The 288358-nt window shown below is 41.9% G+C and overlaps 1 protein-coding gene, 1 non-coding gene and 1 pseudogene across 4 annotated transcripts; 1 reads left to right on the top strand and 2 right to left on the bottom strand.

The window, feature by feature from the left end:
* Window positions 1-84683: 84683 nt before the first annotated feature.
* Window positions 84684-210435, bottom strand: LOC122908649 (schwannomin-interacting protein 1). 3 transcript variants are annotated; one of them, XM_044251693.1, is made up of 8 exons: window positions 210375-210435; window positions 209141-209854; window positions 112863-112981; window positions 94241-94358; window positions 93103-93300; window positions 92028-92151; window positions 89337-89430; window positions 84684-85331 (listed from the first exon to the last, which is right to left on the bottom strand). In XM_044251693.1, exons 2-8 carry the CDS (start codon window positions 209834-209836, stop codon window positions 85280-85282), a joined length of 1401 nt encoding a protein of 466 aa, XP_044107628.1. In that variant the 5' UTR covers window positions 209837-209854; window positions 210375-210435; the 3' UTR covers window positions 84684-85279. The 3 variants fall into 3 exon arrangements, with proteins under 3 accessions (XP_044107628.1, XP_044107627.1, XP_044107630.1); XM_044251692.1 differs by lacking the exon at window positions 210375-210435 and adding an exon at window positions 210062-210208; XM_044251695.1 differs by lacking the exons at window positions 209141-209854; window positions 210375-210435 and adding an exon at window positions 137429-137681.
* LOC122910836 lies at window positions 130548-130666 on the top strand (annotated as a pseudogene).
* Window positions 206962-207068, bottom strand: LOC122910954. The gene has a single exon (XR_006385306.1). It is a non-coding gene; the product is annotated as a U6 spliceosomal RNA (small nuclear RNA).
* Window positions 210436-288358: the final 77923 nt, after the last annotated feature.

Raw genomic sequence — 288358 nt, 5'->3', positions numbered from 1 at the left:
ATAATGTAAAAAGGGCAGAAAACACCTTTCAGAAGATCCTCTTTGCTTCCAGGTGGTAACTACGGAGGCTGCTATTTTCAGAATACTGAGGCTTCGTTTATGGATACAATTGCATGACTTCAGCTATAAACAGTTTTATTAAACTGGGAAGCTTGGTACTTTTCCCGACTGTGTTAGGGGATTTTGCACCCAGATATTACGTTGGCTAGGAGTGAATCGGGAGGAGTGATTTTACTGGTTACTGAGACCAGTTGATAGTACTTACTATGTGTTATATGCCAGGGACTGTAGTGGGCGATTCAATATTATCCTTTCATTTAATCTTTATAACATCCTACGAGCTGGATACCGTTACTATCCCCACTTTACAGATGAGGAAACTGAGCTTTCATGAGGTTAAATAAATTTTCTAGGAGAGTGGGGCTGGGATTTGAATCCAGCCTATCTTTGTTAGTTTCTTAGCATATAATGGGGTAACAGGGACGGTTGAGAGTAGTAGGAAGGGAGTGTAAATTAATATGACCTTTTTGGAAAGTGCTTTGGAAATACTTGACAAAAGATTTTTTTTTTTTTTAAGATTTTATTTATTTATTTGACAGACAGAGATCACAAATAGGCAGAGAAGCAGGCAGAGAGAGAGGAGGAAACAGGCTCTCTGCTGAGCAGAGAGCCCGATGCGGGGCTCGATCCCAGGACCCTGGGATCATGACCTGAGCCGAAGGCAGAGGCTTTGACCACTGAGCCACCCAGTCGCCTTGACAAAAGATGTTTAAAATATCATACATTTTGGTCAAACAGTTATACTTCTGGGCTCTGGTTCAGGGCATTGAAAAGAGACAACGATCATGTACAAGAGTGTTCACTGCAACACTGTGAGAGTTTATAATATAGGTTGAAAATAATTGTCTGTAATAGGCACATAATATAAATTATAACAGAGGCATAGTTAAAACATTACATATCGTCAGGGTACCAGGTGGTGGATATTATAGAGGGCACAGATTGCATGGAGCACTGGGTGTGGTGCAAAAATAATGAATAGTGTTATGCTGAAAATAAATAAAAAATAAATTTAAAAAAATTTAAAAAATTACATATCTTTTACTATTAATATTAAAAACATGTTATTAGGGGCCATCTGGTGGCTTAGTCAGTTGGGGATCTTACTCTTGATTTCAGTTCAGGTTTTGGTCTGATGGGTTGTGTGATGGAGCTGTGTCAGGCTGCCCCCTCTGTGGGGAGTCCGCTTGGATTCTCTCCCTCTGCCCCTCCCCCAACTCTCTCTCTCTCAAATAAATAAATCTTAAAAAAAGAAACGTGTTATTGGGAAAAAGTCAGAACTTGTCAGGGGAAAAGAAAAATGTAAGACTATGTGTGTATAGTAGGATCAAAATTACATTTAAATTGGAAGGAAATCTAACAAAATTTCAGCAGTGGCTGTACCTGGATAATGGATTATTAGGTAATTTTTATTGTGTACCTTATGCTTTTCAGTATTGAAGCATTTTTCTACAATGCATATGAATTACTTTTATAACCCAAAGAAAACATTACTATTAATTTTGTTTGAAGAACAGTAAATTAGCTAACATTGCAAATTCTATTGTCAGCAAATAATCTTTTCTCCTGAAGTTAATTTTTTAAAACTTTCTTTGGGTTTTATTTAGTCTTATTTTTTTTTTTTCTGTGACTTCTAAAGTATCACTCTAGTAGAAATTGTGATCTCAGGCAGGTATGTTGGGGCAGAGTGAAGCTCTGGATTTACTCAAATCTGTGTCCTAAATACTGTCAGTGCTCTCTTTTACCACATTTAAATTCCTTGGATTTTCCCCACAGATGTAAGAAGATGCCCAAAGTCAGGGCTCAGGGAGCTGTCATCAAAGAGGTTCAGAATTGGAGAAGAGGGTCAGAATGTATCCTCTGAAATCGATGCTAATCAAAATAATAGAAGAGCACCTACAAAGTATAGGTACTTTTAAAGAATATTTGTCAATACATTCTTTTGTTTATCCAGTAAATATTTATATTTATGCCACCTTCTGTGTTAAAGATTCTGTGTTAGGTGGCTTGGGGAAAATTATTATAAGTCAGCTATAATTAGCCCATGTTGCTGCCTGAATTTTTGTTAAGATGACAGAGGTCTCCGGGTGCCTGGGTGTCTCAGTCAGTTCAGCATTTGACTCTTGGTTTTGGGTCAGGTCATGATCTCAGGGTCATAAGATCGAGCCCCATGTTGGGCTTCATGCTTAGCAGGGAGTTGCATAAGACTTTCCCTCTCTGCACTCTTTCTCTCTCAAATAAATAAATAAATCTTAAGGGGGAAAAAAAGGTGATAGAGGTCTTCAATCAGGGAAGCAGAGAATTTCTCAGTTTAGTTAACCTTGCAGAAGGAGCTTGCACATTTGCTTAAAGTTAGGAGGTATAGTAAGACCTCATAATGAGACTTGTAAAATAAACTTAAGGAAAGCTTCAGTTATCTCCCAGGTAGAATTACCTGTGTCCCATCCTCACCAGCCCCTGGGTGTATGGGGGGAAAGGTGGGGAGGAAAACAGACATCCACTCAACAGTGTCTAATGAATAGGAGACCCGGAAGGGGCAAAACACAAAAGTAGATCTTGTCCCATCTTTCTCCTTTTTTAATACCCTCAGACTGGAATCTCAGATCCCCTTGGCCAATATCATAATGAATCCAAACAGCTCTGCAAATGGACGGAAGCCCCTCACGGACGCTGCTCCTCGTGTGCGCTGTCAGGTCTGATCTGGCTGCGTGTGCACCCACATTTCCCAAGACTCTCCAGCGTCACTGCCTTTCTGGCCTTGAAGCACGCTGCCGCCAGGCAGGTTCCCATGGCAGAGTCTTTCCACTTCCTGTTCCTTCTCTCTGTACCACTGTTACCCTCGATTACCTTCCAGGACCGATCACAAGGCTCTTCCTTATCCTTGCTGCCTCACCACTTTGTGTAAAACGCGCTTTCCCCTCCGCACACTGTGACTCTCCAGCCCACTACTGTTTTATTTTGCTTTCCTATCAGTTACCCCTACTTGACATTATGTTACATGTTAGTGGTTTGTTTATTGTCTGTTATTCTGTATTAGAAGGTGCAGTCCCTGAACTCAGGGACTATATAGAAAAGGGCGTGGTACATAGTCAATATTCCAGAAATAGTTCTTGAGTAAATAAATGAAGGGATATACTTTTCTGGAGGGCAGTTTGGAAGTAAGTATCAAAACATAAAATTATATATACTTAAAAAAAAAGGATTTAATTAATTAATTAATTAATCTGATAGAAAGACACAGCGAGGGAGGAAACACAAGCAGGGGGCGTGGGAGAGGGAGAAGCAGGCTTCCTGCCAGGCAGAGAGCCCGAGGGGGCACTCAATCCCAAGACTCCGGGATCATGACCTGAGTCGAAGGCAGATACTTAACGACTGAGCCACGCAGGCGTCCCATATATATACTTTTGACTTTGCCAATTCAATCTCTTAGATTGTATTTTGGAGATGATTATACAGATGGGAAATTATATGCATAATAAGGTTAATCACAGGATAGTTAATGGTATTAGAGAGAATCTAAATATCCATTAACAGAATATTGTGATATAGGCAGACTGACATCATGATATGTAGGTCAATGTTTATCAATATGGAAAAATATTTACAACATATTATGGGGTGAGGAAAATTGATTCTGGAACAGCACATATGGAACAAATTAATAAAACTCTATTATACTTTGTATGTATCTGTGCATACAAGAATGTGTGGAAAGGTATTCACCAAAATAATAACAGTACTCTTGGTGGGTTGGAGTGGGATTTGGGGTAATTTTTACTTGTTTCTGTATTCTCTTCAGTATTTTAAAAAATAAATGAACTTGAATATTCTGAAAAACGTTTTTAGGCAAAGCTAGCAGAACTGTTTCATAGGTGAAATTTTCTTCTATTTTAGAATTTATGCTAGTGCATCTTATGTCAAAGTAGCCCCCTGTCAGTCAGACTCACTTCCTGTGATTTCAGTGAAAAGTGTTGCAGGGTTATCTCCCAGATCCTAAAGGGGTGGTGAACTGTGTTTCCCAGTGTCATTCCTTTCTGTATTGATCCTGCCACATTAGACTCTTGCCTGGACATACGTACAGAGAGCAGTTGCCTTCTAAGAGGTCTTCCTGCCCCCTTCCGGCTCTCTCCTCTAGGGGAGCAAACCACAATGGCTTCCTGTGACCCAGAGGAAAGTTCAAGCTCCCAACTGGCTGGTCAGCCCTTCCACACAGAGCCCCTGCTTCTTTTTCTAACTTCACCCTCAAATCCAACCGTCTTCTGCCATTATATCTGCCCAGTGTGTTTGGCTCTACCTTACATATTCATGCCTACCTTTCTCTCTGGAATTCCTTCCTCTCTACCTACTCTTCTCTGAAGTCTCTTCTCACTTTTCATTTGTTTTAGTCTAAGCCTTAAAGAACTACCTTCCAGGAAAGCTGCAGTACTTACAAGCAGTACCAATTCTTAGCTTCTTTTTTATTTATGTATTGTGTCTGTATAACTGGTAAACTCTTTAAGGGCAGGAATATTTCTTATGCATCCCTGAATTATCCATAGCATCTATTTATTCATTCAACAAATATTAGTTGAGTGCCTTCTGTGCACCTGACCTTGTGCTAGGTTCTTGACTAGAGCAATGAATGCGCCAGGGCTTCTGATCCAGGAAGCTACTGAGAAGGGCCTCCCTCGTCTGAGATTTCTTGACTGATAGTCTTCCTTTCAAACTGCACATCTACTAGTAATATTTTCTCTGTCCCTTTAGCAAGAGAATAATTTGTAGAGAAAAGGGATTAGTAACTAACACTTGTGTTTCTCTATTATTAAGGACTAACAAAAGGATTTTGAAAGGAGGTGGTCTCTTCTCTTGGTCTTTCAGGCACTGTAAACTCTAGCCTCCATAGAGGGAAGCCCCCTGATTTCTGATGAACAAGGTCCTTTGAAACAGGCAAGTTTTCTGCTGAAGAGAGTGGATAGCCATAATCCTGAAGGTGAGATCCTGACATTCATAGATTTCCTCTGTGAAATGCAGCAAAATGTAAGATCATGTCATATTGTACACTTCCAAATTTTTCATGGATTAAAAAACCCAGGAGGTTAAATCTAAGAATGCTAAGAGTCTATTGTTTCTTTCAAATACAAAATATGAAGTTATTATCATTAATAAGTTTGAGAAGTTGCATAAATATTAGTAAGCAATCAAAATTCTCAACAGCTAAATTAATGAGATGCACACTATCTCAGTACTCACCCTAAGTGTTATCACCCTAAGTGTTATAGGGGGATCCTTGGCCAATAATTTCCCTTGCTTTGCCAGGCCTTAAAGTAAGTCTTTCATTCTTTTTGGGGGGAAGTGAATGAAAGATTCAGAACCCTGAGAGACAAACATAATTCAAAAGGCTTTTCAGTAGAACTCCTTTTTGCTCTCTACTCAAAGTAACATTAAATAATAATTGGTAATGCTATTGCTGGATTTTTTTTCTCTGGTTGCAAAAGTCCAAATGGGGACAGACTCCTAACCCTTTACTTAAAACAAAAATGATTCTCAGTAGACATTCAGTTACAACTTTTCCTTTCTCATTTAGATACTGAAAGGACAGCTTTATTTTTTAACAGAAATATCACAAGATAGCAAGCATCTGTAAGTTTTTGAGACATAGAACATGTTATAAAATTTTATAAAATGTCTTTTTAAAATTTTATTTTTTATTATGATTTTAAAAAATATTTTATTTATTTATTTGAGAGAAAGAGAGAGAGCACAAAAGCAAGGGGGAGGGGCAGAAAGGGAGGGAGAAGCAAACTCCCCACTGAGTAGGGAGCCTGATGAGGGGCTTGACTGGGATCATGACCCGAGCCGAAGGTAGATCCTTAACGAATTGAGCCACACAGGTGTCCCCAAAAATGTCTTTTTTTAAAAAAGGTATCAATATTTTAATGTATTTTTTTATTGAAGCGTAGTTGACACACAATATTACATTATTTCCATGTATATAATATAGTGATTTAACAAGTCTCTATGTTATACTATGTTCACCACAAGAGTAGCTATCGTCTGTCACCATACAACAGTATTACAGTACCGTTGACTATATTTCCTATGCTATACCTTTTATTCCCATGGCTTGTTCATGCTATAACTGGAAGGCTGTACCTCCCACTCCCCTTTACCCATTTTGCCTATCCCCCAACCCTCCTCCCCTCTGTCAACCATCAGTTTGTTCTCTGAATTTATGGGTCTATTTCTGCTTTTTGTTTGTTTGTCTATTTTGTTTTTTAGGTTCAATCTGTAAGTGAAATCATATGGCATTTGTTTGTTTGTTTGTTTGACTTATTTCACTTGGCACAATACCCTCTTTATCCATCAATGTTGTGAATGGTAAGATCTCGTTCTTTTTTGTGGTTGAGAGATCCATTGTATATGTGTTTGTGTGTGTATGTGTACCACGTGTTATCCATTCATCTATTGATGGACATGGGTTTCTTCTTACAAAGTACCTTATGTTTGCATTAATTCCCTTGTGGTAACATACATTATCCTTTGAGAATGAGATATCTTGCACTTAGAACTCACATTATTCTCTCTGGAGATAGGTTACAGATGAAAGTAGTATTGTCTCAAGATAACTAGCCAACAATTTTGGTCTATAGGTGTGGGATTTTTCAAAAAGTAGCTTCATCCTCCCCCACCCCCCACCTTCTTATCTTGGTTGGGAAAAATGACCATAAAGATGGTCATGCATTGTATTATTAAGGATGTAAATACTGATGTTATTTTAAAGACAAAGGTAACAGCAGCTTAAATAAATTAGGCATTTTTGTAGCTCACTTTATTAACAATGTGGGTGGAAGTAGCCAAGGTGGGTTTGGTGGCAACATGGGGTTTGGGATCCAGGCTACTTTTATCTTCTTGGTCTACCTTAACATGGAGCTTCCACCTTATGGGTCAACATGGCTGCTGTAGCTCCAGCCATCACACTTGCATTTCAGGTGTTGGGAAGGGGATAAGTGGAAAGGGTGAGCATACTTCTTTCCCTCAAGGATATAACCCCAAAATTGCATACCTCATTCTATTTTCATTCCACTGGCCAGAATTTAGTCACATGACTACTCTAAGCTGCAAAGGGGTGAACAAAGAAATATCAGCTTTACCTAGGCAGCCATATGACAAGCTAAAGACTCTATTCACATGTGAGAAGATGAGGCTGGAAACAAGGAGACAATTGGCACTCCCATCTGATGTATGAACAAAGAAGGAAAAGAAAAAATGAAAGAATTTGGGAAGTTAAGAAAGAGAGTGAAAGAGAATGGGAGAAGGTAAGTTGAGATTGTATTGATGAAGGCAGACTACATTTTATGGTGTTTCTCATTTTCTTTTGTTCATTTACTTCTAGACTTCAGAGTTTATTTCTTATCACTGCAATTTACAGTGCTATATAACATACTTAAACCTCTGTTTCTTCTCAGAAGCTCTTAATTATTGAACTCCATTCAAGGAATAAGTAGTTGTGAGTGTTTTCAGCAAACTTGAAATTGTGGTAGGTGTTAGTCACACACTGGAGAAGAATAACGATCGGGTTCTGCCTTCAAAGAATGATATCAAAGTTTAGAGGGGGATAGATACCTACCAAATAATTAAACAATGATAATTGATATAAAATGAGAAGTATTATAGGGAACTATAATAGCATAGAGGTGAGTGCCCAGGCTATGCTGGGGAGAGAATAATTTCTCTTATTACATTCCTTTCTGAGCAAGATACCCATAGAAGTCCATTAGAAGGAGAATAATTTTTCTGGATTGCATTGATCCCAAGAATGTTACACTGGAGGCTAAAAGTTCAAGCCCTAATCTAATGAATCTAATGAAACAACCATATCTTGAGTATCTACTGTATCCGGGGTACGGGGCCAGACACAGTGGGGGCTACCAAAGAGAGTAAGAGTTGGTCTTGCATCATAAGTAGCTCATGCCCTGGTGAAGGAGACAACAGTGGACCTCAGGGCAAATGTGATCAAGAGCTACGGTAGCAATGTCCTCAAAACCTAAGGGGAAGTGAGACCAGTTCTACCGTGGTAAGGTCTTTGAGCCTCCAGGGAACACATGGCATGTGAACTGAGCCTTGGCTAATGTGATGGGGTTAAAAGGGCCTTTTGGGAAGACACAGCTGGAACAAAGGGCAGGAACTGCAGGGTCTGTTTGAGGACTGACATTCAGTCAAATGTAGCAGAAGGGGTGGAGGTGGGGCAGAGGGGTATCTTGTGACCCCAGGGCCATGCATAACAGATACTTCTGGAAAGGCAGAGGGCAGATGGGGTGGGGAGAAGCTTGACCACAGTGCTAAGGAAGCTGAGTATGGAGAGGAGAAATCTGAGGCCAAGGAAGCTAGAGGAGGCTTTAAAAATGTCTAGACAGAAAACAGCAAAGAGAGAGTACTTGTTGAAGATGTTTAAGAGGCATCTTTAGGCTGAGCACCTGTCTGGATTTTCACAGGCTTGTGGGTGGGGAGGGGAAGCACAGAGGAAAGAAAACATGGAGATTTTAAAAGCCTAAGTGATTAGGAAGGTGATGGTAACATTTAATGGTTTAGGGAAGAAAAGGAAGAAAGAGTGATTTATAAACACTACTCATTCACTCACCCCAACAGCCATGTTCCTGTTCTTCACAGCACCTTGATTTTGTCAGAGGTCCAGCCCATTCTCAGCCCCTGAGTCACGTTCTAACTGGTGTGAGCTATCAGCTCAAGGCATCCTTCCCTGCAGACTGTTACTGGTCTATGTGTGGGACTGGGGTGAGGACATAACACTTAAATAGGCTCTATCATACTGGGTACGTATTGCATGTTTGGGAAGGTATACATATTCTGTGTTGTGGGAATTAGACAGCACAGGGTGGAACTAAACACCCAGACTGAAAAGGGAAACCCCCGGGAATGAAAATGTATGAAGAAGATCATGGGGACAGAACAGTTCAGGAAATCAATCCCATCCGGTAGCTCTCTACTGGGCTCACCTGGACTTGAATCTATGTGATCCTAAACAGATTATTGGACTGTGAGAACTGATCTGTGGACTGATGCCATGCTGGTCTGTCACTGGTCACTGGATGGCACACACAGGGCACAGATGTGACTAACCCCGCAAAGTCACTGAACACTGAACTGTTGTTAGAACTACAACCCACAGAAGGTGGGTTGGAACTTGTGGACTGACCGCAATCAGGTCAATTGCCTGCTAAAACAAAAATATCAAAATTTCCCATAGGCTTGAGGCATGAGCCCAGGTCTCATTACATACATTTAGAATGTCAAAGGTACAATCCAAAACTACTCGTCATAAGGAGATCCAGGACAATGCCATCTCACATAAAAAGCTAAGGGACAGATGCCACTGCTGAGATGACACAGATTTTGGCATTAAAACTTTTAAGGAGTCATTATAGAAATGCTCCAAAAAGTAAAGGCAAGCAGTCTGGAAATGAATGGGAAGGTAGAAAGACTCAGCAAGGAAGTAGAAAAATATAAGAACTACATGGAAATTTTAGAACTGAAAAGTACAATAACCAAAAAAAAACAAAACAAAAAAAGAAACAAAAACAAACCAACTCTCCAGATGGACTGAATAGCAGGTCTCAGATAACCGAAGAAAGTGTGAGTACATTTGAAGACAAATCGATAGAAATTATCCATTCTCAACAACAGAGGAAAAAAGATTTGGAGTGGGTAGTAAGAACAGAGCCCCTTTCTCCTGTGGGAGGAAATCAAAAAGTCTGACGTTCATGTTATCAGAGTCCCAGAAAGAGTGTGGAAGGAGGAAAGTTCAGAAAAAACATTTGAAAGAAAAATGACTGAGAATGTCCCCAATTTTCAAAATGGGCAACAGAGACACAGGATAAAAGAAAGGAACAAGGCAAACAAAATGTCATAGAAGATGACCAAGGACTGAAAAGGTCTTGAACATATGAACACCCAATACTACCCCTTACTTATTGTGTGACCTTGGGGAATTCTAGATATCCTTCTAAGTCTCAGCTTCATCTGTAAAAATGGGTAGAATAAGACCTACCTAAAATAAAATATTATGAGGATTGAAAGCACTAATCTAATTTAAGCACTTAACATAATTCCTGGCTCACAAGAAGCATTTAAAAAATAATAGCTTTTTAAAAGGAGGAGAGTGGTCAGCAAAGATGTCAAGAATGGTAAGGACTGAACAGAGAACACAGGGTTCTGCAAAAAGGAGATCTAAGACGAGTTTGGTAGCATGGCCCGGGGCAATACTGACATTAATAAAAGGGTGGAAAGAATGACTTAATATGTGAAAGATCCACAAGCACCTATAAAGATAAATATCTGAAAATTGCTAGATTTTCTATATACTAACTATAACCAGTGAGGAAACATAATGGGGAAAATATTGCATTCCCAATAACAACAAAAGAGATGAAATGTCTAGCAATAACTTAACAAAAAATATGAAAGATTTATATGAATAAATGACAAGATTTTACAAGATATAAAAGAAGGCTTCTATAAATAGAACCATACCATGTTCTTGGATGGAAGAACAGAATATCATAAAGATGTCAATTCCTACCAAATTAATTTATAGTTATAACTCCAATCAAAATCCCAAAAGGGTTATTTTTGGAATATGACAAAATCATTCTGAAGTGCGTCTGGAGTACAACAGACAATATAACTAACACATTTTGAGGAAAAAAGAAAAAGAAGAAGAAGAGGAATGTCTTTTACTTTCCCAGGAAGTAAAAGACAAAAGAACAATAATGTTACCAATTTGTTTCTACTGTTAACGGAGAATTTAGTGAAACAGGAGAGGCCGGAAGTAGCCCGTAGAACATCCACTGTGAGGACGAAGATGGTATCACAAAACAGGAGGGCAGCGAAGGGTTCTCTAGTGAGTGGTGGGAGATGTCGGTGGCGGGTGCAAGTGGGGTCGGAGGAAGGGATAGAGGGAAGCCGTTTTCCTGAGTGTGTGCTTCTAGGTACAGGGTCATTCATTGGAGTCCCACTGCCCGCTCCCCTCCCAGGCCCTCGCTTTCTCCTTTCTAGAGGAGGCGGAAGGAAATACCTGACTAAGGCATTTAGAATTCAAAGAGAAACAAGAGAACTTGGGACTCAAGCCCTTCCTTCCCAATTTGGATCTGCTGGCCTGTCGATAAACTGACTGGGGGGTCTGCTGGCTGGTTATCTAAAATTACATGTTCTAATCAGCTTTACAGAATTAAGAAGACAACATCTGCCCACATTGTATCTTTATCTTGTAAGCAGTTTCTAATTCACGAGGGGGAAATGGTGTCATTGGTTGGTCCGGCTGAAACTCCAAAACCAGAACATTTAGTGGTTGGTTAGCTGGAGGAAAAATTTATATGATAACACATGCCAGGCCTGCATATGAAGAACAACTTGCATGAATCTTGAACTATCAGAAACAAAAACTAGAAGACAGTATCAAATTTCTGGGTCAGGGAAGACTCTTCAAAGCTAAAAGCAAATGCAAAGATTCCGAAGGCAATGATACGTAGCTCTAACAAGATTTAAAAACAGTGGGTACAGGGGCACCTGGTAGTGCAGTCAGTTAAATGTTGGACTTGGTTTTGGCTCAGGTCGTGATCTTGGGGTGGTGAGATTGTCCCATGTTGGGCTCCTCACTCAGTGCAGAGTCTGCTTAAGTTTCTCTCTCCCCCTCTCTCTGCCTACCCCCCAAGTAAGTAAGTCTTTAAAAACAGACAAACAAAAAACTGTGTATATATAAAAAGGCAAAAATGAAGGAAAAGGCAATCATCAAACTGGAAAATTATTTCTGCTGAATGTTACACATAATTACTACACTAAATTTATCAAATGCACACACTAAAAGTTTAATAACATGGGGCACCTGGGGTGGCTCAGTCCATTAAGCATCTGATCATGATCCTGGGTCCTGGGATCGAGGCCACCTCAGGCTCCCTGTTCCTTGGGGGACCTGCTTCTCCTTCTCCCTCTGCCTGCCACTCCCCCTGCTTTTGTGCTCACTCACTCTGTCAATATAAATAAATAAATAAATAAATAAATAATTTAAAAAAATGTTTAAGAACATGAATATCTCAATAGATGAATGAGAAAAGAAACATCAATAGGCAATTTGCAAAAAGACAAGTACAAATAGTTAATGAATATGTGAAAAAATATTATATATAACATGAATGAGCAAAGAGATGCAGTTAAAATAAAACTATTCTTTGGCTATCCAGTTGGGGAAAAAAATGATAAAATGAGAACATCTAGTCTTGGTGAGGGTATAATGAAATGATCACTGTGACTAGGAACATAAGTCAGTACAGCTTTTCTGAAAAGAAATTTGACAAAATTTATCACAAATCTTAAAATATTTATACCATTTGACCCCAATAAATCTAGAGATCTACCAGAAGGGATTCACAGAAAAGCAAAATAAAGATTTATGTCTCTAAGTTTTTATGATAACAAAATAACTGGAAAAATATATCTACATCCAATATTAGTATAGGTTAAGTACACTATTGTATAATGGAATATAACACAGCCACTAAGCTTCAGTTACAAAGAGCTTTTTAAAATCACTTAAGAGGGCGCCTGGGTGGCTCAGTGGGTTACGCCTCTGCCTTCGGCTCAGGTCATGATCCCAGGGTCCTGGGATTGAGCCCCGCATCGGGCTCTCTGCTCTGTGGGGAGCCTGCTTCCTCCTCTCTCTCTGCCTGCCTCTCTGCCTACTTGTGATCTCTGTCTGTCAAATAAATAAATAAAATCTTAAAAAAAATAAAATAAAATCACTTAAGAACACTAAACCAACCAACCAACCCAACAACTCAAACTTACAACTGTCTCTATTAAGACAAAAGGATTTAAGGCAGCTTGTGAGTAGACTAAAAATTCAGCAAGAGTGCTTACGTTAGAAGTAGGTGAGGGAAAGAGGCCAACAAATGTACGGACAAAGTAAGAGCTGGAAAAATGTATCATAGAAATGAAAACAACTGCTCAAGTCTGAACGTGGGCTATGGGTGGGCCACCAGTCTGGTTCTATGCAAATTAAAAAAGAAAGGCACTCTAGAACATCACAGTGTGGAATTTGCTAGGGAGGCAACATGAGCTAAATACAAAGACGGCTAGGTATGATCAAAGGCACACGTGAGGTTTAGCAATAGTGTTTTGTGGTGGGTCCACTTGGCAGACCTCAGCAGCCTGAAAATAGCAGAAGCCCCAGCATCAGAGGCTGAAAAAAATGAGTGTTGGCTAAATTTAAGTTTGGAAATTGACAACAGGGAAGGTCGGAGAAACCAGGGTAGTAAAGGCACGTGGGGGGCTTGTTTGAGCAATCATTTATTCATTCAATAGAATGAATAAGTTATTGACACATGCCGTGTGCCAGGCACTGTCCTAGTCACTCTGGGGATACATGAATGAACATAACAAAGATCTCTAACCCCAGGAGTGCGGTGGAAAGGGGACAATGGAATCAATACTGAAGACCACACATTTGTGTGATTAGGAACAAAAGAAACCATGGGAATAAGGTATAGGGAACGGGGAGTGTGGCCCGAGGTAGGTGTGGGTCTGTGGGCCCAAGGAGTGAAGACTAGAAGGAGGTGTAGGAGTGAGTCATGAAGATTTCTGGAGGAAGAAATCTGGAGATTTCTTCACCAGGGGTGAAGGCCTCTGGGCCACCAGCATCTAGAATGGGCAGGGAGGAAAGGAAGGCGGGGTGGGGACCTGAATGTTGGAAGGAGAGAATTAAGAGGGTCTAGGTACAGTTCTTGAGGGAAAGAGAAATCAGGAAGCTCTGCCAAGAGTGGGGAATTCCTGAGCTTAGAGTCTTAGAGATGCACAACCCTTATCTTAAACCTACTCCTTTTCTTCACAGAACTATTTTTAAAATTTCCAATTATACTTGTCTCCAGAGGTATACTGCTCTTTCTGTGCCTTGATTTTAGAGCAAGTGCTATGTGGGCCTAGTGAAAATTAGGATTTTATAGGAGAGAACTCCTTGATAAAAAATTTTAAAAAGAATTGAGTGATTCACACATTTGAAAGTGCCTGCTTTGGAGGTTTAAAAACAAACAAAAAAAAGAATTGCAGAGCACATAATTGTATAAACAGGATGATCACAACTTTGTCAGATTACAACAGGATCCACAATCATGTGCTAGGACAAAAAAGAGAGGAGGATGGAAGAAAACATCAAATTATCTACTGCGGCTGGCTCTCTTTGGGGGGTAGCATCATGTGAGTTGTCTTCCTATGTTTCTTCTTGTTTTTTGATATTTTTATGATGGCTGAAGAATCTTCTACCTAAAGGTAGGGAAAGTCCTGCTAGAAAGAGAATGCGACAGATGAAAGACACAAACAGATAATTAATGTAGGAAATAAAAACAGTAAAGGTAATATGAAAATAGACTCCACATTACTATAACCAAAGCAATGAAAACCGAGCATTTAAAAATTTATCTGTTTTGCTTATTACATTGGCAATTAAAATGTTTATAATGTGGAACTGAAAAAAAGTTAACAAAGAAATGGCTCAACAAAATTTTCTGGAACTAAAGGAAGCAGAAAAAGCCCACCCAGTGGCCATCAACATAGATGAAATCAGACTCATATCAAGGCATTGTCTCATTAGATTTCGTAACACAGGGGCGTCGATATGATCCTACAAGTTTCTAGAGAAAAGGAAAACAGATTATGTAACAAAGGGTGATGAATCATAACAGTTCTGGATTTTTCACCAGCAAAACTAGAGGCTAGAAGAAAGTGGAGAAATGTCCTCAAGTATGTCAGAAACAAAATGTTTTACAACCTATAATTCACACCCACCAAGCTCTCAAGCAAATGAAGATGAGGACATTTTCGAGATCCTATAAATTGACCTCTGATCCATTCCTTTTTGAAGGAAGGCTGCAGAAGGGTCTGCACCACAAAACTCAGTAATAAACCAAACAAAAGGGGTGGGGGTGAAAGAAGACACAGAGAGAAAGAAACCTTGCAGGATGATGTCAGCAGGTATCCCCCAAACGGCAGCTAGCGCTGATCAGAATAGGACAGAAGTCTCTAAGAGAAAATTCTTCGAGAATATGATTTGATACATTTCTCATGTTTCCGAACATCTGGAGAGGAATTTAGATGATTAATGGAGACTTTTTGGTTGAATCAGTAGTATGTTCAAATAGAAGTAAATAAAAATGGGTAGTTGTTAACTCCAGGGAAAGCCCAAAGTTGTATAAGAAAGAGAATATAAATCATAAAGTACCATCTGACTCAGCCCTGAATAATGCTTAAATAGTCATCAGAGTGTAAACACTGAATATCTCTCTAACCAAAATTATGATGTAATTTTACTGGGAGCATGCAGGACTAGGAAGGGGCCCCTTCCTGGTGGGAAAAAGAGAACGATATCCTTTCCTTCCAGAGAAGCAGTATTTCTTCCATAATCCATAAGGCAAATAGACACCCCTTCTCCCTTTGGGTACCCTTATATCTGGATGAGAAGTCGCCACAAAGGCAAGCAGCCTGAGGATCAAGGTGACCCGGTGAGGATAGATGCCAGAGCGGAAATACAGAATCCATGTCCTTGGTGACCTGGCACCTACTTGGGGTGCAGAGACCTCCCTGATGACACCGTGAACGTCTGTGGCTTACACACTCCAGCACTGTGCACAGCGATCACCACACATTGGCACATCTTCTATACAAGACTTTTTGTAAAACTCAAAACGTGAAGAGTCAACGTTAATGATTAGGACACATTATTCAGCGCCGACAATGTGCCACGTCTTTGAGGCTACCTGAACTTGGATGGGTTCCTATTCTAAAGAAACACGCTACTCTGTGCTACCTGTTTCAGAAATGCAGGACTGATAAAGAAATGAATACGGTCATCTAAATTTCTACAGGGACTTTCAACTATATAAAATTACAAAAACAAAAACATTGTCCTTAACATCACAGGGCAAAAAATAAATAAGTAAAGATAAAGACAGAATTTTAAAAAATCATAACCACAAGTATTGGAACTAAGCTTATCTATGTTTGCTGGTATTAGTGGGGATAGCCAAAAAGGAACTAACTCACCCACAACCCTTGACAACAGCTTGTGATTTTTGAGTTCCCGGATGTGATAGATGCTATATTCAGTATTTTACATACATCCTTTCATCTAATTTTCACAATTATCTTAGGAAGGGGGTTATTATTATTATTCCCATTTGTCTTGAGAAAAGCACAGTTCACGGAAGTAGGGTTTGAACTAAGTTATGCTTGGTTCCACAGCCTGAGCCCTTAACTACTGTGCTATCTACTCTTTCAGTAAGTGAAGAAACCTGATGTTTAATATGCTTCAACCATTTCTGAATAGATTTCCATACTAAATATGCAGTGTGGGGTATGTTGATGTGGGTCGGGGCTCTGTGATTGCGGGTACGCACACCTACTATTCTTCCCAGCTCCAGATCTCTCTTTATGCTCACATGTAGTTGACCCTGGACTGGAGGTACCCTGTAAACACTGCTTTTACGTTTGTTTGGGATTTTAGTATTCTGTTTGTAGTCTTCTACTTACTCACCAAATCGTGATATCTGGTTTTGATCCCATGCTCCCGTAGCCCGGGGAGTTATATCTGTCTCACCTGCTTGTTTCAGAGTTCTGTCACAGTCTTGAATTTTGCCAATCATTCCTGCACCCTGCAATCAAGAAATGTGAGTGAGCAGAAGCAGCTCCGAAAGGGGGAGGGGATGACCGGACCCCACCCAGGCATAGAGCCTGGGAGCCGTCTGAACCAAGGGCTTGGGACAGCAGAGGCCCTTTGGGCACCAAAGCCAGAATCCTGGTCTGAATTCTCCTGTTCTGGCCACCGTTAGCCTGCTACCCTACAAAGATTTTTCACTGGCTTACCAAGGAAATCAGTACAAAATGGGTTTGTGAACAATGTCCCAGCATGCTCCTGACAAGCCCCGAAACGGGATTGGAAAGCATTAAACAGGATTGTATTGTCAATAAATGATATGTAAGAACGTCAACATAAAAAGCTTTTATGTTCGTCTCTGTTATTTAATCTCTGCCGGTTCAGATGCACATCTTTCCTGCCCTGGTGTTAATAAACACTGACATCTGAAGCGAAGTAGGCTGTTTCCGTATCCTTTGAGAAGGGGAACGGAGGTGTCAAGGGAGTGCAGGAAGCAGAAATGGGAAAATGCTGTTCATCATAATGGCCGCTGATTAAAAATGCACAGGAATACCTCTCGGGCCATGAATTTGTGCAGCAGGCCTTCTGGATGGTAACAGTGTTTGTCAGATGGGGTCTTGTGCTCTGGGGGCCCGGTCAGCCCAGTTGCGGACGCTGACTTGCTCCCCCAAGTTTCGCTTTTAGGGATAGCCTATACTAGAAGAGACCTTAGAAACCATCACAGTCAGGACACCTGGGTGGCTCAGTTGGTTAAGCGTCTGCCTTTGGCTTAGGTCATGATCCCAGGGTCCTGAGATAGAGCCCTGCATTGGGCTCCCTGCTCAGTGAGAAGTCTGCTTCTCCCTTTGCCTGCCGCTTCCCGGGCTTGTGTACTCTCTCTCTGACTGACAAATAAGTAAATTCTGAAAAAAAAGAAGAAGAAACGATCAGAATCAATGTTTTTGTTCTAGAGAAAGGGGAATATAATCCAGAGAGGGGAGGCAGCTTGCTAAGGTCAAAGTGATGGTCTAAGTGGGTTCATAACAGAAGTTAGGTTAACTGTTGACTGAACAGACAACCATATGGGTTAGTTAAAAGGACAGGCTCATGCTGTGAAAGACGGGTCATCATTCTCTTAGGCACCCAGACACCTGAGGCAGACACAGACAGTCATGTTCTGTTATTTCTGAAGGGTCGGATCATGGGTGATTTTAATTTTCTTTTTGTCTCTTTCTTTTCTTTTTTCTTGTTTAAGTTAATAGTATCTTACTATTTCTTTTAAAGTGAGTTTTTATTGCTTTTTGTGCTTTTAAAAATAAGATAAAATATTTAAAACAGCATTTCAGGGTCCAGGATATGACCATGGGAATGGGTTGTTGTGATCAAAGTGTGTTGAAATTAGGGATAGGCCTGGTGTTCACAATTGGAGGGGGCGTTGTGAGCTGATTTGATCATGTGGATGTTGAAGTCACTCATGGCAATGGTGTGAAATGGGTTAGAGAGAAAGTTGGAGACAGGGCCTGAGTCTTCAGTCAATGGGCCAAGGTGGTAATGTGTGTGTGTGTGTGTGTGTGTGTGTGTGTGTGAGAGAGAGAGAGAGAGAGAGAGAAAATCAAGATGGATAGTGGGTGGAGCGCCTGGGTGGCTCAGTGGGTTAAAGCCCCTGCCTTAGGCTCAGGTCATGATCCCAGGGTCCTGGGATCGAGCCCCACATCGGGCTCTCTGCTCGGCAGGGAGCCTGCTTCCTCCTCTTTCTCTGCCTTCCTCTCTGCCTACTTGTGATCTCTGTCTGTCAAATAAATAAATAAAATCTTAAAAAAAAAAAAGATGGATAGTGGGTCACTGAGCTAGACAGCATGGATTCCAGTGGAAAATAAGAGTTATGTTCTGAAAGCAGCAACAAGGCCCTAAAAGGGGAGGAGAGAAGTAGATGAGAGCCAGAGCTCCACCAAGACAAGGAGATTGAGTGAATTATTTTGTGAAGAGTTGAAAGTGTGGGGGAGCTTGCATTTTTCTTTTCCTTTCTTTCTATTATGAAGTATAACACACATAGAAAAAAGTACATCAAAACCTAAATGTACAGTATAACAGAATTGTCTGGCATCTGGCCATGTAACCACCAGACTGTTGAAGAAATAGATCATTGTCGCACCACAGAAACACTCTGTGGGTGTTCCTTCCTCATCCTGTCCCCTTGCCTCAACCCTGGAATTAACTACTGCACTAACTTTTGAGGCCATTACTTCCTTTCATTTCTTTTCTTTTTTTTTTTTAAGAGTTTATTTATTTATTTATTTATTTATTTGTCAGAGAGAGAGACAGAGAGAATGAGAGCACAAGCAGGGGGAGTGGCAGGCAGAGGGAGAAGCAAGCTCCTTGCTGAGAAGGAGCCCAATGTGGGACTTGATCCCAGGATCCTGGGTCCATGACCCAAGCCAAGGGCAGACACTTAACCCACTGAGCCACCCACCCAGGCGCCCCTACTTCCTTTCTTTTCTTTGTAGTTATTACATATTATTTTTTTCATTCTATTTTTCCTTTCTACTTGTTTGGATGTTATAGATTACTTGAGACATGACAATTTATATCTTTAATGTATTAATGTCTAATGCTACCCTCCCAAAGGACAGTAAAAACAATTAGGATATTCTAATTCTATTTATTGCTTTCCTGACCTATATGTTATTGTTATGATATATTTTAATTTTCTATATTTTAAAAGCATTATTTTAATTTTCTATATTTTAAAAGCATTAACATTTTAACATTTAAAAGCATAAGCATATATTTTAAAAGCAATAGCACTGTTATTATTTTATGCTGTCAGTGTTCATTTAGCTTTACATACACCCCCTTTACTACTTTCTTTACATTTCCTTCCTTCTGGTAGCTCAGACCTTTTACTTGTGGTCACCGCCCCCCTCCCCAACTTGCAAAAGTTATCCATCCTTCAGAATTTCTTCTCAAACGAGTGTGATGGTAGTGGCATCTCATGGTTTTTGTTAGTCTGGGATGTTTTTATTTCATCTTCTTTCTCGTATGATATATTTGTTGGGTGTAAAATTCAAGTGGCAGTAATCTTTCAGCTTTTTGGAGGTAGGGCTGCATTGTCTTCTGGTTTCCATTATTGCTGCTGAGAAACTGATCGTCAGTTTAATCTATGCCTCTTTGAAGCTGCTGCCTTTCTTCCTCTGGATGTTTTTAAGGTTTTAGTTTTCTGCACTCTCACTATAATGTGTTTAACATTCTTAGCTATATTGCTAGATATTGTAGTGATTTTTGAATTTTTTGATTGACATCTTTCACCAACTCTGGAACATTTTCAACCATTATCTCTTCAGATCCTATCTTGACCCCATAATATCTAACTTCTTCTGACACCAATTAAATACATGTTAGACTTTCTCCCTCCGTCCTCTGTTTCTTACCTTCTCTTCTGTGATTTCCACTTTTTTATCTTTCTACACTCCACTGTGGATAATCTTTCTGACCCCTATTTCAGCTTACTAATTCTCTCTTCAGTGTCATTAAAAACCATATACTGAATTTTTTATTTGTTACTGCATTTTTCTTTCACAGAAGTTCTATATGTTTCTTTTCTTAATACATTATATTGCTTTTTTGGTGGTTTTATGTTCCTTGCAGATACCTTCAAGCGTATCTTTCATAAACTTTAAACACAAGCATAATTGTTTTATAGTCTTTATCTGATATTTTCAGCATCTGAAGTTGTGCACAGGAGTTTTTGTTTATTGCTCATTGCTCTGGAGTTGCTGTGATTGTGTGTGTGTCATTACAGTTGAAAAAAATTGTAACCACAACTCAAAGACTACTATGAATTCTACAAAAAAAAATGTTCTTTGCTTCTGCTTCGAACCTTGGGACACTAATAACCTCAGACCACCTTGTCAGATTTAAGGACTGAGGTTCCCAGGGCAAGCCACTTTAGCTTCACTCTGAGGCTGCAGTCCTCGGAAGTCCTAGCTTACTATGGAATTTGTCCCTGTGTCTCCTGTTAGACCCTCTGCCTTGTGCAGGTCCACAGATTGGTAAACATGCCCTTCACCCACAAGGCCATTAAAACCAAAGTTTAAACTTTGCAGAACAGACCCATGCTCTTAGTATGTTTTCGTGCTTATTGAACTGACTGGCCTATCAGAATTTCTCTTCAGTTTCATAATTCTTTGCTAACTTCTTTGATTCTTTCAAGAAGACTAAAAGTTAATTCAGCTCTTTTTCAGTTGTTTCCAACAGGAAGTTGTTCCAAACAACCTATGATATTACTAGAAATGGGGGGAGGGGTATGGAGGTGGTTTTTTGTTTTGTTTTGTTTTGTTTTGTTTTGTTTTTTACACAGAGTAAGGATTCCAGAGGGAATCGTAGAAAGTTCTCTTAGAAAAAGAATTACAGTGGAAATAGATGAGAAAGAAGCTCTGAAGAATATAGAATTAAGAATATGTGAGATGAGAAACTGAAAGAGGCTTTCCTTTTTTTTTTTTTTTACCATCAGGAATTATAGGATTAACTGGCTTCTAGTTTCCAGAGAAGACAGCCAAAGACCCCAGTGATATCAGTCCAACAACTGGTCAGACTTAGAGACTGGGGTTGTGGACACCAGCTTTGCTATGAAAACAGCAAAGCTCTGAAAATCCATTGTTCTGGTGATCCTGGAAATTTCTCTTCCTGGGAGGCTGGGAAAGGAACTCTTAATTCCAAGAATGCTCACCTCTTGATGGTGCCTAGGTGACTTAGTGGGTTAAGCCTCTGCTTTTGGATTAGGTCATGATCTCAGGGTCCTGGGATCGAGTCCCACATCGGGCTCTCTGCTCAGCAGGGGGCCTGCTTCCCTCTCTCTCTTGGCCTGCCTCTCTGCCTACTTGTGATCTTTCTGTCAAATAAATAAATAAAATCTTAAAAAAAAAAAAAAAAGAATGCTCACCTCTTGAAAACTTTAGTAGTGCTATTCAGTGGTTTAGAAGCCTCTGTGATCTCACTGTAATCTGGGATATTGGCAGGAATTATGAACATTGCTCATTTAAGAAGACGAATTTATTTATTTATTTATTTATTAGATTTTATTTATTTATTTGACAGAGAGAAATCACAAGTAGATGGAGAGACAGGCAGAGAGAGAGAGGGAACCAGGCTCCCTGCTGAGCAGAGAGCCTGATGTGGGACTCGATCCCAGGACCCCGAGATCATGACCTGAGCCGAACGCAGCGGCTTAACCCACTGAGCCACCCAGGTGTCCCAAGAAGACTAATTTTAAATGGCTATAGAACTCTTGTAGTTGTACCTATGTTTTATGGCACATCATTTGTGGTCCCTGGGATAAAGTGCTGAAATCCAGACCAGAGGATTATCCCAAGTATAACTTTTTTCCATGGGGAATAGACCATGCTTTTAATGTTGTAATTACAGACATATTCACACATGTACAAGGGAAAAAAAAAACAACTAAGAAAACACATCAAATACTGACAGGGAGTTTTTAATTCTTTATTTAGACTTTTCTTTGTTTTCCAAAATTTATACAATAAACATTTATTATTTGTATAATCAAAAAATAACAGAGGCTATTTTGGAACAGTAACAAGGTGCTGTCCACTCCACAGCTCAATCAGAACAATCCACAAATTCTTTGTAATGTGGGGTTAGGATGTAATTACACCATAATTTTAAAATAGAATGTACTGAAGAGCAAGTACTCGAGATATGGGAGTAGGTATCTTCAGTTCTCAGGTACAGGAAATAAGGGAAAAAACCAAGCATCTTACAGAGAAATTGGCCGCTGTCTTATCACAGGGCTTCCATTAGTCAAGGAGTAGTCACGCATTAACTTGAAGCTACTCTGTGGAATCCGGAAAGACTTTTGATGGCTTGGCTCTCTGTCTCTGAAGTATTCTTCTGGACAGGAGCCCTGACCTTATCTCGATCTGTACAAAAATCTGAGAGAGAAGTAGGATGGGGCTGGGTGGGGTGAGCAGGAGGATGGGAGAGAGGAAGGGAGAGAAACATTAACTTGTTTCTTGATTCACTCTTGCTTTATAGCCGCACTTGATGGAAATATTTGTTCCTCAGGTAAAGGGCAAACATTTTAACTACTCATGAATCAGATCCTATCACTGCTGTGGATCAGTTTTTGGAAATGAAAACTTCAGAAGTCTCAGTTGGCAATTTAGAGGATCCCACTTTGTTTCCCCTCAGAAATTCAGTGACTAGCAGCTATGTCAGGAGCTTTGTCATGGGAATACTTTGCGGGATCTTTGCTTTGACTTGGTTCTCTATCACCCAATGACTCTGGGAAAATTAACTCTCTTGGTTTCTGCTTCTGACATCCAGCTTCCTGATGACTCCCAATAATTGCTGTCTTCTCCTACTCATACCCATGTATAGTCCCCTCCCACACTGCACCAGGGTAAATAAATAGGGACAAGTATTTTTTTTATACTGCATATGCAAGAAAGTGAGTTGTTAAAAGAAGTGACTTGATTAAATGGGCTAAAGAGAACAAGAATCTGGTGTCACCTGATACCAAATTCACCTTCGTGTGATGCTGTTCCTTGGAGGGAGCAGAAATGAAATGAATGAAATCATTCATTTTGCATTCATTCAGATGGTTGCTCACAGGGTTAACCAGTGCCCTCACACCCAGAGGAAATGCACAAACATGTATTTACCCTTCAAAATTCTTTTCAGTTAAATACATTAATAAATGATGAGTAACATCAAGAGGGATGTGTACCTCTCTATTCTCCCCTATCTTTTTAATTAATCAACCCACCCCCTTTTCTGTTGGCTCAGAGATAGATTTGCATAATATCTTGGTTGCCATGGCTGATAACGTCCTTTGTTAGTTAACTCTTAAAGGAGGAGTTCTGAGAAAGCCTGTAAATGACCACATGAATTATGCATGAGGAACTCAACTCAAGTCATGCATATAAAATGGGCATTAAGAACACAAGTTTGACTCTCTTATTCTTTTATAAAGAACCCCACACAGGGCTTGCTAGCCTAATCTGTAGCTCTCTCATAGCATGAAATGGAGTTTGATTTATTGGTCTGAGCGAATTTACAAAATTTACAAAACGGAGATCACGAACCAAGAAAAATCAAGTTATATAAACACAGTTAGAATCTGGCAAATAATCACATGCCTTCTACAATTTCTGTGTACCTTGTAGAACATTATATAATATTCTGTGCACATGGTGACTGATGAAATCTAACCCTTTCTTCTCCCACCCAACCAAGAAGAACCAGTTTTAGATTGGTGTGTGATTTGCTAAAGAGCTCAAATGTACCAGAAGAGATTCATATTCAAATCCCATCTCTTGTTCTCTAACCTTACTTTCTATGATCCTTTGAAGACAAAACTGGATTTCCACAGGAATAATCCTAAACCAAAAGGACAGACAACTACTGGCTTAGGTTGCTGTAGATGCAGGGGTGTCCTCTGCTCTTTAGCACGGCAAACTCCCTTTCAATCTCTGCTGTCCAAGACCCAGTCCAGCTAGTTCAAACTCATCTTCTCAAATTCCAGGGCTGTTATTCAAGGACATCTCTGTTTCCTCTATTTTTTGTCTGAGACAAAGGCAACTCTAGCATGGTCTGTTGGAAAAGGGCATCCCTACATGATTTGATTGAATCTTATTTGGAAGAATTCATTTTTGTTTTTCAGCCACCAGGTAACTTAAGAACAGCTTGCTGATGCTTTCTCATGAGGGCAATGGAAAAATTGAGATTTGGGTCAGCTGCGTGCATGCCTTGTCCAAACCATCACCCTTTCTCACGAGACTACTGCCACCCCCGGTGTGGTCTCCCTGACCTCACCTCTGACTCTTTGCAGCCCATTTTCCACCAGCAGTTGGAACCATCTGGTTTCTCCTCACACTTAGAGAAAATTCCAAGCTCCTGACCGAGGCCTGTGAGGCTTTCCATGACGTGGCCCTCCTAGCTTTCCTAACTAATTTTGTCCCACCTTCCTCCTGCCCACCATTTTTTAGCCCTTATTCTCTTTTGGTTTCTTGAACATATTAAGTGCTCCTACCATAGGTCCTTCATACTTGGTTTTTTGGCCTGAAATGATCACCCCAGTACCCTATCTTCAGCTTTCTAGCTCCTACTCTACATTTCCTTTTCCCATTAAATGTCACTTCCCCCAGAAAATCCTTTCTTGACCACCCAATCTGAATCAGTAGTTAGCACATTACTTGGTTTTATTTTCATTCTATTACTTCCAGATATTTACTTGTTTATTCAATCTGTTTTATTGTCTGTCTCCCCACTACCAAACTATAAGCTTCAAAGGCAAGACCTTAAATTCTCCTAAAATGTTGACTGACACTAGTAGACATTCAGTGTTTGTCAAAGGAACAAAGGAATGAAAGAATGCCTTTGTTTTAATTTTTATTTGTCATCTTAGAAAAATATGGTTGGTTTATTTCCATTTGGGTTGATTTTGTCATTTTATAAAAACCAATCTTTTCCAGTTTAAGTCAATTCATAGTTTAATAAAAATTACTACATGAACCAGCTCAAACTTTAGTAAGTTAGTTAGCTATATCCCTCACGTATACAATTCAAATCTCTGACCCAGATTCTTGAAAATATCATTTGAGTTACATTTGTTGGTTCTGAGATTGTTTTACTTTACTTTGGTCTAAGGGCCCATGGGGCACAAGTCCCGTGTCCTCTGTAAGTTTTCTTTGACTTCCTGCCCCCCAAAGTACAGTATCATTCTCTTCATTGCCTCTTTCCTCTTTTATAGCAGTTGTATTCCAGTGACTCAGTGGGCCTTGGGTAGAAGTGGCTATTAGATAGTGTTCGCTCTATGGGGTGAATTTCCAGATAGGTTGTTAACTCTCTGAGTCTCTATTTCTCCTGGGTTCCTCTCTTGGAGGCCTATACTATGTTTGTCCTATGGATAGTCTGTTGACAAGCAGACCCAATTTCAGTAGCTTTTTCTCCAGTTTTGTTTGTTTGTTTGTTTATAAGATTCTTATTTATTTGAGAGAGAGAGAGAGAGCAAGAGCATGCACAAGCAGGGGGAGTAGCAGGCAGAGGGAGAAACAGGATCTTGGCTGAACAGGGAGCCTGATGTGGGGCTAGATTCCAGGACCCTGGGATCATGATCTGAGCCAAAAGCAGATGCTTAATGACTGAGCCACCCGGGTGCCCCCAGTTTTGTTTATTTTTAAATGAGTGTCTGCACCTAGCAGGGGTAGGCCCCCAGGACAGTCTATCTCTAATTTTGGCCATGGTCAGCGGCAATGGGCAGGGCAGAGTTCAAAGGGGGGCTTTTTCCGGGATGCCTGAAATGTATAGGGTGCTTTCCTTTTTCTTTACTGTTGAGATCACCCAGTAAAGTTATCCTTAGCCAGAAATAGCTCATAAAAAGATAAGAACTATATCCCTTTTCATCCCAAATAGCTTTGCGCAAAAGAAGGAGACCCTTCCAGCTGAGATAAAGCCCAATTTTAGTGGATGCTGCACAGCAGACCCATTACAAGCCCGCCTCCATGGACAGGGATCCATCAGGCTCTCTCAGCAGATAAATGATGATGCATTAGTGATAGATTTCTGACATTCTGTTCCCCTGAGAAAGGGTTTGAGTCTTGGGAGAAATTGTGTCCTTAGTATAAAGATATGGTAAAAAACACTGCTTTTCTTAGCAGCAGGAAAAACCTTCCCCTCTCCATAGAGAAACCTTTAGTAGAGGTGACTCTTTTGATAAGATGCTCGGCATTAAGGTGGGGCATCTGAGTTTTAATCTGGCTTTTGGGGCTGCCTTCTAAGGAAGGTGGTATTAGATGATTGAAACGTGCAGAGAAAATTCCTGCCCCTCATCTCTCAAATCAGTAAGGACCGTCTGCCACAGAGATGAATTCCTTTTTTGTTTTGAGAACTTTTCTGCCTTTCAGTACTTTTATTAAAATATAATTCTCCCTGACAAGGGTAAACTCTAAGACATTCATCAGGTGGTGGGCTGTGGGTATAACTCTCATATACACTCCGCAACGACTCAGAATAATATAACTGGCTTATGGCATAGAACTCACCATGTTGCTTTTTTCGTGGTTGTGACCCACCAGGTGGACAGGACCCTAGAGCACAATTTATCTTAGTTATGTTTTCACCCTCAGGGCCTAGTAGAGTGCCTGGCACATGGTAAGTCCGTGATAAGTATTTCTGAATGAGTGACCAACATCGCTAAATGCTTCCAAATCTAGAAGCCAGCTGAGCCAAAGAGTAGTACACAGATGTTAGCTCAAGAATAGTTGTGGGGAGAGAGTCTCTATAAAGAAAAGCAAGAGGTTCCCAGGACTTCTGAATCTTTCACCCTTGGCCACATAAAACAGGAATGGTGACAAGGAGAGCTGCTTTGGCAGTGCAAAAGGGAAAGTTCTCAGGAGACACCATGGGTGTTTTTTATTTATTTTTTATTTGTTTATTGGACAGAGAGAGATCACAAGTAGGCAGAGATGCAGGCAGAAAGAGAGGAGGAAGCAGGCGCCCTTGCTGAGCAGAGAGCCCAATGCGGGGCTCGATACCAGCTCCCTGAGATCATGACCTGAGACAAAGCAGATGCTCAACCCACTGAGTCACCCAGGCACCCCTCCATTGGTGTTTTTTAGACACTAACTTTCTCTGTCCTACTGACACAACGAGGCCCCTCTTTCTGTGACTGTGACACCTGAGCTAACCCTTTTCATCCCCTCACTCATCAGCAGAAGTCTCTTCTTGCTAAAGCATTTGGAGTGTGAATTCCAAAGATAACCCTGAGAACTGCCCTTCACCAAACCAAGGGGATTAACGCAGGCTTCAGGGTGGGCTGTGCTCGAGATAACCGGCAACATGATTTTCTCAGGTCACATCTCCCCCTGCAAGGAGGAGGCTGTGTTTCCTTGCCGACCACGTGCTGCGGGCTGAGGCCTGAGGCCTGTGGCGGCTGTGTGGCGGCACGATGGTCCCCGCGGCACAGGCTGTGAGGGAGCAGCAGACCCCAGTCCCAGGCAGCCCCAAGCCCATAATGAGGCCAGAAGCCTCTGGCATGATCCCGGGGCCTTGGCCAGAATGCACCATCCCTACAGCAGGGAGAGGGCAGTCAGCTGGGCAGAATGCGTTTTGAAAGAGTTTCTAGTGTGCTGTCAGGAGGCATCTTTGTCACTGGGTGTTGCGCGGGTTCCTCCAGCAATTTGCTTTCCAGGAGCTGTTGCTGCCTCTGTCTGGGTTTAGTAACACCCGCAGCAGCATCTAATACCGATTAAGCACTTCCTGCGTGCTCAGCGTAGCTCTGAGTGACTGGAGGTGTTTGAATTCATCCAGTGCTCATACCAACCCTAGGAGGTAAGCTCCAACATGTTTCCCATTTTACAGCTAGAAGCTGTATGATGAAGCAGAGTTGAAGGGCTGTACGTCAGCCGTCCTCTTCCCATTGAAGAGTGCTGTATTGTAAAAAGTTGTAAAGTAAAAAGTTGTATTGTAAAGTTGTATTGTAAAAAGCTGTGAAGTAAAAACTTCATTTCAAGTGAAGTTGTCTTCCCTAAGACAACTTCACTTGAATTCCCACCAAGATACCTACTCAATTCTGCACCTTTTATCTTTTATCTTCTGCACCTGGCATCCGTTAACCACCACTTCAGCCACTTCTCACACCCCTGTCTTAGGAGTTAATCCACATCTAACTTCACCACCACACATGTCAGCAATGCCTGTCACCCTGCGTTCTATCAGCTGCTCTTGCTTCTTCTTCTTCGGGTGTGTTATGTTGTTTCCTTAAGTAGCTTGTAGATCTGGGAAATTATCTCTAACTTCTGTACTACCAGGATCCAACCCAAGGCTGGGCAGAGAACAAACAGCTCAGAAATAGACTTTTCTGTTGATGGACTGCCATACTGTCTGCTCACAGCACAGGCTTCAAGGATTCTGGGGTCGGATGTAGATCCTCCTTAGAACTGTGGTCTCCTCCATTGTTGTCTGCCTCTCTTCTACACAATCTATAAGTCTAGACTGACCTACTTTATTTTTTTAAGAAGAAAGATTTATTTAGTTCATTTTAGAGAGAGAGAGAGAGAGAGAATGAGTGGGGGGGGCAGAGGGAGAGGGAGAGAGAGCCTCAAGCAGACTCCTTGTTGAGCGTGGAGCCCGATGCCAGGCTTGATCCATGACACATGAGATCATGACCTGAGCCGATGCCAAGATACAAATGTTAATCCACCACACAGGCACCCCCAGACTAATGTATTTTTTATAAAAATTTGATTTTTTAAGTTTTTATAGACTTTTTAAAAGAGCAGTTTCAGAGTCATAGCAAAATTGAGTAGAAAGTAGAGTGAGTTCCCATATACCCCTTGTGCCCACACATGTCCTTTTCCCTTCATTTTCAACATCCCTCACTGGAGTGGTACATTTGTTAAAAGTAATGAATGTACACTGACACATCATTATCACCCAGAGTCCATAGTTTACATATAATTCATGCTTGGTGTTATACATTTAGTGGGTTTGGACCAATGCATAAGGACATGTGTCTGTCATTATGGCACCATACTGAGTAGTTTCACTGCCTAAAAAGCCCCTGTGCTCTGTCTATCGATCTCTCCTTCACCCCAAACCCTGGCAACTATGGTTCTTTACTGTCTCTATAGTTTTGTCCTTTCCAGAATGTCATAGAGTTGGAATCACACAGTATATGGCCTTTTTAGATTCAACCTTCTACTTTTCATTTTTCAATTACTTCTTTAGTTGGACCTTTTTTAAAATCCAGGATTTGGGACCCTAGATATTTTGGCTAATCACACAGTGAGCATAGCCTTTAGGGTGTCCACATAGAGAGAATACAATGGACTACTCTGAGTGCAGGTCAGGGGTCAAAAATTCCCCTCCCATCCCACCATATATTGTAACTGCCCTTTAGGTTCAGATGCTGAAGTTCCCTGTTAAAATAAAAACACAGTGGGTAAATACCCAGTAGTGCAATTGCTGGGTCATAGGGCAGTTCTATTTTCAACATTCTGAGGAACCTCCATGCTGTTTTCCAGAGTGGTTGCACCAGCTTGCATTCCCACCAACAGTGTAGGAGGGTTCCCCTTTCTCCGCATCCTCGCCAGCATCTGTCATTTCCTGACTTGTTGATTTTAGCCATTCTGACTGGTGTGAGGTGATAATCTCATTGTGGTTTTGATTTGTATTTCCCTGATGCCGAGTGATATGGAGCACTTTTTCATGTGTCTGTTGGCCATCTGGATTTCTTCTTTGCAGAAATGTCTGTTCATGTCCTCTGCCCATTTCTTGATTGGATTATTTGTTCTTTGGGTGTTGAGTTTGTTAAGTTCTTTATAGATTTTGGACACTAGTCCTTTATCTGATATGTCGTTTGCAAATATCTTCTCCCATTCTGTCCGTTGTCTTTTGATTTTGTTAACTGTTTCCTTTGCTGTGCAAAAGCTTTTGATCTTGATGAAATCCCAATAGTTCAGTTTTGCCTTTGCTTCCCTTGCCTTTACCCTAAAGATACAAACGTAGTGATCCAAAGGGGCACGTGCACCCGAATGTTTATAGCAGCAATGTCCACAATAGCCAAACTATGGAAAGAACCTAGATGTCCATCAACAGATGAATGGATCAAGAAGATGTGGTATATATACACAACGGAATACTATGCAGCCATCAAAAGAAACGAAATCTTGCCATTTGCGACAATATGGATGGAACTAGAGCGTATCATGCTCAGCGAAATAAGTCAAGCGGAGAAAGACAACTATCATATGAGCTCCCTGATATGAGGAAGTGGTGATGCAACATGGGGGCTTAAGTGGGTAGGAGAAGAATCCATGAAACAAGACGGGATAGGGAGGGAGACAAACCATAAGTGACTCTTAATCTCACGAAACAAACTGTGGGTTGCTGGGGGGAGGGGGGTTGGGAGAAGGGGGGTAGGGTTATGGACATTGGGGAGGGTATGTGCTTTTGGGTAAATTGGAAGGGGAGGTGAACCATGAGAGACTATGGACTCTGAAAAACAATCTGAGGGGTTTGAAGTGGCAGGGGGGTGGGAGGTTGGGGTACCAGATGGTGGTTATTATAGAGGGCACAGCTTGCATGGAGCACTGGGTGTGGTGAAAAAACAATGAATAATGTTTTTCTGAAAATAAATAAATTGAAAAAAAAAACCACACAGTGGGGTGCCTGGGTGGCTCAGTCATTAAGCGTCTGCCTTCAGCTTGGGTCATGATCCCAGAGTCCTGGGATCAAGCCCCACATTGGGCTCTCTGCTCAGCAGGAAGCCTGCTTCTCCCTTTCCTACTGTCCCTGCTTGTGTTCCCTCTCTCACTGTGTCTCTCTCTGTCAAATAAATAAATAAAACCTTTAAAAAAATACAAACATAATATCTGGAAGAGATGACATACATTATTAAACATTAATATGCTGGCTCAAAGTAGATGAGCAGAATAGGTAAAGGATATCATGAATTTCAAAAAATGTGGCCAAAAGTTAAGGCTTCTGGGAGCCAAGGAATAGCATGAGGGGTCTGCTGGGTTGTTTGTACTTAAACAGTCTGGAGTCTTTGTAAAGTAGAGAAAGATAAAAACAAAACAAAAACAAAAACACATGGTATGGGGAAAAGAATACACTTTTGGAAGACAAAGAACAGAATGAAGAGTTCTCTAGTTTATTGGTTATCTATATCTTTTTCTAATTAATTTATATTTATTTGTTTATTTATTTATTTATTTTTTGAGATTGAGAGAGAGAGAGAGAGACAGCATGAGCAGAAGGGGAGAGAGAGAGGGAGAAGGAGAGAGAAAGAATCTCAAGGAGGTGCCCAGCCCAGAGCCTGTCCTGGGCCTCCATCTCACGACCCTGAGATCATGGCCTGAGCGGAAATCAAGAGTCGGATGTTAACTGACTCAATCACCCAGGTGCCCCTATTATTATCTATTTGTGTGTACCAAATTACCCCCAAAACTTAGTGGTTTGAAAGAGTAAATATTTGTTATCTCACGGTCTCTATGTGCCAGGAGTTTGAGAGTGGGTTTTGGACAGTTCTGGCTCAGAGCCTCCCATATCAGTGCAGTTAAAATGTTAGCTGAGGCTATCGCCACCTGAGTGCCTGACTGAGCTAGACCCCCTTCCAACTTGGCTCACTCACAAGGCTGTTGGCAGGAGCCTTGGGTTCTTTGCTGGCTGTTGAAAGGAGGTTGTAGTTCTCTCCTTGAGTGCCCTCACTACTTGTCTGTTGGCTTCCCTCAGATGAGTGAACCAGCAGATCCTTCTATGACCTGGTCCCTATGTGGTCATTTCTCCATATTCTGTTTGTTAGGAGAGAGTCACTAAGTCCAGTTCATGCTAAAGAGAAGAAGAATTGGTAGGCTCTGTTTTTTGTTTTGTTTTGTTTTGTTTTATAAGGAGGAGTTTTGAAGACTTTGTGAACATATTTTAGAAACCTATGTGGTGTGTCCTTATACAGTGGTCACCTGGAAAAGTGGAGAGAGAGAAAAATGTGAAGGACTAGAAAAAGTAATCTCTTTAGTATTGAAGACCCAGCTGGAGTGCCAGCTCTTCCACTCACCAGCTGGTGACCCCTAGAAAATCACGAGTGTTCTGAACCTTGGTTTCCATGATCAGAATTGTATGCTTTCCCTACAAGCTGCAAAGAGCCTTATAGAGATCTAAGGGTGAAAGTATTTGTCCATCACAAAATGCTGTTCAGACTTAGGCTCCTTCTCTGTTCTGGCTGGCTTTCTGTGTAGTAGGGGGAAGAATCCATAGCAAAATTTATCTTCACTCAAGCTTTCCCTCTTCCCGTGGGCAGAACCCAAACCCCTATCCCCATTCTCAACAGAAAGTGCAGGTCACGGAGCTCCTACCCAGTTTTCCTTCAGGATCAGGATTTTAGATTCTGGGGAGGAATTTTTAGGGTTAGGCCTTCTTGTTACACACACTTTCCCAAGCTCCCCTGGAAGCCTGGGGGAAACATTCTATACAAGTATAGTCCCATTTCTTGCAGAAACAAGTTGACAACATCGCTAATTGAGATCGGATAGACTCCAATTCAGAAAGCAGATTTTGCATTTTTGTGCCAACAGAACATTTTATATATAGTCTTTTCTCCCTATTGCTAAGCCATCCTGAACTTTCTGTTTTATTTACTTACATGGTGGCAAATTTTCATCAAAATTACATAAAGACAGATTGGTCTATTGAGGATACTATCATTTTCCCTCCTTTCAACTTGCTTCCACTGGCCACTGCATTTCAGGTCCCTTCTTTAAAGAACTATTAGTGATTGAACCATCAAGCACTGAAAAATGTGGCTTGTGATGAGAAGTTCAAGTGATGTGTTTGTTTAGTCCAAGAGACTGCTTGCCCCCTCCACCCACCTAAATGGTTTCCATGTTGGGAAGAATCTTGGAAATGGAAAAGAGAGTAGACATTCAAATTTTAGGGAGGGATAAATGAAATCAGTTTCAGCACTGTAGTCACCCAAGAAAGCATCATCTGAAGCACTTTCTAGATGTACACTTAAGAGGGGAAGAAATACACTTTGCAATTTAGAAATGGTCTCCTGCAAAGTTCATTGTAACCTTTATTTCTCAACCAAGCCAAAACCATCAGCTAATCCTGTGTGGCTGAACATGACATTATATTTTTTAGGTTCTTGATCTATTCAGCGTTTCTATTCCTTTGGAGGATAACGGGCCACAGCAGACTGAAACCAGATTATTTTTAGGGCAAATTTCCCCTGGCAACATACCAGGGGATTCCTATTGTCTTAGGGCATTCAAAACTGTCACAGCAAAATCAGTTCAAATCCTCTAGAAAATGTTTAATAATAGATTATGATTTTTTTTTTTAAAGAAATAGAAGGTTGGGGGAAAGTAGAGCAAGTGGAGTATTAACATGGCTCAAACTGGAAATCACTGATTTCCTACCCAATCCCCTTTCTTTTCTCTGGAAGATTGTCAGTGTCTTGATATCAGATCTCTTCTTTTACACTCTAGATTCTACAGAAACATGCTTCTAGTGCTGGACAGTAGGCCGCCCAATATCACTTGCAGTGAGGTACACCATGTGACTAAATTCTGGAGCATGGTGTGTAAGTAGAAATAGTGTTTGCACCTTCCAGGAAATTTTCTGGAAAGGAGGTTTTCATATTTTTCTCTTCTTTCTGTCTTCCTAATGACCAGAATCCAGATGTGATGGCTAGAATTGGAGCAGACATCTCGGATCAGGAGATGATATTGGAAATGGAAACCATACACAAGAGAGCCACAGGATGGAAGGTATGTCAGTTAGTATCCTGGAGAGTGATGGCAGCCCTAGCCCATCCATCAGCTCCACACACCCAGCTGAAAGGTGGTCCAGCTGGTGTCTTCTTGCTACCACGTTGCTTCAGGAGCAGGGTCATCTGGTGGTCAAGAATGCTAGCTCTCAATGTCAGGTGTTTCTGGGTTCCCCACTCACTGGGTGTAGGACCTTGGGAAAAGTGTTTAACTGCCCTATGATTATGTATTGCCATGTAACAAATTCCCTCCATTTTGCATACTCATAAAGTTTAAGGTGAGAAATTTCGATGGGTCACCTATGGACAGTTTGTCTCTGTTCTCTTATCTCTGGGGCCTTGGCTGGAAGACCCAAAGGTTGAGGGGTAATGTGATGGGTGGGGTCTGCAGGCATCCAGAGGCTCATTCACTCTCACGTCAGGCCGTTGATATTAGTAGTCTGTCGGGACCTCAGCTGAGACTATGGGCCAGAGCACCTACATGTGGGCTCTTGTGTGGTTTGGGCTTTTTCTGTGTGGAAGTTGTATTTCAATAGTGAGTGTCCCAGGAGAGCAAGCCAAGTAGAAATTGAATCGCCTTTGCTAACCTAGTCCGAGGAGTCACACAGCATCACTTCCACCACATTCCCTCCACTGAGATTGCTACACAGGCCCAACCAGTCTCTAGGGGAGGAGAAACAGAGGCCAATGCTTGACGGGGAAGTGGCAAGGTTCTTGAAGAGCATGCATGACTGGAAATATCGTTGTAGTCAACCCTGGAGAAGAGAGTGTGCCATACTCTCCCAGGCTTCTGGTTCATCGTCTGCAAATGAGGATAATCATATGCACATCCTAAGTCAGAGGTGACACTGGAAATATTTAACCATGAGTATAGCAGTGACACCAACCATCACAACCGTCTCTGGCTTCAATGGTTTAGTCCTGGAACGGTCCTGGAAGTCCCCAGGGAAGAGGAAAGGGTGAACATAAAGTCAAAGTGTGAACAAGGTGTTGTGTGCAGGGAGAGGGAGGGCACTGTCACTGAGTGGTCTCAGAACAGTGAATATGTACTAACTGGTGAAGAAACATGTCAGTAATTCCACAATCGACCCCTGCATCCTGGCCGAATGTCAGCTTTGCTTGTAGGATCGTTTGGAGGATTAAATAAGATACTACATACAAAGCACTTGGCCCATGGTAAATATGGAATAAACAGCAGCTATTAATTTTGTTGTGGTTCTCTCGCTACTTTCCATTCTAATACGTAACATAGAAATTAAAATATTTTTTTTCCAATTTATTTATTTTCAGAAAAACATTATTCATTATTTTTTCACCACACCCAGTGCTCCATGCAAGCTGTGCCCTCTATAATACCCACCACCTGGTACCCCAACCTCCCACCCCCCCGCCACTTCAAACCCCTCAGACTGTTTTTCAGAGTCCATAGTCTCTCATGGTTCATCTCCCCTTCCAATTTACCCAAAAGCACATACCCTCCCCAATGTCCATAACCTTCTCCCCTTCTCCCAACCCCCCTCCCCCCAGCAACCCACAGTTTGTTTCGTGAGATTAAGAGTCACTTATGGTTTGTCTCCCTCCCTATCCCATCTTGTTTCATGGATTCTTCTCCTACCCACTTAAGCCCCCATGTTGCATCACCACTCCCTCATATCAGGGAGATCATATGATAGTTGTCTTTCTCCGCTTGACTTATTTCGCTAAGCATGATACGCTCTAGTTCCATCCATGTTGTCGCAAATGGCAAGATTTCGTTTCTTTTGATGGCTGCATAGTATTCCATTGTGTATATATACCACATCTTCTTGATCCATTCATCTGTTGATGGACATCTAGGTTCTTTCCATAGTTTGGCTATTGTGGACATTGCTGCTATAAACATTCGGGTGCACGTGCCCCTTTGGATCACTATGTTTGTATCTTTAGGGTAAATTCCCAGTAGTGCAATTGCTGGGTCATAGGGCAGTTCTATTTTCAACATTTTGAGGAATCTCCATGCTGTTTTCCAGAGTGGTTGCACCAGCTTGCATTCCCACCAACAGTGTAGGAGGGTTCCCCTTTCTCCGCATCCTCGCCAGCATCTGTCATTTCCTGACTTGTTGATTTTAGCCATTCTGACTGGTGTGAGGTGATATCTCATTGTGGTGGTTTTGGGCAGAGGACATGAACAGACGTTTCCGCCAAGAAGACATCCAGATGGCCAACAGACACATGAAAAAGTGCTCCATATCACTCGGCATCAGGGAAATACAAATCAAAACCACAAAGAAATTAAAATCTTAAAAGCAGGAGGTCCCTAATGCTTTCTCTTTCTTTTCACATGAGGACACACCCCACTTCCCCAAGAGATTATAGACCACGTGAGCGTTGGAGGTCTCTACAAAACAAGTGGGTGACCTTTCGTTGGATAGATTATTTGTAAGAAATAAGGAGTCTGTTCTCCCTCCCCCCCCTTTATTGGAAACCACGAGTCAGTGACAGTATTGCTTTGCACAAGTCTCTTTAACTGCCGTACAAAGCTTGAAAATTTCCTAGATGTTTTGGTACACGTTGTCAGTGAATTGATGTGATAACGGAATAGAAACAAAAAAGTACTCTCCAGCTGTAATTTCAGAAGGGATTCCTGTGGCTTTATAGAGAAGTGTGCTTTGCACCATGGAACCCCACATCCTAAAATTAGAATAGGCTGAGAGAGACAGAGTGCAGATGTATAGTTCCTCATAGGATAGGAACCTTCTTTAATAATGAAATTATGCTAACAGGGCCTGACTCATTAGCACATTTCCTGGACATGAATGAGCCCCTCAGGGTTGGGCTGGCAGATATGTGAATTCTCTGGAAAAATGTGATTGATGCTGAAGGATTTTCCACAATGCTGTGTAGCCCCATTTTCTGCCAAGCCACATCGGTGGGAAAGGTCAATGGAAGGGTTGGCTAATAACTGACAGGAATGAAAGCTAACTTCAGTGTCGAGCAGCTACCCAATCATCTGGACCTGAGCACCCCTCGGGGTTCTCTCCTCAGTCTCTGAGTGACTCCCTGTTCACCATGGTGCCTTCTAGAACACTTTGGCAAAAAATGTAGGCTCCACACATGGTTCGTGCGGGGGTGCTCTGAGCAGGAGCTGCTGTAGCCGGGTTTCCTCCAATTCAGGGATTAACCCAAGGCCACCTTCATGACACCAGTACAGTGGGGAGTCTCGCCTTGTGGATTGAGCTTGGCTACGGTCACCTTGGCCCCGAGTTACACCTCCCGCATTAGCACAGAAAGGGTGGGGCTGTCAGGCCTGATTTCTCATTGCCCTCTCTTTCCAGGGCTGGCACTAAATTCCCTGGGGTAAAGTTGGGGTCAGCTGACAGGTGTTGTGTGGGTGAGGTTCAGAAATGCTTCACCAGCTTTCACTTGTTTCCCAGTGTGGCACCCCAGCATCTCCTCCGGCCTCTGGGGGGGTTCTGTGTCACCCAGGCTTCTCTCTGAGGGGCCGAGCCCACCTTCGCCCCTCCCTCCATGGCCAGCAGTCTCCATCCCAAACAGAGAATCCTTTTTCCTCTGCCAGGCATTCTCCTGCTTGGACAGATGACCCGCCTCCTGGCAACTCTCGCTAAGCCCACCACTTACGAGATGGGAACACGTGTCTCCTAGTTCCTTTCCTGTAATTTGGAGACCTTCACTTAGCCCTGGTAATCAGAGGAAGATAAATTTTAATTGGGTTCAAAGCCAGACATTTATTATACAAGCAAATCTCGTCAATCATTTAGTTCATGAAAGGCCCTAACAAAGTTAAATGTGGTCCTTCACTTAGCTGACCTTAACGGACAGTGGATTCAGTCTGTTTTTAATTTGCCAAACATTTACGAAAGGCCTGAGGCAAACATGACACCACACTGTGGGGCCTTAGTGATCGTACAAAGTTCTAGGCACCAGGGGCCCACAGTCTAGTGAGAGATAAATGAGATGGTGTCTGTTCTCCAGCTTCTTCAGTGGGCTCAGCGAGTCGGTAAGAAAGACAACCTTGGTAGTGTTTCCATTTAGCTCAGTAATTGTGGAAACTCAATAGTCCATATTTTGAAGAAACTTTACTTCAAAAATCAATGTCAGTGTTTTTCTTTATTTCTTTTTTTAAAGATTTTTATTTATTTGTTTTAGAGAGAGAAAGAGCAAGCATGGGGGGTGTGGGGGGGTGCGGAGAGAGAGACTCCCAAGCCGACTCCACGCTGAGCCTGAGATGATGACCTGAGCCAAAAATCAAGAGTTAAGAGTCGCAACTGACTGAGCTACCCTGGCGTCCCAAGGCCAGAGTTTCTCAAATGTTTTCAGGCTGTGGTTTTTACATCATGTTCCGGTAAACATCTATACTTTAAAAAAAAGACTTCCAGCTGAAAATTGTTCCACAAAACAATATTGCTCATAATGTGTGGAATGTACTTTATTTTCTCTCTTTTTCTTCTCCCCCTCTCCTACCCTTTCTCTCTTGATGGTTAGTATCCACTAAATTGATTTAACATATAACTACCAAGTTTTTTTATTTTTTTAAGATTTTATTTATTTACCAGAGAGAGAGAATACAAGTAGGCAGAGTGGCAGGCAGAGGCAGAGAGAGAAGCAGACTCCCCGCAGAGCAGAGCGCCCAATGTGTGGACTCAATCCCAGGATCCTGGGTTCATGACCTGAGCCGAAGGCAGAGGCTTAACCGACTGAGCCACCCAGGTGTCCCTATAACTAACAAGTTTTTTTTCTTTTTAAAGATTTTATTCATTCCTCTGACATAGATCACAAGTAGGCAGAGAGGGAGAAGCAGGCTCCCCGCTGAGCAAAGAGCCTAATGCAGAGCTCAATCCCAGCACCCCGAGATCATGACCTGAGCCAAAGGCAGAGGCTCTAACCCACTGAGCCACCCAGGTGCCCCAGTATAACAAACAAGTTTTAAAAGCACAGCTCTAGGGTGCCTGGGTGGCTCAGTGGGTTAAGCCGCTGCCTTCGGCTCAGGTCATGATCTCAGGGTCCTGGGATCGAGTCCCACATCGGGCTCTCTGCTCAGCAGGGAGCCTGTTTCCTCCTCTCTCTCTGCCTACTTGTGATCTCTCTCTGTCGAATAAATAAATAAAATCTTTAAAAAAAAAAAAAAGCACAGCTCTAGAACACTGAACCAGAAGTTTTGAATTGTCAACCATACTCTCGTAATAGCAGAGTGACTCATAATTACATGTTATGTTTGTATCTTTGTACTGTGTCCATCATAAAGGCGATTAGAGCCCAGAACTCAAGGTGGGATCACCAGCTGGTCCAAGATGGCTCACCTGGAGCACGATTCTGCTTTGCACCATTGGGCGAATTTATTTTTTTGTGGGTGTTGAAGCTTGCCAGATTACCCAGTGCAGGTAGCTGGTCTTGCTGCCTCCTATTACAACTTTATTCTATAATCCTCGGAGCTTCCTTGACACAATAAACCTAAACCCTTGAAAATTACTTCAAATTGTGTTTGGAGCCACTTTAGAAAATTCAACTTCAGAATCAGTTTGTGCTCATAATGAACACTCCGCTTGTATTTAATACTATTCCATTTTTGGGGCTTGAGCCTCAGGATTTGTTGGAAAAAATCTCTCAGTGTGGTGTAGTGGTTGTGTTTATGCCTGGAAGTCAGGCCTGCTGTTCAAGAGTCTGAGCCTTCATTGGCTCATCTGTTAAATGGGGGTGATACTAGTTCTGCTCTCACAGGAGAGAGGTGAGGAGTGAACGCTAGGGTGACTGTAGCTTACTTTGCAGGGTGCCTGGCTTAGGGCAGATGTGCGGTGGCAACTGGGGTCCTTGGTGTCACCATCCCACACCACTGTGAGCTCATTGCCTTGCCCACCCTCTCACGTCAGCAGTCCCTAGCCTTGGCTCCCAGAGACGTTTTGCTGACTATAGATACTTGACATTTTGAGACTTCCTTGTTTAGATCCTACTTGTTTCCTCCCCAGGTGCTCTCCTTCATTTGTTGAAAGACAGAAGAAAACTTTTACAATAACAAGGAAATGGAACTTCCCTGCTCTTTTTTTTTTTTAAGTTTGAAATTAACAGAATCTTTTTTTTTCCAATTTATTTATTTTCAGAAAAACATTATTCATTATTTTTTCACCACACCCAGTGCTCCATGCAAGCCGTGCCCTCTATAATACCCACCACCTGGTACCCCAACCTCCCACCCCCCCGCCACTTCAAACCCCTCAGATTGTTTTTCAGAGTCCATAGTCTCTCATGGTTCATCTCCCCTTCCAATTTACCCAAAAGCACATACCCTCCCCAATGTCCATAACCCTACCCCCCTTCTCTCAACCCCCCTCCCCCCAGCAACCCACAGTTTGTTTCGTGAGATTAAGAGTCACCTATGGACTTCCCTGCTCTTTTAGGAGGATACGTAAGCAAGGGTGCCAGGCTCAAACTTCCCATAAATATCTTGATTTGAATTTTCATGGGGATGTCCTCCATGTAGGAGACTTACCCCTAAATGACAGAGTGACAGAAGACTCTTCAGTCTGCCTGAAGTTGGACTGAAGAGTGACAACACTGATTTGTGACTTGGGGAGGAGGAGAATGGGGAAAGTTGGGGTCCCACGAATAACTAAAATCTGGAGAGCATTTAATATAAAATATTTATTGTATACCTTCTGCTCACATTACCTTATACCAAAAAACACAGACTTAGTCTTCTAGAAACCCGCCATCTAAATGAGAGTTAAAATATATGTCTAGGTTCACATTTAAAAATAACCCAAGAGAACTGATGGGCTATTGGATAGTGGCACTTCATGTCTACGACTTGGTGCAATGTGCTGTGACTTCTAGACATTGTGCAAACAGGAGGTGGGACTAGGACTGGGTTCTTCTAGGAGTGAACTCTAGATAAGTGAACAGGATGGTGAGGAAGTCTACACTGTGGCGGGGGGAGTTGTCTTGGGAGAAAGTGGGTGTCAAAGTGGAAATGGAATGGAGCACAGGGTGGTACATGTAAGCAAATAGACTGAGCAGCTGGATGGGGATCTGATCATACTCGATGAACAAGATGCCTCATTTTATCCAGGGGTTTCATGTTCCTGCAACAAGCCTTTCACTAGAGCTACTAACAAGTAATGAAAGGACCAGGGCTAGATTAAGGTCAACTGGTACCCTAAACATAGCCAACATTGGTGTCCCCCTTGGCCCTTCCATTGCTGCAAATAAAGGGTCTGTTACACAAATCACTGGTTGGAAGTGAAACACTCATGCCATGAGAGATGGAAAAAAAAAAAGAGAGATATCTGACAACACCTTCAAACCAAACTTACAGTTGAGTCACTGTGCCCAAGAAAATGCTTGGGAAAAAAAAAAGATTGTATTTATTTATTAGAGAGAACATGGGAGGTGAGGGGAAAGGGGCAGAAGTAGAAGTAAGCTTCCTACTGAGCAAGGAACCTGATGTGGGACTCGATCCCAGGACCCCAGGATCATGACCGGAGCTGAAGGCAGAAAACCAATTGAACTACCCAGGCACCCCAGAAAATGCCTTTTAAATGATACTGGTTAGGGGCACCTGAGTGGCTCAGTGGGTTAAAACCTCTGTCTTCGGCTCGGGTCATGATTCCAGGGTACAGGGTACTGGGCTCTCTGCCTGCTTCCTCCTCTCTCTCTCTCTGCCTGCCTCTATGCCTACTTGTGATCTCTGTCTGTCAAATTAATAAATAAAAAGTCTTAAAAAAATCTATGGAAAAAATGATACTGGTTAAAGATGAACATAGGCAGATAAAGACAATTATGAAGACATTCCACTCAAGTCAAGAATAGCAGTGAAAGAATTAAGGGCATCAGCATGAGGAGGAAAACTCCAAGGTGTGCTTTCTCTTGGGCAATTAAGTAGAACTTATTTTGCCTAATAATCCAGGGCTGGGAAGAATAAGGGGAGGAAGAAAGGAGAGTGAAAACTTCCCAGCTGTAGGTAAGGCTAACTGGAAGGGGATGGCTGTGAGCTCCTTGAGGCAAGGCCTTTGTCTTATTCATCTTACTCTGACTTAGGCTCTGTCACATAGAATTCAAATTAACATTTATTGACTCCCTACTACATGCCAGTATTTGGAACTAGGAATAAAATAGAAACAAGACTGAGTCTTGCCTTGAGGGTACTCATAACCTGGTAAGGGAGTTAGGTATGTGAGGAGGTAAAATATTGTATGATAAAGTCAATGAGCAATTATTCACAAATAAGGTAGTCCCAGGGAGGTGATATGTGGGCTGGCTCTGAGGAACAGGAGAAGGCAAAGGGTTTATATGTTTTTTAAAAAGGATATTTTATGGGGCACCTGGGTGGCTCAGTCAGTTGAGTGTCTGCCTTTGGCTCAGGTCATGATCTCTGGGTTCTGGGATCAAATCCCATCGGGCTCCCAGCTTAGTGAGAAAGAAGTCTGCATCTGCCTCTCCCCTTGCTTGTGCTCCTGCTCTCTCTCTTTCTCTCTGTCTCTCTCAAATGAATATATAAGAAAAATCTTTTTTAAAAAAAGATATTTTAGACAAATCTGACTAGAAATCAATACATGTTTGGTGAATGAATGAAGAAGTGATTGAAGAAAGTGTACCCATAGAGTATACAAACTTGGGATTGGGGCAGACACATAGTCTAGAGAGCAAGAGATTATCATTTGTGGTAAGTTTTGTACATAGAGAAACACTAAAAACATTAGTCTTGACCTAAGATGCGATATTGCTGCCAAAGTCGCCGTAAGTGGACTATTTCATTTCTGTGTACACTGTGCTGGTAGAGAACTAGTTAGGCACTTTGTTTTGCTTTGTTTTTTAAACATTTTTAAAAACTTTAATTCAATTAATTCACATATAATGTATTATTGGTTTCAGAGGTAGAGGTCAGTGATTCATCAGTCTTAGACAACACCCAGTGCTCATTACGGCACACGCCCTCCTTAATGCCCATCGCCCATTTACCCCATCCCCTCACCCTCTCCCCTCCAGCAACCCTCAGTTTGTTCCCCTATGATTAAGAATCTCTTATGGGGGGCACCTGGGTGGCTCAGTGGGTTAAAGCCTCTGCCTTTGGCTCAGGTCATGATCCCAGGGTCCTAGGATTGAGCCCCGCATCAGGCTCTCTGCTCAGCAGGGAGCCTGCTTCCTCCTCTCTCTCTGCCTGCCTCTCTGCCTACTTGTGATATCTCTCTGTCAAATAAATAAATAAAATCTTAAAAAAAAAAAGAATCTCTAATGGTTTGTCTCCCCTTCTGGATTTGTCTTTGTTTTAGTCTTTCCTCTCTTCCCCTATGATCCTGTTTTGTTTCTTAAATTCTACATATTAGTGAGACCAGATGATAATTGTCTTTCCCTGACTGACTGATTTCACTTAGCATAATACCCTCTAGTTCCATCCATATCATTGCAAATGACACGATTTTATTTTGAAGGCTGTATAATATTCCATTTTGTGTGTGTGTGTGTGTGTGTGTGTGTGTATTATATATATATTACACCCCATCTTTTTTATCCATTCATCTGTTGATGGACATCTGGGCTCTTTCCGGAGTTGGTTGGCTCATCAATAGAAAGACCTCAAAGGACCTGTAGAAGCACAAGGTGTGTGTGATTCCAGTTAAAGGACTGGCTTAACACCAATATAAAACTCCTGACTTTTATATATCTATATCTACATCTTTCTCTTTCTCTCTCTCTGTGTGTGTGTGTGTGTGTGTGTATATCTCATATATATATCTTAATTATAAATACTTTTCTAAAATAGAAGCAATATGTGGAACAATATATAATCTCCTAATCCTGCCCCCTCCTTCCCAAGGTGGATTGTTTCCGGAGTTGAAAGGTCAGCCAGACTTACAGGTATAAATCGATGGTCCCAGGAAAGGATCATTCCTATGAGGAATAGGAATGAGTATACATTGCTTTCTTCTACTGCTGTCTATTTTACTTCACTTTGTCCTCAGGGAGTGGCCAGGGGAGCAGAGTTCTAGGGCCACAAGAAGCAGAAAAAGGTAAGTTGGGTCTCTGTGGAATCCTGCCAGGGTGGGGCGGGACCTCTCTGCAGCATTAAGAACGAGGCAGGGCCTTGTTTTGCAGGACATCCTGGGAGTCTTTATCCCTGACATCGTGACCACATTTACCACGATGCCCAGCTGGAATCCCCACTCTGCTGGTAATGATATGGCTTGTATTTTTATAGCCCTTCTCAAAGCACTAGCATGTATATTATCTCGTTTGAAACTGACAGTAGCCTTGTTTTGTGCTTTATTTTTACAGATGAGGGAAAAGCAGCCCAGATCTCCAGACTATAAAAGGCCTCTGTGCTGAACCAGCCTGTCTGACTTGGCCAGAAAGCCAGCGTTCTCTCCCCAGAGGGAGACACATATGCCTACATGCATAGAAATTGGCTACTTTTTCTTCGTAAAGAAAATGGGCTTCATTTTTTCTTAGTGCCATAGAAACTAAAATGCTTGGACATGTTTTTATATGCAGAAATATCCCCGCATTAGAAAGAAATAAAGTTCATTTAAGAAACAAATATGTCGGGGAGCTCAGTATGTTAAGCCTCTGCCTTCTGCTCAGGTCATGATCTCAGGGTCCTGGGATCGAGCCCCGAGCTGGGCTCTCTGCTCAGCAGGGAACCTGCTTCCTGCTCTCTCTCTGCCTGCCTCTCTGCCTAATTGTGATCTCTCTCTCTCTGTCAAATAAATAAATAAAATCTTAAGAAAAAAAAAAAGAAACAAATATGTCCTTCTATAGGTACATGGAAAAAGGTGGCCACATAACCCAGTTTTGTCTTTTTTTTTTTTTAGATTTTATTTATTTATTTGACACAAAACAAAAGGGGTGCAGGGACAGGGAACAGATCATTGCTATAGGGCCATTTGCCTGTCATGCCAGCAGGCTGCTGTTTAAAAAAAAATTCTTAGAATTTTAAACTTGTTCCTAAACTTTGAAGCAAGTTCTTTCACTCATTGGAATTACATACAAGAAAAAAATAAGTTGGCTCTGAGTAAAAGAATGAGGGTCACTGCAATGAGGATGGTGTGTACACTTCTGGCCGTCAATATCTCTTTTGGCCACTTAGACCATTTCAACTTCATATTTCTTATCGGCTTCTGATAGTGATTTCTGGATAGATACAATATTATTATAATTAACTGTACATGCATATAAGGCACAGATGCATGAAAAGTTGTGGATTCTTTTACATATATTGGCTCAAGCATTTTCTTGGCATCCACAGAAGGCAAGGGAGGCAGGTATCTCTAGTAAAGCATGGAAAACAGACAGAGCTCCAGTAAATGTGAATTTGTACCCAAGCTTCTAGGATACATACATGCCCCTCAAAAGAAAGCTACTGCATGAAAACCATACTGATATTAAAACTGTGGGTGCCTAATTTTATTTGAATCAGGTATTTGGGGCCAGAAAATAACGATAAATCACCAAATAGTCTCTACTATCTGGGACTTCCCAATCAGTCAAGTTCTGTAATGTCTATGGATCCTATAAAAGGCGAGTAATTCTCACCTGTGTTGCTTTTTTGGGGGACTCCATGAAAAACTGATTGCACAGGTAGGAAATATTCATGTTTTGGAGTAAAATATGCATTATAAAAATAATTATTTATTTTTATGTAGTTTTGAGTCAAAGATATGACTGACTAAAACATAGCAGATAAATCATATTGGAGGGAAAAAAGGAACGAGGTCAGTATTTCCCAAACTGAGTTCTTCAATATAATAGCTTTCCATGAAATGTTAATTGGTGTTCAGTGAAAAATAAGAGAAGGGTCCCATGACCAAGCTTTGAGCAGATCATCACCCTCTTGAAGATTTATAATGTGCACCAGAACTTTAAAGTTTTTGAGAAGTATTGCAGATGTGTATTTAATTCATGTATTCAATTAACAGTACTTACTGTGTATCTATTGTGTGTCACTGGGATATAGTGATAAACCTAATATTTTCTCTTCTTAACTTATCATGGAATCCTGGCATTAGTGTAATCCACTAACACAACTTGTTTCAAAGAGCGCCATTTGTACAATGTTGGCTAAGTCTTCCTGATCTTATGTTAGCTTTCCTGCCAGTATCACTTGGGAGCTTTTCCTCCCAGAGAATAGAAGTCTTATTCAGGGAGTTGAATTGTGGTATTGGAGCTGATCAGAAACGTTGGGTGGGATTTGTCAATAAGGCTGCAGGGTCTGAAATCGAGGATGAGCCAGCCAATGGACTGGGGCTGAAAAGAAAACAAACCCAAAGTTTCAGGACAATCGAGTCATCCATCCAGAATCTCTGTGGAGACTCCAGGTTTGGGGTAAGAGAATGGCATGAGGAAGCCAGACCAGAGGGAGAGGGGTGACGCCAAATACAGTGTGGGAGAAGCCCAGAGAATTCTTGAAATCTGTGAAGCCTATTTATCATCATTTGTATGAGGTGCCAGTGACCTTGGCCATGGGTAACAAGGTAACTTTGAAGGACAGAAGTGATAGCTAAAGTAAAGTGTCTACTCATTCAAAACCTTCTATTTTTTTTCCCAACTTATTTATTTTCAGAAAAACAGTATTCATTATTTTTTCACCACACCCAGTGCTCCATGCAAGCTGTGCCCTCTATAATACCCACCATCTGGTACCCCAACCTCCTACCCCCCGCCACTTTAAACCTCTCAGACTGTTTTTCAGAGTCCATAGTCTCTCATGGTTCACCCCCCCTTCCAATTTACCCAAATTCCCTATTTTACCAATGATCTCATATTCTGTGAATAGTGGTTGACAGCTGTTTATCAGTCATTTTTAAAAAAGTGATAGCTACACGGATAGAGCTGTAGAATGAATTAAGAGCATATGTGGCCTTGAAACACAAACTTCCAGGTTCTGTAAGTAGCTTTTGGATCAGAGTTTAGTAGTTGGAGGAAGAGAGTATGCAAAATGGGCTAGAGGACAGAGTAGCTAGTTAAGTGCACTTTCTCATTTCCCCCTGTGGATTTGAAAAGATCTGGCTCACCATCTTTCACATAACTTTTTTTTTTTTTTAATTTGATGACTGTTACCACCTCCTCTTCTCCCCAAGGCTCCCTCAGCTTCCCCAGGCTTTTCTTCTTCAACTTAGTTCTTCAGACCATTTCTGGAGCCTTCTCGCATCACTTCAGTGATCAGTGATCACTGAAAGAGTCCCTTGGTGTACAGACTTATTTTGAGAAGCCAGAATTAGCCAAAACTTGTTTGTGCCTGTTCTTGTGGGTCTCACCTGCATCAAGAAATCCCCACCTCAGGGCACCTGGGTGGCTCAGTTGGTTAAGTGACTGCCTTTGGCTCAGGTCATGATCTTGGAGTCCCAGAATTGAGTCCCACATTAGGCTTCCTGCTCAGTGGGGAGTCTGTTTCTTCCTCTGACCCTCCCTCCTCTATTGCTTTTTCCTCTCCTTCAGATAAATAAATAAAATCTTAAAAAAGAAAAAAAGAGAGAGAGAGAGAGAGAGAGAAATGCCCTCCTCTCAGAGCCCAGAATCTGGAGGACTGCAAACCCGGGTACTTGAGCTGTGGTGTTAGAGAGCATAAGACATGCTTCCACGGGTGACTTCTATTTTAGATACACCAGTAAAATAACTGCTACTTTCTTGCTTGAGAAATGAACATCATTCAAGACACAGCAAATATTTACATTTGTCAAGTTTTCATCAGTCTTTTCAAAGTGATCGTTCAAGGGTAAAGACGAATGGAACTTTCGAGCACTAGGGCCTCGTGTCTTCCTGAGCTGAGTGCAGGCAGAAACAAGAAAGTTGAGGTAATGAATTGTTGCTTTCTGTCTTGCCGGGAGAGCTGCCTCATGAAACCCTCGTTCCTGAACAGGAAGAGGAAATTCCACTCACCCTGACCGTGCCCATGGAGCCACGGTTCACAGCTGTGGGATTTTTTGTTTCCCTCTTTTCTTTCCAACCAACTCCATGCTGGCACCTCTTTTTTTGTTTTGGTTTCCGAAATGAGTGCCCAGTTTTGCTCTTCCCCAGGGTGGTGCTAGACTTCCAGAGCCCCGCCCCCACCTGGGGTGAGCTCACAGGTCTTCCCTTCTGTCACTTCCCTCGTGGTTACTGCTAAGCCGTGTGGGATTTTTAAACCATTAGCTTGAGTAATGAGGTTTTATCTGGGTGGTTTATTTGCCATAGTAATGCTGTTTCTGGTGAAATGCCTCAATGTGTTGGTGTTGCTGTTCATACCTGCTCTGGGGCCAAGAGAAAATGAAAGTTCTTGTTTTCCCTTTTATTTGAAACGCCCTTGCTTTCCTCACACTTCTTCCTCAAATGCCTGGCTTTGGTTCCCTCTGGTGTTCGCTATAGCAAGTGACCAAGTGACCAATGGTCCCTGACCTTGTGGAAATGTTCTGAGTGAAGAGCTTCAACCTGTTGATTAGAAGGTGGATGGCTTTAGTTTTTCCAAGAGCTGTGACTGAGACCCGTTGAATTCCCACTCCCCCACCCCCAGCCAGATCCCATAACTTCTTTTTTTTTTCTCCCAATTTATTTATTTTCAGAAAAACATTATTCATTATTTTTTCACCACACCCAGTGCTCCATGCAAGCCGTGCCCTCTATAATACCCACCACCTGGTACCCCAACCTCCCATCCCCCCGCCACTTCAAACCCCTCAGGTTGTTTTTCAGAGTCCATAGTCTCTCATGGTTCACCTCCCCTTCCAATTTACCCAAATTCCCTACTCCTCTCTAACGCCCCTTGTCCTCCATGCTATTTGTTATGCTCCATAAATAAGTGAAACCATATGATAATTGACTCTCTCTGCTTGACTTATTTCACTCAGCATAATCTCTTCCAGTCCCATCCATGTTGCTACAAAAGTTGGGTATTCATCCTTTCTGATGGAGGCATAATACTCCATAGTGTATATGGACCACATCTTCCTTATCCATTCATCCGTTGAAGGGCATCTTGGTTCTTTCCATAGTTTGGCGACTGTGGCCAATAACTTCTTAGTCATGGCCTATGTCAAACAAAATTTGCAACTTTCATCCAAATTGAGCTCTGTGCCTTCTGCCTGTGCAGGCTAAGGTACTCAGGGAAACCTTTCTGAGAAGGTAACATATGAGCTGAGTGAGGGTCAGGTCCCTTACCGACTTGAATATGGCCTGTGGTATGATGAGGGGTCAGCCAGACACACACTTGCTTACATAAAACCCAGTAATGGCCTCTATTTTATTTGTAAAACCAACCTGGGCCTTTGTAATCCCTCCAGCCTTTCTCCACATTCATTGTCAAACCATCCCTCACGTTCTTCACAATAATTCCTTGAAAGACAAGAATTTCTTCCTACCAAGGCTTCTGTACAGACTCCTCTCTACCCAGAACACTTTCCCACCCAGTCCTCCTTCCTTTGACTTCTGCTTGGTTAAACTCCACTAACTCTTCAGATTTCAGATTACATAATTCTTCCTCCAGAAAGCCTTCCCTGACCACCCACACTGGGGTAGGTTCCCTAGTCTCGCTCTTCGTGGTCCTGGTCTTGATGGCCTGTGATCCCACTGGACCACTTGTTCTTCAAAGGCAGGGACCGCCTTTGACTTCTTCATCACTTGATCTCTGGCATTGAGCCTAATGCCTGGCATGTAGTAGATGCTCAATAAATGTGGAGCAGATGATGGCCTGGCAGCAACCATGAGGCCCTATACCTACAGCAGGGTCAGGGTTTCTCAGACCAGATCCCTGGTATTTTAAGGGAATGAAAGGGGCTCATGTGGACACAGATGGGAGCTGGAAACTCCAGCACAGAAGAGACTAGAGTCTGTTCTCCTCCAGTAGGAAGTAGCTGCAAAATGTCCTGATGGAGAGATGAGAGTGTCTTTGCAAAAGACTCAGGCCTGGCAGTCTAGAGGCCTCCGTCCAGATTCCCTGGGCCTGCCTTGCCCAGGGCCAGCTGGAGTGCTTTGCCTGGGAGCCCCCTCAAAGCGGCTCTGACACCACATTTTATGAGCCGCCCCCCGGATCCTGTCAGCAGATCTGTCTCAACCCATCTGCTGAAGTTTCTCCACCCAAATGTCAGTTCACATTGGAGACTGAGGATTTGTTCCCTCAAAGTCAGTTAAAGGGCAAAGGAGGCTGCAGGATTTGAAAGAGAAGAGTGAAGGGGCTCAGCTGTTTGCTCGGTCCCTGCTGTCGCTGAGGCTTTTTTTTGTGACTTGGGAGATGCTGGGAAACCACTCTCTCTGGCTGACTAAAGGCTGGAGAACAACACCAGAGAACAAACCCCTCTCTTGTTCATTCTCTGGGTTGTCATCGATAGCATCTCTGCCACTGGCTCAAAACTGACCCTTGTTGGGCCTTTTGGAAGGTGGGGAGAGGACACCTAATGGGTGTGCAGAGGAAAGGGCTGGCAACCTGTCAGAGGACCTGAGGTCCGCGTGTTACACCTCGCTCAGTGAGCCAGGTGAGATGTGGCTGTGGAAGCCTGATGCTCTGCCATTTTTTCCTGGCCGTGTGATCTTACCTAAGTTTTTTAGAAGTTCTTAGGCTTCCTTTTTTCCTATCTCACATTTAAAAAATTCTTGGAATACTGCCTGGCACTTAGTAAATCCTGTAAAATAAGCATATTGGACCTCATGAACTCTGAGAACACTTTCAATACAAAATTGCTGACCTGCCTGGGTTCAGATCCTGACTCCACCACTGCCCGGCTGGGCGTTCTCAAAGTCAGGGACTGATTGGACCTGGGTCAACTCTGTACCCACAGAGGGCCTGAGACAGCACCCAGTAAGTTGTAGGTATGTGAGAAATTTGGAATATGTGCATGAGTTGCTTGCTGAGGCTCCTGTGAAGATGTGGAGAGTCTTGCTCTGAAGCAAGAGGCAGTGGGTGCTGGTTTCCCTCTGGTCACTAAGAGCTGGGCTCAGCCAGGGGCCAAGGCCTTCAGGAAAAGAGAGGCCTCCTCTGTCTTAACAGATGGGTTTGTGGCCTTGAGGATCCCTGAAGCTAGGAAGAAAAGGAGAACAACAGGAATTTGGGTGACTCAGAATAGAGGAATATGTGGGGGAACTCATCCTAGGCTATGCCCTCTGAGAGAGAGACAGGCCCCTAGCTGACCTGGACCCCTGCTGTCCAGGAGAATGGAAAAACTGGCTGACTCAGAGCCCAGAGACCGAAGTGAGAATCCAGCCCTGCTTTGCTCTATTGTGTGCCTTGGAGCAGAGCACATACTATGTCAGACAATCAATTTTAATAAACGAGGCCATGAATTTCAAAGCACTTCTCACAATATTGAGAGAATGGATAACTAAGAACATCACTAAATCCATTATTCTCTCTTCCTTTTCTTAGGATGCCCAATTATGTGATGTTTTCCACAAATATTTTTAGTTTTCAAAGTACTTTTAACCATACCTTCCCACACACAGAAGACTCCTGCCCTGAGTCTTCCCTGCGCTCATTTAAAAGACTCGATTCAGAGTGGTGGCTAAGATGGCCTAACTAGCTGGGCCCACATTCACAGACTTCAGACTTTGCCATCTTTCTTTCCTCTCTGCCTCCCAGCACACTGCACAGATCCCAGACCAACAAGAGATCTAACTGAAGGGTTGAATGAAGAGGAAATCTGGAGAACATATATGTGAGGTGTGTGGGGGTATGGACCAAACTCTCAGGCTGGTGCCACCATTGCTGAGAACTGGAGACAGAACAAGAGGACCCATAGGCTGGCCGGCCGAGCTGTCAGCCTTGGAGGCCATTCAGCTCATAATGGTGAGACACCAAGGAAGGCACTCAACTACATGCTTACTGAGAGGGTAAGTGGGGGCTCTGGTAGAGAAATTCTTCTAAAGAAGGAAAAGTACTATTGGAAAAAAATAAATGCAATTGCTTCTCCTTTGGGATTCCGATATATGTCTCCAGAGAATGTTCTCTCTGTCTGGAAGGGAGATTGGAAAACTCGACTTGGGGGTTTAGAGCCTAAGGAGAACAACAAAGAAAGTCAGTTATGCGTCTTCATGAGATCTTTACCAGGCAACATCCCGATACACAGTCATTCATTCCAGATTTCCTGAGCCCCTGTGATGTGCCGAGCACTGTCTCAGGCATTTTGGGAGGTGTAGATTCAACCCAGGTTGAATCCTGACAACCCAGGTTGAAGCCCAGGTGAGTATCTGACATTGACAGACTCCCAGCAGCCGAGTGGTATTGTCAGAATATGATCCCAGGCAGTCTGACTCCATGTTCTATGCTCTAAATTAGTGCCATGTCACCATGTGTCTCAGCCTGGAGCAATCAAGGAAGGCTCCTATGAAGCAGTATCACTTTTGAGTTGAGTTGAGTCCAGCAAGTGGACAAAGACCGAAGGATGTTCTAGGGGAAGAAAACAATATGTTCAAAGGCTAAAAGGTGTGAGGAGAGAAAGGCATATTTAAGGATATTAAAGGCATATTTAAGGAATTGCAAATTATGTAGGATGCATAATTGCAAATTATGTAGAATGACAATAATAATAAGATTTACATGTTTGAGACAAGACAATGACATGATCAGTACTGTGATGTGGGGCATTGTGTTTAAGAGGTTCTTCTAAAACAGTGTTTTCTGGGTGCCTGGGTGGCTCAGTTGATTGGGTGACTGCCTTTAGCTCTGGTCATGATCCCAGAGTCTCAGGATTGAGTCCCACATCGGGATCCCAGCTCCATGGGGAGTCTGTTTCTCCCTCTGACCTTCTACCCTCTCATGCTCTCTCTCTCTCTCTCTCTAAAATAAAATAAAATAAAATAAAATAAAAAACAGTGTTTCCCAAGCCCAGTCATTCACTTACTACAACAGTACCCACAAATGTCTATATTTCAGGGCAACTATCTAGTAGTCATCCTTGATTCCTCCCATTCCCACACCATCTAAATTCAAGCCATCTATGTTCTCTCTTCTGCTTCTATAATGTATCCCTTTCCATTCACTGCCCTCCATAGCCACCGTCCTGGCCTGAATGATTGTGTCCATCTCATGGTCAGGTTTCTCCTGTCTTCCTCAAATCTAATTTTTTAAGATTTTCATGCAGCAGCCAGAGGGATCTTTGTAGAAATCAGACAATGTCAAGCCCCTACTTATATCTCTTTACAAACAGTTCTCCATTGCCCTTGGAGGAAGATCCAGACTCATGACGGCCATCAGAATGGTGGTCACTTCTTCAGTCATCTTGGAATCTGCTTACTTGCCCTCTTTTGCGACCAGGTTCTGGCCAGCTAGTCCTTTTTTTTTTTTTTTAAATTTTTTTAAAAAAAGATTTTATTTATTTATTTGACAGAGAGAGATCACAAGTAGACGGAAAGGCAGGCAGAGAGAGAGAGAGAGAGAGAGAGAGAGAAGCAGGCACCCTGCCAAGCAGAGAGCCTTATGTGGGACTCGATCCCAGGACCCTGAGATCATGACCTGAGCCAAAGGCAGCGGCTTAAGCCACTGAGCCACCCAGGCGTTCCTGGCCAGCTAGTCCTTTGACAGTTTCTGGCACTTGCAACACCTTTCTTTGGACTTGCTGTTTCTTCTTCTTCGAACACCCTTCCCTAAATGGTTCCTGTGACTTGCTCCTCCTCCATTTTCCCGCTTAAATAGAACTTTTAGGGAAGTGTCTGCATACCTCTTCACAGTGCCTCTCTTTCATAGCATATATATATATATCCCTAAGCCTAGCACAAAGGCTGGAGACCAGAGGCATTCAATAAATATTTGCGAGTGAGTGGTTGAATGAACAAATTGAATGCAATTTACTCCTCTAAGAGCAAGATTTTTTCCAAAGTTGTCTCTCTCATTTTTAAAAAGATTTTATTTATTTATTTGAGAGAGATCGAGCATGAGAGAGGGGAGGGTTAAAGGGAGAAGCAGACTTCCTGCTGAGCAGGAAGCCTGAAGCGGGACTCAATCCCAGGGCTCCAGGATCATGACCTGAGCCGAAGGCAGATGCTTAACCAACTGAGCCACCCAGGCACCTGTTTCTCTTATTTTAATAAGGGAAAGGATGCAGAGTGGAAAAACAAAACAAAACAAAAAGAAATCATTCCCTTTTGTCTTATCTTTTGTCTTTCTTCTCTGCCAAATTTCACTTAATAGTTATGAAGATGAGTTTCTGGGACTGTTTATTCCTCCCCAAGACACTGGTTCAGAGTGCTGACTGGTTGAAGCCTGTGGTGACAGCTTTTCATTCGGTGGACAGAGTGTTGCTTGCTCCTGCGGGTCAGAAAACAACACTGACTTACGGCAAGGGAACAAAACAAACACACTTAGCCCACCACTCAGTGCATATGGCAGAGAGGAAGGGACTGGGGAGAGTGTACCAAGCTCAGTCCCTTGGTTGTACAAAGGAGGAAACAAGTCTCTGAGAGGTCAAGGGAAGAGACTCTGGTCCGCTTTTCTCTGACTCTCCCTCCCCACCCCAATCCTGCTTCTAGGGAGAGTCTAGATCTGAGTGACCTCACTGCCCTGTGGCCTCCCCTCACCAAGGTCTGTTCTGATGGGGACAGGAAGGGCTGCATTGTCAACAGCCTACTTGTCCTTCTTGATCCATTAGGAGTGTACTTGACATCTCTGAGTGCTCTCTGCCACTTAATTTGGGTTATGTTCCAAGGTCAACCTTCAAATCCCTCTCTGCTCTATCTCTTCTTTCTTTCTCTCTCTCTCCGTGTGTATATGTGTGAAATTGCCCTTTTGTAAAACGTGACTGTATTTAAGATCCGCCCAAATCATTCAGGGTGATCTCCTCATCTTGGTCCTTAACTTACTGCACCTGCAAAGATCCTTTTTCCAAACAAGGCAACACTTTTAGGTTTCATGGATTAGAACCCGATATCACTGGGGGTCACTATTCAGCCTACTACAGGCTGCTGTTGATTTTGGTGTGCTGAACTTGGATTCAGCAACATTTAAAAAGTTTGTCTGAGAGTCAACTCTTCTATCATAGTTGCATCATAAGCAAATAATTTTATGTTTACCTACTGATTAAAAGAACGCCTTTTCTTTCTTTTCATTCTCTCTTCCTTTTCTTGGGTACTTTGCCTTCTTCTCTTTCTTTGTCTTCTTTTACATTTTTTTGGTTTTATTTTCTTCTTTTTAAATAATTTAAATGATTTTGAATATTTTTTGGTGTTTTGTAACAGCTTTATTAAGACATAATTCACATGCCATATAATTTACTCATTTAAATTATAAAATTCAATGGCTTTAGCATATTTACAGAGTCATATATAGGTCAACACAATCATTGTTGGAACATTTCATCACCCCATAAAAATACTGCACATCCCTAACCTCTCTCTCCTTCTGAGCCTTACACAAGGCCTAACCTCCTTTCTGGCTCTATGAATTTGCCTATTCTCAAATTTCATATAAATAGAATCATACTGTATGTGATGTTTTGTGTCTTTGTTCACTTGGCGTAATATTTTCAAGGTTCATCCATTTTGGAGCATGTATAAATACTTCATTTCTCTTTTTATTGTAGTAAGATAAGATGTCTCGCTTTAGCCATTTGTAGGTTTGCGTGTCAGTGGCACTAAGTACATTCCCAGTGTTGTACTGTCATCACCACCATCTATATCCCCAATTTTTTCAATGCCAATAAAAACATTATATCCATTAAATAGTACTCCTTCTCTTCTCCCTCCAGCCCCCGGTAGCCCACATTTTACTTTCTGTCCATGAATTTGTCTAATGTAGGTATCTCGTATAGGTGGAATCATACATGTTCAATATGTCTGGTTTATTTCACTAAGCAAAATGTCTTCAAGATCCATCCAAGTTATAGCACATATCAAAATTTCACTCCTCTTTAATGACTGAATAATATTTTGTTCTATATATATAGAAATTTCCCTAGGAGTGAAATTGCTGGGTCATATGGTAGTTCCGTGTTTAACCTCTTGCGAAACCATCAAACTGTTTTCCACATTTGCTGCATCATCTCATATTTCTGCTGGCAACACACGAGGGTTCCAATTTCTCCGTGTCCTTATCAACACGCATTATTCCTGCCACCCCAATAGGTGTGGAGTGTTATCTCACTGGGAGTCTGCCTTGCATTTCTCTAATGACTAATGATATTGAGCGGCTTTTCATGGGCTTACTGGCCACTTGTAGATCTTTGGGGAAATGTCTATTCAAGTAATTTGCTGATTTTTGAATTGGGTCTTTTTGTTGTTGTTGAGTGTCAAGAGTTCTCAATATATTCTGGATATTACTCTCTTACTGGATATATGATTTGTGAATATTTTATCCCATATATTAGGCTGTCTTGATAGTGCTCTTGGATGCACAAAAGTTCTTAATTTTGTTGAAGTCCAATTTATCTCTTTTCTTTTTTGATACCTGTGCTTTGGTTGTCATATCCAAGAAGTCATTGCCAAATCACTTCCTTTCTTTTTGTTGCCAAAAATATTTCATGATATAGATAGGTCACATTTTATTTATCCATTCATCAGTTGATGGGTATTTGGGTTGTTTCTACCTTTTGGCTATTATTAATAATCTGGTTTTGTGTAGACTTAAGTTTCTATTTCTCTTGGGTATAAATCTAGAGTAGAATTATTGGGTCATATGGTAACTGTTTAAAGAACTGACAGACTGTTTTCCAAAATGGATGCACCATTTTACATTCCCACCATCAGTGTAGGAGCATTGCATTTTCTCTACATTCTCACCAACAATTGTTATTATCTAACTTTTGGCTTATAGTCATGCAATAAGCCAAACTTCAAACCATGGTGGGTTTGAAGCAGTGTTTCAATGTGGTTTTGATTTTCAGTTCCTTAATGACTAATGGTGTTGTGCATCTTTTTATGTACTTATTGGCCACCTTTTCATCTTCTTTAGAGAAATAGAGAAAGTCAGACACTTAACCTATTTTTGAGCCAGGTTGCCTCTTTATTACTGAGTTGTAATAGTTCTTTATATTTTTTAGGTAGAAGTCTCTTATCAGACATATGATATGCAAGAATTTTCTCCCGTTCTGTGGGCTGTATCATCATTTTCTTTCTTTTTTTTTTTTTCTTTTTCCAATTTATTTATTTTCAGAAAAACAGTATTCATTATTTTTTCACCACACCCAGTGCTCCATGCAAGATGTGCCCTCTATAATAACCACCACCTGGTACCCCAACCTCCCACCCCCCAGCCACTTCAAACCCCTCAGATTGTTTTTCAGAGTCCATAGTCTCTCATAGTTCATCTCCCCTTCCAATTTACCCAAAAGCACATACCCTCCCCAATGTCCATAACCCTACCCCCCTTCTCCCAACCCCCCTCCCCCCAGCAACCCACAGTTTGTTTCGTGAGATTAAGAGTCACTTATGGTTTGTCTCCCTCCCTATCCCATCTTGTTTCATGGATTCTTCTCCTACCCACTTAAGCCCCCATGTTGCATCACCACTCCCTCATATCAGGGAGATCATATGATAGTTGTCTTTCTCCGCTTGACTTATTTCGCTAAGCATGTGTACCATCATTTTCTTAATGGTGTTCTTTGAAGCAGAGAAATTTTATTATTTATTATTATTTTCATTTTTAAATGTTTTATTTATTTATTTGCCAGAGAGAGAGAAAGGGAGAGATAGGAAGCTCACAGGCAGAGGGAACAGCAGGCAGAGGGTGAAGTAGGCTCCCCACTGAGCAAGGAGCCCAATGTGGGACTCAATCCCAGGACCCCATGATTATGACCTAAGAACCAAAGGCAGACACTTAATGACTGAGCCACCCAACCACCCCCCTGATCCTGATTTTAATGGGAAAGTTTTACTATTTTGTTTTATTTTATTTTTTAAAATTTTATTTTATTTTTTTCAATGTTCCAAAATTCATTGCTTATGCATCACATCCAATGCTCCATGCAATACATGTCCTCCTTAATACCCACCACCAGGCTCACCTTACCCCCCACCCCACCCTCCTCCAAAACCCTCAGTTTGTCTCCCAGAGTTCACAGTCTCTCATGATTTGTCTCCCCTTCCGATTTCCTCCAACTCACTTCTCCTCTCCATCTTCCAATGTCCTCCATGTTATTCCTTATGCTCCACAAGTAAGTTTAATGGGAAACTGTCAGGCCTTCATCTTTCTGTGGTGCTGCTGTTAGTTTTTGATAGATAGCCTTATTAATAAAAGGATATTTCTTTGCATTCTTAGTTTGTTAAGCAGTTTTTAAAATTTGTGAATGATATTCAAATGTTTTCTCTATATCTGTGAAGATGATCATTTTTTTTGGTTTTCTTTTTAAAAATGTTATTTATTTATTTGAGAGAGATAGAGAGAGAGCACAAGTAGGTAGGGCAGCAGGCAGAAGGAGAGGAAGAAGCAGGCTCTCTGCTGAACAGGGAGCCCGATGCAGTACTCGATCCCAGGACCCTGAGATCATGACCCGAACTGAAGGCAGATGCCTAATGGACTGGGCCACCCAGATGCCCCATATTTTGTTTTTATTCTTTAATCTGTTAGTGTGTTAAGTCACACAGATGGAGTATTTTCTAATGGCAAATTCTTGTATTCCTGAGATAAGCCCTTTTGGGACTTGCTTAGGTTTTATTTAGGACTTCTGTATCTGTGTGGATTGGCCCATAGATTTCTTTTCTTTTATAGTTTTGATCTGGTTTTGGTGGCAAAAACCTGTTTTTGGCTTTGGTATCTGATGTCTCTTGAGCATTAAACACCTTTCCAATTCTACTTCTAACTCCTGGATTACCAGTTCCATGCTGGCTTTGTCCCAGGACAACCTCCCATACCTTGTCTCCGTTCATGTCATGTTCCTCTCATATCCTCAGGCTTTCCCAATGCACAGGTGTGTGACACCCACAAAACCCACGTTGCATTCACACAGGTGCAGCTGCAAGGGCTGGGAAGTGAGGAGTTGACACCCCTGGGGGAGGACTCTTTTTATTTTTAAGATTTTATTTATTTATTTGAGGGGAAGAGAGAGCATGAGCATGAGCAGGGGGAGAGGCAGAGGGAGGGAGAAAGGGAGAAAGAAGCAGACTCTCTGCTGAGCAAGGAGCCTGATGCAGGGCTCGATCCCAGGACCCTAGGATCACGACCAGAGCTGAAGGCAGTTGCTTAACTTATTAAGCCACCCAGGAGCTCCGGAGGAGCAGTCTTGACCAAGGTTGGACCTTGACCAAAGTGCTCAGGAGAGCCTTTGCTTTTCCCAGGCTGACAGTCCTGAGATGAAATTAATAGGGCTTCTCAATCTCCCTTAGCAGAAGCCAACTCAGTGGTGTATCCTTACATTAGCTTTCCTCCTTCTTTGTTTCAGTCTTCTGTCCTTCATTTCGACTTCCCTGGGTCACATTCCAAATAAAGGACCCACATGCAAACCCGAGTCTCGGCCTCTGTTTTCAGGGAAACCCAGGCTAAAACAGTTTCGTTCCAGAAAAGAAGTTGATAACTTTCTTCTTTTCTTTGAAAAATGTTCTTTTTTAAAAAAGATTTTTTTTGTGATGGCTGTATTGGTAGAATGGTCTGTTGAATGTTGTTAAAACCTGCCTATGAAACCATACTGTGCTGTTTGTGAGAGGAAAAAGGGGTGCTTACTTACCCTACAACTTTCCCAAGTTTTTAGGCAGCTGTTGGTTTATTCAAGTCTCCCATTTCTCTTTAAATTTATTTTTATAATTTATATTTTTCAAACTTATAATGTTTCTCTCTAATATTTTAAACTTTCGACTGCATCTGTAGTTATATCTTCCCTTCATTTCTAATGTTGATTTGCACCTAATTTGTGTCTTCTCTTTTTTTTCTTGATCAGTATAACGGGGGGCTTATTTATTGTCGTTTCAAAGAACTGGTTTTAGTTTCACTGATCATAATTAGTTTCTGCTTTTGTATTTCTTTCTTTTTTCCTGTGTTCTTTGAGTTTATTTTGAGCCAAATGCTTCCTGAGTTAACTCATTTATTTTTCTTGAAAATTTTAATATATGAGACATCCCAAATATCCAGAAAAGCAAAAAAACCAAAAGCATATATATGTAATAAATATCCATGTAACTACCACACAGATTTTAAAAATCAAATTATTTTCAATCTTATTTTGTTACTAAAGATTTCTTATTTGCCCATAAATGCATTTAAGACTATTAACATCATGTAATATAACATACATTACATCTTATAATTCTTGATTTGGAGATCATTGGTTATCTTTCCAACATTTTGAATTTATGTTGTAATTTCCTCTTCGTCACATACACTACTAGAATGGTATCTTTAAAATTCCAAGTGTATTTTCCCTTATCTTTCCATATTGATTCCTAATTTTATTGCTGTGTGGAAAGAGAATATTAAATCTATTCTTTTAGATTAGCTGATACTTCTTTATTGATTTGGAAAGATGTTCAGGACATATTGTTAAGAGAAAACATCATTATGTTAAAAATTATTGCATTGAGGAGAAAAAAGCACTTACATACTTACAGGGAGAAAAGATAAAGGGGTTATAAGCCAAAATATTTATCTGACAAACAGTTACAACCAAAGTGGAAGGATATTTCAGAAAGGTTTTCTTTAAGTTTTTATTTTAATTCCAGTTCATTAACATAGTGTTACCTTAGTTTCAGATGTACAATATAGTAATTCTACGCTTTATGGAAGAATTTCTTTTAACTCATTTCTTCTTGAATTGTCAATGATTTCTCTAATGACCATGTTCTCTCTTTAAAAATTAAAAATAAGTTTACTGATTTTTAAAAATATTTCTTTGTAAAAATATTTGATGCCCCTCAAGAAACTTTTTAAAATATAGAGATTTGTACTATACAAAATTCTTGCTTAACTTCTAAACATACACAACATACATTTATTAATTTAAAAATTGTATATATGTAAGCATCTACATTTTATATACATAGATGCAGATATATGGATATGTAGATATTTCTGCAACTTGCTTTTATCCCTTAAATTACATTATTTTGCTTTGCTGTAACAGACTGACCATATGACTGAAACACTTATTCTCCTGAAAACTCATTGAAATGACAACACGAATGTACCCCCAAAAAGACAAAATTGTGATAATAAATTCTGAGAAGGATAACAAAAAATCAAACCTAAGAAGAGAAAGGTCCTGCCAAGTCTCAGGACACGGTGGTACCGTTATCAGAAAGGTCGGGGTGAAGTGGGTTGGGGCAGAAAGAACATACCACCTCTACTTCTTGGCTCCAGTCAAGAGTCAGTTCAGAGACATAGTCCAGGGAAGCCCTAAACTTGGGGCTACCAGGCATGGAAATTTCTCTGGGACATTAGTGAGGGAAACAAGCAAATATGTTTCCCTCACAGACAGAGATCACAAGTAAGCAGAGAAACAGGCAGAGAGGGGGAGGAAGTAGGCTCCCCGCTGAGCAGAGAACCCGATGTGGGGCTTGATCCCAGGACCCTGAGATCATGAACTGAGCCGAAGGCAGGGGCTCCAAACCACTGAGCCACCCAGAAGCCCCCATCTCTTATATATTAACAAAACAGAACATATGTGCAGAATGTGAAAGCATGGAACAATCATGGAAAGATACATACAATATCTGCGTCACATGGTAGTTTCCCCCTGCCATGGTCTCTGGGTTCTTTTCTAAATTTTCTCCCTGTTCATTTCTGTGGCTTTAAATTTTTGTCTCCTTGGGGGTGCTCCCACACTGGCTCAGATAAGCCCATCGTGGTGCTTGCTTTAGGGAAGCACACGAGACTAGAGCCTGTGGGACTTGGTGGACCACAGGCTCTGAGGCAGACACCTTTCCTGGCTGGCTTTGAACCTGAGAGGGAGAAAGCTCCGGCAGCATTTTCACTCTGCGTGGCACCGGTTCACATTGCCTCCCGACTGTTACTAGTTCGGAGTAACATCAATTATTTATTTTTGTCTTTGCCAGGGGGTTAAGAGTAAATATATCTGCTTGACATTTTGTTTGTTGTTAGTGAGGTTAAACACCTTTTTTATATTGTGTAGTCATTTGTATTTCTTTTATAAGTTGTCCCTTTGGGTGCCTGGGTGGCTCAGTGGGTTAAAGCCTCTGCCTTTGGCTCAGGTCATGATCTCAGGGACCTGGGATCAAACCCTGCATCAGGCTCTCTGCTCAGCAGGGAGCCGCTTCTCTCTTTCACTCTCTCTGCCTGCCTCTCTGCCTACTTGTGATCTGTCTGTTAAATAAATAAAGTCTTTAAAAAAAAAAGTTGTCCCTTTATTCTCTTTTGTCATTTATAAATTGCGTTGTTAGCCTGTGCCTTATTGATAAGTAAGATGTTTTAACATAGTATGACTATTACGCCTTTCTTATAAGTATTATAAATATACTTAGCACACTGTTTTAAGTAACTATTTTCTGATTATTTTCATGTTGTTACTGATGCTGAGTATGTCCTGGGACAGCCGTTCATCTACTGCGCCTATAAATTCACATGGGAATTAAGGAGTGGAGCAGCCTCTTTCTAAGTGCTTATTCTCCTAGCAACATCTCCCAACACTGGTTTACTGCGGATTGGTCAAATAGAAAATTCCCCTTCACAGACTGTTAACGGTATGCAAGCATTGTCTTCATTCTTATGAAAATTGACAATAAAGAGAGTAAAACATTTGATAATTATTCTGCCTGTACTTCCAACAGGTTGACTTCACATATAATTTACCTTACTGATTAAGTGTAATGTGAATTTTTGTCTTAGCCATTAAGTCCATTTAGTGGTAAGTTTTTGAGGCCTGAGTTCCATGGACCAGCAATTAGGAAATGCTGATTTATCTGACCAGCAATTTTAATATAATATGAACAGGAACAAATAGAAGAATAGCTTTATTTTATTTATTTTTTTGTTTTTTAGATTTTATTTATTTATTTGACAGATAGAGATCACAAGCAGGCAGAGAGGCAGGCAGAAAGAGAGGGGGAAGCTGGCTGAGCAGAGAGCCCGATAAGGGGCTCGATCCCAGGACCTTGGGACCATGACCTGAGCTGAAGATAGAGGCTTTAACCCACTGGGCCATCCAGGCTCTCCAGAATAGCTAAATTTTATAAGCATCAACAGTGTAGTACAATTTATTCTAAGTGTGCTACACACATTATACCCTTTATTTCTTAAAACAATCCCACGAGGTAGATACTACGATGATCTCTATTCTCCAGATGAAGGAACAGGCACAGCAAAATTAATTAACTTGTCCCAGCTCACCCAGCTACGTGGGGAAGAGCAAGTATTTTTTTTAAATTTTTTCAGTGTTCCAAGATTCATTGTTTATACACCACACCCAGTGCTCCATGCAATATGCGCCCTCCTTAATACCCACAACCAGGCTCACCCATCCCCTCATCTCCCGCCCCTCCAAAACCCTCGGTTTGTTTCTCAGAGTCCACAGTTTCTCATGGTTCATCTACCCCTCCGATTTCCCCCAACTCCCTTGTCCTCTCCATCCCCCAGTTTCCTCTGTGGTATTCCTTATGCTCCACAAATAAGTGAAACCATATGATAATTGACTCTCTCTTCTTGACTTATTTCACTCAGCGTAATCTCGTCCAGTCCTGTCCATGTTAATGCAAAATTTGGGTATTCATCCCTTCTGATGGAGGCACAATACTCCATTGTCTATATGGACCATAGGAAGAGCAAGTCTTTGAGCTCAAGTGGTCTGTGCTCACTGGTTGTACCATAAGCCACTACGTACCCTGCTTTCTTAGTGCCTTGTTTTGTTTTGTTTTGGGTTGTCTCAAACTTCATTTTATCACTTAAACTCCATATGGTCCAGATCTGAGTTTATATTCTTGTTAATCCTGAGCTCCCCAAATGGGATTGACCTATATTTCTAAAAGATCAAAAATTATTTAAGACACTCTGTGGTGTTTCATGCAGCCCCTAAACAAGAACTGAAGTCAAATTTGGGAATGATTGTGATTTTGACCAATACCAAGAATATGGCATGTATATATTTTCACCGAGTTTATCTTTATCAAGCCGGTGGCTAGTTATTTCAGATGATGAGACAGGCAGATACCTGCCGTCTTGGCAGGATAAATGGGGCTCTTAAGTGTCACCTTAGGGAGTGTTGGCCATTGCCTGGAGCCAGGCTGAGCAGGCTGGTCTGGGCAGAGCCAGCTTCCAGGGACCTGGCTATGGGAGCTGAAGGGAAGAGCTAGGAGACTCTAGGTAAAGAGACTTCTGACCCTTGGGTGCCCAGCTTGAGCACAAAGGTGCTTGGTCGGTAGGCATGTGGGCCATGCACAGTAGAGTCTGATGGCTCGGGGACTAGAGGTAAGGGAAGGGTGGTCCCGAGGAGCTCCTAAACGCCTGTCTGAGAAGCGTGGTGTCCAGCGGGTCATTCTGAGTTGATCTGGTGCCATTTTGGGGACACAATTGTGCATCTGAAAGCAGCGCCATTCTTCAGCTTCTGCTCTCCCTCCTCTCCTCCATCCCAGAGCTGGTGAGGACATTTCATAGCCAGTAACCTCTCAAGAGGGATACACTGGGGAACCCTAGAAAAATGTTTACAAATATTAATAAGGACCAATAACTATTGAGCTTATACCATGGGTCAGGAATGATTCAAAGACCTTCCACATGTACCAACCCTCTGAGGCAAGTATTGTTTACAGATGTGCCAGGTGAAGCAGAGGGAGTTTAGGAAAATTGCCCAGGGTCACACGGCATGTAAAAAGAGACAGTTGGAAAAGGGGGAGGGGGCTGTTCCATCCGAGCGAGTTTGGCTCCGACCCTGCACATCAAGCTGTATTGCCGCCTTCTTTTTCTTCTACTCCTCCTTCTCCTCCTCCTCCTCCTCCTTCTTAAAGATTTTATTTACTTATTTGACAGACAGAGACCAAAGTAGGCAGAGCAGCAGGCAGAGACAGAGGGGGAAGCAGGCTCCCTGCTGAGCAGAGAGCCTGATTCAGGGCTTGATCCCAGGTCCCTGGAATCATGACGTGAGCCAAAGGCAGAGACTTAATCCACTGAGCCACCCAGGCGCCCCACTGTATTGTTTTCTCTCTGAGATATTAGAAAAGGATTCCTCTCTGTGGCTATAAGAGGAACACTGAATTTGCCATACTGCTTACAATAATATAGGTCAGTCTCAAGTCAATAATTTCTTTCAGACCTGCAGCTGCATTCCAGAGTTCAAACTGTGCACAGTCCTATATGAGGTGATTTTTTGCCTAAATGTTCTTTACCTCTGGATTTTCCTGAGCTGGGAAGGGGTTCATTTCTCAGCGTTTCAGCCATAAGAGGTTACATTTAAGACATATTTTTACTGTTGTTTCTTCTGTCCTATTGGACTCTTTTTGTCCATCAGTTTCCCCTGTAGAACCAAGACCAATCATGTATGCCGATAGCTGTCTGGCCACCTCCTGACTGACAGGTCTGGCAGAGTGACGCTGGGTGCTGGCTCTCCCTTTGAAGCATTCATCACCTACAGTACTGTCCGCGAATGGCCACGGTGAGAGCTGCTGGAACACAGAGAAGCCCAGCAGAGGAAGGCTGCTCATGTTCAAACTCAAGTTCCAGGCTCCAGCAGGGCAGAAGGAGCAAGTCACCATAATGTCCCCCTAGAAATGAATGGTATAACTAGACAGCATTCTCAACAGCATCCACTTCAGGGCTCTGGAAATAGACCAAAAGCAAACAACAAACTGAGAAATATTCTTTTCATCCAGAACTGCTATACTTTGGTAAGAAGAGTGGGAGGCTATGGCATTCTAGCCTGGCACTGCTCCATCCCCTACCCCACAACCTCATCCCAGCTCAGTTAGTGCAAAGTTTCTAGCAAAATGCGGCCAACCGACAGCACCCACAAAGCAGCTTTGCTGCTGGAGAAAGTACAACTGAATTCCAGCAAAAGGTGGAAGACACCTCCCAGTCATGTATCAGTTAAAGGACCTTGGAGGCAAGTGAATAGAGGAGGCTAGAACTTCACTTACCAGAGGTTGTTGTCCGTGTTGGAAAAAAAACAATCTTATGGCCAATAAGCCAGAAATTTCACAAGGAGATCCTGGAAATGAAACAATCACTGAGGGGCTTGAAAAATTCTCCACATGCCCTGGCTGTCACTGAGAGTGTGCAGTGTAGGAGCAGAGAGGATCCGAGTCCTCTACTCATACCCGGCTCACCGACACAGTGAACTTGCAGAGGACATGTGGATGGGCATGTGGGAATCTTACTAGGTTGATAGAAATATTCTAAAGCTGGATTGTGGTGATGTTTGCACAAGTCTGTAAATTTACCAAAAAATCATTGATTTTATATTCAAAATAGGTAAATGATACATCAGTAACACTGTTAAACATTTAAGTTTTAGTGAATGACTTTAAAGAATGTTGCTTAGAGGGGCGCCTGGGTGGCTCAGTGGGTTAAAGCCTCTGCCTTCGGCTCAGGTCATGATCTCAGGGTCCTGGGATGGAGCCCCGCATCGGGCTCTCTGCTCCTCGGAGAGCCTGCTTCCTCCTCTCTCTCTGCCTGCATCTCTGCCTACTTGTAGTCTCTGTCAAATAAATAAACAAAATCTTAAAAAAAAAAAAAAGAATGTTGCTTGGAGAGTTTTCCTTTGGTACGTTAAGATGCTGCAAAACCCACTTTTGACAGAACAAATGAACTATTTTTGGTAATAGATATTGGTCATCTGCGATGATTTCTTCAGTCCACTATGCGCTGCATCAGAGCTTAGAAAGCATTACCTTCCTAACACCATCAATAAGCAAGACACACTTGAAAACTATGGGTCACACACACATATGTGTGACATCATATGTCAACATTGACGGAGCACAGAGTTTTCCACAAAGGCTAGGAGGCATACTGTTTAAATTTCACAGCCTTTAAGGGGCTTATACTCTTACAACTCTAAGTTAATTTACAATAGTATGCTAAAGTTAAAAATTACATTACTGTTCCTGGGATAGGGCTGGTAGAAAATGAGATGTTGCCAAACACATCTGCTAAATTATAACATATCCTCTGCATTCATTACTGCACTTAATTCTTGTAAAAATTCTGTGGGTATTCCCAAAAGACAGGGGCACTGAGGCTCAGTGGGATTGAGCAGCTTGTTCAAGATCACGTCTTTTTTTTTTTTTTTAAAGATTTATTTTTAAATAAATTTATTTTTTAAAGATATATTTATTTGACAGAGAGAGATCACAAGTGGGCAGAGAGGCAGGCAGAGAGACAGGAGGAAGCAGGCTCCCTGCTGAGCAGAGAGCCCGATGCGGGGATTGATCCCAGGACCCTGAGATCATGGCCCAAGCTGAAGGCAGAGCTTAACCCACTGAGCCACCCAGGCGTCCCATCAAGACCACATGTCTTGGGATGCCTGGGTGGCTCAGTTGGTTGGACGACTGCCTTTGGCTCAGGTCATGATCCCAGAGTCCCGGGATCAAGTCCTGCATCGGGCTCCCAGCTCCATGGGGAGTCTGCTTCTCTCTCTGACCTTCTCCTCGCTCATGCTCTCGCTCACTGTCTCTCTCTCAAATAAATAAATAAAATCTTAAAAAAAAAAAAGATCACATGTCTTGTGCCAAAGCTGAGATATGAATCCATGTAGTTGATTCTCAAGCAAATATTCATCAAGATCTGGGATAACTGGCACTCCTACCTGGTTCATTGGGGGTGGGTAAATTAGTAAAATTTCGGTGGCAGATAACTTGGTAATATCTAGCAAATGAAAGCTGCTTATATTCTTTGTCTTTGAATTTCCATTTCTAGAATGTTTGTGGTTCGATATAAAATGGCCATCAGTAATGTCTAGAAATGGAATACTATGCAGCATCAAAGGATGTGTATCTGAATGTACTGATATAGAATAATCTGTAAGATATATTATCAAATTTTTAAAAAGCTGTTAGTCACACATTTTTGTGGTGTTTTAAAAGGGACTGGCTGCCTAAAGAGACAGGGAGTTGTGGATACTATCATAAAGCCAATTATACAATTTACAATTATACAATTTACAACTGAGGCCTGTGGTTACTTTTTATTATTATTATTATTATTATTATTATTTTGATTTTCCACAGCAAGATTTTATGTAACAAAGTGGTTATTAAAAATCTCTGTACATATATTAGGTATTTGTTTGTTAGTTTGATTATTAACATAAAATGTATTAGTTGTTTCAGGGGTACAGGTCTGTGATTCATCAGTCTTAAACAATTCACAGCACTCACCATAGCACATACCCTCCCCAACATCCATCTCCCAGCCACCACATCCTTCCCACACCCCTCTCCTCCAGCAACCCTCAGTTGGTTTCCTGAGATTGAGTCACTTATGGTTTGTCTCCGTCTCTGGTTTCATTTTGTTTCACTTTTCTCTCCCTTCCCCTATGATCCTCTGTCTTGTTTCTCAAAGTCCACATATCAGTGAGATCATATGACAATTATCCTTCCCTGACTGACTTATTTTGCTTATCATAATACCCTCTATTCTATCCATGTCACTGCAAATGATAAGATTTCATTTTTGATGACTGCATAACATTCCATTGCATATATTATGTGGTTAATTTTTTAAAGTTCTTATTTACTTATTTGAGAGATAGAGGGAGAGGACGAGTTGGGGGGGCAGGGGCAGAGGGAGAGGGAGAAGCAGATCCCCACACTGTGCAGGGAGCCTGACATGGACATGGGGTTCAATTGCAGGACCTTGGGATCATAATCCGAGCCGAAGGCAGACACTTATTAACCAACCCCAGCCACCCAGGCACACCCATAATTAATTTTTAACTAGTGTCTGTGGTTTCCATATTTGCAAGTGGTAAAAAAGTGAGCTGTTGACTAGGGTATGGGATGGCCTTATGATATGTAAGTGAGTATTTTTATGGTATTAATTATAAGTGGTTCTTCTTAGCCTTTCTTACTATATTCTAGAAGCTCTTCTCTTTTCTGTTGGCCTATCCAAATCTTCAGAGTTAGAAGGAAACTTAGAAACAATGTAGTTCAATATTTATCAATAGCAGGTCACAGATTACCAGTGAATTCTGAAATTAATTTTGTGGGTCAAAACCAGCATTATCTCATTCACTAATTTTTTTTTAAAAGATTTTATTTATTTATTTGACAGAGAGAAATCACAAGTAGACGGAGAGGCAGGCAGAGAGAGAGAGAGAGAGGGAAGCAGGCTCCCTGCTGAGCAGAGAGCCTGATGCGGGACTCGATCCCAGGACCCTGAGATCATGACCTGAGCCGAAGGCAGCGGCTTAACCCACTGAGCCACCCAGGCGCCCCACTAATTTTTTTAAAAATTAAATAATATAAACTAAAACCTTATGGATAAGGAAATGGAGGCTTTGACAGGCCAAGTGACTTGCCCAAGATGACTAATAGGGCTCCAATTTCTACTCTTGTGTCCAGGCTTATAGGTTCCTTCTTTGTTTCATTGTATTTTATAGATGTTTCTGTTGCCAGGGCCACTGAAGGACTTTAAGAAGTGGAAAGGTAGGTCACTGAGATTTTATTTTGAAAAACCACGAGGGTGGACTGCAGGGACCAAAGTGGGGCTGGGAGCCTGGGTAGGCGCTCTGGTGAGAACTGATGACCCACTAAGGCACTGGCTTTATGCCTTCTAAGGAAGAGAAAGGTGTGAAATTTATGTAGAAGGCAGCAATGACAGGACTTGGTGATGACTGAGTTTGAAGAGGTACAGGAAAAGAATCAAGAGGAAATTCTAAGTTTCAGACTTGGGTACCAGGGTAAATTGTAGGGTGGTTTTCGGAGCAAGAAAAAATAGAAGGACCAGTTTTGGAGGCAAAGACAATGAGAATAGATTTGAGATGTCTTTGGAAGCTTCACAGAGAGACTTCAAGGAGGGAGTGAGAAATCCAGCTTGGAATGCAGAAAAGAGCTCAGGGATGGAGTTTATTATCTGGGAGTCATCAGCAGAGGGTGAAGGATAGCTGTGAAAAGATTTCTTCTTTTGGGTTCCTTTGGTCCTTAACCCTGAGTGTGGTTTCCAGGATTTCTTATTGGAAAGCCATGAGCAGAAACTTCTCACCGTACATCACCTCAACCAAATGCCACAGATATGCAAAATGAAACTATTGGGGGCAGACTCAGAAACCAACCAACAAATTCTCTTCTCACATTCTCTTATTTACTTGTTTGGTTTCCATTTGTGCCAGTGTAATTAAACAACTCTTTCTTTTACTTGGAACCTCTTTATTTGGCCACCCGGGACTTCCCTCTGGTAGTGGAAGGAGTCACTTCAAGGACTTACCCCAGAGACCTCAGAACAGAAGCAACTGCATTTCCACTTGAACTGTTATTTCTCTGCCTGAGGGAATCTTCTTGACCAGTAATCCTGCTAACCCTTAATGGGAAGTTTGGCCTCTGGGTTTCATTGTAGATACTAAATTCACAGTGAAACCATGTAGGAATCCCATTCATTAAAAATTTCATTCATACTCTCCAAGCTGAAAACAAGGAATCGCATTTTGGGTTATAGGCACATCCACTCTCAATGATCCAACTGACCAGCTGTTTCTGTTATGATACATGTTTCCTGTGAATTCCAAGGGAATTAATGAAATAGAAACATTTTCTTATTTCACATTTCATGTAGATGCTAAGGCTTTGTTGTCTGGTTACTTGGGTATGGGGCAGGAATATTTCTCAATGGAGGCTATCAAACTAGGCTACATTAAAGGACATTGGATGCAAAATTTGCCTGGATTGGAAGGATCTAGTGTTTCCACTGGCTACAAATGCAAGATATATAACTTACTAGATTCATAACCTTAACAAGTCACTTTGCCTTTTGAGGCTTCATTCTTCTTCTTCAAGAAGATGTGAAATGGTCTTTCTGTGCTGAGGGTCCATGTGATGGTCCATATCGTTCTGGGTTCCCATGGAACTTAAAGGGAAACTTTCACCATGTCCGGAGCCCTGGACATCCTCCTGCAAAGGGAGGAGGATGTCCTCTAATTCCTTCTAGCAGGAACCCACTTAGGTTGCACCAACCCTGACTTCCAAATGAAACAGTACATCTAAAAAAGAGAAAGCGATGGCATATTTCAAACCTGAGAGATCCTACGAGAAGCTTCTGCCAGCAGCTGTGCCATTGTTACAATAATAAAAAAAAAACAACCCAGCTCATGTGTGTCATATCGTCCAGGAAGTGTCCCGTGTGCTCTGATGATCTTGGCTGCTGCTACTGTATCCACTCCGATTGTGGCCGCCTCACCCCTGAAACCTTCGCTAACCAGGTCCAGGCAGCCTGCAGGGGGGCTGTGTCTCCTGGTGGTTACGGATCCCAGGGCTGAGCACCAGCTTCTCACAGAGATGTCTTAGGGTAACCAGCCGGCCATTGCTCTGTGTTACCCAGACTCTACTCTGTGCTGTGTGGACGTGGCCATCCCACACAGCAGCAGGGGAGCTGACGTAGTGGTTCGGAGGCTGTGGAAGCTGGCCCAGGAAGTTCTGCACATGCATGGCCCAGGCTCCCCTGAAACCCCTCATGGGAAGCCACTCCTGAGCTCTCCTTCTTCTTCTTCTTCTTTTTTTTTTCTTCAAGATTTTATTTATTTATTTGAAAGGCAGAGATCACAAGCAGGCAGAGAGACAGGCAGAGGGAGAGGAAGGGAAGCAGGCTCCCCGCTGAACAGAGAGCCTGATGTGGGGCTCGATCCTCGATCATGACCTGAGCCGAAGGCAGAGGCTTTAACCCACTGAGCCACCCAGGCACCCCCTGATCTCTCCTCCGAACAGAGAGCCTGAGAGACTGAAAAGGAAGAGCAGGCCGCTGCTGCAAAGGCCATGACCAAAGAGGAATTTCCTGGTGAATGGGCTGCCCCGGGTCACGAATTTACTGCTACTCAGCCCCATGTCAGATTATGTGAAGGTGTGCATGGGGTCCCCGTGCCTGCCCGGCAGTTCCCAGCCACTGCTCAGGGTGGCTCTGTGGCTCCCACTGCTCAGGCCGCTCATTGCAGAGGAACAACCCCTGAGTGATCCTAAGCTGCTCTTCCACAGACTCTTAACAGCAGATGGAACTAAGGTTGATGCAAAATAAACAGTTTAAAAAAAAAAAAAGTAAAGGAGAAATGGATCAAATGGTCATTAAGTTTCCTTCTGGATCTAAAAATGCTGTGATTTTTAAAAATGACTCTATAGGGGTCCTCATTTAAAAGACAGTTCATCAGACACTTTGGAAAGATGCCTACGATTCTTTGGCTTGTAACTTCAGTCAATTAAATAAACAAACCATTTGGAGAGCCAGTTTTGTGCTTGCACTCTGCCTGGAGCTGGGGAAATGTGGGGCAGGGGTCACAGGAAGGGGTCACAGGGCTACAGGAAGATGGGACAGCTGTGTTCCAGGATCCGCAATGGCCTGAGCTTTCTATTTCTGACTGTACCATGATCATGTCCTTAGTTTACTCACTGTAACATGGAGTTAAATTCTGATAATTTATTGTCTATCTCCTCTACTAGCACAGAGGACAGTCTCCTTTATTGATTGCTATATCTCTAATAACTGGAATAATACCCAGCACGTTGTTGGTGATTGATGTACAAGGTGTAATGACGGGGCACAGATTTGAAGGGTGTATTTAGAAGTGGTAGAAGAATGAGCTAATACAATGGTCTTCTGATGTGAGTATGCAAATCCCAAAGGAGTTTACAAAGGCTTTCCATGAGAGGGCCGTGGACAGACGGCTTTAAGGACATCAATTTCCAGATCCTCAACTCTCACACAAACCATTTCTCAAAGTGGATCTGCCTGGAAAGTGCTGAAAAAGTTGTCCTCCTCCCTTTCCCCCCATCTTCCCTTTTACAATCTTCTCTTACTCAATAAAGTAATGGCTTTTCTCCCAGTCTTACTGAGATGCATTCCCTCAGGTGGTAAAAAGCACCTGAGAAGAAATGCGGGGCGTGTAGGAATGGGGTTAGGACAGTAAATGGCTCTAATGACTGACTAATACATTTTTGCAAGCCAAGTGGTCACCAATTCTTTTGTCAACAAAATTTAAATAGAACCTAAGAGTTGTCATCTTATAGATGGCTAAAAATAGTTTTTGATGGTGGATAAATCACAATGTGATTTTTGGCATATACGTCACAGGGAACTCAAAGAATTGATTGATGTTGCTGTAACAAGACACCTTCCATTTCCACCTACTTATTTATGAACAAGGTTTCTCAAGGTTTATGTCTAAAAAAACAAAAATGGAAATAGAAATGATGGAGAACTCCGTCTTATTCTGTTATTAAGTCTTATTCTGTTAATTCTGTTATTAAGTCTTATTCTGTTAATAAGTTATATTCATTGAATATATGAATGAATTAGAAATGAAAAGCTCCTCTCAATGAAAGGTGCATTTTCGATATAGTTTACCTTTTTATTATGTAATTATTCAAAGTTTAGAATATGTTAATGTTGTTTTAATTGATTGATTAGTAATAGTAATTATAAGAGTAACAACTTAGAAGAATTTTATTTTTTAGAACTTAAAAATATTAAATTGGTATTTATATACTATTTTTGTGCAATGAAGTTTGATAGGGTGATCAATAAAACACTTCACTAAATGAAATAAAATTACTAAATTTTAGGACTAAATTTTAGGGGGAAGTGGAATGGAAATATAAACTCATAAATAAATGATATAAGTACAAAATTTCCAATAGTTAAATAAGAGCTCTCTGGTTTACTCATTTTTAATTTTATTTATTTTTTTAAAGATTTTATTTATTTATTTGACAGACAGAGATCACAAGCAGGCAGAGAGGCAGGTAGAGAGAGAGGAGGAAGCAGGTTCCCTGCTGAGCAGGGGGCCCGATGAGGGCTCGATCCCAGGACCCTGGGATCATGACCTGAGCCCAAGGCAGAGGCCTTAACCCACTGAGCCACCCAGACGCCCCTGGTTTATTCATTTTTTAAAGTCAAATTGCTTCGGTATTTCACTGGATACATTTAAAAGATACATTCCATTATATGTACCAAATATATTTTTTTAAATGTTTATATCCAGAAAGTTCTGGAAATTATATTCCTTGCAATTCTTTAAACATATGATGGACAAATTTTGAAGTGAATTTAGTAATGTACGAGGAATATGTTTTCTTCTTTTAAGATTTTATTTATTTATTTAGAGAGAACACAAGCAGAGGGAAGGGCAGAGGGAGAGGGAGAGAATCCCAAGCGGACTCTACCCTGAGTTTGGAGCCCAATGTGGACCTGACCTCACGACCTGAAGATCATGACCTGAGCCAAAAACAACAGTTGGACACTTAACTGAATGAGCCACCCGGGCACCCCAAGGAGTATGTTGTTTTAAATATTTTTGGAGGACCTACCTAAACAGGTCTGAAAAGTGCTGGGCTGGTAATATGAGTGTGACATTGCTGCTCTTTTGTTATCAAACCTTGGGAAATGCCCTTTTTAATCCCTCTCTGTCCATTTCTCTTTCTTTAAACAAAAACAAAAACAAAACATACCTGCTTGCTTTCCTTTATTCTCAGGAAAATTCTGAGATCATACGAGATAATGAAATAATGTAAAAGGTCTAGATTACTTCCTGGGGGTAAGTTGGACACCTCTGGGAAGTTTCAATACCTTTTCAAGGCTTACAGGATACTGACTAGTTCCTCAGAAATTGTGCATGGAAGGTATTCTTATTACTACCTTTATGTCACTGTAGTCTCCCCTTTCCTCGGTTTTGATTCAGCCCTGGAATTTCACAAAAGCAGTCTAACCTCATAGGATTAGTTTCCGAATCTCTGCATCAGAGGGTTAGCAAGAAGAGACCTGCTCTATCTCGGGGCACAGTCCAGGGTTCTACTCTGGTGGTCAGGAAGAGAAACCATAGACTCCACAACAGGAAAGCCAACAAGCCTAAACTCCCTTCCCAGAGGGCCATGGGGCACATGTATCTTAGCCCAGAGAATATTGTCTGAGGTTCTGAGAATTGTCACTGTTAACACCTATTCAGATAGAGGAGAGTCAATCCACACTACATGGGCCACGTAAGCTTGGTAGATTATTTGACATATGTTGTATTCAAGTCTTTTCCTCCTTTTTTTAAAGTCTTTATTTATTTATTTGTCAGAGAGGGAAAGAGAGAGAGAACACGAGCCGGGGAGCGAGTGGCAGATAGAGGGAGAAGAGCAGACTCCCCACTGAGCAAGGAGTCTGATGTGGGACTCTATCCCAGGACCCTGGAATCATGATCTAAGTCGAAAGCAGGTATTTAACCGACTGAGTCACCCAGGCATCCCTCAAGTCCTTTCCTCTGACAGATGCTTATAATTTTGTAAACAGTTAATGGAAAGTTAGACCTCAAGCCTCTCCTTCCTGTTCATTAAGCACATTAGGTTGTGATATCAGGTGGGCCTAACATGCTTCAGAATCGGCTTTGCCTCAGAGGCCTTATGAGAACATTGAATTTCAAATGAGGACTTTCAAAACACCTGCAGTCTTGAAAAGTCAAGGAGTTTTAAGTTGGGGCATCAGCCTAAGAACTTGTGAGGAACCGGTGGTGGGGAACTGCATAGGAAAAGAGAAGCTAGAGTAGGATTTCTCTAGAAGGTGGGCTAGCACATTCATCCCTTCACTCAGTCAAGGAGTATTTGTTAGCTCCTGTCGTGCCATTTGCAGAAATGCAGATAAATGCCCTTCCCTGTTCTCCGGGAGCTTATACTCTGGCTGCTGGAAGGCAAAAACACTGACAATACTATGCAATTACCCAAACGAAGACACTGTTGCTGCAAAGGAGAATAAACGGCAAATTCTAAGTAGGGAAGCAAAGGAAGACTTTCCAGAGAAGATGGCGTTTGAGCTCAAAACAGGGAGGATGGCATTTCAAGAATAAAGAATGTCATCTCCCTGGAGGCCAGGGGGAACTTGGGATCAATGAGAAGCTCAGATGTTACCTGCTTGAAATCAGAGGGAGAGTGGCTTGAGTTAGGCTCAATGGGAAGACAAGTATAAGCAAAATGGGATATGATATCCGGGGAAGGATCTGGCTTCAGTCTTAATCCAAGAACACATAGGCTGTCATCAGTTCTTTCTCCTTGTCCCTCACCATCTCTCGGCTCAGCTGCTTTGCTTAGCTTTTGATTCATAGTCTCTGTCTCCAGAGTGAACAAGGTAGCTGCCAGACTCTTATTTTCTCCATTTAGCAATTCCAATATCCATATACTAATTCGGGGAAGTTTCTGATTGCCTCTGTGGGGTCATATGCACAATAATAAACCAATTATTAATGGAGGTTGGGGGAACAGGAATTCCATTCTGGGTGACCACCTGGGCCATTCCTGTGATCAAAGGGGCAGGCACCAAGTCTGACAGCCCCAGCAGAATCACAGCTGGGAAAGAGATCTCCAAAGGAACTAGAAGAATGAGAACGTGCACTGGAAATATAAAAAGTATAGCTACCACTGACCACAAGAGCAGAATTTGATTACAATATGGCAGTGGAAATAGGAAAGAGATGATAAGCAAAATAGGTTTTCAGGGGCTATAACTGACATCGAGACTTGGTTTTTACTCCCCTGATCTTCTGAAAAAATGAATTTCTGTCTTTGGCAGCTACCTGGATTCTGTCACTGGGAGAAGATTGGAGGCATTATAGCCAGAGGGGGCTAAATAAATACATAGAGATAAATATATAAGTAAAAATCAATAGATAATAGAGATGTTTATTTGTTTATGGTACCTTTCTTGGTCCCCCCAAAGAATTCGAGGCAACTTATAGGGATAATATAGTAAACTAAGAGTCATATTACCCCATTTTTTAATCTAATTTATTATAGGTGGGGTGGAAATGTAGTTCTTTGCTTCCTGGAAGTCGAAGCAAATAGGGCAGCATTATCAGTCAAAAAGTTTCCAAAGATTAAGTGTCTGACCATTGATTTTAGCTCAGGTCAAGATCTCAGGGTGATGGGATCCAGCGTTGGAGCCTGTCTAAGACACTTTCTCTCCCTCTCCCTCTGACCCTCCCCCGGGTTGCAGCTCTCATTCTCAAATAAATAAATAAATAAATAAAATCTTTTTTATAAAGTTTACGATGCTCATCAGAGAAATTTGATTATTATTGATTCTGAAACCTGAAATGAATATCTCTCAGGCACTCATAAAGTTGTCATTGTGTAAGGTTGTAGTAATATTGTTCTGTCAGTAAACATAATAATATAATTTGTGGGGCTCTTAGAATGGTTTTCAGTGGTGGCTACTGTCATATAGCTAAAACATTAAAAGAAATAATATACTATGTAACAAATCCAGATTATTTTGAAATCTTAGAGAAGTCTTGCAGAAGCCAAGGGAACCCAACAGTTAGATGAGTATTAGCCTTCATTGAGCCATGAATCTCTTTAGTCAGGGCATGAGTTCCCCATCATTCCTTAGTGTCTTACACCCAATTTATTTCTGTTGCTTATATTATCAGTCTGTCCCCTAAATGCACTTGCATATATGACTTCTGGAAGAGAGGTACACAGCCAGTGGTCCAAGTCCCCTTCCACACTTCTCTACCTACATACCAAGATATTTTGGTATCTTTTTTCCCCCTTCCCAACTGCCTCTTACACTGGTTTATCAAATACCCCTTCCATTCTCTACCAGTCTTCTTTGGGCAAATCATCCCATTCACCCCTTCCTTCTCTTGGCTTTAGGACTTGGAAGGGAAATCTACCATCTTCCTAAAGACTCAGCACCCACACTTGCAGTATGGTGAGACTGATCCATGTTTTTGGATTGTTTGCATGACTGGCCTGGAAACTGAAGCCAAAGGAATTCCCAGTGAAAATGCTTTCATCTTGAGCCAAGAAGCCTGGGTAACTTTGAGTTGGGAATGACCATAGCTGCTTGTCTCGGAAATCTGAAGTAGCCCTAAGATTTGGCTTTCATTTTCTGGCGTGATGTGAAAGCAGTGCTGCTTGCCGAAGTAATTGGTAGTGGAGGAAAATCCATGCAAACACCTGAAAGGAGAGTCATTTGTATGTGATCTTCCTGCCTTCTTTGAAATTCAAGATTCTGAGGATGAGTCAGTGTATTTGGCTCCAGCTTTTAAGTACATAGACTCCCAAGATGTAGGAAGGCCACTGTGAGGTTTTAAAGAACTAGCTAACTGCCTCAGATGAAAACCAACTGTTGGATGATTTTATCATCTAAGATTCTTGACAATGAATGTAATTTAGGAAGTGATACACATGTGTGTACTTTTAAAAAGAGGAAGTGGGCGTTTAGAATTTTTGTTTTAGTGTATTGGGGACAGCATTGTTAGCCCTATATTGGCACACCAGCTATGCAAATCAGGGGGTTGAGCTGACCATAAAAGAAACAAGAGAGAGAGAAAATAAGACTTGAAGTACAACTGAGATTTCAAAACCACGGTGATTTATCTAGGACTCTTTTTGATAAGGAGCAAAGGGACAACAAATTTTAAGTGTAGTCAAAGAGGGCATAATTAAAAACTTTAATTTTTATTTTTTTTTTGAGGTTGGATTTGGCCCTTTCCTGCAAACCTCATTAGTTTATATTTCCTTAATGATTCTTGCCTGTTTATGGGGAGGTAGCCCCCAGATCAGCTTGGGAAGTAGGGGAAACTCAGAAGAGGTTTTTAATTGTTTTAATTGTTTAGGTATTGCCTGCAAAATTTATAAAACCTATCAATTGTTCAGCCCATCTCAGGCTGCCTTTGACTGATGCCTTGTAGGCCTCAGCATGCCTGAGGTGGGCCTGGCTCTAAGGCTCACCCGGTCCCACTGCCTTGACTAAAGAAAAGTCCTCACAGGAAATCGCCCCTCCCCGAAAGGCACGCTGCGTGGCCCTTCAGCTCTGACTGTCACAGAGGCAACACCCCCCAAAACGCCGGCATCAAAGGGGGTCTCTTACTGAACAGCACTTCTGTTCTCCTCAGCCCTCACATTTCCCTCTCCTGTTCTTGCCCTCGGCACCAGGAAGTGAAAGCTCCGTGTCCTTAAGGACCGGCATCCCCACTTGCAGTGTGGGAGACCAGTGTGGGAACTCCGAGAGGCCCCATGTTCTCTCCCACTCCCACTCTTGGTTTAGCCAGAACTGCAGGGACACAGATTTATTACTCCCATACAAAACATCCCACGCCTAACTATTCCTCCTGAGGCATGTATTACTTCCCTTAAAAAATTACTTGGCCTGACAGAGTTGCCTGGCACTTCATTCTCAATCTGATTTGCATCTGAGACAATGACATTTCTTAAAACCAGCCTCCTTAAGCAGAAGGGGCAAGAGTCCTTCGCATCACTGGAAAGAGGAAACAGATGCTGTGTGATAAATCAGTAAAGTCCTTTCTCCTCGTTGCCTGTAAAAGTCACCACTGTTTTTCACCTCGAACCCTCCTATCTAAATGCTCCTGGCTGTCTTTGAAATGCCATTTCTAATACGTGGAGATGCTCTGTGACCTAAAAAGCCCCCTCATAAGGTGAGACGACACGTCATTACAGACTGTAATTTCTACTGAGAACTCAGAGACATCTGGAGCGAAGTAACTTTATGAGGCAGAAAATTAAAGAACTCACTTCCAGCCTCGTCTTTGCTCTACCAGAATCAGGATACATGCCACTATTTTCTGCAAAGCCAAAAAGCAAATACGATATTGATTGAATATAAAAGAAGAGAGACTCTAGTAGTAAACAATCACCAAGAAAGTTTGAATGTCTAGTCTGAAGGGTGAGAATAAAATTTCTTTTCCCATAAGTATAGCTTTTCTATCTCGTGTACGTAGAGAGTGGTGCAGGGAAGTGCATTGAATAGTTTTTAAACAAAGGCCATGTTATAACCACAAGTAGAATATTGTTCTAGAGTAGAGAAAGGTATGAAGGAAATTACGTTACGGCAAAGAATTTCTTACAACAAATTAATTAGTTCTGGTGACTCATTTCCTACCAAAGTTACTAAACGAAATACCTTTTGGATTCTCAACTCAGAAATTAGGAAGACACTTTCATTTTGCATAGCCCAACCTTGAATTCATAAATTATTTAATACAATATTAATTTATGCCACTTACTGACTATAAACTTCAATTAAAATATTCTGGAAAACTCATTACCCATCCGCCTATCTCATAATGAATGTGTCATATCTTATTTAGAGAAAATAAATGAACGTCTGTGCAAAAGGTAATTGGGTTTTCTGAGCATCAGAAGTCAGCTGGGATGGTAATAATCAAAATGTGGTCTTGAGGATTATAGAAACCCAAGGCTCTTCCAGATGGACACTGAAGAAGTATCCTGCAGTGACTTGATAAATATTTATTTCTAGCATCATAATAAAATCTGTTTTCTTGTCTCTGGAATGAATTATTTGTTCATGACAAATCTCACTGTGGCCTCTCTGGTTCTTCCAAATGGCTAGAGAAAAAGAGAGAATGGGGGACAGGATTTCAGGTAAACTGAAGAGGTCTATGTATTGAAAAAGAGTAAGTCACTGACCTAGAGAAGATCTTCTAGAGGGAAGAGGTGGGTCTCTAGCAGTCGCATGGCATGACCAGTAAGAACACAGGGTTTGTCTTCACATACTGGGTTTGTGTCCCAGTTCTTTCTTAAAGCACTGTGGCTGTTCCTGGTTTGGACTCGCATCTGTTACAGTAATGGTAGCCATTGTAACAAGGAGAGTGTTCAGAGTTCATTTCTCCGTCCTGTAACTGTCTGAGGCAAATCCTATAAGCAGCAGGCAGCTGTGCTCATGCAGTGAACTCAGGGACGCAGACTTCTTCTACATTGTGGCTCTGCCACCCTCTAGGTCATGTGACTGCAGCTGGTATAAGGAGAAAGAGAGTGCCTGAAGAATGCAGACCCCTTAAAAACCTTGGCTGGAATGAAGACATGAAGACACCTCACACCCACTAACATCCCATTGGTGAAAATCAATCATGAGTCACATCTCAATGCAAGGGGATGGTGAATGGGAATGCAGTCCCTGTCTGTTCAGCTGCTTGTCAGGAAAAACCCTGTGACTATGAGCATGATGAGGAGGCATACATTTTGGCAGATGGCAGGCTATATCTGCCATAGGGCTATTTATCAGAGACAGCAGAGAGGACGTATTCTGTGGAAGGGAAATTACTGGATGACAGATGAAAAGTTTGGAAAGGTAAAGAACTTAAGAAGGAGTCAACCAGGAAGCAGGGGAGTAGGCTGGAGAACAGTGAGATTAAACCTGTGTAAAAGCCAGGCTAGGGGGCTCATCCCTCAGCTAAGAGGAGAGCATCAGACATCAGGAAGAGTAGAGTGCCACCAGTTAATGCCAGCGTCAAAAGGGTGGATCCTGATGATCAGAGACTTTCTCTTCTAAGGAAACCTCCCTACTTGGTTCTGTGCTGGGGGCTAGTGTTACTGGAGTGGCTGAGGTTTGCTTCTACCCTCAAACAGGAAATGGAGACAAAGCTGAATTCAGGAAGCAGATGAGGGTCTTTGGAGGCTGTGTAATACACACACACACACACACACACACACACATAGAAACAGTTGTGTCAAAGAAGTGACATATATGCTCTTTAAAGATGAAATGATGGGCCCCTGGGTGGCTCAGTTGGTTAAGCAGCTGCCTTGGGCTTAGGTCATGATCCTGGAGTCCCAGGGTCGAGTCCTGCATCGGGCTCCCTGCTAGGCAGGGAGTCTTTTTCTCTCTCTCACCTGTCCCCTCTCATGCTCACTCTCTCTCATTCTCTGTCTCCCTTTCAAATAAATAAATAAATAATCTTAAAACAAACAAACAAACCATGAAATGATGACAGATGAAAATGAGTTGGTGTTTGTCAGAAATTGTCCGAACCTTTTGTTGTAAGGAACTGAACTTCCCTACATTGGCCTCACCTGGTCTTTTCTACCTTAATTAGCTCTTTGTACTCTGATGTATTTAAACATGGTACCAAGGGACAGGTAAAGAATAATGAGGTGATCGCAGAATGAAAGCACAAGTAGATGTGAGTACATCCATGCTGATTTCATCACTGTTTTTAGTGGCGGAAATCTAGAAAGATCTTTAATGTCTATCATTTAAGGGAATGGCTGAAGAAGGTATTTTCCACCATGCTGGGGATTACTATACAGCTCTTAAAAAGAATGGCTTAGATCTGTAGATACTGACCTGGAAGGATGTCCATGGACAAAGCAGGTTGCAAAGCACTGTTCTATGTGATTTCTCCACTGTATAAACAAACTGAAGCACAAAACCTATACATGTGTATCTGTTGTGTAAGCACAGAGAAAAGTGTGTAAGAATACATTCCAAGTTTTAACATTGACATTTGGAGGAGGGAGGTCTTGAAGATTGGAGTTTTTAATTATTTAAGTATCTGTCTTGTAAGGTAATGATTAACAAACAAGAAAAAACCCCTACAAGAGTGTTATAAATCTCAGAACCTGGTAAAATACAGAATTCTTCTTCCATCCAAACCGCGATCATTCTTTCAATAATTACTTACTGAGGATCTACTGGGTGCCAGGTGCTTTCACGAACTTTATTTTCTTTAAGCTTTAGAATAATGCCAAGAGATCTTATTTACAGGTGATAAAACAAGAGAAAACAGAGCTTCATAACTTGCTCAGGATCACTGGGAAGATGATGGAGTGAGCATTTGTGCCCAATCCCTCTGGCTCCAGAGCCGGTGTGCACTTACCTGGATTGCCTGCTCCTAAAATCAGGGAGAGGTGACCTTATTTCCTCTTTCTGAGGTCAGGCAACTGAGCACTCTAACAAAGCCTGGTTAACTAGTAAGGGTCCTAATTTATGAACAGAAGGGGGACCTAGAGCAGGTCAGAATCCTGTTGGGAATAATCCCAGTGCTTGCTGAAAAGCCTAAGTGGAAGGACTGGAAAGAGCCAATCTTGAAAGAATCCCCTGGAGGTGAGTCACTTGGTGACACCTCTGTGAGGGCAGAGAAGTACACCGGGTAGAATCTTCTCTCAGGGTCTCAGGGGAGTGGGAAGAACTGCTTTGCCCCCCGAGGTGTTTCCGGGGGCCCTTGTGTGTGTCCTCGCACTCTTGTCCTTCTCCAGCTAGGAGCTCTCTGGCCATGATGATGGGCTCCCGACAACTGAAGAACTGAGAGGCCATGGGTTCCTTCAGAACACATTTCCAGCCAGAGAGAGCATTGTGGGAGACAAAGAAAAAACTCATTTCTTAATTTTTATTGGAACCGGCAATTCTGGTGAGGATTTTAAAAACTAGCCTCCTTTCTCTTGGTGGGCTGAGCTTTAACGTCATGACTTGAGTCTGTGAATGACCCAGGAGATTTAGGTCACACTACCGTGTTGATGTGGCCCAGTTTTTTGTGGCACTCTTCTGGGTCGGCTCTCTCCAAAAGTTTCAAATTAGTAGGAATACTAATTAGTTTTAATTAGACAAAAACATAGATATTTTAGAAAAATGGTTACAGAAAAGCTAAAAAAGAACATCTAAGGCGGTGGTTCTCAGTATGAGGATAGTGTTCAGGCCACACTCCCAACCAATTAAATCAGTGTCTGTGGTTTCTATGGTTCCCCAGGTGCTTCCACTGGGCATCTGAAGGGGAGAGCCACTGGCTTACTGACAAATATTCTCACCCAGCTGCACCAGCCAAGGTCTGGCAGCTGGGCCTGGTCTCCGGCTGGGGTCACTCCGGGAGATGACTGACAGCTGGTGCAGGACTAGAAGCTCAGTTAGAGGACCCCTCTTTGGGGCCCACCCTTCACTCACTTGTTAGCAACCTATCCTGGTCAAAAGCCAACTCACAAAAGCCAAAATATATTTAAGGGCTGCAGTATTTTTCCATTCTATATAAAAATAACTTGAATGAGGCCCATAAAAAATGATTAGTGTTACAATTTTAGATTACCTATTTTGTTACATAGAAGACTGAAGATTGGCAACTCTTATTTAAAATATCTATCTGGGTATTTTTAAGAAAGGGACAGGTAGACAGTTGTCTAGACTTCTATCTTCATGTTATGTGATGTAAGTGATGAATTACTCACATAAATAAATTCTTCACCTGAAACTAAAAATAAAATAAAATATAACAAACTCATCAGATTACATCATGGACCTAATAATGAAACCAGGTGGTCTGTGGGTGGTTCTAGAATGTTGACTGCACATCTCTGCTTTAGTTTATGATCCTCTAATACCTGCATGGACATTACCTAATTAAATCAATTTTGAAACTCTACTTATTGAGGAAAATCTGTATTCTTTATGCATTTTTCTTCGTGAGACCAAATAGAAGTGGTTAAAATCTGAAACATGGCAACAACTGGCCTCAGGAAAAGAGTAAACACAAAGCATCCCTTGTTCATGCGGCAAATTTGGAAAATGGAGTTTTGATGCGCTAACAGGCTCTAACAAGACCAGGAGCTTGTCGATGGTAAAGCACCAACATTCCAGATTGGTAACTGAGCACTGACAGAGTGCTAGTTCTGATGTTGCTCAGGTTTTCTTCTTTGGATCACACACACACACTCACACACCCAGTCTCACACATGCTCTCTCACATACAGACACTGTCTTATACCCACACTCACACACTCTCAAATACACACACCCTCTCTCTTTCATGCACACACTCTCTCATACGCACACACTCCGACACCCTTCCCAATCTTCTTGGCAATTCTCTGCTTTGCTTTCCTCTGGAGCACTTTATTTTTTTCACTGACTAAAGCTTCATGATGGGGAGTTCATTTGAGGAAGTGTGAAGAGGTTAGGAATATAGCCCGTGTCGGGCTGGCTAGTGAGCAAAAAGACATATCCTATGAAACAAAGTTTTAATTTTTATTTTACATATTTATACATAAAACTTTCAAGGAACCCTCTGAATCCAACAGAATGTTAATAGCACATCTAAAAATGAACTTCAGGTAGTCAACATTCACAAAATGTTGAAAACTGATTAAAATGTACTTATTACGGAGAGCTACAACTTCACTACGAGGCAGGCATGTATTTTCTGACTTTATAGATAGCACCGTCATTTACAGTTCTTCTTTAAAACTACAGTGAAGAATGAAAGTAGTCAGTGGTAAAATACTGCTCCAACTTAAAATCTCTAAACAAACAAACAAAAATAATAAAGTTAAAACTACCCTCTTTGAGAACCATGACTTGTGATGGCGTCAGTACTGTACATTTTTTGTAACAATATTTTATTAAAATGCCTGATATTTAGTGGCACAGTAAAAAAATTAAAATAAATTAAGAAGCAAAGGCCAATCACTGGACGTTAAGCTTCAGACATTATCAATGACTAACACTGATATTCGTTTGTTTCTGCGCCACCTTTAGCAACAGCATTTTTACAACCACAGAAGCAAAAGAAATTCTAGCTTGTCCTCCAGTCGGATGGCTTCTTTCACTTGGCAGGCATTTTCTCTGCCATGTGCTTCTGCTGACTTTCCGCATGTCTGTAAAAGGAATCATACGATTATTTAGTGCTAAGATAAATGCTCCAAACTGCTTTCTAATGCACAGTTACAACACTCCCCCAAACTGAGCCCCAGAGTTACTCACAGTGGAACCGAGAGAATTAAGTAACAGTACTTAATTCAACAGATTGTGCCCCTTTAATTTGTATATTCTCTGTACGATTCCTTTTATTAAGTTACTAGATTAACCTGTGAATGGTAGATGTCATTACTTTTGAGGAGAAGAAGCACTGTGTTTTTAAAAAAGGAGGTAAGTATCTGGGAAAACAGAATGAATGAATGAATATGTTTCTCTGTCCCAGGTACTGCGCCTGGTACCGTGAATTTGGTGGTGAACAGACACTGAGGTCTTTGGTTTCACGGCACATATATTCCAGTGGAGAGGGACAAAAAAGGAACCGATAGCAAATAAGGAGAGAGCCGATAGTATGTAAGTGCTAGGCACAAAGTCCAAACCAGGGGTTGTCATAGAGGGGAACCGTGTGACTATTTTATCTAAACACACGCACGCAGACACAAACATAAGCATTCAAAAGGCTCTTGACAGAAGTTAAAGCCAATAGAACCATTATATATATATATATAAAGTATATATATATGATATATATATACATATATATTAGAAATTAAAGCCAATAAAACCAAAGCCAGTTCCCCCCTTATGAAAGCTAATGTCTTCCTAACAAACTGTGGGTTTCTATAGATGTCAAGATTTTCCATGTTTGCATACTCCCTCCCTGCCCCACATTAGTTCTAAAGCCATCATCATGGCAGTGAGGGTAAGTGGCTGGGTGGGGTGAGTCTTTTTAGTCATCGAGCCCTATTGTGGCCCATGAGCCCCACGTTCAACCAACCCAGCAGCTGGCCAGTGGAGATGGAGGGGGAAGAACGGGAAAGCTGCTGACATCACTTGAATGTGCGCTAATTAAACATTTTCCCAGAGTGGTAGAGTTTGACGTCTGCAAAAGACAAATGTTTCGAGGGACAATTTTAGGAATTTAAAAATTTGGCAAGAGAAAACATCTAAGGCTGTGGTTTTCAGCTGTTATCAAAGGCTCAGGGGCAGTTTTTGTATGTTGCCTAGATTTGGGTAGTCAATGACGTCAAGTTTAACTCACTGGTTTTGTGCAGAATGTCTCCTATCTGGGTATAGGGGAGATAAACCACAAATACTTTCAGAAATAGGGAAGTGACAACGGTGTCCTTGCCACATTCAACAGCCCACAAATAATTGGTGATACTCATTTAATAATAAAGGAACTCAAGAAAAAAAGATCAGCCTTTTACTCCTAAAAAAATACACCCTTCGGCGGACCCTGTCATGGCCCTGATTATGTGTGTAAAACAGCTTTGATCATTTTCATCAAGTAGTTTACAGGCCTCACTTAAATTCAGCTCAAGAAATATTTTGATGCCCACTGAGCTAAGATTCCACTATAGCTAATTAAATTATAGTTTCTACAGCAGTTAAAAAATACACGTGAGTGCACACGTGTGTGTATGCACACGTATAGTGAGGGGCTTTTCTGAGCGAGAAAGAAAGGACAGGAAACAGCTTCAGAAAATATTGAAAGCTGGGTGTTATCCTGAGATATACATACAAGCACGGATTACATAACATTTTAAACAAAGGAGGGAAAGGGTTTTAGTCCATAAAACTAAAAGGTTCTCATCAACTATTTATATGAAAGTCCTTATTAGCATTTGTTTGACTCAAACCCCACAAGAACTCCTTTAGGACCTGTGCCTGGCACAGGGGAGACAGGGGAAAATGAAAACGGCGTGGCCTCTGCTTTAGAGGGAGGAGGGGTTTGTGTGCAGTGAGTAAGGAGAAAGAGCAGACGATGTAACACAATATGATCAGGCTCCACGTGCAAGGGATGCCATGTGGCCAGGAACACGGAGAGGGTCCTACCCCAGTCTTGGGAGCTGGGGCGGGGGCGTCAGGGTGCACTTTTCTAAAGAGGTGTTACCGAAGCTAGTGCATCTCAAATTCGGCTCTGCTTTGGAATCACGTGGAGAGTTAAAAAAAAAAAAAATCCAAATACCCAGGTCACCCCACAGAATCATTAAATCGGGATCTTTGAGGGTGGGACCCAGGTATCCGCAGTTTATAAACCCCCAGGTGATTTCAATGTGCAGCCGAAATTGAGAACCACTCATCCGCATTGACACCTGGAATGGCAGAATGTCTCACTCTCTACTGGACAGGTAAAGGAAACAGGTGAACAGAACTTCCTAGCCTATTGCCTCTGCCTTCTGGGATCTGGCTGCAAAATTCTGACTTTGCTATATTTACAGACCCTCAGATCCCTCCAGGAGCAAAGTGACAGTTTGCAGCCAGGAGTGGACACAGGAACTTCTCCTCACTTCCTCCGCTTTAAAGGCGTCCTCTAACACCATTAAGTTAGTAACTCCCCTCCTTTTCATCCCGTGGTTCTGCCTGCCCTGTTTCCCATGATCGCACCAAACCTAAGTACCAGCTTAACACTCTAAGAGGAGAGGGGAGCCTCTCACCAGTGTCCCCACCGGTGTTGAGGAATGCCAGTGCTGCTTTGAGAAAAGGTCTTCGTTGTCACAGGCAAGTCACGGAATTTACAAAAGAGTTCACCTATTTTTTTGAAGATGCAGGTTTTGGTCTTAGATTTCACTAGTGATTTCCCATCATCCTAATACCTATACACAAATCTCTTTGACTTAAAAAAAAAAAAAAAAAAGGATGTGTCTTGTAGTTGTTGGGGCAGTGCCTGGAGACATGGGTGGAAGGTGGTAATATTATGTGAGTGTCACTGTGATATTTTAGATACAGGCGAATATACTAAGAAGGTATGAGGCCTTCTGGCTTTTTGTTTTTTGTTAGGGGTGAGGCACTATAGTACCCAAAGCACACAACACAGCCCACTACCCATAGCTCCCTCTCTCTCTCTCTCTTTTTTTTTTTAAAGAAAAAAGCCTAAACATAGTTCTGTAGCATTTGTTTTGCTACCCAAACTATTTTTATAACACTGAATTTAGAAAAATAATTTATCTAGTGTTACACCTTGAGAAGAGGTCCTGTGGTAGGTGCTAAGCACATTTTCCCTATATGTGTTTCCAAAGCTTCTCTCGGATGGTTCTAGATCATGTGGTTAATTCCTTAGGTTACTGTGAGAAGCGGTGTTCTTTCTCTCCTTGGGGAGCCTTCTACTCTCTGAATCCCATTTCTGGGATTAATAGTAGCTATTGCCTCTTGGTGTACTGTTTCAGAAAAGGTAGCAAAGTATATATGAGATCATACGCATGCTCACAGTATTTCCCAGACTTTATATACTAATGGGGATAGGCTTTTCTACAAAGAGAACTGCTAAGAAATGCCAGATCTTGACTGGCCTTAGCCTCGTTTCCGTCTCCTGATGGCGGGGAGGAACATTCTTTACCTCTGTTTAGGAGGTGCTTGGAGTCAGGCCCTGCTGGAGACTCAAGTCCTGGAGTGTCCCCCACAATGAGAACAATCTGGTGGCACTGGTGCTGTGGAAGGACGCCAGGGTCCCTGCCTTCTGGACATGGCAGGTGCGGGTGAGATCTGGGTCACAGAGCACCAAATGACACCCTACGGCACCCACTGCACGGCTTGCTTGTGTGCTGGATGCAGGCCAGCATGGAATGGCTTCCGGCTGGCTGCCCAGGAGGACAGTCCTCTAGTAGAAAGTCGTCCTGGTCCAGAACTGCTGACCTGATTTCGGGGGCGGGGGGAGGTGGTGAAATCCTAATGTACTGGGAGGACGGCTGTGAAAAAGCAATGCATTTGTGTGTGAGTGTGTGTGTGTGTTTAACTCCTTGGAAAGGAGTTTTAGCCACTTCCTCTCCATCTAGACAGCTGACCCCAGCAGAGGTGAGGTGAGTTACTCATGGAAGTAAGGGGAAGGCGTTCTCTAGAGCCTTAATTCTTCAACTCAGACCACCCTGGGCTTCTTTCCTTCTTTGGCAAGGGCGAGCCTCACTGACCTGGTCAAGTCCTCGATGTCCACCAGCATGGCGTCTTGCTCCGTGTGCAGCTCGTCTCGGATGAGGAGCAGCTGGACCAACTCTTCATTCAAGCCTGGAGCGAAGAAAAGGGGCATTTACAAACGGATACGATCGCATCCAAGTCAGCTGCTATATGGACCATTGCACAAGTTACTCTGGCTAAGATTTAGAATTCTTACGTTAGCCTTTCACAGCCCAGGAGAAGTCCTCGGTTTGAGAACATGACTAGTTGGCATAATTACAGAAGTGTTGGAAGAAAAGGGGTAAAGTAGGTAGTATTTCCAGTGACAGTCACATTAAAGTGGGAAAAGAAATCGTTAGCTGTTAGGAAAATCGCTAAAATAATAGTGAAGGCTGTTCTCAGTATCCAAGTCCTATCTCAAGAAAAACGAAAGCCAGATGAGTAAGACCTTGAAATCTCTGAATGAGTACCAAGGAGAAGATTCCTTAAGATTTATACTGGGAATAAAATACATGTAGATAGAAACATTTCTAACCTTCCTAAAGTCAGTGCACTATGTGAATTTGGCTCCTGTTCCTGAAAAATAGGAACAAGCAAGGGGCTCTCTTATTTTTTACCCTTAGACTGAAGCTTTTAGTTCTGGACACAAGGACACATGCACCATAGCGTTCATTTAGCAGCAAGAGCTCTAGGCCCAGAAACAAAGGAAAGGAAGGAGGTCTTCCGCTCTGTTCTCCTTGGAAGTGCTTTTAGAAATCCTGAATTCGGGGCGCCTGGGTGGCTCAGTGGGTTAAGCCGCTGCCTTCGGCTCAGGTCATGATCTCAGGGTCCTGGGATCGAGCCCCACATTGGGCTCTCTGCTCGGCAGGGAGCCTGCTTCCTCCCTCTCTCTGCCTGTCTCTCTGCCTACTTGTGATCTCTGTAAAATAAATGAATAAAATCTTAAAAAAAAAAAAAAAGAAATCCTAACTTCAAATGATGCATTGATCTGCCTTTAGTTCAGATTAGCTTCCAATTTTAAAAAGGGAGGAGAAAAAAAATCATACAACGAGGTCTCAATTCATCTACTACTAAAAAAAGCTGGATGATAATTTTAGTATTTAGAAGTCTAAGGAAGACGTTTCAGTGGTAAAATATCAGAAAGCCTTTTCAGTCCTTGAAAGAATTACAGTCCTAGTAATTTGCTCTCAACTAAAATTAAAATGTAGTAGAATTTAAAAAAACAACAACTCTGTGAATCTATGGTTTCTTAATTAGAATGTCAAACACTTTCCCTTGATTTTAAAACAATACTGAACATATTAAATTAACTCTGAATATGTCCAATTCTATTTATTCAGTATGTTTTTAGGGTAGTTTAATTTTTTTTTTTCTTAATTCCAGTACAGTTGCTTTTTATACTAGCACTCAGTAGACGGCCCACATAGTGCATGGAAATTTTTTCCCCACGTGAAGTTTTTCACTTTTTGGTCTGGAAATTTTCAAACTGATACAAAAGCAAAGAGATTGATTCAATGAATCCCCATGCCCCATGCATCCAACCAGCTTCAGAAAAGATCAGCTCATGGCCCATCTCGACATATCTATCCCCCCTTCTCTTACTAGGTTATTTTAAAGCAAATTTCAGACATGATATCATTTCATCTGTTAATGTTTCAGTATGTATCTTTAAAGCCAGGGCTCTCTTTTTCTAAGTTAACATACCACAATATTTTCATCATACCTAAACAAATATATATATATATATATATATATATATTTTTTTTTTTTTTTTTTTTTAAGGAGAGAGCATGCAAGTTGGGGGGAGTGGAGAGGGAAAAGAGAGAATCTCAAACAGACTCCACGCATGGAGCCGAAATCCAAAGTCGGACCCTTAACTGATTGAGCAACTCAGGTGCCCCATCAATAAATCTTATTAAAACATTCAGTCCGTGTACACATTTCTTGGCTGGCTCTTAAGTGCTTCTTTATAGTTAGTTGGTGAATGCATTTGGTTGGTTTCTTAGGTGGTTTTTAATCTTAAGTTCACAGGATTTTATAGAATCTTATGTTCCAAAGGTTGGAGGGCACATGGGTTCAGCTGGACTAACCACACTGCCCAAGTGGGTACGTTCTATGTTCTCTCTTTCACTGGGCCGAGCAACCAGCTGCCCTTCTCTGCGTAACCAGGCACCTAAGTGAGCACCTCTCATGTGCCATCTACTCGGCACACTTCTGTTGGAGGCCCTTCTTAATTCTGGGGGCGGGAGGGAAGGCCTATAATTTGTCAACCTGTGACTGTCACACATCGGTCATACAAATTTTCCCCACCTGGAGTCCCACAAAATAAGCTGAATCTGATTTGATAACCCAAAACGAACAGATACACAAGTACAGTTGAGTGTGTAATTGCGTAATTAATGACATGTAACTACCAAATGGGAGTCCAGAAACCGATGCTGCGAGCCAGATACACACATCGTGCTCGGCGCTGGGGGTTTGAGATGAATCAAGAGGACCTCTCACCTCTGTGAACCTTGAATAATTCTTGAAATTTCTGAACACTTTACGGTAAAAAAACAAAAACAGAGCCTTGTGATCCTCTTCCTTCTCTTGTGGCACGCAGGAGGAACCCAAGGGAAGGGACAAAGGAAGTGAATCAAGGAGGTAGTACTATCCCACGATATTTCACATCTGACTCCCCGTTTTCAAGCTCCCCGCACACTTACTTTCTATCTGGGAATGGAGATCGTTGACTATCACTTGTAGCTGCCCGAGAGTCATGTCCCGCAGGTCGGTGGGCTTTAAACTTCTTTTCATCAGGCATTCGCTTATATGAGGCATGTGTGGCAGCTGAAGATACAGAAGGAAGAAATGGAGGTGTGACCTGAGCAGCAACGGCACTGAGAACAAGACCCACTTTTCTCCTGACAGATCTGCTCTCACCCCCTTCCATTCGGGGCCTGTGCTCCAGAGCATTTCCCAGTGTGAGCTCCCCACCCCAGCCCCACACACCATGTTGTCCAAAACCTGTCTGGCGTCAAAATGCGACACTAATCAAAAGCTGTCAGACTGGTCTTGAACACAGGCCATGACAACTGCGAGTCCGTGATCATGTCCACAAATGAATGACGAGGGAACTCCGGGAATACCAATGGCATGGATAAAAATAATACCAGCTCTCTATCTGTCTGCACCATGTTATAAGCACTGTGCTGTGTGCTTTAAATGCTTTGTTCACTGAATTCTCACATGCTCTCACACTGGTGTAACTATTCCCATTTTATAGACAACAAAACTGAGACTTCAGTACCTTGCCCGGAGTCCCACAGCAAGTTAATGGCAGAGGTGACCTTCAAAGCCCAGGGCCCTTATCCATTATGCCACACTGTCTTCACTGAAAGGTGGGAATGACAGCCACGGCCATAGTGAGTTTGCCACAACCAGTAGGTTCTAAACCAGTACTGTTTTAATGACATTAAAATATTCCCCTGAGAGCTAATAACACCTCTAAGAAATATAGCAGATATTTGAATCCAGATTATCTATGAATGAATAGATATTGAATCTATCCATTGAATATGGATGTGAATCCAGAACAGAGTTTACTTTTGTGTAATCTGTTGCTTATGAATCTTTCAGTAGGAAGGAAAAAGAAACGAACTTAAATATTTCTCAATGACAGTACTTTTTACAAACTGCCTTGTAGAAACCCAAGTTTGCATAACTCTGGGAAAGAACTGGGACCGCGTCAACCATTTTAGCCACCAAACACTCGCTGGCATTTCAGTGTCTCCTGCTTACGAGATCAGCGACGGGAGACTTTTTCCTGTTCTGTTTTTCCACTTCTACTTGCATTTTGGCCATTGGTTTGGCCATGGCGAGGGCCATTTTGGCTTCGGCTTGCAATTTCTTTTGTCTTGTGAGGAAATCCATGTCATCCAGGGATTCGGATTCTTCTTCCGTAGTGTCTCTATCAGAATAGGAAGAACTCTGTTTGCTCTGTGAAGGGAAAAAGAGCAGCCCTGAGCTTTCTGTGTCAGGCGCCATCTTTGGAAATGGGCTACCCCAATCCCTGGTCCCGCCCAGAGTGGCTGAGAGACTGTCCTCCATCAACGTGACTCGCTACTTGACTTGGTCTATACGAATCTCAAGTAACATTAAAGCAGAGGATTTATTTCTTCAGTGCCAAGAACAGACTCTGATTTTAGCAGAGTCACATAACAATAGGGAGAATCTGCTTATGATAAACTTGAGATGTCCCTTTGGTTCTAGGTCTCAAAATTTCCTGAAGGGATCAGACACGGCAAAATATTTAACCCAGAGCTAAGGCAGCATGTTGTTCTCTGGAGTGGACAGGATCTCAGGTATCCAGTGAAATTCTGACATTGCCCTGTAGTCATGGACTAACACGTTTTCCTGCTGGTTGTTCTTTGGTAAGAAAGATGATAAAGCCGTCACAGAGAGTAAAGGATTCCAGCAATAAGCTCCCGGGATCATTAAGCCATCCTTTGCAATATGTACGCAAGGAATGAGCCGGGAATGTTTTACACACATCATCTCACTGGTTTCAACGAGGAACATCCCTGTGTGTTAGTGCTCCCATCCTCACCCGGACCCCGCCCCTACCTTTCAGAATGAGTCTCACTGCTGGTCTGCACTTAATATTTCTCAGCCCCATGGAGAAGGACATAGAGCATAGGTGAGCTTTCTCATGGTTCAATATGAAAGTAGTTGCTAACTTTAGCAGAGTTTATGTGTCCTTGTATCACAGCTTTGATTCTTCATTGTCAAATTTTAGGAGCATGCTGTGTCAAGAAATGGCACGAGACATTTCTTTTTTCATCTCTGCCATGTTTTGTTTTTTCTGATGAATGAGAAAAAAGAAGCTCAATGACCAGGAAGGCACACACACACAGAGCTTTGGTGGCTTTGGACTCACCATGGGAGACAAGGGGGTGTCCAGGCTGGTTTCCGTCTTACTGTCATCAGCATCGCTGTCCTTATCACTGCCACTGTCATTGACGAAGCATATCTGCAGGTTCATCCCACTCTGTAGCCTGGATGAAAGCAAGCAGGACAGCCGTTCTGCTCAGTTGTTTGTTATCTGGGAGTAAGCGTTACAACTGTCTGGCTTTGCTAATGGAAAACAATCTCAGGTGTTGTTTGCAAGGAGAAGTGGGTAACCAATGTCCCAACTTACCCATGATAACTAAAGGACAACGATGATAACTTAATGAGTTCAAAAGTTGATAAAAGATAAAATGCTAACTTTTGCTAATATCATTTTTTTCCCACACCAATTTCATGTTAAGGCAAAGGTAATTTCAGGCCACATAGAATAGCCCCTGGCACAACACCAAACACATGGTTGGTACATAAACACGTGTGGAGTCACTGAGTTTACATTCCTGTTGATAAAGATGAATGGGGTCCTCAGCATGCTGTCATCTCGTGTCCTGTCCCATGGGGACAATTCAAAGAAGCTCATTAGAGCGGAGCTCTCTGAAGAAAGACTGCTTTCCCCCCCGCAAATAGATAGAATGGGGTTGTCTGAGGTAAAGCTATGCTTTGAGCAAGTTGCCAAAAGCCAACCAAGGAAGCTCATTTATGTCATTAAAAAAACACACCACAGGTTCACCCTAGAGAAACCTAAGGAAACCCCGAACCCAGTCAGAGAGGCACAATCTTGGAACCCAGCAGAGCACCTGGAGCACGAGGTGCTGGAGAGGTGGCCACAGAGAGTCCCCCGGCTGTGTGTCTGCGCCACACAAGGTGGACCACGGATATAACTCTCTGTCCTAACCTTTTTTTGAAATTAAACACATTTCAAAATGCTGTTTGGGTCTGAAGACTTTTTAACGAAGTAATTTTTCTTTTTTTCTTTTAAAGATTTTATTTATTCATTTCATTGACAGAGAGTGAGACAGAAAGAGAGGGAACACAGGGGGAGTGGGAGAGGGAGAAGTCCGCTTCACGAGGAATAGGGAGCCCTATCTGGGGCTTGATCCCAGGACTCCGGGATCATGATCTGAGCCAAAGGCAGACGCTTAACAACCGAGCCACCCAGGTGTCCCTAAAAAAGTAATTTTTCAAACCTCCCCAGTAGTCCCAGTCTGTGTGTCAGCCTAGGAGACCCCTCAGCAGCAAGGGACCATAAGGAGACTTGTCCAAGCCAGGGTTAGGAAGCCAACACTGGATTGCTCTGGCGGCGTTATTACTGCCACAGAGAGAAATGCAAAGAGCAACTCGTCTGATAGTTGACATTAGTATCTTTTTTTATTCCAGTGGGTAGGGATGCTTTGCATAAATTACTCAGATGACTCACAGAAAATGATTCTTTGACAATTACAGGGGCCAGAAAAAGGAAATCTACCCATTTAAAGCAGACACCGTCAGTTACGTGTATGTACTGCCACCTATTGGTAACTTCTGGAATTACTAAAAGTCCGGTAGGGAAAGGCAGCCTTCTCCCTCAGCAGGCCGTTTCTGTTCCCCGCCTGTCCTCCTCCGCAGACCGGGAGCCAAGCCCTGGCTAGGCACGGAAGGGACATGTTCTACTGTGATCAGCTCAGGGGGCTTGGAGTCAGTCAGACTTAGGTTCTGAATCCTCACTTCTTTCTCTGGGCCCATTACTTAACCTCTAAGAACCTCAGTTTCCTCATCAGTAAAATGGGGTGAATAATTCTATATTTTGTTGGAAGGATGACGATAGTTCAGAGCTAGGCACAAGGTAGGTGCTCTGTACGTATTCACAGTCCTCCTTTTTCTACTTTCTGAAAGCCCAGACAAAGGAATACAGAATTTTAAAAGTGATTTGTCTTTGTAAAGGGACTGTTAAAGTCACTTACTTGAATACCTCGGCCGGCACTGAGTAGCTCTGACAGAATGTCCTCAAGTTGTCTTAAACTATTAGGCAGCTTGGACTTCTACTGAGCTAGAATTTATCGCCTTTTAATTTTTTTCCATTGAAATTTTTTTTTTCCTAGAGAAATCTAATATATTCAGGTTACCCTTTGATCCCAGATAAATTAAGTTTTAAAATTAATTATCTGTAGTTTGTCAACCACCCCCTCCAATCAACCCATTTTTTTAAAAGATTTTATTTATTTATTTATTTATCAGAGATAGAGAGAGAGGGAGAGAGAGCGAGCACAGGCAGACAGAATGGCAGGCAGAGGCAGAGGGAGAAGCAGGATCCCTGCCGAGCAAGGAGCCCGATGCGGAACTCGATCCCAGGACGCTGGGATCATGACCTGAGCCGAAGGCAGCTGCTTCGCCTGAGCCACCCAGGCGTCCCCAATCAACCCATTTTTAATCTAAAACTCAAGATATATGGATTAGGAGATAATGGGAAATAAAACTGCAAATTAAAAAAAACACATTAAAAGCATATTTTAAATGTTTTTTAAGTCATCTTAAATTAAACCTAATTTGAATCTAGGAGTATGTAGCATTTTCTATTTACTGAGCTGCTAAAATCTTGAAAAGACGTGTCCGACACTGGAGGCACATTATTAAAAAAAATAAAATAAAATAACCTGTGATACCATTACAAAATAAGGTTTAAATCACCCAGGGATATATATTTTCATTCTGAAGAAAGTCTGATCATAAATTCTGTTGTTCTGCCCCCCACTGACCTTTGTGCTAAAGATCAACTCAGACCTCAATCAACCAACCCATACAGCATTTCTAACTCAGGAAAGGCAAAGGAAAAAAAAAAGGAGGGGGGGAAGATTTAGTAGTCAGAATGAAATGAAAAAACACCTCAGGTAGAAATTCAGAAAATCGCCTTAGTACCACATTATCACCGTGGGAAACTGAGCAGAGCTTCTTACAGGCTGAGACTTATAATTCCTTATAGCAGTAATCACCAAGAATGTTACTCTCAGGAAAAGGAAATTATATGACATAACAGCTAATGGTTCAGAGGGGATTTTAGTAAAGACATCTTAAAATGGACTCCGGTTTCAAGAAGGATTTGTTTGCCTTTAGCCTTTAAGCAGGTTTTAAGACGGAGATGGCTTTGGGGAAACTCAATCACAGATCTCAAGCAGCAGCCCGGCTGAAGGGTGAGTGGGGCCACCTGGTGCTCTCGAAGGCCCCTGTGTCACAGGGTCAAGAATGATAAGCCTTCTTCTGCATCCCTTCCGCACCCGGGGGAAGCACGGCTGTTCTGAGGCTCCTTCCTGCAGCCTGCAGTCGGGGGCCTCTGCCCCGCACGTGCGCTGTAGGCCACCTGGCCTCACTGAGACCCCAGCTACCAGGCTTGCAAAATCTGAGCCGCCAGGGGTCCAATTTGCCTGGATCTCGCAAGCATCATCAGAGAGGAAAATGAAATGTGATCCTCATCTTTTAATTATTTAATTTATGTAATTTAATTTTTATAATTTATAATATATATTTAATTTATATAATTTAAGGCATCCAAGTCAAGGCTGCTTGATGTTTCGAGTGGCATTTACTACAGTGTTGCATGCAAAACGCTGCCTGGAGTCTACCTTGCCTGTTGGTATCGGAGCAGAAAGGCGTGTGTCCTGGTTATCCCGGAAACCACTTCTCTTTATGGACCACGAGGCAGTGAAAAACCACACCGCTGCCCAGGGTTACTGACAGGGAGCCCCAGGACCTGAGCAGAGGGTGTTCCAGATTGAAAATGCTCAGAAATACGAAGACACAAAGACTAAGTATGTCCTCTGGGCATCTCAGTGTGAGTGCAGGGGCTTCCTTAGTGACAGTGCCTCCCAGCTAGCAGCAGAAAGCATGTAGTCGAGAGGGCGTTCAGTGACAACGTCTGCTTGGCTTTCAAGGCAAGGAACACCTTTACATCAACACCTGTGCTGATTTCCAACTACCATTACTGGAGATACTATTATTAAAATACGCACAACACCGAAAGGATGTTGGAGGTGAAAGGTTTTTAACTACTAAGAGGACGGTATCTCAAAAACCTAGTCAAGTGATAATATAATCTGGTATAAAGATAATACTTTTTTTTTTTTTCAAAATATAAGGACAAGGCCAGTTTATTCTCTGAGAGAAACAATGTGATTGATGATCCTAAAGTCTGTGATGACTTCTAGTAGGGTGGTAGCCACTGTGAATCTGGCCTTGGCCTTGGTTTGAGGTGTCTGGGACTGGGCTGTTCTGAGGACAGTTCTGAACCCCGGAACTACTTGGTGTTTTCTGATTTTAGCAACAGCTGTCTCCCAGCAACCAACATAGAACACCGGTGTCTACACAGAAACGTCGAAGTGTCTATGGTTTTAATGCCCTATACCATCCCTTAGTTAACTTCACTTGAACTGTTGCACTCAATTCAAGTTTAAAACGATGTTCGCTTGTATTCCCTTGTTGGGCTGTACAACCACCTGCGATAACAGGCAAGGTGACAGTAACTCAGAGAAGTCACAAAAGCTCCCCAGACCCGTAACAGCCTGATTTATAAAAATGGTCCTGATTCTTCCCTCCCTGCACCTGCCCCCTCCGTAATGTGATAAGCAGCTTCTCCCATCAAGAGCTGGAGTCTATTTCCCTACCCCTGGGCTGGCCTCTGACACATCTTGCCAACGGCATGCCTATGTGCCAAGTCTCCCCCTCAGGAAGCCCTGCCACTGCCCTCAGGACAAGTCCAGGCTTGCCTGCTGGCAGATGAGTGACTTCACAGCACGGAGCTCTATCAGCAGTTGTCCTACTGAAGCCCAAATGCACGAGAGAGCTTGGCGGAAAAGGCACCTCACCAAATGGCGGGGGGAGGGGGACTGCAGAGTAAGCCCATCAGAGCACAGCTCTGATCAGTAGAACTGCTTGGCCGACATAGCAGAAATCAATGTTTATTATTGTATGCCACTGATAAGGGGGGTTTGGGGATTATACATCGTCATTGTGGTAACAAATAACTGGTAAGAGGTCACAAAGAAGAGACCACAGGCTGAAACTCTGGTTCTTGAATCCGGGGCCCTTCCCCCCACTACACTTAACCTCAGGTCTGGATTTATTAGATCTTGCCTGTGTGTCTGGTAATATAATCGTGGCGTGCTTATACCTCCTGCACGTGTTTATCATTCTAAGGCAATTGTTTGGTTTTCCTCAAGAAGTGGAGTGAGAAGGAACTACCCGTATGCTTATGGATTTCAGATCTGCCTTGCTCATCTTCGGTCCATAGCTGGAGTGGCTGTGAGAGCCACTGGCCCCGCTCTCTCATTTGTTGCTCAATATCCCCAACTCGTTTGTGACTGGGCCATTAAAATGTTATTCCCATCTATTTTAATGGATCTATGATGCATTATTCAAAGACTTTATACATAATAAATAATCACTCATATTTTTATCATATATCTTTTTTTGTTTCATGAAACTTTTAAAAGAGAAGGAATATAAAATCTGGGTTGTAATTACCCAAGGGTAGCTGTAAACACATTTCATTTTTCTAAGGATTTGTCATGAAGAAGGAATGTGGGGACAATCGAGGTTTTGGTAAGATCCAGAGGTCCTGAATGTGTGCTGGTGTCTCTACAGACTGTGCCAAGGGGGGGTTAAAGTGAGGTGCTGCCGTTCCATGATAAAAGACTTTTCCATCCCCACACTCTGACCCCTTCCTCTTCTGCTACCCAGTATCTGTTATTGTGAAAATATTATTCTAAAATGCTATTTCATAAGAATGCTATTCTTATTTTTACTTGAGTGGGATTGTGTTCATTTCTTTTGCTAAGTGGTGTGTAGTGCACGGGATGACCATTTATTGGATTTTTAGAAAAGGCTTGTGTTTACATAACAGGTGTGAATATGAGCAGATCTCATCCCTCACACACAAAAGAACAATAAGTGATTTTTTAATACTACAGAAGGGCTGTTTAACTGGTCTCTCCTTCACTCATTCATCTGAGGATCAGGTAATACCTTCTCTGCAAACTCCATGGCACCAATAGGCTGGTGCTGAGCAGCCGCTATCCATTTTGGCCAGGGTGTATAGTTTCTAGTTTGCTACAGTCTCCGCTACTCCCTATTGCCTTGTATCTGGGCTTCTTCACTCATTTATGTTTCTTGCTGACCCCTGAAGGCATTTACAGGTCATGACCCCTCCATTAAGTGGATGCATAGTTAGTAGTTGAACCATAAACAGAAATCAGGTCTTTTTAACAGGTACCAAGTACTTGGACCATCAAATCGTAGCATACAGATAGAAATGTGGAATATGAAGAGCATCAGAAGAGAACTTGAAAAACATGTAGTAGATACTCCCTAGCTATCTATCTATTTATCTATCTCTTTACTCCCTATATGAAGAAAGAATACTTTTAGGACATAGACATCCATTAGTAAATAAGGTGTTAACCAAGAAGGGAGACTGAGCAGGGAACTGCAGAAGAAGGGAGGTCTTCAGGGATTTAAGTGGGAGGGGGGCGGTGGGGATAAAAACAGGAGAGATGGGAAAGCCTACCCTCTGGCAGGCACATGCCCAGAGAAGTTCATGGTAGCTCCAAATTCCATGCCACAGAGAGAACTAGGGAAAAAAGATGATACTATGTCTATGTCCCACCCTGACTCCACATCTTACAGGGCTCAGGCATTTGTCTTCTTCTGCAAAAGCTGAGGAAGGCAGCTCCAAAGGTGGTTGGGGTGTGAGTGGCCCTCTCTAGTTTTTTTTTTTTTTTTTCTCCTAATCTTGCACATAATTTCTTTTTCTGCTTCCTTTTCTCAGGCTAGTTCTGGACCTTCCATCTGTACACGTTCCCATGATGGCTGGAGGCCATCCAACATGACACAGACACAGAATCTTCTCACCACATAAGAAACTGATAGAAAAGGGGAAGTGGCCTTCACCAGCTTTTCTTCACTGAAGCGTCACAGCCCCTATATCCTCACCCATTTCTCCCAAGAGCTATAAATACTTGCATTCCCCAGACAGCTGTTGGTTCTAATTTCACATCAGTGTCTAGTTTCTTCACTAATGACCGCTTACGTGTAATTAAATTTGGAATTACAGTATCTTAATATTGAAAAAAATGCATTTCATCCGAAATATTTTCTACCATGAATTGAAGATCAAAATGAGGCTTCTGATACTGGAATAATGATGGAATAAAACAGTCATGTCTCTTAGGTACCAAATGTGGTCTACTTTCACCTTAATCAAAGCCAAATGATTTCTAAGCAATTTACATTCTGAAATAAAAAAGAGTTATTTTTGTTTTCTCTCTCTTTTTAGAGAGGGAGAGAGTGGGGGAAGGGCAGGGCAGAGGGAGAGGAAGAGAGAATCCTAAGCAGGTTCCATGCCCAGCATGGAGCCCGATGCAGGGTTTGATCTCACGACTCTGAGATCATGACCTGAGTTGAAATCAAGAGTCACACGTTTTACCGACTGAGCCACACAGGCGTCCCAAGAGTTACCATTTTGGATCATCTACTGTGTATTAATGCATTTCATATGTATTACCTCTATCCCTCCAATTCACTAGAGTAAATATCATGACCCTTATTTTACATATGAGGAAATGAGGGCTCAGAGGTTAAATTGCACAAGTCACAAAGCTGGTATTTTACTCCAGAAGAGTCTGTTTTGAGAAGCCATGGCACTTTAAGAAGGATAGAATAAACTCATGAATGGAAGAAAAAAAGATGAACAAAGAAAGCAAAGCAAAACAAAACAAAACAAAAACTGGAAACAATTCCAATGTCCAACAATAAGAGATTAATTAAGTATGTTTGGTGAAATATAATGACCATTATACACCTAGTAAAACTACATATGATAGAAGAACAGCTAGGAACATGGGCAAATGTTCCTGATACGCTGTTACGTGAAGAAAAAAAATCAGGCTGTAAAACAGTAGGTATAGTATGATTCCAATTTTGTAAACAGAAATGTGAAGATATATTATGCATAGAAAAAAAATGGCAGGATATATACCTAGATCTTTTTTGGTGGAAGAAATTCAGTTGACTTTGAATTTCTCTCTTCGGAGCGCCTCTGAGTTGCTATGTGTGGGCATTTAACAGGAATTAAAAAGGGAAAAGGAGAGAAAATGGGTGAGCTGATTAGCACTTGCGTGTTGGAGGAAAGGTGAGGAGGATGAAATGTTTGACAGCTGCAAGAGGATGGCTGTGTGTCTGACTCAGACGGTGGCTATGCAGGGAGCCTGACTCACGGATGAGTCAGGCTGGCCTTTTGGGTTTGGCAGGGGGTTTGGGGGCGGGAGATCCTCTTGGAGGGCAGCAGGAATCATCTTCTTTTAAGGGAACATTTCTGGAGATGGACTCTTTTATTCAATTATTGACATCCCTTCCAGGCCCAGTCTCAGCCCCGTTCTCTACTCAACGCCCCCCCCCCCCACCTCTGGATCTGCTGTACATTTTAGACTCGGAAGTAATTGATATACATTTAGGCGTCTGTGTTTTTAAAGCCAGCCTGCTGATTTACTCCTCTCAGCCCAGGGTTCAAACTTGTATTTGTCTGGCCTGCTGATGAATTTCAGCTGCTGGAGATGAACAAATGCTTGCTGCTTCCGGACCGAGGACAACGTTCACATGTCAGGGGTAAAGCCATGGCAGCTGGAGAGTCAGTGCCTGTGCCTGGTTTCGAGGGGTATGACTACATCGGGTGACGATCTCAAGTGCAAATTCTTTTACTCTGCTGTACACTGAACCCTGGTCTCACCACTTTGTATACTCATGTCTAAAAACAGCTGGCGATCACCAAGGTGTGGTTGCAGAGTAAGCTTTACGTCCAAGACAGTCTTTTTCATGACTTGATTTGTGGTCATTTGAATTACATGCAGTCATTCAAAAGAATGCAGAGCTACTGAATTTCATCGAGTCTACGAAGCGTGGTGGTTCATATTTTGCCATCTTTAAAGTCAGGTGTCTCACAGCCTCGGCCACTCGGGTGGCTGGTGGCAGGGCTGTTTCACTGAGCAGTCCCCACCCGCCTCCCGCCCACCCTGTGGCCGACTAGCCAGCTGAGGAGCCCTTGTGAAGAGGTGGGATCCGGTAGCTCAGGTGGTTGTGCCTCCTGTAAGAACCACAAAGCTCCAGCATCCAAACCTGTGGAATAAGGCCGGCGGCTTGGAAGGTGACGCCCAGCATCTCCTGACGGCATAGAGGGCGTCACTGTGCAGAAAAGTGAAGGCTGACAACTCGGAGGCAAAGTGGTTAAATGGAGAGTTGGGTTCTGAACATGAAGAGGGTTTTGGACTATCTTAACCAACATGTTTTACATTTTCTTCTTCTTCTTCTTTTTTTTTATACGTACAAGACACAGGTAATGTAAAAGTGTATATCCAAATGGGTCCAGAAGGCTTCTTTCATTCGCTAAAATTAAAAACTCTAAGTGTTAAGGAGGCGTGTGTCACTATTCCATTCGCAGTGGGTTTTCAAAATACCTTCCATGGGATTTTAATGCATGTGATAATCTGGACGAGAACAATGTGAGGGGCACAGAAATTTTACAAGACTGAACAAAGGGGCTGTGTTAGACCTCCAGATGACACGGCTCACTTGCGGACAGTGGGAGTGTTTCCTCGTGGCAGCGAAGCTTTTGTGAACTCTCAGAGGAGCACGGTCTTCATTTGAGCTGCATGTGTCCAGACACATGTATGGGAACACTATCCAAAGGGAGTGCGAACCACAGTAATAAAGTCATGATAACTTGTCAGAGATGAGTGCCAATGAAAAATCATTCCTAGAAGCTCTTTTAATTAAACATTTAGCTGTCCGCTGGAGCCATTTTTAAATATAGAATGCAGCCCTGTGGCCTTTTCCTCCCTGCCTCCCACCCTTTTGCAATAGCTCCGACAATTGAATTCTCATTGGTGATAATAAAAAAATTCATAAGACAGGGTACAGCTGGTTATGCCTCTAGCAAGATGTCAACTTTCGCTCGCACAAAATTAATTGCACCTAATTAAACTGGGGTCATTGGCATTATTGTAAAGTGAGGCTATTTATTAGACAAAGAAAATTTCACAAATACCATTTTGCTTTTCTTTCAGGTTTGTGAGAGAGAAGAATTGCTTACATAATTAAATTTGTTTTGCCATTTTAATCTTACGAAGCCTCAAAAGATCCACTTCAAATCTTGCTTTACTTCTAAAATGGTGGTATTTTAGAATTGTAGAGCTAATCCTTGGAGGAGGACATAAAAAAATGATAGGTTTCCCGTAGACGGCCTAACCGTTTTTCAAACAGTATGAAAAAATAATTTGTAAACTACCATTTACAATGACATGTATCTTGGAATTACTTACATGAAGGGTTTCCCAAGCAAATTATTGGTACACGTGTATGAGATTAATATGACGTTTAAAAGATATGTTGCATGTTATAAATAGGTTGCTGCTATAGTATGTGCCTATTACTTCCAGAAATAGGCCACAGAAAGCAAATTTCATTGCACTGAAATGGGATAACCTCTTTCCTTACCCATGCTGGATATATAGGATTATGCTGCTTCCTTCTCAAGGAAATAATGTAAAAATTATTACTGTTAGAGACAAAAGGGCGATTTGCTTTCCTGGCAAAATGATACTGGTTCAACTTGGGATTCCGTGGCAGATTATATATACAGAGTCCCAGTTCCTCATATCCAAAGCTCCCGTGAATCCAGTTTCTTTAAAAGGCTCTCTTAAGGGGCGCCTCGGTGGCTCAGTGGGTTAAAGCCTCTGCCTTTGGCTCAGATCATGATCCCAGGGTTCTGGGATAGAGCCTGGCATCGGGCTCTCTAATCAGCAGGGAGCCTACTTCCCGCCCCCTCCCCGACTCTGCTTCCCTTTCTGCCTGCTTGTGATCTCTGTCAAATAAATAAATAAAATCTTAAAATCACTTGATTTTAAGATTGATCACTGTTATCTGTCCAGTTGGTACAATTCCCTGGGCCGGGTGCCTCTAGGGCCTCCATCCCCAGCCCAAACACAAAACACCAAGAAACCTATAAGAATAACAAAGAAGTGGGCTCTGCTTTGGGGATGCTGGAATGGGTGACATGTGTGAACAGTAATCATTATTCAAACCAGCTGCTCAAAAGCTCTCTGGGGAATTTCTGTTTTTCATAATATTTACAGTGTTTAGAGAAAAGGGTATAGCCTCTTCTGGGTTACACCCTCCTGCTGTGTACTTTATGAAGAAGACTGTATTTATATTTATATGTGTGTAAATAAAAATCTACCTAGGGGTCAGGTAAGAAGAGAGGAAGAGTCAGGTTTATTTTATGGTTGTCTGAGGCAAGGAGAACGGAGAAGGCTGCAATTCTCTTCTCCACAACGTCAGATCAGGTTGTAATGTCTGAAAAAGGAAAGGTTTCCCCACTGTCTCTTACTAATGACAGCTCTGTACTCTCACAGAGGCCACGCCAGCTCCCAGTCCTTCAATAACACTGAGCTGTATCAACTCTGATTCCGAAATGTAACAGTGATTCGAGCTTAATTTGGTCAATGAAAACGTATTTTATAGGAAAGTATGATACCAGTAATAAGAGAAAAGAAGTATTTTTTTTTTGAAGAAGAAGATGGCTACACTGAATATTTCTTAGAAACCTATTTCAAAAGTAGAGTAGATAATTCACTTTTCTCCTTTCCTTTTAAGCTTTCGCCGAAACATTTCTAAGCAGGGGAAAAATAACAAAGGTCATACAGTCTCAGTTCGAAAAGGCTGATTATGTGTGGATTAGCACGTTTTGAAGAAAAAAATGGCGCTTCCTATATTTGCTGTATTTCAGTGTAAGTCAAATTTAATTAGTTGAGTTATGAAGCAGTATCAAAAATTCTTCTGCTGCAGTATTCGGCATGAAATGTCTTTACGGGATTATTGTAAGCCTTGCTTACATTTAACAGCTTGTCACTCTTGAAAAAAGTGCTTTGGGAGACAGCACCAATTAGAAAAATTCAGTGGGGTTGAAACCCAAAGGGCAACTCGGAGGCACTTAAACTCATAGGAGCTGCTCATACATGTCTTCGCAGAAGACCCTCATGTTACAGAATTTCTCACACAGTGTGGATGAAGTTAATTTTTACAGGTAAATGCACCTTCATACATAAATAGAACTCCATGATTTTGCCAAAGGTCCCACTTCCTTGGGGCCATCTTGTCTTAAAAGTAAGCTTAGCACTTCAGAATTAATTGCTTGGCCAATTAATTTTAAGTCCTCAGCCTCATTTAAAATTGAGCACTGAGCTCTTTGGAGTCGTACAGTCAAAAAAGATTTACCTGGTTCTGTTGACTTAATAATTCAGCATATGTACTCTGGTGCATTCTGGAGCACCATGTTAATGGACTTTCAAGTCCTAACATCCCTCAAGTCCTTTTGTAAGTAAGAGGTGAGGTATTTCCAGCTCAATGAAGAATTTCGGGGATTGTAATACATTAGAAAAAAATTAATTCTAATAGGAATGGTGAATGTGGGTTACACAATTGCAACTGAACATTTCCTGAGGCTTTTCTCTTACATTATTACTGACAAGGGGAAATGACAGTCAGTCTGTGCAGACTTTCAATTTACAGGGAAAAAGTGATATTTCTTAGAAACATTAAGTCTTGTCATTAGCCATCATCCTAAAGGGTACCCAAAAAGTCACCGTGTTCTCACAGAGGATGATCTCATCCCAGAATGTGGAGATGAAAACATCTGAAGAAACAGGATATAAATAATCTTCCTTATGGCGAGTCAACAAGCGGAGCCTGTTATGAGCTACTGTGGGATCCATGTGTTTTGAAAGCTCTGTCTCCACCGGGGGTAGATGACTCAGTGATTTTCAGATTTGGCTCTGCCTGAGGAGTTTTGGGTGGGCTCGGGGTGGGGGGTGTAGGGAGTGCTGGGGAGAGGCCCTCCCATGAAGGCCTGGGGAGGTGGGCTGAACGGGGAAGATGCAGAGTGGCCCTGAGGGGAAATGACAGGGGGCCATTTTCTGGGCAGGGGTATCCCAGACTCTCTTCTTCCAGTCTTCCTGAACCATAGGAGGACAGTGTGGTTTTGTACACAGGGTTTCTGCACAGGATTTTATTTGAGGAGATACTTCTGCTATTAGAAATAATAAAAACCATCCCCCAGGAAGCCATCTGGCCCAAACCCTCATGAGACTTCAAGTTCAGCATGGCATTTTGAAAACAGGTATTTGCCTAGTTTCTCTTCTGAAATCCTGGTAAGATAATATTAAGGGAAGAAAGAAGGCATAAACCTCCAGGGGCGAAGAAAGTGGAAAAGGAGACAAGAGCACACAAGAGAGTGTGATGAAATGTTGGAAGATAAAATGCAGGTGGGTGAGAAGTATTTGACTTAACATTTCAGTTCGCTGGGTACGTGCAGGGAACACTGGTGGAGGAAGCACGTGGGTGTGTGCTGCAGAGTCCCAGACACACTCGGGTACATCTGCAGGCCAGGGAGTGGGCCGGGGCTGCACCCAAAGGAAGACTGACGGAACAACCGAAAGGACTGCTCGGACCCTCTATCTGCCCTGCCCACCCGTGGCCTGGCGGAACGAGGAAGTTTACTACCTTGAGAAGTTGAACCAGAGGAGCTCGGAAATGGGACACACTCAGACACAGCTGAAGTATCAAACTGAGGGCCTTTTCTGACATCAAAGGAATAAACAACATTCTGCATGTTGAACCTTCAACCATTTCCCCACTAGAGTCTTAAAATCCTGGCAGCCAAGCTTAAAACTCCTCGGGATGAGGTTGGAGAGTTGTCTGTGGCAACTCAGAATCCAAAAGAAAAGAGCTTTACATACTTTTATTTGGAGGCACCCTAATGAAATAGTTGCACTTTTATCTGACCATTCTAAGGGGAAGTTCACCATTCCTTAATTCAGCAAATCTTTAGTGACGATGTATTAGGCACTAATTATTTTTATCATTTTAAAGAGTTATTTATTTATTTATTTGCGAGAGCAAGAGAGCACACGTGAGCAGGGGGAGTGGGGAGAGGGAGAGAGAGAATCTGCAAGCAGACTCCCCACTAAGCATGGAGCCTGACACAGGGCTCGAATCCAGGACCCTGAAATCATGACCTGCACCGAAATCAAGAGTCAGTTTCTTAACGGACTGAGCCACCCAGGCATCCCCTTATTAGGCATTATTCAGTCAATAGTTATGGTGGAGAACAAAATATGGACTCTCTTGGAGTACTAGACAAAGAATGAATCAAAAAAAGAAAAACTATATATAATACAATATCAGGTAGTGATAAGGACCACAAAGAAAAGCAAATTAGGGTAAGAGGACAAGCAGGGTAAGAGGAGAGAAAATGATAGGTATGTTGGGTGTTTACTTTTTAATTGGGTGGTCAGGGAAGGTCTCTCAGAGGAAACAATGTATGTCACCAAGCCCCAACTGTGGAGTTCACTTACAGCATTTAGCATTTTACATTAATTGTTGATGGGTAGAAATCGAAACAAACAAAAATAAACTCCGAAAAAACCATGGACAATATAGAAATCAGAAGAAAACATTTTAAACAATATACCTATAATTAATACCCATTGTAAAATGAGAAAGCATCATTTCAAAAATTTTTTAAAACTAAACAAAATGGAGCAAATTCTTAGAAAAATACAACCTACCAGAACTGACCTAAGAAGAAATAAGAAGCATGTACAACCTTAACACCATCTAAAAACTGGAAGCAGTTAGAGGAAACATGCAAAGTAAATAACAGGCCTGATGTTTATACAGGTAAGAAATAGCATATTCCGATATTATGCAGACTTTTCTTAGACATTATGGAAGAAGGAATAGTAGCCAACTAACTTTTAAGCCAGCACTGCCCTGATATAAAAACAAGAAAAAAATACTGTAGGAAAAGAATACAGCAGACCCATGTCACTCATGAATATAAGTGTAATAATCCTAAACAAAATATTATAAATAAAATTCATAGTGTCTGAAAAAATCCAACCAATTTTGCTTTATATTAGGTATGCAAGGATCGTTCAATATGTTAAAAATCTATACCTGTAATTCATTAATACATTAACAAGGTAATCATATAATGATCTCCACAGATGCCGAAGAAGCTTACGATAGTTACATACCTATTCATGGTGAAAATTCTTTATAAATTATGAATATAAGGAACATAATTAACTCACAAAGAGAAACGTTAAAGAAAACCTAAAATTAACATCATCCAAAATGAGGAAACACTAGACGTACTCATTTAATATAAGAAATGAGCTAAAGATTCCAACTACTACCATTTTTTATCAGGGCCCTAACCATGTAATAAAAGAAAAAAACCAGATACGTGAGGATTGGAAAGCAATAAGTAAAGTTGCTATTTTTCAGATGATAGTATTTAAAAATCCCAAATGATCTACAGACAACTTTATTAGAAGTAACAGGAGGGCAGACAAATAGTAGGAACACTATAACAAAGTGGGTATATTTAAGACTAGTATAAAAATGAAGCTGCATTTCTGCTCACCAGCAGCAAAACAATGAGAATGCATTAACAAAGAGAACTTAAAATTATACCAGAATGCCAAGTATCTAGAAATAAATAAAACAAAGGATGTATAATCTCTCTAAATGAGAAATTATGAACTTTATTTAGAAATATTCAATTATATAAAATAAAGGAGAGAAAGGCTGAGCTGATGGGTAGGGATATACAATATTGTGGAAATAAATGCATTCTTCCCTGAATTGATCTATAGATTCAGTACAATTCTAGTCAAAATCCCAAGAAAGTACTTTGTTGAACTTGATTAGATGATTTAAAGTTGCTATGGAGGAATACAAAAGCAAGAACAGGTAGCACACTTCTGAAGAAAAAGAGGAGAGGGACTTGCCTGCCTGTCCAGATTTTAGGGCTTACTTTGAGGCTACAGTAATTAAGGCTGCATGGTGTTGGTGCAGGGGTAGAAACACTTACCAATGAAACAGAATGTATTCCCACTTATGTTTCATATATGCAGAAGTGGTCTGTCAGATCAGTGAATAAAAGAGGGATTGTCTAATCAACAGGATGGAAAAAACGGTCATGTAAATGGAAAAAGATGAAATCAGACATCGCCTCCATAACCATATCAAGAAACCAACACCTGATTGATTATAGACTTTAGAAAGTCACTTTCAACTCTTGGTAGGAAATCTAGGTTAACGTCTTTTGGATCTTGGGGTTGAAGATTTTCTGGATGGGATACAGAAAGCATGGACTATGAAATCTTGATAAAAAGAACCCTGTTCATAGAAGACACAGGGAGGAAGTGAAAAGACAGGCTGCAGCCTGGGAAGAGATTTCTGCAGTACATACACCATATTAAGGATGAGTATCATGATGAAAGGACGTTGATAAAACAATTTTAAAAAGCACAAAGAATCGGATAGAAATTTGGACGTAAGACCGAAACTGACATTTCACAGAAGGGGAAGCAAAGATGGCTAATAAACACAATGAAATACTATTTAATACCTGTTTAACGAAAATGTAAAAGGGGTTGGCAGTATCACATGAGAAAGACTATGGACCCACAGGATTTCGGCAACATTGCTGGTAGCAGGGTAACATGTCCGGCATTATCTTCTGGATGTGAACATTCACGTACTTTTCTAGTAGTTTGTTCCTAGGTGTGCACCAAAGAGAAGCACTTACATATGGACAGCAGGAGACATGACCAAGAGTGTTTATGAGCAGCACTGCTTACAAGAGCAAAACAACTCTGAAACGACTCTATGGTCTGAAGAGGGGCTGAATGAGATATGATACACTCACACAGTGGAAGGTAATACAGCAGCCAAAACCGTGCCCCGGCAATGGGAAAAATGGGGCGGTCTTCATTGCAAGACAAACAATGATGTTTCTCAAGTAATCCGTTTACTACATGGTTCAGTGTAAAAAACTGACGATCTTAATAATGTAAGCAATCGACCATTATTTGACAACAGATTATGAAATAATTATAAAGGGAGAATATGGGGAGTTTCAGTGACATGTCTGTACATGTCTATAGTTGGTAGTCCGTAAATGGTTATGTAAAGACTAAGAGAATAAGCATTCTACCTAGAGATGTATAGGTAAATTACCAGAAGAAACAGTGAAGGAGTTGAGAGTCATCGTTTCTGGAGAGTGGGAGAAGACAGAGACAGATGGGACAGGGGACAGTAACTTGTATTTTGTGTTGTTATTATACATCTTATAGTTATTGTTAATGCTATTTTCAGAGTCTTACGTGTGTGTGTGTGTGTGTGTGTGTGTGTGTGTGAGAGAGAGAGAGAGAGAGAGAAAGAGAGAGACTTTGATTTTAAAAACAAAACCTCCCATTTGGGCCAGATGAATGCGACTTAGCTGAGCAGAGAGATGGGGCTTCTAGAAGAAGACCTTTTGGTGCTTTGGGGAATATTAGAGAAAAGCAGTAGAGATCTATGTGGTCAAATACCCTCATCTTCCAAAGACTGAGGTATGGTACAACGAAACTGTTAAAGTCTCAAAATCAGAAACTGACTAGGACTAATCCCCAGTCTGCTGGTTCCCAGAGCTCCCCCTGCCACATCCTACTGGGAAGGGAAGGAGATGCTTTCCTTCAAAGGGAAGGCTGGCCTTCCAGCTCTGAAATGACACGTGAGAAAAGTGAGGGAATCCCAGGAGACATAGGTGGCACCCAGCCGAGGAGACACCGGGATTCCTCCACTTCTGTCCCCACGTAGGAAGCCGCAGCGGTGACCCCTGAATGTGCATATATGAGAGCGTGTGTGTGCTTTCTGACTTTCGCTGATTCAGAGGAGTCTCTAAGGAAGAGACTGAAATACAAGGCTTACTGAAAGCCAGATAGAATAGATTTAAATAGACACTAAAGTGTCTAATTCTGGGCATCACAGGAAGGAGAGAGTGGAGATCTGTTGGTTGAATAAATGCATGAATGTTATCATGCGTCTCCCACCCTAGCTTAACATGGTAAATATAGGCGTATTTTATATAGGGAGTGATTCACATGCATATTAAAGTTTGGGAATCTCTAGTCTATAGCCTTGTTTTCTAGGTAAAATGTTAATTTTAATATGTTTTAACTGGAATTAAAAGCTATGCAAATGATCAGTGGTCTCCTGAAATAAATTACAATAAATGAGCACTGATAATCTGAAATAAATTAAGATAAAGGAAAAATGCCTGGAGGACAGGTTAAGTACTGTAATAAACATTGAATGATCAAAGTGGGAATTGTATTTCTCAGTTACCAGTATTCATTTCAATCAAATGTGTCGGGGGTTGGGGGGGATGCTAGATGCTTTGGGACTGCTTAATGGGAATTCTGGTGGTTTGCCACACTTCTCTAAGCATCAGCTGGCTTGATTAAGAGTGTGGCGTGATTCTCCCATCACAGTGCAAAATCAGAATTGTGCTTAGGGGAAAAAACCTGAAATATAGAAATATGACCTCAAGTGGCTGGGTGAAAACTAAAAAGCAAAAAACAAGCCCAACAAGTGGGGAGGGGTCTGTCTAGAATCCAAATAAAGGTGTAGTACTACGGGGGAAAAACACTCAAGGGTTTAAAAGATATCTTTTATTAAACGTATGTTCGGAATGCAAAATCCATTAGGGACATATCAGAAAATCAACTCAAAAGAACACTCACCGAGAGGAAAGGCTTGGCTTCCCACTTTTGCTACAGCTGGTATAAATTCCTGGGCCATCATCAAAGAAACTTCCAAGTGCCAACTTCTGTCGGATAGATTCTCTCTCATTTTTCTGTGCCTAAAATTTCAGGAAAATAAAAAGTGCTGATAAGCGGGCAGATATATCACAACCACAGCCTGTCCAACTGCTAAGTTTCTCAGAACTGCAACCTCAGAGGAAACACCAAACCCAGAGTCCACGGCACAAGAGCACGTGATTACCAAGGCCTGAAACACACCCAGTCTTTCCTGACTTCACCTCCGGAAGCAATTTCAGTCCTTCAGAGCCTTTCATGATCACGGTCTTGGAAATCACCGCAGTGGTACTAAATGGTCGTCACCAGAAGAGAACTAGATTATGGGGTGCTGCAAACTTTCTTCTTCCTACCTGCTAGACATGACAGCAGGTAAGAGGAAAGTCGTGGAGGACAATTACTTTGCCCCAAATCAAATCAGCTTTATGCCAAATGTGGCCTTTCCCTGGGTCTTGTCTTCTCTCTTCTGTATATCGTCTCTTCAGCCCACTTTCTCCATCGCAAGAATATGAATTCATTCAGCCACCACGCACCGGGCCTCCAGGAGAAGGCAGGGGTCACATTACGATGTGGAACCCAGCCCAGGCTGGAGGACCGCAGCCCCTGCCTGCACCTAGCTTACAGTCTTGGCGGTCTGTTCAAAAGTTCTCCTGATCTCACCGGGTTCACACCCTAACACAGGGCCTGGAATAGCTGGAGAATTCTAATTGGGCGCATCTGTTTCATATTTCGAAGGGAAGTCAGGTCGGTGTGCAGAGCAAAAGGATGTGGGAAACTACACTACTGTGATAATTTGAATATGTTTACAACACTTGGCTTCTCATAAAAGTCCCATAAAAACTCACCATGCTGAACTTTTATACCCTTTAAACAACAGGGGAGAAGATTAGAAATGGTTTCCTTAGTTAAAAATAAAACAACTACAAAACCAAACACAATGAGTTAGAAATCCTGGGATGAGATCGAGAGCTTGGTTTTCTGTTCTGCGGGAAGACGGAAGACGGGGGAAGCACTGTCGGTCGGATGTTCTGAGCTGAAGACGATGAGCATGTTATCTCACCGAACGCAGCGCCCGCACCTGAGTGTGGCTAGGGGAGGCAGGATGGCCCTTGACTGTCCCCAAGGGAGGTTCCGGAGCCACAGCTGCGGCCACAGTCCCCAGAAGTTACATTCGAAGCTCGGAGCCGTCATCGGAGCATCCCAGTGTCCGCGGCCAAGCACACAACCCTTCGGAAGGGTGGGCTCAAAAGCGGCCTCTTTCCAGCCCAAGTGAAGGCAGTGCATGATAGGTTAAGTCTGCTCTAACGTGGTGGTTACTAACCACATGTGGCTATTTCCGGCTTCCACAGGTTGCATCAGAATTTAAAATACACATTCCCATAGCGGCTTGGTCTTTTGGTTAAGGTCAAGTGTAAGATACACACCCCAGGCTCCACCAGTGGATATTTATTTTTTAAAATATTATTTATTTATTTGAAAGAGAGAGAGAGAGAATGAGAGCGAGCACAAGCAGGTATAAGAGCAGAGGGAAAGGGAGAAGCAGACTCCCTGCTGAGCAGAGAGCCCAACGTGGGGCTCGATCCCAGGACCCTGGCATCATGACCTGAGCCGCCCAGGCGTCTCAGCAGATACTTGGTTTTAATTGGTTTGTGAACTTCCAGTTCAAGAACAGCTCATCTCTGCTCTCCTCCCTAACATCTTTTAATTCTTGGAAACCATAGCGTTCTTTCCACTCTCACACTTATTGATTTTATCTATTTATTTGGATAGCTCTCCATTTTGGCACGTACCAAGGGAGCTGTGTCATACTGAAGAGCTACAGCGTGTGTGTGTGTGTGTGTGTGTGTGTGTGTGTGCATGTCTGTGTGCAGGCCACAGAGTAGAAGCCCGCTTTACATAGTTACAAAGGCCATGCTGATATAGGTTCTGCTGGGCAAGTGCAGTCCTGAGAAAGTAACAATGTAACTGTAAGGTTGGAAAGGGGAGTAAGGAGGGGTTTAGTTTGTCTAATGTCTCATAGCTGCGCTGCTGGAAACCTTAATTAAAACGACCCACCCTCCCAAATATTCAGGCTGGTACTTGTGATGGTTCTGCCCAAACAGAACCATTTGGTATCATCTGACATCTTTACAAGTTCACTTCAAAATCCCAGTATCTGCCGTGCAGATTTCGTGTAGTTAGTGAGCCTATTTCTTAATTCACATAAAATACAAAAGAAATCTTCACCCAATCATCTCTATAGTCAGAAAACTGTGGAGTGAAAAAAAATAGGATCAGCAGGTAATATGAATGCTAATGACTAATGTTCGACAATACGCTGGTGTCCAATATTAGCCCGGCAGAGGTTTTATTTGAAGAAGAAACCTATCCCAGGTGTGAATGTGTGAATGCACCCTTGATTCCATGTCTATCTTTCCTGATTTACTTGGTACACTAGACCTATCAATCCTGGAGAAGGCCTTAAAACTATTTCTGTTGACATTAATTACAATTCTCTCTACTTGACTATTTCATGACCAGCTTGAAGAACACTGTTTTATAATATGCAATCTCACACACTTCCCTTCTCTTTCTCTGGATCCCACTGAACAAATCAAGAAAAGTGTAAATAATATATACATCACCCACAATCCCACCTAAACACAGATCACTGCTAACATTTTGGGTTTTGGGGCACAGTTCTTTTTAGCTTATGTACTTTTTTCTTTTTATAAAATTGAGATAATTATTGTTCATTCATTTTGAAAATTTCCCTCATATCATTTAATATTCTTTAAAACAAAATTTTTAATGGTTGTATATCATTCCGTCCTATGGAGTTACCTTCTTTTGTTAGTCATTTGGGTTGTAATCAATGAAAAATAATACAGAAGTTAGCATTTTTACATAAATCCCTGGCCACGTGTCTGATTATTTCCTCAGGATAAGTTCCTGGAAGTGGAATTACCAATCAACTGAGTGTGACCATTTATCGAGGCTCTTGACACATTTTGTTGCATTGCTCTAGAGAAAAGTTATTCCAATTTACATGCCCACCAACAACATAAAAGGGTGTGGCTTTCACTATATCCTAGCTAACGCTGAGTATTTTCACTGCAAAAGAAAATATTGTTTTTAATTTGATAGGTAAAAAAGGTATTCTTTTTATGTTAATTTCCTTGATTACCAGTGATATTAAATATTTAGGCTTTTTTAGTTACTTTACTTGCTTTTCTCTGACTTACTTCTAGCATTGCTTATTTTTCTATAAAGATCTGAAGTTTTGAAATTTTTATATTAAGCATATTAGTCCCTTTGAGTTTAAATCCAAGTGTTAATGTAGTTAAGTCAATAGCTTGCTTTCTTTGAAGTGTCATTGAAAGTTTTGTGCTTGGAAAGCCCTTCCCAGTCCAGAGGCAAAAGATCTCACTGGATATTGGGAGAAAAATGAGGATATTTATGGAAATTGCTTAGCAGCACTGGTAGTAATGTAAACGTGTGACAAATGGTAGTTATTATGGTTAATCCTCCAACGATTCCTGCTTTGAAGATGAGGGACTGGAGGGAAAAGGAAGGTCACCCTCCTGTTAGAAGACCTAGGATTCAAGTTCATCTTTCTTGTGCCAGATCTTTCTGCCCTTCCACACTGAGTGACGTGTCCAGGCAAATAATGGTGGGCACCACGTTGGAGATATGATGTGGGACTTATAAGTTACGGATATACTTCTTTCCAGAAAGGGGTGTGAGGTGCTTCAGAAAAGCAGAAAACATACACACCAAAGTGCAATCATAACCGCAAATATCTACAAAACAAATACCTTCTCATCAGAGCCACTCTCCTTGATACCACTGCTTCATCTTCCTTTTGGAACAAATACCATTCCTAAGATTTCAAGGATCTGTGATTCAGCTGACTAGTAGAACAGTTTTTCTCTTAAAACTTAAACAATTGGAATTATTTCCCTTTCAGTTGCCACATGTATGTGTGGGGGGCAGTTAGGGGGGAGAGAGTTTCAAAATTCTTTTGTTCTCTAAGGAATTATACCTGCAGGGCAATGATGTCCTCCAACCTCCTGAAGCCCAAATGTGCCCCAGTGTGAGGAACAGGGAAGCGTACAGGAGAAGGAAGAGGCTGACTCAAAACTACACTGTTGGCTGGACTTATGGCATATGCAGCCATGTCCACTCCTAAAACGGTCTTGGAAACTACCCTCTTAAAACAAAAGGAAAATAGGGACAATGGATAGCTGCTTGCAAAAAGCAAAAGCGCAACTGAGGAATAGTGGCTCATCACTGTGAGACAGAAAGCCTATTCAAGACCAAGAGGAGAGTAAAAATGTACTTAGAAATTCACCACTGTCCAGCCATAGGCAGTGAATTTTTGTCCTTGCCTGTTGCCGAGTTCCCTACTGCCACCCCCTGGGCCTGGGCAGATAAGGCTCACAATGGTTTCTGAGGGTCCCACGTGAACCACCATCTCAGAACGCAGACCTCTGAGCACTTTCAGACCCTAAACGCCAATGCTCAGCCCTTCCCACTGTGCCACTGCTCTGCTGCCTTTCCCCAAGCTTGATAAGAACAAAGAGGGGTGTTTGGTAAAAGAAAAAGCAAAATATTCTGCTTGAGTCGATACTGTCCCTCTCCAAATGTGGTATGTCCCCAAGTTCTTTCCACACTTTCTTCAGGACGGGGTGGTGCCTGTCCCTTACACATGGATCCTATTTCTAAGTCCACTCCTCTGGCCTTGCCTATTGTCTCCGGTCTCTGAAGCAGGGGGGAGGGGGACTGGGGGGTACCTAGGCTTTTCACACACTAACCTGCACATAAATTTGTAAATGGAAGACTGGGTGTATCCTGGGCATTTCTAAAATTTATTTGACACACTGTATTTTTGTCGGGGTAGCTGTGGGCCACCAGGCCCCTCAGGAACACGCTTTGGGAAATAACATCCTAGACCTAACCCAGCTGGTGCTCAGGACACTGCAAACAGCTGCTTCCTTCTGCCTCCTGCACAGATGATGAAACCCACGTAGCCGGAAAGGGCCTGATGAAAAGGAAGGAGTTCCTTAAACTCTCCAAAGGAAGAAGACGTTTAAAGAAGTTTGGTCTAGAAAATCAGAGGACCCAACTGATGTGAACAGCGTAGCAGTCTGTGGGAATAAAGGTAAATGGGAGCTTGGGAGCCTCAATGATCTGGCCGAGATGGATTCAGCTGTGGGGTTAAGAGAAAGAAAACTGCTTCCTCCAAATTTCTTGTCTTCCATCTTCTCCCCGGATTGATCTCCTCCTCCTCCCCAGTTCCATTTGTTTCTTACTCTTACTTGTTCACCAGGGGAGCAGAAATAATCTTTTATTATTGGATGTGCCTTTTTTTTTTTTTTTTTTTTAAAAGAAAGAGAGCACACAAATGGGAAGGAGGGACAGAGAGAGAGAAGCAGACTCCCTGCTAAGCAGAGAGCCTGATTCGGGGCTTGACCCCAGGACACTGAGATCATGACCTGACTGAAGGCAGAGGCTTTAACCCACTGAGCCACCCAGGCGCCCCTGGATGTGCTTGTTTGGTAATGCTAACCTTCTCAGCACTCAATTCACTTCTAATTCTGGAAGATCCCCCTTCTGGCATCCTCCTATCTGCACTGCTCATCTGCTGCCTGGTCAGAACTTCTCACACTTCGGGGTGCATGTGAATTACCATCAAGGAAAAATTCCTAAGAATAGGGGTGGGGGCTGCATTATTCCAGAAGCTGATGAATACCCTGGTCTCCCATGGCCCATAAAGAAAGCCAGGAGATTGCTAGAACACCAGTATGCCACACGGAGAACTGCAGAGGCAGGCACACGTACACAGTGACCCTCTCTCTGTCACAAATATCTTGAAACTGGTAGTTCTCAAACTTGATTACGCATGAGAATCAGCTGGAGGGCTTGTAAAGACACAGACTATTTTTCTCATTCAGAAGGTCTGGGGTGCAGCTGAGAAAACACATTTTTTAACATGTTCCCAGATGCTGCTGATGCTACTGGTTCAGATACTTTGAGAACCCTGGCTGTAAGCAATTGGACAGATCAAGTAGCTAGATGGAACAGAGTGGGTTTTTTTCTAACTGCGTGCACGTCCATGTTCCATGTTTGTGCAGATGGACAGACTCTGGATCCAGATGGATTTCATCTGCAGCCGCTTGGCCTTGCCAAGGCCTTGCCAGGATGCCTGTTTTGAAGCAATTAATACACCCCTCGCTTCAGTGCAATCTATTGCCTAGTGATATCGGCATCATCACCATTAGCAGCATCCACCAGGGAACGCGAATGGGATTCTGGAGCTCCCTGCGGAAAAGCGCTCTTCCTTTAGGAAAACAGAAGCCACTCTTCTTTCCCCCCTCAGCTCGTAAGGAAGACAGCTTTACTCTGACGTTTACAGGGAGCATTCCAATGCGGAGGAGTCAGAGGTTTTTAAACATTGGGAACCAGAAGTATAGAACTTCATCATTCATTAGGCAAATTGTATTAATTTTCTTAAAAACAAAACAAAAAACAAAAAGAAAACCCAAGTATACTGATACTAGCTATTTTCCTACTGAAACAACCATGGGTTTGCTGAAAGATCAAAATATGAAAACATCATTCTAGACGAAGACAAACTGTACACTTTAGGATGTCAAGTTCACAAATTTACTATGCAGGGTTTTTCAAGTTTTTGCATCTTATTTTATCCCTTGGGAAAAACTTTGCAATTATTAGTGGAAACAGAGGTTAAATAACCTGGTATCTTTCCACTGTATCACTGAATGGACACTTTCTGGACATTTTCTTTTCCATCTGTATTTCTGGTGTTTTCCATTTCAGACACTCATCAGTCCAGAAAGGTTTCCTGAAATGCTGTTGAAACCTCTCATCTTTGTATCCCTGCGCTGATCTGCCTAAACAAGTCCTCTGGACTAGATGTCAGGCTGGGCTGTTGGGCCATATTGAGGCCTGGGTTCTGCTTGCTCAGCATCAAGACTCCTGGGAGAGCTGGCCCTGGAGACCTAAAGTCCAGGATGGATACCCAAGGGGAACGCTGTAGGGCGCAGGGTCTTTTGACGCCTATTTCCAAGAACTGCCAGACATTAAGAGTGTGGCGATGCCGGTCCAGAGCATAAAGATCTTTGTTGATGATTAGTTGACCCTGAGGATGGTTTTGCCTATTGACTGCATTCCTTCTCCTGCTATAGGGAGGTGACAGAAACAGAAGCCCGCGGACACAAGGGCTGTTGTGCAGAGTCCCAAACAGTCCCTGAATACTCTTATTGTTAAGGACCAGAGCAAAGGTACCTAACACCTAGGGCTGAGGTTTAGTAGCCAATTACTGGCCGAATGGGAACTCCGGTGAAGGTAACCCGAGCCCCAGGTGCAATCTGCAAAGTTGAGTAGGTAGTAGAAGTGTTTCAACATAAATCCTGAGGGGATACGGTTGGAAACTAAAGTTTTCCTCCCATGTGAGTGGCGTATTCCAAACAGGAACTGCTGGGAGCATCTTGTTTTTGTAAGACTTAAGTCATTTATCTGAGAGAGAGAGAGCACATGTGCACATGAGTAGGAGGAGAGGCCGAAGGAGAAACAGGCTTCCTGCTGAGCAGGGAGCCCTATGTGGGGCTCGATCCCAGGCCCCTGGGATCATAACCTGAGCCCAAGGCAGCCCAAGGCAGCCCAAGGCAGACGCTTGGGATCATAACCAGGCGCCCCTGCTGGGAGTATCTTGAGCTCTTTCTGGTTCTCACATGATGGGCTACTGAGACTACTTTTTAACACAGGGCAATATTGCCTGGGAACTCTTTCTAGCAGATGACATTTTAGAAGTCTCTAAAACCACCACTGTCATTCAGTATCACACTGAAAACACAACAGTTCAAAACACCCACTGCATGGTTATGAAATAGCCCAAACTTCGTCACCTTATAGGAAGCTGATGTCCTCAATTTCCCATGTCGGGGTGGACTTAGGATCTGGGAGAATCTGTCCCAGGCATGACCAGAAAGGAGGCAGGGAGTTCAGGGGACTTGGGGTCAAGAAGACCCAAGTTAACATCCTGACTCTGACGCTTACAGATGCAAATTATAGAAACGCCTTAAGCCTCAGTTTCTTTTTCTGAAAGAAGGGATAGTAACACTTATCTTACAGGTTGTTATAAGGAGTAAATGAAGTACTATACAGGAAGGATCTGGCACAGTGCCCGGCCCAGAGAGAAACTTACTCAACAATAGCTGTTGTTAACATTAAAGGGTAGGTGTGGGGTAAGCTGGTGAAAAGAGTGCAGAAATGGATAAAAGAGAGGCAGAACTGTCCAGAACCGGCAAATCTATGAAGACAGAAAGTAGGTTAATGGTTGTGAGGGAGGAGGGGAATTAGGAGTAACTGCTAATGGGCACAGGGTTTCTTTTTGGGGGTGACGAAAATGTTCTAGAGGATGCCTGGGTGCCTCAGTTGGTTAAGCGACTGGCTTTGGCTCAGGTCATGATCCCGGAGTCCTGGGATCAAGTCCCGCATCAGGCTCCCAGCTCCACGGGGAGTCTACTTGTCCCTCTGACCTTCTCCCTTCTCATGCTCTATCTCTCTCTCAAATGGATAAAAAATATCTTTTAAAAAGATGTTCTGGAATTAGCAGTGGTTTGCACAACCTTAGAAGTATACTAAAAACCAACAAAATGTACACTATGGAATTGTGAATTTTGTGGCACATGAAATACATCTCAAAAAAATACCCCTCTCCCCCACAGGTAACTCACACGCTACATATCTGGAAAATCTAGTTACTTGGAACAACCCATTCCTGACCAGGCTGGCTAACAGAGGTGTGCCAGCAGGGGGATACGATGGGAAGAACCCTGAACTAGGAGCCAGGAGGCTTCATATTTATAGCATCTGAGACCAACCAGGCCGATTCCTCCCTTGAAAGAAAGGGAGACCGTGGCCCACAAAGCTGAAAAGATTGCCCCAGGTGGCCGAGGTGAGGCTAGGCTCCAGGGTTCAGTAACTCAACAGAGTTCCTCAAGCGTATTCAGCCCTTACAGGCAGGAAGACGTGAGGGTTAATGGAGGTCGACGGCTGCTTTTCCTCAGTAATTGTGTGGGGAGGGCAGAGCTCTTGTCTGGAATGGCAGCTGGCATTCTGTGTTCCTGTTTATTGCAGTTTATCTCAAGCAGTCATTTCCATTCACCTTTTAAAAAAAACATGAGGCGCAGCTGTGGCTTCACTTTAAATATTGTTCCTTCCAGCCTTTTAATTTTTTCACGGGCTCCTCCCTAATCTTTCACCATAATTGGATGCACAACACTAGAGACAGCACCTCGGAGAAACAAAGCGAGCAAGCCGGCTTTTCCATCCTCTGATCACACACGACTGTCCGGCAGCTCCTTCCCCTGCAAGGAGCAGCCTGGGAACAGATCTGTGTCCAGTGTTTGCTCTGCTTTGGGACCAAGTGGCGGCCAGCCTTCTGCAGGATTCTATGTTAAATTCTCTTCATTTCCTCTCTCGGTTTCCCTCAGTGTAAGGTGGATCTTGCTGGGGTCCTGAAACATCAGAGGAGGCGTGTTTCCCAGGTCCACACTGGATCCGAACGTTCTTCTGGGCAGTGTCAATCCCATGTCAGTTTATTGGTTGGTGTGTCTCCCCACGTGGACGGTAAGCTCCTCGAGGCAAAGCCTGGTCTCCCTTCTGCGAGCCTGACCCCATGCACAAAGCCAGGGTCATGGAGGGGCTCTCAGGAATGATGGCTGAGGAATCTGGACGTGGGTCCCATGCTGTATGCCACCGTGGTCCTGAGGACAATCAGCTGTGTGGGTCTTTACTGGAAGGTCAGGGGTTGCTCAGAGCAAAGCAGGACAATAATGGATTGAACATACACACCTGAGATTCGGCCACAGTGCGGGCTTTCCTACCTATATACTAAGATCTGTTTTACTACTATGACTGAATAAACCGGAGGTCCTTAATGAAACATCTCTCTTACCATCAGGACCTTCCCCCAAGGAATAGGAACAGATGTATATTCTTCTCCTTCCTTCGCTGAGGTGGAATCTAATTTTAGTCATCGGAAAGTGACCTTTCCCCCAAAGGCTGTTTGTCTGACTTTAAAACAGCCTTGTAAAATAATCCCTAGACACATGTGGCATTTATTAGTGTGACTGGTATAGGAAATTATATCGTACCTAGCTAGGCAGGGGCAAACCAATCTTCCGACTGATTTTGACAACTGATCTCAAAGTGACAGGAAGTGAAAGAAGAAATTATTAAAAATTTTATCTTTATAAACATTTTATTTTACAAATATCTATTTGTTTATAGGTTTTATGTACACAAAATATATATTTACAGTAGTGTATATGTATAATTAATGAATAGGATAGAGATATATATCAGAGGTCTGGGTTCAAAAACATTTTACTGATGGATCCAAGGTCAAAAAAGCCTGCAGACCACTGCTTTATGGCATTTAACTGAATATTCTACTTAGTCAACTGAACAGCAAAAACATTAGAGAGAAAAATGTAGATAAGATGTGAATTAGGAAAAGTGATTTTTTTATATTAGGTTCTCTAATTCTTCTTATTTTAAAGAAAGCACATGTTGCCCTGATTCACCAGAAATTCATGATGAAATTAACAATTTTTTTTAAAGCATAATGAAGCTTTCAGAATAACCAACACATACATGAGTTTGAAAGTTCTTGGCTTAGGAAAAGGAGTTAAAAAGCTGAGATGACAAGAGAACGGGTCTCATGTTTAGAAAAATATGGACTGATCTGTGTGTCCTACACATCTAGTAGGTTTCATCCTACACATCTAGTAGGTTTCATCTCGTGGTCCTTTGCGCTCCCCTGTTAGATACTGTTTCTCCTGAAATCACAGGTGGCATTCTCCTGCCTTAGCTAGATAAGGCACTACACAATGCGGCTCTGTTTTGTTGCCGGTGATGTTTTATAGCTGCTTGAGCCTCACATGTTTGTCATTTTGGTCAGTGCTGTATCAGGTTGCCGGCATATCATCGCTTGCTCATTCCAGGCATGTGGGCTCTCTCAGTTTCCAAGGAGGGAAAAACGACAGTGGCCATTACTGCCAGTAAAAAGTCATTACTGTCATTACTGCAGTAGCCACGGGATGTCTTTCATTTTTCCTAAGTGCAAACTGACCTATGCTTTTCTACCTGAGAAACGGTTTGAGTGTGACCCATCCTTTGGCACTGGAAACAATGCGGGCTGAGAACTGTGTGTTTGTCTTCAGGGCCGGGTAAGTGATCCACTCTGATGGCTGAGTGTCCTATGCCTCTTTTGCATATGTGCTTCTGGCAGGAGGGGACAGCTGAGAGGAGTCAGTTTCAGTATTCAGCACACTTATCACCTTGGGCCCTCGTTCCCTTCTTGGGGAGCGCAAGGGAAGAAAAGTGCGTAGGGCAACATGACAGGTTATTTAAACCTCTTTTACACATGTAAGTTTTGGGTTCTGGAGAAACGAGCACCAACTATTGTGAACTGCTCTAAGAGATAAAGTACATACTTAAAACATCCCCCGCACTCAAACACAACTTAGTGCATAAGATACAGAATGCCATATGTTACGTGATTATACTTAAGAAACTATCATGATAGAACTTTCTATATCTTATTCTGGGAGAAAAATGTTAATGACACATTTGATCAAACTAAAAATTGAGCAGCTAGTTTTACTGCTCAAGGAGGTGGTGTTACCTAGTATTTACCTCTGAAGGAAAAGAGGTCTTATTTTCCAGGTTGATGACGGAAGGACCCTTACTCTTCACACTGTGACGTGTTGTGACCTACACTTGACTTGTGGAAAATACTAAGAGGGAAAGGATGTAGTGTGGTTTAGCCTTCTGTGGACAGACAAGCATATACTTGTAGTTTAATTTTATGACCTCACCCATATAACTAAAGCTATTTTTACTTGGGCCTGTTATTTCTGACAATTACCAGATAAAACATTCCAAAAATATATTTACTGTCTTTCAAAAGAAAAGGCTAGCAAAATTTTAGCAGAGACTACATCAATTTTTCAAAACCCCGCCCTTCTCTTGGTAAAACTATATTTTCCAGTTAAAAGAAGTCACTTAAAAGACACATTATAGTAATTATTTACTGTGGGTAAACTGTCAACATACGTCAAAAAATTTTAAAAATCCTTCTTTTACATAAAAAGACTGCCTAGCAACTAAATGCATGATAAGAGTTTTTTCAACTCCAGAATAACAACATGTATATTCCAGTTAACTGTTGTAACCTATCAATGAATACAAGCTGGGAAAAGCAGAAAGAAGAGCCCTCCCAACTCAATGCCTCTACTTCTGTGCATTTAGCTTTCCTGAATATATTATGGCAATGGCTACTGCGTGTGGAATTTGGCCACTCCTCAAGGGTGTTCTTTCTCCCAGTTAGAAAAATGGTCCGATTGTTTACAAACAAAAGAGCTCCCCCGCCTTACCTTTTTATAATTCCCCTCCATATCCAATGGGGATTCTTGACCGATGATGTCATCCATTCCATCACTGTCCAAATTCATCCTTTAACTCTTGAGAATTTCACTTAAGTGATAACCTCCCATGAATTCTGCTAGGCTGCTGTGCCAACTGCCCAGTACCCTGGTTACTGCTCATGCTGACGTGGAGAGCCAGCTAAGAGCCTGTGCCTGGTGGTTGTGCATATCCTTGCCCCTGCTCTGGCCCAGGGACACCGCCCTGCCGGGCCTCCCTGCTCTGTCCTGAGCTCTGGCACAGGGGCAGCTGCTGTTTCTGAGGTTCGCTCTGCCTCGACAATGTGTTGAATGTCCAGCCTTCCCACCGTCTACTCTCCCCTTCCCCTGAGGGATCCCGCCTAGATCCCTCTCCACAGCACCTTTCCTCCTCCTCGCAATCAAGGGAAAGCGGATTCAACGCCCCCACTCCTCGGTTCAGGGCTGAGTGTGGATTGGAGCCCTGCGAGGAAACCAGCCACCTTATTCTGACCCAGGGTAGTGTGAGGGATAAAAATAGACGCAAAACCCAGCCTCCCAGACTTCAGTAGTGACTTAAAAGCCGGGTATCCCATGGCAAAATGAAAACAGTATAATTTAAAGGCTAACCTGAAGACACATGTTTGCTCCCCACTCCCGTTTGTCCTATAACCAATCATTTTAAAATCAGATGTGAAAATCTCATCTTCTGGCAGTGGCCCAGCACAAGGATACAATGTATTTCCAACTCAGAGAAGGAGCTCCCTGCTTCAGGATCAGCGCTTTGTTCTATCCATATAGGCAAGAGAAAAAGATCCATCAACTTTTCTTTAAAATCCAGTCAGTGGGGAAAAAAAAGCTCCAGCCATGGCGGGCTTTTTCACAAAAGAGAACGCTTCCTTTCTGCTGCTCTCTTTACCCTTTTCCCATGGCTTCTGGTTTTTTACTGGCTTTACATACAGAGAAGGAAAAGGCCCACAGCTGGAGGATGTTTTCTCGTAACCGACAAACAGAAGTGCAAACAAGAGCACACACTCATCATTATCAAATTACTACGACCATAAGCTAAAGATACACACACTATTTATTTTTGAAAAATGTTACTGTGCGCAGGAGAAAACGGGCCAAAGAAGAATTCAAAGGCCAAGCCCCCATTTAACAAACCATCTTATACCTGACACGCTTGGACAGGAAGCAGCAAATGTCCTACTCAATACATTTTCCAATAGGAATTCCTGACCAAGCTCAGTGCTGTGAAGACCAGAGCTCTAAAGTAAAAATGCCGTTCAAGATGGCCTTGACACGCTCACATTCAGTTGTCTCTTTCTCTCCGTGAGTTAGAAAACAAAACAAAACAAAACAGCATTTCAGTTTGTGGAAGGCTTGTGGCATAAATGTGTCTTTACGAGGTTTACTGCGGCCCTCCGTCGATAAGGCAAATACTGTCCTGCGCAGTCCCTGACTCAAATCCAAATCCCGCCTTTCGCCCACCCTCATCTCCCAGCTCTGTCCCGAGAGAATTGGGCGATGACAAGTTGTAATCACAGAAGCCAGACTTGCATGTGGGCGGGGCTTCTTCCCAGCAGAGATATCCCTCATGCACTCTCCTCCAGACCCCCACGCCCTCACTCTACACAAGGGTCCTACTACGTGCACGCACGACACCTTCCAGGCCTGGGAGGCAACGCTGGCCACCAAGAGTGGCTCCACCGTGGATGTTCCCATCAGGGAAGAATTTTCCAAAGCTAAGGCTTTGGGTCAAAATGTTTTACTTTTTTACTATCAAATTCTGCCCAAGGAGGTTAGTGAAAGTGAAGGAAGCAGCATCTTATTATCTGACATATGTTAACATAGTAACGATAGCCGCCCTTTGCGGAGGGGTCGCTGTGGGCCATGCACTTCACAGGTGCCTCTTAACTTATGTCTTTAATCCTCATGGTAACCCTTTGGAGTAAATATTATCATCAACTGCATGGTGAGGTTAGGGAACTTGCCCAAGGCAAGGCAGCAGGCCAGTGGTCAGGCCAGTACTGAGACCTGGGGCCTCCGCTTCTGAGGCTCACAATCTACACGCGCAAGCTAGATCACCACCCACTGGTTGCCTCAGTAAGAAACAGCTGCACACAATACAGTAATCGAGCCTAGCTCTTATACATCAGGGCTTAGTACAGAGAGAATTCAGGCAGCACACATAATCTCATGGACGGGAACGCACATATGGAACACCCAGCATCGATCACCGCTCTCCCCTGATGATTAGGCTTCAAGAAATGAAATAAAACCTCCTTCACTGATGGTCATGACCTAACATGCTGGAGAGTGAATTTTCTTTTCTCGTCAGCCACGGTGATTTTAGTGCCCTGTGGCTTCTTTCCAACAGCTGTTATGGTTGCAAGCTTCTTCTCTAAAGGGGCAGGGATTTTGGCTTATCCGTCTTGCTTTCCCCACAGCATCTAGACAATGCCTTACACACGTTAGGTGGACAGTGAAGGCTGTTGAATAAATACATGAAGAGAGGAGAAATGTACATGTTACCTAGAATGTTGTCTCTAAATGCTCCACAGTAGGAAACATTAATAGTTGATATTAGTGCTTTTCAACTGAACTCTTCTGTGGAAATCATGTATGTTCAGAAGGTAAAAAATGGGTCTGGATGGGTTGAAGGGGAGGAGCTACCACAATTTTCAGGAATTTCAATCTCTTACCTAGTTAGCATCCTATTCCACCTATCTATTTATGATCAAGACTTAACATGGATGAAATCATAAACATCTAGATATTTACAAGACTGAGTAAAATACACAAAACTGTAAGCCTAATTGCTAACATCTTTTTACTTTAATTTTAACTGGGTGGGTTTACATATATAGTTAAAATGACTGAACTCTCACTATTAACTATATATATTCAAATTAATATATATACACTAATAATATATTGACCACATACATACATATATATGTATACACACATACACTATTAGTATATCATCTCTTGGAGAAGGGCACCTCAAAATCCAAGACAGAAATTTCCGAGCAACAAGGATTAATACTAAGAAAGTACTAAAGACCATTCCCTTCCTCTAACCCCAATGCCTTTTATTGTCATAAGTGGTTCTCTAATAAGTACTACAAAGAGACAAGTGATAGAACATCTCCCCAAAACACAGATGCAAGAGCTTGTAGGGGGAGGGCGGTGCCCAGTGGAGAATTTCCTTTGTTCCTCCCCCTAAAGGAGTGCTCAGCACATAAACAGGTTCATAGCCTAGACCCTTTCCAGAAGGAGCTATACTACTGTATATACCTCAAGTATATATTGTCTATATCTCAGGTGGTATATATGTATATATATATATATATATATATCTCAAGTGGATACCACTTGAGATATATAATATCTCAAGATGGCACAAGGGGACTGATCTCTGATGTTTTCAAGAGTTTTGCTATTCAAAGTGTGACCTTCTGACCACATTTGTATTACTCGGAGCTTACTGGAAATGCAAGCCCTCAGGCCCCACCCTAGACTTACTGAATCATAAATTTCATTTTTAAGAGAGTCTAAGAATTTTGAATACTCCTTACAGTTCAGAAGCACAGCTTTAGACCTTGGGAAAAAATTCATTATAAGTTATTATCCTTCTATTTTGGACCATACTGCCAGGCATGGCAGCAAGACCCTGACTTTACCTGCTTGGGATCAATGCTGTAATTGATTTCACTTCTAAGAGGTCCAAATGAGTAGAGAAAAGGGGAAAACAAACAAAAGACCCCCTCGGAAGACTTGAGCTCAGTATAATATTTAGTGGTTTTGCAGTAACTACGCAAACAAAGAAAGAACAGCTCTTCATGTCCTTCCTATAGATAATTTGCTCTGGTTCTTTCCTCCACTGCTGACCTCTCTGAAACAGGTGCCTCTTAACTTATGTCTTTAATCCTCATGGTGACGCTGACATAGCACGGGCCCAGATGCTACCACTGCCCTTTGGAAAATGTACACATAGCCCCTCACAGTCCCTGAGCTTGACAGGGCCTCTTCTTCCCCCTGCCCTGAAATTTAGGGACTAGAACGGAGAGCTTCAGTTTCCTGTCAAGACCATAATCTGAACCATGAGACGCACTGGTCATGTGAGCTAATGCTTTTAAAATGATCATTACCGGCCAGTGGTGAAAATGATCGACTCTGAAAACACTGACCGCATTACTGGGAAATCACTTATGCATTGTCAAAAGATTTTCCTGTTCATAGATGGAAACTGTAGTTCATCCTGATTAACCCTTCAGCACGTCACTCCTTCCCTTCAGGCTTAACATTCAAATTCCATGTGCTATACAAACTGATGGCTGACTTATAATCTCTTTCCAAATAAACCATTTTTTTTTTCTTCTGTGCAAAGTTTACCTAAATTTGCTTTGCTTTTCCATTTAGGTAGCTATATAACCTATTAAAGCATGCAGGCAATTTAATTAATTAATTTAATTAACTATAGAGAGAGAGAGCACGTGTGCAAACGGGAGGAGGGGCAGAGGGAGAGGGAGAACCTCTAGCCGACTTTCCACTGAGTGTGGAGTCCAACCTGGGGCTCAGTCTCATGACTATGAGATCACGACCTGAGCCAAAATCAAGAGTGAGACGCTGAACAGACTGAGCCACCCAGGTGCCCACATGGGCAATTTTTCCCCCCACAGGCAATTTTTAAATAGACTTTCTGGTGCAGGCTAAAAAAATTAAAATAATGGCACTGGGAGAGTAGGGTGGAGGACGTGGAAGTGTTGGCAATAGGCAGAGTACCAGATGTTTAGCCATATCAAAAAGATTGAGGACCCCAGACGTAAATCTTCTTGCCGAGCTGGAGACCTGAGGATAAGAAACACAACTGCAGTCACTTTGATGGCTGCAGCACCGCTTCCAAGTGGGACTGGTACTAATGCCCTCAGTACGTTTCTCTGAGTTCCTAGCACTCTTGCCCCATTAATGGGCACTTACATCAACCGCCACAACCTCTTTGATGTTTGTTTCTGAATTCAAGTACCTTTGTCCAAGTACTTACTATTTCAGGAAGCTTGGTCATTCCTGATGCTTCTATATACTGCACGGGGAGTAGCATCAAGATTTCAAATTTTCCCTTAGTGTAGTGGACATAAATAAAAAATGGGTCTACAGCCACAACACCCTGAATGCACCTGATCTCATCAGATCTCAGAAGCTAAGCAGGGTTGGACTTGGTTGGTACCTGGATGGGAGACTACTTGGGAATACCGGATGCTGTAGGCTTGGGGCACCTGGGTGGCTCCGTGGGTAGGGCTTCTGCCTTCAGCTCAGGTCATGGTCCCAGGGTCCTGGGATCGAGCCCCACATTTGGCTCCTTGCTCACCGGGGAGTATGCTTCTCCCTCTCCCTCTGTGTGTTCTCTCTCTCTCTCTCTCTCTCAAATAAATAAATAAATAAATCACTAAAAAAATAAATAATAGGATATAGCTCACTTGGGATATGTCTCTCTTAATGTTGAGCGTCTGCATGTGAAATTGTGATTTGTTACCCAAGATTGTGTGTGTGTGTGTGGGTGTGTATGCATGTACTATGGGGTCTCTACTCTCCAGAAATCATCCATGCACTGGTATTTACCACAGAGATATTCCTATTTCCTTCCCATCCCTCATCGTACCCCCTTTCTAAGAGTAAATACCAGATCTTCATCTTGAAAATGTGTTGCATATTTATTTCTTAAAATTACTGGATGTCTGAATTATGATGTTTGAAGCCCCAAGTGCTACTTTAAATAGGAATGATGTGTTGTACTAAATTTCTATTTCAGATCAGGCCCATAATGAAACCCTGTTGAAATGATTTTTTTTTTTTTCATCTGCACCCTTACCACTGTTTTCCTTTTGTGGTAAAACATATAAATTAGATTTTCAGATATCTTGGCTAAAAACAAATGCAGATGAATTTACATCCAGAATTATTTTCTTAATTAAATTAAGGTGATATATATGTTACCTCCTCCTCAGAAAAATATAATTACACATCAACCAGGGAAAATAATGAAGATGAAGTACTCCTCAACACTACTGCCTATAGGAAACATTTTTTTCAATTAAAAAAAAATCTATAGACTAAGACAGTATGTTGTTTCATTGAAATTATATTTAAAATCCTGTATGGTGCTCAGGTATCTCAGTTAGTTAAGTGTCTGCCTTTGGCTCAGGTCATGATCCCAGGGTCCTGGGATAGAGCAATAAATATTTCAAAACTATTAAACACATAATGACAGTGTTATATGTTGTAGTTCATGTGAAATAAAATCAATTTGTCCCCTTCCTTCCTCAGTGAACAGCCCACTTCTCCCTCTCCCTCTGCCTGCCACTCCCCCTGTCTGTGAGCTCTCTCATTCAAATAAATAAATAAAATCTTAAAAAAAAAAAAAAAAGCTTGGATCAAATAGTGCACTGTACTTTCAAATTCCCTTTTCTATTAGGTCAACACATTTTGCTTCCTGGCTATGGATGAAACCAGGCTTAAACTGGGCAGAATCTTAAATGAACTCAAATTTGATATCTTGTTTTCTCATTCACAGGAAGAAGAGATTGGGAAATGAGCTCTCACTTGGCCTGATGTCAATAGGGATAGAATATATTTCCTTTCCCTTGTTAACTATTAAGTAACCCACTAGAATCTTGGCAAGTTTAGTGGTTTCTCCAGCAAGAATTTTAAAAATATCTTGATGTACTACTTAAATTTATATACTCCCTAATTTTCTTGTTTGAGATCAATACAGGGCATCTTTTATCTTCTGTGCTGGGTATGACACTTCAGTTGCACTGAAATGTTTCACCCAAGAAAAACTGCATGTTTCAGAAGAAAGTAAAACTACTGCTCTGCACGGTAAAAAGATTCATTGAAATTTTGCAAAATCTGATACATTAAGAAAGGCAGCTTGGGGATGAGCAACTGCCTCAACCAACCACAGGTATTTTGAAAAAGTGCTTGGGGATAGACCCTGAAGTTCACCTTGGGAAAATTCTCTGGGTAAAGGAGAAATAGGTACACAGGTATGTTCTTTTTTAAAAAAAATATTTTATTTTAATTAATTTATTTGACAGAGAGAAACACGGAGGGAGAGGGAGCATGAGGGGGAGGAGGGGGTGAGGGAGAAGCAGACTCCCACTGAGCAGGGAGCCTGATGCGGGACTCGATTCCAGGACCCTGGGATCATGACCTGAGCTGAAGGCAGATGCTTAACCAACTGGGCCACCCAGGTGCCCCAGAGGTATGTTCTTAATGCATTGTGTCTGGGAAGGCTGGGATGTCTGTCTCATTTCTTTTTTTTTTTTAATTCTTTGCACTACATCCCCGTTTCTGGCACATGGGATGTTTGAACTGCTGGCAACTGTCTGAGAGGTCCACGAGCCAGATACAAGGAGTGCTGTGGTCAACTTTACCACTTCACTCTGTTACACGGATCTGAGCTTCCCTCTAGGGTTATGATGGGCGATCCTGATCCTGGGGACTCAGAACAGCACCCGATGTGGAAAATCCAATTCAATCCAACAGACATTTATTGAGCACACACTCCATGTAGGGAAGTAAAAGAAGGTCCTTCTTTTCAAGAAGCCTGTTGTCTGATGGGGGAGACAGACTTGTGTCACGAGTTGTAAATGGGTTCTGCTGGAAACAAAACCAAAGTGCACCAAGAAGGAGAAATTGTGAGTGCAGGAAGAAAAGGGAAGGTTTCTCAAAGAAGGTGGCATGGGAGCCTTAAAAGCTGCATCACCCTGCAATAAGGGAGAAGCAGGTGGTGTGTGGGCGGGAGCCCTTCTAGGCTCAGGTACCACAGCAAAGCAAAGGCCTGATGGCAATATGGGGGCGGCAGCGTAGGGAGTAGAGGGACGAGTGTTTCTGCCCGGGGTTCAGATCAGAGTTAGCCCTTAAATGCCACGCAGAGGGGTCGGGATTATAGCCTGAGGAAAAATGGGGGAACATTAAAGATTTCTACTGTGCTTCCTCAAGACCAGGTGTGTGTTCGAAGAAGCGTCTCTTTATGTCCCCAAGGGAGGAAAGAGATGAGAGTCATTCACATGCCATTTTCCTTTTTTTTTTTTTTTTCTTTCAAGTCTCCATTCCCACAGTAGCTAAGAATGTGAGGGTGTGATCTATATCTGAGGTCATAGGGGAATTTAAGCGATGGAAAGAAAGGGATGAAAGCATGTCATTGTTTTTATATACACACTAACCCCAAAAACCAACTGCAGGGAAAGAGGAGAAAATATTTGGGAGCTTTTAAGCAAAATGGACCCTTTGACCCAAACTTGTGCTTTCAAGTTAACAATATTTCAAAGCTTGCTCTCAGCGACCATTTAGAAGAATCTGGCCTCTTGAAGGCTGCCAGGTCTGAAGCTGTGGGCAAGGTTCTTTCCTGAAGAGACTGGCTTCCTCCCAAGACTGGAAAATGGAGGTCGATAGCTCTATCTTTTAACACGGCTACAACTAAAAATGACAACACATGCCTCAGTAACCTCTCAGCTAATGTAAATCCTGTGAGGGAGAAGTACATGAAGATGTTGACAACGTGAGAACCGTTCAAAACGAAACAACCATAAAAAATCCTGCCTGAGAATTTCTCTCGGAGCATCCCTCTTTGGGTTAACTTGTTCAAAGCCCTGTGCATCCAAACACTTCAAGCAGCGGTTTTAAAGCCCTCGGTAGCGAAAAAACTCTCTTTCTCAAAATTATCATCTACTTGGAAGAGGAGTAAATCAATTATACATCCATACTGTGGCAACATGTGATTGGGAAATGAAGCAATGCAAGGTTTTCCCCGGCTGCTTTACAATCTTCCCTGAGCCCCTCATGTGCATCAGAGAAGGCAGCTCTTAATTCATGGTAACTGACTTATTCCTGCAGAAAGGTAGCCTCTGGCAGGAACAAGGCCAGGATGTTAACTAGGGAAAATCCCATTTCATAGATGAGAAAACTAACAAGAAACAAAGGGATATTCTGGCCCGCAGACAATGAGAACAGTGCAGGCTAATGGTGTACGTGTCCTGCGTGGGTGGGGAGGCAGGATAGAGTAAGACTGAAAGTCATCCCAGTGATCAAAATGTAAGAAACCTCGATGCCATAGTATGTTTACAATGCCGTTTTTCTTAGTCACTTTTATACATAGTAGGCCTATCCATCCGTATTACCCAAGGGTTTGTCCTATGCTCTGGGAAAGCAGATGGATATACATATAAACATCCCTGCCCTCATGGAGCTTACAGGCGAGGGAGACAGAAAAGAGACGAATATGTAAAACATGTCTCTGAGAGATGGTGATGAATGCCAGGTATAAAAGCAAATTAGGGAAGTGTCATGGAGACCCTGGGCTAGAAACAGGGAGTTGGAAATTGACATAGTTAAGTCCCGAAAAGGCCTTCCCAAGAAGGTGACGTTTCAGCAAAGACCTGAAGGAAGTGAGAGACTTACTGACAGGAGAAATACAGGATGCCAAGTTGAATGTGAATTTCAGAAAAATGGAGAATGATTTTTTAGTATAAATTTACTCGAAACACTGCAGATTATTTGCTAATCTAGAAGCCCTACATGGGAGTACCTGGGGGAAGCATACAGCAGCAGAAAGGACAGCAAGTTCAAGGCCAGGCTGGCACAATGGGACGGGAGTGAAAGGAAAGGGGAATGTGGAAAGTCCCAGAGGCATCAGGGGCAAGTTGACGCAAGGCCCTTGGGGTCGGGGGCCTTATTCTGAGGAGAATTTTGAGATGAGTGACATGTTTTGACTTAGGTTTTAATAGACCATTCTGGATACTGTGTTGAAAATTAGACTACAGTAGGGGGGAGGGGGAGAGTTAGAGCAGGACCAGTTAGGAGGTCATTATGCTCTGATGATGATGGTGATGATGATGATGATGATATTAATAATAGTATATGCCTAAGCATAGGCACCAAAATGAGCATATAATTTTGGGGAATATTCCCTGAAATTCCATTCATGGACTCTCCATTACGAAACCTTAGTATACATTTATGGAAGAAATAAATAAAGAAATTCTACTTACTAAAAATGCTACCCTAAGGAATCTGCCTTAATCACTGCATTTTCATCCTTAAAAACAAATAAGCATTCATCCAAAAATGGGCAAGTTTCTGAAAAACATCCTACTGTTGAAATAACCAGTGATGATGACAACATCAAACCAAGGACTTAGAGAAAATGCCCTTTCTGAATCCAAACATGTGTGGTGCCAGGTGGGTTCTAAACCTAAGGTTTCTAAGCAGATTAAGACTTGGCTTCACGGTTAATGTTTTTACTGATTTATGAATAAAGGGAGGGTGTTTCAAACATACACACGAAGGTAGTTCTACTCTAAAACCTCAGGGAGCTACAGAATCAATTAACCATTATTATCTGCCTAATACACTTAATTTTACTGTGAAAATAAGCAATAAATATTTCAAAACTATTAAACACACAATGACAGTGTTATATGTTGTAGTTCATGTAAAATAAAATCAATTTGTCCCCTTTCAGAAGCAGTTGGCTAACAAAATCCCTTTTCCTTAGATAAGATTGCTGATCTCTGACCAATTTTTGACCTATAAGACCAGTGATTTCATGACCAACTTAATGAAAAGGTACAGGGAATAATCTTATACTAGTTTGCCTTTCAAAAGTTAAGTTCTATAGCTTCTCTGAAAAGAGAGAAAATAATGACTTTAATTTTATAGTAATTTAGTCCCCTGGAGCCATGCCATAAATAGGTTAGGCTCTCCACAGATGTTTGGCATTCCCCATTCTCAATCTCTGGATTGCGCGTAAGTGAAGTTTTGGTTTTTACTCAGCATCTTCCCTTTCTCATGGGAAGAATTCCTGTGAAGCACAAGTCTCAATGTTAGGATCTACAGACCTAGATGTACTCTGAAATGAAAATACAGTAAAACAAGCCTGAAATTACAAAACTGCCATTATGAAGCAGAGAGAAAAGTGAGTGGATAAATATATTTTATAGGCACACTTTACTTAGCTGAGAAACTACTGCCTTGAGTCTTGTGCAATGTACGACTCTGCCTGCATACATTTACCTCTGGGAAATCCGACCTAATGAGAAACACCTGCTTGTCTCAGGTAACCCACCTCTCACAAGGAAGAGGCATTGTTAAGTTAAAAAACTGGTCCCTTAGAGCTTCTGAACTCGGTCAGTTGAGTAATCCCGCAATAGTACCCATCCTGGACTTGGATTAGCCATGCCTGCTGCTGCAAAGAGCAATTACTCTGAGAACATTCTCGTTGTCTGCTTACAATGAGGATGCTTTCAATGTTGCCTCAACAGTCCAAGTTGCAGGAAGGAGTTATTATTAATACTCTAGAACGGGTCTTTGAGATCGTCTGTTTAATTTAAAACTCCACATAGCAAATTAGCACAAAGACAAATATGTAATCCTAAAAAATTTTCCATGTGGAGTTTTTTATGCATGTCAGCACCTTAATTCTTATTTACACATGCTAGTAAAAACAAGTTTGAAAAGACCTACAAGTGCAACTTCAAACATCAAGTGCATGCTGGCCCATTTTTGAAAATTTCTCAGATCATCAATTCCGCTTATTTACATAACTCCCTTAGAGACAGTCCTAAAAACTGGACGTGAAACCACTCATCTCCTAGGCAGTGAGCAAAAATCGTATTTTGCCATGTTCCCCGAGTGAATTCGGTCCAGCTTTTTCCCCGCCCGAAGCCCCTTAAATTCAATTACAGTTTACAGCAGTTCCTCTTATTTGCACAGACAGAGAAATGTGCAAAGCGCAGATCACCTCAGTGGATTTCACAATACGCTTCAAGGGCCAAGGAAGCAGTGTTTTCTGCCCCATTACTCCCCAGAAAACCTAATTACAATTCAGATACTGTATGCGAGGAAGGCCAGGAGTGGAGGACGGCAAAATCCCTTGAAAATCCGGAAAGAGGCAACCTGCTGCTCTGGAAAAGGCAGGCCTCCTCTCTCGAAAGGATTCCAGCCTCGCAATCGGGCTTGAAATCTTACCTGATACGAACAGTTCTCCTGATGTACCATCTCAGTGCATCCTAGGGCCCAGACCCCGAAGCAGGACGGCTCCGCGAGGCTGCGGAGGCAAGACGCCGAGCATCCACGGGCGGCGAGAACGCCCTGGGAAGGCAGGGGCTCCCCGCGGATTAAAATGGATGCTGTTTCGCTGAGCAACCTGCGCAGTGGCACTGCCTGTGCCGGGAAGCGCGCAGCCAGCCGAGCCGCTCTCCTCGGAAACCAGCAGTGAGGCTCGCAAACATGGAGCTAGGACCGGGCTGGGGGAGGGGGCGCGCTCATCGCTGGCACAATCAGCCAATTATATTATAGGCACAAAGGAAAGGATCAGTCTGGGGCTGGTGTGACCTTCTGGTGCTTTATGAAGGCAGCTAACTGATGTGGAAACATTCTAGTCCTCATTAAAGGGAAAAAGGCCAGCGAGGGAGAGGGAGAGAGACAGACACAAATCAATGTTGCCGGTGAACGTTTCTAACCTCCGGCATCATCCCGCCAGCCCGCAGATGCTGCTGGCATGGCGCTTGTGAAAAAGAGGCCTCCAGGATCCTTTCAGAACTTCTGACATGCGACAGGGGAGGCAATCCATTCTGAATATGGACACTGAAGGGACGATTCCTGTGTTGAGTGTTGGGAGTGTTTGTCAACTTCATAACTAAAGGGAGGGTCTTCGCTCCTTAACAGGATGTTATTTTGCAGTCAAATGCTCTACCACTGAGCTATACCCCCAACAGGATGTTATTTTGATTCCCCACTTCTTTTTGGCTTTTAGCTGCTTTTGAAGTCACACAGAAATCGGATAAAATAATTATTCCTAACATTTTTTTTTAAGGGAGGGAGCTTATTCAGGTATGAAAGTCAGTATAAGTCATTCATTTTATGAAAATGAAACTGAACAGGTTTTTTTTTTTGAAAGTAAGGTTATATATATACATAAAATCCAATGCCAGGACTTGAATATACAGACACCCTAATACAGGACATACTGTCTTAGAGAAAGACCATTCTACCTAAGAGGCTGTAATGAAAAGAATTCTGGACCTGCAGATAGTACTCAAGGAAAATATGTGTTTCTGGGGGGATAAAGGGAAACAATTTCTGAAATGCTTCACAGGGTCACTCTGGGATTTTAGGATATATAGAAAGAAACAACCAGCTCTGTAAATTCTTGAAGCTAGCTAATTAATGATACCAAATTAAGAAAATAAACACAATAAAATAAAATTTCCTTATCTATATTACTCAGTTGCTATAGGCAATTTGTTTTGTTGTTTCTTAATAAAATGGCCTGAGCACATAAATGAAATAAAGACCTGACCAAATTAAAAAAAAATTAAGAGAAATTACTAATTAATTTGTACCTATCTAGCTATCCACCTCCTCAAAAACTCTCACTATTAACCACACAGTCTTCATTATGCTACTGCCAGAGAAAAACAAGTACTTTATCCCTGAGGAATGAAATCAACATGTTTGCCAAGTTTTTGCATCAAGCCGTATCTTAAGGAATGGTGGGAATTTGTGTTAGGAGTATATGGTGATGTATTCATAATTCTGCAAGAACACCTCTGTTGCTTGGAAAGAGAAAAACCCATTTTTAGAAATATTCTTCATTTTTACCGTTTGAGATTCGAACAGGAGAGAAATTTGCTGCCTGAGTTCCACTCCAGGGACACACTTACATGCATGGAGAGCTTCCTTATGTGTGGAGAGCTTCCCGGTTAGGGGAGTGAAGAAGTGGAAGGTAAGGCCGCCAGATGATCTCATAGGTTTGGATTTCGGCACCGGGTTCACCAGGTTCACTGGGTCCCAATGAAAAGTACTCTGGAGATCTAGCCTGCAGAAGCTCACGGCCCTTCTTTGTGGATTACAGGAGAAAGACAGACTGTGGGACCGCATGACTCTTTAGTCCTGTTCATTGTCAGGTTGCACAATGAAAGCTGGATGAATGAAGCAGAAACCTGAGCTAGATCATGAGTCTTCTTAAAAGCAGGATGAAGAAAAGAGGACAGAAACTTTCCAGGTAATGGTCTCGGGGTCCTGGGATCGAGTCCCGCATCGGGCTCTCTGCTCAGCGGGGGGCCTGCTTCCTCCTCTCTCTCTCTGCCTGCCTCTCTGCCTGCTTGTGATCTCTCTCTCTGTCAAATAAATAAATAAATAAAATCTTAAAAAAAAAAAAAAAAAGAAACACTATTCAATACATCCTCATCCCAAACTCCGTCCTCCTCTATTGAGTTGTCCACACAGGACAGAGACAGAGATTTCCAGGTGGGGCTTGTTCTACAACCCGCTAGATGAAGGTTCTGGAATCATAAGAACATGTAAGGAAAAGTAGGCCCTAAGAAAAGTTCCTTTTGCAAGGTGGCAAATAAGATGAAATGAAAAATCCTATACCTAATAGAGAAGGCATACCCCAGCTTTCCAAGACAGAACAGCTTTAACTTCAAAGGCTGTTAAAACTTGACTCAAGTTACTACTTTGACAATCTGTGACCTAAAGACTCAGGAACATGCTTTCAAGCTATCAAGGCCTACAAAGCTGCTTCCTGGACTCTGTTCTCTTCTGAAAACTAAAGGCTCTGGGATAGATTACATAAGCTCCTAAAAACATTTATCATGTGTTGTTTAAAAAAAAAAAAAGTCTAAACATGATCCCACTCTTCACAGTTGCTATTCCATAAATAGTGGAAGTGACTCAGAGGTGGCTCTGGGGAGAACAGATTTCTGACATTTGTATCCTAAACCCTGTCAAAAAACCCTCTCAAGTGGTATAAACAAGATTAAAAAAAAGGTAATATATCAAGCAAGCTTCCCTTTATAGTCATTCATTGGAAAGGACTCTGTGTTACCATTTAAATTATGATTTGCTAGTACAAAAAACTTTAAACAGAAACCAGCTGTTCCAAGAACATTTAAGCTAGAATAACTTACCAAACTACGGTAACATTTGTTATTTTTGGACCAAAAGAAATTCTTTTTTCTTCTTAGGTCTATGTAACTTTCCTGCCCATAAAAAGTACTGGGTTTCAGATTTAGACAGGACTTTAAGAGATAGACTATTATTTTCCAGATCTGGAAACTGAGGCCTAAGAAAGTTGTGACATGCCCAAGAATATAAATGCTCCTCTCCTCAAACATCAACAACAATGCATCAAAATAAGAAAAAAAACAAAAAAACAAAAAACCGCCAGATTTTCTAGGTTCATATCTAGTGAATATGTTGTTAGTAAACAATGTTAAATGAAGGCTCACTAGATTTGGAGAAATAAACCCCTTTGACTGAGCCAGTGTAGGCTGGCCTCAAAATCAAAATCTGTCATAAAGTACGAGGTTGCAATATGGTTCTACCTAAATCTGAATCAAAGTTATGCTTAAAAGGAAGAAAATTTAGAGTATTTCTTGACTGAGCCGTTTTTCTGGGACTGAGCAAACTATGGTGTCTGTAAACCCAGAAAAGTATTTTTTTCAATTGTGGCAGTTAATAGCAATAGAATGAAGATTTTTGTGGTAGTGAATGTAGTGACAAAAAGTCATTATCTACAAGTCATGTGAGCATACAATTTTAAAGTGAATTATTTGGGTTAGGGGCCAACTCAGAGGGAACACGGGGAACTTTCTGGAACAAGCTGTGTGATTTGATAAGGACTTGGCTTACACAGGTGTGTACATTTACCAAAACTCATTGGCTAATAAATTTTGCACCGTATGCAAAATTTACCTGCAAAGAATAAAAAGGATCTGGTGAACAAATTCTGAACTATAGTCAATGATATGCAAGTGCTTGAAATGCATCAATAAATGAGATGAACTGATGGACAGATAGAGACAGTTTGATGGAAAGTTCTGACAAAGCAAGTTTAGTAAAATTTTAACTGTAGAATCTGGATGGGGCATACATAGGTTTTCACCAAAGAATCATCCAGTTTGAAAATGTTCACAATGAAATTTTGGGAAACAATGAAGTTAGGGTGTGGGGAAGATGAGCAAGGAAGTCATTGTCTTAAGCATTGTCTTAAACTTTTAAGCTTTTCCTTAGGAATTTTGGAAATGCTGGTAGACATTTTTTGGAGCTTTCGGCTATGCTTCTTTCAGGGCAATGGAAGACAAGGAATTCTGAGAAAAATCAATCCTGGCCACATTAGGGCACCTAGGTCCTTGAAGGACCTACCAAAGAACATAGTCGGTGTCACTGAGACAACAAACCTTAGAAAATGGCTTTATAGTTCACAAAGCACCGTCCTTGACATTTCCCTCGATCCTTACAGCCTCGTAGTTCAAACAGATTCCTATTTTGTGCCATGTGAAGAAGTGTTTCTGTCTTCAAGGAGTTTGGTAAGACAAATAAAACAGTATACATATGATTGTATAGAATGATGAATGATTTGTGCCTTCAAAGAGATGTTGTCTGCTCACTAGGAGTTCTGGAGACGAAGAGAACTCTTAGCTAGGGGACACCAGGAAACTGCAAGAATCTTGTTCATTTGGTTGTTCACTTCTTGAGTACCTATCTTTTCTATGTCTAGATTCACGTAAGTTTACTTAGAACTTGGATCTTGGTTGGTTTATTCATTGCTAATATCCGCAACATCTGAAATAGTGCCTGGCATATAATGGGCTCTCAATAAATATTTTTAACTGAATGTATAAATGACCATGACCTTCAGAACATCACCTCATTTATCGTGGGACTCAGTTTCCTCTTCTATCAATTGAGGATGTTAATTCCTCGTTTATTGGATTGCTTACCGGATGAAATGAGAATAACATGTAAGACAGATTTTCGGTGCTCAGGAGAGGAACAGAAATGGATTTTTCCCCCTCTCCTAATTAAAGGCAAGGCAACAGGTCAAGAGCAAAGAGAGGCCTGAATGATGGGGGCGATAGAGGGGATGGAAAGGAAAAGACTGAGGGACGCATTGCATGAGACACCATGAAAAATGTACTGATGGATCCAGCCGGTGATTGGACTTGTGAGTAAACAAGACAAGGAGTCACGAGGCTTTGAGAGCACTGCTGGAGTGAAGCTGGTGCTACGCAAAGGAACAGGGAAGTCAGAGGAGGAACTGATTCTGGGGGGATTGGGTTGCAGTAATGGGTTCTTTTATTTTTTCCCATAAAGTTCTAAGTTGAAGGTGCAGGAGGCAACTGGGACTCAGGAGACAAGTCAGGTCAACAGATGGAATTTGGGTGTGTGATCTTTTTTCTTTCAGGGAAAGAATAGTTGAAGTTGTAGAAAATTAGACGAAGGGAAAGACTGTAGAGAAAGAACTAGAAAGAAATAAAGACATCCCTATGGTAAGCACAATAATGACTTCCTAAAGTATCCATGTCCTAATCCCCACCTAGGAAAGGGGAACTAAGGTTGCTAATCAGCTGACCTTGAGATGGGAGATTATCCTGGTTATCTAGATGGGCCCAATGTTATCACAAGGGTCTTTAAGGTAAAAGGAGGAGGCCAAAGAGGAAGGAACAGAGAGATCGTAGTGGGAGAAAGGCCTGGCTCTGTGTTGTTGGCTTTGAGAACACAGGAAGAGCTCACAAACCAAGGAGTATTGGAGGCCTCTAGAAGAGGAAAGGCAAGGACATGGATTCTCCCCTAGAGCCTCTAGAAGGAGCACAGCCCCGACGACATATTGATATTAGTCCACTGAGACTCCTTATGAACTTCTGGCCTTCAGAACTACAAGATAATTGTTTGTATTGACCTAAGTCACTAAGTTGGGGTACATTTTTATAGCAGCAATAGGAAATTAATATTAGTCTTGGGTGAAACCTGCATTTAGAGGGCAAGAGGAAGCAAAGGGAAGGTGGTTAACAGGGTGAGAGGAAAATGAAAACCAATGTAGTGAGGGGATAACTGGGGGTGCTGGCAGAGCTAAATTGCTTCACATCGTTTTCTGCAGGGAAGCAGACAAGGGACTAGTTGGGTGGAAGGTCAACACAACAAGAGCCATTAGTTCTGACTGTTAGGAAGTCCTCGGTTCCTCTTGAGAGAACAGTCTCGGTAGTAGTGTGTTAGGGTGGAAGCCAGGTCATAAATGGTTGAGAAGCTGAAGGACTGAGTAGAAAGCAGTTTTCAAGCACTTCTGTTGATTAATTAGAGCATTAGGGTGGCAGGCTGGAGTGTAGAGTGGAATCAGAGGGGCTGTGGTTGTGGCTGATTTTTAAGATAGGAGAGACCCAAATATATATGTGTTCAGCAGGGAAGGAGCTAGTGAGAAGGGAAAATTGAAGACAATGGGAGAAAATAACCAAAAGGGCCAGGTCCTGGAGTTAGACCAGAAAGAAGCACATGATGGGTCTTCATTCAGCTGTGGACCTGAAGATATGATGAGCAAAGTTATGAAGCAGTGCTGAGTGTGGAGGAGGTTATGGTGGTCATGGTGGAGAAAGATGCTGGAGCACATGGGGAGTATCCTCGGGCCCTTAGAGGAGCAGCAGGTGGTTATGACGTGAAGGGCAGGGAGAGCTAAGGTGGCAGCAGAGAGTCTGGACCAATATGGTGGAAAGCTTTTCCAAGAGATTTTGTAAAGGGTGTTGCTGTATTACCTGAGAATATTCAGTTAATGCTACAGAAGAATAAGAAAAACAAATGGAATGAATGAAACTTACGAGGTGTGAAGAAGAGATTATGAATATGTAGTAGTTTGTCAGACATAAGTGAAACTGCATAAGATGGTTAGGGTGAGACAATGAGTAACCAAGTAGACAGAGGCAGCATTCACGATATGTATCAGTAAGTAACCTGGATGTGTTAGACATGGATCAAGCATTTGTGTCCAGGACACAGAAAGGAATGGAAAGCATAAAGAAGCACCTAATATTCACAACACTCGAAATAGCCTGAGGCATTGGATATTCATTAGATTGTACATTGACTGTCCACTGGTGACATCCATTCTGGCCCTATGTGTCCTCTGCCCAAGAAATGCAAATACAATCCAGAACTGCTCATCAGGAGAGGGGGCGAGCACAGGGGAAGCCAGAGGGACTTGTCCCTGTGTCTCTGATAAGCCAAGTTGCATGTCACTGGCAGGCACCTCTGTCTCATTGGGCCTCCCTTCTCAAACTTCAACCCTGGTTCACAGCCTTATCATCAACAGGGAAGGTAGCTGTGGCAGAAAGGCTGGATATAGAAATATCGTATAGCCCAAGATTCAGGTTATATGGTCTTGTGCCGTATTCTGTGTATGTCAGTGTGTCCCTGTTTCCTTGCTTTTTGATATGCATTTTAAATTGATTCAATGAACTGTGATTTGAGCATGTTAATTTGGTCTGTGACTTCTGGGATAGAGTGCCTATAAGGGACTTGGAGGCTCCTGTTGCATCAAGGTCATTTCTCACATGAGTTACTTCAAGGTCATTTCTTACCTTGTGTCACTCACATGACAGAGAGAATGCTTGGTATCAGAATATTCCCACATGCTCTCAGGCCCAGAAATGGGAAGTGTAGAAGTATAAAAATGAGGTAGGTTATAATTTTTTTTATCCTTGAACTATAAGGAACTTATCTGAGAGTCTCACAAACCATTGAAAACGAATTTACTCAGAAGTTTTGGACTATTCTGACCCTGGTTACCTTTGTTCCAGGCATTAAAAATTAGTTTCCTGAGCAAATAATCAGTGTGAATCAATGGTTGTCACGTTTTCCTTTCTTTTTTGAAGTATTAGATCTATTTTTTAAAATGAAAACTGATATGCAAAATAATAGAAATGTTTTTAGAGCAACATAAAATTTTTAGTTCAAATTTAGTTCAAATATTTACCAATTATATCCTTTATTGAGAACATGAGGCTGTTTTGTTGAACACAAATATTTGAAACTAGAGCTTATAGATGTCAATGAAAGTTTTAGTCCCACTGTATTTTTACATTTAGTTTGTTTGATTGCATCACATCAAGAGAATCTGGTTTCACATAGATAAGTAGTTGGAAATGGTAGCAGGCCTTTTTAATAACTTATGTTGCAATCTCTGATAGTCTTCATTGAACATATCTAGAAGCTTGAAAGCAAAGTAATAAGAAATTTATTTCCGGAGTGACCTACTAACAATACAGAGCACCTGCTCACATTTGTCATAAGGAACAGATAAGAAAACACAGAGTGCCCGAACTTCCAACAGGTCATCACTCTAGAACCAGACCTGCTCATCAGAGAGGTATGGGGCATTCACTCGGCATTGCGCAGTTTAGGCTTGATGAGGGAACATGCCCTTGCCTGGCACAGAACTGCGCTGGGCCCAGTGGGCACCTCAGATAATTCTTCTTTCTTGGACATGCACAGGCATGACTTTTTAGTAAGGCCAGTCCTGGGGTACCACCTACATAGGCACATGTAGGGCACATTTACAGGTTCAGTTTTAAGGACTGCAAAAGACTAATTTGCTGGGAGGGATAAATGAATATGCTGATGTCACAAAAGGGGTGGGGCAAAATACTTCACATAGATACGAGGGAACGAATCACTACATTTGGCCTGAAATGTTATATTCTTCTTACCACAGCTTCTCGAGACCACTCGTCCCCAAAAGCCCAAGGTCTCATAGACAATCTCATTTGTATATGTATTCAGAATTATTTTCACATCTCTTTAATTACCAGTTTGATTTTGGGGGGTGGGGACTGGGAATGAGGTGTTTAGCAGCTCCTAGAACAAGTGCAAGTGAGCCTCCAAAAATAACTCTCGCAACCCTGGGTTTCTACAGACACAGTTTGAAACCTGACGCGTCAGGCAGCACTACAGCAGGCAGCCTCCCTCTCCTTCTAGAATAATGTGATGGTTTATATTTCAATAGAATCTGCCAAAGTGCTTGTTTATTGGACCCAGTCCTAGTCCTCCCCCCATAGTATTTTCTGGCCAATGCTGACTGAAATTCACATGCTGTAGAAAAGTAGTAACTGACTCAGATAAATTTGGGTGAAGTCTACATGGTTTCGTCCCAAATTTATGTCAGTTTTTAAGGATCCCTTCTTTTCATCTGTATTTCCCAGCCTTTGGAGTCACAGAGAGCAGTGGTAGGAAGTGGAAGGTAGTATAAACCTGCCAGGGCTAACACAAGTTAAAACAAAAATAAAAATAAGTTGGTCTATCAAGAGGAGTCAAGCTAGAACTAGCACAAAGTGCACACGTGTGTGTGTGTGTGTGTGTGTGTGTGTGTAGGGGAAGCAGGGGGCACAATCCCCCTGCATCCCTCCAGGTTTTTCAGTAGCCCAGACAGCTTTACCTACCAGTTCATGTGCGTGTAGCTACAGCACCACATGGAATCCCCATGACAGAAAAGTTTATTTCTTCAAGGTGGTGGTGCTTGATTTAAAATTAGGTTAGCAGAGCATTAGGGAAGGGGACTGACCCTCATCTTGAAGAAAGGTGACCTCTAGTGGACAACAGTGTTTTTAAACCTCTTCCAATTGTGACTAGCACTAGAAAACAAAAATCATGTGAAAAGTGTGCTTTACCGTTTTATTGATCTTTCCATTTTTTAAAAAAGATTTTATTTATTTATTTGACAGAGAGAGAGATCACAAGTATGCAGAGAGGCAGGCAGAGAGAGGGGGAAGCAGGATCCCCACTGAGCAGAGAGCTGGATGCGGGGCTCGATCCCAGGACCCTGAGATTATGACCTGAGCCAAAGACAGAGGCTGTAACCCACTGAGCTACCCAGGTGCCCCAATCTTTCCATGTTTTTAAATACCAATTATAAACATCAATACGTAAGTCTCCAGTTACATTAAGGAAAGTTTAAAGTGCCACTAATGCTAATACATCCACAGTTCCCATCTAGGCTATCTTTGATAGTTCTGGACTTGATGGAGCCCTGGACCAGGAGTCACAGACTGTGCTTTTTGCTGGCAAATTCACGTGGGCAACAGCATCATATCTAAGAGACTCCACTTTCTGGGATGCCTGGGTGTCTCAGTTAGTTAAGAAGCCAACTCTTGACTTCGGCTCAGGTCATGATCTCTGGGTCCTGGGATCAAGCCCCCAGTCGGGCTCTGTACTCAGCCTGGAGTCTGGTTGAGATTCTCTCTCTCACCCTCACCCTCTGCCCCTCTCCACACTCTCACGTGTTCTTTCTCTAAAATAAATAAATAAAATTAAAAAAAAAATAGGAGCCTCCACTTTCTAATCTACATGAAACGTTTGAGTTTGGACTCAAACTGTCACCTTCCTGCACCCACTACCCCCACTCCTACTTTCAAGCTATCAGATAGCTATCATTTAAAATTAAGTTTATTTTATATCCTGAGGTTTCCAAATGAGCAACAACTACAGAATTAATACCACGGTACATATTAGCATTGGACATGTCAGCAAAAAACTATTGGATTTCAGTTCAAGGTCTTCTTATACAAATGTAATAAAGATAAAGGCACAGATTTTTTTTTTCCTTTTTACATTGTGGAAAAAATATTTCAAAAGCTACACACACTAGATCATCAGTTTTGATGACATTTTAGCTTATTATGAAAATTAGCCACCATTTTTAAGAGATTTATTTCTTTTTTTTTTTATTTTTTTTTTAAAGAATTTATTTATTTATTTGACAGAGAGAAATCACAAGCAGACAGAGAGTCAGGCAGAGAGAGAGAGGGAAGCAGGCTCCCTGCTGAGCAGAGAGCCCGACGCGGGACTCGATCCCAGGACTCCGAGACCATGACCCGAGCCGAAGGCAGCAGCCTAACCCACTGAGCCACCCAGGCGCCCTAAGAGATTTATTTCAAAGAACAAAACAAAGTAATGATGAAAAAAGAAACGTAATTTATGTAGTATATCTCTTCTGGAAACTGCTCATCAACTGACATATTTTCTTAGTGTGTCACTGAACACAGGAAAGAGGCATAATTTATGATTAAACTCTATTAATGTAATCTCCAAGGAACTATTAAAATTCTTTAGTGGTACTTAAATCTTATTGTTCCCGCCCCTCCCCCCAATATGAGTAATGCAGAGATGCTATTAGTTATAATGGGATTTAGTGCTTAAGAGCTTCCTTGGGTATATTCTCTAACTAGCTTTTCTAGGGCCAGTGCAGCAATAATCTGGAATTTGCAATCTTTCTAATAGTCACTTTTCAAAAGGGGGTGTTGGAATGACTTTTATTTGCTAAAGGGGAGGAAAGCAAACATTGGTCCAAACAGTTTTTCTGAAGTGTAATACAGATGCTAGCATGTCATTTAATGATTTCATACACCTACTATATCTTAAAGCTATTGAAATAAGAAAGTTTCTCATCTTCTAGGAATACATCTTTCCCAGGATAAAGGTACTGGTTAGGAAGTTATGCTCCTCCAAACACTGGACAGTGAGTTGACTCATTCTTGGTGACGAAGGTTAAAATCCACCATGGATTACTCATAAGCAGGAAAGGTAATCTGCACATTAATCTTAACTCTTCCAAAACTCCCTAACTTAAACCAGCTTTCCTCTGTGAATAGCAAAGAGACCCTCTTTCAGAAACATTGGTTAGGCCAACAAAATGTTCACTTATAAGCTCCTGGTGTTTTCATTGTTTTTTGAGAAAGTCAAGATAGGAATTAGCAGTTCTTTTTGAGGTCCAAGGTGTGGCAGAATCCCTACCCACCTCCTTCTGATACTCAACTCTCCCCTCATCTGAGACCGTGGCGTTAGCTTGTTTTCATTCTTAACAGTCAAGCAGAGCAAAAGAAGAAGAAAAAACACCATAGGAAAAGAAATACAATCCATTCTGACCAGACACCAGTGCTTCCTCTCTCTCTCGCACGGCCTCTGACTTCCGTGAGAATAGCATCCAGCGAAAAAGGCAGGCATCTGCTCTACAGATGGCAGTGGACACTTCTACTGATGGTTTGAGCTACCCGTGCTTTGTTCAGAGTTGTTTTTTTTTTTTAAAGATTTTATTTATTTATTTGTTTGTTTGACACAGAGAGACAGATCACAAGCAGGCAGAGAGAGAGGGGAAGCAGGCTCCCTGCTGAGGAGAGAGCCCTATGTGGGACTTGATCCCAGGACCTTGAGATCACGACCTGAGCCGAAGGTAGAGGCTTAACCCACTGAGCCACCCAGACATCCCTGTTCGAAGGTTTTAAAAATCCAATTCATGTTCCAAAGGAACGAAGCGATCTCTTCCACAAAGCTGTTGCTACAAGTCAGGTGATCAGAGCTCTGGCCTGAGTTTTAAACAGCACACATTTCCACGCATCCTTGTAAAAGAAATAAAGCCTCGTGCGCACCCCCGCCCCGTTTTCCTATTTGATAATTTTGATAGTTGCATGCTTTTTGATTTAGTTCCCAAGTCATTATAAAAAATTAAGTGCTCGCAGCCTTCCCCTTCGTGAATGAAAAGTACTTCTAAAGACATAAATCGGATTATATCACATCTTGGTCTAAAACTCCTGGTGCTTTCCCAGCACCACATTAGGATGAAACATTCAGCATGCAATAATAATTCCCTCTCCCTGCTGCTCCAGGTCCTGATCTGCGCTCCAGACTTCTCTGCACCATGCACCCAGAGCTCCCTTTACTCTGGGTGGACTGGCTGCCTTTCGGTTTCCTAGAAAAGCCAAGCTCGCCACGACCCCAAGCCTTAGTGTGCGCTATTTCTCAACCTGACCAAGCCTCCTTCTTTGCCCAAGTAACTTCTGCTGAAGACTGGGGGCCTTTCCCTAGCCCCGGATCTAAATAAAGTCCTGCCTCAAATTTAGTCGGCACATTATGATTTCTTTCTTAGCTCTTACCATAATTTGTAACTATCAGGTAATTTGTGGGTTTTGTAATGTTGGTTTGCTCCACTAGGCTGTATGGTCCATATGAAAGCAGGCCCATACCTTCGAAGCCTACCATTATATACCTGGCATATAGCATGGCGCCAGGCATATATAGCAGGTATTCAACGAATATTTGAATGAATGCATGACATTCTCGAAGTTCTCTCACGTCAGAGTGTTGGGCTTCCGGGCAGGAAGCATGCCTTCCCCCAGCGGGTATTAGCTCAGTTCACTATGGCAGGAACGCTGGTCAAATGCCCAACTTGTCATCTCCAGACAGCGACGCCTCACCTGGACAGCTGATGGCTGACTGCCAGCTTGCGAGCTCAACCTGGGGAGGCCTTTTGGCAACATTTCCCTCCTCACTGTGAATTACAGCTTTGGCAGGCTCCACGGGGCCCCCTCACCTGGCTGATGTGTCTCAGGGGGAGGACTGACTGGGCCAGCTGAAACTGAGGCCAAATAATCGTTTATAGCTCCCCATATAAGGTTAATATGTACTAAGCTGAATCCACTAAGCCTGTGATTTAATTCAAAATCAGTAAGGAGAAAAAAAATGGCCTGATGGGTTTCCCCCCCTTCTCAACTGGCTACCTTGTGTAATGGATTCTCGACTCCATAGGACAGCCTGGCAAAATAGCAAATAATTTGATATTGTTAACTCGTGCACCCCAAAGAAAAATATGGATAAGAGTACAAAGTCAGAATCCTCATAATTAAGGAATGCTAGTGTTCCAGCTCAAGACAATAGGATGCCAAATGACCAGTAGGAGGGCGAACTGAGTTTGTGAAAGATTGACACTTTCTAAAATTTCTTTAAAAAACATTTATTTATTTGAGAGTGAGAGTTCGAGAGAGAGCACAATGAGGGGAGAGGCAGAGGGAGAGGAAGAGGTAGGTGAGCCGGGAACCGGATGTGGGGCTTGATCCCAGGACCCTGGGATCATAATCCAAGCCAAAGGCAGACACTTAACCAACTGAGCCACCCAGGCGCCCCTACAGACCAATACTTTAAAATGTGCCCACTCGGGGTTTAGGCTGGAGGGAAAAATGCAAAAAGTATATTTTTTAGCACGCTTACTTTCTTAGAAGAAAACAACAAAATGACAGCAAAAAAGCAAGCAATAAGCTACAATTTAGGCTGCGGCTTTCCAGAAAGGGTTCTAATGTTTAAAAAAGAAATGTTGGATGTGGCTTGAGTCTCTCTGATCCAAACGCTCCCTCTCTGTAGGAAATACTTGCTACTGTGTATCACAGAATTAGGGATCAGGTCATTTGATTTATTTCCTGACCCCCTGATTTATTTCCTGACCCCCATCCTCTGCTTAAGACCACTTACCACTTACTGACTCTGATTTCCGCGGTAAAAGAACTATTACCTTGTCTGTATTATAGGTTCCTGCTTGCCCGGTCTTGGTGACAAATTTATCTTGAATCTGGGTCAAGGGTGCATAATCCAGAAAGCCCGTATGGACTCTTCATTTAACACCAGTCACCATAATCCGGGTTCAATGGTTTAATCTGTGGAAGGGTCTGCTTTCCTCAGACAGTGAGTGCAAAGAGGCAGGTCTGCCGTGCGCCCCCTGATAAATGATGATTCTGTCTATTCTGCTTTCTGGTCCTGCCCTGCCCTGCTCATGTCACCTCTTTCTTACGCAAGGCTACTGTTCTTGAATGTACACCCCAGAGGAAGTGGATGACTTCTGTAAAGACAAGCAGAGAGGTCCTACTTGCAGGCGTGAAACACGCTCAAGGAAGGAGTCGATCTTCTCTTTGGCATGAATGACAATAATTCAGTCATGCTTCACTGGGAGTTAAGAATAACTTTCAGATGTTCAACTCATTAATACATGGAGGTAATGGCAATAAATGAAAAATCCTTCTGAAAGTGACACTTGTTCTTCAGGTTGAAAAAAAAAAGATTAAAAACTGGGAGTTCATAGGTTTTAGATGAACTCAATTACTTTCTTATTTACAAATGATATGGTTAAAGTGCTTTTTATTATTTTCAAAATCCCCTTCATCACCAAAATGTTGACACATTGGTGAGATAATAAATCAAATGACCTGATCCCATCAGGGTCAAGTTTTATCTGTTATTTGCTTTTTTGGGGTAGGGCTGGAATAAGAACGGGGCCAGCTACATACTTTGCAGGGCCCTGTGCAAAACAAAAAATGGGAACTCTTTGTTCAAAAATTAAGAATTGCAGGATGGCAATGGCAGAGCATGAAACCAGGAGCCCCATGTGACTGTAGAGGTTACGGGCCATGGTGCTCGTCCTGGGCAGGTGGCGGAAGAGAAGGGAATCAGACCTACAGTAATGTCGTTTGAGACATGTCTGTCTTGTTTTTGGAAGAAAACAAGAAGAAATCTATGTTGGTTCTTGTTTTTGGAAGAGGAAAGTTTCTGTGCCTTTTAGCATGTGAATACCAATAGAAAGACTTAGCTTCCTTTGCTAGGGAGGAGCTCAGGAGATGAAACTGAAGAAGTTGCTGAGGGGGAGAGGAGGAAAATGACCCTTAGGAAGGACCTACCACAGGTCAGTGGCACGGTCACTGATCTCTCTTGCTCTAGCATAGGACTAATTCTGCACTAGAACCACAGAAACTAACTGAGGCCAATGATGAGTTTAAGCTTAACTGCTCTGAGTTTAGAAAGAGCAGGTAAAGGGATGCAGACATGGGACACCTGGGGGTTTTTGGGAACTCTGGATGGGATTTCTTTCCTGACCCCCATCCTCTGCTTAAGACCACTTACCCCCATTGCTATTAGCTCAAACAGAGCTCTTCCTTTGCCTTCAACACCAGCAGCCTCCCCTCCATTATTTGTCCTGGAGACCAGCCAGCCTTACCATAAATTCTGTCTGCTCTTAGTTATGCCCCCTCAACTCCCAGGGCAATGCTTATCCACCTAAGTGCCTTCTTATTTGGTGTCATATAAGACCCATATAAGACCTCAGACTGCCCCTCAGTCCTCCACAGACCTTCCAGGGGGCCCCCTTCTCGGAACATCCCCTTCACTGTCTGGCTCTCACAGGATCCTGAAGGCTCTGTCTCCCCTACAGCTCTTTCAAGGGTGGTTATTTTCTCTCCCACCTCCTTCTTGCCAAGGGCCTGTAGGATACCCATCTTCCTTTGTCTTCCTTACTACTCTCTTGTTTCCGACTGCCCTTGCTCCTCCCTAACACCCCATTCTGACTCTTCTACCATGAGACTCCTTACCCCACCCCTGAACAGCCCTCCTAGCTCCGGTCACCTCCTCCCAGCTTACCTACTTCGTACATTGAAGAGTTACTCTCTGACATGAGTTCTAATTTTTGAAGATTTCCATGTCAGCTAGACATCCTTCCAACATCTTGGCCTGTAAGTTCCTTGACTTCCTTCCTCTCCCATTCTGTCTCAGTGACACCAACTCCCATGGTCCTATCCTGATCTTGCCATCAACAACGATGTCATGACCTCCAAAATTTTGATCTCAATCCTCTTATTCTCCAACAATTTCGTTTTCTCATTCTAGCCAGCTCTCTCTAGTATTCTAATTCCAATGATTCTTCAACTGCAGCAGGCCCTGCACTGCCCATCCTTAGTCCCATAATGTCCTCCCTTCTCTCCTACACACCTTAGATTCCATTGGCCCTCATCATAACCAACTTCATACTCAGTTAGTTAGATCCCAACTGTGGTTAAATTTAGCTCTTTGCTACTCTGTGCCTCTTTTCAAGCTGATAAATGTGGCGGGAGAAAATTTTACAACCACACTCACTTTAAATTCATGACTGCTTACCCCAACTGCACCCTTGGCACTGCCCGGTTTTCTCTTTATTTCCCCAATCCATTCACTCTCACACTCTCCTAGACAACCACAATGCTTCCCGAAAGAGTCGTCCAGACTTACTGTCTACATTTCCCTCTACCCTTTATTCTCCTTTGAACACTCTCCAGTCAGTCTTGTCTCCTCCATGCTACTGAAATGGCTACACCTTCCTAAATTCAAGGTCAATTCCCAGTCTTCCTCATACTAGATCTATTAGCACCATTCAACTCTTCTATAGTTGGTTTCTGAGACAACATTCTCTTCTGGTTCTTTTCCTATGTTAAAACCTATCCTCTGTTGATCCCTTCCTACTTCTACTTTTAGCTACTGGAGTCCAGTATGGAAGCCACAAGGTATGTGTGGCTACTTAAACTAAAGTCTCAAAAAACTAAAAATTCAGTTCCTTAGTTGCACTAGTCCTGTTTTAAGTGTTCAGCAGTCATTGGTGTCTAGGGGCTGTCATACTAGATGGAGCGCATGGGGAACATTTCCATCACAGAAATTTCTAGTGGACACTGCTCCACTAGAATACCCAAGGCTCAGTCCTTGGATTTGTCCTCTATCTGGAACTCACTGTGTTGGAAATGCCATCCAGTCTCTTGACTGGTGACTCTAAAACTTATACCTCTAGCTTGGACTGATCTCTTAACAGATTCCTTCATCTGACTGTAAACTCGCCATTTCTACTTGCATGTTTAATAGATATATTTATTGTGTTTTAAATAGATATATTTATTGCATTTTAATAGATATATTTATTGTGTTTTAAATATATTTATTTAAAAAATAGATATATTTATTGTGTAGCCCCAACACCTGACTCCCACAAACTCTTTACCCACAGTCTTCTCTGGTTCAGTAAATGACAGCTCCAAGCTTTCAGGTGATCAGGCCTAAAATCTGGGGGTCACCCTTGACTCTTTCCTGCCTCTCACACCCTATAGCCAACCAGCAAATTTTCTTTGGCTGAACCTTCAAATATATCCATAATCTGCCCATTTCTCACCACCTCCACTGCCACCATTCTATTCTGGACCATCAACATCTCTCACCTGGATTACTGCAAAGATCTTCTATCCAGACTTTCTGCTTCTGTCCTTCCAAACTGCCTTACTTGGGTAAATATGTAACAAAATAACCAGAATACCTATAAAAGATAATTTGATTATGATTAGGAAAGTCTGTGTTCTAAGGTGGCCGACCAATCCATGAAAGTAGGGGGCCAACCAGTGACTTTTATGGTTGATACTAGGGCCGAGCACTCTTGTTGTCACCTTCTCAGTGGCCCCTTTCAGCAAAAGGACTGCAGCCATTCTTGGGGCCACAGGGACACAGGCCACACAGCAGCCTTTTGCCAGGCTTATCAGTGTGAACTGGGGGGCCACAAGGTCCAACACGAATTTATCTACCTGATTGCCCCATCCCCCTCCTGGGTCGAGATATACTCTCCAAGCTTAGGGCTCAAATAACTTTTGAGCCTACCAGGCATACCAGCCTCCAACTGAACCCAAGGCAAAAAGAGATGGGTCTCTAATACTAGCAATTACCAAACCAAAAGAAGACAAATAGAGGCTATTCTGTGCCCAGGGCCAACCCAGCAGCCTGCCACAGTTCAGGCTCGCCCTCCCTTCTGTATGGGCTGAAGACATGCCATCTGGACTAGCCCCAAATCAGGCCCCTAAATTAAAAAAAGACAGCGCTCCAGGTACTCACCCAGACTGTTGGGCCCTGGCAACGGCCAGTCACATATCTGTCAAAGAAACTGGACTTTGTGGCAGCAGAATGGCCCCCATGCCTCAGGGTATTAGCAGACACAGTCCTACTCAACGAGGCAGACAAGCTCACCCTGGGACAAAAACTTAACGTCAAGGTCCCTCATGCAGTTGCGACCCTCATGAACACACAGGGCACTGCTTCCTTTCTAGCTCTCGGCTAGCACGATACCAAGGGCTCTTCTGTGCAAATCTGCGGATAACCCTCGAGACGGTTAAAACATTAAACCCAGCAACCTTTTTCCCCATAGAAGCGGGGGAACCAGACTATGACTGCTTCAAAGTAACTGAAAAAGTCTACGCAAGCATCCAGATCTACCGGCTCAAGCCATACAAATTCCAGAGCTCACTCTGTTCTGCGACAGCAGCAGTTACCCACAAGAGGGTGCCCGGAAAGTGGGTCATACAGTCACCACAACCACTAAAGTCCTGGAGGCTACAGCATTACCAACTGGCTGGTCAGCACAATGGGCTGAAGTACACGCCTTAGTCTGAGACCTCACCCTCAGTGAAGGCAAGTGAGTCAACGTCCACACTGACTGTCAGTACACCTTTGCTACTGTGCATACACGAGGCCATCTGCAAGAAGACGGGCCTCCTAAATGCTGCAGGAAAATCTATCAAAAACAAGGAAAAAATACTAAAACTCCTTGAAGCCATCTGGCTTCCAAGAAAAGTAGCAATTCTGCTACTATAAGGGACCCCAGAAAGGAGATGACCCCATAGCATGGGAAAATCATCCGGCAGATGAGGCTGTCAAGATCGTGGCCAGAAAGGACGCGGACAGAGCCCCTTCCCTCACCATGGTCCTAACACCCCTGGAAAAAGTCCCTTTGCCCAGTTACACTAAGAGGAAAAAATGGGCCATGGTTGAGGGAACCACCCCGACTTTAAAAGGATGGTGGGTGATGCCAGATGGGCGCACCTTCATTCCAACAGCAACAGGACATCTAATCAAGAAATAGTACCAACTCACCCATCCAGGAAAAAACCGCACTAGAGGCCCTCCTCCAGGAGCTCTGCTACATCAGCCAGCTGCCAGCATTTTGCCGAGCAACGAGTGAGCAATGCGTAACACGTGCTAAAACTAATGCTCGATCTGCGCCGTGGCCCCCGCCAGGTGTCCGGAGGATGGGAGGAACCCCTTCCGAAGATCCAGAAATAGATTTCACACACACGCAGCCGAGCAGGGCGTTCAGATATCTCCTAGTAAGAACATGCATATTACTCTGGATGGGTTGAAGCTTCCGTGGCAAAACAAAGCCGGGAATTAGCCAAAGTCCTCTTGCGGGAGACCGTGCCCTGGTTTGGCCTGCCATTAACAATCCATAGTGACAATGGGCTTGCATTCGTAGCAGACATTGTACAGTCTCTCAACATTACCAGGAGACTCCACACTGCCTATAGGCCCCAAAGCTCAAGGAAAGTAGAGTGGATGAATTGTACTCTCAAGGGAACCTTAGCAAAGTTTTGTCATGAGACTAACCTCCCATGGCCAGATCTGCTATCTCTAGCCCTCCTGCATGCCCGCTGCACACCTGGGATGCTAGGTTTCGCCCCTTTGGCATGGGTATATAGACGGCCTCCCTCGTGCCTGGGGAGCCCTCCAGGAAACTTACATCAGGTTAGAAATAAAAAAATTGGGGCCTGAGGCCACCCTAAATAAATGACAAAGGTACACCGCTGAGAGGGCCCCAATCTTCCTAGGGTTCCAGGTGCACTCCTTCCAGACAGGAGACTCAGTCTGGATCAAATATTGAAAAAGGAACCCCCTCAAACCACAGGGGACAGGGCCTCACGCTGTTGTTCTAACCACCCCTACTGCCCTTAAAGTTTCACCCAGTGGGTCCACCACTCCAGAGTGAACAAAGCCCATCACCCAGATGAGGGGTTGCCCCAATGGAAAATCCAGCTAAACCTTATAGACCTGCTCTGGTTTCGCCTTCAGTAAGACCCCACTGACTGATAGACACCTCCTCCTCTTGGTTCCTAGCTCTCATGGCGTGATATCCTCATCCTAGGAGTCAGACTCCACCCTGTTGCCCCTTCTGGCTGGACTTTGCCCCAGAGACTTGCCATTGCTGTTGCTTATTGAGTGACCTTAGGGTGTATTACTACGCTTACCTGCTCATAGGTTTTATCTGCTCTCGGAGTAGCTACAATGACTCCCTCTAAGGTTGTGGACCCCACCTTTATGGGCCCTCTGCCGTCTCCTCCTAAGAGCATTTCACTATGGTTTTCCTGACCCCCGGTCAGTCCTGGTCTTTTGCTACCTGTTGTTCCTCCTCAATGCCTTTACCTTGCCCGACCCGGCCAGTGGGGGACAGACACCCCACACAATCAATCATGCACGCTTGTCAGTCTCTTACCCAATCCTTCAGTCCTCCTGGGAGCGATGCTCCACTTATATGGAAACCTCTTGACTGCCCCCCGACACTCCCCCACAGCCATTCCTCTTGTCGTGGGCCTGCTGGCTGCGTCAGGAGCTGCCCTCAGTGTCACTGGCTTGCTTCGGGATGTCACAGGTTCAGTACCAGAGGCTAACTCAACAACTGACAGCAGATTTTTCTGCCCTCACTCAGTCAACCCTAGCCCTGCAGCGCCAACCCAATTCGCTGGCCTCAGTGGTCCTACAAAATAAGCGTGGTCTCAACTTGCTCACGGCTGCACAAGGGGGACTCTGCCTCTTCTTACAGGAGGAATGTTGTTTCTACGCTAATAAGTCGGGGGTGATTCAAGAAACTCTGATCCAGTCACAGGATGGAGTAAATCACCGGTGGGAGGCACGTCAGCAGACGACTTATTGAGATTCCCTCTCACGATGGTTCCCCTGGTTCGGCCCCCTCATCGGCCCCCTCATCGGCCCCGTCCTCCAGCTCCTCCTCACAGTGGCATTTGGTCCTTGTATTCTTTTTTTTTTAAAGATTTTATTTATTTATTTGACACACAGAGAGAGATCACAAGTAGGCAGAGAGGCAGACAGAGGGGGAGGGGAAAGCAGGCTACCCCTGAGCAGAGAGCCGGATGCGGGTCTCGATCCAGGACTCTGGGATCATGACCTGAGCTTAATGCAGAGGCTTAACTCACTGAGCCACCCAGGCGTCTTGGTCCTTGTACTCTTAATGCCCTTATCAGGTTTATCACTGCGCAAATTGCCAAGAGCCGACACCAGTTGCTCCTTACTCATTACCACCCCTTAGAAAATGAAGGTGATGCCCTCTAAACTAGGTGTTTGGAGGGCATCAAAGGGGGGATGATAAAGAAAACCTGTGTTCTAAGGTGGCTGAGGTATCCAGCAGGGGAATCTTAGTCCCGGCCCCAGGGCCATTCTGGGTTTTCTCTCCTGCCCCTCTGGCCGCGGGGGTAAGAGTGGCACAGATACGGAAGTAAAAGTGTGTACCCCCTTATTAGTGCTCGGGGCTCAGACCTTGGGAGATTACTTCCCTCTGAGCCCGCTGGTGTTGAATAAACCTCCTATCCTCCAAGGTCTCTGAGTGCCACTTCGTTTTTCCATCGGGCAATCCAGTCCAGGTTCCTTCCGTAACAATTATATTATTTCTCAGGTTTGCTCAAAGCCTTCTCCATAGTCTTCATCTCATTAGAAGCCAGTAGAAGCCAGAGCCCTGCTAAAAACTCACAGAGATTTCTATCATGTGCTTCCTGGCACCCACAGGACCTACTCTTCCCTTCTCTGGTTCCTGCCACACAGCCCTCTTGACAATCCTTGGTCAAGCTCAGTATTTTCTTACCTCAGGGCCTTTGTACTCTCTGCTTCTGCTTGGAAATCTCTTATCCCAGATAGCCCATGACTTGCTATCATACTTGTCCACATATCTCCTCAGAAGTTGCCTCAGCATTGAGGTCTTCCCTGACCACCCTGTCTAAATCTGTAATTCTTACCTGATGCTTCCCCCTACCTCCACACGCCCTACCCCCTACCTCTGCTTTGTCTTTCTCTGTAGCACTTGCCACATTTAAAATACCACAAATGTTCTTGTTTGTTTATTGTTTAACTCCTGCTATCATTTCAGCTTAGAATAGCAGGGACTTTGCTTTGTTTACAAGCTGTCCCCAGCATCTAGAAAATGAACTATAGCAGTCACTTCAATAAACATTTGAGGAGTGAATGATCAAAGAGAGGCACATATTTTCTTTCTTTTCTTACTTTTCCTCAGGTTTCAGTTATTTTGTTCTAGTAACTACCTCTACCTCTTTAGGGTAAAATGCACTTAATTTCAGGCAAAATGAAAGCTAAAGGTTTTTAAATATTCCATACTGATAAACTCATTTGAATATTTGATAAACTCATTTGAAATATATATATTTAAAAATATATATATATATATTAAGCTTAACTTGTCTACGATTGTAATTTTTAGAAATTTTAATCATTTCCTCTCATAGGAAAAATCATAATTTCAAGTGTTGAGTCTTGATGTCTGATTTAAGTGGCAGAAGTTCCTAATACTTATTCTGATTAAGGTAGATGCACTGGGGGAAAGAAAAACACATTGATTCTAGAACTGGTTCTGCTCTCTTTTCCAAGAAAAAAATCACTTTAAACTATAGAATTAACCCTAGGGCCACCTTCCTGGAGCTACAGAAGTCTCTTCACAGAATGTCCACCTGGAGTCCGGTTGGAGAGCTGGAAATGGCCAACAGCAGAATTCTCCAGGTTGCCAGGTGACCCCAGTAATTAGTAGAGCTTTCACTGAAACCTTGAAATAGCTGGCTGATCCCAGTCAGGATAAACTGGCCCAGGGAGAGATGGCTCCCAGGACCTAATGACCTGAGCCATCTGTCCTGAGCTGGGAATACCAGGCAGCAGCTCATCCCGCCCAGAAGCCCAGGCCTCATCTGGGGCCATAGGAGGAGAAAAGTATGTGGGGGGCCAATCTGTGCAGAGCCCCAGGTACCAGCTCAGCCTTCTGGTGGCCTCCTTTAGGTCACTGGCCTGCAGGATGAAGAGTGGGAGACAGACTCTGGATTGAGTGCCTGGCTGAAATCAGAGCTTCATCGGAAGGATTATTTTCCAGTCTCTGTAATTTCCTTAGATAAGTAAAGATATTTCGCTGTGCAAATAATCATTTCCTTAGGAAGCAGTTCAGGGGTGGGGAAATGTTTTCTTCACTGAAGCCCCTGGGTGGTAAGGACATGCAAGTGACAGTCAAACAGAAAAAGCAAAGGGATTTACTTTTAGAGGTTGTGGTTTTTGTGTGTGGTTTTTTTTTTTCCCCCTTTTCTGTTTTGTTTTGTTTTCCTCAGAAGAGCAGAGAAAGTGGGGGTGGTTTTAAATATATGTCCAAAATTCTAGGGCGCCTGGGTGGTTCAATGGCTTAAGCCTCTGCCTTGGGCTCAGGTCATGATCCCAGGGTCCTAGGATGGAGCGCCACATCGGGCTCTCTGCTCAGTGGGGAGCCTGCTTCCCTCTCTCTCTCTCTGCCTACTTGTGATCTCTTTCTCCATCAAATAAATAAATAAAATCTTAAAAAAAAATATGTCCAAAATTCTTTCATGCAGTGGAACCCAATTCCCTTCTTTTTGAGGAAGGGCCAGACTTAGCGACTTTCTTCTCTAGAAAAGAAAAGCAGAAGAGACACACCAGGTACTATGTTTAAAAAGACACATCTGCTTTCTTTCTCTCTTTCTCTCCCATCACTTGTACTGGGGGAAGTTTGCCACTCTGTTCTACGACACTCAAGCAATGTATGGAAAGGGCCACATGGATGGGGAGAAGTGGAGGCCTCTGGCCCTTGGCCTCCAGCCACGTGCACAAGCCAACTTGCAAGGACTCACTCAGGTCTTTGGAGGATTGCTGCCCTGATGGACATTCTGACCGTGACCTCATGAGAGACTCTGGGCCGGAACTACCCAGCCAAGCAGCTCCCAGATTCCTGATTGTCTGAAACTGTGAGATAATAAATGTTTGTTGTTTTAAGCTGTTAAATTTTATAGTAAGTGGTTACAAAGCAATAGATAACTAAGACAGAGGGTAAGGACCACACAGTTAAGCTTTTTTTCATTTTTATTTTATTTTTTAAGATTTCATTTATTTATTTGATACAGAGAGACACAATGAGAGAGGGACACAAGAAGAGGGAGTGGGAGAGGAAGAAGCAGGCTTCCTTAACAAAATTATGTAATTTGCAAAAAAGGAAATTATGTAATTTGCAGAAAGGACTTAAGACATCTCCATAGACCTGGGCAGGACCTCTAAGCGGGTCTCACCTGATCCTGCTGAGGGACCTTTACCCGGAAACTCAGCTTCTCTGAGCCTCAGTGCCTCCTCACAGTGTGATTATGAGGCCTGCAGGAGTTCGTGAGAGCAAAGCCCCTAGCACCAAGGGGACTGATGGTGGTGGCAGGGATTCCTGAACCCCAGGCTGGCCTACAGCCATGCAAAGGCCCAGCGGACCCCCAGACAAGTGCTCTGCCAACAGCTCCAAAATGCCCCTTCCTGGGGAAGAAGACATGAACTTGAGGGGATAAGGATCAGAGAGGAGATGGCAGAGAAGGGCTGATGACAAGTTGTTCAGGGCGTTCACAAGTGGTCAGCCTTGCAACACTCTTTTCCACTTTGCTTTTGAATCTCAGCGTGTTACTGTCCCTGCTTTAAAGGATACCCAGCTATGGTCCCCAGCTTTCCAACTGCTTTCCATCCCCAGGACATTATTCTCAGAGCACTCTGACCGGGGGCGCTGTGATAGGAGCACAGAAGGTACTGCTTTGGTGTAAAATGCTTTCTTCATTTGCCACCATCTGAGGATGGGGGACATTTTCACACAACGGCCACTCACTCCTCTGCAACACTCCTGCGGTACTTGAGTGTAATAATTGCTCATCAGCATGGACAGCACTGTCTGAATTTAGGGTATATGTCTAGGCTTCCGCTGGCCTCAGCTGCTGAAGGTCTCACCACCAGGTGAGTGAGAGGGAGATGCACGTTTATTTTAAATTCGGGTTCTTAGACTGTAGCATGTTGGAAGTATATGTGTATAAAAAAAGAAAATCTAAACAATGGGGGCACAAAACAGTCTGCAAGACCATATTCCCAAGGCCCTTCAAAACCAAGGTGTCGAGGCTATGGCTGGCAGAAACCACAGTGACAAAAGTCCAGTGAGGGGTTCATCCAGGAGCTGACAGTTTACACTCAATTCCTCCACTGTTGTCATCTGGTTGAAAAGAAGTATTAATCTACTCAGTAATTCACCATATAGGGTCACTTGGGTTAACTTAAATCTGATCTCCTCAGTAGTAAGAAGGCGTTCTTCTTATAGCAATCCATGAAGAAAATAAGCCGAATTGTAGGCATTTTTAAAAAGGCAGCTATGGAAGTACAGATATGGGCTAATACCCAGAATGGCCACACACAAAAAGTAGGAAAATGATTTTCAACCCAGCTAAGCACTTCTTAAAGTGATTGGTTTTCAGGGAAAGAAAGACACAACTCAAGTGTCCATGTTACTTTATAGGATACTTAAGGTTATTAGAATCTTCTTGGTGCTGTTTTCACTGATGACGCCCTGTTGCCCACTTTGCCTTTTCAGACCTCACCAGTCATGGATGGCAATCATTCTTAATCCACAAAAAGAATTCTTTACCTGAGCACAGGTTACATTCTTGATGTCCATGAGCTGCTGCTGGTTTAGTTTTATGTATCATATATATTTAATTCCTTCACTTGGTCCATACCCCTCCTTGGTTTATTGAGTGCTTAAGATAAAGCAGGTATGTTAACAGTACAAGGAATACTCACTTTCAAGGGGCAGACAGACACATAAACAGAAAAGTATACATTGCAGATTTATATTAGTTCAACATATATAACTGGTTACGGTATCTAACCAAGTCTGGGAAAGGGAGAGGTCAAGAAAGATTCTCTAGAGTAGGTGATAGAGTAGAGTAGAGTACTCTATTCTTTAGAGTAGAGTGGCTGAGCTCCAGTGATGGGCAGGAGTTAACCTGGCAGGTAAAGGACAGAGTGAGCAGGGTACAGAAAACATTTAGGATAGAAGGTACGGCAAAGGCATGGAAGCTAAAAAAAGCACGAGTTAGGCAGTTCAGCAGATCGGTTTTGGTAGAGTGCAAGAGAATAGCAAGAAATGAGACCAGACATGAGAAGGATCAAGACATGGGAAGCTTCTAATGCCAAATTTAGGAGTTTAGGCTTTCCCCTGAGGAATTCATTAGAGCGTTTGAGTAGGAAACCCATCTGAACAGGTAAATAGGTGGGTAAGTTGGGGGAGGGATTAAAAGGGTACAGGACTGGGGTGGGGGGCAGGAGGCCAGATGGGAGAAGCTATAGCACTTGGTACACAATTGATAGCATTTGTAGAATGGTAGGGATAGCTGTGATGGGGAGGGGGATGATTTGCGACACAGAAGACAAAACTGGCAAGACTTGGTGACTGAATGGTCATGGATATCATGATATCCATGGATATCATGGATATCATGGATATGATGGTGGAGGCCGCTGCCATTATCTGAGATGAAGAGTACTGGCATAGACTCAAGTCAGAGAAGATGATGATAATGAGTTAGTTTTGAACGTGCTGCATTTGGGATGGTTTATGATTTATTTATTCTCCCACTGTCTTTAATAGGTCAAGGAATGCATTAGTTAAAGCATAGTCTAAAATAAAGTTAGCAAGTATTGTGTTAATGGGTGATGTCACAAGTCCATCAGAGCACCCTTGCTCAGACAGTCCAAACACAGCTTCAGCATCCTTTTCAACACATTGCTCTGTTCTTGCAAGTCAGCCGCCATCTGTTTCAGCACGACAAGGTGGCCACTACCCATTCCATGAAGATAGCATGGACTGGAAACCCATGCTTCTCCCCAATCTAAGCGCCTGAGAGAGTATCATTCCTGAAAAGATATATGTCATGATTTGGAGATATCTTTGAATTGAATTATACCTATCCAGATTAAACAAGCAAGATCACATTGACCTTGAGTACCAAAGTCAATGGGAAGTCTTATCATATTTCTGAGAGATTCCTAATTTAGTTAAAGGTCAAGGCAGGGCAGACCATGATAATGGTTATCATCTGATTCAACATTTACTAACTGCTTGTGCAATGGACCAGGTCTTCTCAATATGACTTCAGCAGGACACAAGCACAATAGATGCTCCGGGAAGATGCCAGGAGTGGGGAAATGTTGTCCTGATGAGTTAAGGTAAGATTCCCTTCCTTGAGACCACAAGAGACAGCAACATATTAAAGACTAAGAAATCTTATGGTAAAGATATCCATTCAATGTTTATAGGCAGCAATGTCCACGACAGCCAAACTATGGAAAGAACCTAGATGACCATCAACAGATGAACGGATAAAGAAGAGGTGGTGTATATATATACAATGGAATACTATGCAACCATCAAAAGAAATGAACTCTTGCCATGTGCAGCAACGTGGGTGGAACTAGAGGGTATTATGCTTAGCGAAATAAGTCAATCAGAGAAAAACAACTATCATATGATCTCCCTGATATGAGGAAGTGGAGATGCAATGTGGGAGGCTTGGGGGGTAGGAAAAGAATAAATGAAACAAGATGGAATCGGGAGGGACACAAACCATAAGAGACTCTTAATGTCACAAAACAAACTGAGGGTTGCTGTGGGGAGGAGGGTAGGGAGAGGGTGGTGAGGTTATGGACATTGGGGAGGGTATGTGCTATGGTGAGTACTGTGAAGTGTGTAAACCTGGCAATTCACCGACCTGTACCCCTGGGGCTAATAATACACTATATGTTTATAAAAAAATTAAAAAAATTATTAAAAAAAGATATCCATTTAACTTAAATTTTTTACAAGATTTTATTTCTTTTCTAGAGAGAGAGAGAGAGGCAGAGGGAGAAGCATGCTCCTACTGAGCAAGGAGACTGATGTGGAACTCGGTCCCAAGACCCTGGGATCATGACCTGAGCCAAAGGCAGATGCTTAACCAACTGAGCCACCCAGGCATCCCCATTTAGTTTAGTCTAGAATCACCCAGATTTATCTTGGCATGGAAGCCTCTCATCACATGATACCAACGAATTGCCTTGGAATTCAGGAGTATTTCAATCTTCAAAACATACCCATTTTCCAAATGAGCAACTGAAGCTTAAAAGTCACACAAGAAGAAAGTTGGCAAGGGAGATCTTAAATACAGACTTTCCTTTTTTGGCTTCAGGGCACAGTTCAGAGGATCAGATGAATGGGGCAGCAAAAGTCCAGGGTCTGGGGCACCTGGGTGGCTCAGTGGATTAAAGCCTCTGCCTTCGGCTCGGGTCATGATCCCAGGGTCCTGGGATCGAGCCCTACATCGGGCTCTCTGCTCAGCAGGGAGCCTTCTTCCTCTTTTCTCTCTCTCTGCCTGCCTCTCTGCCTACTTGTGATCTCTGTCTGTCAAATAAATAAATAAAATCTTTAAAAAAAAAAAAAAAGTCCAGGGTCTGGGCTGATACCCTGGTGACGCATTCACTTCACCAAGGGAATGTTAGGGTCAGCTCCAATATTCTCATTGGGCATATGGCTAAGCTAAGGCTTTCTCCCCAGAAAGTTCTCTATCAAAGCTGATACCTCATCCTGTTTTTCAAAGTCCTCCACCACTGGGCCCTGTTTTCTAGCTTCTATAAAACACTCTACTCCATTTATTCTCTGCTATGGCCTCAAGAATTCTGGCCTTCATTCTGGCTTTCATTCATGCTATTTCGGCTCCTTGGAAACCTTAGAGATCATGTGGTACAGAGTGGTTCCCCAGGAAGTGGACTAAGGTGGAGGTCACCAGCAGGAACTTGACCAAGGAGCACGCTGGTGATCCACAGCTGGGAGGGACCAGGCAGAAGGGGAAGCTCGCTTCTGATGCAGCTACAGCAAAGCCTAGCTGATCCTGTAAGGCAGCTCTGGGGCTTGGCTGGCCCATCAGAGTCAACCCATGTTGGGAGAAAGAGGCCAGGCCTTTATGTCCCAGCATCAACCAGGCATTCGATAAGGGCTGCCCTTCAGAAGGGCATGTGACCTTGGGCAAGGCAGCTCTCTTTGGCCATGGGCAATCCCCAAACAGGTTCCCAGATGAGAAATGTTGACTGCTAACCTTCTCAGAAGCTGGGAGGAATGAGTGCTCCACTTCTGGAGGTGGGGTGGGCTGGTGTCATGGGTCTGGGCTGGATGACAGTCTCCCTCTCCATCATTCAGCTCAGGTTTTCCTACTCAATTCCTCAGGTCCAGAGAGTTGTGTGCATTCTGCAGATGTCAACAGAACTTAGTTTCTGGGTTGTGGGCTCTCTCATACTAACTTTACTTTTAGCACTTTTCATGGGTTTTACCTCCCTACCTAGGTTGCAAAGCCTTCCCAAAAATTTCCTATTTTCCTTGTGTCCTTAGCAGGGTTTTAGAAACTGATCAATAGTCACTAATATATGTAGCAGAAAGGGTAAGGGATTTGGAGCCTGAACTCCAAATTTTAAATCCCAGAATTGCCACATATAGATGTATAAAATTATACACATCACTTACTCTCTGTGAATTTTTGTTTCATCATTAACATGGGAATAATAAAAACCCTTATTTTACTGAAGCTCCAGGGTTGCTGTGAGAATAATAATATGGTAAACTGAAAATGCTTTGTAAACTAATAAACTAAATTCAGTGTTTTCACATGTTGAATACTAAACACCCATTAAAGGGAAAAACATTGGGTCAATAAATGTAAAACTAGGTAAAAATTCTTTATGTTGATAATACATGAAAGAAACAAACTTACAAATATAAAAAAATTATATACAGTCAACTAATTACAGTGAATAGATACTGAGTTATTGTAACAGATGATGCTGCTTTATTGTCTTTTACACATTTGGTACTAATTGTAAAGTGAAGGTTCATTTGGGTTGCCGGTACGGCTGTCCCTCGCGCCGGGTGCTTACTCAGTTTTCTCACCACCGTCTCCATTGTCCCCTGTGAAAGTGACTGTTCATCTAATGCACCAAGATGGCATGCAGGCTTCACAGAAAAGTATTATATATGCATGTAAGTCTACCTCTATTCCTGTAAATTTTCTATTTTAACAGCCAATTAGAACACGAACCAGGACTTTGATTTAGCAGAAGAAAGTCCATAAAACAGTGACTTTAGAAACTAAGGAACAAAAGATGTATGAGATTTATACACTGAAAACTATAAATTATTGCTGAGAGAAATTAAAGAAGACCTAATAAATGGAAAGACATTCTATATTCATGGGTTAGATGACTCAATATAATTAAGAATGACAATTCTCCTCAAATTGGCCTGTGGATGCAAAACAGTTCCCATCAAAATTCCAAGAGACTTTAAGGCAGAAATTGACAAGCTGATCCTAAAATCTACATGGAAATACAAAGGACACAGAAAAACATTCTTAAATACAACACCCAACAGCATGATCCATAAAAGAAAAAAGTAAAAAAAAAAGAACAGATTTCTTCAAAATTAAAAACTGTTGTGTTTAAAAAGTTATCAATAATAAAAATATAAACCACAGTCTGGGAGAAAATATGTGCAGATATTATTTCTGATAAAGGATCTGTATCCAGAATATACAAAGCTCTCTTACAAACCAATAGGACAGATAAACCCATTAAAAAGATGAACTAATAAGCACGTGAAAAGATGTTCAGTATCATTAGTCACGAGGGAAATAAATGCAAATTAAAGCAACAGTGACATCCCATTTCATGACAACTTAGCATGGGTATAATAAAAAAGACAATAATTATTGGTAAGAATATGGAAAAACTGAACCCTCATACGTTGTGGGTGGGAACATAAGGTGGTGCAGCAACTGTGAAAAACAGTTTGGCAGTTTCTTTTTAAAAAAATTAAACATAAATTTACCATATGACCCAGCAATTCCACTCCTAATTATCCACCCAAGAGAAATGAAAACACAAGTCTCACAAAGACATGTACGAGTTCATGGCAGCATTGCTCACCTATCAGTGGAGTAGAAACAATCCACAAGTCCATGAACCAGTAAATGGATAAAAAAAACCATGGGAGAGCCACATGATGGCATATTACCCAGCAATACGAAAGAACGAATTACTGATATTACCACATGGATAAACCTCAAAAACAGTAAGCTAAGTTGAAAGGAGCCAAATGTAGAAGAATATGATTCTGTTTACATGAAATGTCCAAAGAAGGGATGCCTGGGTGGCTCAGTTGGTTAAGCGGCTGCCTTTGGCTCAGGTCATGATCCCAGTGTTCTGGGATCGAGTCCCACATCGGGCCCCTTGCTCAGCGGGGAGCCTGCTTCTCCTTCCGCCTCTGTCTGTACTCACTCTCTCTGACAGATAAATAAATAAAATCTTTAAAAAAAAAATGGAAGAAATGCAAGAGACTTCTGTTAAAAAAAAGAAAGAAAGAAAAGAAAAGGAAAAAAGAAATCTCCAAAAAAGGCAAATCTACAGGGACAGGAAGCAGATGAAGCCTAGGGTCGAGGGTGGGATTGGGCAAGTAAGATCTTTTGAGGGTGGTAGACTTTTTCTAAATTTGGATTGTGGTGATGTCTGCACAAGTTTGAAAATGTACTAGAAATCACTTAATTGCACACTTAAGACAGGTGAATTTCATGGTATGTAAATTATTATCACACTAAGGCTATTTTTAAAATCAGCTTATTGTTCCCATATAATAAGTTGTCTGTGGAAAGTCAGGTTGTTGTGATGTTTGTTGGGCCTTTTTGTTTGTGTTTTGTTTTGTTTTGTTTTGTTTGCAGTCCTTAGAGACTCAGACTCATTCCATCTGCAGCCATCCCTAGCTTGTTTTCCTGCCCTCGTGGTCATAACTTTCCAGGCTAGGAAAGAAGAAAGAATAGAGAGTGCAATTAGCCTGCTAAGTGGCTACCTTTAAGAATCTTTCTGGGAAGCCCCACCCAGTAACACTTACATATCATTGGCCAGAACAGTGTCACATGGCCATTCTTAAATTCAAGGGAGTCTGGGTAATACAGGAATACTGCTGCCTGCAGTCAAATCAGGCTTCTGTTAGTGAGGAAGGAAGAGAGACCAGATGTTGGTAGGGCAGCTAGCAACCTCCGGGGCGGAGAACTATTTGGTGTCAGTGTAAACATAATTAGAACCAGAATTGCTTACGTAATAGCATAGTACTGGATTATAAAGTTATAATCCACGGGATCCAGAATATGCTTATTATTAATAGTTTCTTTTCAAAATGAATACAAAGCAATCAAAATCTCAGTGAATATATAAGGGCTCCAGAGAAACCACATGTCACTGTTGAGAAACACTAACTGGAATAAATGCGTGTTGTTGTGTGTGTTTTTTTTTTTTTTTTTTTTAATTCAGAGACAAAAACTTGAGTACAGCACCATTTGGTATGGTAGAAAGAACAGGGTCTTTGAGTTTAGAAAGGTCTGGATTCAAAAGTTGGCTACACCCTTTAAAAACTATACCTGGGCGTATTTCATAACTTCCCTAGGCCTCGACTTCTTCATCTCTGTAAGGAGAGTAATAAACCCTACTTCAAAGGGTTATTTGGGGACCTAATAAGAGGGCAGGTATGAAGCACGTTCCCGGGCACTTGCTTCCATCTGTCGCAAATCACACTGCAGCATGGTACAATGTTGCCTCAGACACGGGAACAAAGAAGAACTCCATTTTTTTTTCTTGCCAGAATTAAACAGCTGTGTCAGAATTCTCCAGCCATGGTTTCCCCACATTTCTCAGGCTGAGGCTTTTTCTCAAGGGAATTCCTAATTGGTTATTATCTATTCAAAACACACACACACACACACACACACACACACACACACACACGGTGGTATGAGGGAAGCAAAAACCAAACCAAAGAAAACACACTGAAGCTATAAGTAAACCTGTGGATAACACAATTCTAAAAATACTTTTGTTTTTCCACCCAGTGTTGTAACCTTCCTAATAATTAATCCTCCTTTTAGAGAGTCACAGAGAACTCTTAGAAAAGCACACCAACCAAATTTCTGTACTTGGCACCTTTAAAAAATGTAGAGCCTGTGTCAAGCGCTTGTGAAAGCAGATGTGCAGGAGGTTCTGCTGGCACAAACCCTAGGTCGCCCGTTACTCGCCCATTATTCATTCACGAACCCCACGAAGCCAACATGGAGCCCTTCCATCACTTTCTCCCTGAAGCACAAATACAGCTGAAAATAGGGCTGTTCAAACTGGCTGATTGGGATTGGTTTGCAACGTAAGTAGCTTTCTAAGTCTCAGTGAAACACCAACTGAATAAAATCTGTATTTCTGTAAGAACACTGTGGATCTTAGGAGAGAAGAATGAATCTGAAGTGGAATTAAGCAATTTTCAACTGAAAGTGAGAATATTTAGTATCTATCTATCTTCATTCTCAACAAAATACCAAAATGGTATTAATGATGGTCTTGGCAATCACTAGCCTTGCTTTTACCTAAGAGACAAGAGGAGGAGGCTAACAAAACTGGTATAATACCGCAGGACACAATGATATCGTTTGATTTTTTTCCCTATCCGTGACTCCCCTGACCTCGATGACATGGACCTGCCCATTTCCCTCCCCCCCATGCAAAGGGGCAGAGAGAGACAGAGCATGACTCCTCTCAGGAGAGATCTTTCACGCTGCGTGTCAGGAGAGCCCCTGGACAGGAGCAGCCCCGCTTTCTTCAGTCAGCAGCAGCCGGCCTGCCAAAACCAAACAGCTGTGGGAACTTCCACAGCTGTGGCTGCCACCATTTCCCAGAACTCACCCCTGGACCTCAGAATTGGGAAATCCTATCTGTCCTTCGGTGCCCTCCGTAGCCAGTGGCAGTTCATTTCTCCTTGGTGGTTTGTGCCAAATTTCTCTCATCCTGAGAACTGCCACATTACACTTGAATTGGAAGTCAGTTAAAACCAAAACAAAAAAAATTTTTTTTTAAAGATTTTATTTATTTATTTATTTGAGAGAGAGAGACAGTGAGAGAGCGCATGAGCGAGGAGAAGGTCAGAGAGCGAAGCAGACTCCCCATGGAGCTGGGAGCCTGATGTGGGACTCGATCCCGGGACTCCAGGATCACGCCCTGAGCCGAAGGCAGTCGTCCAACCAACTGAGCCACCCAGGCGTCCCAAAACCAAAACAAAATTAAGACAACAACATTATTCAATTTTTCTGGAGATCCATCGTAGAATTACCATTTTCCTGCCTTTCCTCTCAGCACCTACCCCAAAACATGGACCCCAGGAAATACCATGTTACTTCAAAAGCACAGACCAAGGGAAAGCCCCCTCTAACCCAGCTTACCCACGGCTCAAAAGAGGGCTCCTAGTTTGCAGATTTGGTTGAAATAAAAAGATCCGCATAATCAATGTCTTCTCTGCTATCCTACCATGGGAGTGGCATCCCGTATCACAAAACATGAGAATTTGGGATGGCTGGAATACTTTCATATTTATATGCACATATTCCAAATACAATCGGTTGCTCAGTAGTTGTTTTGTGAACACAAGCAGGCTGATACATTTGATATTTACAAGTGAAAGCAGTGGCTAGGGAGGGGGGCAGGAGTAACATCTGGGTTCTTCCTTTACTCACACAAGTATTCACTAAACATCAGTGTGCCAGTGGCTGGGGGCTTTGTGCTCATCAAAGTACTTCTAGAAGCTTCATTTTGCTCACACCCTCATTGTGCGAGGGGACGGCGTTGGACCGCACAGCTTTTGCGATTCTCCTTTCAAAGGTGGAGCCAAATCTCTGGGATTCTCTGTCCAATGCTCTACTTTAAACACTAGGGGTCAGCAGCCTTCCAAAAGTCGCGAGTCAAGGGCTGAGCCCTAATTCCTGGGGTCTTGGGGTGCTGCTAGAAGTGGGTGGGCACTGATTCTCACAAAGGGGACAACCCAGTAGATACTAGATGCTCTCCTGTGCCCTATTCCCAGTGTTTTACAAACATAACCTTTATGTTTATGTGGGTACCCACAGCTTCTAATGCAAAGCCCAGGTGCCAGGGGGAAGTTAATCTGGGAGTGGGATTTGTGGTTCAGAGTTAACTTGTGTTAGCCCACTTCCCAGCTTCATCTATTGGGTCAGGGACAAACACCTGACCCTATTTGGACTAATACAGACTGAGGAGAAATTTGCTGAGCCTGGTAGGGAAAGTAGTTTCTTTGCTCTTCTTTCTGTAACCCCTCTTCCCCTCTACTCCATCCCTACCTCCCTCTCTCCCTCACCCCCGCATACCCTCCAGAAAGATGAAGAAACCCAAAGCCCTAGAAACACAGTCATATCTCTAGGTAACTAGGGACAGCTATAAGATGAAGGCGACTGAGAAAACAAAACAAAATAAAACAAAATACCAAACAAAAACAAACAAAAAACCCCAGCAGAGTGGTGAAAGCAAGACCTTTGAAAAGCAATAAACTGGGAAAAAAACAGGGCTCCAGCCCAGCTCTTTGCTACTGACCCCCTGCCCTCCCACCGCTGGAGAGCTCTAAGCTCTCCTCTCTTCTGGCTCTCTAGACAGAGGCAGTTCTAAATTCACTGGTTCAGTAAAGAGCCAGTGAAAGGGTCCAGGGAGTCCCCATACAAGTCCAAGGACAGGAAAAACCTCTTTACTTTCCCTAGGCTGTTTATACAAAAAGAAACATTGAATGGGTCCTTGTACCTTCATGTGTTTTTTAAAGATGGGGGGCTATGGTGATAAAGGGCATGGATTTTGGAGTCCACCAGATCCCAGTTCAAATTCCTGTAACTTCCCTTATTAGTTATGTGACTATCTCTGAGCTTCTATGTCTGTAACAGTGAGAGGGAATAAAGCCTTACCTTTCGGAGTCGTTCTGAAGTTCAAGTGTAATGACATGTGTAATGGGCTAAGCATTCAAAAACTAGTTGCTAGGATTATTATTTCAATATTCCTTGAGAGGAAAGAGCACTAGGACAGGAGAAAGCAGAAAAGCAGCCAGCTCCCTAAACATTCTTTCCAATGCCTCTTTTTACGTCCCACCCACGGTGAGACGCCCTGAGTATGTGTGCGCGCACGGCAGAGAGCAGGTCGCAAGAACCTCAGAATCCATGTCCCTCGAGCAGTCTGTATCTATGTCTGGGAGCTCAGACCTTCAAATGGAAGTCGCAAGCTTCTGAAAGTAAGTGCAGGTTTTGAGCTAGTGATTCATTAGTGATGTAATTCCTCAGGTAGGTCTTATTTGTAGTGAAGCAGCACAAAAAGGAGCTACTAAAAATGATAAAGTTGTCATCTTTGTTTCTTTTCCTTTACCTTTTTTTTTTTTTTTTTTTTTAAGACACAGGCTCATGAAGATTTCTATCATTCATTCAAAGGCGGGCACTCAGCTTAAAAGGGTCAAACCCACATCGGCACATTTGTTCCAGGATTCCCACCCTGGCATCCTCCAAGAGAGGACCAGAGGCAATCTTTCTCTGTTACACAGTGATCTCCTTTCCATTCTTTCTGTGGCAGACTACTAGTACCCCAGTATCTGTTCTCTCCCTCTTCCTCATTGAGAGAATATCTTCTCATCCCCACACCCCAGGATGAGACTCCATTTCCTAGTCTCCCTTGCAACCAGGTGTGTGTTCCACACGTGTGAGTGCATTCTAGCCATGTGAAGCACAGCCCTGTGAACACATTCTAGCTCCCTGGATCTAGACAAAGGTGTCAGGTGTGACTTCTGGCAGGTATCCTGAAAGGAAGGGAGATGTGCCCTTCTTCCTTCCCACCAGCTGGATTACAATGTGATAGAAGGGTTCAAGCAGCCACCTGGACCATGAGGAAGGAAGGCCTTTATTGTGGATGAAGGAGCAGCAAAACTGGAAAAAAACTGCAGTCATCTTGAAACTGCCTTCAATTCCTGACCTCCACATTTCTTTTACATGCACGAGAAATAAAATTCTACCTTGTTTGAGGAACTGGCATTTGAGGCTTTTGGGGGGGGGGTTACTCACAGCTAAACCTAATCCGAACTGATATTTTCCTATATCCATCGTTTATGTTTTCCCCATTCATCTGTGAGACCAGAACTACACTGTTTTTTTAACAATGACAAGCCACTTACGAATGGGGTATGGATTCATCAGTCATTCCCATCATACTCCCCAAATCCCACTCACATCCTACAGAATGAATTCTACCCACAGTGTAACATTTGAAAGGTCACCTCACAGACACGGAAAGAAATAGATCTCTTTTTTTAAACCAAGAACAAAACCCTTTTGTTTACTTTACAGAAAATCCTATCCAAGATGACTGCTTTCTCCTACAATTTTATGAAACAAAGACTATTTTCTTAGTGACCTAAACCTCTCAAACGCTTACTATCAGTTAAAAATAAAATACCTGCTCCTTGAGAGCATCAACTAGATACAACGTAGTAAGAGACAATATACTCTGGAAGAAGGTCAGGGGCCTTGGCTTTGGGTCTCGGAGCACTTCTTGGCTCTGCCACTTGCAGTATGACCTTGGTAGGTGATTTAACCCTTTCCTACTTCCAGTTTCTTTATCTATAAAATGAAATGTCATACAATACAGCTGACCCTTGAACAACACTGATTTGAACTTGCGGGTCCACATACACACAGATTTATTTCTAATAAATACAGTATCCTACTGTAAGTGTATTTGCTTTTTAAATGATTTTCTTAACATTTTCTTTTGTGGCCAACAGTAAGCCATTAGTAGTTAAATTGGTGGGGGTTAGCCAAAAGTTAGATGCAGATTTTCAACCGCAGGGTACTTGGCACTCCTAAGCCCTGTATTGCTCAAGGGTCAACTATATTTGCAAAGAAAATCAAATAAGCTAATATGTGCAATGCACCCAGCACATTAATAGGTGCTCTAATAACAAAAGGTTATTTTTGTTTGTTCTTTTTGTTATAAATGACAGTCTATGGAGTTTAGGTCAATAGAACTGTGCCTTAAAATTTTTTAGTCTCTTAAAGCTTACTAGTTTTATAACAATGATGGACTTCAGTTACTTCAGACTCAGTTTTTTCATCTGTCAACCAGGCTTATGACAGCAGTGATATCAATAATGATAACAGTAACTGTTGACATGTTGCCTGCCTGTCGAATTTCAGGCACTGCACTAAGTCCTTTATTTTCATTACTTCATTAAAACCTGTATATTCTACCTCCAAGAGATGTTTTTAAGGATTTAAACAAAAATGAGAAGCTGATTATAAGGATATTGTGTGTAAAACAAATTTATGACACTGTAAGGTACCTACTAACATAGTAGTATTGGTCAAATAGACATTTTCTTTTAGAAGCAAATAGCTTAATTTTTAGAAAGCAAAATATTACAATCATAAAGGAGATATAAAAATGTGTTCCTTCCTGAAACTTGTATTTAATTTATTTATTAGTTAATTTATTTGTTGAATTTGTATTTATTTTTTAAATTTTTCAGTGTTCCAGAATTCATTGTTTATGTACCATACCAAGGGCTCCATACAATACGTGTCCCCATAATACCCACCACCAGGCTCACCCAACCTCCCATCCGTCTCCCCTCCAATTTATTTATTTAAAGAGTTTATTTATTAATTTTACAGAAAGAGACAGAGAGAAAGGAGACACAAGCAGGGGAGTGGGACAGGGGGAAGCAGGCTTCTTGAGGAGCAAGGAGCCCAATGCAGGGCTTGATCCCAGGGTCCTGGGATCATGACCTGAGCCGAAGTCAGAGGCTTAACAACTGAGCCACTCAGGAGCAATCTAAAGCTATATAACGTCAGAATAGAGGCACCTGCTTTTATTATTCCTTGACATAAAAGAGGTAACAAAATATCCATGCAGACTATATGAAGTTTCTTTCTTTTTTACTTTAAATAGTCCTCACTATTTGATGTAGGAAAAAGTAAGTATCTGACAATTTCTAAGAAAAATATATTATTTACTCATATGTTCTGTGTATAAATATATATTTAATATATTTGCATGTACTGTTTTCCATAAAATGTTTGTGTTCCATAATGTGTTTGTAAATTGAAAAGAATTCAGAAGTTTCTCCCTTCAGAGAAATGTTTACAACTGTTACTTACTTATAGTTAACTGTTACCACCCCAGCTGAAAATTCTTCCTATATAAAATCCTTGTACATACATAAACTTACTTTGTATGTAACTTTTGGGGAAATGCAAGAACATGTTGCCCAATTTTGAGACACTCCTATTGGACATAATGAGGGTCTCAAGGATTCAGTGAGGATTGAAAAGGGGGAAAAAAAGTACATGCCACGAGCAGAGGTTTTTGCAGGACAGCCTTTTCCAGCCCACAGAAGATTACATACTGTTGGGGTACCTGGGTGACTCAGTTGGTTAAGGGTCCTACTTTTCATTTTAGCTCAGGTCATGATCTCAGGGTTGTGAGATGGAGCCCTGAGCTGGACATGGAACCTGCTTAAGATTCTCTCTTCTCCCTCTTCACCTCTCCCCTACTCACTCTCTCTCTCTCTCTCTTTTTTAAAGGATTTTATTTATGAGAGAGAGAGAGAGATCACAAGTAGGCAGAGAGGCAGACAGAGGGAGATGGGGAAGCAGGCTCCCTGCTGAGCAGAGAGCCCAATGCGGGGCTCGATACCGGGACCCTGGGACCATGACCTGAGCCGAAGGCAGAGGCTTAACCCACTGAGCCACCCAGGCTCCCCTCCCATACCTCTCTTGAAGAAGAAAGAAGAAAGAGGGAAGAGGAAAGAAGAAAGAAGAAGTAGTAGTAGTAGGAGAAGTAGAAGAAGCAGGAGATTACAAACTGTATGTTTAAAAAAACATGCCCTTGGTTGCCAACATTTAAAAATGGAGATTTTCACATAAAAATCCCATGACTTACACTTCAGCACAGCCCCCAAGGAGCTGGCTGTTCCCTGTGCTATCTAGGTCCCCTTAGATTAAGTCCACTGTCTTCATTTGTCAGGGCAGGGTAAGGGTTCCCTTATTTAAGGCATATGAACTTGCATATATGATTGGAGATATCTTGAATTTGAGCACACACACCTCTGTCCTGGGTAAAAATAATAGCCTGGAGGCCTCCAGCAGCAGAAGAAAGACCTGGGGGGCACCTGGGTGGCTCAGTGGGTTAAAGCCGCTGCCTTCGGCTCGGGTCATGATCTCAGGGTCCTGGGATCGAGTCCCGCATTGGGCTCTCTGCTCAGAGGGGAGCCTGCTTCCCTCTCTCTCTCTGTATGCCTCTCTGTCTACTTGTGGTTTCTCTCTGTCAAATGAATAAATAAAATCTTAAAAAAGAAGAAGAAGAAGAAGAAGAAGAAGAAGAAGAAAGACCTGGCATGGTTCAGTTCTCCTTCCATTGCTGGGACCCTCCCTGCCCACCAGTGGTCAGAGACCAAACATGGAGAATCACTGCCATATTGTCACAGAGCAACAATTACTGTGGAGGCCGGGGTTTCTTAGACCCAATGGTCTCATGGCAAAGTTGACCTTCTAGAAGGTCTTCTAGGTACCTTCTACCAATAGATAGCTGAGTTGATAATGATATTCTGTCGCTGTCCATAGTTTAGTTTGTGAGCCTGGCTTTGAGTAGCTTTGAATCAGTCCTTTTCCTGGATCTGTTAGTGGGGGGGAATGGCAGCTGCAAGAGTGGCTCTGGGGTAGGGGGTGGGGGTGGAAAGAACAGAAAATTCTGGCTTTTAGGACTCAGGCATGCCATCATCATAGTCAGAGCTATGCACTGACCATGCACTGGGGAGGCTGGCCAGAGAAACATGGGTTCAACTATACTCAACCTTTCCTTCCAAGAGTGAGATAAGGGAGGTGAGCATCAGCCTGGTCATAAAATTAGGTGTCATGTGTGTTTCATTTGTACTCATTTGTGTTGTATGCTGAACGGAAGTCCAAGAGGCAGAGGCGGTTCACTATTGTATCCATGGCAGTTGGAGCAGCGTGTGGCATACAAGAGATGCTCAATTAATATATGTGGAGTAAGTGAATTAATGAAAATACCACTCCTTTCTTCCTGGAGGCCTCTTCTTCCTAAGTCCTAAGTCAGACTCCAGGCCTCCATGTTTCTTCCACTCAGGTCCAATCTCTTCCTTGAGTTGTCTTTCTAGAATCCAAATCCATTGTATCACTTCTCCATGTAAAACCCTGCAAGAGGTTTCCTATTATTCTTGGGCTAAAGTCCAGGGGTGCCTGGCTGGCTCAGTTAGTACAGCACATGCCTCTTGATCTTGGGTTTGTAAGTTCAAACCCCATGTTGGGTGTAGACATTACTTTAAAAGAAAATTTAAAAATCTTAAAAAAAAAAAAAAAGGATAAAGTCCAAAATTTTAAAGATTTTATTTTTATTTATTTGAGAGAGAGAGACAGTGAGAGAGAGAATGAGCGAGGAGAAGGTCAGAGAGTGAAGCAGACTCCCCATGGAGCTGGGAGCCCGATGTGGGACTCGATCCCGGGACTCCAGGATCACGCCCTGAGCCGGAGGCAGTCGCTCAACCAACTGCGCCACCCAGGCGTCCCAAAATTTTAAATGGAACGTCAACCCGGCCCTCTTAACATGGCCAGCCTTACTGAACTTCTCCGTGTGCCTTAGCACTCTCATGCAGGCAGGCCCCTTCTTCCCATCTCCCACCAGACTGGGAGCAAACTCCTCGCTTATCTTTTGGGTCTCAGCATGAGCCTTCCAGGTGTTTTCACCGCTTCTTATTCCCCATTATTACGCCTACCATGTTCCTCTGCTACAAGCTATGGGGCCATCTGTCCGCTGGCCAATTAACAAGGTCAGGCTCGTCTGCCTGGTCACCTTGGTCCCTGGCACTTGGCTCAAGGAGGGCCTGGCACTAAGGAGGCAGCGAGGAAAATTTCTGGATAAGTAGGTTTCATGTTGTGCCAGATTTGGTGCCATGTTCCTTGTGATCCTCCATTTCATGACCTCAGACATAAAAAAGCTGAGGCTCAGAGGGGTGAAGAGATTTGCCTGGGGTTAGGATTCAGATTCAAGTCAGTGGACCACAAGCCTGCTTCCTTCCCACAGTACCATGCGGTGGCACTTAGCTTTCCTTTTCCACGAGAGCAGCCCAGACAGCATACCTGCGTCTGAGTGCGCTTGACCAGGCTTGCATCTATTACCTAAGGAAGAAGGAATGCCTGAGGAGATGGAATTTTTGGTGGTTACTCAAGACTGCACACAAATATGAATAAAGCCTCTTAAACACCAGAGTAAAGGAATGTAGGTCAAATAAATTGCCCTGCCCAGCATTTCCCTCTATTACCCAACTTTTCTCACTGCACGTGTAAGGCCACAAGTGGAAGATAGCTAAATGGAAAATTCCAGGAGCTTTGTAACAGCATTAAAAACAAAGGCTCAAGAAATCGAGGAAAGGATTTTAAAATCACTTTCCTTTTTTATCATTCCAATTTGCAAGTTCAGATTTACTAATTTATTAAGAGTCAACCAGGTATAGAAAATGGCGGTAGGCCTTTGGAAAAATAAGCTTCGTTTGGCTGTTATGAAAATTGAGTAAATGATGACGACAATGACACAGAAAACTATGATTAGTAATATGGGTGTATATATACATTGCCATTCAATCCTCTAATAACCCTGTGAATTAGGTACTATTAATAGCCCCATTTTATAGATATACAAGTCAAGGCACAGAGGGGTCAAGTAATTGGCTCAGGGTCACAAACTAGGAGGGACAGGAAGGATTAGAACCTAGCCCAGCTTGTTCCAAAACCTGCCCTGCTCCACTGCACAGTACCAACTTTCTGGTTCGTGTAAGACTCATATAAATGACACTTCCTAATAGATGAACATTTTTAGAAAAATGTGGTACAGAATTGGCCTAACAACATTTCAGTACCCAATCTGTATCCTACATATGTGCTGTCTACAGTAAGAAACTTCACAGAGTTGATATGATGCTTAATTTCTTCTAAGGTAACAATAGAAGAAAAAGAAAAATCCTTCAGAGGAAGAATCTGAAGGAAAGACTTAAAAAGTAAGTAGATGCAGGAGTTCCCACTTTTTAACCTAAGAGACACTCAAGGGCATCTAATAAAATCAAGTTTTATAGTGAGCTGCTGGATACCATTACCAATGGAAGCAAAATATGCAGGTTCAAAAACATACAATGACCTTACCAACTTATCAATACCATGGCTACAGAAATAAGTGGCCCCATTGCCTCCTGCCTGCCAATTTAGAGGAATTTAAAAAATAGTCCTTCATGTTAATAATTTTGCAGGGTTTAAGGCTGAACACCAAGATGTGGGTCTCCTGAGCAGCAGAAAGCCAAAGACCAAACATGACAGGAAAAGCCAGTTAGTCATGGAAAAATGGACAATTCAGTAGCTGGTCGTTTAAGTCCTTATTCTAACTGAATGACATCATCTAGAAGGAAAACACTGTGGTGCTTGTCCAGAAAGTTTCAGTCACTTCTCTCCTTGATATACAGAATGCATGCTTTTAGGTTTTATCTCCCTTTATGATTTCATAGCCTTGGTACGCTCTCAGAGTGATTATTCATCTCTCCATGGTCAATGTAAGGCTTCTTCTTCACCAAAGTGTTTTTGTTCTTGTACATCTGTTCTTTGCTTTGGCACCATGACTCTCAACTCTTTGCATTGAGATTTATATATCACATCTCCAAATTCCCTTTTACTATTGTATTACCTAGCAAGTGTCACAGAAGAGCGGGTACTGTAGCTGTGCAGACGGCTCTCTCCCTGTTGCCCCCACATGTCATTGCCCAGTCATGCTGTTTTCATCTCTGCTCTTCTCTGGGGAGCCAGGGAAGAATGGGTGCATAATGGCTCCAGCGCGGCAGGCCTCCTTTGCAAGTAGCAGCTCATCAAAGACTCACTGGATTCCAACCAATCACTTCATGCCAGCCTACTCACCCAGACTCCTCTCTGAGTCCCCTCCCCCACCCACAGACCATCTCTCACTAGGTCCTGAAGATTTTGCATGCTTTATATGGCTTGTATTTCTGCCTATTCTCTTCCACTACCACCCTCTGTCTTTATTTGGGAGGGTTTGCCCTGCATATCCAGGGCTCCTAATACACACCTCATGCAGCACAACCCTGGAGAAACACTGCTCCACACACATGCTACTCCACGGCCATGTGGTCCCCACGCAGTCTCTCTTCCATGCCTCCATAATTTTACACATGCTGTTCCTGCTGCCTGGAATGCACTCTTCCATATCCTCCCAGCAAACCAGGGTTAATTATTTTTAAAGATCTAGCCCAAGATTCTCTTCCTCTGACCTACTCAAATAAAGTAAATCCTTCCTGTGGACCACTGTTGTGCCTAACTGCATACTTCTAACACATATATTAACCAATACCGAGATGGTTTTCATGGTAAACATCCCTATTTAGGAATCAAAATATGGTTTCCAATCCCAGCTCTGCCCCCTTACCAGCTGTTTTAGTTCATTTGGGCTACCATAACAAACTACCATAGAATGGGTGACTTAAACAACAAACATTTATTTCTCATAATCTGGAGATCAAGGTGCCAGTATATTTGGATATAGGAAGGCCCTTCTTCCTATATCCTCACATGGTGGTGAGAGGAGAGGTCACTAATCCCATGATTAGGGCTCCACTTCCATGACCTCATCTAAACCAATTACACCCCTCCCCTCCAAAGACTCCATACTTGCTAATACTGTGACATTGGTGGGTGGGGGGGAGGGATTAGGGCTTAAACATATGCAGTTTGAGGGGGGACACAAACATTCAGTCCAAGACACCAGCTATGATATTAATATCTCTAAGTGCCATTTGCAAATGGCGTGAATAAGAGTACCTACCCCATTCAGCTGTTGGCACTATCCCGGGAAGTACTGATGTTAGTGAAGAAACTAAAGCAAAGAGATTAAGCACATTTCCAAACATCACAGAGAAGGAGGGCCTTACCCCCCAAGCAGTCTGGCTCAGGCCCACATTCTTAACTACTGGAAACCTATATTCCCTACTAGGAAATGGACTGGCTGAGTTGTTGACTTGCCAAATGTCTAAATTTGGTTCTCTCCTGCTCAAAGGTCACAGAGTTGTTAGCAGACAGTGTTTGGCAGAAGTTCTGGGGCAGAGGCAGAATGAGCGAATGGACTTAGTGCCCATGTCAGTGTCCCAGCTCCTTAGAACTATTTCTATCTCCTTCAATGAGCCCTTGACTTTAGCTATACTCTGGTAGGTCTTCCCATCCTACTTCACTTCTACAAGACCAAAATCAACATCACTTATTCTATGACAGATGTTAGAACTCTTCGGGGAAAAATCAAATCAGAATCTATTGGTATGTCCCAGGCACTGGTAGTTTTAATGGGCACACCCACCTTCTGCTCATCATCTCAATAAGCAGTTAGAATTAAAAAACCATTGCCAGGAGCATCCCCTTCCCCCAGGCAGCTTCCACCATCTCATGATCATCTTTTTGGTGACACCCACCAGTCTATGAGGATCCTGTTTGTTGGCCTGTCACTGGAGTTCTTGATCATTTTAATGCCATAAGAACTCCCCTTTGGCATTCTGGTGAGGTCTGCAGACTCCTTTATAGAACGATGTTTTTATATGCATATAGCAAAAAACATAGGATTACAAGGAAATGTTTTATTGAAATACAAATATATTGACCATTAGGAGTGGCCTGGTTTGACCCTGATCTTAGGGTCAGAAATCCAGACTTCTCGTTTGTTGGGGCTGAACACACACTTGGTGGTCAGGAGAATAAATTCAGGAGTAAGTCACACTCTGTTGAGAATTATTGTTCTAGTGGCAGAAAAGTACTGTATGTGGGGAAAACTTTAGCAATGCACCATTTCAGAGCTGATGAGATTCAAATGTTATGCAATCTATTTCTGAAACAAGTTCCTAGGCATGTGAAAATTTAAAAATTGGTAGCCTTTTAAAAAGTCAATAGAATCAAATTTCTGAATATGGTATCATCACTTACAGCCGTTGGAAATGTTCTTCTCTTGCCTATCAGGAACTGTAGAAAAGAGATGTGGCTAACTCAGATGTTTCTGTACTCTAGTAAGAAAAATGGTATTTGAATTCTTTTCCCTGCTGCAGTAGACAGAATAATGGCCTCTCCCAAATATGTCCATGTCCTAATCCCCAGAACCTGTGATTATATTTCTTTACCTGATAAAAGGGACTTTGTAGATGTGATTAAGTTAAGGGTCTTGGATGGAGAGCTTATCCTGTATTATCCAGATGTCTAGTGTAATTACCATCATTATAAGATGACGGTAGGTGAAGTCAGAGGACGAGATGTAATGACAAAAGCAGAGGTAGGAATGGGGGGCGGTGAGTCAAGGAGTGCAGGCAGCCTCTGGAGGCTAGAAGAGACAAGGAAACAAAGTGTCCTTTAGAACTTCCAGAAGGCAGCACATATACTAAAATTAGAACTTCCAGAAGGAATCAACCCTGCCAACAGCTTGATTTTTGCCCTTCAAGACCATTTCAGACCTCTAGACTCCAGTACTATAACAGATTGTGGCAATTTGTTATAGCAGAGGTAGAAAACTAATACATCTGACCATACCAATGAGCAACAAAATGGCCAATAGATGCAATGTAAGAGAAAGAACCAAGCACACAGGTTTCCTTTATGCTAGTGTTTCCCAACTGGTTGCATGTTAAGCCCACCTGTAGAGCTCGGACAGATAGATACATACATAGACAGCCGGACAGGTATAGATACAGATACACACACACAAACACACACATGCAAGCTAATGTTAGGGTCCCAACTGAATCAGGCTCTTAAGATAGGAGAATGATGACTTGGATTTGAATATTAAAGGCTCTCGGGGTTTGTGATATACAGGCAAGGCTAAAACCCCTACCCCATACCAATAAAAGTAGGATAAGATATAGTTTACATACAGTCTTTTTCATCCAAGGTAAATATATGCTATGTATAAACATTCTTATTAATTCTTATAAGCGACTGTGAATCAAGGAGATGGCAAATAAAAAAATAAGCAAAGAATCAAATAATTTGCCTCCAGTTATTGGCAAATCTCTGATGTGGTTAAACAAAGAATCAAAGTTCTTTCTAAAAATTCAATTCAATGCTCTAGTCACTAGAAGAGAACACATCTCTTCACGCCAGCCCGTATCAAATCTCCATTCAGATTAGCAAACTGTCAACCTGTAAGTAAGGCCTAAAAACCCCAAGGCCTGAAAAATGGTTAAGGCACTTGAGTTATTTATTCTTAATTCTCTTATTAAAACTTTAGGAACGGAAAGCCAATCACCTAAATCCTTTCTGGAGGTAGGAAAGGGAGTTGCATAAATCCTAACTGCACTAATAACTTTAAAAGAAAAATTCCCTTCCAAGCCAATGACAGCTAAGATGCTGATTAACTGTGCAAATGAAACACAAATATCTCAACAATGAAAACTTTACTGTTAAATTCACTAATGTCCAAAATGCCTCCCCAAGCTATGAATGATTACCAGCATGGTAATAATTAATAACAACAGGAGCATCCAACTCCTGTTTATGGTTCCAGTCACGATCTCCAGATCCTAGAATCCAACCTGCCTTGGGTTCCCTGCTCACCAAGAGTCTGCTTGAAGATTTCTCTCCCTCTCCTCCTGCCCCTCCCCCCAGCTGGCACATGTGTAAGTACATACTTTCTTTCTCAAGTAAATAAATAAATCTTAAAGAAAATAATAACAGCATGCTATCATTTATGAAGAACTTACTACCTCCCAGACCCCATGTCAAGTGCTTTCACACCACCCTCTAGCAGCCTTGTGACTCTAGTGTTTATTCTCACATCATAGACTAAGAATTGAGCTCCAAGAGGCGTGGCAGAGCTGGAACTCAAAGCCAAGTCTGTCCGATGCCCAAAGTCACGGCACTTGACAGGCCCTTAAGAAAGGCTGTTGAACTGCTCTGACTAGGATACAAGGAGGGCACTCTCATTACCGACTCCATCAGCCACAAAGGAATTCTCTAAAGAGACACCATGGAATTTTAATCTTTAGAAAAAAATGAGTCATTTTTTCCCCCAAGACACAAGACAGACACACTGAGAGAAGAACAGTTATTATGAGGACAGACTTTTACACCCAAATATGAACATGACGTCAAATAAAATCTCAAAGTGAAATGAGATTATCACACAGCATTCTATTCTCTGAGAAACTTCAATGTGGTATTAAAAATAAGTTGAAATTTCGGTTTCCTTCATTAACATAAAAGTTATTTCTTAACGACAACTGGGGACCAATCTGTAGGCTAATCTAAATAGATTAACAGATTCCCTCCATTGTTCTTTATCACAAATACTACCCTTCCTTGTTTTGTTTTTTTAAATAGAAACAAGTGAATAAAACTGAGAATAAAGACCAACACAGGAAGGGAGGGATACCAAAAAAGCCATGAGCCTTTGCTCTATGATGCTGAGGGGGACTCTGTAAACCACATTTCCCAGGCTCCTTTGGCACCTGGCTCCCTGCTAGGTCCTGCCCATGGGAGGCACCGGTGGACTAACCAGTGAGAGCAGAGGAGGGAGATGTTTTGTGAAACCCAGTTCCTTTGCAGCATTCCTCCCGCAGACACAGAGAGCAGCAGTCCTAGGATAACCCTTCTGTGACCTGACTGTGGCTGCCAGTTGTGCCCCAGGGATGGTCCCCAAGCATGGCTCTGTCCCCCCACCCCTACCACCACAACCCTGGGCTCTGGCCCAGCCACATGAGGCCCCTCCAAGGAAGATTCTGGTAACACTATCTCTTCCCTTTTGTTCCCTCAACCCTCAAGGTGGTGGCTGGCGGCTCCTTGTAATTACTAGTCTCCGGATTACCTTGGTGTCTACTTTTTGTTCTTCCTTCTCTTGCGTAACCAATTCTCTGTACTAAATCTACTTCCTGAAATTTGTAGAAAGGTTTCTGTTGGCTGACTGGACCCTGGGATGGTAGGACAGTGAAAAGAGAGGTTTAAACATGAGAATACACCTGCTTTGTACCGTGTCACAGAGACTGGTGTGGATCTACATATGGTCTGTACTGAGGGCCACGTACCAAAACCCACAGGCAGTTTCCAGTCCGTCCATCCCCATGTGCTAAAGCTATTTAATAAAAAAATTTTTTACAAGAACTCATGGCAGGCATGGTGTGCGGGGTTATGCAGACACAGCCCACATTCTGATTTCTCAGAACCAGTTTTAAGGGTCTTTCTTTATTCAAAGGGCCAAATTTTTAAAGCTGGTAAAGGCAATTGCAGGATTCCAAAATAAGAACACTAAAACAAATAATATAAACGTAACTTTTTTACAACACAATTTGGTTCAAGTGTCTTTATTAAGAAAAGAATCCCATTCTTAATGTAAAATCTAAAAATAGCATGATGGAGGCAGGAAGCCAGAGCTCAGGAAAAATGACTTCTTAATAGACTTGGAACATTGTGAAAATATGAAATGTATAAATGTTTTTTCAAAGTCAAGTTCCCTTCATGCGCAAAGAAAGATGGAAATAATCTTGTAAGGGGAGATTGTACCTTTACTCAAATTAACCACCAAGAAAGGAAACTCAGTATATAAAGGACACACATTAGCAAACTCTAATGTTGCCCAAGTTCCTCTTTCATAAAAACAGTGTATGTTACATCTAATGAAAAGTTACTATAAAAATTAAATGTTTAATGATTCGCTAAAAGTGTTTCCAATCTCTGTGGACTCTGTGCCCCCCTGCTGAGTAGGGTTTGCAGTGCAGAGAGAAGCATTCTTACAGACCAGTAAAAACTGAAGCTTTCCACTTAGAGGATCCATTCCCCAGACAATGGCCCTGTCTAATCCTTGTACAAAGTCCAGGGAGGCAGGGCCTTGGCCGGTCAGAACATGACCATCCTTGGTGGGGGTGGGTCTGGCAAATAATCAATCATCTCATTCCTTGGCTGATTCTGCATCTCCTTCTGCTCAGCCGTTCCACGGAGCTGCCCAAGCAGGGCCTACCCCTCCTAAACTGATGTGATTATTCTGCTCACCGTGCTGGTTTTAGTTCTTATTATAAATCAGTAAATTTGCATTGATATCGTCAGCCTGGTAATCTGGATTTGAGTCCATCTCTGAAAAATAAAACTACCTTTCTTAGGATCACAAAAATCAGTTTCTGTGCCGTGAGGCTAAGGGGAAGATCCTGGATAACATAAAGGATAATTCTCAAAGTGTGGTCCTTGGATCAGCAATGTCAACGTCATCCTGGGACTTGTTAGAATTGTGAATTCCTGGCACAACCCAAGATCTCCTAAGTCAAGGGGGCGAAGGCCAGCTCTTTGTTTTAACAAGGGCTCCAGCGGATTCTGATGTCTGCTCAACTCTGAGAGCCATTAAATTGAAACGACAATAGTTATCTGAGGGTAGGTGGAGAATGGATGGTTAATTTTAGGTGTCAACTTGGGTAGGCCAGGTGCCCAGTTGGTTGGTTAAATACCAGTCTAGCTGCTGTTATGGAGGTATTTTCTAGGTGGGATTAACACTTAAATTCTTAAGATGATCCTCCACAATGTGGGTGGGTCTCATCCAATCAGCTGAAGGACTTAAGGGAAAAGAAGAAAGGTCCCCTGAAGAGGAAGGAACTCTTGCCTCCAGACTGACTTTGGACTCAAGATTTCAGCATCAACCCTTGTTCAAATTTCCAGCCTGCCAGCTTGTTCTGTAGATTTGAGACTTGTCTGTCCCGGCAAGAGCCAATTCCTTAAATCAATCAATCTCTCTCTCTCTCTCTCTCTGACACACACACACACACACACACACACATACCCCTACTGGTTTTGTTTCTTTGCTTCTCTGGAAAACTCTAATAATGGTTTAATATGTGTGTACATTAGAACTAGGATTCTGTTTTTTCCAGTACTGTATGCTTCAGTGCCTGGAGCGTAGTAGGCTCTCTATATGTTTGATGAATGCATGAACTGTGGTAAATCCACTGAGAAAAGGAAGTGGATAATTTGGCCCTGTGAGGGGCCTCTTGGAAAACAGCTGACCCTGAGGACACCTCCACTAAATTCCTGCGAGCAATAAACCTCTCCTCAGGAATCTTCTAGAGTGTCTCAATAACCAACGGGAAATCACATTCAGGAATTGTATTTAGTGTTTCTGAGTTTAATTTCTTACCGGTGAAAGAATGGTCAGCACTCAGCAAGCCATTCTTAAGATTTTGTTCGATCCACAGGACCCACGTTTTAAGCGGTATGAGCACACTGACTGCATCTTGTCACTTCTGTTATGCTGTACGTTGTAATCTAGGACATGATTCTAGAGCAGATTCTTACCAGTACATTGGTTTTTTGGAAAGAGTGAAATTGAAAACCTTGCCTCAAATCCTGTCAGTTTTAGTGTCTGCCCCAATACATTAATCTAAATAATGTACTTTCCTGAGCGATGGCAATAGGGCTCTCGAACAGGGGACGCTGCTCTCCACCTCCCCGTCAGACACTCAGCAGAGGCCGCCAAGAACAAAGGCACAGCTTAGTCTCCAGGCTGAGGAGATTGTTTCTGAGGGTCAAAAGTCATCTTGATTAGACTATTTGAAAAGTCCGGGATGGTCTTTCTATCTGCCACATGAAATCAGAAAAAGTAAACATTCTTTGGCTAACCTCCACCCCCAGGCAACTGAAGCCCGAGTCAAGTTTCTTTGAAAACATGCCAGATGTTCAATGCTGGTGGACCGACTCAGAATGAGTGAGGAGCTGGTCCAAAGTGGGCAGAGGCGGCAGAAAGGAGGGCGAGGGCCAACAAAGTAGTCAGTCCTGAGGCTGTTAAACTACAAAGGTATTATTCTCTTTGAGGGAAAAACACTAAGAATTACTTTGCTGGATCTGCTCTCTGTTCACCTAAAAGAACAACAACAACAACAACAACAACAAAACCCACCCCAGAATTTGAGGAAACTGAATCACATTTCACACAGCATCCCTTCAGCTCCCTAAACTCTCAGCAAGGGCCCGACTCTGGGGCAGGACCTGGGGCGGGCTGACAGTCCCTTAGCTCCCACAGACTGAACCTACAGGCCTGAGCCAAGTTTGTGTGAACAGGCATGAGCTAAACAGGCACTGGAAAATTACAGGAAGGTGCCACAGCAACGTCCACTGTTTAAAAGACAAGCCAAACAAAAAATGGTTAGAGGCTAGGCAGAGACTCACACCTGACAGTCAGCCCAGGTGGGAGCTACTCTGAGACAAATTCCAGGTATTTGCTGCAGAGTTTAAAAGTCTTAGGATAAAAATCATCACATCTGTAATGAACCTTATTAACAAGAAAAAAATGGAATGAGAACTATTTTCTTCTCGAAACTAAGCAAAACCATCTCATTTTGCGACCCCCTCCCCCAAAAGGGAGAGAAAAAAACTCATTATTCTAAATCTTCAGACTGTCTAAAACAGTTTAAAACACAATAAAAATGTAAATACGCAAACAACAAAAATAGAGATGTATTGAAATTTTCTAATCAAATGGGTGTCACGAAATATCACAAAATAAGTCTGATGATTTCAACTGGTTTGTTTCACATAAACTAAGTCGTCATTGTCCGGGAGAGAATAAGTGGTTCCAGTGACAGACAGCTCTTTTGTTTCGGCAAGCAGCAGTGTTTGGTGGTACCCTGGATGTTTTGTTCAAACTTCTGACTAACATCCTCTTTATTCAGACTGATCAGGAAAATATATTTTTCTTTTGACAGAGTTGGGTTGCTTTTAAAGGAATTACTTGTTTCAAATGACATCCTTCTACTGGAGCAGATAAGTTTTGACACCTCCTGCAGAACTTACAACTTGCCTCCTCCCCACCTCCCGACCAAAAAAAAAAAAAAAAAAAAAAAACCCACTGGCCTGCAGGGATGGCTCTGTATTTACATTCAGCCACACACATCAGCATTTACTAGGCTGAGGCCGCTGGCTGTCAACTCCTAGCTCTTAGTCAATATTTAATCACTGTGCAGTTACACAGGGAGAAGGAAACATTCCATCTCCCCATACATGCCTTTAATATGAAAAAAGCTTTCATTACATTTATAGAAGCATGGTTGCGTTTTTAAGAAAAGCTATCAAATTGAGAAGTTGCACAAGAGTTCTGCTACGGCGTTTTAAGTGTATTGCCATTAATAGGTGTTTAAAATGAATTATACATAATTGTGATTATTTTTCAAAGTATTACAAGCCTTTGGGTTCACTCTAAAACCTTTTTTTTTTTTTTTTCCTAAATGGAGAAGGGTTAGAGAAAAACCATGCGATCCTTGCATGGTTCATAACCTTCAGCCCTTGTTCAGTCTCAAGGTTACAAAGCAAAGCAACCATGCCAATGCGAAAATTCAAACTTCTTTTGGCTTTTACTTAATGTTAAAAGCTGCCCAGTTTTGTGTTTTGATAGAGATTTGTAAATAATTTTCTTAGACCCACCATGATGCTATTTTAAGGATAACTAAAGGAACAGAAGCCAAAGGTTAAGGAAAAATCATAATAGAAACTGATGGGCGCCACCCACGTTACAGGGAACCCTAAGGCTCCAACCAGACGAAAACATTTCATGTTTCTTGTGTAGCAAATGGCTCTTCTATCTAACAAGATGATCACCTGAGCTGGAGACGTTTTTACCATTTAAACGAGATCTGCAATGTTCCATAGGGAAGGCTCATGCATTACTTACAGTGTCAAGATAAAAGGAAACCGGCAGTGAAGGTGAATCAGAGTAATAAGTATTTAAAATGCCTTAGCTCAAAGGCACACGGTTCTCTTTCATTCCTTCTGCTAACCAGCGACAAGATAAACGGGTGTGGACTTGCTCAACTGGATGACCTGTGGCAGGAAACGATTCACTTCAAAGTTGCAAACCATATTTGACATTTAACAGGTTTTCATTGTGGGTGGGTAGATGAGAGAATTCAGCTTTACTGTGGCTCCTACATTTCATTGGTCCTACGCTGATGGATGGAGGAAGGGAGAGGGTTCCCTGACTTTCCTGCACCTGCCTGCAGGGCACAGGAGGTTTCTGAGAGGAAGTCCCAGGACTGAGTGCTCACGTGGCTGACGTGAGAATGCCTGACTCTTTGCCTCCAATTCTGTCAGCATTTGGCATTTCAACATCTCTGCTCAGTCTCGGGTCAGTGTGCCTAAAGCTTCAGGTGAATCACAAGTAGCTCATGAGGAGAAAGGCTGGGACTCTGTTTTAACATATTCCCAGCCCACAGCATCCAGGAGATCTGATAAGAAAACCCCACAAATACGCCAACCCCTTTAAGCCAAAACACCCAAGAACTTTCTGGAGCCTGAGAAGTTTAACATTAATTCACTACTGCATTCAAATAGCTTCTTCCCACTTAATTCCCTAAAAGTCTCCATTCCCCACAGTACCCCAAGTCTGTGAGTATAAGGAAATGGCATTTCAGCATTGTGTCTATCATTAAACTCTTTGCAGCATTAAAAAAAAAAATTAAATTTCCTACAGGAAAATTGCACGGTTATTTTATTGTATAAAAGATGGCTTTTAGAAGTAGAGGTGGAAAGTTCCATAAATGAGGTGCAGACTCAGATGCCTGGGCTGTGTTTGTTAGGAGAGTAATTTTCCTCAGGCTAGCCCTGACTTGAGTTCCACAAACCTTTCCAAACTCCTTCCCTGTGTGCTGGCTGCTACCCTTCCTGCCCCTCCTCCCACCAAAAGTCTCCCACCTTGCACTGGGCTCCTCCCCCTCCAGGTCTTAGGTCAGTGGACCTCCCGAAGCTGCCTCTGCAGGTGGCTGAGCCGGAGGCTTCCAGACTCCCTGACCTCCCTTCCTAGCGCTTACCTCGGATATTAAATAACCACCTGAGGAACTTATTTAATGTCCATCTCCCTCGCCAAAATAAATATGTCACTTGGGCAGAGCTAATAGCCTCTTATCTCCCTTAGGGTCCAGCAACATGCAGCTACTAAATATGAATGACTGTTAAGTGAGTAAGTACATGAACGGGCATGAAAAAAATCACAGGAGGCACTGGCTTCTGCTATAGCCTGCGCACTTTCTACTTCACCCTACCTGACCTCTCCCCTTCCTGGGCCTTCAGATGGCCATTTCTTTTGCTAGACCGCCACAGGTGATTATGCTATTGCTGAATGTGGTCCCAGGAATTCTGCAAGGATAGCTCTCTGGGTGTGTTGCCCAACACATGGCAAGGACTCAGGCATGCCCCACTGTTCAGGGCTGTCTATAACCTAAACAGTCTATAAGTAAAACAACTCATGAGGAGTAGCTAGCTCAGGATTGGGTGTCAAGAGGGCAGGAATGCACCATTTTCTCTCTCTGAACCTCCACTCAACCAGAGGATCATTATGACTCCTTTAAACCAACATGCAGGGCAAGTTTTTGACTAGTCTTAATGGATTAGCCAGATTCATGAGAAACAAGCATAAGGGTATCGGTGGGGACCTTCAAAGTGAAGGGAAGAAACATAAAGCCATGCATTTATGTTTGAATGAATTTATTTTTAATTTTTTACTTTCTTTTTTTCCAGATTGTATTTATTCATTTGCGAGGGAGAGAGAGTGTGCAAGTGCAGGGAGGAATAGAGGGAGAAGGACAAGCAGATTCCACGCTGACTGCAGAGCCCAGCAGAGGGCTCAATCCCATGACCCCGAGATCATGACCTGAGCCAAAATCAAGAGTCAGACGCTTAACCAACTGAACCACCCAGGTGCCCCTTGAATGAATTTTTAATTAATCAAAGTTTCCATGTATGAAGAATTCTCAAATAGCCGCATGTGGGTATAAGGAGATACTGTATATCCAGAGATTCCAGATGTTCGGATATGGCCGCAGCCATCAGCAAAGATGAGCAGTTGCTATGTAATGAACATCAGAGATGCTAAATCCCAAGTATCTGGTGTAACAGTCTTACTAGTTGAAAGTGGAAAGCATGTGGCCCTTGGAGCCAGTGAGACCTGTGCTAGCTCTGTGATCCTACCAGAAGCCTCAGTTTCCTTGTCTATGAAATGGGAGTTACAGCATCCACCCTCCCTCACCATGAGCATTAGGCACAGTAAATGAACAGCAGCCAGCTTAGTCCCTGTCCATCATCGGCACTCGTAAGTGATAGCTATTGCTATTATCACCAAAACAGGTTTAACGCATGTCTCTCCAGTTCTCACAGCATCATCACCCTCTCCGACAGCATGTGGCATACTGGTGTGCTTACGGGATTCGGGTCAGCTTCCCCCACTGGGCTGCAGGCTCCAGGAGGGCAAGAAGCCCCATACATGACAGCTTCGTGTGAGCGTCTGCTTATCCTTATCACCACACCTAACACAGAGGAGGCATTCAGTACATCTTGACTGACTGAATAGGTGATGAAGAAAAAATAATGGCCTGTCTTAGGGAGAGGCTTGGCAGACATCATGGTGTGGACTATGCTTTGCTGAAAAGCTTCACATAAGCAATTTTAAAATCTAGCTCTTACTACAAAATGAACTCAGGAAATTTACTCCTTCAAAACTCAAGAGACTTCCTCCACTTAAATCATATAACGGCATAGTTTCTAGAAAATAAAGAATGGTTACAAGACATTCTTTAATTCACATTAAAAATTTATAGATTTATACCACGGTACTAGTTGTTTTTATCCCAGTAATTATAAGGAGGCTATGACTACTATTTTGGGCCAGGTCTGTCTGATTCCAGAGTCTACAGATAACCACCTCCTTATACAGTCTCACCTGCATCACAAGAACACATCTGGACCAGCAGCAGAGGGCCCTGGGGTAAGGTCCGCTGACATTTCAGCCTCATGTTTGAATCTTGGTATTAACATCACCAGCCATAGGTTGAACCCCAAGTGGTGCAGTCAGCTTTGATCCTTTCCAAGGCCACTGATGTCACCTTTAGATCTGCCCAGTCAACCCATAAATGGGTGCCATGAGTCCCAGGAGAGAGTGAGGGTGTGTGGACAAGATGTCCAGGGCTGATGAGCCATGAGGTCTCCGCATAGGATGTCAATGTTCTGTTTATGACACCTCCAAAGTCTCTCCTGCTCTGTGTGCCTCATCTGTAAAATGAAGCGGATTGGGGGACGCCTAGGTGGCTCAGTTGGTTAAGCAGCTGCCTTCAGCTCGGGTCATGATCCCAGCATCCTGGAATCGAGTCCCACATCGGGCTCCTTGCTAAGCGGGGAGCCTGCTTCTCCCTCTGCCTCTGCCTGCCATTCTGTCTGCCTGTGCTCGCTCTCTCCCCCTCTCTCTCTCTGATAAATAAATAAAATCTTAAAAAAAAAAAAAAAGAAGCGGATTGGGCCAGAGGAGCTTTAAGGTCCATTCCACCTTTGATATTCAATGATTCTGTGAAAGACTCAAAAATATTAGAGACTTCTATTTAGTGATATTGGGCTCACAGATATGATATATGAACTTGATCCCTAAGTCCAGAGACTGTTTGCTGTTATCAATTAAGGTTCCTGATTTCAAACCAATAAAACCCACCCCAGCTGACCTAAACTCAGATTCAACAGGAGGTAGACACTGGAGCAGCACAGAGAAAGGAAGGGAGGCACTATGAAGCCCACTATGGCCCCTCATGGGAAGGGCTTGGCAGCCATCATCACTGTGAGGGTCTCCAGCTGTCTTAAGGGCTTCAAGGGGAGTGCCCTAGACCCAAAGTCCCAGAGAAGCTCCTCCACCTGCCGCAGAACCAGGGAAGGGAGAATCTGGGGCTGAGGTTCTAGAACAGGAGTCAGCTACTTGCAATTATCCTCCCACCAAAATCATACACAGCAGGGAAGGGGTAACTCCCTAAAAGGAACTTGGGTGTTGTCAGGAAGGGTAACTCCTGCTGGACGCAAAGCCCATGAAAACCCCCCATAGGAGGAAGAACCCAAGAATATAGAGGTCAGTGAGGCCAAAATATCCTGTCCTCCAGCACAGTATCTAATGAATTTTAAGAGTATATAAATTGAAGCATTTATTCAAAACATTCTGGTCTAGAAAGCACAATTTCCAATGTGACATTATGGGTTTCGCTAAAAGAAATATTTATTTAGTATTATCACAATCCACAATACATTGAACATGTAATTAGCAAAAGAATTCTGGGAAATTTAAACAAGTTTAAGAGGAATTCACTGATTCTGTCAGCCAAGCCCGGCCACCAAAGGCAGGGAATGACTAACTGGGAAACCCTCTTCAACGAGAAATCACTGAGTCACGGGGACATCCTGCTGCTGACAAAACTCTGTCTGGTGCCCATTAGTAGCTTAGTTTTTTTTAAAATTCTGATGATTCAGGTAACAAAGACTGAACATCTTGATAGGTCGCTTGTCTTTCTTTTTCTACACTTCCAAGAGTCTCCAACCCCCTTCCTGGGTATTTCTAATCTGTGAAATCTCCCATACGTGTTCCTGGAATTAACACTCATTTCGCCTCTTGAGTGACATTCATCCCCCAAGTCACTTACAGCTCTCTCTAGTCAACTGTAACTTACTCCCTTCCGCCTGAAATTTCATGCCATTCACAGAGCCTTCACAATTTCACCAGAAGCTTAATTTTAAAGAAGAATACTCCCTTTAAATCATGGAACACTATGGAAATGAAGGAAGTACTGTGACTCACATATGACTAACATAACCATAATAAAATGAAATGAAATGACATAAAATAAAATAAAAGAAGTATACTCCCAAGCCAAAGCTGTTTCCTAAAAACAATCAAACAAACAAAAGATCTGGATGTTGGTGAGCCAAATAACATTCCCAAGAACAGTGACAATTTGTGGCCGTTCATAGCCCACAGAAAAGAGCTGATGGGCAAGTACTTAATTTATGCTATCCTCAGGAACGTCCGACACAGCTCCTCACACCCGTGCTCCCCATTAGAGGGCCTGTCCTCTATGGGTCTGCACGTGCTTCTCTCTCTACCTGCCCTGTTCTTCACTGCACACGCTTTCCCCACAGGGCAGCCGCAGAGTTTCCACCGAGGAAGGCAACCCGATTGGCAGAGGGGCTAGGAGAATGGTTTTCAAAATACACTTAAAGCCAACACATAGTGGAATATTTGCTTAGGTTCCCTTGAGATGACTTTGTGGGGAGGTAAGGGAGACTATGGGGGGACATAGCTCTCCCCTCTATCTAGCCACAGCCTACAAGGATATATTACTTATTACTTTAGTTGACTTGGTGTAATAACTTTTTAATCATAAAAGCTAATGTAAATCCAAATAAAGCCTGTAATGTAGGTAATTATACTGTGTCCTTGTTCATTTCTTAGTTTTGACAAATGTGCCACAGTTGTAGGAGATGTTAACATCAGGAGGAGCTGGTTTGCAGGATATGCATGAACATTCTGGACTATCTTTGTGACTCTTCTGTAAATCTAAAATTATTTCAAAGTAAAAAGTCATGTTTAAAAAGTGAAATGAACAGTGTTTCCTATTTTTCTAAAGGAATGTGAATCAAGACCCCAAACTTGACTCGTTTGCATGAAATTTGTGTTGACTTTTTACTTAGAGCCAGTAATTCTAAAAAGGAAGCAAAAACAAAAATTTCCCAACCTCTATGCTTCCAACAGTATATTATGTCGTAATAGCTGGAATTAAATAAAATCTAAACATGATTCAGCAATCTTGAAGTTTCATTAGATTCCATATAATAAAAAATTTTATCAAAACTCACCTGTACTACCAATCCTTGAATTAATGGTCTCAGATGAATTTCTAGAAGAAAAAAGAATTAAGACCACATATCCGGTGTGTGTGTGTGTGTGTGTGTGTGTGTGTGTATGTGTGAGATTGTTTAAGGTAAAATTTTCTTTAAGAATTCCTCCTTGCTCATTATTTATAAATGAAGAAAAATAAATCGTGATACACGTCCCTGAATGCAAATACAAAATCAGTTTTTGAACTGCTTTGAAGATGAAAGAGAAAAGTAAATTCTAAGTAATGGGATATGTATAAGAATTAAGTGAAACAGAATAAGGTGTATACAGTTATCTCTCCCTCCCACCCCTGGAAGTTACTGTTTCAAAGGAAGTTACTCTGGTGTCAGTAAATCAGAACATTTCCTCATGAGTCTTCTTCCCTAACATCTCTCGTTTCTAGTATCTCACCAGACTTCTCAGCAAGCCACACCCACCTCGCCCACCTCACCTCCACTCAGGAAAATCACTGAATCTCTCTGGGTCTCAGTTTTTTCATCTGTAAAATGAGGAGATTGGCTTTGGTGTGGGATGAAAAGTTGGTAGCCCAAAGGTCATATTTTGAAGAACTGATATGCTTGTTACCCCTACAAAATTATGTTGTTTTTTTTTTTTTTTAAGTTACTTGCCAAAGTTTCATACTTAAGATATGTCTCGTAAAAGTTTGGTCTGGGACTTCTCCTGACATATCAGAATGTTGACTATATTCTGACATGGTAACAAATCAGGCAGAATGTTAGAACAGCCCCCCTTTTATGGCTGGGACACACTGTCCAGCTCACCCCGGTCCTGCTTCCCCCTGACTCACAGTCCTCATTAGTTACCTACATGGCTCTGGAAGCATCTGGCTTTGCCATCTTTGCTATGGAATCTCTCCTACCTCTAATATTTGGATTCCTAGTGTGATTGCTTATTAGGAAAACAGAGTCCTAATGAGGCCGCAAGCACACTGGAATTTCTGCAGGGGTCTTACTTATACGTTAGTACACACAACAGTTATACATTGGCTCTGTCGAGTGTTTTTGTATGAAACAAGAGAAACATCAATCCAATATTGAAACCGCCATACGATAGTAGAGCAGGAATTCAAGAAGTCTTAAAATTACTGCTACATAAAATTTTTCTTCTCGAACAGGATCTGACTTTAAGGGCTATTTGGGTCAGACTGTGGGGCCACAGTAGGCTGAGTAACAACTTTAACAGGAGATCACTAGTTACATAATTTCAGTATTCAAAAATAAAATCCCAGTGGTCTTCTCTCTTACTCCTTACCAATTTTAGAGTGGAAATAAAAAGGACGGAGCACTTAAGATGCAGTTGCTCATAATAAAATGTCAGACCAGGTCAAATGGACCAAAAATTATGTAAGATTGCACAAAGAAAAAAAATTGTCTGCAATTTTCATAAGTGGTATAATTTTTAGCTACTGGTGCCATGAGGAGAAAAACAGAAGGCTAAATTGGTTTTGAAACTATTTGAAAACATGTTATTTTTATCGGAGTTGAGATTAGCCTTTAAGTTGTCTTCTAAGGAGACACTGTGCAGGTTCCCAGAGGTCCAGACCCTTCTTATTTTAGAAATAACTTTCACTCTACTCTTTCTTCGTGTGGGCATGGCGGGGGGGTGGGGGGGGTTCCAGATATTGTGCTGCTGGACTTGACATTAAAAATGCCCCAGCATTTCATAACACAGCAGCTTTTTAGGTTCTGTTTTTATTTTTTAATGCTCTAACCTCAAATCTAAATTTACAACACTGCCAGAGATCTTAGGCATTATAAGGAAATTACCTCATTGCCTTTAAACTTTTTTAGACAGCCGAATTCTTTCCATATATGGCAAACATGAAGGAAGCTGAATCAAATGATGTTAGTTTGGTAGTTGCCATGACTTACCTTTGTTTTGTTCTGAACATGCCCACAACCCATTTGTGAGTGGGGGGACCCCCGCTGCAGCTAGCAGGCTGGGGAGAGAGCCTGTCATCAGCTCCTTGTCAACACCTAGTCCATGAGGACGCCTGGCCATGGGCCCTGGTCATCAGAGGACAAGCCACTTGCATACAGACTTTGAGTTGGTTCTCTACACATAGGGGATGTGCACACGAATGAAAGATGAAAGAGAGGCGGGCTGCAGATCACGGTGGCGGGGTGGCCTGAGGGAGGTCCCAGTGGGTGTGCACAGCGGAGGGGGCAACACTGTGCCTGGCCAGCTTGCCCACGCTCAGGGAGTTCCTAATGGGTGACCTGCTGGCCGGAGGCCCAGCTGTGAGGCTAGAGATTACACTCTGCTCTCCACCCTCACCTAAGCCTGGGCAAGTGCAGCAGTGCCTAGAAAAGCCCAGCCCACACAGTTTCTTGCTGGATGCTTTTTGGGGAAGAAAAAAAAAAAAACCCACTCTGAATAACTTACACATTCATTTCTATAAGAGTTTTGAAGGCTCAATCATCTCTATTAGGACATGGGCGATAAAACCCTCTTGAATTGATATATTTGCAGAAATCAGTTGCTGACTAATGAATGCATGGCTTTTTGTGATCCACAATAAATGGAGCTTTTTAAAAACATGTATACTATGCTAATATCCCAAGGAAGAAAGATCCACACTTTTAAAAAGGATAAATACCAAGGAGTAACTTAGAGAAATGGAAGGAAATAAAAGAAGAAAAAAGATGAACTTGATATTTTTGATGATGGATATACCCAAAAAGGTAATTTAATTACAAATAAATATAAAATATTTGGGTGGAGATTCAAGGGTATCAGTAGAATGTACAAGTGGCAATTAGGAAATCTGATACACAAAACTGGACAGAAGAAAAGGGGTTAATTCTTTTGCTTCCAGTAAACTTCGCTGTAACTTCACATCAGTTACAGGCAACTCAAAAATATTTTACAAGTACTTTCAAAAAACCATCAACCTGGAGCAGAACATACATTGGCTGAGTTCATTCCTCTCACCTGAGTATTTCCTGGCCTAAACCATTATCTTTTAAATTATATAAACTTTCTAGAGAAGATACCACCAAAGTAGGGAAAAATGGGAATAACATAAAACAACACCCACGTTGAAAAATAGGTTAGGTGGAGACAATGAGACGAATTTGTGTAGTATGGAAACAGAGAAAGTACGTGCATAGGGGAAACAGAGAAAGTATGTGTAGTAGGGAAAGAGAGAAAGTATGTGCAGTAGGGGAAAGAGAGAAAGGCAAGTGATAAAGACTGGTGATAGAACATGCTTGACATAATGATTTAAGAAATATATAAGGAAAATAACATCACAAAGGTGAAGGGGTAGCCAAAAACGTAACAAAGTAAAGAAACAAACCAACAGCATCTGAAACAATGGGGCTCTTACAGATTTGATGAGGCTCGTCTAAGTGAAACAGAATGGTTATTACGAGTGTCCTGGACCTGACAAGAGTTAGTGATGGCTCAGTTCTCCGCATGTAAATGGGAAACTAAGAAACATCATATGGGGAACATAAAACCCAAACACATCTCCCTTTCAGGATGTCTACTTTTCCATTCCTTGTCATCACCCACATTCTGATGAAGCCATCCTAATGGAGGCTATCTCATGGGCTACTACCGAACTCCACAAATACTTTTCTTTCTAGTTTTTTCTTGGTTTTGTTAGTTCCCCCTTTGAGAGGCTTACAATCAGCTATTCACTTTAAGCTCCTACTTGTACTTGTGGGTGAGCGGCACAGAGATCTTCTCTCCCCTGTCCTTCTGAACCCAGGCTCCACCTCACGGCCTGGGAGTCAATGGAAGGACTCTGTCTGTGGAAGGGTCCCATGGAAGGGTGAGCATGAGCCCTCACTTCTCCCCTCTCCGCCTCCAGAACTCAGGTGGCTCTTTGCAAAGTTCTCAAGAGCCGGTCATTCTCTGGCCCCACGACAGGAAAGAACTGTGTGGCCCAGTGGTGGAAAGGAGGCTGGATGAACAGGAAAAGGAGCAACAATGGAACACATCGTCAACCCAGGGAGAGCACTGATCCGTTGGTAGAAATACACACAGTGATGAGCCAAAGTCTGCATGGAAGAAAGCAATTTTATAATTGTCTGGAAGTGCTGGTTTAACAAAAGAAAAAGAGAAACAAACAATAAAATTAAAACTTCTGCTCTAGTGCTAAAACATAGAATCTACTTCCAGACTCAGACAGGCCTGGGCTGAGGATGTTGAGGGAAGTTGAATGAAGATGTTTAATCTCCACAGACCTACTTCTGCCTTTGAAAATGGTGAGGGTTTGATGAAATGACCTCTCAGATCCTTTCTATCTTTAAAATCCTATTACTTTTCTATTTAAAAAGTTCAGTTTCATAATTGGCACTTATATTTCTACAGAAGTTGTATGCAAAATAATCTCCTGGTCACTGACAGTATAAAGCCTCATCTGTCCCACCTAAGAGCGGTTAAGAAAAGCATTTGCAAAAGCCCTTTTCGTTGAAATCCTTGGGACTGAATTTCAAAAGGAAGAAAACAAGACCACTCTTGTCTTCAGGAGCAAAAGGTCTAAAAGTAAAAACAAATTTCTATTTTTAAATGCAAATGTAATGACACGGAGTTTAATAAGCTTTTAAGAAAGGACGTGGAAAAAAAAAAAAAGAAAGGACGTGGAACTATGATTACTAGCACCTGGGTAGCTAAGAGACCTACCCATGAAAAGATAATTGAGGATATCAATGGACCGTATCACTGAAAAGGCCTGGAAGCAGAGTCAGAAATTGACAGATCTGGTCTGAGTTCTGTCAGGATGGAGGCTTCAGGCAAATCCCTGAATCTCACCGGGCCTCAGTATGACCATCTTTAAAATGGAAACTCCAAAGCAAAGGGCTTTGGAGGGCCACACAGGGCCTTCCAAGTGAAGCAACAAGGAATGCCAGGCAAAGGATCTGGAGTTGAAAGTGTGGCAGAGGAAGGTGACAGGATGTCAGCGGTGAGATGTTCAAAGAGCACCATGAATGTGTGATGGGAATGCTCACATCTGTTTTTCAGACATGCACCCGGAAAATTTTCCTTAGGACATTTTAAAGGACCCCAATGTGCAAACCAATCTGTTGGCAAAGATCTCCTTTAGCCCAACTACAACACTTTCAAATGTTCTGCTACAGGATGAACCATGGGATGGTAGCTTAAATACAAACACACAGCCCCAGAACCTGCAACCTAATTTTTTTTTAAACCCAATCATATATTTCTTTAAAGTCTTGAGTACACACTAATGGACAGAGAAATCTTTGCAGCTCTTAAACAAGTATCAACATAAATTAGAAAAACAGGCAATGATGGCACTAAACATTTCAAGGTAAAAGGTTGAAGCAGAGAGTACATTTAGTCCTGGTAGTTTCTGGTTATGATTAAAACACACACACACACACACACACACACACATATTTAACAACGTCCTGTAGCGCTAGTTTTGCGCCACATAGAACATTTTCACCGCTGTGCCCCAGAGTGCCAAAGCACATGACTTATTAAACTTACAAATTTTACAATATTTTGTAGGAGTAATAAATACCTCTTAATTCAGTCTATAAAAATGAGAATTCATTTAATTTAAACATAGCCCACATAACTACAGAAACGAGCTACTCAGCCATTTAAGCTACTTCAGTGGAATCGTTGACAGGGAAGGAAGACCTGGGCTGGAAGGCTTACAGAATAACACACTGAGAACAACCTGTAATTACTACCATTCCAGGAAGAAATGTAGGCAATTTAAAGTTTGCTACTAGTTAATAGTACAAACAAATAAAAAGACAAATTATTTTCAAGTACTTAGGAAGAAACTTCATCAGGAGAATTTGCTTTCCATTAACACATAAATTAAAATTATTCTTATCTTCTCATTACAAGAGGAAATGCACCTGTCACAGGCACTAAAAATAATGCAACCATAATCAAAATGTGTTGGGTCTACAACTTGAACTCTTCTCTAATTTAAAAATGGGTATTTTTGAACAATGGGTGTAATGACTCCGGTTGGGTGTAAGATGTGATCCTGGTACTCTCACTTTTTTGAGAGGGAAGCAATCACCCCAGGCACCTGAAGAGAGATGTTTGCAAGTCCCCAAAGACACAGATGGAACAGAGCAACCAGTGGGAAAGGAAGTCACGGTTACAGTGTGTCCATGAATAATCATGGTGACAGAAGCATAAAAGGGTACAGTTTCTTTGGAAAACAGGCAACCCCTAAAGCTGCTGACACATGATTCAGCCCTTCCACGCCTAGGTATTTACCCAAGAGAAATGAAAGAATGTGTTCCTACAAATAAATGAATACTCACAGCACTTTCATTAGTAATAGAAACTAGAAACAACTTAAATGTCCATCAACTGGGAAATAGGGTATCTCCATAAAATGAAACACTACCTAGCAAAAGAAAGTAGTGAGCTGTTGCTCTAGACAATAACACAGCTGAATCATAAAATAATGACATGCTGAATGAAAGAAGCTGGACAAAAACTGAGTACATATTATATGATTCTACTTACATTCATTTTAGAAAAAACAAGCTAACCTAGATAGTGATAGAAATAAGACCAGTGGTTGCCAAGGGGCAAGATGGGGAGGTTGCAAAGGGGCACGTGGATACTTTTTGGGGTGAGAGATATGTTCACAATCTTAATTGTGATGACGGTTTCACAAGCATACATATACGTCCAAACCGATCAGATCACACACTTCAAATGTGTGCAGTGGACTGTCAACTCTACCTCAACAGTTAGTTGTTGTTGTTGTTGTTGTTTTCAAGAATCGAAAGTGGGGAAAGTGGGAGAAAAAAGAGTGTGAGTTTCCAGGGACAGATGAGACTCAGCTTGGAGGACCACAGGCACTGAGGAGAGAAAACCTCACAGTCCTTGAGTAGGTAGAAGAGTGATCTGGAGACAAAGACCCAGGGGAAGCAGACAAAAAGAAATGAACTGCCTGGGTCTGTGCTGAGAAGAGGAAAACCGCGTATCCCCAGGATTGCCCAAGCCAGCTTACTAGTCACAGTAGGCAGGGAAATGAGAATTTAGGGTGAATATGGATATGAGGGAGCAGGTCTCCCTTAAACTTGCCACCGCTAGTTCTCAATCTGACATGAAAAGCATAGATCACCAGTGTTGTTCTTTACTCCTTAACTGTGCGTGACCCCTGATGCTGAGGCAGGCCCCCTGGAAGGACTGTGAGAAATAGGGGGAAACCAGAGGAGCAGGGGCTGGCCAGCTGAAGGGGGCACTTCTGGGAGTCGTTCTGGTTGTTGCGCTGAACAGTTCACCCTCCCTATGACTGGATGTCAGGCATTTGTGCCAAGCAGGAGGGAGATACTGGGGATAAGGCAGTGGAAAAAAAGAAACCTTGCTGCCTTCCAGGCTCTGACATCAAGACGGGGAGGGGTTGCTCTGTCAAGGAAGAGGTTGGGGCACCTGAGGTCAGGCAAGTTTCGTCTAACGGGATAGCAGGATGGAAAGTCACCGGTGTTTCCTTCAGGCCTTCCTCTGACACCTCAGAGCTCTGACCGCAAAGTTCCTGGCACCGTCCAAGCCCATCCTCCTCGGCTGACACTAAGGGAGAGAATAGCTGCTTAAACCCTTCCACAAAAAAAGGTCAGTCCTAGGATTTAAATGCTACCTAAATGTTGTCTGTTTTTAAATTTGTCTCTAAATTCTCCCTAGATTAGGAAGGCTGATGGTCAACATAATCTTGAGATCTCATCCTTCCCTTTGAGCTCTTGCTGCAGCCATCAGCCTATTAAAACAAACCCAAACTAAAGCAGGCCTGTGAGGAGACTCTGAAATAACGGGATTTTGATTATTTCCTAATTTACTTAGGTCCTTAATAATTACCAAGGAAGCATAAGACAGGATTTGTCATTAGGAAACCTAGGGAGGTGGGAGCCTCTTTTCTTCCCTTTTACTTCAAATTGTTTTTAGCCTTAAAATAAGGGAGGGAAAAAAAAAAAAAACTTAGCCTGGTGTAAGAAGAAAGCTTTCCCTAGGTTACTTAGTGGGTCCTTAAGCAAATCACTTAGCTTCAATGGGCCTCAATTTTCTCAGCTGTTTTTGGCTTAAGTCTGGGGCCTGTGAGCCTAATAAACCATTCATTCATTCATTCATTCATTGAGAACCTACATGCATCCCAGGCACTAGATTTTTTTTTTTTAAGATTTTTATTTATTTATTTGAGAGAGAGACAATGAGAGAGAGCATGAGTGGGGAGAAGGTCAGAGGGAGAAGCAGACTCCCTATGGAGCTGGGAGCCCGATGCGGGACTCGATCCCAGGACTCTGGGATCATGACCTGAGCCGAAGGCAATCGTCCAACCAACTGAGCCACCCAGGCGTCCCTCCCAGGCACTAGATTACAGCAATTAAAAGAGAGGCAAGACCTGTACACTACAACTCAATTCCAGAGAAACCAAAAATGAACGGGAACCAAACAAGATAATGTCAGGTAGTGATAAGCACTAAGAAAATACACCACAGTGCCTTACTTTACTTTGGGGATGGTGTTCAGGGCTGTGAGAGCTGAGTAGTCTGGAATGATGGAAAGGAACCAGCCACTTGATTCCCAACAGAGGCAACCCTACTGAGGGTTTTCCATGGGGCGGGAAAAGCTTATTTGGTTATCTTCATAGGTAAAGGAGAATATACCTGTCTTTTTCATTTTATACCTTTCCTCCCAGTAGTCTGCATTAATTCACTTATATACATTTTTTATTTTCACTTTTTAAAAAGATTATGTATTCATTTGACAGAGAGAGAAGGAGAGAGAGGGAGCACAAAATAGAAAGCAGCAGAGGGAGAGGAAGGAGCTCCCGGTGAGGAGGGAGGCAGTGTGGGACTCAGTTCCAGGACCCCAGGACCATGATCTGAGTCTGAGCCAAAGGCAGACTCTTAACTGACTGAGGCACTCAGGTGCCCCATGTATATAACTTTTTTTTTTTCAAGATTTTATTTATTTATTTGACAGACAGAGATCACAAGTAGGCAGAGAGGCGGCGGGCTTGGGGGTGGGGGTGAGCAGGCTCCCTGCTGAGCAGAGAGCCTGATGTAGGGCTCGATCCCAGGACCCTGACTGAGATCATGACCCAAGCTGAAGGCAGAGGCTTTAACCCACTGAGCCACCCAGGTGCCCCTGTACATAACTTTTTAAAGAGAAGCAAAAGTATTTGATTTGAACAACTTCTTCTAAATAGGATTTCTCTTCTGCAGGATTCCTTTGTTATTCTCAAGTTTCTGTCCTCATAGTTATAAATTCTCCCACTTATTCCCAGGCAGGAGTAAACAGGATTTAAATCAGTGTTTTTCAGATTTTATGATAACAACCTACAGTAAAATAAGTGTTAGATCATGACCCAGTGTATAAAACCAAAAGTTTTTAAAACAAAGCTTACAATAACTATCTGCAATGGACAGTAGACAGTAGTATATTCTATTCTATTTCATTTCTTTTTTTTTTTTTTCAGCTGAGGTACCTTTATTTCTCTCGGCCTCACAGGACTTGGCGCTTGCAGTGTCTCCCACTTAGTTCGGAGGCTGCACCTGCCAGGGAAGGGGCTGAGACCAGAACATGGGGCATGGCGAAAAAATATGGAATGCTTCACGAATTTGCGTGTCATCCTTGCGCAGGGGCCATGCTAATCTTCTCTGTATCGTTCCAATTTTAGTATATGTGCTGCCGAAGCGAGCACTCTATTTCATTTTTTTAAATGCTAAGATGATTTCACCAATAACTTACAGTATGAAAAACACTATTCTAAATCAATAGTGGCTAGTAATTTTGTTATTAACAAACCCAAAAATGGTAATATTGATTAAACAGACTCAAAGTCTCTCCTCTCCCCCTTCTTTCTGTACATACTTGCTTTAAAAGAAATGGGTTCCAAATTTCTCTGTATAACTTGTGGAGGAAATGCCCAGAGGGGACATTTTCAGGGGGACTGGCGTGAGGGAGGGGAGCCAAAATATGTAAATTGTTCAATAGTTGAAGAGATAACTTGGGTTTCAAAGATTGCTCAAGAAGGAAAGATTCATAGTCTTCACAACAACGAGGCTGTGGGTGGGTGTGTGTTGGCGGAAGTAATTTACTAAATTTTAAGTTCCTAGAGGGGAGTCAGTCTTTCTTCATTATAACTCAAGTCTTACATGGACAGATATGTAACTGCAGCACAGAGAATCGGACCTTGCATTTAGCACATAACACACAGGTGCTCAGTAACATTTTGTTTAATAACTTTTAAATAACGGAGCTCACTGTCATCATCAAATCCTAACTTCGCATGTGCACCAATTATTATGTTCTCCTGGAATGTAAAAATGTCATGCAATAGTAAATGAAATGTGTTTATCTTCAAGTCATTGTTTAAGTCCAGGGAGCTTAATCAGGCATTTTTCTCAAGCACTAAGTGGGAAACGGATGTTTTCCATTGCAAGGCATAAGAGAGCGGATTGGCTGTAATGGAAAGATTCCACATCTGCTAGTGGCCATGGTAAACAGCTGGGATTAGAATGAGTGTGTTAATTTAATAGGTAGTTTCTCAAGGGACACTAACCAGAGGGCTCTGTCAGCCAAGAGCTCTGTCTGATGGAAACCGTGCCAATTTCTCTGGGAATTGCGGTTACTGTCCTTACCCCTGAAGTCAGAAGTGCATGCACCCAATTTCCAGTAGCCCCAGGGCTCTGGAACAGAAAAATTACACCTGCAAGCAAGCGTTTTCCCACACTGCTGCAGGGCCGCCACACACAGAAAGCAGGCAGTGAAGCTGTGTGCCCTTCAGCCCCATTTAGGGACATCATTAACGATTTCAAATTACAACTGTTGCTTTAACTCACAACAGTGATAAGGAGAGGAGCTGCATTCATGATGTTTTTCTTTTAAGTCATTTATTTGCTCTCCTCTCAGGGGCAAGGAAGATGTTGAGACAAGTGCAAACCTGCCCGAGCTGCTGCTTATAGATGCAGCCCTCTTTTCTCTCCCTCTCTCTGTTCCACTTCAGCACCCCTCCCTCTCTGGATTTCCTGAACTGAGCCAGTGGCCTCCGGTAAGGAACTGCTAGTGGCTCCTTTTCAAAACAAGAGGGATTCAGCAAAGAGGCTGAGGCGACAGAGGCAACAACCACTCCCTCACCCCAGCAGGTCAATTCACCCCATTCCCCAGGTCAGCAAGAGGTTGGGTTTCTGAAAGGAACGAAGTCTTAGAGGAGGGCGGTCACCCATTCAAATTCAGGAGCATCCGCCGCTCAAACGCAAGATGTGCCAAATCCTGCTGCCACACGGGAGGGGTGGGCAGGCGAATGTGAGCGTGTGCTAGGGGACAGCCTATATATAGGCGAGACATCAGTGGTAACGAAGGGAGACCCGCCACGGTCGACAAAGCCACAACTATTACGACCTGAAATATCACCCGCAGGGCACCGGCTTCGGTGCCAAGCTCTCCCCGGATTTATTTTCAGGCAAGTGACTCACAACCTCGTCTCCATAAGTAATTCCATTAAAATGAGTCGCCGGTTCCACTAACCCGACTTTCCGCTGCCCTCTGGCTGCCCCTCCCTCCTCTCCGCCCATCAGGCAAACCCAGACAGCTCCCAGACTGAGGAACCGTACCCCAGGGGAGCAGAAGGCAGGCTCTTAGGCCCGGCCCCCACCCTCAGGGAAGGATGAATGGGGCCGGAGGCGGGTGGCAGCGCCAGGAGGGCGCGTGCGGGCAGTGCGCGGGGTGTGTACGCGTGTGTGCGCGCGTGGGCACGCACCCGGGCCAACTTACGGAGGTGGAGTTGGTCCTCGCTTGGCCCTGGTTCCGCACCTCCTGCTCCCGGAACTGCAGTCCAGCCAGATGCTTCTCCAGTGCCTCCCAGTCCATAGGGGGCACCGGGGGCTCCTCCGGGACGCACGTCCCGCAGTCGGTGGGCTGAAGGCAGAGAACCCCAGCTGCCGGGCCCCGGCCGCCGCGTCGACTCCGCGCGGGCTGGGGCTTCTGGACCGCCCGGCGGGGGCCCCGGGAACCGCTGGGCCGGCCGGCCACCACCACCACGTTGCCATTGTGCCTGAGGTCCTGGGGGTCGTGCGGGTGGAGGTTGCCATTGGGGATGGGAGGCGGCATGACAGTGGTGGCGCCCTTGCCCCCGCCGCCGCCGCCGCGGGTCCTGGCGCTCAAGTCCCCCGGCTCCCGGGCCGGACAGCGGTCATCCCGATACCCCCGCTCGTCGCGCTCGTCGCGCTCGTCTTCCTCTTCCTCCTCCTCCCCGTCCTCCTCCGGCGCCCACTCATCAATCACCTTCTTCTGGTAGACCGGGAAGGGCTCCTCATAGTCCTCCAGGGCAGACACCAAGTCCAGGCTGCCCCCCGGCGAAGACGAAGATTTGCACTCGGAGCAAGGGGTCACTTTGGTGGAGTTGGACTGAGAACTGGCGCGGCTGCTGCTGCTGCTGCTGCTGCTGCCGGCGTCACTGCCTAGATCCATCCCATCCTCTCGGTAATCCTGGGGAGGGGGGAGGAGGCAGAGAGTGAGCTGCCGGGCCGAGCCTGCTCCGGTCGCCCGCCGCCCGCCGCGATCACCCCGGCCCAGTGCCCCGCGCCCGCCTGGCCGGAGGTGCGCCCCCCAAGGAGGCCTGGGAATCGGAGCCGGCACCAGCCTGAGGCTTCCCTTAGCCCACTCCCCCCAGCATACTTCCTCCCAGGAACTAACCCTCAAATTAGCAAAGGGGGTGCCCAGCCATCAGCAAGGACACTTTCCGTAAGAAGGGCCCCGGGGCGCGCATGGACTTTGTTGTAACCATTTTGCGCCGGGCGCGCCCCGGCACCCCGCCCCAAGGATTCTCGGAGAACCAGACACTTTCCCAGAGAATTATAATTCCCTGGGGGCGGGACCGAGAAGAGGGTGGGCAGCCACTGAATTCGCACCTCGATCGCGGCGCCGAGACCACCCCCCACCCGGCCCCGCCTCGCCCCGCCCCCGCCGGCGACGGGGAGCCGGGCTCTGCTCGCTAGCTGAGCTTTACTTTCTAAGGAACCGCAGGCGGCTCGGAGGTCTCACTCCCGCCTCCGCGCCTCCCTGAGCGGCCCCTCCTCTGCCAGCCGGAAGCCTCGAGCGCTCTCAGCCAGCGCTGGAGAGGGTGGCTCTCGCGGCCCCCAAAGGTGTGCGGGGCCGGGGCGCGGCGGCAGTAGCTGCCTGCGCCGCCGCCGCCCGGGGGGAGGGAGGACGCGCCCTCCCGGCGGCGGAGCCGGTCCCGCCACCGAGCATGCCCAGAGGCTGCCGGGCGCGGCGTAGTCCGCTCTCCCGGTTTTCGCGGCAGCAGGCTGGGGCGGGAGGCCTGGCGGGGATAGGGTTGGAAAGGTCGGTAAAAGGCCGAGGGAAGGGGGCACAGAACGTTGGGCATGCAGACGCAGCCAATTAACTGGGGCGGCACGCTGGGGAGGGTGGCGGATTTTAACCTCCAGACGCACTAATATTTTCTGGGCGCGTCTCAAGCCTTCTTTTCCGGGCTCGTTATCCAGCCCAAGCCTCCCGGTACCCCAAAGCGCGGGCGGCGCATCCTAGCCCACGCGGAAGTCCCCGAGTGATCCGATGAAGGACTGCCTCCACCCCCAACACACACGCACACAGACACTAGCCCATATGGGAGCCCGAAGTGACGTGTGCTCAGTGGTCATGCACCATCATTTCCCTTCCACCTTCCTCGGCCACTTGCTCTCCCTCCACCGCCCAGCTCCGGTCGCCCTGCTGGCTCCCCTTCCAAGTTCAGGCTGTGGGCGGAACCTGTTGCTTTAGCTCCGGCTTTCTTCCCCCTCCCGGCCGCACTCTGAGGTGGACCTCAGAGAGGTGTGTGTATGGGGAATGGAGGGGTTAAGTGTAAAATGGGATTGATACCTCGAATTTTAGAGGAGAATCTGTTCTAAAGGTTCACGCGAACCTCTCAAGTCCCCTTTGGCCACCTCCAATCAAGGAGACATTAAAGGAGGGGAAGAGGTGGATATCTGGAGACTTGCTCCTGGCTTGTGCACTGGCTCTATGCCCTCAAATTTTTCTGGAAACCGAGTCAAAGAAACATATGCTGGCTTTTTCAGAATATACACTGGTTCCCTAAGTTTGGCAGCTCATCTAATTAGGAACAAGTTTCCATGCAGAGAAAGATACCAATACTTGAAAAGCATGTATGTATGGGTCATAGAACACTTTTTCAGGATTAAGAATTTCCAGTGAACCAACCGGTTCTGACTTGTAAGAACTGGGAAACTAAGAAATGCCCTCTTCTCTGTTGCTATGAAAAACAGCACTTAGAACTTAAAGGTTCTCACAGGCACAAAACTGTGAGGTGACGGATGTGTTAACTAGTTGGGGGGAGGTTCCTTTCACACTCTATGCTTGTACCAAATAACCATGGAACACACTTTAAAATTTACAATTTTATATGTCAATTATACGTCAATAAAGCTGATCATTTTCAAAAAAAGAAAAAAAAACCCAACACTTAATTTTACAGCAGATTGGGGAGAACCAGTTTCCCTGGACTTCCAGATTTGGGCTGTTACTTATTATTCCCAGGGAATTCAAACCTGGACCAGGCCATTACCCTGGCAAAGTACCCTCCAGATGGAGGAACAGGGGAATGCTTGGAATTCTTTAGTAGGGAGTGGCTGCCACCCTGACATTTCTTCTAGGTCCTAATTGGGACTTGGTGCAGAGACCCTTTGTTTAAGTGACTTCAGTGAAATGTAACTCTTTCCTGTCCTAAGTAGGCCTGAGCCAGGAAAGATAAACTAATCTTTAAACTTGTCTGGCAACAGCAATCTTATGAGTACAGGAAAGGGGGCCTCTGGTCTGGCCCCTTTACAGCTCTTCTGTAAAACAGGACTGATTATAATTCAAAGTGTCTTTTATGGTAACATCTGTAAACAGCCTGCCTTGTGCTCCAAATATGAGTTGATTTTGAGGTTGCTATGAAGCACTGGGTCATCTGGCTACCCCCCCTGTGGGATAGAGGTGACCCTGAAGGTGTTCAGAGATGTGGGTAGGAAACCTCGTGTGCTGGAACTAGATAGCTGCTTTTCAAATCTCCATGTGATTTGGCAAGGTTTAGGTAAGAAGAGCTCCCTGCTCTGTGGCAGGATATAGGTAGACAGGTAAGTATTGATCATCTTGGGTGAGGAAAAAGAGTTGTGGGCTCAGTCCCAATTTTTAAACATTAGGACCTCCTCAGCCACCCACCCAGACCCCCTCTTGGGCTCCAATTCATCGCCCCCACCCCCTGCTGCCCAGATGGTCTGTGTTCAGGGGAATGCAAAATAAGGCCTTAGAAAAACATTTGGCACAAACCCACTGCCAAAAATGTGTGGCATTTCAAAGCCAAGTAGAAACCTCTTTGAATTATCTGTCCTTTTAAATTATTTTCTGACCAGATATTCTGGATCAGATGGGAAAGTACCAGGTTTCCTTTTTTTCTTTTCTCTTCATGCAAGGTGCCTGGCTAGCCCAGTTTCCATTCTCTTTCCAGTTTTCCATCTCCTGCCAAGAACTGTCCCATTTTGGAACAGGAAGCCCTGCCAATTCCTAGGCTGGTGACAGTCTACAGATATGTCCAGCAAGATGGAGAGATGATTTGGAAAGTGATTGAAAGGTCCTGTCTTCCAGTTTATAGAAACGTTTAAGTTAGAAGCTTGGGCCTTATAGACTTAGCTTTGTCCCCTGCAGTCTTAGTACATCAGACATCAGAGATGTGAGTCAAGTGCGTATCACGCAGACCAGCACCTTCTGCTGTCCCCCTCGAATACCCACTGCTCCCAGATTCTAGACCACTCTGTCCTGAAATTACTGAACGGTCTTCCCACTATCTGTGCCCGTTGTCTGTAGGCAAGCATAATGTCTTTCTGAAATGCAAATCTAAGCAGGTCTCTCCTGGCTTTCTCAAAAACCCCCTTAGCTCCTCATGGCTCTTAAAGAAACTGCTTCCTGCACACCTCCCCCACCTTATTTTGGCAAATTTCTAGCTATCCTTTAAGACTAAGCTTAAATGTCACTTCCTCCTGGAAGGCTTCCTGATTCTCTGTGCACCCCAAAAGAGATCAGATATCTTTCCTATGCTCCTGAGACACTCACCGCACTTTAGCGCACACACTGCATTGAGGTTACTGTTTAATTGCTTATCTTCTCTACTAGACTCAAGAAAACCATTTTATGTCAAGACCCAGACCACACAGACATATAAAAATACTGAAAAGCTTCATAAAACCCTTATTTTGTAAAATCTTATCCTTATTCATTAAAAACAAAATCTGCCCACATGTCACCATTGACTTTTTAACCCTTAGATTGATCAGGGTCTCTACTGCGTGAAAAAAACTCTAAATTCCGGGAAGAGGAGCTCTTTCCATTTTGTTCATGGTAACTGGAATGGAATAGAAGCTTCATCGATATTTGTTGCTGGGATTACTACTACTAATAACACCGAATCCATGCAATTCTCCAAAACTCTCATAAAGAAACTAGTATTCCCATTAACCAATATGGATGCTGAAGACAGTAAGGTTAAATACATTGCCTAAGGTCAAAAAATGGGAAAGCTAGGAGACATAGCCAGGATTGGGACCCAGATAGCCTGGCTTCAGAATCTTGGCTTAGTCATTCAGCGAAAGGTTCCGTGCCCTTTGGCCTGAATGCGTACGGACGCATTTACCAAGCAAAATTCCAGAAAGGGTCTCCTTCTAGCAACTTCAAAGGAGTCCTCAGTCTCCTGCCCTGCAGAGAATCCTTGGGCAGTATTTATAACTGTGCAGAGAAGAAGGCAGCTGGCAGGAGCAGCTGCTCTCCTCTGCTCATACTTGCCCCACCTCCTCAACTGTCAACAAGTTCAGCAATGTTCAGCAAGTTGGGAGCCTTAATTGTATACAGGCAGAGTATAGACAAATCAGAAAAGGAAATTTCACATTGTTACGAGCCACATGTTTTAAGCTCCCCCCCAAAACAAATCCTTTAAGAAGGTAGCAATCATGAGATTGGGATTTTCATTTTTGTCAAGAATAGAAAAGTGGAGTAATACTCAAAGGGAAGGGATGAGAGCACGTTTCTTAGAGGCCAGTGCTATTTATAGGATTTTAATCTGTCCAGGCAACATGTGAGAAAAGATAGGACTGAAATATTTAAATTATAAAGAGTGTAGATAGTTGGGAAAAAGGTTTATTTGCAAAATTCCCACACTAATTCGGAAATGAATGCTCCTCACACTGAACCTTCTATAAGTTGTGGCATTTAGAGTAACAAAGAAATAGCTGGCAAAGAGGTTTGTATTTCATCTTTATTACATGAATTACATGCAAGTCACATTCAGTACACAGATGCTCTCCCGTTTCATCACCTGAATTTAACTACATGGGAATATTTAACAGCACCATGGGGCCAAGTGTCCTGGATATAGAACATCTGGGCTTAGTTTCCAGCCTGGTCTCTAACCACCTTTGTGACCTCAGTTTCCTCGTGACCAGGCTAGATGGCACTATCATGGTGGGAAGCAAACAGAAAGGATTAATTGAACAAATGAATATGTGAATGAACTAATAGGCTTCTCCCAGCTTAAAGACCCTAGGGATTTCATCCTAGACATTATGGGAAATATGGTATAAAACTCTCTCTCAATGATTTCATCACCTTCCCTGTTGGGTGATAAAGAAGTTGGTTCCTCCACTAATTCAAAACCAAAGTCTACATCTCTGTTAGGCAGGTTGGACGCATGGTATTTCTCCTGTAGAGCTAACGGTCAATCTTAACTTTTAGTCTATGTATAGAATTTTGGAGATGGATCCTATATCCACCAAAAGTAATTTTTTCCCTTTCATTTACAGAGCTCTTTCTTAATGGAAAACATCCCTTTAAAATACATTAACGTCTTAAATGTTTTTAAACTCTTTTTTTTTTTAAGATTTTATTTTTTATTTATTTGAGAGAGAGAGACAGTGAGAGAGAGCATGAGCGAGGAGAAGGTCAGAGGGAGAAGCAGACTCCCCATGGAGCTGGGAGCCTGATGTGGGACTCGATCCCGGGACTCCAGGATCACGCCCTGAGCCGGAGGCAGTCGTTTAACCAACTGCGCCACCCAGGCGTCCCTACATCTTAAATGTTTTGATTCTCTAGAAAACCATGAGAGTGCATTTCTTTCCTGTATTTGCCTCAATAAAATTGAAATGGCAAAATCTAGCTAGGCAACCTCAGCCCTTAAAAGATAGCTCCAATGACCTATTTTCCAAATCTGAAACCAGGACACTTGGCTTTACAGATACTACAGTGCTTACAAAAACTAGGTGAATGTATGAAATGAAGATTACTCTAAAAAGTCTATAGGCATCAGTGAATAAGGCAACTCTAACTTCAGCATGGGATGGCTTCTTTATCAGGAAAAAGTCACACAGGGGTGTCAGTCAGGACCTCAACATATGGCCACACAGACTGTGCCCTGTCTGTTGCCAGGAGGATTGTGATCTGTCCCATGGGTGCCAGCTGGGAGGAACCATTTGGCACTTTTGCCTAGGTGGCAACGTAAATGGCGCCCCCTGCAGTTATGCAGTGCACAATCTGCACAACAGTACCCAGAGGCTCTCTATTGGGAATCCCACTGGAAGGAAATTTGTTCCCTGTTGATGAGTTTGGAAGAGGAAGGCTGCTACTCTTTTCCTAATAAAGTTATACCTCAGATTGGATGGCAGTAACAAAAATTCAGCTTATTTAAACTGTCATCTTCCTTTTTCCAAAAGTTCTTTGTCATCCTACTCTACTATTTCTTAAGTTCTTGGCAATGCTTGGAAATGCAAGTCTGTAAACAACTCTGAACTTATTTTTTGAGCTTCATTAAAGGGCATAAATTACATAAAAGGACATTTAGAAAAAGCTAGGGGTATGCCTGGGTGGCTCAGTTGGTTAAGCATCTGCCTTCAGCTCAGGTCATGATCTCAGGGTCCTGGGATTGAGCCCCACATAGGACTCCCTGCTCAGGGGGGAGCCTGCTTCTCCCACTCCTCCCCGCTTATGCTCTGTCTCGCTATCTCTGTCTCTGTCTCTATCTCTCAAATAAATAAAATCTTAAAAAAAAAAGCTAGGAAAGTTTGTAGACTTACTGCATGAGCTCAGGGAAGCACTACAAGTGATGGGCACTGAAACCATGGGCACATGACCGCAGGACGAGCTGAACTGCCTCTGAAACTGTGTGCCTTGTGCTTTGATGTGGGAGGCTTGTCAAAGAGCAACATCCTCACGGGATGCTGTAGAAAGTAAAAACCATGTTCTGGTCACTTCTCAACATAGCTTGGGAAGTGTTATCAAATCAGAAAATAACTGCTGGCATCCTCAGTCTCGTGAGAGCGGGAGGAATGCATCTGAAAGCGAAGAAGGGGGCGGCTTGGTGGAACAGGAGGGAACTCTTCCAAGAGCCTTGGCTCTGCCTCTGACTAGCTCTGCGTTTCTGGGCAAGGCAGTCCTTGTAGCTCTTTGGGCCACCGGCCTTCTCATGAAAGGAGAGTTGGATGAAATTGTCTAGCGTCTCAAGGGTTAGGCAGGTAAGGTAAATGAATGAAGTAGGCAGCGTGGGTGACAGGGAGTTCCAGAGTAAGTCAGCGAGTCACTGGACAGTACAGCAGAAAAGCATCCATATTAAAATTCAGAACAAAAAACATTTTCGTCTTTATCCCTGGATCACCACTACAACCTCTGCTCTCAGCTCTAGATGTCCAGAGTTCTGAGACTACATGAAAATGAAAGAGTTAGGGAAACCATCCATCTTGGCTTGTATAGGATGGTCCTGCTTTATACCTGCTGTCCTGGCATAATTATGAATAGCAACTTTCTTCACTCCCAAAAGTGTCCCAGTATACATAATAAGTTTCATGTAAATTTCAAATTCAAATTTCATATGATTGCTCAAGTAATGGGGAAAGTGAAAAATGTCCAACTTCACTGGTAATCAAAGAAATGCAATTTCAATGATAACGAGGTAACCTATTGTCTATAAAATTATTCAAAACTGTAATTCTCAGTGTCAGAATGAGTGTGAGCAAAGTAACAGTCATGTAATATTGGTGAGCTTATAAATTGGTTGATACAGACTTTCAGGAATACTATTTGATAATACTCTTTGACAAATGTCTTCCTGAAATTTATACCCCATAACTTGTTAATAATGCAATAAGTGTTTATTGAGCACCTGCTACATGCAAGGCATTGGGAGATATTGTGGAGAAAAAGGAGGAACGCTTTGCCCAAAAGGAAACATCAGTCTAGTAGAACAACAGACATTACAGGGGAAAAAAGATACACAACAATTTAGATTATAATTTGTCATAAGTACCCCAAAAGTAGACTCATACGACGCTGAGAGAGCATGTAGATAGTATGCCTGTTGGAGGGATGCATCAGAAAAAGGTCTGGTCCGTTGAAGGAGGTGGGTGTTCAAGGCAGAAGAAACCCTTTAAGCAAAGCTTTTGAGGCTGGAAGAAGCTTATCTCCATCGAGTAGCTGCAAGGAAAATGCTAGGTTGGAGCAAGAAAGTAAGGGGAAGAGTGGCAAGAGGAGCAGCTGCCATTAAGATCTTTATCCCAACAACCACTTTAGGATTGTACAAGCAGACTGATATTTTTAGAAATGCTCTCCTTGTCAGAGAATGAAGAAGCAGATAGAAGGACAGAGCAGGTCCAGAGTGGATGCAGAGAGATCCATTAGGAAGCCAATGTATAGACCAAGGAGTAGATAAATATGCCTTAAGTGGGGATCACAGAGATGGAGAGAAATAGAAATATTAAAGATATATTTAGATGAGAGAATTAACAAGACCTGGTGACTGAAGAGATGGGGGTAGTGATGGAGAGAGAGATGTCGCTGATGGTTTCCAGTTTCGTATCATAAGCAATTGAGCGGAAAGGTGATGTCTCTTTACAGAAACAGGCAATAAGGAAGGGAGTTGGGTAGGGAGCAGAAGAAGGGAAGATACTGAATCCTTTTCTGGACATTTTCTATTTGAGATGGTATAAGACTTATGAGTGGAGTTTACAAGTAGATATCTAAATATATGCGTCTGGAGCTTAGAAGGGAGATCTGGGGCTGGAGATGCAAATATGGGAGGTTGTATATGTTGAAGCTTGGGTATAGGTGACATCTTCTGCAGACAGAGAAAGTGAGAAGAGAAGGTCAAGTTTCTAGCCCCAAGGAACCCCATCATTTACAGAGCTAGAAGAATATGTATTGTAAGAAAGACAAGGAACAGAATGAGGGGAGGAGACAATAGTTACTCTTTTAAAAATCTGGCCTAAGGACACAGAGATGAGGATCTAGATTTATGCATAAAGACGCTCACTGTGGCATTTACAATAGTAAAAAATTAGTTTCAACCTAAATGTCAAAAAAATGGTAAGATGTTTAAATAAATTGTGACATATTCATCCTGTGGAATAAATGCAGTCAAATAAGATGTTTTGAAAATTATAACATTAAATGAACAAAAAAGGATATACTATCAAACATACAACATGATCCACATTTTGAAAAATTAAATGTTTATCTGCCTAGAAAAAGATGTAGCCACATGTCAACAGTGGTTAATGATTGATTTTTTTTACCTTTGTATCTATTTGGATTTTTCAGTTTCTTTACAATAATCACAAAATGGACAGTACTATTTTTATGAAACCAAAAAAATGTGTACATTTCTTTTACTTAAAAGGGAATGGTTCTAGGGTACCTAGGTGGCTTAGTCGCTGAGTGTCTGCCTTCAGCTCAGGTCATGATCCCAGGGTCCTGGGATCAAGAACTAAATCAGGCTCCCTGCTCCACGGGAAGCCTGCTTCTCCCTCTCCCACTCCCTTTGCTTGTGTTCCCTCTCTTGCTGTGTCTCTCCCTATCAAATGAATAAATAAAATCTTTAAAAAAAAAAAGAAAGAAAGAGAGAGAGAAAAGAAAAGGAATGGTTCTGAATTTGTTGAAAATTTTCATTAAAAACAATTGTTCAGGGGCACCTGGGTGGCATAGTCCATTAAGCCTCCAACTCTTGGTTTCAGCTCAGGGTACAATCTCGGGGTCATGAGCCCTAGCTGGGGGGTGGGGCACTGTGCTCAGCTCAGCTTGAGTTTCTCTCTCCCTCTCCCTGTGCCCCTCACCCTATCCTCTCTAAAACAAACAAATAAATCTTTTTATAAAAAAATGTTCAGATGAGTTAGAATTTATTTGTATAAATTCTGTGATGAGTCCACTTATAAAACAGATAATTATCTGGTTCCATCAATCACTTACTAATTTGAAGTTTTTGAATGTCATATTTTATTTCAAAATATAGATTGGATCAGCACACTTCTGAAAAAACGTTTGGGTTTTAATGGATTGAAGCAGGGGTCAGCAAACTTTTCTGTAAAGGGCTAAACAGTAAACATTTTTGGCTTTGTGGGTCATATAGTCTGCTGCATTTTTTTAAGCAATGCTTTAAAAATGTAAACATTCTTAGCTCAGGTCATATAAGAACAGGTTGCAGGCTGGATTTGGCCCCCAGGCTGGATGTGGGCCACAAGCCGTAGTTTGCTGTCCTCTGGACTAATGGATGAATGCACAAGAACAATGCATGATATTTTTTCATTAAACACTGGGACCATAGCTAGGTGAATCTTCAATTATTAGAGTACTAGAACCATTCATTTTCAACATGAAGCAGAATAAGTGGAAAAGGTCTAAAACAACCAACACTTTTTAAAAAAGTTTATATATCTTTAGAAAATTGATCTTATGCAAATATGCCAAGAAGTTGGCATTTTTCACCTAGAAAGTCAAAGCTAAGTGAAAATATATTTATTTGTAAAATGAGAATCTTTTCATATTTCTTCTGCAATCTTAGATTGTTGGTATTATGAGGGAAATGTTATTTACAAGAATCCATTCATTCATTCTATTCACAATCTATTCACTATGCCACAAACCTGGGGGCCGTCCTTGTTCCCTTCTCCCCCTCCCCCACCAACACCAAATGTACTTAGTCCTGTTAGTGCTCCAAGCAGGCCCCTGTTCCTGGCCACCACATCCAGCCCCCAGCTGCTGTGAGTGTTAGCTACAAAGGCTCACAGCTATCCTCTGTGGTGCAATTTATCCATCCACCTTCATCAAGCCAAGCTTACCATCTGATCCATATCCTGCTTCTCTCACTTCCTTATAGATTTATCTCTCAGTAAATCACCTGCATCCAAATCCCTCTCTCAGGCTCTGCTTTTGCAGAACCTGACCTAAGACACCAAGTCTTAGCGAATCTGCTTCCTAAATATGTTTTTCTTTCTGGCCATTATGTCTGCTTAGAGAAAGGCCTGGACCACATTACACTTATAATGCATACACTTATTCCAATCTATGAATAAATTTCAAGATTTAGTGTATGATGTCAGTAACTTTCATGAATACAAGGAAGTGATTCTTATACAATTATGCATCAATGATCTGATAAAAACACCCTTAAAGATAAACAAAGAACTTGGAAGAGGTTTAGCTTTCAATCGACATTACTATACAGAATTATTGCTAATATTATTAGCAATAATATTATTAGTGAGTGGAAACACCCACATCTCCAATACTATCAATTTTGCTAATTGTTACTGCTTATATTTTTAAAATTACACTAATAACTAATAGCCTATAAATAATCTTCTATTATAAGACCTTTCCTATAGTATAATAGGTTCATTGATGCTTAGTATGATGTGACTATTTGCTGACTCCGAAGAATACCTTTATTAGGGTATGCATATGTGTTCAATTTATCTTCTCAATTACGGCTACATTAAAACCTTCAAAATTAAGTTTGCAAAACCAGGCTCTGTACAAGCAGTGGAGCCTGAATGACTTGTGACCTCCTGCTCTATTGCATTCTGGCTAATGATTCACAATCACCTTTAAGAATAGGCACCAAGTAGATCAGAGGGTTTTGCATGGCTCTTGGGGAAATGTTCGCATCTGTGCCTAGCAGTCTGAGGACCAGACCTCATGCAGGGTGGGAGCTGGAAGTACCATGAGCCTCCATCCACACAACCATCAGGGAGATGACACGCAGAAGCAGAGCATTTATCTAATGGAACGTCAACAGTTTCCCCAACTCCATCTAAAATGATTCTCTCTTCACTTCCATTCTGGAAGCAGGAAATTAGCCACTTCTGTGTTTTGTCAATGAAATACAATTTGCTTCAAGTTGTTCATAATTATATCTGGTAAATTTATTATGAAAAACAAAGCAGACCATTCTTGGGCTTAATAATCACTGAAAAGGTTTCATGTTTAGTCAGCCATTATTGGTAAATAAATTACTCAGCAAGAGAGGCTAAAATGAGGGCGCCTGGGTGGCTCAGTGGGTTAAAGCCTCTGCCTTTGGCTCAGGTCATGATCCCAGGTCCTGGTATGGAGCCCCACCTTGGGCTCTCTGCTCAGCAGGGAGCCTGCTTCCTCCTCTCTCTCTGCCTACTTCTCTGCCTACTTGTGATTTCTGTCTGTCAAATAAATAGATAAAATCTTTAAAAAAAAGAGAGAGAAGAGAGAGAGAGGCTAAAATGTTCTTTTCTCCTCCTTATTTCATGGAGAATTGGTTAAAAACAAAAAAAATAGAAACCTCTCAGTATGCTGTTATATAAATAGAGGCAAATCTAGATTACTTCAATACCTGTAATGAGTCTATTTCTTAGGAATTTCTTTTCACTCTTATAAAATGACTTCAGTGAGTTATAGCCTCATTCCTCAGCCTGAGCAGAGACATAATTGCTCAAATCCCTCTCCCATGCTCGGTGGAGGAGACAGGATCTCCCTTAAGAGTGCGCAGTGCTGGAGAGCAGTGGGCTTGGCCTGAGCTCGTAGGTGGGGTCAACAGGCAGAATCTGGTTCTAGGCAGTTAGAGCAAGTCACAGGCACCTCAAGGATTTTCACAAAACACAATATTCCACATCTACTCCTATTTATGGAGTGTTTTTCTTTAAATCAACTCATTTTTAAATGCATTCAAAAGAGAGACTTTATATCACTATAGTAAACGGATTATAAGTATTATCTGGTAAATACAAGTGAAGTGTACATACACTGCATTTTATCAGTTTTAAGCACACTTTGAAAAATAACTTTAAAACTCCGAAATTGGGATGTCTGTTAGAATCAATGGCATCTTGCAATTATAATTAGCAACATGTCTGTTCTTAGTAGCACATGAACTAATGATGTGTTTTGCGTATTGATGGCATGTTAGGTTTGATGAAATATAGCAAATTCTATAAACACAATGTTATTAAACTTGTAAAAATGAAAAGTAAAAATGCCAAACAAAAAATAGAACCGGTCAAATTGATATATAAAATGTATGGCTGAAAATAAGTTTCTAATTGAGAGGAAAGGTACTTTTTTTTTTTTTTTTAAGATTTTATCTGTTTATTTGACAGACAGAGAGAGAGAGATCACAAGTAGGCAGAGAGGCAGGCAGAGAGAGAGGAGGAAGCAGGCTCCCTGCCAAGCAGAGAGCCCGATGTGGGACTCAATCCCAGGACCCTGAGATCATGACCTGAGCCGAAGGCAGAGGCTTAATCCACTGAGCCATGCAGGTGCCCCATGGCACTTTTTGATCAAAATAGCTAGATAACCTAATTGATGGTTTCAGATAAAGTTGATAATTCACATCAATGAGACAAATCTGTCAGTTTCTATGTTAACCCACAATAAAAATCTGAACTTGCATGATGATATGGTTCGACAGCTCAACAGATATTTGACGATTTCATCTGTAACAGATAACATATTTAAAAGTACATACACCCTGAAACCTCAGAAATGATATTTCAGTATATCCATGAATAAAAACCAGAGGTGCCCATGGAATTCAGGATTTGGGAATCCCTCCCTATTGGTGTTATTCCTGGCTGTCCACACCTCTAATGGCCTTGGTCGAGGGTTCAGTTCCGGAGGGCTTGGAAGATTGATGATGATGTTTGAGCACCCTGTCTCCGGTCTATGAGGTCCAGGTCAAGTTGATTACGATGGCACTACCTGTATTTCATCCTAGGTGATATTCTCTGTGATATCACGATTTTATGTCCTGGTTTCCCCCTCCTCAAATATACATGAATATAAATACAAGACTATCAAAAGACAGTTGTCTGAGTATCACCTCAAAATTACTGTGTACCACACTCTGGGAAACAGTCACCTGAAAGTAGCACCAAACAGGAAGGGCTCAGCAGAAACAGGGAATATTGGGTTACAGCTAGAACCAGATGGGTTAAGAAGAGCAGTTAGGAGGCAAAGACTAGAGGGAATGCAAAGAGCATTGACCTAGACCCCTAGAGAAGGCGACCACGTAGGAAGGCGCTACCTTAAGGAGATAACAGCATTCATTTATCCATTCCTCTGTGCATTCCACTAAAGACCTACTAGGTGCCAGGGACTGGGTTGGACTTTGGAAAGAAAGAGATGAAAGAGGTTAAAGAGATTTACAATTTAGAAAGGAAACAAAGAATACCCATGATTTCAGTTGGGTTTCAAAGTATTTGGGTGGGCATAGTCAAAGAGTGCTATGAAAAAAGGTATTTGAGAGAGAATTTAATTCAATGTGGAGAGCTCAGAGAAAGCCTTCCCAAAGGAGTAATGCTTGAATTGAGTTTTGAGGTACAATTAAAAGTTCCAGAAGTTCCCAAGGGCCAACCGATAAAAGGACATTCCAATCTCAGGGAATAGTATGGTCAAAATTTTGGAGGTATAAGAAAGCATGGTCTATTAGTTACAAATAAAAGAAATTTGGTATAACTAGAAAAGACAGCATGAATATATACAAGAGAATAGCAGAGAAAGAGGCTAGAAATGGTAGGAAAGCAAGAGTTGGATGTGAAAAATACTAAACTTGGATTTGAACTTGAAATTGAAGTATGGTAAACCAGAAGTGGCAGGATTATACGTGTTTCATGTTTTGACTGATGTTCAGAAAAAGTGAATTCTGTATTAAAACATAGCCTGAAAGCCTTAGCTAGAGTGCTAGACAGTCGGCACACAGAGATCTGTATCATTTTAGAAATGATTTAAAATATAATCAAGGGATTATGCTGCTGACAAAGAGTAGAAGAGTAGAAGTGCCGGCGATCAGCATTGCAGATATGAGGCCTTGGACAAGCTGCATACCAGCACCGTGAAAGCTCCCAGGTGAGAATGAGAGTTTGGAAAGAAAGGAAGAGGAGAAGCAAGTGCTAAACCTCACAATGAATTTAGAGGGATGGCTGAACCAAAAAATGACAATGACAAGGACAGCTGGAGTCCTAACATAATCCATAGGATCAATTCTATATCTGTCTATATTCTTTTAGTTTTTTAAAAATAAATTTTTATTATGAAACACTTCAAACACTTACATAATTGAATAGTAAAATGAACCCTCACATACCCATCACCCAGCTCCGGCAACTATCAACCCATGGCAATCTTACTTTCCCTATAACACTCCTACTCCCCCTACTCCCACTAGATTATTTTGAAGCAAATCTCAGACATTTGAAGACAATGGTCTTTTTTCTCAACCCAAATCTGTGTTGGAATCACAGGATATGATGAATCTTGTACTGTGGCTAATTAGGGAAACTCTGAAAGTTAACAAATACAGAAGCAAAGTCAATCTAATAAACAAAAATTAAATATAAGACTATGAAAATGATTATCAGTTATTTAAAGAAAGGGGTAAAATAGAATAACTTATAAGTAACGCTAATTTGGTGATCAAGGTTACTAGCAAAATCTTATGACATGGATTAAACTAGTGAAGCTAAATATATGAGCGGGAAACATAAGGAGATTTAATTTAAAAATGTGTAAAGCATCGAAGAAATAAGCTATGAAATAACTATGAGAAGAGAAAAAAAAAAAAAAACCTGAAAACAGAAAGGGACCTGGGCTGTGTGTGGGATGGGGAAGCAAATTAAGTGTGAGTTCGAATATAGCCTAGCCTATTTAAAAGAGATCCCAATTATTTTCTCCATTCCGTAATTACTTAGAGAGCACCTGCCATATGTAGGGCGGTGTTTCCTTCTCTGGAATGTCAGGTGCCTTTAGTAAACCATCTTCGCTGCTTAAAGAGGAGGCAACAGGTGACCTGGGGGCGAGCAGCTGCATCTACCTGATTCTGCCAGAACCTCATCCAGATTCTTAATAAACACCTGGCTTCTTGAGACATGGAGGCAACTGGAAGGCGTTCAAAGAAGTGGAACAGAAAATAATTAGAGGAAGAGATTGATTTTAACAGAAAGATCAAAGGAGCCAAATATAGGGAACTTGGCTAAGGTAGGGTTCAAGAAAAAATAAGCTATTTGAGGCATGTAAAGAGGGAAGCAAAGTAAGAAATACTGAGCTGGTGCGCAGAGCGTAATGGAGAGCAGCACAGGGAAAGGCAGGCGGAGGCCAGGGCAAGGGGCTCACGCACAGCGCGGTCCCCCAGCCCCACCGAATACATTCTGACATTAAACAGACTTCTGTCCAATGGCTACCTTGGGTTAGAACAACAGCTTCCAGAGAGTACACGTTATTTTTAACCTTTCAACTTTGGAAAAGAAAGTGTGCTAAATCACTCCTGCCCTGGCAAGCAGGATGGGGGGGGCACAGGGGATTTATTTTCTCTCCAATGTAATTCATAGATAAGTTCTAATGCTCCTCAGTCCCACAGTTTTTCTCCAGTCAGCAAAAATTTTACCAGTGAAGGCACAGAGATACAGGAGAGAGGTGATATGAGTGAGGGGACGGGGGAGGGGGAGGGGAAAGTGGTTGGGGGCACAGAGAGATTGACATCTGTACTGGGTCTATGGTTTCTGTTTTAAATTTTCACTGAAATTCTTACTGGCTTTATTTGGGCAACTATCTTTAGTTCCCAATTTCTTTCAGACACTGGGTTTTCATTTATGGGAGGGAGTTAACTTTATCTCTTTACTTTAAAATATATCATACATACGAAGCAGAATATAAACACGTATATGCACAGTTCAAAGAATCATGATAAAATGAACGGCAGCCTTCCCCACCTGTCCATTTTAAGTCAGATCATTTTGGCATCTTGAAGCTCTGTGGGTATCCTACCCACAGATCACATTTTTCTCTTTGCTTCTCTCTCCCACTTCATGACACTATCCTAAAATTTAGCTTAATCCCTTGCCTTCCCTTATGGTTTAACTGTAAGGTATTGTTGAGAGTTTGGCTAAGTTACCCCACAGTATAGCTGCCTTGTTATCCATTTTGTTGGCCAAGTGGCCTGTGGGGCCTTCAACGGACACTGATTACTTGGGGCAATCACGTGCCCTAGCTAGCAGCCCACAGAGTCACGAGCAAATATATGCTCCTGATATGACATCTCTAATAGCCCTTGTGGTCAACAGTGTCTCCTGCTTCCCAGGGCTTTTCCTGCCGTGCCCCTTAGGTAAGACCCCATGGAGCTTACCAAAATTCTGCTCTTTTTGGTTTGAATGCGGTTTATCATTGCCATTAAATCTATAAATGAATACTCATGGTGGTCCCATCCCCCACCCCCAGGACAGCACTAATAAAGGACTTGCTTCTTTATACAGTGGACAGAAAAATTAAAAATTATTGCGATCATGACGCTTGTTGCTCAAGATGGAAACAGGGCTTAGGAAAATGGATGGATGAGCCATCCGTGGCATATCGCCGTGATGAAGAGGAGATGTTCTGTACTCTTGTCTTGTGGACAGTATCTTGGAATTCAGAATCTTTTGGGGACAGCACTATTAATGCCACACTTTTGGGGGCAGTGTCTTCTTGACCCAGCCTTGGGATAGATCCAGTGACAGCATCTTCTCCTCAGTGCCTGGTTCGAGAAAGAGGCACACTCAACTGTGTTTCCTTTTTTTGACTTTTCTTTTACTTCCTTCCTTCCTTCCTACCTCTCCCTCCCTTCCTTCCCTTATTTATTTATTAGATTATTTATTTATAATATAGAGAGAGCGTACACGCAAGCATGGGGGCAGGGCAAAGAAAGTCTTAAGCAGACTCCATGCTGAACATAGTGTCCAATAGTGGGCTCGATCTCATGACCCTGAGATCACAACCTGAGCAAAAACCAAGAGTCAGTGGCTTAACCGACAGCACAATCCAGGCACCCCTTGACCCCTTTCTTGAGGCTGGAATTACTTGTGCATGGTCCTCCCTGGTTAGTCTGAACTCATCAAACATTTGGCCACTGACCTAAAGTTTTGACAATGCGCCCTATCTCAATTCTCTTAAATCCAAACTCCAGGAACTAGAGCAGGCTTAGCTTTGTCCTATTTCAGGCCCCCTCTGCTGTGAGTCCCTATCCCCCTTCTCAGCACCACCCCCTGCAAGGCTTAACTGTGTTAATGATTTGGCTAGACAGGCTGGCAAGCCGGGGGTTTCATCCCACGTGGCCCTCCCTAGGTTCTTTAGCAATTATGAGGCCATGGAGTTTACAAGTTTTAAATAAGTGAAAGGATCAAAGTTTTTAAAGACAGGATGCAGGCAGTTTTAAACTTTCTGATTTTTTTTTTTTCTGGAAACAGCTTAAAGAGGCATGAAGTTATAGAGAGAGACATCTGGAAATTTCTACTCAGCATTTTTTTAAATTGGGGTAGAATTGGATATAACATTATATAAGTTTCAAGTATGCAACATTGTAATTAGACATCTGTATACACTACCCAGGGATCACCGTCTAATTACCACGCACCGCCATACAATTGATCCCCGTTTCCCACCTACTCAGCAATTTCATACTAGCTCTTTATAAATATATGACATTCCATAAAGGCTAAGTAAAACTCTAGTATTTCTAAAATCCTGTGTAACTAGTATAGCTCAGTGGAGACATAGGGTATTAGAAGCTGTGATACCTGAAAATTATTGCTATAATATCTAAAATTCCCTCTTTCTTCTCTCTCTCCCTTTCTTTCTCTCTTGCTCTCTTTCTCTTTTTAATTCTAAGAAGTCCAGGATGTTGGGGTGCCTAGGTGGCTCCATCGTTAAGCATTTGCCTTCAGCTCAGGCCCTGATCCCAGGGTCCTGGGATCAAGTCCCGCATTGGGCTCCTTCATTTGCAGGAAGCCTGCATCCCCTTCTCCCACTCCCTCTGCTTGTGTTCCCTCTCTTTTTGTGTCACTCTCTGTCAGATAAATAAAAACAATTAAAAAAAAAAAAAGAGGTCCAGGATGTTATGGGCAGAATATATGGCTTTTAGAAAAGTTGGCTCTTGAGCTTTAACTTGGTTTAGTCCCATTCTTCTCTATTTTGATATCCTTTCTTTCCCTTCATTCAACAACAAACATTTGTTGAACATCTAATAAGTGTCAAGTACAGTGCCAAGCACGGGAGACTCTTTTTTTTTTTTTTTTAAGATTTTACTTATTTATTTATCGTCAGAGAGAGAAAGCGAGCATGCACAAGCAGGGGGAATGGCAGGCAGATGGAGAAGCAAGCTCCTGACTGCACAATGAGCCCAGTGCGGGACTCAAACCCAGGACCCTGGGATCATGGCCTGAGCTGAACGCAGCCGCTTAATCAACTGAGCCACCCAGGCGTCTCAGTTTTGGAAATTCTAAAGAAAAACAAAACTGTGGCATTAGTGGCTCTCTTCAGAGGAGCTTAAGAGCTACTAAAGGGACAGAGATGTACAAAGAAAGATAGAAAAGTAATAGTGTTCTAGTTGTGTTACAGGAGCCAATGAGGACAGCATGAAAAAATGTTATTAATTCAAGAAGAAGAGAACTAAGACTTGGGGAGGTGGATGGTTTGGTTTGCAAGAGGACTTAGGGAAGTAGTGAAGATCTTGAGCTGAATAATGAAGTACGTTCTCAGAGCCCATCAGAGTCTGAGAGAAACTTTGATCAACCCTATTTCTCAGGTTCAAGAAAGTGACCTTGCCCAAATCTGCATGGCTAGTTGGTAGCTGGGACAGGACTTACTAATGCAAACCATTTGCTCTTTCCTTCCCAATGCATGATTCTGGTTTCCCCTTTTGTGGCAGGCAGCGGTGTGTCCCACCTCTTATAGGACCTCACGTATGCCCAGAGATGAAGGCAGAAATTCCTCCTTTTTGGTTTTTATAGGTAAGTGAGATCATTTTAGGTAAGTGAGATATTTTATTTTATTTCCTGGGAGCTTGGCTTATGGAGATTGGGTGATGGATTTAAAGATCTAATGGGGGATGGGGATTCTTATCTGGTTTCTGATTCTTTCTTCAGTTTCATCTAGAAATTGGCAGGCAGGATGTGTTCAGGGACTACTTGGCTTCATCAGCTCTAGCTGGAGGCTGTGATGCATTGTTCCACTCATCCCACAACCAGTCTCCCAAGTTCCTTTGGTGACTACCCTCCTTGGTTCTCAGAACACAAGATGCTGGTGGGAAGATCCAGCTCCTGACTTCCATACTCAGTGAAACTATTCACTAGTGTGGGTATGGCCTCCAGCAGCAGCCTCCTCGTTTCCTCCAGCCAGCCCCTTCAGGTCAACCTGGAAGCCAGGATGTTCCCCACCCCCCCCTCCAGTACATGAGTGGTGGGTTCCTCTGGAGATGAACCCTGAAGTATTCTGGGGGCCACTTGCAGAGGGGGTGCAGTGAGAAGAGATGGTGATGAGAAGAGAGAAGAAGAAAGCAGTGAGGGGCCTTCTCGAAAATTCTGGAAGCTGACTTGCCTTTGTAGGGGGAGGAGATGATACACCTGAAAACTATCTGCAAGGCTTTACTGCTCAAGTAAAATTAGTACTGCAATGCCTGTGATCTCTTCAAGAGATTTTGATGTTCACTTAATGTTTCTCCTTCAACAGAATAAATATAGACTTGGTCCCTGTTATTCATGTGATTAGGCACTGGTTTTGTAAAATGATATAGGTAGGCTAATTCCTATTGACCCTTCAGAGAAAGAAATCATATATTGTTATTCAAGAAGCACGTGTAATTTTATCTCTTTTTAAAAGCCCAAATCAAAGAGATTACTTTTCTGAGCTATGAACAACTTGAAATGCACACAGATCTGCAAGGTTAAAGAGCAAGAGGATAAGGACTTGCATTTGAAAGAGCAACATCTTCTGTCATTGGGTGCTGCAAAAAGTCTCTTAAATCAATGTAGAGGAAACCAGCTGATTTTGAAACTGAAAACTCTCTCTCTCAAAAAAGGGAAAAGAAAACAACAGTTTAAATTTGTCTAGCAGTCTTCTCGAGGGTGAAAATACTTCCCCAAACCTCACCATTCCACCCTGCCCAGGCCGCCGTCACGTCTGCTCTGGACTACTGAGAGAGCTGCCCACTGACCATCCCTGCTTTCACCTTTGCCGCTGTAGGATTCACTTTTCACTCAATAGCCAGAGCTATCTTTTAAAGATCATTTTTGAAAGCTTACAAATCTTCAAGAGCTTCCCAATATAGTTAGGATACAATTCAAACTTCTTATCTGGGCCTTAGAGGCCCTTGGGATTTCCCAATAGGGACAACATGCACAGCACAGCATGAGCAGGCCAAGTCTCATCCCAAGCAGTGCAAGATGGTAGCATCCCTGGTCCTTGCCCATTAAGTCAGTTGTGCTCAACCCCAGCCTTTTGCATCCAAATCACCACGTGCATCTCTTCAATCACCCTCCAGTCAGGGTTGGGAGGTGGTCCCATCACCCCCAGCTGAAAACCCCTATTAGCCTACTTGATCTGGCCCCTGCTTACCTTCAACCCGGAATTTTTGCATAGACTGTTCTCTCTGCCTGGACAGCTCCACTCCCAGACTATCCATATTTGCCTCTTTTTCTACTTTCAAGTCTTAGCTTAAATGTTACTTCCTCAGAAAGGGCTTCCCTGACCACCCCATCTGAAATAGCAGCATACACATACATACACACACATGCACACACAGAGTTACTCTCTTACCATGCACACTTACCACTATGCACAATTTTCTCTTTATTTGTTTACTGTCTGTCCTTCCTTCCAGAATGTAAGTTCTACAAGAGCAGCCTATTTTGTTTGCTGCTATATCCCAGCACCCAGGCATAAATTTTTATAAATATCTATTGACTGAATTAGATGCCATGAAGTTATAGGTCACTTAATCACATATATAATAAATGTTAGGAAGAAGCAGAAAAGCATTATCAAACTCATTTTTCAGATAAAGCACTGAGATACTAAAAATAACAAATCCCACATGGAATATACATGATGGAGGGAGGAACAAAACTAGAAATGTCATTACCTCCTTATGAAGTCACAGCGGATTATTCAGTATAAGACAATCATTAGAGAGGCCACACAAAAAGACACACAACGTACAAACCCCATAATTAACATAGTCCCCTCGTCCCCACCACTTTAAAGCTAAATGTCCATGTGAAAACCACTATCTATATACCGGTTGTATTTCATTTTACTTTAAGGGTTATCACATCTTCTCACATCTAGGCTCAAAGACTTACATTCACCTTCAGAGAAGAGGAGGAAAAATATGTTTCATTTTTCCCTACAGAACAGATTTAAATATTCATCTCTCACCTAATCCTCGTAGCTAACAAATGACCCATGAATGAAGCATAGCGTAGGGATGGGAAACACAAGGTACCAGTGTTGCCTCCTCTCCACTCCTGCACCCTCCGTGCACGGGGCTCACCGATTCCAGAACTCCCTCCCGTTGAGCACCCAGTCCACTTGGTGGGCTCTTCAATCCAGTGCTCCAGGCAGTGGCTACCAATGAATCAGAGTGGACATACAAGCTAAACATCTTCTTCTAGCCTTGGAATAGCAGAAAGGGCCGATCTTTCCAGATAAATCTGAGTTTAAATACCATATCTGTTCTTTGTCCCCTATGAGACCTTGTTTTTTTTACCTTCTTTCTGTTTGTTTCATGATATCAGACTTGTAGGGTGGTTGGGGACATAGCAAAGAATGGGTATAAGGTGCTTAGCACAGTACTTGTTACAATTAGAATTCAATAAATAGTAATATTTAACTGTGGTTCAGAAAAGGCTCTATTTCACTTGCAGGAATGGAGCAGGTATAATTTTAGAAGGTGGGAGGAGTGCAGGTCACTGGAAACACTAGAGGGAGATTTAGTATTGGACTAGAAGAGTGGGTCCCAAAGTGGTTCCCTCACGATCACCTGTGAACTTGTTACAAATTGCAGATATTCCACACCCAGCCCAGACCTACAAATCAGAAGCTCTAGGGATGCGTCCCAGCATTCTGTGTGCTAACAAAGCCTCCAGGTAATTCTGATGCACACAGTCTCTCGTTTAAGAACCACTGCAATAGAGAGAAGGGTAGGGAGGGAAAATAGAATAGAAGTGATGAAGCCGGGGGAGAAGAATGTCTGTTCACTGGGATTAATTAGAGGGGAAATAAGGAGTGCTGCCCCTCAAAGAGGCTGTGACCCTCTCAGCAACACCACCACCCTCCCCCCAGCCCCCACCACCTCCACTAGTGGCAACTTTCTCCAGGCAGGCCAGCAATTTGCCATAATACACACAACAGAGTAGAGCTTGCTAAGAGAAAATGGGCTTGTATTACCAAGTTAGGGAAAGGGATAACTTCCCAAAGGCAGCCCCAGCGCTGGTAGACAATACACAGAACTTGAAAGGCTCTTTCCTTTAGCAGAAGTGGGTGGCCATTGTTTTTGGTTGTTTCAGATGCAGCTTTGACAGAGAGAGTGAAGTTGGTGTAGACACTTCCTCAAGCTTTCCCAGCTTGGCAATTTCTTGAACAGATTACATCTGACAGTTCAGGGTGAATGGGGGTCAAGGGTGGTCATGATTATTGAGCACTTACACTGCCAACTTTCCTGCCTTTCCCACAATTGTGTGCATACGGACCACTGTCATGTCCATACTGCAGCATGTATCGGCTCAGGCACAGGAAGTAACTAGCCCAGGGTTCCACAGCTACTCTAAGTGACCAACAGTGGATCCTCAACACCAGTGTCCTGACAGAGGTGGTGGGCAATCTACAACTAGAAGATCAGCTACAGGGGTGACCTTCCCTTAATTTAGTTAAAATGACACTTCTCCATTCCCAGCTGATGTATGTGCTGTGGTTTGTACTTCCAATGAAATGTTTCTGCTGCTGAAATTTATCACCACCTTTCCAAACTGGTGGAAAGCACGTTCTCATTTCAAAAGTATGTGATGCACAGCCATCTTGCAAGTAAGGCAAACTGTTCTTGGCTTGACGTGAACAAGGAAAACTGTAAAACTAACACTAGCCATGTTCTTAAAGACAGCGGTGTGAATGTGTTAGGAAATTTTACAAAAAAAACAGCAATTGGTTATTAGGGAAATACTGGGAACAGGTGCCTCATAACAACAACAACAACAACAACAACAAAAATGTCCTTCAAAAATGCTTTTAAACTTACTTACTTTTGGATAGATCACCTTTCCTGAGATTCTAAGAGGGCTTGCAATTATTCTTCAAACATATAGAATATTTTTATACCAAAGGAAACCAACCAACTGTTCTTTGTATCTCTGAATGCAAAATATGTGGAAGTGGGTTTGCTTTAACAAGAACTTCCACTGAACCTGGTTAATAACTAGGAGTGGGTTTCCCAGGAAGATGGGCATCCTTTTTTGAAGGAAGGTGAGAAGAGGGGGTAAACTACACTTCTAAAGTTATGCTGCGGAGCTGGTTTCCATTCTCATAACACATTTCCTCCCTCAAGGAACAATATCATTTCCTAAGTCATAGAAAAAGAAAAAAGAAAAATCACATTTATAGAGGATCTTCTGAATTCAGTTTCCTCTAATTCTTTCGATATTGTTAATCATTTACTCTCTTGACAAATAGGAAACTGAGGCTCAGGCTGGCAGTGTAATTCGCCTAAGCTTACGGAATAAAAGAAGAGACTGAAAATAAAAGAAGGGACAGATCTGTTTAGTTCCAGGTTTAACTGATTTCTCCACTCCACTGAAAGTCCCTCCCGATAAGGCACAATTTTAATGGTGAGGAAACTGAGGCACAGATAAAGTAAAAAAGTTGCCTTCAGTCGTAAAGTCAACATGGAGACTGAAGGTCATTGTGTGAAATGTTCAGGAAGCCACATAGTTTTTCCTTTTACATGCCTTGATTTAGCTTATGAAAGATCACAGTATGTTACTTTCAGAGATTTTCCAGCTTTGGGGATGGGCCTTTTGTTTTTCTTGGCAGCATTCATATTTGAAAGCAGTATATTTGACACTGCTTTCTGGATTTAGCTTGATACAAAATGAAGCAAAGTTAGACCCACGCACCCTGCTCTCTTCCAGATTGTGAACACGTTAAGTTTACTTTTTGCTCCGGGCATCAGAGTTTCTAAAGTAGTAAGGCCCGAGTGGAGTCTTGTGATTTTGAGAATCAACAGATCTTGCTATTTGGCAATAATCCCCATTTTGCCCACCCATCAGAAGCGAGAAGAGAGGGAACTCTTGCATTAAAGAATCCCTGTTGATAAAACAATCTTTTTTCATGAACATTCTGTCTTCAGGAAACAAGGGATAGAGAGCACTTGTTAGTTAATAATGAAAAGAATTTGTCAGTGAATACTCAGATGAATGAATATTTTTTAAAAGCATGGAGTATGTAAAGAATGTTAATCCAGCCTCTGCTGTTCACTCCCCTACACGACAACTGTGAAGCAATCACTGGCCTCTGAATGATGAATGGGCCCCAGACTCAACTAGGAGGGAAGACAGCCCCAAGCCCTATAATTTAGCATCTCCCTTTGTAAATTTCTGGGTAGGCTTCCTTTTTGGCTCTAGCTGATGTATGGGCTCGGTTTAAAGGCTTTGAGATACACTGCAAAATGACCATCAAGCATTGCTCTTCATATGCCATGCCCACCTCTTTTCATCCTATCAAGAAAATCTCAGCCCCAAGTGTATACATCTCAGCCTTTTCCAGACACATGCTGTTAAAAAGTTCTATTGGTTAATTTCAAATTAATATCTTAGGCGGCTGGAGGTGGTGGGGGGGGAGGGGAGGAATCAGGAAGCTGAATTAGTAAATGACAGAGCAGTATTCAGTTTAAATGAGACTTCTTCCAGCCCTTTTTCTTGCCGATGACACAGAATTTGCAAGCCTAGAAAATCTCTCTTCTCGGCAGGTGGTACTATGGTGATGCCAGAGATTGCCTCCACAATCACCGTCTTATTCATTTATTTCGTCTTCTGCTGCAGTCCTCCATACATGCACCCACACCCCCATCCTCACTCCAGAGCTCTGTGCAGTCCAACCCTACCTGCTAAACAGCCCGCTGCACGAAGGGTTAAGGCTGCAGCCTTCCTTTCAAGTAGGCATTGCAAACATTCGGATGTACTTTCTCATCTGCAGTCAGCCCTGTAGCTCCGGCTCCTGCAAAGCCTTTAGCACTTGCAGAAACATTATTTCCTCCCAGCTATGTTTGGTTTAAACTTGCAGTTGACCAGGTTCTCCTGCACAGGATCTTAAACTTAACCCTGCAGGCTTTTCCCTAGAATCTGTCCATCTGCCTAGGCTGAATTTGTTTCCCCTGCCCTGTCCTGGAATGCCTAAGGGCCTGTGTAACCTTGATGCCTCCTTCCCACTGGAAGTTAGAAGCATCCTTGCCTGCTGCATTACTGCACATTACCCTAGTAACCTTGTTTTTTCCTTCAACTCAAACTTCTCCAAACACCATCCAGCTGACCCTGAAGTTCTCTAGCTGTCAATTATGGCTTTTCAACCCACTCTGTCTCAAGAGATATTGTAGAGGGCAAATTGTGGAAAGAAGGTTTGGGAACTCACCTGCACAGCTGCAAGGATCAGACACAAGGATGGGGCTGCCGGCAAACTTCCCAGGGACTGTCTGCAGCCAAGTCTCTTGGCCTTAAAGGCACAGGGCACTTTTCACCATATAAGGAAGACAGTTTCACTTTTCTGCTTTGGGGCCTGTTGGGGCAAAGCAGCTCCTTCTCTTGATGATTGTAGAGGCTTAAGCCTTCTGGGGAAATCTGCAGCCTGTCAGTTCTCAGAGCTCTGTACCTAGTAGGCAGCTTTAGCAACAACGGTATAAGGCACAAGAATGGTATCCGGCAGGCCATTTTCAGAGGCCAGAAAACCCTTTATATGGAGCTTTTCTCCCTACAGGAAAGGTTTAAGGTGACCGCGAAGACTTTCTCAATTAGATGAAAGGGCTTCTGCTTCTATTTCAGGTTTGGCTTCCTGGAAGCCAACCATCCTGCTCATCTCAAAGGGGAGAGCAGTTTTATCCCCTTTGTCCTGACTTTGAGACAAAAGAGAGGAGACTCAAGAGTGATAAAGCCTGTAGAGTGAGATTTTGATGAAGACACATTAACAGTGCGCCCTGACAATGAGGGAAGTGGAGATGATTTTTTAATTTCAGCTGGTGGAGGCCCTTCCTAAATAGATGAACACACACAAACCTCAACCAAGGCCATGTCCACTGCTGGGGGGACCTTGCTGGGCTCCTGCAGCTGAAGCCCAGGGCTGAAGTTGGAAGGCTGCTTTATCTCTCAAATGTCAGAGATGAGAAGGTATTTTAGCAAAATCAAACATTTTCTGCTGATGATATTCAAACGCAAGTCTGTCCTGTTGGTTTGGGGTGGATTAAAGGCAGTTATAAAATGTGAGATTCTAAGAAAAAAGTGGAGCTTAATTTAGTTATCACTTGGATGGTTTACACTTTTTTCTTCACTGCCAACTGGATATTGTCTCTTTATCGCCTGGCTACTATGCCTAATACTTAGCATCTGTATAATATATTTGGGATTTTTTTTTAAAGGTTCTATTTATTTATTTGACAAACAGAGATCACAAGCAGGCAGAGAGAGAGGAGAAAGCAGGCTCCTTGCTGAGCAGAGAGCCCGATGTGGGGCTCGAACCCAGGACCTTGGGATCATGACCTGAGCTGAAGGCAGAGGCTTTAACCCACTGAGCCACCAAGGTGCCCTATTTGGGATCTTTTTAAAAATTCAATTTGGCACCTGATTATATAGTCTGATACTACTCTCACATCTTACCTTCTTACAGAGATTTTGATTCTCTAAGGACAAATACCATTTGTGTTCTTCCATACTCTGCTTAACACCTAGCATGGAACAAGCATATAATAGACTGGGAAATAATTGCTGAATTAAATCAATTGGATGGGGGCACCTGGGTGGCTCAGTCAGTTAAGCAACTGCCTTCGACTCAGGTCATGATCTCAGGGTCCTGGGATCCAGCCCAGAGTTGGGCTCTGTGCTCAGTGGGAAGTCTGCTTCTACCTCTCCCTCTGCCCCTCCCCCCGCTTGTGCTCTCTCGCGCGTGTTCTCTTTCTCTCAAATAAATAAAATCTTTTTTAAAAAGTTAAAAAAATTAATCATTTGGATGAAATCCAGGGTTTTTGCATGTCTTCATAGTTTTATGAATAAAATGGGTTTTTACTAAATTTATTTATTGTCTAATATATCCATGATTGCTTTATCATTGCTTTTGTATGGAGTAGTTATTTATTTTCCATACCATCAAATTCTCCTCAAGGGCAGAGGTTAAAAGAATTTCTTTAAAAGGTAGTCATTGTGATAAACTCCTTGATCCAGCAATCCGATTCCAGGGAACTTAGTCTAAGGGAATAATTAAGCGGAAGCAAAACATTATCTAAACAAAAGCACATTGCACTGGTGTCTGTAATAATAAAAATAAGAAATGACCTGAAGGCTTATTTAACATAATGATAGCTCATACCCATTGATTGCTCCCCCTGTACCAGGCTCTGATCTAAGAATTTCATGTAGATCATTAGCTTATTTGATCATGCCAAACCCATGTGGTAGGACTTGTCATCATCCCCATTTTATTGACTAGAAAACTAAGGCACAGAAGAAATTTGCATTTGAATTGAGGTATTCTGGCAAAGTACTTATAGTGCTAGCATCATTCTAGGTTCTTACCAAGACTCACTGAGCATTATAAGAGGCACTAAGGATAGACAGAGTAATAAAATTAATAATGGCCTTTGTGCGACCATTAAAAATAATTATGAAAGCTTCATAGAAACATGGAAACATGCTTATGCTATCTATAGAGCTGAGAGGAGCAGAATATAAAATATCTATGACTGCTACTAGCTAAAGATCTATAAGGGATGGAAAGCAATGCACGAAACTGAAAATAGTTGTATAATAGTGTTGGATTATGATATGAATTTCTCTAAAATTATCTGAAATGTTTTTACTGTTTTTATTTAAAAATTAATACAAAGTTAATTATTGCCACAAAAACTTTGATCTTGGCATTCTTATTGCCTTTCTTTCTTATTTATTTATTTATTTATTATTTTACTTATTTACTTATTTTAGTTTCAGGGGTAGAATTTAGTGAGTCATCAGTTACATAAAACACCCAGTGTTCATTATATCAATAGTCCCCCTTGAAGCCCACGAGTTACCTCATCCCCTCACATACGTACCTTCCAGCAACCTTCAGTTTGTTTCCTAGAGTTACACATCTCTTATGGTTTGCCTCCCTCTAAGTTTTCATCTCGTTTCATTTTTCCTTCCCTTCCCCTATGTTTATGTTTTGTTTCTTAAATTCCACATGAGTGAAGTCATATGGTATTTGTCTTTCTCTGACTGACTTATTTCACTTAGCATAATACCCTCCCAGTTCCATTCATGTCATTGTAAATGGTAAGATTTCCTCCTTTTTGATGGCTGAGTAATATTCCATTGTGTATATATACCACATCTTCTTTATCCATTCATCTGTTAATGGATATCTAGGCTCTTTCCATAGTTTGGCTATTATGGACATTGCTGCTGTAAACACTAGGGTACATGTGCCCCTTCAAATCACTATGTTTGTATCATTTGGATAAACACCTAGTAGTACAATTGCTGGATCGAGGGATAGCTCTATATTTACCTTTTTGAGGAAACTCCACACTGTTTTCTGGAGTGGCTCTACCAGTTTGCATTCTTTTTTTTTTTTTTTAAAGATTTTATTTATTTATTTGACAGAGAGAAATCACAAGTAGACAGAGAGGCAGGCAGAGAGAGAGAGAGGGAAGCAGGCTCCCTGTTGAGCAGAGAGCCCGATGCGGGACTTGATCCCAGGACCCTGAGATCATGACCTGAGCCGAAGGCAGCGGCTGAACCCACTGAGTCACCCAGGCACCCCACCAGTTTGCATTCTTACCAACAGAGTAAGAAGGCGCCCCTTGCTCCACATCCTTGCCAGCAACTGCTGTTTCCTTTTAGCCATTCTGACTAGTATGAGGTGGTATCTCATTGTAGTTTTGATTTGTATTTCCCTGATGTTGAGTGATGTTGAACATTTTTTTCATGTGTCTGTTGACTATTTGTATGTCTTCTTTGGAGAAATGTCTGTTCATGTCTTCTGCCCACTTCTTAATTGGATTATTTATTCTTTGATTATTGAGTTTGTTAAGTTCCTTATAGATTTTGGATACTAGCCCTTTATCTGATAAGACATTTGCAAATATCTTTTCCCATTCTGTCAGTTGTCTTCTGGTTTTGTTGACGGTTTCCTTTGCTGTGATGATGACGTTATAATAGTTCATTTTTGCTTTTGTTTTCCTTGCCTCTGGAAACATGTCTAGAAAGAGTTGCTGCAACTGAGGTCAAAAGGTTGTTACCTATGTTCTCCTCAAGGATTTTGATGGGCATCTGTCTTACATTTAGGTTTTTCACCCATTTTGAGTTTATCTTTTTGTATGATGTAAGAAAGTGGTTCAGTTTGATTCTGCATGTGGCTGTCCAATTTTCCCAACACGGTTTGTTGAAGAGACTCTCTTTTTTCCGTTGGATATTCTCTCCTGCTTTGTCAAAGATTAGTTGACTATAGAGTTGAAGGTCCATTTCTGAGTTCTCTATTCTGTTCCATTGATCTATGTGTCTCTTTTTGTGCCAGTACCATGCTGTCTTGATGATTACAGCTTTGTAATACAGCTTGAAGTCTGGAACTGTGATGCCACCAGCTTTGCTTTTCTTTTTCAACATTCCTTTGGCTATTCAGGGTATTTTCTGGTTTCATACAAATTTTAGGATTGTTTGTTCCAGCTCTGTGAAAATGCTGATAGTATTTTGTTTGGGATTACATTGAATGTATAGATTGCTCTGGGCAGCATAGGCATTTTAATAATATTTATTCTTCCAATCCATGAGCATAGAATGTTTTTCCATTTCTTTGTGTCTTTAATTTCTTTCATAAGTGTTCTAAAGTTTTCAGAGTACAGGTCCTTTATCTCTTTAGTTAAGTTTATTCCTAGGTATGAGTTTTAGTGCAATTGTAAATGGGATCAATTCCTTGATTTCTCTCTCTGCTGCTTTATTGCTAATGTATAGAAATGCAAATGACTTCCATGCATTCATTTTATATCTTGCGACTTTGCCAAATTCCTGTATCAGTTCTAACAACTTTTTGGTGGAGTCTTTTGGGTTTTCCACATAGAGTACCATGTTGAATTTCATTCTTATTGCTCTAAATTCATCCATCCTTCCATAGTCCTCTAAATGATGGTATAGTTCTTATATCAAGAGGTTCCCTTGATGGTGCCATTATCCTGAGGTTACTCTCAGACAGCTGAATGTAGAGGTGGGGCCCGTGTGCATCACACAGTGCACATCTACATTATCACCTGCCCTTGAATTAACTCTATATCAAAGTGTTATCTTACAATGTCCATTTTTACCTAATATTTTATGATTTGTGGACCTGGATGGGATAAAGCATTGTGCTAGAGTGATGGTGAGGAAATGTGTCTCACCAAATTTTTCCTTATGTAGGAAGGCTTCCAGCAGCAAGGGTTCTAAATCTGAAAATGTTTATTAGTAAACAAACAGATATGTTTCAGAAGATGAGCTTATTCGATGAATAAAAGAGAAAACTTTAGTATAAATTAATAAGCAATTAAAAATTATATAAAATGCTCACAGCTGTTGAAGGTTGTATTAAATTAATGCATTTATACCTTGTATTGCAAACTCAAAGAAGGGAAGCTGTAAAAAGCAAACTGAAAACTTGCATCAGGAGGTATTAATATTTTTATAGCCTTTGACCCAATACCATATTTTCTTTCCTAAAATTATTTCAGAAATTGGGACGCCTGGGTGGCTCAGTTGGTTAAGCAGCTGCCTTCGGCTCAGGTCATGATCCCAGCGTCCTGGGATCGAGTCCCACATCGGGCTCCTTGCTCGGCAGGGAGCCTGCTTCTCCCTCTGCCTCTGCCTGCCTCTCTGTCTGCCTGTGCTCGCTCTCCCTCTCTCTCTGACAAATAAATAAATAAAATCTTTAAAAAAAAAATTATTTCAGAAATTTTCTCTTACAGGAGAAAGGGAGAGAAAACCATGTGAATCAAAATGAATGGATACATGAACTAAGATTTTAATAAGCTTAATAAATGTTTAAAGGAAAGTAATTGTTCTTTTTCCTGATTAAATGTTAATAATGTAAACTAAACTTTATCTGTTAAAGATGTAAATTGACCTAATTTAATATTCTTTTTAACTAAATACTATATAATAATATATTACCCATTTTGAAAAACCGAAAACAAGTATAAGAAAAAAACTAATCAAACAAAACAGACTAAACACTAGGTTTAGTATAGTGGTTATTAATCCTCTTGTGGTCACAAATCTTTTGAACATTATGGTGAGAAGCATCAGAAAATACCATTTTACATGTGTTATTTTTATGTTTATGTTTAAGGTTGTTTATTCTTAGGAATGTCACAGTTTCTTTGTGTTCTTACATTTACTTTTTGGTTTCACAAATTAAAAAAAAAAATACATAGATGCCGATGTTAAAAGTATAAGTGAGAAGGTGAAATCCTTCCTAAAAGGACCTGGAATTATCTGTTAGAGGTTACGGTGGAGGCACAGAAACACATTAATCCCATCATTTCTCTCTTATGCAAAATTCCCAGGAGCCCATACACAGGAGAAGCTTCAGAATGGGAACCAGAGAATAATGTTGCTAGTGGCTATAAGTGAGTTCTGTACCCCAGTGAGGAGCTGCAAAAGGCCAGGTTGGAGCCAGGTTACATCAGCAAATGGGCTGATTCACAGCCCAGATCAGAAACAGCTATTCCCTCAGGAGACAGCATGGAAGGAGATGGGGAGAAGCAGGTTTGGCTTGGAAGTAAATAAAATACTATCTGACTCAGGCATGTATTATTTATGGCGTTGTATGCTTCCTTCCATAATTTTCTATGCTTATGCAAAAAAATTACTACTACTACATACATTGTCCTATCATTTGATTTTTCACTTAATAACATTATAACATGAACATCTTTTATGTTATATATGCACTTATTGCCTTCCTTTTAACTTCTGCAAAATACTTAGCTGTTCCAAAATTTATTAAACATCTCTCTGCCCTGACATGAACAGACACTTCTCCAATGAAGACAAACAAATGGCTATCAGACACATGAAAAAGTATTCATCATCACTAGCCATCAGAGAGATTCAAATTAAAACCACATTGAGATACCACCTTACACGAGTTAGAATGGCCAAAGTTAGCAAGACAGGAAACAACATGTGTTGGAGGAGATGTGGAGAAAGGGGAATCCTCTTACACTGTTGATGGGAATGCAAGTTGGTGCAGCCACTTTGGGGAACAGTGTGGAGATTCCTTAAGAAATTAAAAATAGAGCTTCCCTATGACCCTACAATTGCACTGTTGGGTATTTATCCCACAGATACAGATGTAGTGAAAAGAAGGTCCATCTGTACCCCAATGTTCATAGCAGCAATGGCCACGGTCGCCAAACTGTGGAAAGAACCAAGATGTCCTTCAGCGGATGAGTGGATAAGGAAGATGTGGTCCATATACACTAAGGAGTATTATGCCTCCATCAGAAAGGATGAATACCCAACTTTTGTATCAACATGGATGGAACTGGAAGAGATTATGCTGAGTGAAATAAGTCAAGCAGAGAGATCAATTATCATTGGTTTCACTTATTTGTGGAGCATAACAAATAACATGGAGGACATGGGGAGATGTAGAGAAGGGAGTTGAGGGTATTGGAGGGGGAGATGAACCATGAGAGACTATGGACTCTGAAAAACAATCTGAGGGTTTTGAAGGGGTGGGGGTGGGAGGTTGGGGGAGCCTGGTGGTGGGTATTATGGAGGGCACGTATTGCATGGAGCACTGGGTGTGGTGCATAAACAATGAATTCTGTTACACTGAAAGAAATTAATTAAAAAAAAAAAACAAAACCCAAAAAGATCTCTCTGCCCTGCTGATGGAGATGTTTCCAACTTCTGTTATTATAAATATTTATTCACAATCTAAGTAGTAGGTACTATAGAAAAAGATAACATTTTAGTTGCTGTCCCCCACCTCCACCCTGCAATGCCATGTCTTTCTGTCCCTGTACATGCTTATTTATGCACATGGGCAACAGTTTCTCTAGGATGGGGAGAAGTTGACCAGCTAGTAGATATGGTAATGCTCACCTACATGTTAGTAGGTACTGTTAAATTGAACAAGTGCTCTTTTTTAAGTCTATGCTTTTCGTTCTTTTTTTACTTAAAAATGATTTTTTTTCTCTTGAAAAGTTAAGACATATACATAATAAAAACACCAAATGGCATAAAAAGGATATATGGGGAAAGGTAAGTCTTTTTTACCCTATTCCTCATTCCACATCTCTACTGGCAAAGGTTCCTGGGTGCTTTTTGAAGTGTGTCTGTGTGTGCGCACACACCCGCAAGCACACAAATGAAATCCTCTCTCTCTGTATATATCTCTGTGTGTGTATATGTACACATACACATAGATATGTCATTTGTATGTGTGTTTCTGCAAGTTGATCTTTACATTAATAATATATCTTAAAGATTATTCCACATCCAGGCCTGTAGATCTCCCTTATTTTTTGAAATAGGAGGATACCATAATGGCATCCTTTGGGAATAGGCCATAGTTTAACCCATCTCGTCTTGACGTACAGATTGTTTCAAGGCTATTGCAATTATAATAATTCTGTAATGAAGATCTTTATTTGCCACCAGAAAAATCTAGTTGACATTTTTACAGGTATTACATTCAGTTAATAATTTAATTTTAAGAAGGCACCTGGGTGGCTCAGTTGGTTAAGTGGCTGGCTGCCTTTATCTCAGGTCATGATCTCAAGGTCCTGGGACTGAGCCCCTTGTCGATCCCCATGTCCCGCTCACTGCTCAGTGGGGAGTCTGCTTCTCCCTGTCACGCTCCCTCTGTGCCTTCCCTCTCTCTCTCAAAAAATAAATAAAATCTTAAAAAAATTAATTTTAAGAACGTTAACATCTTTATAATACTTATTTTTTTTTTTTTTTTTTTTTTTTCCCAATTTATTTATTTTCAGAAAAACAGTATTCATTATTTTTTCACCACACCCAGTGCTCCATGCAAGCTGTGCCCTCTATAATACCCACCACCTGGTACCCCAACCTCCCACCCCCCCGCCACTTCAAACCCCTCAGACTGTTTTTCAGAGTCCATAGTCTCTCATGGTTCACCTCCCCTTCCAATTTACCCAAATTCCCTACTACTCTATAATACTTATTTTTAATTTAAACATAGCAAATGCCATTTTATTCTCTCAAGATTCAATCATATACATCTTGCATGTTTATTATTACTTCTACTTTAAGGTATTTTATTCCTCTAAGTACTGTTTTATTTATTTACCTATTTTTAAAAAGATTTTATTTATTCATCTGTCAGAGAGAGTGAGCACAGGCAGAGGCAGAAGCAGGCTCCCCGCTGAGCAAGGAGCCTGATGTGGGACTCGATCCCCAGACGCTGGGATCATGACCTGAGCCGAAGGCAGCTGCTTAACCAACTGAGCCACCCAGGCGTCCCTTAAGTACTGTCTTAAATGGGACTTTTTTCAATACACTTTTCTAACTTGTGGTTCTTATATAGTAAAGTTACTGGTTATTAGTTACCGCACTTAACAACTAGTTTTCCTACTGTGTTATTTTATTTCCAATCGTTTTCCATGTGGCTCTCTTTTAGTCATGTGATTATATCATTTATAAATTGTTATCATTTTGGCTCATTCTTTCCCATTCTTATATATATTTTTTCTTTTCTCTAATTGGGTAGTACTTAATATTAGTTAAATGTGTTAACAATATTATCTTTTTGTTAAAAAATGTTTTATTTATTTATTTGAGAGACAGAGTGTGGGTGTGCTAGAGCACAAGCAGGGCGGAGAGGCAGAGGGGGTGGGAGAAGCAGGCTCCCTGCAGGGAGACTGATGGAGGTCCAGTGGAGGCTGGGCTCTATCCCAGGACCCCGGGATCATGATCCGAGCTGAAGACAGACGCTTAATCAACTGAGTCACCCAGGTGCAGTTTAATGGGAAACCTTTTTGTATTTTACCATTAATCAAGTTACTTTCTTAGAAAAAATTAGAATAAATGGAAAGCTCCTTGCCACTATAAAAATAACATGTATAAAATTTCAATTTGACTAAAAGTTTTTCTGGAACAAGTTAATTTTTAATGACTAAACTTGGTAGCTCAAACACCCCATGTCCTGACTGCAAGGGAAAATTCTGCTTCTAACTGCCCCTCTGCGTTTTCTTCAGGTTTCCAGGTGCTCTCAGAGGCCATTTCAAGCATACCCAAGGCAGGCAGGATCTCCTTATTTTCTGTGCCCTGCTATCATTACCACAAACGGCTCTCAGAACATGCTGTTCAGCATGGATATCCTCTGCTGGTGACACTGCAGCTGAACCCACGCTGGTCTCACTGAAGATGACAGGGAACCCTTCTCCCTTCTGTCCTTCCAACCAATGCGAGACAGATTCTCCCCTTAATCTCACTAGACAGCTGATATCAGGATTAAACATAACAAGATGTTATTAGACTACGAAATGAATGGAAGAGAAATAGTATCACATATTTCAGACTGACCTTAGGGGTTCTCTATGGGGCTGTTAACCTGCCTCAATCCCCATCTGCTTCCAGATGTCAAGAGAAACTTTTCCTCCTAGACTTTGGACAATACTAACTACCTGCCTAGAGAGAGAAGGAAGGTAATCTCTGACATAAATGTAGGTCCACTTCCAGAGTTCTTATTTTCTATCCAAGATTGATAACTTCTAGAATGATAGTCAGAAGATCCATTCCCTTCTAAGAAGCGCTCATACCCCATTCACAGACATGTGGCCTATGCCCAAGGCACTGGCAAGACAATCAGTGTAACCAGACATCACGAAGATTACAGAATTTAGAAGTGCCCTTGAGAGTTAACACCAGGTGAAGGTCTCTTTAAATTACTTTTAGATTATAGATTGAATTCTTTTTGAAGACTGGATTTTTAAATTCGGTGACCTGGGCTGAGAGGGCAGAACTGGGAACGATCTGGACACCCGTTTGGAGGAAGAACTGACCAGTGCATGCCGCAGGGTATAGGAAGTGCCCTGAACAAAGGCTAATTGACTTATTGACTACCATGAAGGCTTTAGTAGCAACAGTGCATTTCATATAAAGTCATACACATGGAAAAAATATTCCCTATATGTATTCCACAGTGTGAGCTGCCCCCTGGTCCCACAGTAGCCAGGAAACTGAGGTCAAATCTAATCTCTTCTAGGAAACTTGATTCTTTCCCTAAGATCCATCAATTCTTCGGGGTGCCTGGGTGACTCAGTGGGTTAAGCCTCTGCCTTCGGCCCAGGTCATGATCTCGGGATCCTGGGATGGAGCCCCACATGGGGCTCTCTGCTCAGCAGGGAGCCTGCTTCCCACCCCCCCCCCACCTCTCTGACTGCCTCTCTACGTACTTATGATCTCTCTCTCTCTCTCTCTCTATCAAATAAATTAATTATTTAATTTAAAAAAAAATCCATCAATTCTTCGAGGCTCTATTACTTTGTTTGAACTCCTTTTTACTGAATAGATACATGAATATTATTGATCCTTGGGGCTTCATTTTTCTGTCTTTTGAGTCCACGGTCTCTCTGAGAGTAGGGATTTACTCATCCTTTGACAAGATTGTTGGAAAGTCATGCTGGACTCTGTTCAGAATCCTGGGGATACAGCTATGGACAAAATGGTCAAGGTCTCAACATTCCAGGAGCTTACATTCTTTGGGAGACAGACCAATAAAGAAATAGAGGAGAAATGTCAGGTAGTGATAAATTCCATGATGAAGAGAAAATAGGGTATGTGAAGGGAGTGACTGCATGTTGATCAGGAAAGGACTTTCTGAATTCTTGATTTGTAAGTTCATCACTTCTTTCTTCTTGTTCCCCATAGCACTTGCAAATGGTTGATACCCAAGAAGAATTAGAGAATTGTTTATTTATTTTTCAAAACCTGACACAAGTTTCAGAAAGCAGAATTTGGTCTTTAATCTCCAAATCAGATGGCATTTTCAATGGTTTTTTTCAAAAGTAATTTATTTATCCATTTATTCAATAGCCTTTTCATGTAAGCTTGCCATCCTGTATTTCCAGTATACTGCCTGTTGTCACTTACACTAAAAGGACATATGCAAAAATAAAGTGATCTCAAATTCTGGTCAAGAAACATCTGCTAAATAGTTGGCATTATTCTTAGACAATCTTCTCTTGGAGCAATTTTGGAAACTCCCTAGTTGTACTTCTGTAAAGGTTTGCACCTGGGAAATGGCACAGAGGCTTTTATGAGGGATGCTATTATAGGCCTTTCGCCAGTGCTGAGAGAAGAGAGGCTGTCGGGAGCTCTATTTTATGCTACAGTAAGGTGAGCCATTTACTGTTCCCATAAGCTATTTCACTTGCAATAAAGGTCAATGGGCCTTTTTAGGAAGGAGAGCTAGACCCCTGTTGAAAACTGCTGTCTTCCATAGTCAAAAAGACAGGCTTCTTTAGATTCTTCTGAAAAGTTGTAGGATGTTTATTTAGTTGGCAGAGTGGTTCAATATGACCTGCTGATGAGCAAGGTAATAAGAATTCGCTGACTTCAAGGTGGAAAACTTCAATCCTCAGGGAGATTGACCACAAAGCGAAGCAGGGTGTGGACAGCAGTGTGTCCGGCTGTCATCTTGACATGTGAACTCTACAAGAAATGCATTTCTGTACCTGGAACTCCCTATCCCTGGACTTCCTAGGAAGGTGGCATTATAAATGACCGCAGTGTGCAGCCCCCAGCAGCTGCAAATCCACTACAGCAGAAACGGTCCTGCTAACGATGTATTTTTCTTTCTTTCTTGTTAGCTTTTAAATGAAATCAAATTGGGCAGGCGTTTCCCTAAAAATAGTGCAAGGCACTGGGCTTCAACATTTTTGTTCACTATTTCTTAAAGGAATTTTGAAAAGCTATCCTTTTTCAGTTTTATGTTGTAATGTAAAAAAAAATAATAAGACTGTTAAAATAAAATTCATCTGGATTGAGCCATCATTACCATTATTACCTGGAGTACCTGTGGCAGAGACAATGCTGTGTTCACCACTCCCTCTTCTCTTCCTACAGGTATAAGAAGATTATACTTCTCAGTTTCCCATTGGAAGTATGGATTAAATGATATATTGCTTCCTGTCCTAGGCAGTTAAGAGTGGCTTGAGTTATGCTCTCTTTCTCTTGTCTTCCAGTTGGAAGTTAAGAACTCCAAGACCGCAGAGATGCAAGATGGAAGCAGAGTTATCTACAGTCAAGGAGAGCCTCCTTGTCTCTGCCGGACTATGATATGGATGAGCAGTAAATACTGTTGTGTTAAGCCACTGAAGTTTTAGGTTTCTTACACTATCCTGATCCATATATGGCAGAACTGATCAAAACAACATGAACATATTGCCACTTTTGATAGGTCATTATTAAAAAAAGAATTTCATTGTAGATAATGAATCTCTTGGGCGCCTGGGTCGCTCAGTGGGTTAAGCCGTTGCCTTCGGCTCAGGTCATGATCTCAGGGTCCTGGGATCGAGTCCCGCATTGGGCTCTCTGCTCAGCAAGGAGCCTGCTTCCTCCTCTGTCTCTCTCTCTCTGCCTGCCTCTCTGCCTACTTGTGATTTCTCTCTGTCAAATAAATAAATAAATAATCTTTAACAAAAAAAAGAAAATGAATCTCTTAATAAAAACATTCAGAAATTTTGCTCATGTAGATGGGAATGAAGGCAGGTATAGCAAACGTCACTCAATTCCCATTGAGTTATATGCATACCTGAGTGCAAATCACCATAGCATAATTTTATAAAATGGGAGAAACACTACTGAAAAAGGGAGGTAGGAAAAGATTTCCTAGGCAGTCAATCTTAGGCACAAGTTACATGAAATTTGGAGATCTGGAAATTAGTTTCCTTAAAAAATATCCATGTCAGGGCAGCTGGGTGGCTCAGTGGTTTAAGCCTCTGCGTTCAGTTCAGGTCATGGTATCAGGGTCCTGGTGATCGAGCCCCATATTGGGCTCTCTGCTGGGCAGAGAGCCTGCTTCTCCCGCTCTCTCCCTGCTTTCTGCTCTGCCTACTTGTGATTTTTCTTTTTCTGTCAAATAAATAAATAAATAAATAAAATCTTTTTTAAAAAAAAATCTATGTCTATATACCCTTTTGAAAGTCTGTGAATGCCCTGTGTAACACTTGTACCCCACATTAAAAATAAGTCTAGAAGGAGGGTCATGAGATGGAGTGTCCCTTGACCTGATCCTCTTTTGGTTGCAGACATTCAACCCAAATCCTTGGTGCCTCTTTTCCTGACCTTCCTTCTGATTCTACCAGCTCACAATAAAATAGATCAAGATCAAGATTAAAGTCTGTAACATATAAAGTTATTTTAAATCGATAAGAAAAATATGACTACTTCAACAGAAAAAGATGGGCAAATGATAGGAACAGGCAATTCACAAAAGAAGAAATACAAATGGCCAGTACCTACAGAAAATGTTAAAGCTCAATTAGAAATTGCACATAGATGTGCAACTTCAAACAATGAAATGTATAAAGTTGAGCTAGAATCCCACGTCTAAGAGTTAACCTTTTAAAAAAAATTATTCATTTATTTCAGGGAGAGAGAAAAAGAGAGAGAGCAGGGGGAGGGGCAACGGGAGAGAAACCTCAGGCAGACTCCCTGTTGAGTACAGAGCCTGGCACTGGATGTGGGGCTCCATCCCACAAGATCAGAACCTGAGCTGAAACCAAGAGTCGGATGCCCAACCAACTGGGCCACCCAGGCACCCCTTCTAAGAATTATTCTAAAGAAATAATCATGAATAAGTAAAACAAAAACAAAAGCAAAATGACTCAGTCTCAAGCTTTTATCACAGTGTTTTTTAGTCAAGTTTCTTTTGGTTGCAAGTATTAGGTTGTAAGGCATCTTTCATTTAAAATGCCTCCTCTCAGCTACATTTTCTGTGTTTCTTAAGTTAAAATTATTGAATGATTTAGACTAATTGCTTGCTGAGTGCCAATAGGGTGGCTTTATCCAATCGACTGTTGCTTTCTGTGAAGAGAACCATCATAAGGATGCATAGGATTACTTCTTACAGGAGCTATATGTGGGGTTAGGTTTCAGTGCCCTGTGCTCCATGAGAGATAGGAAATGATATGCTATGCTTACCCAGAATGTTAAAGAATAGAAATAATTGAAAAGCCCGACCAGTATGTGAACAAAGCACCTGACACCATGTAGTGAGATAGTCATCCAAGATGTTCTTGTAGAAAACTATTTAATGACATGGAAATGTACTTGTGATATATTTTTATTTCTGAGAAAAAAAAAAGCAAGTCCAAAGAGAATAAACAGTATAATCTCATTTTAAAAGTTTACATTTATAAAGGAGCAAAGTGCTATGGATAGAATGTGTCCCCTCTTTCCACTCCAATTCATATACTGAAGCCCTAATCCCCAATGTGATGGTATCTGGAGGTGGGGCCCTTGGGAAATAACTGGGTTTAGATAAGGTCCTGAGGATGGAGCTCACATATTGGGATTAATGCCCTTATAAGAAGAGAGAGAAACCAGAGCTCTCTCTTTCTCCACACATCAAGAAGGGAGTTTGCAAACCAGAAAGAGGGTTCTTACTAGACAGGGAATCTGCAGGTACCTCAATCTTGGACTCTCACCTTCTCAGTTCCTCCACAGCTGTGAGAAGTAGATGCTTATTGTTTAAGCCACCCGGTCTATGGTATTCTGTTGTGGCAGCCTGAACTGACTAAGAAAAGCTACATCAGAACTTCAGTGGTAGAAATATTTGGATGAAACCAGCATTACTGCTGATTTCTATTTTTTTATCTTTATGAAGGTATTTTCTTCTAAATTAATTACAATTAACATATAAAAGAATCTTAATAAGAAAAACATTAAGGTTAAGGAGTAGTTCTCCAAATGCAAAGAAGACTGAAGAAAACCAAATCAGAACCTAATTTTTGGATGGACTAAAGAGGCTGCAAAATATTTACCCTGCTCCTGGAGTACTGGACACACACAGGCTTTGGTCATGAGCAGATTCTAAGCGCCAGAACTGGAAGATGAAGAGATGCTACTGAGAGAAAACACCTCACCTATTCTTTGTGCTCCCCACTTTCCAGGAGCTGGGATGTGAACTCTAAAGCCCTTCAGGTAAATTTTTTGACTTCTATATCAAGGCACACAGTTTAGAAAAAAGAGGACTGGACACAGAAGACCCAAATCCAGTCTGATGGTTTACTAGTTGGGTTTCCTTAATGAAGCCTCTAAACCTCTTTGAGCCTCTTTGGAGATCACAATAAGTAAGCTACTAAGCATCTGACTCTTCATTTCAGCTCAGGTCATGATCTCAAGGTCTTGAGCTCCATTGGGCTCCATGCTCAGTGCAGAGTCTGCTTATCGCTCTCTCTTTGCTCTTCCCTCTGCCCTCAGCCCCATGTGTGCTCTCTGTCTCTCTAATAAATAAATAAAATCTTTAAAAAAAATAGGTAACCTGCTTTTGTGACAACTGAATAAGATAACATGTTTAAGTGTTTGAAAAAATGATATGATACAAATGTGCATCTGCACTTATGCTCACAGGTCACTCTCTCTACACACACGTGTGCACACACACACATATATATATATTACAAATATATTACAAATATCTCAAATATATATATCTATATATAGATATATCTATATATAGATATATCTGTGGAAATGATAATTAGAAGCTTAAACCCCTGCTTTGACTTTGGCTAAATGTAAATGAAATTATAGATCACTATGGATTTGATGAGTTGCCTTGAGAAGACAACGTCTTGTTGACCCAAGTACTTTGAGAAGTGCTGAATATTATTCTCCTCCATAAGATAGGAAAGAGAAGGTTAGAGAATATTTACTTGCTGGTGAAAACAGGAGCACAATAAACAAGGAACATTGTTGAAAAATAAGCTAAAGGAACAAAGGTCTTATTTAAATTTAAATACTTGCCAACAGTGTTTTAGATAAATTATTGTCCCCTTCTTGAATGTTGAGAAAAGGATGACACTAAGATATTCAAGTATGAGCAACAAATATGACCATTAACCACAAAGTCTAAGATTACCACAAGGCTTGTAAAATACATCTGATATAGGAAATATATTTGTTTGCTTGGTTATAAAATGTTACGGAAATTATATTTGTTTCCAGGCTGAATATGTACTCTCTGCTTTGGACAGTAAACCCATTCCTCAGTCAACAGACGTGCCAGCAATATATACTGGATAGATTCTCATCAGCAGTTAACCCCCTCCAGCAGTGTATATCAGGTAGATTCTTGCATGAGTTCAAACGCTTCAAATACTTGGTTCTAGCTTTCTCTTGGCAGACCACCTGGCAAACCCCCAGAAACAGAGTGCTTCTAGAATATTCAAACACAGCAAAGTTTGATTTATTTCACAATGTTCCTGAAGGTTACGTCTGAGGAGTTGACAATGTGAGTGAGAGGAGAAAATTAAATTTTTACTGTATTTGTGTATTGTCGGAATCTTATTTCATCAAGAATTTACTAGTAATAACTACATTTAAAGCGTTCTCACTGGGGTGCCTGGGTGGCTCAGTTAAGCAACTACTTTTGGTTCAGGTCATGATCCCAGGGTCCTGGGATCCAGCCCCGCATGGGGGCGCCCTGCTCGGTGGGAAGCCTGCTTCTCTCTCTCCCCCTGCCTGTGTTTTCTCTCTTGCTGTGTCTCTCTCTCTGTCAAATAGTAAATAAAATCTTAAAAAAAAAAAAAAAAAAGAAGTGTTTTCACTATAGCATAGCACTATATAAACTGTTATTCATATATCGGCAGGTGGGAGGGGGTAGGGCTTTAGCCTTTCTTCTTCTGTGAGCTGAAGTGTATCAAAACCTACCCTCCAGTTAGTTCCCATGAAGCTGAATCTGTTCACAGATGTATCTCATCAACTCCCACATTATTGGCCTGCCCATTAATTTAAAACTAATGATTTAATTATAGCATTTAAGAGCTCAAGTGATTTCTGCATAAAAATACAATATGATGCTAAAATGGATTCTTGCTCTGCATATGTTCCACATGTCCACCACCTCCTTCCTTCACACCCCCGGAGGGTGAGCAGTTAGAATTCCTTTTGTAATCTGGGCAACCAGAAGCCATTTAGCTTTAGCTTTGAGTGGGCAGATGCATTCAAGTGAGGTTTGAAAGGTCGAGATCCCCACTGCCCCTGTGGCAGGCATGATCAAGGATGCTTTGGGATTTTCTGCAGGAGCATTCTTGTCACCAGCTTTGTGAGGATCAACAAGTGAGGTCAGCAGCACCTTTCAGCTGTTGTTATTTTTGTTATCAGTATGGACCTAACAGATGAAGCTTGGCTCCAGGGCCAACAGTAACAGCATCAGTAGCTTCCTGATCTCTACATTGTTCCTAGAGTTAATGGTGCACGGGAAACTTCCTGATTTCCCATCTTCCTGACCAGCAGAATTGTCAGCTTCCTTGGGGGCGGGTTCTTCATTGTTCCTCTGGCAGTCAGCCTTGCAAGCCCAGCCGCAGTACACTGTAAGCACCTAATTCCTTGTTGGAAGCCCTTTGCCCTTTGTGCTGAAAATAGCCAGAGTAGTTTTTATTTTTTGTAAGAGAACTCTGACTAATGCAAAGGAAAAATAAGAAATCTAGTAACATCTGGTCCTGATTTTGGTTACGGTAACAATAGGCTGGTAGTGAGCAGGAGGAGGCTCCAACTTGCAGAAATCCTACCACACCTCAGTGTAGCCCCCAACTGGAGGCCATTTATAAAGCACCATTTTCCACTATTTGTAGTGTCTGCATGGTTTTTTTTAAAGCAGACATCCCATCTTTCTTAGTTATTGTACCTCTCTGGACCCGGTAGGGACTTTCAGTTTGCCACCCCACTAATACTCACCTAAAGCTAGTTTGAAAAACATTTTTTGATTTTCTAAAGAACACAGTTTTTCCATTTTAAATATACTCCAAAATGCTCCTAGGTCAAAACTAGAAAGCTGTACCCCTAACTTCATTTTTTAGGTCCCTAATAGAACTGTTTTTGCTCAACTCTGAAACTAGTTGTCTTATTAACCTTAAGGATGTTGTTGAGTAAAGTGTAATGTCTCTACTATGAGGATGCAGCAAAGAGGTTTCTTCCAAGTCAAGGTTTATCTTATAACCATGTAATAGATCATGCTTTGCTTTTGCATTGGCTTTTGAAAAGGTGAGGCTAAAGGCTACCTGAGTGACTCAAAGCACATATGATGTCATACTTGCTCAGTGTACTAACTCTACTCCTGTGTCTCATGGTTCCTACTGTGATTTTCTCTTCACATATATATTTTATTTATTTATTTATTTTAGAAAGAGAAAGAGCACATGGGTGGGGGGAGTGAGAGGAAGAGAGAATATCTTTATTTATTTTTTATTTAAATTTTTTATTTTTTATATACATATATTTTTATCCCCAGGGGTACAGGTCTGTGAATCACCAGGTTTACACACTTCTCAGCACTCACCAGAGCACATACCCTCCACAATGTCCATAACCCTACCCCCTTCTCCCAACCCCCCTCCCCCTAGCAATCCTCAGTTTTTTTTGTGATATTAAGAGTCACTTATGGTTTGTCTCCCTCCCAATCCCATCTTGTTTCATTTATTCTTCTCCTACCCCCTTAATCCCCCATGTTGCATCTCCACTTCCTCATATCAGGGAGATCATATGATAGTTGTCTTTCTCCAATTGACTTATTTCGCTAAGCATGATACCCTCTAGTTCCATCCACGTCATCACAAATGGCAAGATTTCATTTCTTTTGATGGCTGCATAGTATTCCATTGTGTATATATACCACATCTTCTTGATCCATTCATCTGTTGATGGACATCTAGATTCTTTCCATAGTTTGGCTATTGTGGACATTGCTGCTATAAACATTTGGGTGCACGTGCCCCTTTGGATCACTACGTTTGTATCTTTAGGGTAAATACCCAGTAGTGCAATTGCTGGGTCATAGGGCAGTTCTATTCTCAACATTTTGAGGAACCTCCATGCTGTTTTCCAGAGTGGTTGCACCAGCTTGCATTCCCACCAACAGTGTAGGAGGGTTCCCCTTTCTCCGCATCCTCGCCAGCATCTGTCATTTCCTGACTTGTTGATTTTAGCCATTCTGACTGGTGTAAGGTGGTATCTGATTGTGGTTTTGATTTGTATTTCCCTGATGCCGAGTGATGTGGAGCACTTTTTCATGTGTCTGTTGGCCATCTGGATGTCTTCTTTGTAGAAATGTCTGCTCATGTCTTCTGCCCATTTCTTGATTGGGTTTTTTGTTCTTTGGGTGTTGAGTTTGTTAAGTTCTTTATAGATTTTGGACACTAGCCCTTTATCTGATATATTGTTTGCAAATATCTTCTCCCATTCTGTCAGTTGCCTTTTGGTTTTTTGAGTCTATTTTGTGTGTGGTGTAAGGAAATGGTCCAATTTCATTTTTCTGCATGTGGCTGTCCAATTTTCCCAACACCACTTATTGAAGAGGCTGTCTTTTTTCCATTGGACATTCTTTCTGCTTTGTTGAAGATTAGTTGACCATAGAGTTGAGGATCTATTTCTGGGCTCTCTATTTTGTTCCTTTGATCTATGTGTCTGTTTTTGTGCCAGTACCATGATGTCTTGATGATGACAGCTTTGTAATAGAGCTTGAAGTCCGGAATTGTGATGCCACCAACTTTGGCTTTCTTTTTCAATATTCCTTTGGCTATTCAAGGTCTTTTCTGGTTCCATATAAATTTTAGGATTATTTGTTCCATTTCTTTGAAAAAAAATGGATGGTATTTTGATAGAAATTGCATTAAATGTGTAGATTGCTTTAGGTAGTACAGACATTTTCACAATATTTATTCTTCCAATCCAGGAGCATGGAACATTTTTCCATTTCTTTGTGTCTTCCTCAATTTCTTTCATGAGTACTTTATAGTTTTCCGAGTATAGATGGAAGAGAGAATATCTTAAGCAGGCTCCACCTTCACTGCAGAGCTGGAGGCAGGGTTCTGTTCTAGAACCCTGAGATCATGACCTGAGCCAAAACCAAGATTTGGATGCTTAACCAACTGAGCCACCCAGGCACCACCCAGATTTCTTCACATATTAAAACAAATCTTATTGTACTAAGTTTGAAATCCATTTTAAGTCCTTCTTGTAATATAATGAAGAATAAATAAATATTCAAATAAACTGCCTTCACTTCTGCTGCTCTATTCCTTTTTTTTTTTTTTTTTTTTTAATTTGACAGACAGAGATTACAAGTAGGCAGAGAGGCAGGCAGAGAGAGAGAGAGGAGGAAGCAGTCTCCCTGCTAAGCACAGAGTCTGATGCAGGGCTCGATCCCAGGACCCTGGGATCATGACCTGAGCCGAAGGCAGAGGCTTTAACCCACTGAGCCACCCAGGTGCCCCTGCTCTATTCCTTTTATTACAGACACCTTTTAAAACAGACACGTGTTCCTCAGTTCTCTCTGCCTTCATATGCTTGGTGATGTACTTCTGCCAGTGTCTTCACAGACCAAAGCTATTCACGGGTCTGATCAGGATTTTGCAGTCTAACAAAAATTTTAAAGATGTAGTGAAGTCGAAGAATGAGGAAATTTTAGCAAAAACCAATTTGTTCAGTGGTATTTCACTGACTAGGAATCCCAGGCAATTTCTGTATAAACCAAATGGAAGACAGTCTTTCTGGGAAGCAAAGGATTATACTTCTCTTGAAATATCCAGTATCTATTTGATTTTAAACTCACCTGATTTTTCCACTTTAATTTAACTTCTTATTTTGAGATAATTATAATTCACTAGCTGTTGTAATAATATGAATAATCTCATGTACTTCTTACCCAATTTTTCCCAAAGGAAGTATCTTACCAAACTATAGAACATCACATTTAGGATACAGATACTAAAACAGTAAAGATACAGAACATTTCCATCACCAGAAGGATCTCTCTGTTGCCCCTTTATAGCCACTCTTCCTTCCCTCCCACCCCCACCTCTGAGTACCACTAATCATCTCTCCATTTCTACACTTTTGTCATTCCAAGAATAACTAATTTCTTTCGATGACATAAATGTTCCTCGAGGTGAAAACATGACATTTACCACCATCTACCCCCAACTTTGATTCCTTATCTGCCCTTCTTCAACCTACTCTGTGCTTGAGAAGGCTGACCTTTGAGGACTATATTTGACTCTCTTGTTCTGTGGCTTCCAGAGTCAGTCGTGAGAAGCACTGGCAGAAGATGGAAGGAGTGGGAGAAGAGTGATGTAAGAATATTCATTCCCTTGTGTATTTACCCTTCCCCCATGCTTTATGGTGGTGGTGGTGGTGGTGGTGGGGTAATGATGGAGGAGAAGGGAAGGAGGAGGAGGGGAAGAAGGAGGGAAAGGAGAAGGAGAAGAAACACTACCACCCCCATCAGAGAGGAAAGTTCCCAGGTGGGGAGATGGACAGAGACTTTAGCCAGTTGAGTTGCCTGCCTTCAAGGGTTGAGGCTTGGATAGTGAAATAATCAAATGACTGTGATGGACTGAAGATTAGAATTTGAGATTGAATTCCTTGATTTGGCACAATTCTTTGATCTAACAAAAAAAATTCTTGATCTAGGTAAGGGTAAGTTTTAATTAGATTCAAAGCAAAATGGAAAATCTTTTCGGGATTTCCTTTAAAGTTTGTAGACGACAGTTCATACTCCCTACCATTAATGGTTTGGTGCTCTCCGCCTCACTGCTGGGTTACTCAATCCCAGAATCTACTGGTTTACAGTTTTTGAAAGGCTTATGTTCTGCCTTCAGTGAATAAATTGTCATTGTCATGTCATGTATATTTATGGATTATAGCCAAAGTTTAATAAACAGTAGGTATAAGGCATGGGATGAGCATTTTCTATTCGTTATTCTATTTATCTTAGCCCACAATCTTGTGAGGTAGATATTTTCCTAATTTGACAGATAGGAAAACTTAAGTTCAGAGATCCTAAATAATTTACCCAAGGACACACATCTCATAAGTGGAGGATATGCAATTCAAGTCTATCTTTTAATAATTGTGCCATATTGGCTCTCAATGAGGTGTATTGTTTTCCACCTGGAAACAGAAAGAGGGGGCTGCTGCTTCCAGTGATCCTGATTGCTCTTCCCTTCTTCTCCTGGATAGCTCCTACACTTTCTTAATCTCTGATCAAGAGTCATATCTTCAGGGTGTTATCCCCATCTTCCTGCCTAGGTCTACTCCTCATAAACACTCTCATAGTGCTGTGGATTTCTCACTTGTAAAAGTTGTCTCACAGAAATTCATATTTGCTTGTGTGATTTTTTTTTTTGGTCAATGTCTATCTTCTCTCCTCTAGACTATAAGCTGCACGAGAGAAGCCATTTTGCTCCATTACATCTTTACCAGTTATAGCACAATGGCTGACAAAGAGTGAGTGACCAATAATGCAATAGTATTATAGATCCTCAGAGTCAGAAGTCACCCCAACTGCTAACTATTCTACTCATCCATCAGAAGTCCTGTGGCATTATTGTAAACAAGTGCGATGGTCAACCAACTGTTCTTGAACAATCTTTGGGCCACTCTGACTACTAGAGCTAGCCATTGTTTTGGAGAGCATACTAATGAGTTCCAACTCTATCTACTTCCTCCCCCTGTCCCCCCAAAAAGAAAACTTCATCCAAGTCTTCTCTTCTTCAGGCTGCATGTATCTAGGGTCTTAGACTATAAGGCCCTATAAGACTATAATCATAGACAAGACTATAAGGACTTATAGGAACTATAAGGCCCTATAAGACTATAATCACAGACAATTATAGACAAGACTATAATCATCTTGTCCACATTCTTCTGAATGGGTGCTTCTCATGCTCAGTACTCAGGATAGAGATCTGAACTTTAGATATGTTCTGACCAGATTTAAACTAAGATTATGCTAACTGAATCACATCTCTGACTGACACAGAGAGTGAAGGAAACTTCAATTCCATTTAAAATATGTGTAATGGAGGTAATTATTTAATCACTCTATCTAGTGTTTCCCAAGTACCTGTGCTGGGCCTCTCTCTTCTATGCCACGCTATTCCCCTCACCTCCCTAGAAGCCAAGGATTCTCTCATGCACCTATGTAAAGGATGAGTAGGAGGTTTATGGGTATCTTGAACAATCAAGAAATGGGATTTACTTACATGGGACAGTAAAGATAGAATTCAGAAAAGTCTTGGGGTATAAGTGAATGTTCTCAGGCTGGACAAACCACAGGTGGCATGAAGACACCTGCTGATAGAAGGAATAGCAAAGTAGCTCTTCTGTCTATGCCTCATGCAATGGTCTTTAAAGTTATTAGTGATCTCAGCTTCCTCCTGGTTCTGGACTCCAACAATGGTGGGCAGTCTTCTGATGTTGACCAGCCTCACCTCCCCCAAGCCTCTTCCTGTTGTACTTCACGGGTACCCCAGGTCAGGTACTTTTCTCTTTCATTTCTTGACCTCAAGTGCTGTCCCATCTCTATCTGTGGTCCTTCTTAGGAGCGGTGGGGGATGGTGGCTTGGCCCTTCAGTTAATCTCTTTCTACTTTAATGTCATAATCTCTGGGCTCCCTCAAGATAGTCCTTTGATTTTCAAAAGTCTGCCTCAGAGTTGCAAACCTGAATATGTACAATTCTTCTCTTTTATTCACAATCTAATCATTCTACTTTCTTTGAAACATTGTGGTCACATAAAAGGAAGTTGAGAAAAGAAAAGCAAGAAATTAATTTTTAAAGATATTATCTTGTTACAATTATATTGCTACTAAGCCCTATCTGTACTTGTGTCATTGATTCTTTTGGCTTCAAGACCAGGATCCAAATACTTTTAAATGTAGGTCCTTTTGGTGTTGAAGAGATTATTTTCTGTAAAAGAAATCCTATTTTAATTTCCAACAGAATTGTCTAAGACCAAAAGAAAAGCCAGTCTTTCACTTTAAATTTCACTTTAAAACTTGCTCATTCATTCAAGAAATATTTATTAAGTTACTGCTGGGTGCCAGGAAGTTTGTTTTCCCATTTCTGTTCTTTAAAGAAAGAGGAGGTACCTGGGAATCATAGGAATCAATATACTGGTTGATCATAAATAAGACAATCTCTGTTCTGGGAACTAACACCCTAGTGGGATTTATGGATATGGCTATACTCATTCATTTAGTTGTTCATTCGACATCTTTTCTGAGTCCCCGCTCAACATGTGATACTAAATGCAGGAAAGACATGTCACCTGCGCTCACTAAGCAACAGTTAAACAGATAAAACAATAATTACTTCAAAGTATATTTAAGGTTATTTAATGCAGAATAAGAAGGCCTTGAGAGAGGGCATCATGGAAGATCTTCCAGAGGAAGGGAAGCTTGGGCTTTACTTTCATTGATGAGTGGGAGCTTCAGAAAGTAAGGAAATGTGGAAGGAGCTAGAATATGCAAAACACAGATGCAAGAGAAGCAAGACTATGTTTGGAGAGTGACAAAGTACACAGATTTAGGTCAAGTAGAATGGCTTTTGTCCCAATACATTTCAATGCACAAGAAAAAACTCAAGTTCTCTGAATTCCTGTGTTCCCTCTTTCTTGAGAGTAAAAGCTTGACTGTGCAAGTGGAAACCATTCAAATAATTGCTGGTATGGATGACCTACATTATGCTGAGAGACACTGGTGCCTCGGAAGTGTTTCAGAGCACTAGAAAGTAGAGAGGCAGGGGTTGGCTCCAATACTACTTGGGGAATCCAATTTCTGTAAAATATGGTGGTCTTGGCTTGTGTGATCTTTACGTCAAACCTCAGGTTTTTTTTGTGACATAATTTACCCATATCTCTAGGGTGGTTCAGCTACAAATCTTGGACAGAATTCATCCTAAGCTACTGGCAAACATCACTTACTGTCAAGCTTTAATTCCACTTCTCCTCTACCATGTATTCTTAGGTAAGGGAGAAACGATTTTGGAAAGAGAACATTTACAGAAGAAAATTTGAAACACTTTCCTTCAATGTAAATGGTTAATGGAATAAGGTTTTTCACTCAATCTATAAGCACGCTGGTTACTGCAGCTCAGGTTCTTTATTCACTCAGTTCTTTTGGGCTGATCCTCCTTTCTTGCTCCAGGCCAAGCAGAAAGGTACTACACTGGGTTCTGATCACTGATTGAATTAAGATTCAGAGTTATGAGCTCAGCTCAAGGTCCCAAATAATAGCCTCTTCCTTTATGCCTCAGTACTCAGAGAATGGCAAACAGAGAAAGAATAAATGCATACACTCTGTCAATTATACTGACCATTGTTTAAGGAAGAATTGTCATTTCCATAAATAGAAATGCAAGAAAAACTAAATCATTGATCACTTTTAACTGATAAGTCTACTTGTTTCAAAAGGTCATCACAAACTCTTGCTACACTTTGGTTTTGAAAGTAATCCTTTTAATGAAAAGATGAAAAAGATATTAAAACATGAAATATATATGGAAGAATACACTTTTAAAGTTTTATAATGTGTAAACCATGTTTAATAAAGTTTGTATAGTTGAGCCGTGGAAAATTAAGTGCAAGAATGTAATTGCACTTTCGGTTTCAAATGCTATACTCATTTTCTGAAATTTTCAATCAGAAACTAACCATCAGGTTCTAAATTCACCTGCTAGGAGGAATCTGGGCAATTTATTTTCAGAGTGCACTTTTTTCCTTCCAGAGCTCATTTTAACTTCTTGCTTTTGGTGGCTGATTTTTTTCAGATGTAGAGAGCTCTGTACCACACATCTGAAGTTAGGGCATGGCTGTATGGGTGATAACTACAAATGTTCTCTGCTTAAGAACAAATACTTTACTCCTTATCCCAGTGTAACACTTCTAGGTTATTTGCTGGAAAGATCTCAGAGCGTCATAAACATGCAGGTTTGCCATTGTGAACAAACATCAATTCAGAATCTGCTCTTTTATGGAGTAGTCTGGTCCAACTCACTGTGGATAGTTCTGCAGAACTACTTTTTTATTTTAACCAAAGAAAAATCTCAAGATCATTCCTTGCTGCCCCCCAGGTCTTCTACAGCCTTATTAATGCTGCATGGGCTTTTGTATCTATTATAATAATTATATTTAAAATCTCATGTTTAGATACAAAGAAGTATCAAGCCACAGCTGGTAAGGGCTTGTGAAGGTGATCATGGTTTATCCAAAATACTACCTTGTTTGTGATTATTTGGTACAGGACAAGGGTTACAGTCTTCCATTCCTATGGCAGACAGGGAGATGACCTTAGTGTGTGAAGCAGGCTAGAGGCCACTTGAGGAGTACACACTCCATCTAAAGGAGCAAAGTCTTCTTAATTCTGGTTGGCTGAGACCATACAGGAAAGTGAGCCCAAAATGTTGTATTTTCTGACTCTTCCAGATAACCCCAAACCCATACTTCTCACTGGGTGTTATATCCAACAAATGAATCATTAAACACTACATCAAAAATTAATGATGTACTATACAGTGGCTAACTGAACATAATAAAAAAAATAAAATCTCTCAATTAAATGTTAAAATACCATATGATCCAAATGCATGGAGGTTACTTGTGATCAACCTCTATTATAAAACTCTGTTAATTCTTGCTTTGTTTGTTTATTAAACAGGCTAGGATTCCTTTTACCATGGACCATGTCTTACCCATTTTGTTTTCCCCCGAAAGTCTAGAACAGTGCCTAGCACACAACAGAGGTCCAAATATTTGTTATTAAACTGAACTGAGCTCTGATAAATGAAGGCCAGAGAAGGGTACTTTTTTAGAGCTGGACAAACTTATTAAATCTAGACACTTTGAAAAATTAAACATTTATTATAAAACATGTCCATTCCATGCAGAATGTTCTTTTCTGCTATTTATATACTTTAAAGCTTACTTCTTTATTTGTATTTTGTCATGAGAAGATTAGGTTTGGCTTTATGTACTTTTGTGAAGAAAAGAGATGAACAGAGTGTCTTAAATAATTTATAGAGGATAGTGATAGGACCAAGTATTAAGTAAAGCCCCTTTATTATTTTGACTACTATTACTTTCTTGAGATATTAGAAATAGTATGACTGAATTAAAACTTACCTAGTTTAGTAAGAGTTTACTCCTTTCCACTAGAGGAGCAGTGGAAAGCTCCTCTAGTGCCTTTGAAAACTGGGGTGATGAAGCCATGATTCAAGAACACTGACTAATCACACTGTAATGACCACTGGGGATTTCAGCTTAGCTAGGAAATTATTTTCTTTCTTAAATATTTTATTTATTTATTTACTTTTTTATTTATTTGATAAGGAGAGAGAGAGAGTAGAGGGAGAGGGACAGAGAGAATCCTAAGCAGGTTCCATGCATAGCACGGGGCCCAACATGAGGCTCAACTTCATGACCTTGAGATCATGACCTGAGCAGAAATCAAGAGTTGGATGCTTAACCAAGTGAGACACCCACATGCCCCAGAGGTTTTTTTTTAAAGTAATCTCTATACCCAACATGGGGCTCAAACTTAATAAACTACAAGATCAAGAGTTACATGCTCTACCAACTGAGCCAGCCAGGTACCCCAAGGAAAATAATTTTTATAACTTGTTTTTTATTACTACAAGTAGGTGAGGTCTCTCAAGCCCATATGTTATTCAAAGTCAACATTGATTTATTTCCCAATTAAGACTTTTGGAAATTTTGTCAGGATTTTTGTAATAGCCCCAGTGTTTACCCCAAGGCACCTCAAGGTGTTGATTTGGATTGGGGTAGGTACTATTGTTGTCATCAGCCATATTTTACAGATGAGGAAGTTGAGGTTGATATCTGGTAAGTTTTCACACTGGTTGATGTCTTTCTAATTTCCCCATTCCCCTTTCCCCTATGCTACCATATGTAAACAGTTTACATTAAAAAAAAAATAGACTAGAAGGCAAAGAAGATCAATGACGATTAAGATGACCACTATAAAGCCCTGAGAATACAAGAAAAATTACAATAAAAATGCACAAATTCACAGTCATAATCACCAATTTAAAAAAAAATATATATATATATAAAAAAAACTGGGGGTGTCTGGGTGGCTCAGTGGATTAAGGCCTCTGCCTTTGGCTCAGGTCACGATCTCAGGGTCCTGGGCTCGAACCCCACATTGGGCTCTCTGCTCAGCGGGGAGCCTGCTTCCTCCTCTCCCCCTGCCTTCCTCTCTGCCTACTTGTAATCTCTGTCTATTAAATAAATAAATAAATAATCTTTAAAAAAATAAAATAAAACTGGTAACCCTGTATGTTAATTATACTTGAACTCAAAAAAATATATTTAAAAAGAAAATGACGGATCACATAGAAAATATCTAGAACCCTGCATGTAGAAAATATGCCTCTTTTTAGATATTTACCATATATTAGATTACATAAGAAAACAGAAGTTTAAATATAAATTCTTTTTTTTTAAAGATTTTATTTATTTATTTGACACACAGAGAAAGAGATCACAAGTAAGCAGAGAGGCAGGCAGAGAAAGGGGGGAAAGTAGGCTCCCTGCTGAGCAGAGAGCCCAATGTTGGGCTTGATCCCATGACCCTGACTGAGATCATGACCTGAGCTGAAGGCAGAGTCACCCAGGTGCCCCTGTTCATGTTTGCTTGTTGCTTTTTTTAATATACATATACACTCTTACAATGAAAATGACAAAAATTTCATAGTTTAGTGACAATGAAAGTTTATCTAAAATTAAAAAGAGGGAAAATCCACAATTTCTTCTCTAGATAGCTATAACTACTCTAGAAAGTCTGTTTTATATCATAGAGGAATATATCAAATGTTTACTCTGCCAGGTCTTGTGCTTAACATTACTGGATTTAATTCTTATAGCATCTCTATGAGATATCTCTATCTCTATGAGATAGGAACAATAATCATCCTTATTTTAAATGAGGAAATTGAGTCTCAGAGAGATTAATTTGCTCAATGTCTAAGAATAGAAAGTAGCTTTACGCTAAAATCTAGGTTTTCTGATTACTGTACCATATTATACCATATATACTTTTTTTCTTACTTTTAATTTACTCTTCTGTCTCAATACTGGATCTTTTTCAATGGAGCCTAGTATTTCCACCATTACAAACAATAGAGCAATAGACACCCACATGCATATACCTCTCCTCTCTTGTTCATGATTTACTTGAAATGACCAGATACATTAAAATCAATCCCTATAAAGTATATTTTATTCTATAACCCATCTCCCTTTATTTCATGCCATTAATTTGTTGGAGAAACTGAATCATTTGTGGTTGAAGAAACAGGATCACTTGCCCTATAAAATATTTTATATTCAGGATTTAGCTGGTTACTTGCTTGTGATATCATTTAACTTTTTCTCTAATCCCCTCTACTTAATATTTATTATTTAGTGTAGTGTTTTGATTAGATTAGATTCACATTCTTTCTTTTTTTTAAAGCAAGAATATAAGAGCGGATTGCATTTTTTTTTTTTTAGAGATTTTATTTATTTGGCAGAGAGAGAGCGCGAGAGCGCACAAGCTGTGGGAGCAGCAGGTAGAGAGAGAAGCAGGGTCCCCACTGAGCAGCGAGCCCAATGCGGGGCTTGATCCCAGACACAGAGGTCATGACCTGAGCCAAAGGCAGATGCTTAACTGACTGAGCCACACAGGTGCCCCAAGAGCTGACTACATTTTCCTGGTGAATACAACCCACTTCTGATGTTTCAATATCATCTTTTGTTAAGATTAAAAACTTTCTGAAGAGTGGGCGTGGTTACCTCTGAGGTCTTTACCATATAAAATGAGATGGCCCGGCATTATAGAACACCAACAATACTTGTTTGATTTACTAGCTGTATACAGGAGGCACATGAGATCTCTGCCTAGTACATTTCATCCACCTCTTCTTTCCTTCTTTGACCAATTTGGAAAGCCTCTCTAATGTGCCTCTCACGAGCCATTGAGAGAAGCTCCAGGACAAACTACTGGCCACCAGTTTCCTGGGATCCATTTTCATTGTCTTATAGATATTTTCACTTTATTTCCTTCTGCCACCACTAGATACTCTTTGAAGAATTTCTACATAATCCTGTCATATCTGGCCTTAATGAAGAAGACTTGGGAAGAACTCTGCTTAGATTCTTGCTACCATCGTCGCCGTTCATCTTCCCATTTCCAACCTTGCCTCTCCCCTTGTAGGTGATACTTCATCAGACTTACCATCACAATCTGAGCAGCACTGCAGCACAACTTTGGTTCTCCCTTCCTTGTTCACCTCTCAAGTCTGAATTTTTGTGGGTAAACACCCTGATGGCTTCATCAAAAACCTCCTCAGTTAGTGTTACCTGCTTCTTTTGAGTTCATGTCAACCCTCAGAGTGGAACCTAGCCAGAAATCCAGATATAACATAGTGGTTAAGAGCACAGGCTCTGGAGGCAAGCAGACCTGGGGTTGAAATCAAGCTACAGCACTTTCTAGCTGTCAAGTTTCATCTTCTATAAAATGGAGATATTAATATTTGCTATATAGGGTTGTGTTGTGAAGATCAGATGAAATAAAGGGAGATGCCTAGACTAATGCCTGCCACATGGTAAAAGCCCAAAGATTGGAAGCATTGTTTTTAGTGTTATCATATTCCCATATTCATGCTACTAGGTCTCTAGACCTTTAGTTCCACTGGGCATGGAGACATAGTTGGGATGTCAAAAATTAGTATTTAATAGAGAACAGATAAAATAAAATAAGGAAGCAAAGTCAAGTTTTAATAAAATCTACATAGTTTAAAGTAATATAATTTTCCTGAGGATAGAATAATAAAATCATAGAGCTGGAAGGGGTCTTAGAGGTAACCAAATCCAATCTCTTACTTTACAGAGAGAGAACTAAGGCCCAGATTGATAAAATGATCCTCTTCAAGTTCTTCAACCTACAGAGCAGGTACCTTGTAATGTGAACCTGTGTCTTACTTTGGCCTGCTTGTTTTCCTCCACAATTCACTCACTTGATAATGACTCACTTCGTTATCTTTTGGCTTTGTATTAATGACTGAGATTATGATGCAAAAATTGGGGAAAACAATCTCTGAGGTGTATTTCCTATGTTTTCCAACGAAATGAAAGAATCAAGAGAAAAAAAGAAACATACTTAAAGAGTAGTGGGGCATATTCTTTGAGTAATGGAGCTGATACCCATTACCACTGCTGGCAGGCACTGTTTGGTTCCAGAGAATGTATTCCTACATTTAAATGTTATGTTCAATAAAAGAACAAAAAGATTCAAAGACTTCCCTTTGAAAATAATTACAAAATTACCATGATAATACACTGGAGGAGTTTTGTTGTGTCCCCACATTTAAGCTCTGTGAGGGGAGCAAGTGGAAAATAGAAAGCAAGCCCCCGTGACAGGCCAGTGGTGAAAGCAGGATCCCGTGGTGCCAAATGTGCACTTTAAAGGTTGCTCGTTTTTTGTTTTTCTTTAACTATCCCTTTAATCTCTTTGTCTCTTGCTAATTATTATGCATAGACAAATATGATTATCAAATTTTAATTGCACTGTCACAGACACCGTACAAATGATGATAATAAAATAGCATTTGCAATCTGCTTTGGTAAGTTTTGGACTGTAACTGTGCCTTAATTTGTACAAATGCAATGCATTTCATTTGTCTTCAAAGTAGTTATTATTCTATCTAACCTTTTTTTCAGATTTTCCATTCCAATACTGCTTTTCTAAAAACTTGGTTGATGCATACCAATACTGTAACAATTTTTATCTTTAATATTTTATATTTAGGCAGATTTTCAAAGTAGGCTGCATTGTATTTCACACTGTTCATTTATTTGTTCAATAGAATTATCAAAGCACCTACTCTGTTCCATACATAGTTAATATTAGACCTTGCAGATACAGAGGTAAATAATGGCCCTTACCTTACTAGACCTACTACCATTATGGGATCATATCCATCCTCTTGGCCTTAATTACAATCTATATATGTGCCAATGACTTTCAGATCTCCATTTCCAGACTTATCTCCATCTTTTTCTCTGCTCTCTAGATCCTGGACCATTCTACTTGTTTGTTCTAAAGATACCTCAAAATTCATAAGTTTGAAACTGAGTTTATTATCTTTCTCTTGAAACTGTCTCCCATCCAAACACTCCCAATTAAAGGCATGGCACCCATAATCATTTAAATCCAGAAATCTGGGATTATCCGTGACTCCCTCTTCTTTCTTCTGATATGCCAAGACATTCTACAAGCTCTACCACCTAAGCAGCTTTAAAATTTGTCCATATTTCTTCATGCCTACTGGTACTATCTCATCTAGTTCACTATCATCTCTCACTTGGATTGAACAGCGTCTTAATTAGTGCCCCTGTATCTAGACTCTCCCTGCCCCCAAACACTCCATTCTCACAGGCAGCCACAGTAATTCTTTTTTTTTTTTTTAAAGCTCTAATTGGCTTTAAGAAATGCACAAATCAGACAGCATCCCAACTAGCAAGTAGAGGGGAACTCCCCACAGTGATTATTCTGGAAGGCAAGTCTGATCATGTCATTCCCTTCCTATCATCTTCTAATCATCTTCTTATTATTGGGGAATAAAAATATAAATTCCTTAAATAAAGTTTCCTGAGCCCTCCACTGGCCAGAGACTCCTTTACCTCTCCAACTTGGTGTGTTGCCAGCACCTTGCTGGTCTCTATTTGTAACAAACTTCCTTTAGTTACCTGAAAAAAGGCCTCATCCATATGCTCTCTTACTTCTAGGCCTGCAACAGGCCTTCCTTTTCCTAGAACATGCCTCAGCCTCCACTAAAGGAAGGTCTTTGGGGAACCCTTTCCTGACCTGGTAGTGTTACAAACCCCTATTACCCACAGAACCTTCTACTTTCCCTCCACTGATAACTTATTCACTTTATTGTTGTTCCTCAATTGTCTTTCTTCCTTGGTCGATAGTAAGACTGGAGAGTAGAAAACTTGTCTAGATTTTCTACTATTGTATGAAACCCAATAAATAAAAGTTGAATAAATAAATGAGACTTACAAAATAAATATGTTATCTATTATAGATGCTCTAACAGAGGTAACTGCAGAATGCTATAGAACATAACTGGGGGACATCTAAATAGGAGCTGGGGCTCAAGAGACACATATACTGCTTTTTTTTTTTTTTAATATTTTTATTTATTTATTTATGTGAGGGGGGGTCAGAGAGAGAAGTAGACTCTCCGCTGAGCTGGGAGCCCAATGTGGAACTCAATCCCAGGACTCCAGGATCGTGACCTGAGCTGAAAGCAGTTGCCTAACCAACTGAACCACCCAGGCACCCACATATAATGCTCTTTGCACAGTGCACAACACATGGTAAAAATGAGTTTCAAGTGCCAATAAGATTACTATGATTTGACTCTTCATGTGGAAGGGTGGCAAAATATGCCACCCCAAAGTGTGCCTTGTAGGCATTGGATTATTTTGAGAAACACCAGACACAGGAGATGCTTTGAAAACAGTAAATGTTGCCCTTATGTAAGGGGAAAAAATATATCTATCTATCTATATATATCTTCCTCCTTTTCTTTGTTTTTCTCTCTGTTTCTGTCTCTCTCAGAGAAGGATGACTTTAAATCACTAGAAACTCTCATCAATGGAGATTTAAGAGAACAGAACTCTGCATTGCAAACTCAACTTTTCATGCTCCCCTCTCTATAACTGGCCACTCCAAACACTTTTTTTTTTTTTTTAATCTCAAGATGGTATTTAAGCTGCCTCTTTAAGAGTTACTCATTTCCCCCTCCATATCTCCCATGCATACATGAGCTTTACATCTTAATCAACTTCTGTTTGTTTTCCTCTTGTTAATCTGTCTTTGTTACAGGGGACTGCATAAAAGAAGTTAGAAAGATGGAAGTGAAGTTATTTTTTCCTCCCCTACAATAGGATGAAGGGCATCCCAGGTAGAGGCAACAGTCAGCACTTGTGAGATAGTGGAGGGGTGAGTCAGAAACAGAAGTTACAGGAGCTGCCACTGTTCTCCATGGGTGGAATAAAGGGAGCATGGGTGGATGGTAGGTTGCTGGAAAAGGAAGCTGTGAATGTAGGCGGGACCTAATAATGAACCATGTGTCCTGAGCCCAGGAGTGTGAATGTTATTCTAAAAGCTATGGGAATTCAGGCCAGGAACTGACATATATTTTGGAAAAAAATACCATGGTTGTATTCAGAGGGATGAATTTAATAGGTGAAAATGGTGATGGGTGATGGTAGATTTGAATAATTTGTTGGGGGGAGGGAGAGGGTAATAATTCAGGCCCAAAGTGTTAAGAACTTAAATGATGCAGTGGCAGTAAAGATAAACCCATAGGGCTTGGTGATGGAGAGGACAAGGATGAATTAGTGAGAGTCTGTTTCAGGTGAATGTATGAACAGTGGCCTCCTCACCGAAAGTTCATTCTAGCTGGGGGACAGGGATGCATAAAGAAGGTAGTAGGTTGTATGGAGACATTTACCAAGAGACACAATAGGACAAAAGTGGCTAGATCCTCATACCATTACCACAAAGCTTATTTAACCAGAATGTAGCCAAGGAGGCTCAAATCTGAATCCCTGATTCCTTGAATGCTATCAGGCTCTGAACTGTTCAGAGAAAAAAGCCCCATGGTGCCTTGGGTCTCACTGTCTCTTAAACACTTCAAAAACTCTAGTGAGAAGAGGAATAAAGGTAGAAAAAAAATAATGAAACTAGGTATGCAATAGAGTAGCTGGGCAGTCCTAGAAATGGGAAGCTGGAAGCAAGACTGAGGGGAGAGAGGGGATCAAGTGGAAATGTCTTTGGTAATGGGAAAGAACTAGGAGAACAGGGAGGAATGAAGACTCTGGAGGAAGGAAGGGTCAGTTGCAGGACAAGACCTTGGAATGTGAGATGAAGGCCTGTAATGGAAGAAGAAGACATGGCAGTGGTCATTTTGAAGCCAGTGTAAGGGTTTGGTAGCTGAGGATGGCCTAGGAGTGGAACATTTCTTTAACATTGTTCACTATGCTATGGATCCTTATTAGACCCCATTTAGTTACAGGGTCAATATAGGGCTCCCAGTTCCCAGCACAGCTTCTTCCAGAGAGCAGGAACTCTGTAAATATTTGTTGGATGTATTGATAAATGGACACCAAAGATACAAACAGAGATTTCATTTAGGAGGAAATCTTTCCATGGAAAATAATGGAACAAGAAGCTCTAGAGTTTTCATGATGGAGCTTGTCTTTCATGGTGGGACAAACTTCTAAATAACTTAGGGGCCTGCTAATTACACTACACAGCAATCAATCAAGCACTGGGACCTGGTGTGATAGATACATTGGGCACAATCAACTAATCTATCAAGAATCACAAAGCAATTGAGAAGCTCAGTTGGAAGGGATGGAAGTACTGCTGTGTGAACCCCAGATACCTGGTTTCAAGGCAAATTGAGCTGAAATATCCCCTTATTCTATTAGCCTGGTTTCTGGAATTAGCAGTAGGCTCAAGAGGAGACATTTTTCTTTTGAATTAGTGACACGAATGCTCTTCGGTCATAAACTTAGAGGATTCAGGTTATTTCAGTATGTGATCATTTTTTTTTTTAACATGCATTTGGTCATAATTTTCATTACAAAATATTTTAGTACAATGTCTGGAATCAAAAGTCCTGCAAAAGGATCTGTTGATATCAAGCTTGAAGTTTAAGTATATCAACACACGATAAAAAGGAAAACCTAGTTTATACAGAAAAGATCCTATCCACACAAAGGTGTACGTGTGCTCCTATATTCACCTACTTGTACTTGCCATGGCCATGGCCACAATTTACTAGCACGGCTGAGTAAAGCAAAAAGTGAGGATTCGAGCGAGATAAAGCTGTAGTTGCTGTGGAAACCACGGCACTGATCTTCATGACACATGTACCCTGAGCTCTAACATTCTGTAAACGACTTAATAATGGATGAATCCACGGTTTGGAAACAATTTTTAAAACTTACTAACAGAAATACTTTTAAAATGGGAAGTTTTTATAGTTTTTGCAAATTTTAGCTCTAGGTGAATTTTTCTGCATACCTGTATCTCTGAAAATTGGAGGATTTTGTTATTGTTTGTTTTAAATGCAGATGTACTGAATAGATGCTGATTCATGGGACTGATGTGACTATAGTCCACAAACAAGGGGTGCCTTCGTGGTTCAGTGGGTTAAAGCCTCTGCCTCAGGCTCAGGTCATGGTCTCAGGGTCGTGGGATCGAGCCCTGCATCAGGCTCTCTTCTCAGCAGGGAGCCTGCTTCCTCCTCTCTGCCTGCCTCTCTGACTACTTGTGATCTCTGTCTATCAAATAAATAAATAAAATCTTAAAAAAATATGCAAACAAAATCATGGATATCTCATGTATTCTTAGTGCTTCCTCCAGTTAGTCTTGAAATTTCAATCCTAACTGAAAGAGGCGCTGTACTTTCTAGTCTAAAACACTAATAGCCATGACTGGTTTTTGATAAAGTGTTCAATGATTCATTAGTTGATGTACTATGCAGTGACTAACTGAACATAATAAAAAATGATGTATTATACCTTGGTTAATTGAATTTAAATAAGAAAAAGAGAGAAAAAAATAAATAAAACATTAATAGCCAGTGTACCAAATGTGGCAGCTCAATTTCATATGGATTGGGACCCAATTAATCCTTTCTGATAACTTTACTTGGTCTATACTGAAGACGGCTGGCTAGAAAATCATTTCTGAATTTCTTTCCAAATATAAATTTGGCAGATTTCATCTACTCTCTCTTTATATATATATATTTTTATCCTTGAAGGAAAGAAAGATTTTAGGATTTGCATTTTTTGTGAGTGAAAACTGTTTCTGCTTCAACGAAACCCAAACTTTTTAATAATGTTAAATATTGTCATATCTTTAGATAAGTTATTTTTGAACTACCAATTTATGGTATCAATTCTTGTTAAGAAAAAAATCCCTCCCGGGGCACCTGCGTGGCTCAGTGATTAAAGCCTCTGCCTTCGGCTCAGATCATGATCCCAGGGTCCTGGGATCAAGCCCCGCATTGGGCTTTCTGCTCAGTAGGGAGCCTGCCTCCCCCCTCTCTCTGCCTGCCTCTCTGCCTTCTTGTGATCTCTGTCAAATAAATAAATAAAATCTTAAAAAAAAAAAAGGAAAAAATCCCTCCCTATTGACATTTAGGGGTGATATAATCATGGTAATAGCATAACATGCAATTTCAAGATTTAGAAAAATTAATCCTGTCTTCTTAGCTACCTGTGAAAGTAAATATAAGATTTTGCCCAAATCTTCAGTTATCTCAATAACACTAGTTTTGACCTACAAGAACTGTATACTAAATTAATATAATTGCCAGTGGCCTGCTCTTGAAACTTACATGTCATCCAAATCCTTGTATAATAAAATACTATGGTCCCCACATATTTGTCACAGGGTAATTTTGTCATACCAAGTTCATTATTAAATATGCTTTCTTTTTGTAGAGATTGAATAAGAAAAGTTGTTGATGCAGTAGAATAATATTTTGAATTGTTACTGGGTATATTTTTCTATTTTAGTAATCTCCCTTTATCCTCAGCCTGAGAAATACACACAATCTAGAGAGAATACAAAGAAGCTGGTGAGAACCCAGTCATACTCACAGCTTTGAGTTTTCATAGGAAGTCTTCAAAGCCAGAGCTTTTGACTCTGAGTGCAAGATTCTTCATGTAAGAAAATTTTTTGATGTTATTATTTGTTTAATTCCAAAAGTTGGGTATCAATGTAAATGGAGGTCTCAGAGCGTAGAATTGATACAATAAACATAAAACAGGAAGAATTATTCAATAAACACAGAGTATTTTCCTGCAATGTAGAGAGGAGACAGAAGCAAATCTGGGATGGAGGTTAAGCTTGACAAAGAGGGAGATGAGAAGAGTTCTCTCCTTCATTTGCTTGAGTGTTGGTAGGAAGGGCAGTGGGATCGTGAAAGACAAAACACTCAGAGAAGTCCACTGGTCTGTGTGTACAGGGGATTTGGGCCTTACTTCCTATCTGGGAAAATTTAGCTTCCTAGGTGTGGTTTTGGGAAGAGAGGACCTGAAGCAGATCACATGGCTCTAGAGGATAGGCTAGCAGCTGGGAATTTTCCATGTATTCTAGAAGGCACAGGTTAGGACTAGGTGCAGGTCTGTTGACCTAAAGGGACCTTATAGTTGGGATAAATAAGAATTAGAAGAAGAAGTGCAGAAACGAGTATGGGTGCCTCTATAGCAGACACAGTGAGGAGAGAGGCTAATGAATGTCTAAAAATGAAAAAGGTAGGGCTACTACCCAGAAGAGGACAAATCCCATATATCAACCCCCTTCCTAAGATGTGCAAAGGCCTGGAATTTATGTTAGTTCAAAGTTACTGAAAATTTATGCGAAGAGACTGAGTGTAACCTGGAGAGGACTGAGTTACCTTTAATCAATACTTTTGAAGTTTCCTCCACTGGCAGAAATAAGGGCCCAGGAGCTAAATTCAATTATAAAAACAAAGACATTTATCTTTTTTATGTTCATTTTTGTGTTTTTTAGTTTCTAGAGATTCTACCTGACTTTTTACAAAATGCTTTGATAATTTCTATAGCTCGCTCCTTTCAGACATTTTCTCACTTTAAAAAATTCTTGAAGTATATAATGTGTTTCCTTTAATAATCTGATTGTGATAATTCAACATCTGAGTGTCAGTTTCTGAGTGTCTGATTCTGCTGTCTAGTGTTCCTGCTGCTTCTTGCTCATGGTGCTTTGTTTCTTTGTGTACTTGGTTACCTTTGCTGTTGTGCTGCTCACACCACTTCAGAAGTATATGTGAGAATTCTCCGAGGATTAATAAGATAACATCATCTTCCCCTTGGAGAAGGCTTGGGATTACAGTCAGTCTGATAACCCTCTAAACTAAATTCTTTTTGCACTGATACAAATTTGGGGCTGCACAGACTTCAAATGTTCCCATAGCTACAGACTCTCAGGGCAGGGTTTCCTTTTTCTTTTCCTCCCCTCCTGCTCTGTCCTAGGAGAAAGAAACTCTCTGTGGAAGGGGGATGGCAGGGGATGGGCTTTCCTCCAGTGTGGTCCTTGGTGTTCCACTTTAATATGAGGTTCATCTATTGCATTCTCCACATTTGTGGGCCTTGGGATTTGATTTCCATCCCTCTCTCCCCAGGAGTCCACTGAAGTCACAGCTCAGTTTCACAGTCCAAATAGGCAAATGGACTTGGAACAAAAGCAGTTTCTAGTGTGTGGCCTACTTTTCTCTGTTCTCATTTATTCTAGGTTTTGGCTTGGTAACGCCTCACTATGTTTTGGCTTATTGATGTTTTTAATAAAGATGAAAGCATATTTTATTCAGTATTTTTAGCAATGTTCAGAGGGAGAATTGCTCTGAATAAATTAGCTCATCATTGCTGGGCATCAGAAGTCATACCTCAGTTACGGGAGTATAAAATTTCAGGTTCACTATATCTATTGTGAGGCAAGAAAAAAAAAACTGTTGTGGATTTCAGAAGGGATTAAAAAAACCAAAAGAGTAATATTTTCCTTTTTTTTTTGAGTTCATGGTAGTTTTTGCAAATAAAGTAAATTGGTTAGGTAAGTTTGGGAATTTAAACAAGCTCTTTTCACAAGAGTGGTAGAGCTATTTAAAAAAGAAAGTGTGAGAAAAATTGTACATCATGTTGATTGCAGAATTGAATAATTGTAAATAATTATCATTTTTCTTACATAATTTTGGGTCTTTGATTCTAAACAGTATCTGAAACATAGGCAGGAAACAGCTAAACCATTATTCATAATTAAAAAACAAACAAAACAGAAAAAACATCCTTTACTTTAAGATTGACATTAAGACATGAAATAGCTTTGTCCTGAATTATGTGTCAGGCTTCCTATAATGAATTTAATTTTTTATTTTTACTAAGTCCTATGGAAGAATGTAAAACTAATAGGAGACTAAGTTCTTATTGTAAAATTTATAATCTCTTTGGAGAGGATATGCACCGAAAAATAAGCCCTACAAGAAGCAGGGATTTTTGTTTTTTTGGTTCAGTACTACATTTTCAGGGGCAAGTGCAGGTCCTGCTACATAGCAGTGACTCAATAAATATTTGTTGAATAAAGGAAATTGTTGGGATGGTTATAATTTGACAAGTTGGGAAGAAAACTGACCCCACTTGCAGTGAGTTCACATGAGTTCAGGATGATAAGAAAAACCCTGAGGTTGGCAGTTTAAGTAAGACCCAGCTGCATTTTGAGCAAGGTTTTGAAGTTTGATGGATGGGTCATGGATTGTGGACAAAGAAGCCTCAAAGTGGGTGAGAGGAGAAGGAATTTTGTACTAAGGAAATAAAGTCTTTGTAGACAGGAAAGGGATGTAGAGATTTAATCTAGGACATTTTTTGTTTGTTTTCTTTAGTTTTAGATACTAAATGTAGATTTTTTTAAAAGATGTTATTTATTTATTTGACAGAGAGATATCACAAGTAGTCAGAAAGGCAGATAGAGAGAGAGAGAGAGAGAGGAGGAAGCAGGCTCCCTGCCAAGCAAAGAGCCCAATGCGGGACTCAATCCCAGGATCCTGAGATCATGACCTGAGCTGAAGACAGAGGTTTAGCCCACTGAGGCACCCAGGTACCCCTGTAGATTTTTTTTTTAATTCATCAGTCTTACATAGTACCCAGTGGTCATTACATCACATGCCCTCCTTAATGTCCATCACCCAATTACCCCATTCCCTCATTCTCTCCCCTCCAGCAACTCTCAGTTTGTTTCCTATGATTAAGGGTCTCTTATGGTTTGTCTCCCTCTCTGGTTCTGTCTTGTTTTATTTTTTCCTCTCTTCCCCTATGATCCTCTGTTTTGCTTCTTAAATTCCACCTATCAGAGGGATCATATAATTGTCTTTCTCTGATTCACTTATTTCGCTTAGCATAATACCCTCTAGTTGCATCTACATTGTTGCAAATGGCAAGATTTCTTTTCCTTTTTTTTTTAAAGGATGAGTGATAGTTTATTGTATATATATATACCACATCTTTTTTTATCCATTCATCTGTCCATGGACATCTGGGCTCTTTCCATAGTTTGGTTCTTGTGGACATTGCTAATATAAATATTGGGATGCAGGTGCCCCTTCAGATAACTACATTTGTATCTTTGGGGTAAATACCCAGTAGTGCAATTGCTGAGTTGTAGGGCAGCTCTATTTTCAACTTTCTGAGGAAACTCTATACTGTTTTCCAGAGTCTAGGACAGTTTTTAAAAAAAGATTTACCGGGGCACCTGGGTGGCTCAGTGGGTTAAGCCTCTGCCTTCAGCTCAGGTCATGATCCCAGGGTCCTGGGATCAAGCCCCGCATCGGGCTCTCTGCTCAGCGGGGTGCCTGCTTCCCTTCCTCTCTCTCTGCCTGCCTCTCTGGCTACTTGTGATCTCTGTCTGTCAAATAAATAAAATCTTTAGGTGGCTCAGTGGGTTGAGCCGCTGCCTTCGGCTCGGGTCGTGATCTCGGGGTCCTGGGATCGGGTCCCGCGTCGGGCTCTCTGCTCTGCGGGGAGCCTGCTTCCTCCTCTCTCTCTCTGCCTGCCTCTCTGCCTACTTGTGATCTCTCTCTGTCAAATAAATAAATAAAAATCTTAATAAAATAAAATAAAATAAAATAAAATAAAAAAGATTTACCATACCTCTACTGGGGTCTTGCCCTCAAATGATATTATGAGGAAGCACATGGAACTCTGATTGGAATGGAGACAGAAAGCCCTTGAGCCCATCGGCCACCTTCTCTTCCCCAGTGGTAGCCCCTATGGTCCTCTTAGGAAGCTCCAGAGCTCCACTGAGCACCAACTGAAGGTAGCTTATGCTGCCCCAAGTGGACAAGTGCATAAGCGATGAGTTGGGGACAGGGCCTGTGAGAAGCATTGGGAAAACAGAAGGAAAGCCTTTCACCACTAAAGATTAAGTCTAATTATAATGAGGTGATCTAAAGGAACCAGGCTAGGTTCTCATTGAAGGATGACATGATAAATCTAGAACCTCAAGGAGAACTATTTCAAAAATGATGGAAGGGAAATACAAGGGCAGGATAGCAACTACGAGACAGCTGCAATGACCCAGGCATGAGTAATGAGAGTCTCTACCTCCATTTTCATGTGAATTATCCAGGTAGCTTATTTAAAATGCAGATTCCTAAATTTCACTTCCAGAAATTCTGTATCAATAGGTTTGAGATGGAGTTTGGGAATCTGAAGTTTTGTTTGTTGTTGTTGTTATTGTTGTTGTTGCTTAATCCAAGTATAATAGACACACAATGTTATCTTGGTTTCATGTGTACAACCTGAATGTCAAATCACAACTGGTGATTCAACAAATTTATACATCATGCTATGCCTGCCATAAGTAGCTACCATCTGTCACCATATAGTACTACACACTACCATTGACTATATTCTCTATGTTGTACTTTTTATCCTTATGATTTAGTCATTCCATAACTGGAAGCCTGTATCTCCTACTCCCTTTTCTCCATTTTGCCCATTTCCAACCCTCTTTCCTCTGGCAATTATCAGTTTGTTCTCTGTACTTATGCTTCTGTTTCTGCTTTTTGTTTGTTTGTTTACTCTTTTATTTTGTTTTTAGATTCCACATGTAAGTGAAATCATAGAGTATTTGCCTTTCTCTGTCTGACTTATTTCACTTAGCATAATGCCTTTAAGATCCATCCATGTTGTTTAACTGGCAAGATCTCACTTTTTATGGCTGAGTAATATTCCATTGTAGCTATATATACTGAATCTTCTTTATTGATTCATCTATCAATGGACACTTAGTTTACTTACATATCTTGGTTATTGTAAATAATGCTACAATAAACACAGGGCTGCACATAACTTTTTGAATTAGTGTTTTTGTTTTCTTTGGGTAAATATCCAGTAGTGGATCATACAATATTTCTATTTTTAATTTTTTGAGGAACTTTCACACTGTTTTCCATAGTGGCTGCACCAATTTATATTTACGAAAAAGTATACAAGGTTTTTTTCCCTCCTTATCCTTGCTGATACTTGTTATTGGGAATCTTAATTTTAACAAGCATTTCTGATCATTCTGATGCAAGATCAAACTTGGAGAAGCATTATTATAACTGAATATTTCTCACTTCTACTTTCCTCCTTTGTCATTTTATAGTTAAAAGTATATCAAGAATAAGGAAGAAGGAATTACTTCAGTCAACACTATATTAAACTGAAGGCATCAGTGGAATATATGAAAGAAACAACTGTTTGAATGTCAGTTATGAAATTTGAGCCCAAAGCATATTTTATGGGGAGTGTGTTGGTAGAAATTACCCCAGCTGCCAAGGTGCCCAGATCAAGTAGGCACGCTCAGATGCTATGCTTTTTCTATTGCTTAGGTCAACAGATGGTGAATCCAGTCCAGTCATTTTTTCTATGATAATATCCTTAGGGGATGTCCAGAAGAAATACATAGTTTCCTTCTAAAATCTAGATTGTCAAAGATTTGGCATATCCAATCATCCTATATTATTAATTTATCACAAATTCATTTAAACTTTTCTTGATTTTTTTTTAAAAGGTTTATTTATTTGAGGTGGGGAGAGTGTAAGATCATGTGTGTGTGCAAGCAGGGGGAGGGGCAGAGGGTAAGGGAGAGAGTCTCAAGCAGACTCCCTGCTGAGTGTGGAGCCCGATGTGGGGCTCAATGTGGAGATTGATCTCATAACCCTGAGATCATGACCTGAGCCAAAACTTAAGAGTTGGACACTCAACCAACCAAGCCAACTAAGTACCCCGTCTTTTTCTGTAGTTCACTGACACCACTACAACCCACATGTAAATGGGCATTAAGTAATCAAGCATACGAGATGCACCAGCTGCTTTCTCATGTTATTTATCTGGAACTGAGGTGCTTTCTGAAGCAGCATTTTATGCTCAATTGGCTTTTCTGGCAGCAACTACTGAACCTTAGCAGTTGACTTCCTTAAGCACTTGGTATTTACCTAACATGGGAAAGGAAAAGGGAAGGAGAGAAAACTACTTACTGAGTGCTTATGTACTAATCCTTTTAACTATGTTATCTTATTGAAATTGTACTATTTTTATTTTAAAGATGAGGAAATGGCCTCAGGAAGGATAAGTACAGGTTTAGAGACGTGAGGTGAGATAAGGTCCTTTACAGCAAGATAACAGAGGAACTTAAATAGGAAAGGAAAGAGAAAAGACTCATGGCTATGGACAATGTCCCTGGCTATTGAGAATAATGTGGATGCTCTGCTGGAGGGTTTAGGCTAGTATGGAAGCTTCTCTGTGAATTCCAACATCCCCTTCTTGGAAGTCCAGGGGCTAGACTCCATTAGACACTCCGATGAGAATGCCTCAGTTTACCCTCTATCCTTTCCTTTATCGCCCCAGACATTCATGCAGACTGTAGGCACTGGGTTCAGCTTTACCTTTCCAGAATCTATCTAGTCCAGACCCTCACTGTATAGATGGAGTGAACAGCAGGGCAAAGGGAGCAGTGATTTTCCCTAAAGTCATACAGAAAGACTAACGAAGTGGGGAGTAGCAAACAGAACCCAGTCTCCAAGCACCTGACCTGTTACTACCTCTAATCCAAAACTAAGAAAATGTAGGCTTCCATTTGTTTACTTGGGGGAATCTATCTATGAAATGAATGGGGGAGTTTAGAGATCCTTTTAGGCAGGAAAGAAAGATATGGAAATGGTCCCTAGAATAGGACTCTGGCTGGAGAGAGCCATTAGAATAGTGCTTATCCACCAGGTTCTAGGAAACACAGATGTTCCCTCAGATTTTCACAATGTGCTGCAGGAAGAGTTCTGATCTGTGGTGATCAAGGTTTGGGAAAGCTGAATTAAAGTGCCTTCTCTTAAAGACCTCTCAGGGCCTTCGATCTACTAGTGTAAAGCTTGAACTCCAAAGTGTGTTATATTAAATATGGAGCTTTCCACATACATTTGCAGATAGGATCCCCTTCTCATTGTTTCCCTCCTCTTCCCCTGGGTGCAGGACAACTATTAGTAGCTCATGGAAAGGTCTGTGGGACCTGTTTGGGTAACACTAAATTATGCCAAGTTGGGTAAGTAAATCGGAAGATTTTTTTGAAGTCCAATTGATGATAAGTCCAACGAAAAGAAGAAAGAAATAGCTCAGAAAGAAGGGAAACTCGCCCTGAACAGTAAATGTGGTATGTTAGCAAGTCAATGGAAGTTTCTTCAGGCATAAAAATATATTTTGAAAACCCTAAGATAATGTGGATAATGTTTATAGACTATCATTAAGCAAGAAAAAAAAACCCTAAAAATACAAAATTTCTCTATGTTATGATTGAAACTATATGAAAAAGTACATGTGTATGTGAGCAGGAACTAGAGAGAAATATTGAAATAATGAAATAAAATCTTGATTAAGACCAGAGATTCACCAAAGACTGTTAAAATATTCCATTACTTTTGATGATGTCAGTTTTACAATAAAAAGTAAAATAAAGAGATGTCACATGAGAATTTAATTTCTCCTTCTTTTTCATTAATGACCCCCCCCTTCCTTTTCTGGGAACCCAAACCTTCTGTAAGAGGTTTGGAAAAATGGTGCTGTGGTTGCTTCCTACACACACACACACACACACACACACAGAGAGAGAGAGAGAGAGAGAGAGAGAGAGAAAGGGGAAAAAAAAAAGCAATTTCTGATTAAACCATGCAAACTTTACTTGCTGAAGAGAGATTAATACCCATGTTCCTGGACCACGTGTGATGTATGATTAAAACTACAGCTTAGGAGACACTGGGGGATCAGTAGTCATTTCTTGGACATAACACTTTTCTGCCTTCTTTCAGATAAGTTAGAGCAGTGAATTACAGGGCCAAAATCCTGAAAGTTGATATTTGGAACATATGTAGCTTTATACTGGCTTTAGGATCCTTAGTTATAATCATACTGAATAAAAATAAAATTTAAAAATACCTGTTTTTAGACTGGCATTCAGAAGAAATCCAGGAATATTATCTCTCCCAAGTTATACTGTTCATGGTCTACTGTGTAAAATCCCCCAGAATATTAATCATTGTAATACATAACTTTAATAATATGCAGTGAGGCAAAGCATATGCTATTTTAACATACTTATTCAAAAACATGTATTGTATGCAGACTACGTGCCAGGGGCTAAGGATGCAGTGGTGAAAATTCCCTGCCCTCACGTGGTTTAAATTCTAATGGCAAGACATAAAATAAAGTAGGCAGATAACTGAAGCATATACGTGCTAGGGAGAAAAACAAAGCAAAGACTGGAGCTGGGAAATGTGGAAGGGAAGATCTCATGAGACATGAGGTTATCTGAGTAAAATATCCAAAGGAAGGGGGCTTGTGTATTTCTGGGGTGGAGCACTGGGGCAAAGGAAACAGCAGGTGCAAAGGCCCTGAGAGAGCCTGGTGTGCCAGAGAAGGAGAGCTGAGACTGGGGCTGGTGGGCAGATGGTCAGGGCAGTGCCGCTCTGAGGGAGAAGAGATGGATAAGAAAGTGCACATTTTCACAAATGTGTGAACAACGAGCCATGGGCTCATTGAGTATGGGCTCCCTTGAGTCTTATATCTCTGAAAACAGTGCTGGTTAGGAAATCCTCCCCACCTCCTCTTGTGTTCAGGGAAATGGCTTACTTCAAAGAACCACCGTTCTCCACATGACTTGGATATGGTGCATGGACAACCCCCTTGTTTACCTAGGACAAGGCCAGACACAGAACCTTCCAATTCCTATTCTTTGTGTCATAAGTGATTAGCTATTATACCCCCCAAAACTAGCTAGACACAGAGGTAAACATTCCCTATTCCTGACCGACTGAAACTCCCCATATGACAGAAGCATCACAACTAGGAAGTCATGTTCCCTGTGACTTGTCAGCTCCTCCTAGACAAGCCTAAGACGAAACTAGGCTGCCAAGGTGTTCTGATTTTTGCATTTGGGGTGCTCCCCTGATAGCAACTGGGAGCATAAAATCAATTTCCTTCCTTTTGTCTTTGATAGGGTATTAGATATATTATAAACCCATTTGAGGAATTTTTTCCCCTTAAAACAAGTTTGCCAACAAGTCTTCTCTAAATTTAAAAGTAACTCTCTTGGGTTGAAATCACCTTCATGCAGGCTTCAAGAGTAGAGACAGTCATGATTCAAATTTAATTACTGAATTCTAAAGTCATACTCTGAGAATTAAATTGGGAATCAGAGGAAATAGTTCATCAATAGAATCCTCTGGGCAATGTTCACCATTGAGAAAGTGAATTTCTCCTGTTTTGCCAGCCAGTGTCATTGATCCAATAAATAACCAATTAACCTTAATTAGTTTATTTTCTCTTACTGGGATATTTGTTATGTGAGGGTATTTTACTACTTTGGTCTTCATTGTAAATTGATAAATTATAAAATTAAAAAATGTTTTATCAGTACAATAAATATTTGCTAACACATTTTTTTTTTACCAAGAAAAAGGAAAGATCCTTACATACTTTGTTTCTAAGATTTGTCTATAACATCTGGCAGCTGAAATTATTTTGTTTAACTAGAATTTTGAAGTAGTCAGTTGTACCTGATGTGGTAAGAAGACTATTGATCATTCATACCTTAGTATGAATTAATTGCTGTAGACTTTTAACTGGAGAAATCAACTTCAGGGAAGAAAGGGGACTCTGAAACAAAGTCATGGGTGGAAGGAAGAGCTGGATGATTTACAGGAATGCCTGTTCAGGTAGGAATGCTGTTGTGTAGCTGAGATGTTGGGTAGCTAAGAAGAGCACAAAACCATGGGTCCAAAAGAGGCAATGAGATGGACCCAAAAGACAGATAAGATTTATTCATTTCATGTTCCTGCCTCAATTCCTAGCACTTGCACAAGTTTGTGAAATGCCTAGACTACTAAAAACACATCTGATAAAGGTCCTGCTTTCAAAGTTAGATTTTGGGTAACTGAAGATGTACACATTGAGAATTGTCTGTGTCGGTGTAACTGATGGACTGAGGTGCAATCAGGAAGCAGCTCAACAGGTAGTGCAGACCCAGGTGATGTTACAGAAAAAGGATGCCCACCAGACCAGGAGATCCACCAAGCTCCAGTGGAGATTGCCCTAGCCATTCCCACTCTGTACCACTGGTGTGCCCCAGGCCAGGAGTGCAGAAGGAGGCTCACATACCATTCGTTAAAATATTTAGAAACTGTTATTTAGTCTAGTAAACTGTTAAATATATATGTTATCTAACATATCTCCTATCTTAACAAATATCCCTTAAAACTACCTGGAAGATTAGGTTCAAATTTAGGATTCTATAGTGCAGGGGAAGAGCAGGCTCACTGACGCTCAGCCTGCAGTTGGACTCCCTTCTCTTTCCACTCTGACACCATGGGCTTGTGGATATGTGTGCAGACCTCTCCCTACCCCCTTATCATATGTCCAAATTCTGTCCCCATCCCATGCCAACAGCCCCTACTGCCTCCCTCTGTACCCCCTGCCCCGCAAATGACCAGATTTGGGCCTCTGAGCATGTATGATGGTGACCCAGTCTGCTCGAGAAAAAGAATGAGGGGTAAGAGGGCTGTGTAGGTCAGGGCGGTCAGGGATGTAAGTTTGGGATCATCTGAGCGGGGATTCTTGGATCATCACCTAGAAGGGAGGGCTTGGGTTCTAGGTAGACAAGACCCCTTGGTCTCTTGAACTCCTCATTATGGAAAGTGGGGACGTCATTAGGAATATGGCCACAGGATGGCCAGAGAGGGATACTCTAAAGTGTGTGGCCCTTTAGGGACCTTCTAAAGACCTTCTTGCCAGGGTCTAAGGGCAGGCTGTTGGTCGGCATAACCCCATGGCAGTCTTGTTTTCTACTGTTGTGTAGTATACTACATACCTAGCAATTGTCCAATGAATGGACTTTATTCCATAATGTGGATTGAGCTCTCAAGGAACCCTTGCAATTGACTATATAAAATCTCGAGTTAAAGTTGTAGAGAAGCTGTGCGGCTGAACAGTTGTAGAGCTCGGAGCACACAGCCTGGGTATCGGCTCTCCTAGACAGTGCTGCCCAGTCTACTCAGCTGGTGAGTCACACCTTCCCACAAACCCTCCATTTCTCTACTCCTAACCCCTTGACCCCTGCTTTTTGAGGGCCTTGCCCACAAAAGGCAAGGTCTTACAGTTTTACTCAGGAAACTCCATGTATGAAAGGAATGCCTACTTGAAGACTTGGGAGTTTCAAAAATGATCTGTATTGTTTGTTTGTTTGTTTGAAAGACTCCGAGGAAAAACTCTGTTGCTGATTCATACCAACTAGATAATATTCTATGTCATGAAAAAAACTCCTTGGAATAAGGGCTCCCAAGCTTTCATTTTGACAGTGAAGTAGACAATTCTGAAGTGCTCAATGAGTTTAATTTGCTAAATAGTAATTAGCTATGATTTAAATAGAAGATTATTTGAAGAACTGAATAAAATAGCACTGTTTATCTTCAGCATAATAATCTGAGTAATTGACTATTCTCGAACATCGACGTAGATAGAAGGAGCTACCATCTGTTTCCTCAGGAAGACTATTTTTGAGAGGAAGAGTTGTAAAGGCTAAATTCTTCCAGAGCTTGGTGCCCCTCCACATCCACGGCAGTACTTAGAATTTCATATGTAAATATTAACACACACTTCTGAGCCCAGACCTGATTCCAAGTTTTCTGCCTTGAATAAGAGTAGCCAAGCACCATTTCTCTTCAAATAAGTTTTAATTTCCAAAGAGGAGGGATTTCTGCTCTCTCTCAGGTGTGCTGGGGAGGAGTTTTATGAAAGTAAAACTGGCACTGATTAATAAGTGAAGTTGATTAGAGTGATCAACGCTCCTGAGCGTCCTCACCAGAGCTGCCCAAACACATAGTGCCATCCAAACCCACAGTGTCGACCAAGTCAATGAAGACCCACAGGCAGTTTCCCTGGCTTTTGTTGGCACAGTCCCCACAGATCTCACAGTGACTCACACTGTGTCTCTCCCACTTAGGGTAACTATTTTTAGAGTGTGAGGAACAAAGACCATGATGTGCCGTACACATAAGCTAATGTACTCATCATCGTAGTGGGGGTGGTGTTATCCTTTGATACATATGAGTGTTTTAGGGATGTCTGTGGCTCTGCTTTTCCTTAACTTACAGGGACTACATAGTCTAATAGATGCCATTCGCCCCTTCCTCATTATCATTAGCCATAATAAATGGGATTTTGTAGAGCATAGAGCAGCTGTGCCCTCTAAACTTAGCAGTTTCTGAGTCTTGGACAAGACACACACAAGTGTGTCCAACTGACAAGTTCAACATTCTGCCTCTGCACATCTAAATACATACAAAACAGCTGCCTCTGTACTGTTTCCTCCATCTTGACTTCTGCCCCAAAGCCAGGCCCTCAAAGCAAAGACACCCACCGCCCCAAAGTACAAACCCATGTCTGTGGCTAGGGTTCTGTTTGGAGCCTGTCTGGTCCTTAGTGTCCTCCTCTTCCCTCCTGCCGCTGTTGGAACAAAGTTGCTCCCAAACTTGAGCTCTTCAGACCCTGTTACCACTGTGAGGTTCTTTATTGTCTCCTTTTGATCCCTGCCTATCTTGTAAGTTATCATTGGTAAAGAGACCTGGGCATGCCATGCGGGGAGCGGGAAGCAGGTACCCCTGAGTCATATCATAATTGGAACTTGCTCAGCTTATGAATTTTCTTTTTCTCGGTTCTTATTTACTGCTCAGTGGCCTTGCTTAAATATGCATCATTCCTTCATCCTTATTTTGCTCTCAAGTCTTCTTTAATTTAATTTAAATTTTTTTTTAAGAGATAGCTTTTCCTAACCCTTTCTAGAGATTTGACTTCTGACCCAGTATTTAAGGACAGCAGCTCAAGGTTCTGTGGCATGTGGACAGGTCTTCTCCAAAGACAGCTGCTATGAGTCCGGCTATGACTTTCAAAGACTGCCTGGAATCACACTTGTTGTGTCTGGTTCACCTACTGGATATGCCAAGAACAGATACTGGGAATTAGGCCCCTGGGGGGGTAAAATTGCCCCTAGCTAGGAATCACTGTTCTTAGAAAGTAACTACCCTCATCTTTGAATCCAAATCAGTCTGTCTTCAAAGCCAACTCTTTTCTTAGAAGCCAAATTAACATGTAAACATCAGCACTCCTGTGAAGAGACTGCCTTGCAGGGCAGTAGAAAGATTCAATGTATTCTGGCTGTTATAGCAATTAATGTCATTTTGAAGTAAAGGAGCTTATAATAATAATAGCTAACTTTTATTGAGAGTTTACTATGTTCCAAGAAGTGTGTCAAGCACTTTATATACATTGGTTCTTTCAATCATCTCCACAACCTTACAAGGAATGATATGCCTGCAGACTCAGCATATAATAAAATAGATTCAGAAAAGGAAATTTTGCCATTGCAGCAGCATGAGAGCATCTGTAATGGCTAATAATTTTTCAAAGTTCAAGTCTGGAGTCCTTGTGAGAT

The sequence above is a fragment of the Neovison vison genome, chromosome 6 (genome assembly GCF_020171115.1).
Source record: "Neovison vison isolate M4711 chromosome 6, ASM_NN_V1, whole genome shotgun sequence".
NCBI classification, from domain to species: Eukaryota; Metazoa; Chordata; class Mammalia; order Carnivora; family Mustelidae; genus Neogale; species Neogale vison.
The sequence above is the reverse complement of the archived record's forward strand: the minus strand, read 5'-3'. Positions and strand labels throughout refer to the sequence as shown.

Coding starts and splice junctions, on each gene's coding strand:
- LOC122908649 (XM_044251693.1), bottom strand. CDS start 209,836: ATGGATCTAGGCAGTGACGCCGGCAGCAGCAGCAGCAGCAGCAGCAGC. Junction 89,431..92,027: donor TCTCCATTCCCAGATAGAAA/GTAAGTGTGCGG, acceptor TCTTCGCTCCAG/GCTTGAATGAAGAGTTGGTC. Junction 85,332..89,336: donor GACATCGAGGACTTGACCAG/GTCAGTGAGGCT, acceptor TTCCTTTTACAG/ACATGCGGAAAGTCAGCAGA.